The sequence below is a fragment of the Canis lupus genome, chromosome 22 (assembly GCF_003254725.2).
Source record: "Canis lupus dingo isolate Sandy chromosome 22, ASM325472v2, whole genome shotgun sequence".
Taxonomy (NCBI): domain Eukaryota; kingdom Metazoa; phylum Chordata; class Mammalia; order Carnivora; family Canidae; genus Canis; species Canis lupus.
Window position 1 is genome coordinate 14,686,513 of NC_064264.1, and position 288,358 is coordinate 14,974,870.

Below are 288,358 nucleotides of genomic sequence, written 5' to 3' on the forward strand. Positions count from 1 at the left end.
ATTGACTTAAAAATTAGAGGTGGACTCTGAAAGCACAGAGAATCTCAAATAGAGAATATGGCCCATGGACAGGCTTGTGCCCTTTTACATTATGGATCCAGAAAATCCTCATTTAAAAAACTCTTAACAAAAACCTTGCTTTTCTGTGCATCAAAGAAGGCACACAAAGCACTGAATCATGATTTTTTCTGTATATACACTTTTAAATATCTGATATCATTTCAATGTCAACATACTGATAACACATCATTGTATCATTAGCTCAAAGCAGAGTTTTCTTAAATAAAGATCATCATAAATGCAAAACGAGTTCTAATCCTACTTCCTTTTGCTGCTTGGCTTTCTCAAGTTCACACACCTATTTATCATAGGTGCTTTTTAAACTTCAGACATATTCTATTTCCTGAGCCATCTTTTTATATTATTCTCTATGTGTCTTCCTACCAATCTCTATAAAACTTCATTGAATACTTGATATATAATTATATAGAGAAAATACAGGAGGCAAATAGAAAGTTCTAAATAACACCAAATACATAAAATTTAGAAAAAAATGAAAGCTGATGCTATATTTTAGGTTCATACCTTTAAATGTGATTGAAAAAGATGAGAGCTAAGTCACTTAAACAAATATGCTACCATGTGCTGCTATGTATTGAAGCCTTAATGTCAGTTAAATATAATTTTGATATTTAATTTCTTTAGTCTTGGGAGATTGGGAATAAGGCTAAAAATGCATGGTATTTACTTAAAAGATAAGATAAGGTTTTGTAAATCCATCTCAGTACTTCTAGGAAAATCAAACTTCTTTCTTAAAATAAACCTCAGTCAGTATACTCCTGGGTCTGAGCATACCAGAGACTTATTTACAGTGCGTGAAAACAGTTAAGGAGAAAAAAAAAGAAAAAGAAAACAGTTAAGGAGACCTGAGAAGGTGAAACACGGAGAAAACCTGTGGGAAGCTTGGATCAGCTACGTTACCAAAGAAGAGATGCAGCCTTATAACAGCCTTCTTGGAGATTAATAAACCCATACAGTTATTTAATTGTTAACTTTCACCTGGTTGTATTAATATGGTCATAAATGAAGCTCTTTGGTACCCCAGGACAGGTAAAGCCTGCTTACCCTCCATTTGAAGAGCTGTGGCAAATTTGCTTGGTCTGATAATTACTGGTTTAAGATATTTATTGTAATCCTTCAACTTGGGACCTCAGAAACTACAGGATGAAATTTCATTTCTAGCATAGTGATGAATAGTCTATAACACAGCTATTAGTACCTTTATCTTAGAGATGTGCATCTGAGGCCCAGAGAGTTTAGTATCTTGCTTAAAGACACTTAGAAAATCACAGACCCAGGATTAGAATCCAAATAATTATCTCTGGAAAACTTATTTTGGTTGTTTTCTACCATACTATAACATTATTGTTAAGCCATTCATTTAACAATACGATTATGCAGCAACTGCCATGTGAAAGGCATATTCCAACCAATGAAGACGATTTAGTAAAGAAAGTCTTATTTTCAGTAAACTCACATTTTTTTTCCCTCTTCTACTGACTAATGTCCAGTGTTAGTAACTTCATTAATGCATCTCTGTCAGGTTCTCTAATATATCATTGCTCACACTGACCACTTTGCCTACCAAAATTATGTACGTAAATAGCTTTTCTTCACAAAAAAATTTCATTGCACAGACAGCGATAGTCACCCATAGCTAGTCACATTTCTACACAAAATAAGGAAGGGTGTATGGATTCTTGGTGGAAGAAATTCTAGTTGCATGCTTTGCCACTATTTTCACCAAGATTCTGATGCAACCCCTGGGGGAATGTGTTGTCTTCCTACACTTAAGAATAATTGCTTTAGTAAACCACTGTTACTAATGGGGAAGTGTCATGTCACAGGAATGTATTAGGGAAGAGAAAAATAAGAGCATTACCACACAAAACAGTTAACTTCACAGCACTGAATTTTGAATTTCTCCAAGCATACCCGGATTTGCTTCTTCTGCATGGTTGAATTATAAACCCTCAGAGAAGCACCATATTTCCAGAAAGACAATCAAATTTTGAGAGTAAGATCAGGTAATACTAAACTAGGAAATTCGGGATCCCTGGGTGGCGTAGCAGTTTGGCGCCTGCCTTTGGCCCAGGGCGCGATCCTGGAGACCTGGGATCGAATCCCACATCAGGCTCCCGGTGCATGGAGCCTGCCTCTCCCTCTGCCTGTGTCTCTGCCTCTCTCTCTCTCTCTCTCTCTCTGTGACTATCATAAATAAAAAAAAAAAAAAATTAAAAAAAAATAAACTAGGAAATTCAAATGTATGTACACACACACATGCATTCTTAGTGGGAATGTATACTGATACTGACTCTAAGGCAATATTGGTAATACGAACCAAAATTTCAAGTATACTTACATTACAAGTATAATTTCATTTCTAGGTACTTATCCTACAGATAAACTCACACACAAGTGAAATCATATCTGTACAGTTTTACTAATGGTGAGCAGTGTTTTCCAAAGCCAAAGAATTGAAACAATTCAGAAATCCAAAAAAACAGACACATAGATCAATGGAACAGAATAGAGAATCCAGAAGTGGACCCTCAACTTTATGGTCAGCTAATATTCACAAAACAGGAAAGACTATCCACTGGAAAAAAGATGGTCTCTTCAATAAATGATGCTGGGAAAATTGGACATCCACATGCAGAAGAATGAAACTAGACCATTCTCTTACACCACACACAAAGATAAACTTAAAATGGATGAAAGATCTAAATGTGAGACAAGATTCCATCAAAATCCTAGAGAAGAACACAGGCAACACCCTTTTTGAACTCGGCTACAGTAACTTCTTACAAGATACATCCATGAAGGCAAAAGAAACAAAAGCAAAAATGAACTATTGGGACTTCATCAAGATAAGAAGCTTTTGCACAGCAAAAGAAACAGTCAACAAAACTAAAAGACAAACCTACAGAATGGGAGAAGATATTTGCAAATGACGTATCAGATAAAGGGCTTGTATCCAAGATCTATAAAGAACTTATTAAACTCAACCGCAAAGAAACAAACAATCCAATCACGAAATGGGCAAAAGACATGAACAGAAATCTCACAGAGGAAGACATAGACATGGCCAACAAGCACATGAGAAAATGCTCTGCATCCCTTGCCATCAGGGAAATACGAATCAAAACCACAATGAGATACCATCTCACACCAGTGAGAATGGGGAAAATTAACAAGGCCGGAAACCACAAATGTTGGAGAGGATGTAGAGAAAGGGGAACCCTCCTGCACTGTTGGTGGGAATATGAACTGGTGCAGCCACTCTGGAAAACTGTGTGGAGGTTCCTCAAAGAGTTAAAAATAGACCTGCCCTTCAACCCAGCAATTGCACTGCTGGGGATTTACCCCCAAGATACAGATGCAGTGAAACGCCAGACACCTGCACCCCGATGTTTCTAGCAGCAATGTCCACAATAGCCAAACTGTGGAAGGAGCCTCGGTGTCCATCGAAAGATGAATGGATAAAGAAGATGTGGTTCATGTATACAATGGAATATTACTCAGCCATTAGAAATGACAAATACCCACCATTTGCTTCGACATGGATGGAACTGAAGGGTATTATGCCGAGTGAAATAAGTCAATCGGAGAAGGACAAACATTATATGGTCTCATTCGTTTGGGGAATATAAAAAATAGTGAAAGGGAATAAAGAGGAAAGGAGAAAAAATAAGTGGGAAATATCAGAAAGGGATACAGAACATGAGAGACTCCTAACTCTGGGAAATGAACAAGGGGTGGTGGAAAGGGAGGTGGGTGGGGGGTGGGGGTGACTGGGTGACGGGCACTGAGGGGAGCACTTGATGGGATGAGCACTGGGTGTTATTCTATATGTTGGTAAATTGAATTCCAATAAAAAAATAAATAAAATAAATAAATAAAATATATATCAAAAAAAGAAATCCAAAGAGAGAACATTAATTTTATAAATACACGCATCTATCAATATTAATATTATGCAGTCATAAAAATTGAAAAAGTTCTTTCTGTGTGGAAAATGCCAAGATATATTGTTCAGTGAAAAAAGAAAGGGACAGAAGTTATCAGAAGGATATTTGAAATCCTTTATTATTGAGAAAAGAGGTGAAAATATTTTATACATATTTGCTCATATATGAAACTTCAAAGAATCTCCAGTAAATCAACAGCGATGGTTGAATTAAGAAAAGGCAAATAACAAGCTATACGGGGACAAGAACTAGAAGAGAGAACTTCACTTACATACTTATTTATCATTTCAGATATTTGAACCATATGTTTGTGCAATATTATAAAAATATTAATATAAAGAATATATAAACTGATAAAACAAGAAAGGACTCTTGTTCTCAAATGTTGTTATGTGTTATTTTTTTAATTTGGCCCGTGGGAGACAGCGAAATCAATATTTTAAATATTTTCTGTCTTCTGTATGTGTCATAAACACTAATTTGCATTTACAATTATGTTATAGAAATCAGTGTGATTGTAAGTTGTGCAATTCATTATAGCTTCTAAAGACTAATATTGCAACTGACATTGAGTGGTATTTTGGAATAAAACTGAGTGGTCATTATAATCATTGGACTGACATTATATCAAATTTAAATCATGGATTCATCCCAAGATAAAATTTAAGAGTCTAGTGTTGAAAATGCAATGTCATTGTGGTTTCTTAAATAATTACAAATTATAATCCATTTCACTGAAATAGCTCATTTTAAAATTTATAGTTTTATTAGCCAAGGAAGTAATTATTTTATTTAGAAAATCCAAACTAGTGTATAAACCATAGAGGCATAAACTCTATAAAATTAAAGGTTCAGAGTATTTTATTTAGAATACAAATAGGAAAAAAAAGGCTATATATGCTTTATAGACTTTTAAATTGATAGCACAAGAGCTTAGTTTCATGGAACGATAATACAATGAATTTCAGGTTCTAATTTTGTGGGTATAAAAAGTACCACTTCTGATAAGAACATCTGACTCGAGTGTCTCTGAAAACTAGTTCCACAGATTTCCAGTGCTCTTCAGAACATGGGAACTGATTGTGATTAATCAGGGAAAAGCCCTTCTCTAATAAGGCTCTGTCCAGTCCAATTGCTGAACATGACAGTCTTGAGAATTACATCGCCAAATGGTCTACTAAAGATGGAAGGTTGAAAGATTGGCTGAATTAAATAGCTCACCTCAGATGACCTTAGAAATGGACATTTTGCCAGAAGGTGAAGAAAAATTCATGCATTACTGATTTTTTTAATATTATATATGTATTTTGAAAGAAAAACATTATAGGACATTTCTTTTATCCTTAATACTTCTAGGTATTATTATCCTGTCTAAATGCTGCAATCACTCAGGTGACAGCCTGTGGTGTGCATCCATCCCTTCACTCCTGATTACAGATAACATTTATAGCATGAGGATGAGGGAGGGAAGTGAGAGCCTGGACACGGAGAAAAGTCATCAGGAATCACAAGAGAATAGAAGCTCATTTTTATGATTTTGCCATCTCCCAGTCAAGTGCTTGCTGCAGACATTTATTATTATTACAATGTGGGCTTCTAAGACAAGTGAGTCATTTCTCAGAGTGGGTTATCCTCCAACGTAATTAATAGCCAGAAGATTTTGCATATGGATTTTTTTTTCAACTCAATAGCAAAAAGTCCTAACATTGGTGCATAAAGTTACATATGACTCAATCATCACACAAAAGACAGTTCTGATTGTACACAGATATGTCACTACTCTCATCAAAAGAGAGTGTCCTCCATTAAAAAATCTGTATATATATATATATATATATATGTGTGTGTGTGTGTGTGTGTGTATATATGTATATGTATATGTGTGTATACATACTTATGTTTATTAAAAAGAACTTTTCACCAACCACATTAAGGCAGATTTTTATGGCATTCTCAATTTGATGATATAGATAAACCATACCTTCAGCATTATTTTTTATACAGATCAAGCAATACAAGTTAAAGGTATTTTTTAATCTATCAAATATAAGAGTTTATGAGCCATTGTACTTTTACCTCATTAGAAAGCTTTTTTTTTTCTCATTAGAAAGCTTTAAACATACATAAAAGGACATAAAATAATGATAAGTAGAAAGAAGAAAATTAAAATCCTCATAATTTCATTACTCAATAACCACCACTGCCAATGTATATTATTCATTTGTGTCTTCTTGTGTTGCTACATCATGATATGTTTACTCAGTCTTGTCTGGATGAGTATTTGAATGTTGTCTAACATTTGCTAATAAACAACCCTGGGGTACAAATCATTTTAGCTAAACTTTCATATAATCCCACCAGTATTTCCTGAGAAAATATTCCTAGAAATATAATAGTATAATTTAAGACTTTTAATATATATTACCTTATTAACAAAACTTTGTACCAATTTATACTCCTACTATGATTGCCAGCTAGCATTTGCTTTCATAAATCTGAAAATATAGATTACCATCTTGCTAAAAATATTTTCTGAATTATTTTAAAAATATATTACAAATATATAAAGATTATATTATGTCTGAATGTACATTTATTTTATTCCAAAAATGACAGTTTATAATAACTTGTTCCTTTTTAGATACAATGTACTACTACAACTTGTCCATAGTCTTAAAATTATCTCAAAATAAAAAATTTTTAAGGACACCTAGGTGGCTCAGTGGTTGAGTGTCTGCCTTTGGATCAGGGCATGATCCCAGGGTCCTGGGATCGAGTCCTGCATCGGGCTCCCTTCATGGAGCCTGCTTCTTCCTCTGCCTATGTCTCTGCCTCTCTCCCTCTGTCTCTCATGAATAAATAAATAAAATATTTTTAAAAAATTAAAAATAAATTTAAAAGTTTTTAAAAGACAATTAACAATTAGCTCCCTGGAGTTCTTTGTGTCAAGTATCATTCCTACAATATCATTTTCTCTACAGGGTTACATAAAACATCATTTATATTATGTAAAATACATTTTGATTTTAGTATTTCACAATAAAAATTTTAATTGATCTGGGATTTATTTTCATACAAATATAGAATATTTATTATTCAAAATGTTAATTAGTTGCCCTAATGCCATTCATTGATTAACCAACTCTTTTTTCTTTTATTTGAACTGCCATGCTCATCTTATGCTAATAATTATTAAATGTCATTGAGGTTGCTCACTCACCTTCACCTTTATTTCATTGATCTCACTGTTCTTGTGCCAGTTTTGTAATGCTTTCATTGTTGTGAATTTATAAGTTATATTATGTGGCGAGTAAATTATCTCTTCATTAAGTTTGAAAATTATTTCAAAATTGGTTATTTCTATAGATATTTTCTTTGATTATAGTAAATGAAAAAAAATTCTCAAAAAGACATTAAGATTGTAATTAGAATTGCATTATACTATTATATTCTCATGTTTCTAAATGTTCATTCATACTTCCTTTAAGAAATATTAAGTGAGCGAAAGATTCCATTTGCACAAGAAGTGACTAGAAAAAGTATTTGAGCTTTGGTTGGGAGGTGGGGAAGTAAACTGCTGTCTCACAGGAGTTTAGACAGAAACGAAATTTGAAAGAAAATAATTTTTTAAAATGTTCTGTGATTCTTTGGGGGTATAATTTATGAAAACTTCTGTAGGCACATACTTTCAAACTGGATACACAGTTCCTACAAAAAAAAACTCTAAAGACAGTTTTATTATCCTAATTAGAGACCACACAAAGACAAAGCAACAGTACCTTCTTTCTCCTCTTTCCTAAACTCTGATCATATAACTCTTTGGCTATTGAACATAGGTCCCTGAATCTCTAACCTATTTTAATTCAGTTTCCTCTATATTGTTCAAGTGTACAATTTTCATTTTTCTATCTACCAGTTCAGGGAATCCTTTCCTCTCGCTCCTTCATTATGTTGCTGAGCCCATCCTTTGAGTTTTTCATTTCAGTTATTCTATTTATAAGTTCTAAATTACCAATTGGTTCCTTGTCATACCTTCTATGTTTTTGCTGAGATACCCACTTCTTTGCTGAGCCTTTTAATTTTTTTCATTTAAGTGTGTTTGTAATTGTTCATTTTTTTTCTTTTTATGACTGTTTAAAGTCTGTATCAGATGAATACCCACCATTTGCTTCGACATGGATAGAACTGGAGAGTATTATGCTGAGTGAAGTAAGTCAATTGGAGAAGGACAATCATCATATGGTTTCACTCATATGAGGAATATAAGAAATAGTGAAAGGGGTTATAAGGGAAAGGAGGGGAACTGAGTGGGAAAAAACAGAGAGGGAGACAAAACATGAGACTCCTAACTCTGGGAAATGAACAAAAGGTTGGAGGTTGGGGTAACTGGATGACGGGCACTGAGGAGGACACTTGATGAGATGAGCCTTGGGTGGTATACTATATGTTGGCAAATCAAACTTCAATAAAAACAAAAAAACTAAATTAAAATTTCAGCTTTAAATAGTTTTGACTTAAAATTTGGATTGTCATTAATTATACCTATATTCTTTGTAATTTTGATAGTAACGGATATTTTATAAGAAAATTACTGTTAAAACAGAAAACATAGGTTTTTACATTTTTATACTTTAAATCACATTTTTGGGTTTTTAAATTTTTATTTATTTTGTAATTTTTAAATTTAAATTCAATTTGCCAACATATAGTATAACACCCAGTACTTTAAGCCACATTCTGGTTAAAATATATATTGAAATTTGTGTATTTTGAATACTACTGCACTTTATTTTTTTTAATCTTTTAGGTCAGGCATCCACACCCTACAACCTGCAGTCCAAGTCCAGCCCCTTCCTTGCCTATGTACGTAAATAAAGTCTCACTAGAACAGAAAAAAGGAGAAAATCTTTGTCAGGTAATCTTAATTTCCCTATTATCTGAGTTTTGGCATCTTCTTGATTTTCCTTTTTTTTTTTTTTAGTTTGAGATCTTCCTTGTTCTTAGTATGATAAGATCTTCAATTGAAATGTAGACATTTTGGGTATTGTGTCATTAAACTCTGGGTCTTATTTTAACCTTCTATTCTAGCTGGGTTCTTCTGATATCTTTAGGCAGAGAAAGAGAAAGGATCCTGCCTTATTTCTCCTACGTGGGGCTAAAAGTCTGGGTATCTCAATTGGTCTTTACTGACACCCAATGTGTGAGGACTTTTTGTAAATGTTGGTCAAGAGCAGGAATCCTAGCTCCTCATTAAACCTGCAGTGATCCTTTCCTGGCTAGAAGGGAAGAATAAAAGCACCACAGTACTCTCCCCATGTCTTCCACTGATACCACGTGGGTTGGGGTAGGGGGGCCCTGGGGCAAGTGGTAAAAGTTCTGACTCTCCACTAGGTCTTCTCTGACACCACTCCAGTGGTGAGAAGGATGACAACTTATTACTGCTACATGGGAGTAGAAGCCCAGCTTCCACACATAGTATTCATTCATACCATGGGAATATGCGGAAGAGAGGTAGGAGTGGGACTTATCCTCTTGATGAGGATGAAAGTCCCACCTCTCTACAGTCCTATTTTCCTTCTCTAACATGATCCCAGTGGGAGACTTTGTAGTGCTTTGTTACAGCCTAGAGAGAGTAGAAGATCATATTCTCCACCTGGCATTTGTTGGCATGGGTAGAGGAAGAACAATAGTTTTTCTATGGTGTTTACACAGAGAAATTATTGAGAAAAGGTTTTCTATCTTGATAGGCAAATTCCCCCTGGTCCTTTGGCTAGAGATAGCAGAAATTTATTATAGCTTTTGTCTGCACTTATTGGCATTTCAGGGCTGCTGGTTCATCTCCAAGTCTGATACGTTATTCCTCGGGTCCCAAGTTCCCTAGCTAGTTTTTCTTCTCTATACTTTTCAGAGTCTTCTTTTGTTTGTTTCCTATATAATGCCAAGATTTTTGGTTGTAATCAGCAGGAGGAATATGGAAAAGTACATCTACTCCATTTCCTCAGATCTGGAAGTTTACAATTCACTTTAAAAATATTGAAAAAATATTTTAAAAATGAGGTTTCGGACTTAAATCTGCAAAATTTATAAAAACTCTGAGTTCTATGATACATTCAAAATAATTGGAACAGGAGCGTTTCAACCTCTGGAACTTCAAGTTCTCTATTCCTTAGCAAGAAGTGGGGAGGAATATAAATTAAAATTAGTTTCCATGTGTTGCAATTGTTCCACTTATTGCTTATTATCTTACTTTGTGAGTTATGTGCTTCTGAACTCTGTTAGAGAATAGAACTGAAGAAGAGAACAAGCTACATTTGTCACTAAACACAACAAACAAGAAAAACTTCAAAAATCTAGACAAAACTTTTAACTTAGTTATAAAAAAGGTATCTGAGTAAATCAACAAATGTACAATAAAGTACATTTAAATATTTACCTTTGTGATTCACTCAGAGAGGAAAATGTTGTACGTGTTGGTAGTAAGAACTTCAACAGCTATAAATAGAACTTTAATTTTAGGAATATGTTTTAATCATCTTTCCCAAATTAGCAAATCAAATTATTCTCTCTCCCTTCACTTCTGTTCTCTTCCCTTTTTTCTTCTTTTCTTTCTTTTTTTGTAAGACTTTCTGTTCTTTATTACTACATATCAGTTAGGATTATCTTCTAGATCCTGGTATATCATATCAAAAAGCATCAGTGATCACTAGTGTCCAGAAAATAAATTTTCAGAAGAGAAAATTTAAAAGGAAATCTGTGAACTAAATATGACATTTAAGGAAAAAACAAGATTTTTAACAAAATAGGTTCTAAAGTATCTGATATCAACTCTTTGCTTTATGAACCTGTTAACTTTCTACCTAGTAGCAACTTTTTTTAAACTGGATTTTCACACCTGATCCTCTAACCTGTTTTGGTCTTGGTGAGCAATAGTGAGAAAGTGACACAAACATGCCTTTCCTAGCTAATTTTGCTACCTACAGGCTATAGGGATATGTTTCAGGTCAATACATTGCATACTTACCTTGAACAATGTTACATCAATTATATCCCAGTTAAAAGAGAATTAGGGAATAATACAAAATTAAATGCAATTTCTTTTGTTCTATTTTTTTCTTAAGTGTTTGATATGTAATATTTTAAAACATCCTAACAAACCATAGTTCCTCATATTGTGGCTTGTTTATCGATTCTTATTTTATGCTCTGGTTGTATTGAATCTTTCTGTTGAAATGGAATCGTCTTCAAAAATATTCTAAAAGATTTTAGTCTTCCTCTAGTTACATAATGCATAAATTCAATTTTAAGGGCAGACTATACCATTTGCACATAAATATCTGAAATCTTGCCACTGTCTGGTATCCTACCAATTTGTTTCAAACAGTGCTGGGAATATTAAGCAACACAGCCCCTTCTGACAACAAAGGTACTATTAAGGGCTGTTGCATCAATAATGGGTGGATGTAAACTCCCTAAATAATCATAGATTGGATATTGTGGAGCAGTTTCAAAAGCGCAATTATAGCCCATTGTGTCAGTAATGTGTGCATTTAGGCCTCTTAATAGTACATATTGGCATAATGACTGTGAGATAGTGGAACTAGTTACCAAAGGGTAGATTCTCATTTCCTGGATATATTTTAGGATCGGAAATAACTGTTTGGAATTATTTAGGTTCATTCTTACTGGAGTCAGGGGGTTGGAAAATGTTGCCTCTAGTGGGCTCTTCTGGCCCTGTATTTAGAAAAAAAATTACTGAACTGTTACTCAAGTTTTTCTCAACCTTGCTTTAGAGATGCAGAGCTCAATTTAGGATACACATGTGTCACATTTGTCTAAATTCAACTCACACTCTGAAGTGTGCAAAATCTATAGGTAGGATTGGTCTCCCTAACTTACAACTGCCATCATCTCATTGGCAAGCCCACTGTTTCTGACAACAGAAAAAAAATTACTGTAATAAAAAACGGAGATTAAGCATCTCCTGTTTAACATCAGTAATCTATTCCTAATCTCATCCTGAAAAGTCAAATGCTCTGCATTAAAATGCTTACCTGCAGCCTACTTTCCAGCCTTTTTTATGAGAGAAATTATAACACATAATCACATATCAAACCAAAGACCAATTTCCTAAAATGTAACTAAAATACAGTAATATTCTTACATGTAAGCAATAGAACTCTCCTGCTAAGATGCTAAATACTTAAGGCATCATTTTCTGATCACAATCTATTTATTAACAAGCAGTTTCTTTCTGTGCAGCTAAGTAGCATGTGCAGTCTGTATGCCATTACATCAACATTGCATTTAGGATAAAGCAGAGCAAAACTATCATATAGCAACAAGTAAGTTGATTAGAGAAATACAAATAAAAATTGAGAGTAAAAAGAAGGCAATTTTCAAAAATGAGGTCTTTCTTATATACCAAATAGAGTAGAAAATAGAGCCTGAAGAAAGCTGAAAAAGGAGCAAGGAGGGTAGCAATGCCCTATTTCTGGTTGCAAAAGGAATGCAGCAGAGGATTTGGGTGGTGGAGGGGCAATTTCAGGGACACCATGAGATTTAGCGGAGCTGCAGAGAGTCCATGTAATTTTCAGTGCTGTTCTAGGTACCCTTGAGCAGGAAATACATATTAAATATTTCTGGTTAGGTGGTTCAAGCTTTAGGGTAAAAGAATTACAAAGTTGATCTTTGCTTATGCTTAGTCTCAACTTTTTAAAAATAAATATGTTGGAAGAATCCAGCCAGTCTGAGGTTTTAATTAAAAAAATATTCATAATTGCATCTGCACATCTCTGTTAATGGCATTCACTCTACTTTTCTAAGCATATTCTGATGAAAACTTTAAGAATTCTTTGACAATAACTTTTCTCACACATCATGTATTATGTTTTGGATTTTTAAATAAAAGTCATCCCTACATTAATATTTGTAAAACATAACCCAAAAAATCATATATTCTATGATACTAAGGTTTCTAAAACCAAGAGGAAATTTATTGACAAAATGTTAACAGGGAGGTAATTTTGGGGGTATGTCTATGAATAGAGTCAAACTCATCTAATATACTACTTTCTATAAAATTCCAAAGGTGTCTCCAGAGTCCAAGTTCGTGGATAAAGTGTGTTTACATTTGTCCGTGGGCCTTCTTCATGAATCAGTATCATATTCCTTTAACTAATATCCCACAGTGTGTTCATTCAGCTTACAAGACCATTGCTCCATCCTGCTGTGGCTTCTCCACAATTCTCCTCCTAGACAGTGTATTCTTTTTTTTTTTTTTTTTTTTTTTTTTTTTTTTTTTTTTTTTTTTTATTTTTTTTTAGACAGTGTATTCTTTCCCCAATACTGGACAAATAATCCTTTCCCTGAGTACCATAAATTTTAGCAGTAAATTATTAGAATTCGTAGTAAAAGCAAAATCATGATCCCAATTAATGAATTTTCATTTCCTATTTTCAATTATAACTTTTAATTCCTAATTTTATTTATTTAATGCACAAACTAGTTACAATATCTGTAACTCTGTGTTTTAATATTTCCGAAATTAGTTTTGGATGTATTAGCATTTGCTATAGGGATGGAAACTGATCAAACTATAAAAGTATAAATGTATAGACCCTGAACTTTATGGGCAACTAATATTTGATAAAGGAGGAAAGACTATCCATTGGAAGAAAGACAGTCTCTTCAATAAATCGTGCTGGGAAAATTGGACATCCACATGCAGAAGAATGAAACTAGACCACTCTCTTTCACCATACACAAAGATAAACTCAAAATGGATGAAAGATCTAAATGTGAGACAAGATTCCATCAAAATCCTAGAGAAGAACACAGGCAACACCCTTTTTGAACTCGGCCATAGTAACTTCTTGCAAGATACATCCACGAAGGCAAAAGAAACAAAAGCAAAAATGAACTATTGGGACTTCATCAAGATAAGAAGCTTTTGCACAGCAAAGGATACAGTCAGCAAAACTCAAAGACAACCTACAGAATGGGAGAAGATATTTGCAAATGACATATCAGATAAAGGGCTAGTTTCCAAGATCTATAAAGAACTTATTAAACTCAACACCAAAGAAACAAACAATCCAATCATGAAATGGGCAAAAGACATGAACAGAAATCTCACAGAGGAAGACGTAGACATGGCCAACATGCATATGAGAAAATGCTCTGCATCACTTGCCATCAGGGAAATACAAATCAAAACCACAATGAGATACCACCTCACACCAGTGAGAATGGGGAAAATTAACAAGGCAGGAAACAGCAAATGTTGGAGAGGATGCGGAGAAAAGGGAACCCTCTTACACTGTTGGTGGGAATGTGAACTGGTGCAGCCACTCTGGAAAACTGTGTGGAGGTTCCTCAAACAGTTAAAAATAGACCTGCCCTACGACCCAGCAATTGCACTGTTGGGGATTTACCCCAAAGATACAAATGCAATGAAACACCGGGACACCTGCACCCCGATGTTTCTAGCAGCAATGGCCACGATAGCCAAACTGTGGAAGGAGCCTCGGTGTCCAACGAAAGATGAATGGATAAAGAAGATGTGGTTTATGTATACAATGGAATATTACTCAGCTATTAGAAATGACAAATACCCACCATTTGCTTCAACGTGGATGGAACTGGAGGGTATTATGCTGAGTGAAGTAAGTCAGTCGGAGAAGGACAAACATTATATGTTCTCATTCATTTGGGGAATATAAATAATAGTGAAAGGGAAAATAAGGGAAGGGAGAAGAAATGTGTGGGAAATATCAGAAAGGGAGACAGAACGTAAAGACTGCTAACTCTGGGAAACGAACTAGGGGTGGTAGAAGGGGAGGAGGGCGGGGGGTGGGAGTGAATGGGTGATGGGCACTGGGTGTTATTCTGTATGTTAGTAAATTGAACACCAATAAAAAAAAATATGCTATTTAGAGTAAAAAAAAAAAACTATAAAAGTAAAGATAAACTTTAGCAAAATTACTACAAAATGAAGAACATCTTTTTTAATAACTACATTTTTCCCCTCTCTTTACATAAATAACAAACAGAAACAATGAACTAAAAACCCTGTTAACAAAAGAACTACTAGGATATTTAGGAGTTTTGAACTGAGTCATTAAGAATATTTCTCCATTTCCAACAGCATATGTCTATTCCCATATTTATATTTACAAAATATTTAGTGTATGGTGCATATTTAGTGATAGACATATGAGTTTGGGTTAGGTATATATTTTAATAATCCATCTAATATGAACACTAATATATCTCTGGAATTTTATTTTTTGAGAAACAGATATATCCAAGATGTTAAGCTATCCCTAATTTTTTCTGAATCAATTATTTCAGAAGAGACCCATGCCTTCTTACAGAAAAGATGATGCATTCTATTAAAGTCTTAGCAATCAAGATTAATATTTTTTAATTAAAAATGATAATGAGCTTTAAGAATTAAAATTTTCAATATAAATTCTTTCTACTTTTTTACATCTTTAATTTTAAAGATTTTTTTTTAATTTTCCTAACTCATGGATAGATAAGATTAGGAGCTGGTCAGCCAAGGCTCCCTGTGCAGACTTCCCTTCTTGGAAGTGGACAGGTTGTAGCCCTAAGCTGAAGTAATGTCATAGAGATCTGTTACCAAAATAATCTTCCAATAAGTAACTCATCATCTATCCATAATCAATGACTGACTGATTGGAGACAATAGCATACTCAGTGTGGGTCTTCATACAAATGGAAAAATTAGTCTCTATTCATAAGTAATGACACATAAAGTGAAAGCACAGCACATGTCAAGAACCAATGTTCATTTAGTCTGAGGTATAAAACAAGGCTGCATCAACTATATATCATTCATTTATGCATTTATGCAGTCAGTTCATGTATTAACTGCCTATCTGATTTAGTTCATGATGCTTGGTTTTACAAAAATCAAAATAAAAGAGACATTATGGCTGCCCTAAAAGACCCCAGAATCTGTTATAGAAACAAATATGAAAACAAGCAATTATAAAATAATATAATAATAATTACACCAAACCTTATATACAAAGTACAAAGAAGGAGCTTATGGAGAGAAATACTACTCAATTTGACTGAGGAAGTCTGGGGAAGTTTCTTTCTTTTTAAGATCTTATTTATTTTTTCATGACAGAGAGAGAGAGACAGAGACAGAGAGAGACAGAGACATAGGCAGAGGGGGAAGTAGGCTCCATGCAAAGAGCCCAATGTGGAACTCGATTCTGGACTCTAGGATCATGCCCTAAGGTGAAGGTAGATGCTCAACCATTGAGCCACCTAGGCATCCCTGGGGAAGTTTCATAGAGGAGGAAGCATCAGAATTAAGTATTACAAGATAAATACTATTATGCTCAGGAGAAACCGAGGGTAGGAAAGTCATTCCAAAAAAAAAAAAAAAGGAAGCATTTTGAGTAAAGGCATGAGGGGTGAAAGAATAGGGCGTTTTCAGAGACCTAAGTTGTTTGGTGTTGTTGAACCATTATGTAGAAAGGAAAAATGACAGGATATGAGTTGGACAGGTAGCAGAGTCTGATCATATCTGATATAGTACTGCTAATGCTTGAGTGAGACAAGCAAGCAAAAACCAACAAAAATAAAACAAAACAAAGCAATACAAAACAATAGCTATATACTATATTTCCACATAGGACTCAAAGGAGTCTGTGCTAGAAATCTAGATTTCAGCAAATCACATGACAGTTGAAATCATGGGCAGGAAATATAAATTAGAGGAGGAAACAGATCCCCTTTGAACAGCAATGTGGAGTGTGCAGATTGAAAGGAAAATTGTAATAAGTGGTCTGTGGAGATAGAAGAAGAATCAGGAGAGAACAATTTCACAGATATCCTGGGAGGAGTAATTTTAAGTACAGTCATTAACGGTGCCAAAGGCCAGGGAGGTCAAATAAAATAAGGACTGAACATATGCATAGGATTTGGCAACTAGCAGATCATTGCTTGTCTTAATGAGAGAAATTCCCTGGAGTGCCAATGTTGCAGTAGACATCTATAAATCTGTAGCAAAGAGCAGTTTGAAAGTCGTGTTTCCCAATTTTAAGAACCAGGGGCTTGTGAAGGAAAAGATTTTGCAAAGGCTAAAAGCTTAGTTGTACATATCAAAGTTTAAAGTCTAAAAGACTTGTGAGTCACATTGTGGATAAGAATGTATAATAAAATTAATATTTTTCCCAAATCAGCAAGAACCAAATGAGGTAAGACCACAAACAGAGACAAGGGGTGGGTATATGGAAAAAGAGAACCCGAGGGACAGAATCAATATTTAAAAACTACTGAGTCACTAACGTTTGGATAGAAATCTTGAATAAGGGTTGGGGATTCAAGAAATAAAATAGGCTTTTGCCAGTCTTCTTGGTTCAGTTTTAGAAAAATATTTTCATTTGGGTATGCAGAATTCTTTGAGTGTGACAATCATATTTGCCAAATTTTGTTGCAGTAAAATGAGAAAATGGATATATAAGTATATACAACACATTTTAAACCTTGAACTCTAGCAAATTGGCTAAGAGATAAAATGATTAAAAATAACTATAGCTACAATATTTTGTTAATATATACACAACATAAAAAGTTGTAAGTTATGACACCAAAAAACATAAAATTTGGGGGAGGGGTGAACAAGTAATTATGCAGTTGAAGTTAAACTGTTGTTGGCATAAAAATGCACTGGTATAACTATAAGATATATTATGAAAGCCTTATTATAATCACAAAGCAAAAGCATCATTATGAAAATAATCAATTTATAAAGAAAAGACAGCAAGGGAGGAAAGAAAACAAAGGAGCTACAAACCAATCAGGAAGCAATTAACAAAATGATGATAGTAAGTTCTTACCTTTAATAATTAATCTAAATATAAATGGCTTAAAGTCTCAAACTGAAAGACATGGAGTAGCTGCAATGACAAAAGATATGCTATCTGTATAGCAGGGTTAGCTAGACTTCGACAAACTACCTACTAAGTAAAAGCTGTAACAAGTAAAAGTAGGTTGTTATATAATGATAAGGGGGTCAATTCATCAAATATATATTATAATTGTAAATATATATGTACCCAATATTGGAGCACCCAAATGTATTAAAAAATATTTAACCTATCTGAAGACAGACATAGACTACAATGTAAGAACAGAAGAGGACTTCAATACCCTATTTTCGACAACAGTTAGATTACTGAGACAGAAAATCAATAAGGAAATAAAGGACTTGAACTTTACTTTAGACAAAATAACCCTAAGAGACATATACAAAACATTCTATCAAGCAGCAGCAGAATATATTTCCTTTTCAGGTGTACATAAAGCCTTCTCCAGGATAGATTATGTTAGGCCACAAAATAAGTCTTAATAAATTTAAGAAGATTAATATCATATTGAGTATCTTCCAACCAACCATAGCCAAGATATGGAAACAACTTATATTTTGATGCTGAGTTGAAGAAAATATTGTGTGCATATGTATACATGTGTGTATATAATATATCTATATATAGATATATGTCCAGATATATATCTATATTATTAAAGAAAATATTGTGTGTATACGTATGTGTGTATAATAAATATATACACATAATGGAATATTATTTGGCCATAAAAAATAAAGGATTCCTGCCTTCTCTGACAACATAAAACTTAGAAAGAATTATGGTAAGTGAAATAAACCAGACAGAGAAAAACAAATCCTGTATGGTATCACTTATAGGTGGAAACTTAAAAAAAAAAAAAAAAAAAAGCCACATTCATAGAAACAGTAGATGTCGGAGGATGAAATAGAAAACAGGATGGAAGAAATGGAACATTTAGGATAAGGGTAAAATGTTCATTTTTAAGAATAAATTCTGAGGTATTAAATATAGTATGTGACTGTAGTTAATAATATGGTATTGTAAAAAAATAATATGGTATGCTCAAAAGTTGCTGAGAATAGATCTATAGATCTTAAGGTTTAAGGTTTAAGGTTTCTCATCACACACAAAAAAGAATTGACTATATGAAGTGATGGATGTGTTATCTTAATTTCAGTAATTATTCCATGATATATATGTTTATCAAATTATCAAGTACACCTCAAATATATACAATTATATTTGTAAATTATTCCTCAACAAAGAAAAGAAATAGAACAATGATTGTGATCCTTTGAAGATGATAGATTTTAAAAGGGTTGTTGGGTAGGTAGGATATAGGTAGACAGCTATCTCAAGACTATAGGAAATTACCTAAAAGTAAAGCAGTCCTTGAGCAGCCCAGGTGGCTCAGTGGTTTAGCACAGCCTTCAGCCCAGGGCCTGATTCTGGAGACCTGGAATAGAGTCCCACATCAGGTTCCCTGCATGGAGCCTGCTTCTCCCTCTGCCTGTGTCTCTGCCCCCCTCTCCCCCCACCGTGTGTGTCTCTCTCTGTCTCTCATGAATAAATAAATAAAATCTAAAATAGATAAACAAAAATAAAAATAAAAATAAAATAAATAAAAGTAAAGCAGTCCAGAGACGGAATCAAGTGATACTTAGGAAGGCCTAGGTATTAGTTAGGTGGTGGGTATTAGAGAACAAAAAGTCAAGTTTTTGTTTTTGTTAGTTATGTACATGTCTTTTTTTTTTTTTTGTTATTTACATGTCTTACAAATAACATTACATGAATGGTAGTTTGTTAAAACAGATACAGTCTAACAGAAGAGCAAATCATAACAAATATAGTTTTGTACACATAGAAAATTACACAAAAATCTACACTTAAATTATCACTCTAAAATAATTTAAACATGTCAAATGGTCTGTAAATACATTAAAAAGATATGCATGTACTCTGATGGTTTTGCTTGCTTTTTAAAGAATTAACAACAAAAAACCCACAAAGGGATAAACTTCACTTCATACAAACATTAGCACATAGTTTCTGTAAAGTCACCAATAAAAAACTAAACTAACATTAAATATGCCTTTTTTTGTAAATAACTTGGTGTCTTTTCATATTTTATTTTACTTCATCTTTAATTTATTCTACCAAACAACATGTCAGTAATATCATTTCTACAGCCACTTCATTTTGAAAGAGGCAAAGAGTCAGATGGGCACATTCATTTTATTGCTAACATTTTTTTCTCTTATTTCCTGTCTTCAAATAAGTTCCATAGGGGTTAATTCAATTGAATTTGAGACAGAAAAGAAAGACTTCCCAGAAAAGATACCATCCCTCTCCCTCCCTGCTTGAGTGCTGCTTAGAGAATTGCTAAATTGCTTAGATAGAATGCAGAGTACGGTATCATTATTTCTCAGCAATTTAAAAATAAATACGACAGTTAAAGTCTTTGTGCCATTTTGTTGACCTTTATAATATAAACATTAGGAAACAGAATGTGTGACTATGTTTTAATTAGTCTATTGATAATTGACATTACAGAGTAAGCCAGAAATGCTTTTAAGGAGAGATAAAGCAAAGTAGAGGGATTAATATTTTGTTTTTAAAATCTTGTACTATTGTGATAGCCTAAAGAAATTAATATTTTACTTCTCTAGGTTACCAGGAGAACCACAATTACAGAATTTGATTTTAATGTGTTCACAATTAATTCAGAATACTCAGTCTAATGAGGAGTTCAAATAACATTCACAATCATAACTGCATCTCTTGTTATTTTAGCAAGATTTATTTTAAATATTAAGGGAATTCAAGTTGGCTTCAGATTTCTTGAATAAGTATAAGAACTGGTGAGAAAAACATGTCTTTTAAACCTTCTACAGGTGATGTATAGCTATTAAAGGACCTCAAATATATTTTACTTACAAAATCAAAAAGTCAAATAATATTGAGATTTTTTGTTGTTGTTTGGTTTTTAATGTTTTGAAGATTCTTTCCTGACAACTATATTTTTCCTTTATGAGCAATGCATTAGGACAGAAATGTAAACTCATATAACTGGCTGGCCATTTTATAGAAGTTGTATATAAGCTGCTACTAATACAGACTCTCAGGAGTCTGCTTTTAAGTCCCAAGTGACTAATAAAAATAGCAGCTACAGATATGTCATATATAGACAAGGACAAATTCTAAAGAAAAAAGAGGAATAAGTGGAAAGAATAATAATTACAACAACAACAACAATACAGGGACATATGAAGAAAACAAGGATGCATTTATTTTTAACCTAGATCTAAAGAAAAAAATTTCCTAATAATATCATTCAGAATATAAAGCCAGTGAAAGAGGTACAAAATAGAATCTATCACATGGCAAAACATACTATAAGCAAAGTAAAATATTAATAATAAACTGGGAAAGAGATTTGTAATATATATCACAGGTCAAAAAAATAAACATGAGTTAATCTATGTTATTACTGAAAATGCAGTCTCTAAAAAAATTTCATTCACATTACCTACCAGTTGAATCATCAGTCTCACTTGAAAGCATCCATTCCAAAAGTACCCTAGAAGAAATATAATTATGCGAAATGTTATTCATGATCACATTGTTAGTAACAGCAAAAATTAAAAACACTCCATAAATCTATCAATAGGAAGTTAACTCATGAGTACAACCACATATTGGACAACATACAGCTGTAAAAGGAATGAGGTGTCTTTCAGTCATGTGGATATACATTTAAGGTGGAAAAAAAAACAAGGTATAAAATAGGATGCAAAGATTTATATTTGTACATGTACACACTATACACTGACAGCTATAAAACATTGCTGAGAGAAGTTAAAGAGGCCCCAAATAAATGAAGAAATATACCATGTCCATAGACAGGTAAGAAGACTCAATATCATTAAGATGTCACTTTCACCCAAATTGATCTATAGCTTTGATGAAATCCCAATTAAAATCTCATTAGGCTCTTTTAACAATAAAGAGTGGAAAACTGATTCTACTATGACTGTACATATATCTACATACATATATACATACACATGGATGTGTGTACATGTGAGGGGATGCAAAGGACATAGCACAGCCAATACAATATTTAAAAAGAAGAAGAAAGTTAGGAAACTAACATTCTGTGATTTCAAGACTTATAATAAAGTTACATTAATCAAGACAGAGTAGTTTTAGTGTAAGACAAGTAGAAAAAATGAGATAAAATAGTTCAAAATCCATCCATACATTGATAACTGACTTTCAACAAAAATACAATGGCAAGTTGGTAAAGAAAGGGAATCTTTTTACAAATGATACTGGGCATGCAAACATCCATATTTTTTTAAAAGAAATATTACAAAACATTAATTCAAATAGGTAATAGACATAAAACCTAAAATTATACAACTTCCAGAATGAAACATAAAATAAAAATTTGTCATCTTGGGCAGCCCCGGTTGCCCAGTGGTTTGGCACTGCCGTAGGCCCGGGGTGTGATCCTGGAGACCTGGGATTGAGTCCCACATCAGGCTACCTGCATGGAGCCTGCTTCTCTCCCCTTCCCTCTGCCTGTGCCTCGGTCTCTCTCTCTCTCTCTCTCTCTCTGTCATAAATAAATAAATAAAATCTTTAAAAAAAATGTCATCTTGATATGGAAATATTTCTTAGCTATAATACCAAAAGCATGGAAACTGGAATTCATCAAAAAGATAAGAAAATCTCCATTTTTCAGAAGGACACTTTACAGAAAATGAAAAGACTAGCAATATATTGGGAGAAAATATTTGCAATTTATGTATCTGACAAAGGTTTTGCATTCAGAATTTAAAGAATTTACAAAACACAGTAACAGCTAGGCAATAAAAAAATGAGCTAAATATTTGAACAGAGACTTCATCAAAGAAGATGTACAGAAGGAAAATAAGCACATGAAAATACTCAAAAATGGGCAGACTGGGTGGCTCAGCGGTTTAGCGCCGCCTTCAGCCCAGGGTGTGATCCTGAAGTCTCAGGATTGAGTCCGGCGTGGAGCTCCCTGCCTGGAGCCTGCTTCTCCCTTTGCCTGTGTCTCTGCCTCTCATTCTTTCTCTCTCTGTGTGTCTGTCATGAATGAATAAATAAAATCTTTTTTTTTTTAAAGAAAATACTCAAAAAGCATTAGTGATTAGGGAAACACAAATTAAAACCCCAAATACAAAATTGTTCACTAACTTTGGAAAACAGTTTGGCAGTTTGTGAAAAGTTAAACATATATGTACCATATAATCTAGCAATTCCACCTCTAGATATTTATGCAAGGGAAATGAAAGCATGTGCTCAAACAGAATGTTGCACACAGATGTTCTTAGCAGCTTTATTTGTAATAGCCATAAACTGAAAAAAAAAAAAAAACTAAATGTTAATTGGCTAGAGAATGGATAGAGAAACATGCTATACCTGCCCTACAGAATGCTTCTCAGCAATGAGAACTATCAACAGACACAACATGGATCAGTCTCAAAGCCAACATGCTAAGTAGAAGTCTGTAAAAACTTCTATAAAAAACTATAAATCATATGATTCCACTTACATTAAATTCTCTAAAAGGCAAAACTGTAGAAACAAAATAAGCCAGTAGTTGCCTGGCAAAAAAAGAGAGAGGGTGGAGGGAGAGGTGGGAGCTGGTGGCAAGACTCTGGAAGGAGAGATTACACAGGGAAAATGAAACTTTTGGAAATGATTATACTTATTCTCTTGATTATGATGATGATTTTGTGGGTGCATACATATCTGGAAACTTAGCTGATTTACATTCTAAATGTGAAGCATTTGCTGCATGTCACCTATACCTCTACAAAGCTGAGAAATAATAAATAAGATAAAAATTACAACAACCAGGAGTCTATAAAAACTAAGCTTCCAGTGGCCAGATATGGAACAATTTTATCAATGGAAAAAAAATAATAACTACAATGGGTTGGCATATGTTGAAATTTAAAAAACAAAACAAGACACACAAACCTTAACTTCAGCTTGGCACTCACAAAAGAGATTGGGGGGGAAAAGCCAAAGGAAAGAAGTCAGCATTCATCCTACGTTTTCTATGTAAACTGTATTGAAAGATAACAAAATAGATCAAAAGTTAATCATTATAGAAGGAAACAATCCAGGTAATAAATGTGAAGTAACTTTCAGGCAACGTTCATTAGAGAATAAAACCATTAGAAAAAAGATTGATGGGGAACTTTACAGTGAGGGTTCAGGATGTAATGGCCTGACTTTCTGTCTAATCTTAGTATCACTAAACACGATGAGATAGTCCATGCTGCCTGCTGTAATGTAACAAGAAATAATCAGAATTACCAATAGATATTTTTAGGTAAAGAACATTGAAATCAAATCTTCCAAAATCTTTCTAGTTACCTTCCTCTACAGGAGGAAGAGTTAATGATTCCATGAAAACACAGAGTTAAAACCAGAAACTAGGACATTCTACAAATAACTGAAGCAAATAATTCAAAGGGTTAATGACATGAAAAAAAAGAGGGGGCTATAGATTTTTTTAATGCAATTTAAGGACTTGTCTTACATTATGATTTTTATGAAAAGTTTTAAATATAGATAGATATTAGATGATTTCAAGAAAGTATTGTTAAATTTGTTAGATCTTCTTGTGACTATGCAAAAAACTGTCCTCATTTTGGGGAAATATATACATCCTAAGATATCACATAAAATAATGTATGGTCTTGCAGTTGTCTAAAATACTTGACAACGTATCAAAAAAAGAATGGATGAGGCAAAATCTGGATAGTCGTTTCACATTCTTGTATGTGTGTTCGATATTTTTCGTAATGAACATTTTGAAATTACAAAATCAAAGTCTTTTGAAAATGAAATATTTATTCTTCTTGTCTCCTCTCAAGTAAGCTGCTTTCCTGTTATTCTGTTCTTAACTGGTATTTGGTCTCTCTAACTCTCATTTTCCCTGCCCCCTAGATCATAGGAATACATCAAATCTGAGATTTATCTAAAACTTGCTTAAACTATCTGTATTTTAAGAAGGCTGCAAAGTGAGTATTGACATGGCTCCATAGGAATTTGATTAGCCCATTTTATGGAGATTTTTCCATTCTTCTCAGCAGAAGGAAATATAGAAACCTATTCAGAATATATTAAATCCCTGTTTATTCATTCAGAGTGGTTTGTGAAATAGAACATCGATGTGAATTAGGTATTCTGGGATTTTTTTTTCCATACAATTCATAAGCAATTTTCAAAGTTTGAACAACAAGAAAAATAATCTTAAGCATGACACATATTGCCTCAGAGTTCCTAAATCATCACATCAGTTCCCATTGCACACTACCATGGACACAGAAGATATTGGGACTAAATGCACTTTGTCATATAAAAACCATGTCTATTCAAATATATTCTCTGATAATCAACTTTGTATACTTATACCTCTATTTTTCCAAATAAAGTAAAGGGTAGGAAACTCTAAAAGAGAATTTCTTTATTTATAAAATAAATTCTACAGGTGAATTTTAAACACAGGTTTGAACTGCATGGATCCACATAATACACATTTTTACAGTACTGTCAATGTATTTCTCCTTTCTTTGGAATTTCTTAATGACGTGTTCTGTTCCCCAGCTTACTTTACTGTAAGAATACAGTACGTGTGAAAAAAACGAATACAGTACATACATATGACATACAAAATATGTGCCAATTGACTACTTACATTATTGTTAAAGCTTCCACTCAGCAGTAGGCTATTAGTAGTTATGCTTAGAGGGAGTCAAAAGTTATACACAGATTTGCATCTATGCAACTGCCAGCTTCTAACCCCCATGTTATTCAAGGGTCAATTGTGCAAAATATTTTTTTCATATTCTGTATTAAATAGAATGACTTCTAGTATTTTTACCACTGACTGTATGTGTTGACCATTATTAAATTCCTATAAACATTTCTATCTTATATGCCCTTATTACTTAGATTTCATTATATTTCACCTATCTTTCTAATATACAAAGAACTATTAAGTACAATTTGTAATTTTATTGCAATAAATTTTTGGAATATATGTAATTCTCTATAAGGTGATACATTTACTTTTCAGTAAACAGAAAACTGTAAGATTTAAGTACACAAAAACACTAAAACTAAAACAAACAAACAAACAAAAACACTAAAACTGTGATTTGTTCTCATGGAATTAATGAAGCACAGAGCAAATCTAATTAATTATTAAATACAGTAGGAAGCCTAAAGTATGATTCCTAGTCTATAAAGTAAAAGTGTACTAGTTACCTGGCAAATCCAGAAGCATATCAGAAATGGTCACTTATAAAAACATCTTTACTTCTACATGAAGACAATCCCATTTTCGTCAGATTCACTCTCATTTCCAATAAATTATTCATACCTACTCAACCACACTAATTTAGATATTACTATTAAAAGATATTAGAAAATTTCTTATTCATCATACACAACCACGAAGAGTAAAAATATGTTCATATCTGCTGTTTTTTTTAATCCTACCTGAACCTTATTTGATATTGTACTTAAGGTAGGGATGAAATCTGAGAAAAATAAATTGAGAAAAATAGGCTATCTTTGAGGATTTCCTTCCAGTGTCATAAAAATCTGTAGTAATGAACTCTGGCACAAGTGCTTGCTAACCTAGAAATTAGGAGATTATTCTTTATCATTCAGGATTTTTAAAATTTGTTGCAATCAGATGTATTTTTGTATCTTCCTCAGTAGAGTTCAACAAACAAATGCGAAATGTCATAAGAATAATCAATACTATTTGTGGAATGTTAAATTGATGACAGATACATGTGCCATCCTCGCTTTACAACAATCCCCGATGGACTCACTATTCCTAACTTAGAGCTGCTGAGAGTGGTTGCCAGACCAGATAAAATCTACACACCTGGGAAGCACCCTTCAGTCACAAGCCTATATAAACCTGAGTTTTTAGCCACCATCAGGTCCCCATTTCCAGATGGCAGAGCTAGTTTTGTTCCTGGCAAGAAAGTAATATACAGGCTCCATTCCCTACACACCTGGCATAAGAGAGCAAGCAGGCCTTCCAGGATTTTCAAGTTCCTTTTTCTCACTTAGACTCAATCCCCTCACTAATGAAACAGGGTAGGCTTACACAGACAATGCAAATTTTAGTTCTCTCCTATTCTAAGAGTCTGTAAAAAGGAAAATATTCAGAACTAAGGAAAGACTTCTGAAGGCAACTTAATTAAAAAAAAAAGAAAAATCAGTGACTTTGATTTATAACCAAGTGAGTTTCAGTTTGAAGAATAAAATACTTCACATTCTTAATAAAAAGTCTAAAAAATCACCAGTACACAAAAAATCACTCCTAACAAAATTACTTTAATGACTTGTGGTAAATGTACTTTTGAATGCTGGACAATTTGGAGAGTAGCAGAGTGCTTTATTCTTACAAGGATCATTTGTTCTCTATTTGACAAAAACGATGAACATTTCATTCTGTTTTACTTTTAAATGGGTATTATTGTCTTTGTTATTTGACAATGTCAAGTAAAATGTCACACCAATCAGAAAAGCCCATTCATACTTAACAGGTAGACCGCAGAACAGAATGTACCTTTGACTGATTTATGGCTTGAAAAACCTACATAAACAATGTTGATATTTCCATTTTTACCAAGTATCAGCACAAGACATTTCACAAATGTTGTTTAAGCAAAACACAACTGCTCGTTGCTATAAAAAAAAAAAAAAAAAAACAGTAGCAAGTAACAGAATGTTGGTTTTTTTAAAAACTGCCTATTTACTGAAAATGGGTAGTTATAATAGTAGTATGTTTTAACCTTTAACTTTGTAAACTTTATGTTCATTAACGATCAAAACATACTGTTTGAATTTGAAGTTCTTGGAACTGAGGGTTAAAATTTAGAACATTTTTTGGCAATGTTTACTAACTATATTTTTGTGCTCGAAACTGATAATTAGCATATGAACTTTATAAGTATAGATCCTAAATGCTCTTTCTTTGTCAGAGCTTTGCTAGAATGTTCTCTTAAACTTCTTATTCTAAAAATCTTGATGTCGCTTGTTCTCATTTAAATGTTAATATGGTCCGCAAGTTTAATTGCATAGCACCTTTCTTATCAAACTCTCTTCTAATTAAGTACTTCAAAAGAAAGGGCAGACTTTCTAAACATTTTACAGCTATAATGTTGCTCTACAATCACGTGAACAGATTTCAGATACCTAGAGACAATTTTATGAGAAGGAACCGCTCTGATTTTCTCTTACTTCTTTGGATTGATGTATTAGGAACTGCGCCTCTTTCTGCATGTTGGGGCTGCATTTTTAAGAGGGATGTGTGCATGTGTGTGTGTGTGTTTTGCTGATCACTACAAGAATTCAGGAGGAAATGCATTACCCTTGAGTTCCGGGGAACTTAGACAGATTTATGGGATGTATTTGTGTGCTCAAGCATATCAAGACCTGCATAGAAATCAGTGCATTCTCTAAACTCAAAATCATTTAGTAATCTCTCTTACATCCCATCTCCTTATCAAGGAGAAACACCCCACAACTATCACTAAAGCTTCAAAAGCCTATCATTTAAAACAAATCTCCAGGAAATCCATTGCTTTTAATATCAGAGGCTTATTACTTGTGCTTTACATATAGACACAAATGTGGAGATTTGTATTTTAAAAACCTTAAGCTTATATCCACACATACAACAGGAAGAAAAGGCTATTACGTGTTTTTGACTTGTTAATTGCAATCTCTCTGTTTTATGTCTTAAAAAAAATCGGGTGAACTCAACCAACAGAAGTGTCAAACTAAAGGTCAGACTAATACCTGGAAAGGTGCAGCAATGGATTTTGTGGGGGCAAACTGATTAAACTAAGTCAGCTTAATTCAAAGCAGCAGGAGCAACAGATGCTGTTGCCTTTGTTTATTTTCCCTTGTTGCCAGATGGAAAGAGAGAAATAAATACTAGGACAGAGAAGAAAGCTGCTGAATTGTGTTTCTACTCCATCTTCGCTTGCTGCGACATTTCAACATGCAAAGTGGTCTAAGCAAAGTAGTTTATTTTGGAGTGAACTTCCCATCCCTGGCAACCAGCTGGAGGCATCAGTAGAATGACAATCACCTACATAAACAACATTGTTTATTTTTTTTTCTCATGAAAAATGAAGTAATTATAAAGTATTCTTTTTTTTTTTTTCTGGGAAATCTTAAGACAACTATGAAGCTATGCATTCCCACACTGGACTGTATATTTTTGAAGGCAAAAATTCTGTCTTGCAAACCACTACACTTTCAGCAGTTTGCATTATTTGTCATACAGTAGACAGTTGGTAACTGGCTAAGATTCAACACAGAATCAGTCTTTTTTTTTCTCCCAGAACTGCTGAAGAACTATTGAGTACCACTTCAGGCCTGTCATTATTATACTGCACCTTGAGAAAAGTCAGTCTTCTTTTGCACTTTTTTTTTTTTTTTGTAGTAGCTCTTCTGAAGTCATATAACTTAATTGGAGTCCATTGAATTTGAATTTAATCATTATTTGAGGAGCTGGTATATGTCAGAAGATTTAGCACTGGAGACAGTAGTGAAGAAAACATTAAAAAGAGGGATCTCATAGAGCTTACATTAAAAGCAATAAGGATAAATAAACAAATAATTCGGTGTGCATTGGTCTTAACTTGGGAGCTCTAGAAAACAGAATCTGCATCAAAACACCCAAATGCTAATTCTTCATTGAGGAATCTTGAATAGGAGCTAGTGAGAGTGAAGGCAAAGTTCAGTGTGTTAGAGGAGGGTGGGAGCAAATACAGGGGTGATGTGTTACCAAGCTGGCGCTGCTTCACAGTCATGGTCCTTTGGCTATGAGGAATAGCTCTGGCCAGGGTTTCAAGAAAACTAGCAACAGTCATTCAAAGACAGGAAGGAAGGGAAAATCATCTACCTATCTTTAGGTTCTTTGCTATTGTCTTCTTTTTCTCAGTATGCGAAGTTTCTCACCACTTCCCCAAACTCCTCACCCCTTGGTGGTGGTGGTGGTGGTCATAGCATGGTGGTGGTTAAATTCTACTTAGAAGACTTCTGGGTTACTTGGCCCTTGAAGCAGCTGCTGGGGACACCAGCATGTCTCATGGTATGCAGATTATTTGGGGCTTGGTAATGGCAGTAAGAGCCAGAGCCTCTGTCAATCATAATGGGTGGACCCGGGTGCCACTGTAAACTTCGTAAATACAGCACTTGGCTCATCAGTGGCACGTAACCCACATCAGGCTGATTCATTCCCTGGGTATATTATTCTCACCCAAAAGAGAAATATACATTATGAGCTTACAAAGGGTTGATAACGTAACCCTTGGGTTGCCTGTGGTCTTCTCTTTCTTTGGAGGAAACCACAGCCAGCAAAAGAAAGACAGCAAACAATGAGACAAATGAGTGGAGAAAGTTTAAATGACCTGGTGTCTTTGGTGTCATTCCTTTGGGGTGGTGGAGAAACCCCGGTTCCAAAAGCTTTTCATTTGATTTAGTCAGCTACCTCAAAGCTTTACTAGACCTCTTGGTTTAAGCTGCTTTGTGTTGTGAGTCTGTCATTTACAATGGAAATAAATCCTGCCTAATGCAGCATGTATTATTTTCTTCATTTTTCAGAAAAGAAAATGGAGACATTAAGTCATTTGCTGAGCATCATTGATTTAGTTATTTTGACTAAATCACAGCAACCACTCTGGTACGTGTGTCATTGATAGCAATCAATTGTTACATATTTACTGAGAATTACTACATAGAAAAGGACATGAGGACACTAAGTTATAGCAAATATAAATTAATCTGACAGTTGATTCAAAAAGTACTTTCCTGTATTTCAGAGTTTCAGGCTAATCACTAGGAATGCAAATATAAATTGTATGCAACTCTATAGATATTTTTAGGAATTTATAGTAAGTATTTTGTAGTAAGTATTTTTTCCTGTTTGTCATTTCTGTCTCATAGTGAGAATGGGCACTAATGTTTACTCTACCCCTAAACACAGGGCATTGTGTTTCACATATAATATCTCACTGATTGCATTTGTTCTCCCCACAACCCTTTAATCTAGAAACTGGCCCTCAAAATAGTTAAATAATTTCCTGTTAAGTCGCTACTATTTCGAGGAGATGGGGCTGAGTCAAAGTATCCCTGATGGAACCTTTAATACATCACAAAACAAAATAATAGTATTATATTTATGTTATTGTACACTTTGGATATAAGGTAAATTTAAGGAAATTCTGTGTATCTTTGGCAGTAAACCAAATAAATAGTTATAAAGTATAAATGCATCATATACCAAATATATCTTTTGTAAATACTAACTGAAATGTAAACTGGGGTAAACTGTTTACTAATTTACCCTAGTTTTGCACAAATGTATCCTAAAAACTCTATTTTGGATCCTGTTTTAGAATAGTTTCCTCAAATGTATGAAAGCCACATACAATATATTAGTGCTAAAAAAAGTAAACTGGAATTTTAATCATATATCAATGCAAAGCTACTGAATTAACATATACCAGAAGGTCTCCTTTCTTTCCTATGGCATCTAATTACTCTAAATATATTAGCCCACATATTAGCATAATTGTTTCACATATTGCAGAGTACTCTTAAATACTCATAGAAAAGATGTACATACTATCCTATATCATTCAATCCACTGGATATTTTAATTAGTTAAACACAACATTAAAAGTATATGGGGCACCTGGGTGACTCAGTTAACCATCTGCCTTCAGCTCAGGACATGATCCCGGGGTCCTAAGATCCAGCCCCAAGTCAGGCTCCCTCCGCAGAGGGGACTCTGCTTCACCCTCTGCCCCCTACCCCTGCTCTTGCTCTCTCTTTCTTTCTCTCTCTCTCTCAAATAAATATCTTAAAAAAAAGTATATATGTGTGTATGCACACATATATTCAAGTGAGAAATGCATTGCCCCAGATAATCTGAATATGAAGATTAGTTTTAATAAGCACTGAGTGCTTTCTATCCTCATTCAACTTCTTAAAAATCTATAGAATGTTTTATTCAAATTTTATTCAAATATATTACTAAGTTTATACTATGGCTCATATGATACAATGAAACAGGAAGGGAAGACAACTGTATCTAAAAATTGTACAACCAAAAAAAAAAAAAGTTTAAAAAGGACACAAGTTCACTTCCAGATATTTAGGCAAGAAAAAAGAAAAAGAAACAACCACACATATTAATGAGACACAACATCCAATCACAACCTATTCTCTCATACTAGTTTAATCAACAAATTGGTACAGAAAATAATGTCACACACTTAGGAACACACACTTAGGAACACTTACTGTTTATAAACAATTAAACAGTACATATCTTTGAAAATAATCAGGTTTCAAAGCTTACTATTTTATCAGAGCATGTATGAGAGATTTGTAGAAGTTACAAGTAAGAACAGAACTAAATTGGAACATATTAAGAAAGATTATAGAATAAACTGTGTCAAATTACTTGATGCCTTGAAATATAAGAAAAAGTTAATGAGGATATTTAAGATAGACATAAATACATATTAATGTATATAGTATGTATATATATGTATGTGTATATATATATATATTTACCCTGGGACATGAGATCTTTCAAAACAGTTGTATTCTGAAAATAGTGTTCACAAAATATAGAGTGTTCACATTGTTAAAACACTCTGTTAAATTCACCTTTAGTGTTGTTTGTGAACTATTTCCAGCTCTGCATTTTCCAGACATAAGGTAAAATGGCACTTTCTATAACCCTTGAGGCTGGAATGTGAGAAAGTTGTAATAAGGGAAGGGAGCTCATGTGATTGTTACGGCAAAAGAATTATGAGGAGGGCAGAGTATATAACAACTGATGAGAGACTCTCCAGAGCTTTCTTTCCTTCTGCCTGGAAGACTAGCAATTTCAAAGATGAAGCCACATTTTTTAGGCTGTAGCATGCTGAGTCTAGCCTAGGTCAAATGGATGGAAGAGATGTGGGTTAGAACCTTGAGTGGGACTGTAAAGAACATGTCAATTGAGCAAGAAACATTTTCATTATGTCATTAAAATTTGAGCCTTTCTTGTTAAAGCAGCAGAAATTATCCTAACATGGTTGATACTGAAGCACAATGTTTATTCTTTTCAAATAGAGTAACAATTTATTTGGTGACATCCTGGTGATAAAAAAGTCAGAAAGATGTGTAATCAGTATAAACGTATTTTCAAGTAGTAGTTTAAGTAACATAAGATTTTTCTCTCAAATTTGATCTCAGCATTTTAAAAGTAAACCCTACAAATAAATGACAACATGAAGATCCCTGAGGAAATTTAAGCCAACGATCTACACTGCACTTAGACATAAATGGCTGTGCCCCAATGACCTAGGCATACTTCAAAATATACCTAAAATATTAAAGGACTTCACAGGTAGAAAACACTAAAATGTGGCAACACTTAAGTTATCACTAAATATGCAGTCTCCATAAAATCAGAATTTGAAAATGCTTTTCTTAATAAAAGCACTTATCAGATTAACTATTTTATAGCTGATGGCAAAATAACACAGGAAATATAAAGGGGATTTCATAACAAGAGTGGTGCCAGAAGGAGTGACTAAAAGTTGAGATGTCAGGTAAAGTTCACCCATGCGGGGATTACATAGGGTGAAAGGGATGGAACTGAAGATAGCCACCTGGGAGAGTTGGCTATGGAAAACTGGAACAGCGATCAAAGCCTTGATCTGATATGGTCTGAAGTCCATTCTTTCTGATCATCTCAGAACCTATCTTTCTCTATGACATATTCACTCTCCTTTGTGCCCTTCACTTTCTCCTCCACCAGCTTCTTGAGAGCTTTGTTAGGTTGCTCTACTCTCCTCTAACTAATAGATAATCCTTCCTAAATTTTCTTATCAATTGTCCTATCCACCTCTCTTTTTTACAGTTTCTCTATCATCCTCCTCTTCCAGTTTCTGATCATTTTACTTTTTTGATCTTCAGTTTTTCAAACCTAAGCCATCTCTCTTCCTTCCCGAACATAATACTAACTTTTCTCACTTTCGTAATGCTAAATTGAAGAGAGGATTTCAAGAATTTCCTCTTAGTGATCTTTTAACAATATTTGACAGTGTTACCATCTGCTTTCTTTGCAAGCAAAGCACTCTCTGCCTTCATTTTTCTATAGTGACAGCCCAAAGGTTTCTTTATAAGAGGGCTTAGGGGCCTTACAAAAATTTGAAGGTGGGATGCCTGGGTGGTTCAGCAATTGAGCGTCTGCCTTTGGCTCAGGGTGTGATCCCGGAGTCCCAGGATCGAGTCCCACATCAGGCTCCCTGCATGGAGCCTGCTTCTCCCTCTGCCTCTCTCTCTCTCTCTATCATGAATAAATAAATAAAAATATTAATAAAAATTGAAGGTAACATACTGCTAAGACATATGCATTGCAGCTGGATTTGCCTAATAATTTTTCATTCATTGAAAAGTATATTTCTATATCAAAGTAAGGTGGGGACTCTGGAACAATTGGGGTGGGATAGTGTACTTCCAGAGCTTCCCTGACCCCAGCCTCTCTCCTCTGACTTTCCTTCTGCCTCTCCAAGGATCACTTATCACAGTGTCCCTTTCAGACTCCTCTTTATTTTATTTGTATCTTAAAGTCAGTGTTCATCAAGACTTAGCCTAGGCCCCTTGACCATTATACCACTTGACCTCTGATACAGTCCCATAAAAATTTTAACTGAAATAAAAGTAGATAAAACTCATTTGCCTTACTTTAAGATTCTCTAGAAGGGGAGTGGTGATTTTTGGAATGATGCAGTGAACACCAATTCTGATGAACAGTAGGGTAAATTCTCCTAAGAGCTGGAGCCAGTCATGGAAAAGCAACAGCTGCCTAAATTCCTTCTACACCTCCCTGTGCCTTAACCTCATCCCCTTTGTACTCTTTGGGTAGGCTTGCTCTATTTTCTATTCCCATGTTACAAATATAGGTACCATGTCTGAGTGCTTGATTTCTAGAATTTAGATACACTAATTCTAGTTACCAACATAGACTGGCTGGCCCTTGCAAGTCCCTACTCCATGCCCCAGGAGGGAATCTTATTACATATACAGCTTCTTCTACCTATTAAAATCAGTCTGCTTTGATATTAAAACACTCTTTCTTTCATTAATTTTAATATACTTGAGCTGATTCTCAATAAAACTTTTCATAATTTAGCAATTATAATGTATTTCAACATTTAAACACCTCAGATATTTCATCCTGCGTAATACCCTCTTGCCACCCTTGCACTTGCACAAGGAAAAGGAAAAATAGAGTATCAGTGTTGAAAGGTAAGCTCAGCTAGGCCAGTTCCTATTCCTGTATGGAATTTTAGTCAAGAAAAATATCTATTTTTGTGTGTGTCAGGCTGTTGGAACAAGTCAAAGGCAGAGAAACACTACGACCCAGTTTCCCCAAGTGCAGTCCATTGCAACAGTTTCTCACTACACTAAAAGTGGTCCCTCTGCTCCTGCAATTTAATAAAGGTGGAAAAGATTGAATTTCCTAACTTCACCCAAACCAATTAATCAGCCAGCAAATTAAAGTCAGCTGTGGATTGAAACCCTCAGTCACAGTTTGGGCACTCTACTATTAGTCATATTATTGACAAAGAGAATCAGATTTATAGACAGCAGCAAGGCATTCAGATACTTTTGGAAATGAATATGATTCTTCATATTATTTTTCTCAGGTTGCCTGCTATAGACTTATCCTCACACATCGTTCTTGAAAAAAAATAGGATAAGTTTTGCCATTCTAAGTCCACTTGCCAATACAGAGTTTCAACAATTAAATTTTGTAGTTATAATACTGCAAACTTTGCTTTGCCAAAGGAAGTTTCCTTGTTTAAAATGTCATGTTAATACCAGGCAGAGACAGTTCTCTTCTAAAGTAAATACATCAGCCTTAATGTTAATTGGAAGAACAAAACAAACACAAAAAATTGTAACATTACATTTTATCCTTAAAATACCAGGTCTAAGCTCTTGCTACCACTATGATTTTGCAGAGCCCTGGAATTATGTGCTTACGGGCTATTTGTATTTTTTTCTGAATTGTTGTCTACTAACTCCCCAGTAGCTATCATACCGGGTTTGGTAACACTTCAAATTTAATGACACTAATTACACCCAAAATGCTTTTGTAACAAGTATGTCAGCATTTTATATATTTCATTCACAACTAAATGAATTTGAAGAGAAATACAGCACTCTGAGGCTTATAAATTGCATGATTACACATTTGGTAGTCTTAAATCTCAATAATCTGAATATACGTCAATGGTACACCTAAAACCTCTGGAATTAGTTAGCAATAATGGTGCTTTTAAACACCTAATCTTCCTATCTGAAGGTTTACTGGGCATGTTGATTACCTTTTCACAATACCTCATATATATTATGCTATTCCTAGACATGCATATTCTAACTAATGAGATCATAGAGCAAAAGGAGAGAATAAGAAATCAGAATCTTGGTGTAGGAACTTCTATTTCACTACCCTCAGATTCTAAAATAAATTATATTCTCCACTCTAATCATTTACCATTTCCTTATTTATGAACCCACTCAAAGACCTATTATACAATAGCATGCACATCTATTTATTTTAAAAATTTAATTCCATCACTTTTTTCAAAAGAAGCTCAAATATGTAATTTGACATTTAAAAATACTTTAAACATGACAGTGAGCAGGTGCCATTTGTTGAACACTTGTTCATGAAATGTTGTAAAGGCATGAAAATTCCTAGGTATGAACAACAATGACAAAATAAAATCAGCAATAGTATTCTTGTACTTGTCTACAAATCAATCTATATAGAGTATGTATATAGGGTATCACTGTTAAAAACTTTAAAAATAGGGCAACCCGGGTGGCTTAGCAGTTTAGCACCGCCTTTGGCCCAGGGCATGATCCTGGGTCCCGGGATCAAGTCCCATGTTGGGCTCCCTGCATGGAGCCTGCTTTTCCCTCTGTCTGTGTCTCTGCCTTTCTCTTTCTCTCTCTCTCTCTCTCTCTGTCTCATGAATAAATAAATAAAATCTTTAAAAAAACCCAAATAAAAACCTTAAAAATAAATTCAGTTGTTTAAGTGTGAGGTGCACTCACAAACTAAAATCAACTGGGTAAAATTAGAGAAAGTCCAATTCTGGAAAATTAATATAAGATATCAAGAGTCATAACACATTATTTCCATGTGCATTTTAGTGTTTGATAAAACCTATTTATAAACTCAATTCATGTAATTAAAATAATATAACTGCTAATGGTATCTTGACTATATAACAGAGCACGGCAGATCTAGACACAGACTTTACAACTTTTGCAAAAATTAGCTCAAAATGGATCACAGATCTAACTGTAAAACACAAAACTATCCAATTCTTAGAAGACAACATAGGAGAAAATCAAGAAGACCTTGGGTAACAATGACTTTTTAGACAACAACAAAGGCATGACCCATGAAAGAAATAATTGATAAGGTGGGCTTCAATAAAATGAAAATGTCTGCCCTATGAAAGACAATGCTAAGAAATGAGAAGATAAGCCACAGGCTGGGAGAACGTATTTGTGAAAGACACATCTGCTAAAGAACTGTTATCCAAACTATAGAAAGAACTCTTAAAACTAAAAAATAGAAAAGGACAATCTAATTTAAGAAATGGCCCACCAAACACCTTGGCAAAGAAGACATACAGATGGCAAATAAGCATATGAGAAGATGTTCCACATCATATGTCACAAGGAAAATTCACAATAAAACAGAGATACCTCTACTCACCTAATAGAAGGGGCAAATCCCTAGACACAGACAATATTAAATGCTGGCGAGGGTGTGGAACAAGAACTCTCATATATCAAATGTGGGAACACAAAATAGTACAGTTACTTTGGAAGACAGTTTGGTGGTTTTGCAACCCTGCATCCCAGCATTTGCAATCCTTAGTATCTATTTATTGTTTTAGGTAACCAGCATTTGCAATCCAGCATTTGCAATCCTTGGTATCTACCCAAAGGAATGGAAAACTTCTGTCCACACAAAAACCTGTATATGTTTATAACAGCTTTATTCTAATAGCCAAAACTTGGGAGCAACCAAATATCTTTCAGTAGATGGACAGATCATTAAACTGTGATATACCTAGAATAATAAAATATTATTGCTCAAAGAAATGAGTTGTCAAGACATGAAAAGACATCAAGGAAATTTAAATGCATATTACCAAATGAAAGAAGCAATCTGAGAAAGCCATATACTGTATGGTTCCAACTATACAAATTGCTGGAAAAGGCAACACTATGCAAACAGTAAGAAGATTAGTGGTTGCCAAGACTTAGGGGTTTGAGACGAATAGATGGACCACAGAGGGTTTTATGGCAAGGAAAATTCTCTATGATATAATGGTGGATACGTGTCATTAAACAGTTGTCTAAAACTATGGAATGGACAACCTCAGGGTAAACCCAGATATAAATTATGCACTGCAGTTGATTATGATATGTAAGTGTAGGCTCACCAATTATAACAAATGTACCACTGTAATGGGGGATATTGGTAATGAAGGAGACCACGCACGTGTGAGGGTAGGGCAGAGAGTATAGGGAAATCCCTGTACCTTCTCAATTTATCTATGACACTAAAACTGCTCTAAAAAATAAAATATTCATGAACAACCAACCCAGATTTTATACTTTAAGGACTTAAGTGGCATAAAAATGCAACAGCTATTATTATTACACAATGAGTATTTCTGATACTGCTGTAGCTTATTACAAAGAAGAACAACTGTAGATGAGTGTACCCTTTCTTATATGAAAAAGACAAATGACATATATCTTATTATAACTTTAAAATTTTGATTTTAGTAGTCTGAGAAATCTCAGTGATATGTACTGAGCTCTTCTAAAAGAAGGAAGTTAAAAAAGAGCATAAGGAATTAGTTTTTTAAATCATATTATTCACAATGAGGTCTATGGGGACCAATCCTTTATATCCCTACAGAGGCTCTCCACAATTCCACTGTGGATGTCTGTCTGGCTTTTCTAGTCACATCAATCCCTAGCTTTTGAAGTCTACAGGCTTTTACTATTTTTTTTAGCATACTTTTAACGCAGTCTGTCTTCTACAATAACAAACAATGTTTTAGTTGCATATATTTCCTAACTCTGGAATTATCTGGAATAGATTTCCTCCTATCCTGCCATCCCAATACACATACTTCTTTTCAATAATTTAAACCAGTGCTTTTGGATGCTGTAGTATTCCACTCAGAACCCCTCTTGCAGTACATGCACTCATACTCCAAATTCTGGGAATACTAACTGCTGAGAGTCACCAATCTGCTCCTAGTGGAGAACTGCCTTTGACCATAGAGAACTTCATTGCACAGAAGCTGCATCAACAACAGGTTGATGTAGAGAAATAAAGGCCTTACCAGGCCTATCACCTACCTCAAACAACTATAAAAAGCATCCCAGATCCAAAGCTATGCATAAAAACAGCAAAATTTGCAGTTACAAATGCAATGAAAGTCAACTTCTGTGACCCAGCCCAGCAATTCTCACTCCCTTACAGTTGTATCTCATAAGACCACTGCTCAGTGAATCTTCCGTATGCAACTTCTTATCTCAGAATCCGTTTCCAGAAAATCCAGTCTAAGACACTAACTCTTGAATTCTCTAAAATATATAAAGAATAGAGAAAGTTTAAAGAAAAGAACACTTTATCACAACTAGGAGTTTTGCCCTAACTCAGTATGAAACCCTAATAAATCAAGCTGGATTACTTTTACTTATACTTTACTTGAAGTGGCAGGCCTAATACTTAGAACTGAGTCCAAAGCCAGCAGCCTCTATTGCTCCATTCAGTTTTTTTCTTTGTAAGATTTTATTTATTTGAGAGAGAGAGAGAGGGTGCACACACACACACATGAGTCAAGGAGGGGCAGAGGAAGAGGGAGAAGCAGCCCAACGTGGTACTCAATCTCAGGATCCTGGGATTATGATCTGAACCCAAAGCAGACACTTAACCAACTGAGCTAACCAGGTGCCCCTGCTCCATTTTCTTAATCCTACTTCTTTGTACTTTATGGAATGGAAAAACTTGTCCTAGGCAGAGCCAACCAGCCATTAGAGAGAAGCTGGCCAAAGTTGACTCATCTAAATCTCACTAGGGAAGGCTTAGCACCCCCTTAGCAGCTCTGGGACGCTCTTACAACTCCAAATATACAGAACACAACATTCTTTAAAAACAAGCAAACAAAAAAGAAGGTGCACGTGACCAGATAAGACCTGCTGCTTTGCAATTAATGTTCAGTCTTCTAGAAATTTAGCCCATCCAGTGGGTATCTTTGGAAATCACCATCAAAATTATCACTACTTCTTGGGAAGGTAAAAATGGAGAGAAATTATGAACTCCTTCTAGCAAATATTACTAATTACAAAGTCTGTTACATAGGACTTTATATATAAGGACTAATATATTTTAGTATTTTTTAATTATTAAGACAGATTCCCAGCCAAATTTTAAGTACTCTAAAAAAAGGAGGGGGGACCATGCCCTTTTTCCTGTTTCTCAGCTTCAGTAATAATAGTCTGTGACATATTGTAAGTATACAAATTGTTTTTCAATAATAAATAAGAAAATTTGATAAAATATCTTTTTCCAAGAAACTGATAATACTTTGGAGAGAGTACCAATCCATTTATGTGCTAATAGGTATCTTCTGGTTTTTACAGCTCTGTTAATCAACATAGAGTTCAATCATCTAAGAATCCATCTATGTTGTCTTAAGATTATTAATAGGTTTGTCAAATTTACCCCTAAAGTTAATCTAAATGATTACACATATCTGCATATATAAGGGGCCAGTGTAGATGACCATATAAATTTTTCACTACATTGTTGTGGGAACATCACTTGAATGGCACCGGTGAGTTGTTCGACCAGGGAGCAAAATCTCTCTGAAATGTGGTCTACGGATTTATTGGAAAGAAATTATTTCTTTATATTGTCCATGATAAATGCATGTAGACTAATTGTGAACCACTGATTTGATTTCTAACTACTCTCAGGTTATACATCAAACTTAGCAGAATATATGTCTTCCCTCTTTGAAAACAGAACATGTGCTCATTACCAATATGGAAAATCTAGTGTTTCTCATATTTCTGGTGGATTACTTACAGTGGTTTTGCGGTTAAAACTACAACATATTTAAATACCCTGTAATGTAATTCTTTCAGGTATGGAAACTTAATATTATTTAAATAGTGAATTGGTTTTTGTGTATATATGCTGCTTTATAATAGACATTGTCAATGGTCTGTCCATGGCTACTCAAATCCCTTTGCCACTTTTACACATACTGGCTCCCACTGTGTTTTCACCCTTCAAAGCTAGTTTCTGCACTCCTTAATTAGACTCTTGTAATTAGACTTCTAGATCTAGACTTGGGAGTGCCTGGGAAGTGATGTCCACCTAGGGCAGCCACTAAGCAAAGAATGATAATACAATGGTATAAATACTTTGATTTTCTTATTCCTGAATAAAACAACTCTAAAGGTGGGCTGCAGTGTGTGCAGAGCTTCCAGTGGGATTGAACTCAAGTTAGATTACAAGGAACAATGTGTTACATGATAATTTGCTTGGCCTCCTACCAAATCCCCATTACCTCAGAAGATGACCTTATTTTGAAATAGGTTTGTCACAGAGGGAAGTAAATTAAAATGAGGCCATTGGTGTGGGCCTTAATCTGGTATGACCAGTGTCTTTATAATAAGGGAGAATTTGGACACACACATACACACACAGGAAGAACAGCATGTGGAGATGAAGACAGGTATGGGGTGATGTATCAATAAGCCAAGGAAAATCACAGATTGCTAACAAACCACCAGAAGCTGGGAGAAACATGGAACAGATTCTCCTTCACAGCTCTCAGAAGGAACCAACTCTGCTGGCACCTAGCTCTTAGATGTCTACTCTTCAAAACTGAAGGATGCTTTCCTGTTTTTATACCAGTCAGCTTGTGGTACTTTGTTACAATTTCCTGGAAAACCAGACACTTTTCTGTAATACTTTCCTACTCCTTCCCCACTGCACTGGGAATGTTCTCTAAAAAATCATTTTTATATATGGTACCCATCTCAGTGTTTGCTTCTGGGAAATCCAATCTAAGACAAACTCCTAATTTTATCTCAAATTACTGGTGTGTGAAAAAGATTATTAGGAGAGAATTGGAAAGACTAGTCTTCTTACAGAAGAAGTCAGACGTATTCAGGAATTGAGCATTTAGCCTTCATTATGCCATCGATGAATATCATACCTTTCTAAGAGATGACAATTACCTCATTAACTTCTCCTCTTATTCTAACAACAGATACCAGCACTTTTCTCATTAACTGAACTTATTTCTGGATTTAAGTACTTTAATTCTATTCTTAGAATTTTTTGGTTTCCATTTGCCTTTTGCCTTGGTTCTGTGACCTTCCTTTCATCTTTGGAAACTGCTTATAGATTTGAGCCTATTGCAGATTTCCCCAAACTGTCATTTAGGATCCATTTACTGTCTCCTACTTTTCTTCTGTGTTGCAGTTATGCAGAAATGTATCATCAGAATTTATTTCAGAGCCTTTGAACACTGTCAACACATGTATCCTTTAGAGTTACAGATTAGATCATGGGTTCACATTTACCTTTTTAAGCTTTCCTAAAGTCAAGGGTATGTCTTTGAATCTACTGAGCAATTCTGTCCTTCAATATTCTAAATTCTAAATAGTCACAGCCACTTTAATTGAAAGGTTTCCATCACACTCACATCCGCAGCCAATTTTCTTCCCTCATCTGAATGAAATCCAGCAATTGCCCATTTGCTTCCTCATGTAAGATGAAATTGTCAACAAGGTAAATAACAAATTTATTAGATGCCATCCTTTTAGCAGAATTAGATTTCTAACAGATGTTCACAGAGTTTAAGTCCTCCATTATTTCCATACAGATGGTTTTGTGTTAATTTGAAAATCTCTTATGAATTTTTATCCATAATCTTCATTTGATTTGAATATATATCAGTCTTTCAAAACATATTTATTTTGTATTTATGTTGGTATTTCCTAGCAGCCAGATTTTGGCAGAGTATTAATCCACAATGATATTAATTCTGTGTATTTTCTTTATTTTCACCTTTACTCACCGACTCTACTTTGCTTCATAAAGCAGGTGTATGAAAACAAAGCATAACATTATAAATGTTCTCAATATGTCTGTCTTCTGTTTTCCTTTCTTGTGAATAAGATAGTAGTCATCTTGAGCTGCCATAAGAAAATACCATAGGCTAGGTGACTTAACCAACAGAAATTTATTTTGTCACAGTTCTGGAGGCTGGAAGTCTGAGATCAGAGTTCCAGAGTTGTTGGGGTTTGATGAGAGCTCTTTCCCTGTCATGCAGGTGGCTGCCTTCTTACTTTGTCCTCACAGGGAGTAAGCTTTCTGGTATCTCTTCTTGTAAGGGCAATAATTCCATATGAGAGCACTACACTCATGACCTCATCTAAACCTAATTATCCTTCAAAGGCTGCATCTCCAAATGCCATTATATAAGGGGTTAGGTCTTCAACATATGACTTTTAGGGGAATAAACATTAAGTCCATAACAATGTCCACTACTCTTCTATTGCTCTGCTCTGCCAAGTCTCGTTAATATCTATGAAAGCATTTGTGTTAAAGTCTCAGGCTTGCTTAATACCCAATATGAATTTCAAAAGGCTATATAGGTAAAATTTAATTTAAAGCCCTCTTTTACTTACTTACAATAATCACTGGTTACTCCTTCAATACGGTCTTTCTCTGTGTGTGCATGTGCATAACTATGTGCATATGTGACGTATTAGAAGAGCAGCAAAATTCAAATGGATACTTCTTTTCTTTCCACATGCATACCAATTTAAATGATTTTGATTATAGTGGCAAGTCTGAAAACAAGTGTTTCCCTAGTCTTCATGAATTTCAACTTATCCCTTGCTAGAAGAACATTACTCTGTCACCAGAAACCAGAGTAGTGAAAAATTGGTATTTTTTAATTGTATTTATTTATTTATTTATTTATTATTTATTTATTTATTTATTTATTTATTTCAGAGAGATTGAAAGAGAGAGAGAGTGTGCAAGTGGGGGAGCAGGGAGGGGCAGAGGGAGAGGGAGAAAGAGAACCCTAAGCAGGCTCAGCACAGCCCAATGCTGGACTTGACATGACAATCCTGAGATCATGACCTAAACCAAAATCAAGAGCTGGACGCTTAACCAACTGAACCACTAAGGCACCTCCTAAAAATTGGTATTCTTAAATATGAATAAAATGATCAGCTTCCTTATCCTCATCCTTCTACAAGGTTTTGACTATCAATATGAAGATATGACTACTCCACAGGTGTTTCTAAGACTTTCAGGATTTTTTTCACATGTCTTCAAAGGCAATAAGAGATACATCAAGTTTCTCCCTACCAAATTACTTGTTTCAGTCATCAACCAGTATCAGTGGATGCCACTGCATATTGTCAGTCTAGCGGCCACATCAGGTTTATTTCTCAAGTTTTTCAACATAAATATAACCATCTAATAAACATCAGCTACATTTTAACACAAGTACTATTTCTTTATTATTTCATTAGCTTGTCTTATCTTACCAATTAGATTGTAAACTCATTTATATCTAGTAAATAATTTAAATTGTAAGAGGTACTTGATGAATAATTAATTAGCCATGTATGTGCTTGGAAAAGTCACATCAATTTAGTGGGGTGCAAAATAAAGTTTATAGGTGAGTTGTAATGATATAAATTTGACATGGGATCCCTCATATAAGCAGTAAAAAAGATTGTAAGTCACTCAGCCACATGCTTTGCACCACGTAATCACTCAATAAAAGTTAGCTATTGATGTTTATAACAATTGCACCTAAAAAAAAAAAAAAAAAAAAAAAAAAAACAATTGCACCTACCAAAATTAACAATTACTTAGGGGTAAATTTCTTTTAAGAGTAATTATTCATTCTTACTATTACTATTTTGTGATTAGATGTTAAACATTCATTAAGACAATATTGTGAAAAGTAACTGCAGCCTTGACTCTCTGTTGGGATGTTTAAAGTGGCAGAGGCTGGGAAGTGATATGCTCACAGTGGCAGTTGGGACAGACTGGAAGACAGAGATTGAAGGCAGGCAGTTCGTAAAAGACCTCACTTTTACATGTGGATTTCCCTCTAATACAAATGTCAACAATGCTGTGCAAAAGTGGCAATGCTTGAGAAATTCTGAATCCATAATGAAACATCATCTTTCAACTAATCCACTGTGGCCAGACACACGAAACACCTGCCTGCTTTGTAGATTCTATGCACTCGATTCTATAGTGCTTAAAGCAGAAAATGTCACCATGATTTCCAAGGGAGTTCTTCATGGTTAGGAACTGCTTTAAGTGATTGATTTCCATGTCAGCTTAAAATCTGCTAGCTTTGTCATGTCCCTAATGTAGTTTTAATATTGCTGTTTAAAAAAAAAATATTTAATGTAGTCAGTGTACATACTCAACAAACTTACCTGCAAGTAAGACATTTTCCAATCAAGATTTTAGATTTACTTAAGAAAAAAAGCATGCAATTCGATTTTAAGAATTTTTTCAGTGTTTCCTGATGACTTTGATGTGGTACGTTTAATTTTATGTAAGCATTGACTCTTCTTTTACCAGAAATAATTGTAAATCAATGGAAGAATTGACATCAGTTTTTTTAAGGTAAAGAGTTGAGTCATGCTGATACAATATAGGCAAGAACCTTCAAAACAAGTAAGCAACATCATAGGAAGTGAAATTTAGGAGGATTTCATTGTCATGATTGCCATGAACCAGCATTAGATTTTCAGTTTCCTTTTATAAGGAATTTTATACTATATTTCTTATTTTCCTGTAAAATTCTGTTATATTGACATAAACAAATAAATTCACATTTGAATATTTTATAAGGTTCTTAAATATCTCAAAAAAGATAAAATAGAATCAAAGGATGCAGTAAGGTTTTATCTCCCAGGCAAAATTTCCAACACTTGTTTGATAAATATGCATAAACATGTACATAGCTAATAAAATATGTAGTTTCTTATACTTATGAGACATGTCCTATCACTGAGAAGACAATCCATCTTTTTACAATTATTGTACTTCATTAAAATCAATAAAGTTTCTCTTTTTGTCAAAACCAGGAAAAATACAAAACTAATATAAAATCTCAGGTCTAAAAATCACTTCTAAAAATATATAATCTAATCATCTATTCACTGAACAATTCACCACCAAAAGAGTAAAAGCTTGAAGTTTCAAATATTCTAGCAAACTGCCCAATGTCACAGGGGTTGTCATGGTAGAGCCAATAGTAGCATCTAGTCTTCTATGTATTTGCATTTACTTCAAAGACCACATTTTTCCTGCCGTGCAATGCTGCTTCTCCAAAACCCTAGTGTGTTGGCCAAATACGTGTCATCTTTACATTTAAACATGTATACTTTAATTTCATGCAAATATTTGTTCAGAAATTTTGAAGAGAACCCCTTAATTTCACAAATATTCATTTGGTATCTACAATGTACTAGACACTGTGTAACAGTCTAAAACTGCAAATGATCTTTGTGTTCATGTAGCTTGGCATCTGAAAAAATGATAGCCCCAGGCTGAGTCCTTTAATACACATGACCTCATTTTATCACTCAAGTGAAATATAAATACTAGTGTTCCTTTTTTTTTTTTAACATTTAAGAATAAGCAACTAAAAATAGTTTCAACTTGCCCAGAGTCACACAGTTCAATGTATAGTAGATCTGAGGCACCTGGGTGGCTCAGTTGGTCAAGCATCTGACTCTCGATTTCAGCTCAGATCATGATCTCAGGGTCTTAAAAGCAAGGCCCCAGGGTGGGGGGGTGGGGGGAAGAAGTTGTATATCTGGAACCCCCCCCCCTTTTTTTACATCTATTCAAGACTTCCTAGGTTCACTGCAATTACAGTATTGGATGCTCTTCACCTGCAGCTTCAGCCCCTCCCTAATATCTGAAACAAAAATAATAGAAATAATAGAAACAACACATATAACCATGTTCTCTTCCCAGTTCCATCTTATCTACTTGAATATAGAATCAAGTGAACGTACAAGCTAATTCAATTCATAGCTACTTGGTCCACATTACCTTCTTATGTCTCTTCCTAGCTTCAGAGCTAACACATAAGAATGAGAGCCAGATCCCTAGATGGCACTATCCTTACCATGCCACAATTCATGTTTCATAGACATCATGTAAATTCATGAAAGATATTTCCCTGAAAATGAGGTACACTGTATTGATGGATTTATGCTGATCTTTAGCTTTGTTAGACTGCCAAAAGGAGAAATTAAAGAAGAAAAAAAAAAAAACCTTATTTTTGCTAGATACACCCAATCAAGAAGCATTCATTGCCCTGAAAGGAGATGACCTGTCATTTTGCCATATTTTGCTTTCAGTGATTCCATGCTGGTTTTGAAGAGTTGTTACTTCTCATAAGCCATTCTTTAAAAAGTGGTCCTGGATTTGGTCTGAGATCAACATTTAGTCCCCTAATCAATCGTTATAAGGCAGCCTATGTCTTTTCCTCTTCTCCTCTTACTTTCTACATTATTGTTATTACTATTATTAGCTTGAGAAACATTCACTAATATTTTAGCATCTTTTCTTCTCTTTAAAATGCCAAAGATCAGTTACAGTGATCTGTTTCATGGGCAAATTCCTTCACTGTTTTGGGATATATTTCATCTAAGCCGATGAGCTGAACTACTCAGAGTGACTATTAGAACCTTTTTACCCACTTTGAACTTAAATCCCTCTAAACAACATTCATTCTATCCTTTTTAGTTCATACATCACTCACAATGACAGAGAAGACAAGTAAAATAGAGTTGAGTGGTTTTGCCTTCTTGTTCTCACATATCAACATTCAATCATTAGCTCCAGGAAGCATACCTATCCATCCCTTTTTTTATATATATAATTTAAAAATCCTTTGAATTTATTATATTCTTTTCCTTGGAATGCCTTGCAAAATTCAACTGCCTTGAAACTTCACCATCCTCATGCTTTTTCTCCTGCCTGGTTTTGTCAAATATTATGTTGGTTATACCCTCCTCTTTACAACTTCCCTGCAGAGACTTTTACCATTTGAACACTTTTATTTTTTTTAATTTTTTAAAAAATGTATTTATTTAATCATGAGAAACACACACACAGAGAGAGAGAGGCAGAGACATAGGTAGAGGGAGAAGCAGGCTTCCCAAAGGGAGCTTGATGTGGGACTGGTACTCAATTCTGGATCCCAAGATTACACCTTGAGTGGAAGTCAGAGCCTCAACCACTGAGCCACCCAGGTATCCCTGATAATTTTTAAATAGTGAATTCTGGTTCTTGATTTCCACAAGCATTAAAAATTATCATATTTAAAAGCTTAACTATGAATGAGGAGTTTTATTAGGAAAGGGCTGTCAGATTCTATAAGAGAGTCCAGAGTAGTACTGACTTCTGAAAAAGCCCAGATGCTGGTAGGGAGGGGAGGAGGATGAAGTAGGAAGGAGAACCCTCGAAGGGTAAGGAGAAAAGGAACAGAAGCTTTACGGAATATAGGTTTAACAACAGTCAAGCAGAAGGAACATTTTTAAAAGCTGTGAGATATAAATGTGGGTGTGTGTATTTTCTATGCATCTCTCTAGTGGATATCCTTACCCATTTTCCATGTATCTATCTTGCAACTCTCTCGACACATTGATCTTTATTAACTAAAAAGAAGAATTATCTTCCCTTTCAAATCATCCAATTTTCCACAGTCATTTTTAAACAAAGACAGTTTTATTTCCTTGACATACTAACTGCTAATAAGTAAAATATGTTTCTATCCCTTTGCTGTTACTGTTAAATTGCTCATTTTTAATGCAAATAAACATGGGGGTAAAAAGTTTTATCCTTCATGTTGTAAGTTTTTGCACTACATTTCCAATGTAATGTGTTCTAAAATTATTAGAGAAGATATTTTGGTAGACACTAGAAACTTACTTTTATTTCATCCCATAAATATATAACTATATCTATAAGTAAATATTTTATTCATGTTATATTTTAACTATGAATATAAATCAATGGATTATAAATAAAATATTTATGCATATGAGACCATATGCATAATTTTGCTTGTATATTTTAGGTTTTCTTATTTTACTATCAGTCATAACTGCTGAATACATATTAAGCTAAGTATTTCTCAGTTTGTTCACAGGTTATTTGTTTTATTTGTAAAAAGAAAGTTTAATATTTAACTGTCAGTTAAAATACTGATGTTGTCTAACACTGAACCACATTTCAGAAAAAAAAATTCTCAGTAATATAGGAAATAAATATTTTTTCTGAATTCTTAAAACTTTGTAATCACAGGTTTTGTTTTGTTTTTTGTTTGTTTGTTTGTTTTTGTTTTTTGTTTTTTGTTTTGTTTTGTTTTGTTTTTAATCCCAGGTTTTGGCTAGAGGTTTAGAAACAGTTAAGCATAATTAAAAGAATCACTCTTTGTCATGGCTATTGGTCTCTATCATAGGGAGGAATTCTGTTGCCTTTGCTTGGAGTGGGTATTTTCATTGGCTTACCTGTTGTTAAATTTGATTTTGAAAGGCGCCAACTAAAGTGTTGCCTGATTTGGTAAATTTGAAACTGTAGTTTTGGATCATGTTAATGATTGGGATATTAGAAATCCATCAATCCTGAACTCAAAAGTTACTTAGGCAGTAAATTTACCAGGAGACTAGAATTCTAAGCTCCTTTAGTGATCTTAACCCTCAGGTGGAAACATCTCTAGGTGTATGTTCTACTTGTGTTTGTTTTTAAAATAATTTTGGGGAAGTTATTTCTTCTTTCCCATCTTGAAAGTATTTCTTAGCTACTAGTCTAAGTCTTTTGCCATGGCATTTCTGAGGACATGTAGGAAAATGAAGAACCTTGATTGGCCACTGCCCAGTTTGAATGCCATTTGTTGCAGGAATAGTATAGATATAATCCTCATTTGGGGTGAGAAGTTGAATCATAGAATCTCCAACACCTAGGAGTCCTAAGACAATAATGTTTAATATATGTGAAGAAAAAGTGGAGCTCAGCATATGTGGGGAAGGTAGAAAAAATATGAGGTTAGAAGCAGTTATTATATAGTTTAATAATGATCATCATTACACACCCCATACCAGTTTACCATCATTCTAGTTTTAGGAAGCTGTTATGGACACTGGCTCTTGAGGAGCCCAATTTTCTTCCCAAACAGACTTTACCAGGGGCAGAGAGAAAGTACCATTTCCAACATCCCTCTGTGTCCAAGAAGCCATCCTGTCTCTGTTTCCTTTCTATCAGAAACAGACTAAAGTTATTTTTCTCCCAAGATCTTTCACTAAATCCCAAACTTTTGAGAAATATGGCTAAACAAGATGACCATAAAGATATCTAACCTATTATGATTCTAAAAACCCTTTCTTCTCCCCAAGTTTAAGTCCATGCACCCTGGAGTGGATAGAATCAAGCTCATTATGCTGTTTATCCCAGGTAACTATAAAAAGTGGGAACTTCTAAGTTTCACACCCAACAATTAGCTACTTTTCTATCTTTACTACTGTGAGTATAATTGGATTTGAATGAACAGGAGAAATATAAGAACAGTCTCTATATGGGGTGGCTGAAAAATTCAATAACCTGAATCCAGTGTGAGCACCGTAAATATATACTTTGTTAAAAATAATAAAAATATCATGGAACATATAACAAATTCCTACTAATGTCAGTATTCTATAAATCAATCTTTACATCACTATTTAATATATACCTCTCCTAACTGTAGCTCTATAATTTTATTTGATGTATTTTCTCTGCTATTTTTTCTTTTGGTCCTCTTAAAAAATGTTTTGAGCTCATCACTAACATGTAAGCCTTTAATACATGACTACTGACTGAGGTTATTGACAAAAAGAAGGAATGAAATAAATGGCATGACTACAAAATCTAATTTTTAAATATAATTCAAACTATTTAAGTCATTTCAAGTTTAAAAACTCAACAATTTATATATCAGAGTACTAAGAGATAGAGATTTTTATCTTTCCTAACTATTTAAAGGAAAAGAAGACCATTTTCCTATACAAGAATAATCATACTTGAGATTCCATACCGTCGTACCTACATCTAAATCATTTTCATCCTTAATAATTTATTTTTTTCAATATGTAAATTGCTTAAGATGCTTTATTTTTAACTACAACATCAAAAACAAAAGTGTTCGCCCTTTTCTCATACCTCTGGCTATAATCTGTCTTCTTTGTCTAATAAGATTTTAATCTGTCCTTGCCTTCAAAACACCATTGACACTAGGTTCTTAAAATGCATAAATATGTCATTATTGCCAAAAGCGGTGAACATATTTCAAACCCCATCTGACCTAATCTCCCCCCGGTATTTGAAACTGAAGCCCACTCTAATTTTTTGGCACTATTATCTATTATCTGTGTCTCTTAGCTGCCACCTTATCTTTTTCTTGGATTTTCCTTTCCATTTAGGAGTTCTCTGACTATACAGATTTTTTTTCACTCTTTTAACTATTGTTTTTTTTCTTCTATCTTTCGATTATCTCTTTTCATCTAATTTCAGTTTACACTCTTATTGAAAAAAATCCTTTAATTCATGACTTCAGTCATCCATAAACCAATGATTTCCAAATCTGGAACTCCAAGCAAACCTTCTATTTGAACTCAGGCATTGTATTTTCATTTAATAGATAGCTCTGTATATGTATGCATAATGATATCGTAGGCTTATACTACAAAATGACTCAAAGCCCCATAACATCTTCTTGGGTGAATGTTTCTTCCATTTTTATGATCATATTAATGAAAAGAACTCAATTAAATTTGTTTTCCTCTCCTTATTACTTAAATACAGTTAAAATATTTTTTGTATGTTTTTATTGGAGTTCGATTTGCCAACATAGAGTATAACACCCAGTGCTCATCCCATCAAGTGCCCCTTTCAGTGTCCCTCACCCAGTCACCCCAACCCCCAGCCCACCTCCCTTTCCACTACCCCTTGTTCGTTTCCCAGAGTTAGGTGTCTCTCATGTTCTGTCTCCTTCTCTTATATTTCCCACTCATTTTTTTCTCCTTTCCTCTATTATCCCTTTCACTATTTTTTATATTCTTCAAATTAATGAGACCATATAATGTTTGTCCTTCTCTGATCGACTTATTTCTCAGCATAATACCCTCCAGTTGCATCCACGTTGAAGCACATGGTGTGTATTTGTTGTTTCTAATGGCTGAGGAATATTCCATTGTATACATAGACCACAGCTTCTTTATCCATTCATCTTTCGATGGACACCGAGAGTCTTTCCACAGTTTGGATATTGTGGATATTGCTGCTATAAACATTGGGGTGCAGGTGTCCCGGCATTTCACTGCCACTGTATCTTTGGGGTAAATCCCCAGCAGTGCAATTGCTGAGTCGTAGGGTAGCTCTATTTTTAACTCTTTGAGGACCCTCCACACCATTTTCCAGAATGGCTTACCAGTTCACATTCCCACCAACAGTTCAAGAGGGTTCTCCTTTCTCCACATCCTCTCCAACATTTGTGGTTTCCTGCCTTGTTAATTTTCCCCATTCTCACTAGTGTGAGGTGGTATCTCATGGTGGTTTTGATTTGTATTTCCCTGATGGCAAGGGATGCGGAGCATTTTCTCATGTGCTTGTTGGCTATGTCTGTGTCTTCTTTGGTGAAATTTCTGTTCATGCCTTTTGCCCGTTTCGTGATTGGATTGTTTGTTTTTCTGCTGTTGAGTTTAATAAGTTCTTTATAGATCTTGGATACTAGCCCTTTATCTGATAGGTCATTTGCAAATATCTTCTCCCATTCTGTAGGTTGTCTTTTAGTTTTTTTTGACTGTTTATTTTGTTGTGCAGAAGCTTTTAATCTTGATTAAGTCCCAATAGTTTGTTTTTGCTTTTGTTTCCCTTGCCTTCATAGATGTATCTTGCAAGAAATTGCTGTGGCCAAGTTCAAAAAGGGTGTTGCCTGTGTTCTCCTCCAGGATTCTGATGGAATCTTGTCTCACATTTAGATCTTTCATCCATTTTGAGTTTATCTTTGTGTATGGTATAAGAGAATGGTCTAGTTTCATTCTTCTGCACGTGGCTGTCCAATTTTCCCAGCACCATTTATTGAAGAGACTGTCCTTTCCTGCTTTGTTGAATATTAGTTGACCACAGAGTTGAGGGCTCTTTTCTGGGTTCTCTATTCTGTTTCATTGATCTATGTGTCTGTTTTTGTGCCAGCACCACACTGTCTTGATGATCAGAGCTTTGTAGTACAACTTGAAATCCAGCATTGTGATTCCCCCAGCTCTAATTTTCTTTTTTAATACTCCCTTGGCTATTTGGGGTCTTTTCTGATTCCACACAAATCTTATTTGTTCCAACTCTCTGAAGAAAGTCCATGATATTTTGATAGGGATTGCATTGAATGTGTAAATTGCCCTGGGTAGCATTGACATTTTCACAATATTAATTCTTCCAATCCATGAGCATGGAATATTTTTCCATCTCTTAGAAACACAGTTAAAACATATATTTCAGCCTTCCTTGCTTTTAGCTGTAGTCAGAGGACTGTGTTCCAATGGTTGTAATAGGAGAGGAAGTAATATATTCTATTTACAAATATGGCCTAAAATATTCCCCATCTTTTGTTCTAATTTTCTTTCAGCAAGAAGGAAACTTGAGACAAACTGATTGTTATAAATTGAAATGAGAAAAATCTTGTTGAATCTTTGTTGAAGAGAGCTGCCCCGCACAATCCCATTTTATGAAGAAGAAATAACCTTCTATTGTACTTACACCATTAGTCATTTGGAGGATTTCACTAATTTAAATACCCTAAAATACTGAGATGGGTAAGCCCAAAACCTGGATGTCATTGTGGACTTCTGCATTTTTCCGATCAACTCGGTCATGTAGAGATAGGCAAATATGTGCATGTGTACACACACATTATCTCTCCAACCATCCATTCCATTCCATTTTTCCTTTTAGGTCCCCACCATCATTTAATTCAGGTGTCCATCTCTCCTTGCCTAAAAATTTTCAATGGACTCTTAATAAGTTTCCCTAAATCTAGCTTCACCCTTAGTTATCTTTATCTCTGCTCAAACTTATATACAAGGTAATGCTTCATAATTAATTACTGTCATTTTTTATTTATATAATATTAAATGAGTTCTATGATTCATATATTTCTAGATGAGCATATAAATGAGCATAATCCCTAATTTTAAGGTAGAATTAGACATATAAAAATAACTGTAAGAACACAGATCTTCTCCCCTTGTGCGTAGGATAAAAGTCAACCCTTTGGCATGGCAAAGAAGGACTTAGTGAATTTCTAGAAGATATTAAACAGATGTTTTGAGAACATTTGGGAGAAAAAGCAATGATCATTAGGAACCAGCATGGGCTTACAAAGTATAACTTCTTTTTGATAGAGTTGTTAGACTGGCAAATTAGGTGAATTTTATAGACAAACTTTGTTGATTTCAGCAATGCTTTGTGTGTCCTCAGTAAAGTTCTTTCACTAATATCCTAGGAAGAATTTGGGAAAATACTAGTTGGAAGGCAAAATATCAGAATGTCATCTGACAGATACATAATTAATGTACTTCATATGTTTGTTAGTAAGCTCTTCCCACCAGATCCTTTTGGAAAGTTTAATGATGTGTTCGAAATCATAAAAGATAAGCTAATACAAATTTAAATTCAAAAAAGCTAAAAAAAAGCTGATTAAAATAATTAAAGACATTAAATGAAAGAACCTCAATTGAGAAAACTGTTTCATTATACTAGACTTAAATCAACAAAGATGATTAAGTATCTAAAATATATTTTTATAGGGGTGCCTGGGTGGCTCAGTTGTTTAAGCATCTGCCTTGGGCTTGGGTCATGATCTCAGGACCCTGGGATCAAGCCTTACATTGAGCCCCACATCAAGCCCCGTATCAGGCTCCCTGGCAAGATGGAGTCTGCTTCTCCCTCTCCCTCTGCCTGCAGTTCCCCTTGCTTGTGCTCTTTCTCTTTCTGTCAAATATATAAATAAACTTTTTTAAAAATAAAGTAAGATAGATTTACTGTAAAACTTCTTCCCAGGCATTGCACTAGACAAAATATAAATTTTCTTCTCAATGCTTTAATGGATGCATGAATTAGGAATTCATATTGTGCCTCCATCTTTAGATGAAAAATTCTAAGTTCCCACAAACTAGAGGTCACAATTAAAGCCACCCATCCCTTAAAGTTGTAAAATTAGATTTGGGACATAGTCTCGTTACTATAAAGAACCCAATATTACCATCAGCTAGCACTACGTTTCTGCTGCTATTTAATTAGAATGTTTTAAATTATGTGCTTTATGTGTCCATATTCAAGTAATTCACATCACCAGCACAGCACTGCAGAAATGTGACTTAGCAACAACCATATGAAAAATAAAATGACAGCAGTTTAGGTGACTATAACTTCAAATAGTGGAGATCGAATCCACTAGGAAATCTTTAGTTACATGTAATTGAAAACCCAGCTCAAACTGGCTTAAACCAAAAGAAAATCTATTATCTCACCTAGAATGAAATCCATAAGTAGGTGGCTCCAGGCTATGTGTGATAAATGACTCAGTGATATTCCCATGGTCTGAGCTCCTTGCTAGCTCATCTTGTTTTTTTCTTACACTCTAACCTCAGTGTTCAAGTTTTGCCTGACCTGTTTTCAGGTACAGAAGACTGGAGAGATTGTAGGCATAGTTTTAGGCAGTTCCAGACATTCTTCTTTTATGAAAACAAACATTTATTTTAGTGTTCTTTATTTTAGGGTCCCCTTCTCAGGGAAGAGGAATCCTTTCCCAGAAGACCAGAATAAGTCAGAATTGACTTAAATGGTCATTCTTACACCACAAAAAGAACTAGATCAAAAATATTATCTTACATCAAATATGATTTGCCCCTGGAGCTGGAGATGGTGTCACCCTGCTTTAAGTTTTTCTGGGGAAAGTGGAGGACAGCCAATCAGTCTGTGCTAGAAAGAAGAAAAACGGAATGTTTAACAACCAAAATGTTGGCTACAACATTAACATACTATCAATTACTTCCCCCCAAATTCAGTCCCATGTGCTATGCACTTTTGATTGTAAACCAAATGCTTTGAGGTGTCTGTAACTATATGACTTTTTTTTAAATTTTCACTTCATATCCGGTCAACATATTTTTGAGATCTGGCTCCCTAATTCTTCTTAATCAAATACATAAATGAGCATTACTGAAGTGAATAGCAGTTGTGTAAAGAACTAATGTTTTGGGAGAGAGGGAATGGACAGTATTAATCGATGTAAATCGATTTCCCTATAATTAAAAATTATGCCTTCACTTTGGAAGCCATGATTAATAAACACATCTTATTGCTATTGTTATTTCTATTATTATTATTTCACAATCACCCTTTTTAGTCATAAAACCCTCAGCCTTCTTCCCTTTCTAAGCATCTTCCCCCATGAGCAGTCAAATTTCCTGGAGCACTGTCCCCAACTCCTACCTATTAAACACTGATGCCAAAATTCAGTATGTCTTGCCAAAACCTTAACTCTCTTATTAGAAGAAACAACATTCCTTTAAAGGCTGTTTAGCACCTCTCTCTTTTTACTTGGATATGCAATACTCAACATTACTATCTGATATTGTATATGAGAGTCTATCTTCCAAATACATAAGATATTCTCTTGAAGAGGAAGCCTAAGGAAAATTAGTTTCCATGAGATTTGGTATTTTCCAGTTCACATCAATGGGACTATGTTTGTCTTGGACACCACAATTTAAAAAGGCACCATCTATGTCAGTGAGGCTTGTGGAAGTTACCCCAATTGCTAAGAAAAGCAAATAAAATGAAGATGAAATGACTAATAGAAGAAAAACATTATTTTCAAATATTTGAAAAACTTGAAAGGCAGAAAATGCAGAGAATGAAATGTAAATCATTTTTAATTAAATATAAATATCCTTCACTTTAGGACAATTTTTATATGGATATACAAATATAAAGACAAAACGCAGGCAATAGGGATGCCTGGGTGGCTTAGTGGATGAGCATCTGCCTTCAGCTCAGGATGAAATCTGGGGTCCTAGGATCATGTTTCCCTCTGCCTGTGTCTCTGCCTGTCTCTTTCTGTGTCTCTCATGGATAAATAAATAAAACCTTAAACAAACAAACAAACAACAACAACAAAAAACTGTAGGCAACAACTTTTCAAACTTAGGCATTTTCTAATGTCTAATGTGAAAATTTTTTCATGTAATTATATATTTTTAAGAGTATGCCTTTAATCAAAGAGATTTTGAGCATGGGAATAATGTAATCAAAATTATTCATTATTAATATTAAACTAGGACTAGTCTGTGTAATGGATTTGATTACAGAAAAACTGAAGACAATAGGACCGGTTGTCACTGTGCCTTCCAAAATGGTAGACAAGTAGTTGCATGTGACTTTTGAGCACTTGAAATGTTACCAGCAGCATTAAGAAACTAAATTTTTAATTGGATTGACTTTAATTGACTCAAATTTGAATACCCATATGTAGTTAGAAGCTAGCGTTTTGAACAATAGAGATCTAGCACCTTTCCATCACTGCAGAAAGTTCTACTGGATAGTCCTGATTTGATAGACATGAGAAAAACACAGACAACAGTGATGGGTTTGTGACAGAAAAGGAACTAATTCTCACAGAAATCATTTAAAAGAAAGGGTCGATGAGTTTTTAAAACTGACTGACAATGAAGTTTGAATGAATGAAGAAGTTTCCCAGCTAGTGGTCTCTGGTGCCTGAAAAGAAAATCTTTAAAATGTACACTTTTAAGCTACTTAGAAAAAAGGTAAATGCACACATTTTTAAAAATAATTTTCATATATGCAGTAGCAATAGTAGACCTGTAATAGTATAATTATTTAACAGTCAATGCTTACTGCATTTGAGCTACTGTAGTAGCACTTACTATGCTGTTTTATTTAATCCTCAATGTAACATTATGATGTAATATTAGTGAAATATTACTATTAACCCATTGTGGGTATTCAGAAACAAAGATTTAGAAAAGTTAAATATCATCTAGAATATTACACAACTAGGTAGTGAGAGAGCAGGAAAATCAACTCTCATCTATCCAACACTGGCATCCACATTTAAAAAAAAAAGATTTCATTTATTTACTTATTCATTTGAGAGAGAGAATGGGACAGGGGGAGCACAAGCAGGGGAAGGGTTACAGGGAAAGGAAGAAGCAGGCTCCCCATTGAGCAGGGAGCCCAAAGTGGGACTCACTCCCAGAACTCTAGGATTATGACCTGAATGGAAGGCAGATGCTTAACTGACTGAGCCACCCGGACACCCCGGCATCCACATTTTTAATTGCTAGGCTTCACTTCCTTGTGTTCTACTGGGTGCTGCCTGAAACGTCTTACCTAACATATTCTTTCTTCAGTATTTACTAGTGTGAGAGGCAGCTGCCATTGAAGGATGTGCAGTGCTGTGATCAGGACAGATATTTCAAAATCTATAACAAATTTGATATTCTTATATTTTCTTTTTTTATATTCTTATATTTTCTGAATACATGGCCAAAGAACTTGTATTTTGCATACTAAATGTTCATTATGAACTTACTGAGGCAAAACTAAGTCCTATAATTAATATGAATTGTAAATTAAAATATACAGTATTAACATTATGGTAATTATTATAAAATAAATTGTATTTTAAGTCACATGGTAACAATTTTATTTATTTTTTTAATATTTTATTTATTTGTTCATGAGAGACACAAAGAGAGAGAGAGAGAGAGAGAGAGAGAGAGGCAGAGACACATGCAGAGGAGGAAGCAGGCTCCACGTGGGGAGCCTGAGGTGGGATTCGATCCAGGGTCTCCAGGATCACTCCCTGGGCTGAAAGCGGTGCTAAACCACTGAGCCACCCGGGCTGCCCAACAATTTTATTTCTTGTAAGTAAAATCTGAGAACTATAAAGCTTATGTGTCACTAAATGTATCATTGTGGCTATACAGTTTAGATTTTTATTTTTAATTTCCAATCTCCTAATGTTTTTACCCCAACTCAAGAAATTATTCAAACTTATCACTATTTCTATTCCAACCCCAGAATGTCCTGCACATGTTAATATGTAATTTGAATTAATAATTTATTACACACTTGCCTTGTGAAAAGAATAAAACATTTTGCAATTACAACAAAATGAAATGATTAAAGCTAAAATGTGTTTCTATTTCCCTTGGCTCTTAGTAATGGAAAGAGAGGACACCTTGAAAGAAATCCACTGACTTCTTTGTCTTTTCCTCTCTGCTAGCAAGCAGCTGTTTAGAACATAATCTACAGGATTTGCACCTCTCAGAAAGCTTGTTTCAAAACAAAAATCTGTTTAACATGATTATTAAATAATGTGTTTGGTTGGCAGAAACTTCTATTATTTGGAGACAAACCCGAGTGTATAAAGAGCAATTCATGTTCAAAGAAAAGAGGCAAATGAGATGTTTGTGGATGATATTAGAGACATTATTGATACTTTCCTTTCTGATACTGTCCTCAGAAAAAGAGATCACTTTTCCACATCATAACCAGAGCTACAAAAACTATATTAGAAGGAAGCATTGTAAAATTGGTAACATTTGCTAGCAAAAAGAAGGAACCAAGGGGCTTTGAGACTCTTTGGAGAAATTATGCTTGTTTGGAATTGGTAGCAAGAACATTATGGATAGAGAGGTCCTCAAAGGGAGGGAAATGTTTGAAGAGAAAGAATAAGGAAGAATTAAAAGTGAGAAAGCTTTATAGCAGCAATGTCCACAATAGCCAAACTGTGGAAGGAGCCTCGGTGTCCATCGAAAGATGAATGGATAAAGAAGATGTGGTCTATGTATACAATGGAATATTCCTCAGCCATTAGAAATGACAAATACCCACCATTTGCTTCGATGTGGAGGGACCTGGAGGGTATTATGCTGAGTGAAACAAGTCAGTCGGAAAAGGACAAACATTATATGGTCTCATTCATTTAGGGAATATAAAAATTAGTGAAAGGGAATAAAGGGAAAGGAGAGAGGATGAATGAAAATATCAGTGAGGGTGACAAAACATGAGAGATAGCTAGCTCTGGGAAACGAGCAAGGGGTAGTGGAAGGGGAGGTGGGCAGGGGGTTGGGATGGGCACTGAGGGGGCCACTCAGTGATGGGTGAGGGCACTGAGGGGGCCACTTGGCAGGATGAGCACTGGGTGTTATGCTAAATGTTGGCAAATTGAACTCCAATAAAAAAATTTTAAAAAATAAATTCAATTAAAAAAAAAACAAAAAAACAGTTGAGAGGCCTCTGGGTGGCTCAGTGGTTGAGCATCTGCCTTTGGCTCAGGTCCTGATCCCAAGGTCCTGGGATGGAGTCCCACATCAGACTCCCCTGCATGAAGCCTGCTTCTCCCTCTGTGGGTATCTCTGCCTCTCTCATGAATCAAAAAATAAAACCTTAAAAAAATAAAAGTGAGAAAGCATGCATATGGGTCTTATCCTGAAGACTTAAGTCCTTGTCTCTTATGGGTACATACATACAAGGTAGAACCAGGCCTAACTTGTCTACTCATCCAACTTTGGTGCAATTCCAGGATGCTTAGGGTAATAAATATTTCAACTTATATTACTGTTCACTAGTGAAAATTAAAATTATTTTTTCAAACCTGAGATACAGCAGGACTATGTGACTTGGCAATTTTTTTTAGGTTTGAGAATCTTCTGATAGTTTCTTGGAAGAAAAAATTTGTAACTGGTGTCTCTACTAGTTAGCCCTTTTCTGACAGTGTTAAAAAATAAAATTTATTTTCTCAGTGTATTTGATCAGAAGCCACAAATGCATTCTGCATTATTTGTTGCTTACTATCTAGTTTGTTAAGAGCCACAGGCTCATAAGCTTATTATTTCTGATTAATGATCCACAGGTTGCCTGGGATGGTAACCTCAGGTGATGGCTCCTAGATGTCATGACTTAAGTTAACTCATAAAGGTAGGATAGTTTCTTATCATGCTATACAAACATCTTGGGCCTGTGCTTATGCAAACAATTACTTCATGAGTATTTAAGTTCTTTCCCTACAAATTTTTGTTAATTGCCTCATGATTTAGTCTTCTTGCTGGTCCTATTGTTGGTAAAACCTTTACACATGCTTAAGATCGATTTGTCTAAGACATTTGATTTAAGAGAGGGTATTCCATATGGGTTCATGAAGAACAACTCCAGAATAATTCTCCAGAGACATCAGAAGAGACATTGGCTGCACCTTCAGTGAAGATTTGGTGGCAAGAAAAAACCTCCTACAAGCTGACCATCCAGTCATCACTCTATCTGACAACCTGACCAACAGGCTTGTCCATTTCTGTATATGCATGCCACAGGACTAGGATTCTCACAAACTACAGTATGCCCAGTGAAATTTAAATTTAAATTTCAGCATTATTTAACTATAATGTATGGGATATAATTAAATTTAAAAAGTATTTGCTGGGGCAGCCGGATGGCTCAGCGGTTTAGCGCCGCCTTCAGCCCGGGGCCTGATTCTGGAGACCCGGGATCGAGTCCCATTTCGGGCTCCCTGCATGGAGCCTGCTTCTCCCTCTGCCTGTGTCTCTGTGCCTCTCTGTCTCTCATAAATAAATAAACCTTTAAAAAAATAAATAAAAAATAAAAAGTATTTGCTGTTTATCTAAAATTCTAATTTAACTGGCATGCGCTAGTTACAGATCAGAGAAGGAAGTAGCCTGGAAACTGGTTATATAACTTGCCTAATAATCTTTCAAGAATAGAAATGGCATCCTTTAAAACATTTAATTTGGAGAAATAAGTAGGAAGAGGTGGAGCTAGAGACCCTAGCAAAAAGAGAGGCACTATAAAAGTAGGAAGAAGACTACAGACATTAGAATTGGTTACTTTATTTTTGGAGGGATTCAGCTCTTACAGGGACTCTATATATAGAGTTCTCAAGTATGGACCTTGCAACACTAGGTCGTATTGGCTCACATCTCATCAAAAATAAACAACAAATAATTCCCTTTATTAATCTATATACTAACTTTGAAAGAAAAGGCATTTATATAATTTCATGTGAAAGTAACTTGGGACTGAAATTTAAAGTTTTTCCTCTTATTAACTGGGCAAAATATATATTATCTAATCTCTCCAAACCTCACTTTTCTCATCTTAAATCAGCAAAATAATCCTGCTCACCTAAGGGCTGTGAGGAGTTTTCATATAAGTAAGATACTCAATTCAGTACCCGAATTATATTAATCACTCCATACAGTTTAGTATCGCTAAGACAATGTAAGTATAATGTGTAAATAAAATTGTATGTCAGCAATTATTTTTTATCTAAATAGATGCATTCAAGAAAACTAAATTTTGCTTTACCACAGTATTCTTTACCCGTAGAGCAGAGTTCTGAGACACAGTAAACATAAAAAAAAAAATTGTTAAAGGAATAAATATATTCAGATTATTTCAATTTAAGCATACAACTTATTGTCCTATAACAACTTAGAACCAATTTCTACTATCTATGTCATATCTTCAGAATTTTGACTTCGGACCTTGAAAAGTTATTTCCATGCAGCTATATTTTAGTTTATATATCATTATTACAGATTTTGACTTTCTTGTGGTTGGATTGAATTTTAATTGATTAACCTATGATGTAAGATGCAACTAAGTATCAACATGTTATAAATAAAAATTCTAAAGCATATAATATGTATGTAATATATAAATAAATGTATAACAATTATATAAAAATAATTTTATGTTTAACTTTTCTTTCCTTATTGGAGTTTATAGCTACCTTCTCATAAGCTATTGTGAACATGAAATTATTACTTTTGATTTCCAGATTAAAAAGAAAATAATTATGAAAATGATTATAGGGGATCCCTGGGTGGCGCAGCGGTTTAGCACCTGCCTTTGGCCCAGGGCGCGATCCTGGAGACCCGGGATCGAATCCCACGTCGGGCTCCCGGTGCATGGAGCCTGCTTCTCCCTCTGCCTATGTCTCTGCCTCTCTCTCTCTCTCTCTCTCTCTGTGTGTGTGCGTGTGACTATCATAAATAAATAAAAAAAAAGAAAAAAAAAAGAAAATGATTATATAGCAAGCTATAACTAAATTATTGCTAAAGCTATTGTTTTAATAGCATAATGTTAGTTTTCATTATTCACAATTAAAGAGGGAATATATTAGTGCAATAAAACAATCCTTGCCTCCAAATTTCCACATTTAACATTGTTGTTGCCAGCATTTGTCTTTATGTCAACCATAACTCAGTGACTAAAAAAGATAAAGGAACTTTCTCTCTCCTCCTAACAGAAACCAACTTCTAAATTAAAGCTACTTCTCATATACAGTCTCTTCACAATAGGAATTGATGATCTATTATTTCACTGGATTTGGGACTTTTGACAAGAAGATCTGGTGATTCAGAGAATTAAACTGTGTGTGGATGAGCAAGATTAAATTCTGTACAAAAACAAAAAGAAAGAGCTAGAGAGAAATTCATATTGATATTGGACAAATGTTTTGATGAAGCCTTAGGAAAAAAGAATAGACACTAATCAAAGTAAGTATCATTCATGCACTATATTCAATGCAACCAAGAACAGATGTGAAAGGCTGATGCTAGAGAAATAATGAATAATGAAGTTGTTCAATGCCAACTCTCATTTTACCTGATTATTACTGGTTCTTTGATTGAATTATAGATGAGAAAAGTGCATTTGTAAAGCACTAAATATATTCCAATTATTGAATTCACATGAATCTATCACCAAAAATGATCCACCACTAGTATTTGGGTTACCTACAAAGAGGCTGAATCAGAATGCCAGATTGTTAAAAAAAAAAAAAAAACTCTAGTTAATAAAAAGCTGTATTTATTGAAAAATAATAATTGTCACTGTAGTTAAGCACTATGCAGCTGGTCAATGTGCCCAAAGCTTTATTTTTATTTTCTTGTTTACTTTTTCAGAAACACCAAGGTAGATATCATTGTCATTTCCATTTGATAGATAAGAAAACTAGTTTAAAGAACTTAACTAAATTACTAAAATTCATAAGACCAATAAGTGGAAGAGCCAGGATTGAGCTATCTATATTTCTCTCTCTCTCTCTCTGTTTCTCTGTCTCTCCAAAAACTCCTATGATGAAGACTCTGGTCAATATGTCATCATGACCTGACTCAATTCTTCATCAGTAAAATAAAGTAAATAGTGATACTCAGCCCCGGGCATTATTTTGGTACCAAATTAGAAAATGTTTGAAATCTGAAAACTGAAAACTGACACTACCATTTACAATTGCACCCAAAAGCATAAGATACCTAGGAATAAGCCTAACCAAAGAAGTAAAGGATCTATACCCTAAAAACTACAGAACACTTCTAAAAGAAATTGAGGAAGAAACAAAGAGATGGAAAAATATTCCATGCTCATGGATTAACAGAATTAATATTGTGAAAATGTCAATGTTTCCCAGGGCAATTTACATGTTTAATGCAATCCCTATCAAAATACCATGGACTTTCTTCAGAGTTGGAACAAATTATTTTAAGATTTGTATGGAATCAGAAAAGATCCCGAATAGCCAGGGGAATTTTAAAAAAGAAAACCATATCTGGGGGCATCACAATGCCAGATTTCAGGTTGTACTACAAAGTTGTGATCATCAAGACAGTGTGGTACTGGCACAAAAACAGACACATAGATCAATGGAACAGAATAGAGAACCCAGAAGTGGACCCTCAACTTTATGGTCAACTATATTCGACAAGGGGGAAAGACTATCCACTGGAAAAAAGACAGTCTCTTCAATAAATGGTGCTGGGAAAATTGGACAGCCACGTGCAGAAGAATGAAACTGGACCATCCTCTTGCACCATCCACAAAGATAAACTCAAAATGGATGAAAGATCTAAATGTGAGATAAGATTCCATCAAAATCCTAGAGGAGAACACAGGCAACACCCTTTTTGAACTCGGCCACAGTAACTTCTTGCAAGATACATTCACGAAGGCAAAAGAAACAAAAGCAAAAATGAACTATTGGGACTTCATCAAGATAAGAAGCTTTTGCACAGCAAAGGATACAGTCAACAAAACTAAAAGACAACCTACAGAATGGGAGAAGATATTTGCAAATGACGTATCAGATAAAGGGCTAGTTTCCAAGATCTATAAAGAACTTATTAAACTCAACAGCAAAGAAACAAACAGTCCAATCATGAAATGGGCAAAAGACATGAACAGAAATCTCACAGAGGAAGACACAGACATGGCCAACATGCACATGAGAAAATGCTCTGCATCACTTGCCATCAGGGAAATACAAATCAAAACCATATTGTAGATATTTTTTACTATTAACAAGTAGAACGTTCACACACTGGGTTTATTTTATTTTTTTAAATATTTATTTATTTATTTATGATAGACATAGAGAGAGAGAGACAGAGACAAAGAGAGAGGCAGAGACACAGGAGGAGGGAAAAGCAGAGAAGCAGGCTCCATGCAGGGAGCCTGACGTGGGACTCGATCCCGGGACTCCAGGATCGAGCCCTGGGTCAAAGGCAGGCGCCAAACCGCCTAGACACCCAGGGATCCCCAACACACTGGGTTTATTAAGAAAATAAGATATGGTTCAAACTTCATGATGATTACAACATAGTTCGACAATTTTCAATATACTTAAATATAGATGATAACATGAAAGTTTCATAAGGAGTTCAGAGGAAGGAGAGACTTCATACAAGAGAGAGTGTGTTCAGGAAGGAAGGAAGAAGTCCAAATAGATGAAAACTAGTATAGGGTGTTTTAGAACAGAGTGTCAGGACTAAGCAGAGGTATTCAGGAAGATTTACATAAATCATCTTGCTAAATTTTGTGCAATATATGACAGTTTCTAATTTTTCATATCCTGATCAATATGTTCTACAGTTTAATAATAATTTAGGTAAAAAGTAATATTAATTTTAACATGCATGGCTTTTCTTAAAAAGTGATTTTGCTCATCCTTTATGGATTAAACATTTATAATTAATCGTCTGTGGTGAAGTCTAGCCATATTGGCTCACTATTTGCTACTGATGCCAAGTATTTCTTCACTAGTTAGAGAAGTTTTTCATGTGTTAGGATATTAGTCTTATGTTTTTCGAGTTGGAAATATTTTTCAAGTTAATATTTGTCTTTTAACTAAACATACTCATTTTGCTGTGGAATTTAAAACATATACTGGCTTTAATTTTTCTATTTTATGGATTCTGAGTTTTGCACCATGCTGAGAAAAGCCCTGTCCATTTTCCAATATTTTTTAAATATTGGAAAGAATGAAATATTCTTTCAATTTTTTCCTAGAATTTTTGTTTTTTATTTTTATACTTAAATATTTGATCCATATGGACTTTTCCATGGAGTAAAAGTATGACATAGGATTCAAATTTATTTGTTTTTCATTGATTTACACAATTGTTGAAATAGCGTTTATTACAAAAATAAAACTCCAATTTTATATTTCAATAAATTTCTATGTTTTAGGTATATGTATACATTTTATCTTATTTTCCAATAATCTGTTTATGAATCAACATTAGAGTACTTTATTTTTTTTAAATATTTACTTATTTATTTGAGAGAGAGAGAGAGAGAGAGCAGGGAGGAGGAGCAAAGGGAAAGAAACTTGAGCAGATTCCATGCTGAGCCTGGAGCCCCACGTATTGCTGTATTGCATGACACTGAGATCATGACCTGTGCCAAAATCAAGAGTCAGATACTTAACTGACTGAGCCACCCAGGTGCCCCAACATTACAGTACTTTAAAAAGCATTATAATTTTATGAAATGTGTTATAATGAAGTAGAGCTAGTCTTTCAACATGAGTCTTCATTTTCAGAAATTTTATGGATACTCTTACTTGCTTATTTTTCCATATTAAATTCAGATTTTGTAGTTAAATTTCTCTTATTTTTATTTGAGATCCCCTTCAACTTATTGATTATCTTAGGAGAAATTTCAGAGTCATTATGTTGAACCTCCCGGTTTCCAAGTAGCAAATAGCATAATTAAGGTCTCCTAGCATTTTCTCCCTCCATATCAGTGGCAGCTCAAGACATACCAAAATAAACTTGATAGCCTAGCCTGATCAGGGAGGCTTGTAGGTTCAGTCTCATTGCACCTCTCTCAGTGCCTGTATGAGAAAGTCACCTAATTAAGACTCAACATAGAAGGACAAAATCAACCCATGGCAGACGCTGGGGCAGACACCCAGGTTCTTGTGCAACTTGGAGAGAGGGGAAGGGGGCTAGGGGTCCACAGCCAGTGATGAGGAGGGAGACTAAGACAATCCAGAGAAAACAGCTTCATTACCCAGAAGCCTTGCCTAAGGAATAAACCAAACTAAACACCCAGCAGCATCACTGAGTCCCGCAGAGCTATCAAGTGTCCCTTCAGGGGCAGCACTGCATTTTCCATACACATCCTTCTCGCAGTGTGAGTCAAATGTGCAGCAGCCCACTTCAGCCCCATTGTGTCACTTATTTATTATCTATCTTCCCTTGTCTAGAATATCAATTTATGACTGTGGAAACTTGTCTAGCTTAATTACCTATTATATCTCCAGCAATTGCAACAATACACTTTTTTTTAGAAGAAAACTCAATAAATGTATATTGAGTAAATGAATAACAAACCCATAAATAAATGAAGTGATATTCTGCTAAAGATATTACCTCTGACCATTGCACTCCATTAGTTTATTAGTGAGATGTACCATGAGAGAACAAAATAGAAAAGCCAAAAAGCCCTGAGGTGTGAGAAGAGATGTACATGTGAGTTAAAGACAAATATACATTTATTCTTTTGCTTGTATTGCATTATGCTTATCTATGTGTTCCAGGTGAAGCCAAAATTATTTAAGTCCTTTTTTAAAAAAAAATTCAGTTTATCTATAGGTCCTTAACCATATTTGTCCGACAGAAAATTTTATTTGGAGTCCTATGGTCATTTGAAACCTTGACCTTTCACTTTTCCTTCAAAATGCAAACTGGAGTAAGCATTTGACTTTGCTTGTTATCACTGAAAAAAATATGGTCCAGATAAAACTTTGCTTTCAGTGGCTAATGCACAGTTTCTTATTCATGTGTTCATTATGAGTGAACTTGACCATTGCAATAGTTTCCATAATCGCTTCCCTACCGTTAGAACAATTTTTGATGATATCACCCTCATGCTTCACTTGCTTAATTAGACCCCAGTGCATCAATGAGTCATTTTAACTTTCTCCTGTGAAGGCTCTTCATGCCCAGGGCTCACCCCTGTCTCTAAGTTTTATGCTGTTCTTCTTAGCCAAGGCTGCAAGACATTTGAGTACAGTTGGTTTCTAGACAATTTATGTTTTCATTGATAACAAAATGAATCTTTACCCATTTCTTTGATGCTGTCTGAGTAGGGAGGGGATTTGATGTTTTCTGAATACCTACTATGTGTGAGATTGTTGTTATGCATGTCACATTTATTTCATTTAAAATTAAGATATTATTTTCCTTATAGTAAATTAGTAATTTCTCACTTTAAATGTTTTGGGATTGTAAAAATTTATGAGATAGGAAACAAAGTTAGCCAATCTTCTTTTTCAGCCCAAAAGTAAACATTTTTAATATTTTGAAATACAATTTACAGGGTTTTCCAATAGATAATTTACACATGTATATGATTGTGCTGTTCATATAGTTGTCTACTTATTAAATCAAGGTCTTTTCCTCATTTTATTAAAATATCTTTAACATATCCTGTTCAATGACTGTAAGTTCTATTACAAAGCTTTTATGCTGTTTTTAATGGGTAATTGGAATCACAATTGATAGAATTAAAAGCATGAGTTGAAAAAAAGAACAAATAACTTTAGGGATACAATTTAATATAGATAATCTCATGACTTGTACTCCTACGTTTAGTTTACTTTATTTTTTTAAGATTTCATTTATTTGTGAGAAAGAAAGAGAGAGAGAGATAGCATGAGCAGGGGGAGGGGCAGAGGCAGGGAGAGAAGCAAACTGCCCCTGAGTGGGAAGCCTGATGTGTGCTGGATTCCAGGCCCCTGAGATCATGACCAGGCCAACACTTAACCAACTGAGCCACCCAAGCACCCTTTGTTTAGTTTAAAAACTGATTTTTAAAAAGTATGATTTCTTATGCTATAAGAGAATTATGTAATAGTCTTCTATAATAAAGAGAATTCAGAGCCAAGTTTTATATTTAAGTGATTTATCATTAATTATGTTATTATTAACTAACCCATATTCTAATATCATATATATTATTATAATTTTTATGTATATATAGCTATTTATCTCACAAACTCATAACATACACTTACTAAGGTTAAGATGTTTACAACATAAACATCCCTTGTGTTTCCAGTCACTCATAATATGGGAGACCTGTTGGAGGCAATATACTTTCTCCTTTTCACTCTAAATGCAATAAAGTTGCTTTAAATTGAATAAACCAATTTTAGATCAGGTTCACACTGGCGGCAAACCAGATTTCCAAATTACCGGCTAATTACTTCCACTAGTTTTAGTGAGAGGAAATGGCATTAAAGTGAACATGGGGATGAGTTGGGTTGTACAGAACTGAAGAAAATAAATTTACTGATATGTTGGTTCAAGTACGGTCTTGTCTAATGTCAAGGAAATTATATGCATGCAGCTCTGTTTTGTATGATTATTGAAGAGGAGGAAGTATGGAACCAGCAACCTTTATTTTATACTCAGGATTCTCCAAATTCTTGTTTAAATCCCTGCTCTATTTGTTTACTAAATAGTACTGGATAGTCTTGGAAGACAGCATCAGTTAAAAGTTAAAATAGTAACAGTCACCAAACACAGAAGCTCTCTTTACTCAGCAGAGTTAAGTTACCTGGAGCCCAGAATTGGGGAGTAGGCAAGAGAAAGTCCCCTCCTGTCCTGTTCACACATGTCCTCAATATTCAACTGAATCCATTCAGTGGAAGGAAAGGATAAGGAAGATAAGAAATGATATTGATAGAGACATTACTTATGGCTTCAACCTCTACAAGAATTTTCATTTCAGTTTATTTAGTTTTTCTTTTTTTAAGAATAGAATTCCTTGGAAAAATAAATAAAAGCTTAATTTGAAATCAATGAGAAGAGTTGAGTACCTAAAAGCATGATAGATGAAAAAATTCCCAAAGCAGAGAAAATTAGCAAAGCTTATGTAGCAAAGTTCCACTCAATTGGAGAAGCTCACCATAGAATTTATTGGTGAAGACTTAGGGACCTCAAAAACGAAGGAGCATATGGTTTATGGGTTTATTTTGTGGGACACTGTTTTAATAATGGTGGTAGTAAAACTTTCCTTGAGATAAATTGGTAAAGCAGAAGGTTAACATCAAGGTAGTGCTGAATAAGACTTTGTAGACATGTTCTTAGCAACCTCAGAATGTGACTATCATTTGTAAAGTTGCATGTGTGACCCTCTTGGACAGGCTGATATTTCCTGAGTTTATTCTGTGATAATACTTTGGAAATTCTTAAATCACTCAAGACTAAATTATGAGCACAAAACCTTAAACTGGGTAACTATTGAAAAGAGCTAGTTTCATTTCTGTAATAGTTTTTAAAAGAAACACGTCTCCTTATCACTGTTTTCTTTAGTGTTTACAAGTATATGGGGTACTTGAGAAACCCCAGATAATTTTCAGGAATAATCTGGTTGATAAAACAAATACAGAATGAAGACATACATTTAAATTATTCTCCCTGATGACTTATTAAAAAGTATAAAATAACTAAAAATATAAAATAGTAAAATAAGTGATTTACTTTAACACATGCAGTGATATACACAAAGGGTTACATAATAATGTTTTGGTTTTGGCCCTGACAGCTGAAAGTATTATTATTTGTTTGTTTGTCTGCTGTATTTACTGAGTAGAGACACAGGGAGTTCAGAGAGAAAGTGTCAGGCAAAATAGAAGATGTTTGATAGTCCAGATTTAATTAGCTGATACAAATATTATAATATATCAGCACTTTTAATAGTATGACCTTCAATTGTTCCTCAGGAGACACAGCACAACAAAGAGAAAGATCTTTCTTCTAAAATGACAGCTGCTGATAATTCTCTGTATTTACACATCTTGTTCCCACTAAAAAGCACAACATGTCCTTAATTTTGAAATGTTCCTCAAAGGTTAATGGGTCTGACCTTACATTCTGATAATTCAGCTTTTGTATGGTAGGCCAAGTTCACGGCAAAGTCAGGGGAATAAGGATTATTACAAAGCTAGGACTATGAAAGGCCACAGAACAAGAATAGAGTGAAAAGTATGGAGTTAAAAGATTAGCACTGATCCTAGATTATCACAAAAGTTGCCCAAATATTCTCCTGGTGTGTGTGCTACCTCCAGATGCTCAATCTAGCTTAACCTGCCTACAGATTTATTTTTTCTTAAACACATCTTTGATCGTGCTGCAATCACAAGTAAAATGTTCAAAAGCTCCATACCTGAAGTATAAATGCTATCTGCTTATCATTTGGCCACTGCTTATCTTGCCACACTTCTTCCACATGCCCCAATTATGTAAAGCCTCCATTTGAGCTGGCTGCTCTATTTTGTCTTAGTTTGACTCAAAACAACACTGCCTCATACACTTGCTTACAAAACAAATCTCAAACACACATGGGATATGCCTAGCTGCTTCACCATACACCTCCTTTTCATTGACATCTTTCCCAAATATTCTAGAAAAAAAAAAATACACGTTAAACTCTCACCTTCTGTATAACACTCTGTTAATAAAGTATTTGACATACTCATGACCTGTTTTCTCGAGGTTAAAGTGAGATCTTGTAGCTAACATTTGTTCCTACTGCTTAGTTTTACAAGTACTTCCTTACTCCATAAATACCAATGGTTAACTAAACAAATACTTATATGTTGCCCACCAAGTCTGAAGAGACTTATAGGAATTTTGAGACATGAACAATATAAATAAAGCACAGAATATATTACAATTGTTTCCAAATTTGTAATTACAAAGGTCACAAGAGAGTTACTAAGGAAGAATCAAGTAGGGGCCTCTCCACTTGCCTGTTGGTGTCTTTGCCTTCTTCCCAAGTCTACCCTGTGTCTTGCTTCCATGAGACAGTAGCTGAACAATGTTCTGATGGTGAAATTCCTACCTAATTCTGAGGGATTGTTACTATTTCCTGTGGTTAGATCCACCAGGCTTAGATTTTTACACTTCATAGTTTTTAGAGGTTTAAAACTTTAGAAAACTGAGTAAAAGAATTTAGAGAGAATGGATACACACTGTGGGTTGAAAGTTTTAAGCCAAATAAATAACGTATGGAGGAAAGTAGCTAGTATTTACTGAGAATTGGTATATTTGGGGTGCTATGCAAGGTTCTTTGTGAATATATCTTATTTATTCTCAATTTTAACAATGAGGAAATTGAAACTCAGGATGGTTAACCAGCTTTCCCAAGATCACACGGTCAGAATAACAAGGCTCAGATTTCCATTCAATATGCTGTTTTTAAATTAAGACTATTTCTCTTGCATAAACATCCAGGTGAGATATAGCTGAGTTGTATGATAGATGTATTTTCAGTTATTTTAGAGACTCTCAAATAATTTTCCAAGTGGTTATGCAATTTTACATTTTATTAGTAAGTTTATTGCATAGTTTATTAATGTTCCAGCACTCCCATATTTTGCCAGAACTTGGCATTTTCAGTTATTTAAAATTTTAGCCACTCTAATTGGTATGTAGTAGTATCAGACCAAGGTTTTTACTTGTATTCTCCTAGTGACAAATATATTGAGCATCATTCCTATGCTTATTGGTCATTCATACATCTTCTGTGAAATGTCTGCTTAAACCTTTTGCCTATGTTTATTGGGTTGTCTGTCATATGTCCACACAAAGATACCACATTAATTTTCATAGCTGTTTTATTCACAATAGCCAAAATATGGTAAACCACCCAAGTATCCAACAATAGGTGAATGGATACATAATATATAAGATTTAGCAGTACAATGAATACTAGACAACAACCAGAAGCTAATGACATATATAGCAAAGTGAATGAACCTCAGAATCATTGTGCAGAGTGAAAAAAGCCACACTGAACAGAACATACTGTATGATTCCATTTGTAAATAGATGATTGATAGATAGGTAGACATATATAGATGTATATATATAAATTCATAAATCCAGAAAGTGGAAATTAATCTATAGTGACAAAAATCAAACCATCATTTGCCTGGGGCCATGGTTAAGGGACATCTTGAGGGGGATAAATATGTTTTATAGTTTCATGCAGCAATGATGTAGCCAGGGTATACATGTGTCAAAACTTTTCAAAATGTATATTTTATATGGTAATAGAAAGCATATCTCAGGTTGATAAAAAACAAAAAGACATACATACAAACATACATACATAAATATATACATACTAGGGAATGGATCAAATAAAATATGATTTTGGTATTATTCTTCTCACTGTATCTAAGAAGATTAAAGAAAGTGTCTCTATTCAGAAGTATCTCTACCTTGGTTTTGATCTTATCTGTTGTACGTCTTGTTGCATCCCCTGGTTTCCATGTCATCATTAATTTGTCCCACAACTCCATTAATGAACTGTTGAAAACTATCAATGTGTTCATGATGGCTAATTTTTAAGATGTTGAATTCAGAGTCAACATTGCTTCTAAAGTCAAAAGGTATTCTTTCTCTCTGTGTGCACATAGATCACTAAATACTCTATTTCAAGAATGATATTCTCTGCTAATGTGTAACTTTCAAAACATTCATTACTCCTGAGAATTATCAGGAAATGATTCTCTGTTTGCCAATTATAGTCCCAGTATGAGCAATTAAATATACACAATGACTTCAACAAGAAGAGGACAATTTTTAGGATCAAATTTATCTTTTTTTTTAAGTTTCTCTCTCAAATATCTATTCATGATAAAAATTCAACAAATTAGCCATAGAAGAAACACATCTTAACATAATATAGGCCTATATAATAAGCCCACAGCTAATATTATACTCAGTTAAGAAACACTGAAAGCTTTTCCTTTAAGATCAGGACATGACAAGGGTGTTCATTCTGACCAATCCTATTCAACATAGTACTGAAAGTCCTAGCCAGAATAGTCAGGCAAAAAAATAAATGAATGGCATCAAAATTGGAAGGAAGAAGTACAATGGTCTCTATTTGTGGGTGATATGATTTTATAAAGAGAAAATCCTAAAGACTCAATAAAAAATCTGTTAGATCTAATCAATGAATTCAATAAAGTTGCAGAATATAAAATTAATAGACAAAAATCAGAAGTGTTTCTATACTCTAACAATAAATTTTCTGAAAATAAATAAACTGATCCATTAACAATAGCATTAAAAAAAATCTTTTTTTAAAAAAAACACCTTAAGGAATAAATTAACTAAGGGAGTAAAATATCTATATCCTGAAAACTATGCTATATTGATAAATCAGTGAAGACACAAATAAATAGTTATCCTATGCTCATGGATTTGAAGAATTAATATTTTTAAAATGCCAATACTAATGAAAGGTATTATAGATTCAATAATATGTCTATGAAGATTTCAATGGTATTTTATAGAAGCAAAATTTATACCAAACCCCCATAAGAAACCACAAATAGCTAAAGAAATCCTGAGAAAAAAAGAACAAAAAAGGCATCACACTTCCTGATTTCGACCTATATTATAAAGCTATACTCATCAAAATAGTATGGTAATGACATAAAAACAGACAAGCAGACCAACAGAACAGAATCAAGAGCCCAGAAACAAACTGAAGCATATATGGTCAACTAATATTTGACAAGGGAGCCAAGAATACTCCATGGAGGAGAGAATCTTCAATAAATAGTGCTAAGCTAATAGGATATTCATATATAAAGAAATGAAAATGGAACCTTAACTTACACCTTTCCTAAAAATTAACTTCCTATAGATTAAAGACTTAAGGCTTGAAACCACAAAACTCCTAGAAGCAAACATAAGAATAAAGTTCTTTGGCATGGGTCAGTAATAATTTTTTTGGACATGACCACTAAAAAGCATGAGCAACAAAATAAAAAGTAAACAAGTGAGACTATATCAAACTGAAAACCTTTGGCACAGAGAAAAAAAATCAACAAAGTGAAGACAATCTATGGGATGAGAAAAAAGTATTCGCCAACCACATATGTGATAAAAGATTAGTTTCCCAAATACATAAAAACTCATACAATTTAATAGCAAAAAACTCCATAAATAACCCAATTTTAAAAATAGGCAAAGAACCTGAGTAAACATTTTCCAAAGAAGATATATGAAAAAAAGTCAACATCACTAGTCATTAGGAAAATGCAAATTAATACAATAATGAGATGTTATCTCATCCTTTTTAGAATAGCCATTATTAAAAAGACAAGATAACAAATGCTGGCATGGATGTGGAGAAAAGGGAATCTTTGTACATGGTTGGTGGGATTCCATAATTAGTGCAGCCACTATGGAAAACAGTATAGAGGATCCTCGAAAAGTTTTTTAAAAAACTATATGATCCAGCAATTCCACTTCTGGGAATATATTCAAAGGGGAAAAAAAAAAAACACCAACTCAGAAAAGTATCTATACCTTTAGGTTCAAAGCAGCATTATTTACAATAGTCAAGATATGGAAACAATAGGAGTATTCATCAATGAACAAATGGATAGAGAAATTGTGGTATATAAATACAATAGAATATTATTCAGCCATTTTTTTAAAAAGGAAATCCTACTGTTTGTGTGAACATGGATGGAACTTGAAGGCATTATGCTAAGTGAAGTAAGTCAGACTGAGAAAGACAAATACTGTCTAATCTCACTTATATGTGGAATCTGTGGTTACCAGAAGTGGAGGGTGTGGGGGGGACTGTATTGGAGGAATATAGTCAAAAGGTACAAACATTTAGTTAAAAGATAAATAAATACTAGGGATATAATGTATAACATGATGACTACAGCTAATATCATTGTTATATGATATATAGAAAAAATTTTAAGAGATTACACTCTAATGTTGTGCCCAAGATTGCAAATCCGAGAAACTACCAAGGAGCCGACAACGATGCAAGAGCACCAGGGTTTATTTGCAAGCTCGAGCTTGGGTCCAAGTACACCCAACACAGTGGAGTAAGGACTTGGACCCCTAAGTGGGTTACAGCTGGGTTTTTTATGGGCTGGTCTAGGGGATTTTCAGAAGGGGTGGAGGAATTTCTCAAGTTCTGTTTACATTCTGATATGGGGCTTTCAAGGGCATTGAGCTCTGCTCTCAATCTAATATGGGACTTTCTGCCACAGGTGTGGGCTCTGTTGTCTTTCTGATATGGGATTCTCTGCCAAGGGCAATTCTGAGCTCTGTTGTGTTTCTGATATGGGATTCCCTGCCGAGGACATTCTGCAGCTTTTCCTGTAAAGTTCAGCTCTTATTCGCAGGGGCCTAACATGGCTGTACTTGTGCTAATGCTAAACTTGAGGTGGAATGGCCTTAACTTTCTCGGCCTCCACACTAAGAGTTCTTGTCACAGGAGAAATTTCCTTTTCCTTTTTTTATTTTTTTTTTATTTTTATTGTCTCTATATATGAAGATGGAGATCAGCTAACCCTATTGTGGTAATCACTTCACAGTATATTCAAATGAAATTTACTCAATACTGTATATCAATGGTTTCTCAATACAATAGAAAAATTAAATTGAATTAGAAGGCAAAAAAAAGCCTCTACCAATGCAGTCATCATAGCTAAGCTGACAAAGGGATCAAAGACTAAAACACCAGCCCACATGCAGCTCCTGGGTTTTTACAGTCACATGCCTTTTTGCAGATATACTGGCATTATAAAAATAATGCCTTCAATGCTAAAAATGCTTTGGATTCTAAATCCAAAATTTTCTGATAGTGGAATGAAGTTCCTCATAGTGGAATCCTTGCAACACTTGATCACTTTATATATGGTCAATCTTCTACTCAAGGACAAATTTAGCTTACAAATTTTATCTTCAGAACACAAATCACTTTGCCAGAATTTTCTAAGGAAACTATGCAAAACCAACAACTCAAAACTAAATAGTGTCTCTATCACCTCAATGAGATTCATTTTACAATTATAATGGACAGAAAAAAAATAAGTACCTATACCTATAGATATCACATGTGTCATCATACTCTAGAGCTATAAATGCTTTTTAACATAAAAAAATAGTAAATATTTATTGAATGAATGAATGATTTTCAAGGTAAGTCTAAAAATAATTCTTTTAAAAACATTGACTTTCTTCAGAAATCAGAAATAAATTGCAATATATTATGGTGACTGGTACTAATACTTTAACATCATCATTAACACCTTCCTCTTTAAACATCTCTCTCATGCCTTTAAAATCTGAGAAGGAAACCTGAAGGGGAAATACATACAAAAAGAAATTTAACTGAGACTGAGTGGGAAATCTAGCTCAACCATGACATTTTGAAAATGAGTGCTCCACCTGATTCCTAGCTTTAAAAGTTAGGTTGGGTGATTTTACCACTTTCGCATGTTGCTATGAGTCAGTACATTACTTGGAGGACTAGGACTAATAAATGAGATGGAATGCAAATATAGAGATTTATTCAGATTAAATCAGTGTTTTTTTTTTCTCTGATCTTGATATTTCAAGTATCCTCATACCCATCTTTCAATGGAAAAAAAAAAAAAATTCCACCTATCTGGTGTTGCTCTGAATAGAGCTAGAACATTTACTTCAGAAATTTATCCTTATTTCCCTCAATTTCTCAAGATGTTCACCTCTCCCTAACTCAATTATTCCTCTTTTAATTGACAGTATAAGCTAATTTTGTTACAGATATTTGCCAGGGATTGAAATATATATATAAATATCTACTGAGGTAAGAGGCATTGGGACAATTGTCATATATATATATGCATCTAGTTGTTCTGAAATTTAATCCTAGATAAAGCCAGACTAATAGAAAGTTTAGTGTACAATGGCTTACTTTACAAAAATCAGTGAAACACTGGATTTACTGATACACTTTTTGACAGAATGAACCAAATCATTATATTAAATGTATTAAATATATGTATTTAAAGTCATTTACCAATATTTAAGAACACTGGTATATCTATAAAATTGTATTTTATTTTCAAAGCAGAAATTATTTATTTTTTTAAGGATTTATTTATTTGAGAGAGAGAGAGAGCACATGCACACAGGCAAGAAGAGGGAGACAGAGACAAAGAATCGCAAGCAGATTCCTCACTGAGTGTGGAGCCTGACTCAGGGCTCACAATCAGGATCCTGAAATGATAACCTGAGCCCAAAATCAAGAGTCGGATGCTCACCCAACTGAGCCACTGAGGCACCCCATCAAAGCAAAAAAAATACTTCTAAAAATTAAAATATATCTGTTCATTTTTAAGTAAAAATTAAGTAAAAAAATAAAAAAAAATTGTAAATACATAAGCAAAACAATCTCTATATTTAGATTTTGTTCACACTTAGGTTATAGTGTCTTAGTTATATCTGTTTCTATTATAATGTGTATTTTGTGAAGAATTATTTTATGATGTGATTTTTAAAACCTTTTAATAAGGCAACTTTGAAGATGACTATGAAGATAAATCTGAAATTGACCCCACCTTCAAATAATTCTTCTCTTTAGGTCATTATATTTTTAATATTTTTAATAGAGGAAATATTTTTATATAGGTGCTGAGATACCTGGTAAGATCAGGTATCTGATCTTACCTGACCTGCAAAGAGAAGGATATTCTTAAATTTTTCATTTTGAAATGCAAAAATATTTCAGTCCAAAAATATTTTTAAAGATTAATTCCTTTTCTCCATTTAAAACCTCCTTCTTTAATAAATATTTTTAAGAGAAAATGCACAAAAAATGTCTCTACTCATAATAACTTAAGTGTTCCTAAATTCAAATAATGCAAAATCACAGACTTCATTAATTGTGTTCCACTTTAGCAAGGACTATAAGTTTATCCAATTGAAAAATATAAGCTCTATGAAAAGGTTCCCCTCATAGGTCAAAATGCTGCAAATAATAGTTTAGACTTTCCGAATTAAGTGATATACTCCATTTGGACTACCATAATTTAACACCTTTTTTTTTTTTTTTTTGCTTTTGCTTTCACAGATGTAAATTTTACAGTCTTCCAGTTTACAAGAATTTTTCAAAAACTACAATTCACTAAATTTCTAAACTGATGATTTCAGTATTCCATTTGTTGAATATTTTGACTAAAATGTATGTTAACAAAAATACTACTAAAATTATATATATAATGAAACTACAGATTTTATTTCATTGGTGGAATATCATTGTTTTCAGATACTTGCACCAAAAGTGATTCCAAGTACACTTAGGTTTCATAGGCTTTTTAAGTTAGTAGGATAGATTCATAGTCCTATGCTATATTCTACCAAATTTGTCTTGTATTTTCATCACATTGAACACATAAATTTATTTTAGGTGGTTAACTTTTCAAATGAATTTTTAAAAGCATTAATAGTAATGAATGTCAGAAGTTCCACCTTAAACAGAAGGCGCATCAAAAGTTTTACACTGACTTCAAGAATTGGAGGAGAAAAAAAAATAAACCATCACTAGAATTAATTTATCTTTCTCTTTGAAGTTTCTGATGACACATGTAAAACTAGGCATCTTCTAACTGTTCATTAAGGTTTTCAAGTGCTGAGGTAGCCAACACTTTAATAGCTATCACTTATACAACTTCTTCTATGTGCAGATGAAAATTTGGGGAAAAAAATGGGTAAAGTTGGAAGTTCAGCTTCTAAATGAATCTTATTGTATTTAAACAATACCTTAATATAAAAATAAGTGAATTTAAATTTGAAGTCATCAGATCCAAATGAAAAGGCATCCTTCAGAATATGTCAGCTTCAGGTATTAAAACATCATCAACCAGCACAGTTGATTTAAAATAACTCTGGGATTTTTAAAGTAGATGTTGACTGTGCTGCAGCAGAGTTGTGTGTGCTGATTTTTGTGAATTGGGGCCCCCACAGTGGTTAGCAACTCTTGACAAATATTTGTGCAAATTATACATTCATCTTCAAATTTCTTTTGAGAATGAGATAGACAGTGGGGCAGGAATTACTTTTTTCTTAAATATATACTTTGTTCCCTTACACGAAAATGGAACCCAAGGGGAAGAAGGAAACCCTTGCCCCTCCCAAAGCTGAAGCCAAAGCAAAGGCTTTGAAGGCCGAGAAAGCAGTTTTGAAAAGTATCCATAGTCACAGAAAAAGGAGATCCATAAGTCACATACGTCCAAGACAGTGTCTCTGAAAGCAACACACGTATCCTCAAAAGAAAGCTCTCAGGAGAAACAAGCTTGATCACTATGCCATCATCAAGTCCTCCCTGACCACCCAGTCAGCCATGAAGAAAACAGGACAACTTATTTGTGTTCATTGTGGATGTCATGGCCAATAAGCCCCTGATCAAACAGGCTGGGATGAAGTGACAGGTCATCGACATTGTCAAGGTCAACATCCAATCAGGCCCAATGGATGAAGGCATACATTCCACAGACTCTTGACTGATGATGCTGTGGATGTTGCCAACAAAATTGAAATAATCTAAACCGGGGAATCCCTGGGTGGCTCAGTGGTTTAGCGCCTGCCTTTGGCCCAGGGCGTGATCCTGGAGTCCCAGGATTGAGTCCCACATTGGGCTCCCTGCGTGGAGCCTGCTTCTCCCTCTGCCTGTGTCTCTGCCTCTCTCTCTCTCTCTCTGTCCCTCATGAATAAATAAATAAAATCTTTAAAAAAATTTTAAAAAAAGAAATAATCTAAACTGAGTCCAGCTGGCTAAATCTAAACATGAGCCCATTTTTTGCCAAAGAGGTATATTGCAAAGTTAAAACAAACAATAAAATAGATAGGTTTAGATGTATACTATTCACTTTAAAAGTCACTCTAGCAAGAGCATTCATACTGCTCTTCATTTTTTCTATGGCAAGACTGCTCAGCCTTTATTTCCAACACATATTTGCAAGGATTAATGGCTACCCTATTAAATGGGGACCTGGAGGCTTCATGCATCTAGCAGGCTACTGCACAGAGCCACTATTGGATATAAACTATTGCATCAAGTGGCACCAGGAACAGCAAAGTGGAAAAATGGAAGAAGTAAGCTGTTCCTACACTCCTGTGTGGAGAGACGCTTCCTTTTAATAGAGAGCTTGCAAGCTTGTTTTGATTGGGGGGTGTTAATTATGTTTTATCTGATAGAGGTTTGAAAAGGAAATATCAATTATCTACGACTATGGTTTAGATTTTATATTAAAAAATATTATTGTTTGCACAAGAATCACCCAGAGTATTAATAGAAACTGTGGCAGAAACAGTAAGTTAAAACTGGAAGTCAAACCAATCTTATATGTAGTTTAATGTGACTATTTTTTATTTTAATTTTTATTTATTTATGATAGTCACAGAGAGAGAGAGAGAGAGAGGCAGAGACACAGGCAGAGGGAGAAGCAGGCTCCATGCACCGGGAGCCTGACGTGGGATTTGATCCCGGGTCTCCAGGATCGCGCCCTGGGCCAAAGGCAGGCGCTCAACCGCTGCGCCACCCAGGGTTCCCTAATGTGACTATTAATACAATTTTATTATAAAAGCAAACCAACAAACTCTGGGACAATTCACAAGAGGACAGGATGTGGTACCAGGACAATGGGTATAAACTGGATTCATCTTAAAGAAACTGGAATATGATCACCCTTATTAAACCCAAAGCCCAAAATCTTTGCTAACTCAATTTCGAGTTTATTTTTCTTGATAAGCTCCTTCCCTTAAAAAAAAAGACTCACTGTAACTAATTTCTCTCAACCTCTACATATTCAATCCAAATCTGCATGGCTTTTCTTTTGCATTTTGCCTTGAAAATTTGACAGTACATACATTAAATAAAAGTCCGTAAAGCTCCACACATTTCATGTTTCAATTGATTTTGACTATTAACATAATACAAAAGAAAAATTTCTGAGGACACTATTCAGATTTTATATCAGTGTTTAGAAAATTTGCAAACATTTATTTTGAAATCTTGGCTGGTTATCCTGACCTTTTCCAAAAATTTCCTTTAGTATTATTAATAATATACTGTACATGCTGCATCTCTAGGGATTATAGAATATATTTATGTTTTACTATAACTTATCTAAAAAGGTTAAATTTTAATTAGAGTCAAATAGAGCAATTTTCTAGATATTTGAGGATCCTTCTAGAATGTAGTTCTCTCCTGAGATTAGGGATAATAAGAATAAATATATGTTAACCCATGAACACAGATCTGCATTGTTCCTAGCAGCTAGTTGCTATTACATTATGCTTCATCCTATGTTGCTGCAGACTAGTGAGCTTACTTTATTCAGTTTACCAAATTTCATCAATGCAGTGGACACTTGTTAATTCAGTTTACCAAATTTCATCAATGCAGTGGACACTTGTGTATATGCCCAGCATCTATATCCCCATCTTCTGATAGTAGCTCTGATGCCACTCTCAGTAAATATGGTCTGGGGGCAAGGATAGAGCCCCAGAAGCTATATTATCCAGTTTTCTCAAGATAGACGATAAACAGGTGACACATTAGTGAAGTAGGTAGGTAGATAGGTAGGTAGGTAGGTAGGTAGGTAGACAGATTTTCTTTAACCAGTTTGTAATGAATTTTTTGTCACTTGCAAATGATAAAAGTATAATAATTATATGATCATAGCTTATGGAATAATGAATATTTTACCGCATGGCCCTTATTTTAGTGTGATATGACTCTGCTTTGGGGAGAAGAACAGAATGACAAATGTAAAAAATAAACTTTGCTCTCGGTTACACTCAGGATGCTTCGACTCAAAACGTAAGCATACTTCATTTGTATTTGTCCTCATAGACACTAATTTTCCCATTAGATACAAAGGAAGAGTAGTACTTTCATAATACACTTCCAAACACTGGCATTCAGACATCTAAAGAATGGTTATGACCAAGTCAATGTTTCCTTATAAATTAAGTGCTGACCACCAAACAGGTGATTTCATCCACATTATGGACATCAGTTAATATGGAAAAAATAATCTGTTTGTTGATTTCTAATTTTACATGTCAGAGATATATAAATGTTCTCCCCAAACTCACAACTCCCATCTTGATAAATACTTCAGAATTTGGTAATCATATTTTTCCAAATGAACAGACAACATTATAAAATTGCAGATGAATCAGAGTGCATGCAAAAAGTAGCTGAGCAGCTGCAGTTCATGTAGTTTGTGCACAGGAATCTATTTTACAGCCTGAGCTACAGAACATCCAGTATTTCTCTTATGAAATTGCCTTGATTTCTCAAATCCCCAAGGACTATTAAATAAGATTTCCTACCTTGACATAAGTAGAATAAACCATCTGGTTCAGATGATGGGGCTGTGCCTAGAGGAGTGACAGCAGCCTTTGTTTATACTGTAGACCTAACTAAGGGGTTGTAAATGTATAAATATTCTGTAAAAATAATTTAGCTTATAAGATGAATTGATTCAACTGATTAAAAAAAAACCTAGGAGAGATCTCAAGCAAAGCACAGGTTATGGGAACATCTGGCAATATTGACTGCAAAAGGGGAACATCAGAAATGTAAAAGGAAGAAAAGTTGTAGGTTTCAGAGAGAATAGTCCCGAAGAAAAGACCACTTCCCTGTACCTTAAAAGCACTGAGGTGTTTAACATTTTCCTTCTGTGGTTGGTATCCCTTATATGTGTCTATTGACATCCACATTGTCTGTCTCACAATGCAAGCTCTAAAAGGCATGGACTGTTCTATAGAGCTTGGCAAGGAGCCACATAGATATGGCCATTTAATAAATGCCCTTTATCAAAAGAACTGGAGGAAAACAGGGATGAAGAAGACTACATAAGTAAGAAAAAGAAAAGAAAAAAGAAACATTTTTTTGTTAAATCAAGGAAATTAAAAGTGTCATCTTTTTCTACTTCATGAACTAATGCTCAAATCATCCTGAAGTGTTAAATTCTTTATCTTGTACAAACAATTGACATAGGTAATGACTATGCCATTAAAAAATCATCATCTAGAGCAGCCCAGGTGGCTCAATGGTTTAGCACTGCCTTCAGCCTGGGGCGTGATCCTGGAGACCAGGGATAGAGTCCCACGTCAGGCTCCCTGCATGGAGCCTGCTTCTTTCTCTGCCTGTGTCTCTGCCTATCTCTGCCTATCTTTGCCTCTCTCTCTCTCTCTCTCTCTCTCTTTTTTCTGTGTGTCTCATGAATAAATAAATAAAATCTTTAAAAAAAAATCATCATCTAGAAGTGCCTGGGTGGCTCAGTCAGTTAAGTGTCTGCCTTCAGCTCTGGTCATGACCCGACCTGGACTCAAGCCCTGCACAGGGCTCCCTGCTCAGTGGGGACCTGTTTTCTCCCTCTCCTCCCCACTCCTGACATCTGTTGCTGTATCTCTCTCTCTCTCAAATAAATAAATAAAATCATTAAAAAATTTTAAAAAATCATCTACCTAAGAACTATGTAGACCCAAAATTAATAACCAAGGAGAATCTTGACACTTCCAGCAGTGGTGCTCCTTCCCTTTGGCCCTGAGAGTATTGCAGTGGCTTTGTGCACTGGTGTATTGATGACTTCCTCAGTTTTGATAATACAAATATTAATTCTGGCTCACCGACAAGCTCACCACATAATATTTAGCTGCCAATAAAGATGACCCACACTCTAGCTTTTTGTTAGGGCACGTAATATTAAATTCACAATGCCCTAAATCAACTTCTGATTTAAGAGAAAATATTTAGGAAGGATTTCCTAAAGATTATATAATCGATTTCTCTATACACCGTGATACCTATGCCTTTATTCAGCTCTCCTGATAGCTGTACATCTGAAAACTATTGTATTGGTGCCCCATAGGACTAGTTTGATTAAATTGTGATTTGGTGTAATTCCATTAGCCTGATAGTGAGTGACATTATAAGAAATAGCCCAGTGCAATTCAAAGCTATGTTTACCAGAAGATAGGGCTGAGAATTTTTTTCATTAGATTGTAGTATACTCTTTGGGAGGAACTTAGAAAAAAATCATTTGTTTTATCTTACAGGCATTATGAATCATCCACTTATCCTATTTTCTCTTCTAATTTTCTACTGTAGAGGTTAGAATGAAATTATGACCAAACTTTTTGTGTTACAGCCTCATTTCAAGGTCTATTTATATGTCTACCCTGGTGACCTCTTTGCAACATATTTTATTACTTTTCTGGATTTTTGTTATTTTCTAAATCTTAATCTTCTCTGAATAAAGGACATAAATCAATGTTCATATAAATAGGTTTAACAACAAATATAGGTATATTTTAAAGTTTAAAGAGCCCTGAAAAACTGAACTTATATATTTTTAAGGGGACTGTGGGGTGTGTGTGTGTGTGTGTGTGTGTGTGTGTGTGTTGGGACTGTAGTATAGTTGAGAAAAATTAATTGGGAATATAATACCAAAATTACTGAAGGTTATGAGATGAATCTAATAATCATACTTATATTTACCACAAATTGGATTCTAACTTTGTGTCTGATACTGGGAAAGCCATACTTCAATCATTTTGTGGTTGAGAAAAATGAAGCTCAAAAAATAATTTAATGGGCAGTCTGGGTGGCTCAGCGGTTTAAGGCCTCCTTTGACCCAGGGCGTGATCCTGGAAACCTGGGATCGAGTCCCACATCCAGCTCCCTGCATGAAGCCTGCTTCTCCCTCTTCCTGTGTCTCTGTCTGTCTGTCTGTCTCTCTCTCTCTCTCTCTCTTTCTGTGTGTGTGTGTGTCTCTCATGAATAAATAAATAAAATCTTTTTAAAAAAATAAATAAAAAATAAATTAATTTGACCAAGATTATACTAAGAGTGTGCGTTAGAACTGATACTTTTGCCCAGGTCTTTCTGACTCCAAATATAGTATAAAAGCTCATGGGAAGCCTTTCCACATAATATTTAAGTTATGTGCTTTCTAGTTAAAGCAAGAGCTGAAGAGCAGTAGCTCATACCTCAGAGACACAGGCCAGCTTATCCTATCCCTCTGGAAATCTCAACAGTACGAAATCGCTGCCAAATGGGTAATTAAATCTTGAATGCATCAATAGTGATATAAGCATGGAAAGAGATGAATCTATTATACTCTGAACTGGTTGTGCTGTATTTTACACACATCTGGAGAAACATACTCTAAGTAGGAATCTGGCACACACAAAATTCACAGAAAATGGTAAGCAAGTATTTCATATGAAATGCATTGCAAAAGTAGACTATATTTAACCTTTAAGGAAAAATACAATGTCATTTGTTACAGGTATATTGTGTAACAAGCACCCACAAAACCTAGTGTAATCCTGCAATGAACATTATTTTGGTCCTGAATCCATGCTTAGGCTAAATGGTTCTGCTATCTTAAGCGGGTCTTGATAAGGTCTACTCATATGCCTGTGTTCAGCTGTGGGTTGACCAGGCATGGCATTTCTCACGTATCTTTTGCCTCAGCTAGATTAACTAGATAGCCCACTGACTATCCAGTCTGTTCCTCTGAGAGGCCAGTCAAGGCATGCTGTCATGGCGAAGGCACAGGACCAAAGGCGAAATGGAAGTAAGAATACATTTAAAAGCTGCATATATTTGTTATTAAGTCTATGTATATTAATATTATTTATGTAATTTATTATCCCAGAGAAGACTAAGAAGATTTCTAAAATACCAATACTACTTGGCACCTAGCCTTGGAACTGGCACAGTGCCATTTTTGCTATATTCTGTTGCTTAATGCAAATCACAAGCCAACTCAAATACAAAGAGGAGGGTAAGAGATTCAACTTGGGAGGAGGTACAGAAAAGTTACTTTGCAATGGGCATGGATACAGGGGAGGCTAATGGAGAACTGGGACCATCTTGCAAACATTTTACCACAAATATTAAGTGAAAACAGAGTTATCCAATTCTTCCAGTATTTCCAGTATTTCTTCCAGTATTTCTCTGTATTTCTCAAAACTATTAAAACTCTAATTTGATCTTTTTTCATTCTCTACTTCCTTGCACTCCCCTCCCTTTAATTTCTAGGCACTTAGCATGCATGTGCTACTCTAACTTATCTGAATTCCCCTCCCCTTCAATCATTACATCACAGTCAATTTTGATGCCTCAAGAAAATTAATCATTTTATCTGCAACTCCACTATTCTTTCTCCTCATATCAGTATTAACTATCAGGCAATATTCAACATTTGGTCTCCTACTGCCTAAAGGAATAAAGAATTTCAAAAAAAAAAAAAAAAAGAATTTCTACAGCAAATTTTTGAACATGACTAAATAGATCCAGTGTCATTTACAATGCTACCTCAATTGGGCTTTCACCACCATATCCTTTTATTCATCTCTTGATAACACCATTATTTTATTACCAAAGCAGCTCTTCCAAGATTTGTCTATATTCTTTAAATGCATCACATCTTTTATGCTCAAAAATAGGCCAATGTTCTGAGTTACTGACAAGACTAGTATGGTAAAAATATACATGCCATGGTCTCAGCTTATAGCCATCGCCACACCCTCTGGTCTCTTTAAAATCTTTCCTTTCTCCCATTATTTCTATTTTGGAAGAAGAGGTGCTTCCCTCATTCCTAATAAGGATTAACCTCTTTATTTTTTTTTTTTCTGCCATTGCACATCCTGGTACTTAACATCCTCATTTCTTTTCTCTTTCCAGAAACTCTACTGAGACCTCTCCTATCTACATAAGAATATACTCATGTCTCAAAAACTTTTCTTTTCAGGCTTGTCTGATATTTTCTCCGTGGGTGGGCAGGCTTGTATTGCTAATTTCAAAGAATCATTCACATTCTGCAGACCTAAGCTTACTACTACCACATTTCTTTCTCCCTTGCTATGCGTCTTCTTCCTCATAAAATTGCACCTTCAATGGAAATGTTCTTCAACTTTGTGATGACTTATTAAGCACTAGTACTTTCTCTCTGCATTGTTTATCCTTGACATTCTCTGCAACCATCAATTCTCTGTAACTATGTAAAATCTATACATTCTTTCAGTTTGTAATTTTGTTATCTTGATTTTCTTTGAACTATGCCTCCTTTGTTCTATCTCATTCTTCTTTACAGGTCCTTTATCTTTACTCCTCACTAAATAAATAATACACTTAGTGACATTTACTGAACACCCACTTTCTACCAGACACTAGGCTACATTTTTTATATGCATCTCTTTTAACCTCATACAAACCCTATGAGGGAACTGTAATAAATATTCCTATATTGCAGATAAAAATTTTGAAATGCGGGTTAATTAATTTGGCTAAGTTTGCACAGGTGTTACATGGTAACTGTTGGATTTAAACTGTCTACATTCAAGAACTTTGATCTCAATTACTGCTATATTTCACCAATAAATAGCATTCTACAGCTGTCCCTCAGTTTTTTTCCCCCTTTATTTGGTTGTTAACTTCACTATTTCTTTCATTTTTCTGGTATCCTTTGTATTCAAATACTCATATTAGTCACTCTAGTTCTGACCCCTCATCTGTCCTTTAGCCTCCTAAGTTCACCTTTAATTAACTCCAGCTCATCTCTAACTCATTCTCTAGTCCTACATCCACCTGTCCTCTTGTCATATATACCCTGTCAAACTGCGAATACAAGAGGTGAGCTAAAATTTATTGACTGCCATACACCTTGCCATCATTCTCATAAATAATGAAAATTACCATTTATTGTTTTGTGTCTATGAGTCACTGTGAGAAGCATCCTCCACACACTCAACTTATTTAACCTTCTAAAACTTTTGAACATAGAAAGATCTAATAGTGTTGGGCTTACATTAATATATGCCAACAGTAAAAACAAGACACAAAAATAAAAACCTATTTATATTACTGTCCAAAATATTTCATCTTACGCCTGATTTGCCTCATTAATATAGATTTCCCAAACGAGGCCTGAAGCATTTGAATTTCCAACCCTGACTTAATAAATAAAACTCTCATTTGATCTCTTTTCCACTATATTTCTTCTGCTCAAATTCATCTCGCTCAAGTATCTTTGTCTTTTGATGTTTTAGTGCAACTTCAAAAAACCCTAACAAACAAAAGTAAGAATTCATTGGCTTGTTTCTGAAGATTCATTGTTAAGGTAGGCTTATACATTTTTTCATGCTTTGGATCTAGTTCTTTATGATTTTGGAGGCTCTGCATCCCATGTGTGTCAGCTTCATTGCTACACTGGCTTCACAAATAGCCGCAAGCACCAACCAAGCACAAGTATATTCTTTATCATTCATATCCAGGGAAGAGGACATTTCCTTCCCTTACCATCAAATTGTATACCTGTGTTGAACCACCTAGTGCCCTTGGGCCTGCCGTTTATTGATTGACATGGGTCTGGGTTCCTTGAAGCAATTACCATGGCAAGAGATTTAAATTTACTATGATTTCTAGACAAAGCAGGTCTACCCATGGATACCACAGAACAGACAACCTAAAACCTTTTCATCTTTGTACAATGTATGAGGGTGTAATATATGATGTAATGTATAATGCTATTTTCTTTACCTTCCTGCATGGGTGAAACTCCAGCTTTTATACATTTGCAACCTGAGGTTACCTAGCACAGTGTCTTAAATATAGTAAGTGTTCAACATATATTTGTGAGCAAATATTGAGCAGCTTGACAGTCTGAGAAGCAAGAAAAAAAATTCAAAGTTAATGAGTTTAATGAGCAAGCATAATTTAAGGTATAGATACTATATATATGTATATATATATCTGAAGCTCATAAGTTAATTGTAAATGTATTCCTTTTAAAATATATACATCTCTATTGCATGTAGCGGTATACATTTGAATTATCAAAGGAGGTTACTTTTTCTCTATCCATTCAAAATTTTATGAATAAAAGCCATATTTTTTTCTAAATGAATTTCTCCTAAGGAGAGATCTGAAATTCTATCAATAAAGTATTAAATTTTTTATTGTTAGAAAATAATTGAAATTATTTAAATCACAGAATTTAAATTTTTCAGCTGTTTTATTTTTCAAATGCATGTGGTGATGTGGAAAACAAAGGCTGAAGAAAAATTATTAAATTTCCTTACTATCTACAGTCCATTGGCAAGTCCTTGAAACAGGCAGAGTGACTGTCCTTTAGAGACAGACTCAGCTGCCCTGATGTTAATACTTTGTTAAGGGCAACAGGCCATCTTAGCCCAAAACCCAGGATCTTGTAAGTCTACTTTAGCATATAAAAATTCCTTTGAAAACTTCATCTCTACCCCCCAAGATACATGTTGTCAATCATCCCCAAAGCATATGATCCACTGCTATACATCTGAATGGTCTCATTACTCAGGTTTTATTGGACAGTAATAAATGACCCTTTCCCCAAAAATAACTAGCTCCCCCAATGTCCTAGAAACCTTGCTTCTAAAATTCTTTAGAGACCTACCATATCCCTAAATCCCTCCCAAATTGAAAGTATATGATGGGCCACTCCTTATTACCCCAGTGCAGCTCTTTCTACCCACAGGTCCTGTCCCCGTGCTTTCATAAAATCACCTTTTTGCACCAAAGACATCTCAACAATTCTTTCTTGGCCGTCGGCTCCGAACCCTAACATTCTTTCCCACATCATGTGACATGGCAAAAAAAAAAATTCATTCCAACTATGGAATCTATTCTCTTGACAATAGACTGCAGGCAATAAAGAACTCCTGAATTGAGTTAAATAATTCCATTAGAAGTGGACTTTTCCAGTATTTTGGAATTCAAACTAAAACTGTAAAAGTTATCCACATCACCCATATCAGAAATTTGTGAAGATATTCACAGAAGCAAAAAATTATATTGTCTGGGGATGATGCATTATTTTTATACATAATAGTACAATAAAGTCTTTTTAGAAATATTTACTAAAGGATTGAGTGAGCAGTACATATGAGAAAATAATTTTTCAGGATATACATGAATGTTTCATTCTAAAGGATTATGTTGCTGTGTAATTCTTCAGCTAAAATGGATGTTTAAGCCTCACTATCCAACTGCACCCTTGACAAAGCATGCAGTGATATGAAACTTTCTTCTTTAAAGTTGGTTGTCTGTATAATTTAATGCCAAGCTCAAAGGAGAAAACATCATGCAGCTCTTACTTGAATTTCTGAAGTGGTGTCTGTCACAACTTTACAAACTACTTGTAAGCATGCTAAACATATTGTAATGATGATCTTCCTTTGGTAGTGGCAGATCTTGAAAAGAGCTACCGCTGAATTGTATCTATGCTCTGAGCTAAAAACAACAACAACTGCCTAATCATTTGTTTAAAAGAATTTTGAAGTTCCTTTCCCATTAGCAATTTTTTTTAAAGATTTTATTTACTTATTTATGAGAGACACAGAGAAAGAGGCAGAGACACAGGCAAAGGGAGAAGCAGGCTCTCTGTGGAGATCCTGATGTGGGACTTGATCCCAGGACCATAGGCTCACAACCCATACATTTGGAGTATAAGGGACAGGGACAAGCATAAAATGATGTTAATAAGGTAGTTAGATTGAGAGATTTTCTCTGCCTTCCATACTAAATGGTTTAGAATTTATTCTTCAGGTACTGAGTCCTCAGTTATTAAAATCTACTAATATGTTTAAAATCTTGTAGTAAAAATCTTGTAACTACAATGAGCATTTCTTACCTTCTTATGCTTTTGCAGCCTTGATAAGTAATTGTCCATACCTGGCTTGCTATTAATTAATAACTGTATAATTGGAGGTGGATTTATAAGTATTCAGAAAAAAAGAACTTTGCACATGTGATAAGGAAACTTTAGATGGGGAGTATCTGGGTGCCTCAGTTGGTTAAGCATCTGACTCTTTGTTTCTGCTCAGGTCACAATCCCACTGAGGTGAGATGGAGACCCACATCGGGTTCCTCACTCAGTGTGGAGTCTGCTTCAGATTCTTTCTCCCTCTACCCCTCCCCAATTATGCGCTCTTTACTTCTCTCTAATAAATGAATAAATAAAATATTTTTTAAAAGAAACTTTAGATGGGACAATTATTCTGTATTATTCAAGTGGGTCCAATCAAATCACCTTTCCTGGCATAGTCAAAGTAAGATGTAATACTGAATAGTCAGAGAGATACAATGGGATGGCTTTGAAGATGGAGGAAAGGCACCCCATGCTTGGGAATACAAAGGGCATCTACAAGCTAGAAAAGTCAACGAAACAGATTCTCCTCTAGAGCCTCCAGAAAGGAATGCAGCCCTGACAACTTGTTTTTATTCCAGTAAAACTCATGTCCTATTTCTAGCCTACAGAAATGTAAGGTAATAAATTTATGTTGCTTTAAGTCACCCAGTGTGTGTATTACCAAATTTGTTGTAATTTGTCACAGCGACAATAGAAAACTAATACTAGCAATCACATTTATATAAATGAAGAGATGGATGAAGGATACGGGAAACAGAACCTGAGGGATAGAGTCTGAACAAAAAACAAGTGTGAGAATTTCTTCATTATCATTACAGAATTACAGTAGTGTGGAAGAATGATATTTTTGCCTTGTGTTTTAAAGTTTATTTTAATTGCAAAATAGATTTTGCAAAGAGTAATGATTTCAGATATATATCTTTCTACAATAATCTGCGCTCTGTTTTCAGAACTAAATCAATGTATCCACAGCCAGCAGGTTAATGACAAGCATAGTTTACATATTTAAATGAAGAAATGGTTTACTTAAGTATTCTAACATGTAATTTCTTCTTACAAACATTCATATTCTGAAGATTTTAAGCCATTAGTCCTTGGCATTATTAAAACTAAATTTGCAGAGTTACTGAAAAATTCTTTGTATCAAAGATAAAATATAGAGCAAGTTAGATTTAGCTTCTATTTTATGGCAATAGTTATGTAAAAATGTGTTAACTTTCCTCCTTATCTTTTTATTTTGTATGTGTATATACACACACATTATAAAAAGGATTAACAGAGTTTCGCATATCCCATAGTAAAATTCTACATGAAATTTCCTTCATAGTGTTCTGTTATTTTTTAACTTGTTTTGTCCTTTGGTTTCAATAATAATTTAATTTAATAAGTATACACACATGCATACATGTGTATACTGTATATATATTAAAACTTGTAATTAAAACTGGATAAATAAGAGTTTGAAGTATATCTTTTGACATTATAAATAGCACTACTAATAATACTAATAGGGGATCCCTGGGTGGCGCAGCGGTTTAGCTCCTGCCTTTGGCCCAGGCGTGATCCTGGAGTCCCGGGATCGAGTCCCACATCGGGCTCCCTGCATGGAGCCTGCTTCTCCCTCTGCCTGTGTCTCTGTCTCTGTGTCTGTCTCTGTCTCTCTCTCTCTGTCTCTCTCTCTGTCTTTCATGAATAAATAAATAAAATCTTTAAAGAAAAACAAAGAGAATAATTTAAACAAGACAGAGAGTATGTTAAACAATACATATAACAAAGGAAATATCAAGGAATTATAATCAGAATTCATAAAAACTGATGACAAATTGAAACACATTTGTTTCAACAGTAAGCATACATGTGAAAACATTTATTCATAAGAGACATACTTTCAAATTAGCCCCAAATCAACACCCAAACATGTGTCTATAAGAGAAATGTGTAAAGAAGTCTCTTTCACAGATATCTTTGAATTAATCTATATATTAAAATAAAAGTTTATAAAACATCTTCAAGTTTTTTCACAAGGTAGGAGATTATAATTGCTTTTCAATATATCAATATTTGGAAAGACGTGAGTACATGCTACAGAAAAATCTATTTTGTTTTGGCGAATAACAAATAATATGAACTCTTATTTCATTTATTTTTATTTTTATTTTTTTTTTAATTTTTTTTAATTTTTATTTATTTATGATAGTCACACACACAGAGAGAGAGAGAGAGAGAGAGAGGCAGAGGGAGAAGCAGGCTCCATGCACCGGGAGCCTGATGTGGGATTCGATCCCGGGTCTCCAGGATCACGCCCTGGGCCAAAGGCAGGCGCCAAACCACTGCGCCACCCAGGGATCCCTTCATTTATTTTTAATATTTCATTTATTTACTTGAGAGAGAGAGAGAGTAAAAGCATCACCAGGGGGAGGGGCAGAGTAAGAAGCAGACTCCTTACTCAGCAGGGAGCCCGACAACTCTGGGTTCTGACAAGGGGCTCAATCCCAGGACCCTGGGACCACGACCTGAGCCAAAGGCAGTCACTTAACCGACTAAACCACCCAGGTGCCCCTGAACTCTTACTTCTAATTCAGAACTTTCTAATAACATGGAATGGGTCATGATTAGCTCTTGCTCATAATGTGGAGTCACTTGGAGGCATCACAGGCTCAGAAGATCACATGGCTTGCATTGTTGCAAGGTTCTTTATTTAGTGTAGTTGGCAGCGACAGAGAATTAAATTTGGGCTTTGTTGCAAACTCAATAGAATTTATAAAAGAATAGATTATGAAATTTCAAATTACCATCAAAACAGTGGTTGTGACTTAAGAGGGTAATGAGGCAGTTTATTACCCATTACCACCTTCTCAAGACATAAATCCTCTAAACTGCTAAAATGAGAGACAGGATTATATAGTAAGTGTAATAGCAGATTCAACCTGCATTTGAAAAATAATTTTTGGGACAATTTCTCTTGTCTCCTATCCAGTAAAAAAAAAAAAAAAAAAAAAAAAAGAAGTTGAGTCGCTGATTATGTCTAGACATTTTTCCCAGACCCTTGTTCATAGACCGACCAATGGAACCCTGAAGTTGTTCCCTTCCTAATCCCTGCAACTTAATGCCTGTCTGTGTCACTCTGTCTGACAAAAATGACTTTGTAGATGTGACTGAATTAGTGATTTTGAGATGAGGAAATTATTCTGCCCTATGCTACTGTCCAACATGACTGCAAGAATTCTTCTAAGTGGGATTAGGAAGGAGTCAGAGAAAGTAGTAGATATGAGGACAGAACCAAAAAAGTTGAAGTGATGAGAGAAAGGGTCCAAAAAAATGCAGATGTCCTGAGGAAGGTGAAAAAGGCAAAAGAATAGATTCTCCCTCCAGAGCTTCCAAAAGGAACCAGTCCTATTGAAGCCTTGATTTTAGCCCAAAGAGACTGATTTTAGAATTCCAATGTACAGAACTGTAAGAAAATAAATTTGTGTTGGCTAAGTCACTAAGTTTTTGGTCATTTATTACAATAGCAGTAGCAAACTAATACAACTACTTAAATAGGACTAATAAAAACCAACATGACACACCACAGATTAAGAGTTTCCCTCAGGAGTAATCTCAAACTCAAATGTTTTATCAATGCTTGAGAATTCCCTCCCTTAAAAAATCAGTATATGGGAGGATATTTGTAACAGGTAGGGTTATATATAGATAAGAAAATAGAGATTACTCAGCTTTGTTCCTCAATAAAGAAATAATTGAAAAGTATGTTTTTTATTTGCTTCTTAGAACATCTCACCCTTTTCAAAGAAGCAAATAGTAAAAAATACTTAACAGAATGAAAACATTATTAGAATGATAAGGTCAAATTAAGTTTTTTAGTTCTTTATGTTTTCCAACTTTCATCCATAAACTCCTTTCCTTGTGATGAATGTCAAAAATAGTAACTGACATTCAAATTCCTATATGGAATCCTAAGAAAAATCAGCCCTGAAATTAAACAGAAAAAAATCAAGCACTGACAAATTTTGGTAAATTATTTTTCAAATGTTTTTAAATTATATATTTTTTGGTATAACAATATTGCATGTGGAAATGGATGGCCAGTTATAAAGTTCGTTCAAATAAAAATATCATAAATACATAGATTACAGAGTTTTTTTGAAAAAAAGCTGTTACAATTTGTTCTCATGTTTTTAAGCGATTTATCAGAAAATACTTGAAAACTTTGATAAACCTTGATATTGCACAGAACAAAGACACACTAGACAAACTTTTATAAGAATCACAAACACTGACAATCTGCATGTTATCTGTTCAATGTTAATAATGCACACAGTTAAAAAAAATTCACAATACAAAGGCTGTATTAAAGAAAAAAAAAATCAATCTCTTGAGTCCCTGGCCCCAGCCTCATCCCAAAGGCAGATACTATAATCAGTCTTCTAAGTGTCCTGGTAGAAACACTCAGTGTTCACACATAGAGTTCACACACATATCCTCTGCCCTTCCATTTTAATACTGTGGTACACTCTCACACTGCTCTGGATTGCTTGTTTGTTTTAAATAAAATGCCCTGCAGGTCATTCTATTACCCATTTTTATAGGTATACTTGTTCTTTTTAATGGACACAGCTCATTTTCACTTTATAATGTGCCATCATTTACTTAGTCTTCTGTGTATTTGTTTGTGTAAAATACCATTAGTCACAAAGAAAAATTGAAAACAGAATTTAGATAATGCATAAAAAATAATTATCACTAAAACTAATTACTTCAATGAGGACAGCCTATTAAGAAGAGGATGAAAAGGACAAAATGTTGTATTTGTTCAATGTTTGTGTGTTTATCATAGACTACAACTACAGATTAGAATCATTTCTCCCAAAAAACCTATGTCATATATTCCTTGGTATGGAGCTGAGCAATAAATGTATGGGTGATTAATGTTATTTCTCATATTAATATTAAACATATCCAAAACTCAGTTCCAACTGATATTTTCATTTAAAATTATTCATCTTTTAAAAATGTGACTTCAATAAATAAGTCACAAAATAGATCTCATTGTCTCATTTTTATTATTTCTTCTGGGAAGTATCTTCATAAATGTTTTTATGCCTTTCTATGTTGATAATGCTAAGAAGAATGGAAAAACTGACTCCAATTCCAAAGAATATCATATAATATTTTTTTCTGTATTAAATTACATGTATTCCTGGGGTGCCTGGGTGGCTCAGTCAGTTAAGTGTCTGCCTTCAGTCAGGTCATGATCCCAAGGTCCTGGGATCAAGTCCTGCATTGTGCTTTCTGCAGAGTCGGGAGCCAGCTTCTCTCCCTCCCTCTCCCCGCGCTTATGCCCTATCAAATAAATAAAATCTTTCTAAATAAATAAATAAATAAATAAATAAATAAATAAATAACATGCATTCCCATACCAAAATAGCTTCCATACATTGAACAAGCTACTATAAAATTTGAAGTTTAAAGTATGAAACCTGTCTTAAACATCATTTTATCTCACATTATGAGCAACACAAATAACATAATATCAAATTCTGATCAAATGTTAAAAGCATGTAATGATAAGAGAATGAAATATTCAGAGTCAAAATCAAAATTCCCTATTCAGCAGCTGAGTAACCTTTGATGATCTATTTGCATACTGAGTCTTAGTTTCGCAATATATAAAATTCAATCAATAATTATACCACAAAATGCTGTAACAGATAATATGATATATGGGAAGACTTTTGTTATTCCAATTCAAAATATGTTGATGACTCTGTCAACCACTCTGCAATCAATATTGGAGCTTATTACTGCTATTGATATATGCCAAACAAAAATATAAATAAATTAGTAGATTTATTTGTAATAAAAGAGCATAGAATTGAAAGAATAGGAACCGGAGTTCTATTTTTGGTCGGCAGCTCCAATTGTATGAATTTTCAACCTCTGAGACTCAGATTCTTCACTAATTATTAAATTAAAAGATTAAATCAGTTGATCTCTGAAATTCCTTTGTTATTACATTAAATATAATATATAATTAATTTTCATTACATATATTATTAATAATAACTTTTATAGGTAACAATATATGGGTACCTATAAAAGTTGTGATAATAAGCTGAATTTCAAGGTGACTCTTAGGTCTTTTCTATGCTGCGAGTAAAGTTAAGAATAATATTTAAAGTTTTTTGTATCTCAGGATACAGTAGTTTGTGATTGTGCTGTCACCAAGAAATACAGTAAATCTTTACTCAGAATTGTTATCAACTATCTTTGAGGATCAACATTCTTTATTTTAAGATTTCCTTTTTTTAACTTATGTATTGATTTGAGAGAAAGAGAGGGAGGGAGGAAGGAAGGGATCACACGTGGTGAGGGAGGGGCAGGGAGAGGGAGAGAGAATCTGAGCAGACTCCCTGCTAAGCATGGAGCCCCACTCAGGGCTCAATCTTACGATCCTGAGATCATGACCTGAGCAGAAACCAAGAGTCAGATGCTTAACCGACTGAGCCACCCAGGTGACCCTGGGGTCAACATTCTAATATTAATACCTGGAGCAAGTATATAAAAGTAGTGGCAGTAGCAGGATAATGTATATTATAATAACTCTATATCCAAAAGGAAACAGAAAGAAAACTGAGAGAGGGATAGAGAAGGAGGGGTAGAGTTAGAGGGATTAGAAAGAAGGAAGGAGGGAAAATTAGGGATGTATTATCAAAATGTCAAAGTGGATAATAAAAACGTAAAGTTTCTGCACAGGCCGTGTAGATAGCAATCCTAAGTAACAAAATTACTCTCAAAAAATAAGTCAAGGAGATCTCAAAATGCACATTGAGAAGTTACCTCACAAAACGGGCAATGAGCCAGTCAAACATAATTGAGTCTGATTAAAAAAAAAAAAAAAAAAGAAAAGGAGGTTAAAAAACAGCAGATTAGCCACAAGGTGGAAAAGAAAGGAGATTAAGCCCTTGTTTGTTGTTGTTTTTCATTTTGAAAAGCTTACTATGAAAACTCATTCACTTTCTAAATCATTTATATTCTAAGTTCAGTCAATCTGCCCACAGAATGATATGTGTGATAACTGGGCAAGATCCTGTATTAATTAGCAGAAATCGCAAATGCTCTTCAGTTGGACATTTTAAAATATATATTTTCTTATTGTTTTCTCATCTACCACCTCCCAATCTCAGTCCCCTAAATTTTTGTGGGGATTTTTCTATTTGTCTCATATATTTGTTTTGTGAGGCATAGAATCACAATTTCCTCTCTTTTGGACTAAATTGATGCATACTAATATAGCACTGGTTATACAATCTATCATTTATACCTATATAAACATGGATTTTATTCAAATATATGTACATAAATCTGAGCATTAATGGGGTCTTTGATTCTTTTTCAATTGATTGGAAAGGGGTGTCTGAGTGGCTCAGTCAGTTAAGTTTCTACCTTCAGCTCAGGTCATGATCCTAGGGTCCTGGGAGAGAGCCCAACTTTGAGCTCCCTGCTCAGTGGAGAATCTACTTGTCCCTCCCTGTGCTCCTACCCTGCTCATGCTCTCTCTCTCTCAAATGAATTTTGAAAATCCTAAAAATAAACAGATAATTAAATACATAGCTTGGAAAAAATAAGTATAGCAATCCTAAAGCTAATTTTAACAGCAGATAAAGTAAAGAATATACAAAAGATTGTTTTGAATTAAATTTCATTGAATCCAATAAAAAAGAACCAGTAGAAACATTTTTTGTCTCTTTAACCACTACTGGTATACCCTGAATTAAATTATTTATTCCATCTTTAAGATTAAAAAAATAAATAAAAACTAGGGAAATCTAAAGTAAAACCCTGAAAGTGACTAAGCAAGAAGCCATATCACTTATATGATAAATGGAGATTATAGAGTTCTGAGAATCACGGAGTTATCATTTAAGATAATTTTATGAGGGATTCCTGGGTGGCTCAGTGGTTGAGCACCTGCCTTCAGCCCAGGGCATGATCCTGGAGTCTAGGATCAAGTCCCTCATTGGGCTCCCTGCATGAAGTCTGCCTCTCTCTGTGTGTCTTTCATGAATAAATAAATAAAATCTTTTAAAAAATAAAAAAAATAAAATAACTTTATGAGTTTATGACTTTTCTTTCTCTATCCACAGGTAGATAATAATTATTTCCAATTTCACTTATTCAAAAGTGTATTTTTTTGCCATTCTCTTCTGATGGACTATGAACATACGTGGCATACACATTTCCATAAAAGTAACAAATAAACTTATGTTTTATATTTTTTTTTCAAATTTTAATTCTAGTTAGTTAACAGACAATACAATATTGTTTTCAACAGTCAAATTCAGTGGTTCATCACTTACACACAACACCCAGTGCTCATCACAAATGCCCTCCCTAATGCCCATCTACCCATCTGGCCCATTCCCCTCCCACCTCCTTTTATCAATCCTCCTTGTGCTATCAATCAAGAGTCTCATGGTTTGTTTCTTTCTTAAAATAGAAAAAAAAAAAAGAGAGAAAGGAAATATTTTTTCGCGTCACTGTTCTCTTTGCCACTATTTTTCTGAGTATTTGTGGATGCCAAAGAATCATATCTACTTGACTTGTGTAGTGACCATCACAGGTTTTCAATCAGATCTAAGTATGGAGCAGCACTAAATATAAGAGGAGAAGAAGCTGAGAACAACATAAAATTCAACAAAGGCATCTAATAATAAATGTCACTTATTCTGGAAGTCTTAATGTACCCAACAAAAGCTTTTGCATACAGAAAGTGCTCAATAAAGATTGCTGAGTGAGTGAATAAAGGATAATACAATAAATAGCAGCTAACTAGATTGATTTTTGTGTGGCAAAATAAAGATTGCACTATAGTTATAATGTATTCAAATACTCATTTACCATGTACTTTGGGGTAAAGCTGGAAAATATTAATCTTAAAATATCATGGAATTCAGGGTGTGATAGATAAAATAGCTAGTTTTACTGACTTAAGAAAGAGGAGGAACTAAATTGTACTGGTGAAAGAGCCACATAACCCTGCTTTGTCAGGGTATGGATTTTGGTACAGGGTACAGGGTACAGATTACTGAAAGATTTTAGTCAAATATATACATATGTATACATAATACACTTTTCATCTAATTCATAATAGGCATTGTGAAATATACACACACACACATACATACATACTCAACATCATAAAGGAGAACTGAAGCAATAGTTTTGGTGTGTTTTATTTTGCAAGTACTTCCTTAGTAAAAAGTACAAGTTTATTAAGAATCTAGTAATTTTATTTAAACAGGAGTTAGTGATACTAGATCAAGAAGTAATGCTCAAAAAAAAAAAACTTAGAATTCTATCTTGGCAAATACATGAGAAAGGCTGAAATTTTAAAAAAGGAATTGTTGGAAAGTGAATTGAAAATTTAGACAGATAAAAAGTTGTAAATTATCCATCACAGACTATCAAGTAAAACTAGAGAAAAAATAAGTAGGGTCTTCTTCCAAATGGTCAGTTACTTCTAAGATAATAAACCAGAAAATGCAGCACCATGAATTACCGAAAAGAACTGAAAAAAAAAAAAAAAACTATAAGAATTTGATTGGGCAAGGAAGCACAGGCATTATTTAAACGGCTGAACTGTAAGGAGTATATTTCTAAAATAACCTCTGATCTATTTTTCCTGAAGAATAATGTCCAAGTAAAAGGGCTTTCAATTTATAAAAAGAATAGCAATCTGGATATTTTCTTTTATTTTAAACTAATTTTTAAGCCCTTTTTTAACTGTTCTATTTATTTGTTTACTGTTTGTTCCTTTTGGAATACTGTAATGGTGTTTATTTTAACAGTACTTATCTGATGTAAATATCTGTAAGAGTTGTCACATTTTCAGTAAATGGCACAAAATCATGACATAAATCATCATGTGATGAGAATACTGTTCCTCCCACGATTGAAGTGGAGAATGGAGACCCCTGAATTCTGGATGGAGGCCATGTGAACCATGATGATGATCACAAATTTGCTGCTGCTGAACCATTGTCTATCATTCTAGGAAGGACCTTGATAAAGTTGTCCTACTAAATACCAGCTCCCTAACTGAAGGGAGAGAAACTGATGTCCCTGTCAGAGTCACAAGAGATAGTATGGATCACATGATTCCCGAAGATGTCCATTGATGTATAATTACTCTTTAGGACTAAACAAATCTCTTCTGGAAACATTAGCATTAAGTATTTCTATGTTGATGAAGACATGATTCAGAGAATTTCTGAGATTTCAAAATAATTTCTGAGTTTCAAAAAAAACACTATTTTTTGTGGTTCTATGACAGCAACATTGATATGAGTATATAAAATATTATATTTACTGGTCTCAATAATCAATGTCCTTAGAAAGTAAAATTATATCACCATAGACAAATTCATCTTAATTTTCTACAATTCAGTTGCATTTATTCAGTAATGCTTAGGTACCATAACCCAGGCAAGATAATGCAGATGTAAGAGATGAAAACCACGGATCCTAGCTTAAAGAAGATTAAATTTTGTTCACACATAATAATAATACAGTTAAAGTTGAGTCATTACTCCTCTTTTTTTTTAAAGACAGGGAGAGAGGTGGGAGAGGGGCAGAGGGAGAGTGAAATCTTAAGCAGGCTCCACACTCAGCATACAGCCCAACTGGGAGCTTGATCTCAAGACCCTGAGATCATGACCCCAGCCAAAATCAAGAGTCAGACACTTAACCAAATGAGCCACCCAGGCATCCCTTTACTTCTCTTTAATTGAAAGACTAAAATTAGGAAGTCTCCATGGTTGTATGTGAGTAAATTCTAGAGTAAATATTAAGTTAAATTAGAATACGTATGGATACTATCTTTTTCATACTTTTTTAGCCATCTAAATAATAACATTTTGAATATAATTGGCATATTATCTCATAATTTTGAAAATGGATCATTCACACAACATACTTAAAAGCTTTTGAGATGTTTTGCTATGTTCCACAACAAATCACACTTTAATTCTAACATATACATTTTAGGACAATGAACCACATCATTGGTTTATCTGTCAATGAGACCTATTTTAATTACTGCATAATTTCTGTTATCGGGTATAACAAAATGTTGCTAGGTTATGTTTCTGGTACCTTGCATTTAAAACAATTTACAAATTTCAGATTTTCCCCCCCAAATAAGTATTTTCATAAAATTTCCTTTTGATTTATATTGGTTTTCAAAGGCTGTAAGGATTATTCCTTTTGTCTCTTTTTTCTACTGACTTTTTTCCACATAGTCTCCCCTTCAGTCATTATTTGCCTCATTTTCTTATTGTCCAGAGAGCATTTTTTTTCAAGGCTATTTTGTTAAATTTAGCTTTCAACTCTTATAAGATTTTTTTCACTTAATACAACTAGAGTCTCTTGACATTTATCCTTTTCATCAGAATCCTTCCATTAGATGCTACAGGTTGGCTTTGCCATTCTTTTTTCCTCTCTCTCTCTCTCTCTCTCTCTCAACTGCTAATGGGAGAATAGTACTACACATACCTATATGCCACCTTCTTGCTCCTTATCACATTCTGAAGAGTATCTAACATTCACTCATAGTGAGAGAAAAGAGCTTGAACAAAGGGGAAAAGCCTACAGTTTATGGCCTTCCAGCAGGATTGTAAAATCATTGCTAGAATGAGAAGCCAGCTGTTGCCATGGCATTTTGCCTAGAATGGTTGAATCAGGTCACTTCCTTCCTGAATGGAGAATATTGACATCTTATTACCATAGGTATAAGAGATTATATATGTCGCATGCATTTATAATGTCTGTGAACTACTTGAATGAAATCATGGTCACTCACCAAGAATCAGACATCTGATTTCAGCTCTGCCTCCGTCAGTAAAAAGCTACACAAATCAGTGCAGATAATTAGTTTGACTCTGTTTTGAGTTAACCAGTGGTAATCAAGGTTAATGATACCTATTTCAAATGGTTGTTGAGGCACTTTATTTATTTAAACCTGAACCCTATGTTAGCATCAATGTGCACTAAAAATTATGATATTTGGAGTTTCTTAGGTAAGCAAAGAAAAATACTCCAAGGCTGACATTTAGAATTCTTGAGAACTTTCTAAATAATCATATTATCATGCCTCCTAGAAGACAGATAATCACTGAGTTAAGCAGAACTTATATTACTCGTGTAATTTACTTTTGTGATAAAATAAACGAGTAAGTTCTCAAGGTTATTAAGTGACATATTGTCTACTGCCAAAGAAATATTTAGGAGTTTATGAAGGTGTTGATAATTATAAAGAGTTCTGAGTTTGAAAGATTATGTCACCATCTGGACAATAGATGCCATGGGGAAAATGAGACAGGCTTATTCACCATTACTTCTGACCACTCAGAGGCACTTGAAATTTGATGGAAAGAAAAGGGCAAACATATTCTACTAAAGATATGGGGTTATATGCACATCTCCTGGAGAGCTAGAATCACTACTCTTTACCTGGCTTAAATCTGAACCCATTATCTTAAGGACAAAGAGAAATGACAGTTAATTGTGTTAGTTGCCAGTGTGCTTGGTATAGAGCAGAAACGCTTAAGAAAATATAACATTTTTTTCTCTTCAGAAAAATGATATCTGTTAAGTTCTAAAATAAATTTTAGTACAAAGATACTTATTAGAAAAATAGTGCTTAGCATTAGTATTCAGAAACCACATGCTATGTTTTATTTGTCCACTTACGGTATATTTCAGATGGCTGAGTACACTTATCTCATGGCTTCACATTCAAGCCATAAATTTGTGCAATATGTTCTGTTAATTAAATTGACTAATACTATAAATTTCTGGAATAAATACTTGATTTTCTTTATGTCAGTGTAGTTTTGAAGATTTATTCCGCTTCATTGTGGGATCTCCTTATCCATTCATAAAACAGTTTATTTTCTTTGTCATTGGATAACTCATTTTGAAAATTCCGTACTTTTGGTTGCAGTTAGGTAAGGTCAAGGTGAATTAGTTTCTTATTACACATCAAAGAGTAGAGAAATGAGAATTCACGGACAATAACTTAGAGAGATCACTTATTGTTGACTAAAGGAAGCTAAGACCGGAGAATCTTGCTTTCACCAGCAGAGTTAGTTACACATAAACTAGGCAAAACCTCATGCCTACAGAGCACTTAACAGATTAACAACCTTCATTTCAGACAATTCTTAATATCCAAAAACCGTGCTTAGTTATAAAGTGTAAGAAATGATTTTGCTGTAAAGCATAGAACTGAGAAACACAATTGGACATCACTACCCAGACCTGGTTTAACTTGGAGATGGGGGTTTGCAGGTTTTCAGAAAAGAGCTGCTTGTCCAAAATTCCTTTTTACAGTAATCAATATATTTCTAACAGCAGAACAGGCACCCAACAACTTGTTCATTCCTTATTAAGAAGGTGAGCTTCCCTAAGATTCTCTATAAAAAGTGAGATCTAAGAAAAAGGATTTCCATAGCGAAACACAGGCCTACATTAAGATTCCACACAGCCTCAGGGTAACACCTCTCCCATGATGATGAGACATTCAAGTGGCCATCTCTTCTCTTTTCTTGCTATTATTTTTTGCTCTAAATAACCATATATTTTATCCAATAAGGTCTTTTCTAAAACCCATTCTATAAGGAATTGTGGGATTTGTCTGAAGCCATTTTTCATGACCAGGGATAGACTCAGAAAGGACTCCCATGAATGATATATGGTAATTATGAAAAGATCCACCCTACTTGACAGCAAGAAAATCTGTCAAAGACAAATCTACTTTTATGATAACCCCTTCATTTCATTCACCTAAACCTCTCTATGCTAAAGATAAAATAGGGGTTTCTAAGGTTCTCTATCATCCCTCCTATGAGTTTTTGCCATAAGTTTATCTAAGTAGTAATAAATTGTATTATGTTTTTCCTTGGACTTTTTTCTTGAACAGAGAAACCCATTTCACAAAGGCTAAGTAATCCTAAAAATTAAGAAGCAGTATTGAAATATTCACATTCTGGAGAAAAATGCTTCTGGGGGAAAGTAAAATATTTTGCAGTGCTATAAATATAATGAGTAGGTAAAGTATCACATTTACAAATGCTAGCACTATATTACAACTCAGCAATCACTGAATGAAAAACAGATTTCCTTTTCTTATTTCTTTTAAAGATTTTGTTTATTTATTCATGAGAGACACAGGAAGAGAGAGAGGCAGAGACACAGGCAGAGGAAGAAGCAGGCTCCATGCAGGAAGCCCGATGCAGGACTCAATCCCAGGACTCCAGGATCACACCCTGGGCTGAAGGCAGACATTTAACTGCTGAGCATCCCCCAGATTTCCTTTTCAATGAGCATTAAGGATATGACTGGAGGTAATAAGCACAAGACAATGTAAAATCTAGTACCAGACTTCAAAGATGTCTGCAGGTGTCAAGCTTTTTGTCTTCCTTTTTTTTTTTTTTTTTTTTTTTTTTTTTTGTTAATAAACAAGACAATTCTAAGGAAATCGCAGTAGCACCCAGAATGCTTATTTTTAACACATATTACAAATATAACTTATTAATTTTGTGTAATTAGTTAATATCTGTCTTTTCTCCTTGTCTATGTTCCCTGCTAAATTCTTAAGATACAGCACTTGGCATATGGTAAATTCTCAATAAATAATTATTGAGTGAATTTGCTACTCAGAAAATTCAGTATGATCAATAACATGAAGAAATGAACTAGAAAACCAAGTTTTTTGGCTTACAGTACTTTTTTTTATTTTTAAACTTCTCATTTTACGTTCAATGAAGTCAACTTTCCAAGTAGAAAAAGTAATTGAAAAACTAAGTTTCTTTATTCCTGGAATATGAAAATGCTTCATTCCCCCCACCATTGTATTTCTAGCTGAGAGTGCCAAAGCCTCACAAAAGTCAAGATTGTCTTGTAAAAATATAGTTAAGTGTAAAATGGGAATGTGAAGGTGGAGTTAAGCTATCTGTTGTAAACATTACTTGGTAACTGTAAAAAAAACAAAAACAAAAAAAAAAAACCCTCTAATTTTAATAGCTTGTTTTCTAACCTGCAAAATACCGTGCTTCTGTTCAGACCAAAATGTTGGACCCATGGGCTGCCCGGTTGGCTCAGCAGTTTAGCGCCACCTTCGACCCAGGGTGTGATCCTAGAGACCTGGGATCCAGTCCCACGTCGGGCTCCCTGCATGGAGCATGCTTCTCCCTCTGCCTGTGTCTCTTATGAATAAATTAATAAAATCTTTAAAAAAAAAATGTTGGACCCAAATATCCTAGCTTCAATTACTATTTGTAGCATTGTCATCTATCTGTACTAATCACAGTTTCATGTTAAAACAAAAGTGACAAAACCACATTCCTTTTCTCAAGGAGTTCTTTTACTTGATTCCCACAAATATATTTCGGAAACAAAGTAGGAAGGAGTAGGGACAAGTGCTAACAGAGAGATCATTACAGAAGCTTACTAAAGAGAATCCTAACCCATCTGGAAGGTATAATGAAAAGTCTCCTGAACCAGGTGATATTTTCATCCTTTTGAAGCTGAATACTTAAGGATTAGTAAGAAACATCCTTGTGTAGGAGTGAAAATATAAATTCCAGAAAAGGAATGTAAAAACATTTAAATGTTTGATTAAGTATGCTGTATTTGCCTTTAAGTAACTGCAAGTCATTCAGCATTGCCATAGTTAAGGTGTCTGTGAGGAAAGTAATGACGGACAAAGCTGGAAATGTGGGCAAAAGTGAGCAGTGAAAGTCTTCTCTTAAAATTCAAGAATTGTAGAAATACTGCTAAGGCAGAGATGGTTCAAAATTTCTACATTCAAATATTTTAGGAGTGGCAATTTTGTTGGCTATCAAATATATAGAAAAGTACTGCTAATGTGTTAGTTCGAAGAAATTTGCATATTAAAACCTCTGTTTTTACTTAAAATATCTTTTTCCACATAGGTTTGAAAGAATGCTAACTTTACCTGATATACAGCCACTTCTTGTTTCTTATCATTAGTCTTTACCTGTTATATCTTCTCCCATTATTTAACTTATATGCTGTTTTTATCACTGGTTTCTAACAGAAAGAATATTCATCATTATGGTTTTTTTTTTAAACCAATCTAACAATCTTTCCCTTTTAATTGGAGTATTGAGACTAATTAGTGATATTTTGGGGTTTAATACACCATCATGCTAATTAAGTTTTTATTTTTTTTAAGTTTTTAATCCCAACTATGGTTTCTTATGTCATTTTTTCTTGCCATATATTATTATATAAATTTTTTTTAGTATTCCTTTTTATTACCTATTGACTCATTAATTCACCTTGCTTTTGTCATTTTAATAATTTCTCTAATACTAAAAAAAAAACTTTAAGTTATCACTTTCTAATTGAAATATTCTGGGTGCCTGGGTGGCTCAACAGGTTAACCATCTGACTTTTTGTTTCAGCTCAGGTCTTGATCTCAGGGTCATGAAGTCAAGCCCCAAGTTGGGCTCCACAATGGGCACAGAACTTACTTAAAAGAAAATTATTATTATTTAAAGAAAATTAAATTAAAAAATAGTATTCTACTTTATGCATATTTTATATATCATAAAATAGGATGCTTCTTTTTCATCTCATTCTGCTCTTTATGCTATTATTGTCATACATTTCTTTCAATGTTATAAGCTGATATTACATTACTATTCCTTTTTTATTAAATTGTAAAATCTTTTATAGTAAATTTTAAAGATGAGAAAAATTATTTTGTTTACCCTGTCTTTATATATCTGACTATTCATTCTTTATGAAGCTCTTAGTTTTCATTACTAATTGTTTTCTGTCTGCCTGAAGGAGTCTCCTTAATAATTTTTGTACTATAAGATATACTGTCAATAGATTCAGGAATTGTCAAAAATGTATTCATTCTGTCTTCCATTTTTGAAGGATATTTAGTAAGAGATAGAATTCTAGTTAGATAGGTTTTTGTTTTAATAATTTAAGGATGCTATTCCATATTTATATGCCTGTATTACCTTCAATAAAAAGTGTGTCATTCTTATAATTGTTCTTTTTTACATAACAACTGTGGATTTTATCCTCCTTTTGCCTTCTGGCTGTTTTTTATAGTATTTTTCTTTATTATTTTTTCAGAAGATTTATTATAATGCATCTTCACATTTTCTTTATTTTATTCTTTATTTTCTTTGTGTCAATCTTGACTGAGTTCCTTGAATATGGTCATTTAAGATTTCATCAAATCTTAAAAGTTTTTGTCCATTATTACTTTGAATATTTTTTCTGCCTTTTTCTCCTTATCATCTCCTTTTTTCTGCCTTTTTCTCCTTATCATCTCCTTCTAGGATTCATGTAACCAATGGTACATTATTTAATATCATCTCATAGCCCACAGAAATTCTGTTTTATTTTTTCTTTTAGCATTTTCTGCTGTCTATATTTAAGTTTGGATAACTTCTGTTGCTCTTTATTCAAATTCACTCGTTTGACAATTTTTTCTGTAGTCTGTTATTCAGCCATAGAGTGAAGTGTTATTTCATGTTTTCTATTTATCAGCTCAGAATCTCCATTGGCTCTTTCTTATAGTCTTCATTTCTGTATAATGTTCATATTTTCTACAAGTCTTTGAATATATATGTGTATATATATATTTTTTTCATTACTGATATAAATCATCGATGATGATGTGATTCATATATATGAGTCGTAGGTAATTCATATGTAATTCATTTACCCATGAACTAATCATATATATGCTTTGTAATTATTTTATTTTTTGTTTGAGTATAGTTGACACAAAATGTTATATTAGTTTCTGGTATACAACATAGTAATGTGACTTCTCTATATATCATATTATGCTCATCACAATTGTAGTCATAATCTGCCACCATGTAATGCTATTACAATATTGTTGACTATATTCCCTGTGCTGTACCTTTCATCTCATTGACTTATTAATTCCATAACTGAAAGCCTGCATCTCCCACTTCTCTTTAATCATTTTGACTGTCTCCCCACCTCGCTTCCCTCTGGCAACCATCACTTTGTTCTCTGTATTTATAGTTCTAATTCTGATTTTGTTTTTTTTTATTCATTTTGTTTTTAGAGCCCATATATGAATGAAATCATATGATATTTGTCTTTCTTAGTCTGAGATCTTTTACTTTGTATAATATCCCCTAACCCCATCTATGTAGTCACAAATGGCAAGATTTCATCCTTTTTATGGCTGCATAATATTTCATAAACATATAATAAATATAATATAATACAATAAATATAATAATATAATTTCACATCCTCCTTATCCATTCATCTATCAATGGATATTTAGGTTACTTCCATAGCTTGTCTGTTGTAAGTAATGCTGCAATAAACATAAGGGTGCATACATCCTCCCAAATTAGTGTTTTTGCCTTCTATGGGTAAATACCATAGTGGGATTATTGGATCATATGGTATTTCTATTTTTAATGTTTTGAGGAACCTCCAAACTGATTTTGAGGTTTTGGAGTCCTCAGTGACTGTACCAATTTACATTCTTACCAACAGTACACAAGGGTTTCTTTTTCTCTGCATCCTTGACAACACTTGTAATTTACTGTCTTTTTGAACATAGCCATTCTGACAGGTGTGAGGTGACATTTCATTGTGATTTGGATTTGTATTTCCCTGATGATTAGTGATGTTAAGCATTTTTTTCATGTCCCTGTTGACCGTCTCTATGTCCTCTATGGAAAAAATGTCTATTCAGGTCCTCTGCCCATTTCTTAATTGGATTGTTTGTTTTTTTTAGTGTTGAGTTGTATAGATTCTTCATATAAGTCGGATATTTAAAAAGCACTGAGTTTTATTTTGGTAAGCACTTAATATATTTGATCAGCTCAATTGTTTTTGGGCTTACTTTAAGATTTATGAGGAAAAGTATAAGACGTCCTTTGTACTAGGACTAGTTTAGCACTACATCTAATTTATGGCCTTTCTGAAATATCTATTGGATGCTACGTATGTTCAACAATGTCTCTACACACTGGTTATTCATGTTCATAAATTCTCTGAATCTTATGAGATCTAAGAGTACTTCAGGTTACATCTCCTTCGGGGCAATCCTTTCGTGGTAGCTACTCTTCACCTGACCTCATTGTGTGTCATTCTACATATATGTAGGTTCAAGTTAAAGTTAGGATTCAAGGGAAACTAATGCAGGTTTAATTACACTGCCTTCAAATTTCAGTGATGTCTTATTCCCAAACTCTGTGTCCTCAGCTTAGCAAGACCGCAAAGTTCTGATTAGGTTCACTCTTTGTGTGCTACAGATGCAGTAAATGCTTTCAGATTAACAACAAACAACAAAAAGCAAAAGACATCAACAAAAAAGTTTGTTGGATTGTTTACCACCTTTTCCTTTTGTTTCGTTGGGATGCAGGCTTACGCTGCCTTTCATTCAATATATAAAAAAGGCTATTTCATATATTTTCTCCAGTTTTCTTGTTATTCTAGCAGGAAAGCTCATTTAATACCAGTTACTCAGTCATGGCCAGAAGCCAATATCCTAGTTGACATATTTTAATTACCTCTTTTCCAATGTTTCAAGGCGAGAACCCGGTCTTTAACTTTTTTTTTTAATACTTAGCAGAGTACTTTTCATATTACCTGAGACTCTACAAATTAAAATACTAGTATTTAGCTCTAAAAATAGGCTGAATTAAAGGCACAGATTTATACATTCCTTGTGTATAGGTATGTTCAGAGATATATTCAGTTTCATTACTAGGAAGTATTATTTCTCAACCATATATTCAAAACATCTGCCATATTACTAGGCAACGTGCTTTCCTTACTTAATTGTTGCTGATACTTTTTTGTCCTTTCCTAATTGTTCTCTTGTATTCTTTGTTCTCTGACTATTTGCCTCCGTCTTGCCTGATCAGCATTTTGCTCAATTACCACTGTGGTAATAAGAGGGCTGATGCATCTAGTTTGCTTTGAGGCAATAATAATATATTCCAGACTGAGTCCTAACTGAAATTGGATTCCCCTGTTGGGCAGAAAATAAATGCCATGACACATCCCATGTGATTTTTAACAAATATTATCCATGATACAAGTACCCAAATTGTATTATTAAAAATGTTAACACCTGCTGCTGCATGGGCTATGTATTCTTTGCAGGTTTGTGTTTTGTTTCCATTCTAGGTCCTCTGTTCTTTCATAAGGAGTCTCCACAGCCATGAATCTACAATAAGTTAAATTCCTTCTTTTTGTTACTACTTTGCAAATTCTGAAGTTGATAACTCCTGGGCGATCACCAGTAACTCTGCTTTCCTATACTGATCATTTTGATATATCTATTTTAAAAATCATTTCCATTTTTTCCAGTTACTTCTGGAAAAAAATTAAACATTGAATCATATTTTCCCAGAACCATTTATTTTACTTCATTATTTAACTCCTTCAGTATTATATTTTCTTCCTTTACTTACATTTATTCAATAGATTCTTAATTGTCACAATCGAAAAAGAATTAAAAGTACTGCTTACAGTATCTGGAATCATATAGATCTATTCTCACCTAACAGCTGTGCATTTTTAGATAAATTACATAATCTTCTTATTCCTCTGGATTCTTACATATGAAAGAATTCACAAGGCTGCTAATGAGAATTAAAAGGAGTATACATGCTTTAGATTACTTCAGTGCTTGGAGTGGTCCCCAGTATATAAACACTCTCAGTAAATGCCATATTGTATGTATTGACACTGCTGTTATTCTTTCTCAACATCAATTAAAAAACAAAATTCCAGAGGTGACTAGGACTTCAAGAGAAACAAATTATCTGCATAAACAAAATCTTTTTGTCCATATTTGTAGACATTTACCGTTAGGTTGTCTATCAGGAGCTCTTTAAAACTACAAATATAATTTACAATCCATAGGTTAATGTTTGCCAACCTTTAAGAACAGATTATTAGATGAATTATTCATTTGTTCTATATCAATAAAACTGTATTTATATCTTGTCCATCTCCTCAATTATAATACAACCTCTATAAAGAATACCTGCTTTGTTTATTTCTGTATCCTCTATGCCTGGCATGGTCAGTAGCACATAGTGAACACCTAATAATTACTAGGTAAAAAATATAATATACATCTAAATATTTTCCTGCTAATGTATTTAAATATTTAACGATAAAACTAATAATAGTAGTGATTTATGAAATATTTTTGTTACATAACATAATACTTTGTAATGGTTAACTAAAAGAAGTTATATAAAAACTATATTATATCTAAACTTGATGTAAATTATCCATAGTACAAAGGTTGAGAAAAGTATAATAATCATAGTCTCATTTTATTGTTGTTATTATTACTATTCCAATTGGAAAATTGTGTCTCTATTTCATTAATTTAAAAAGAATATATGAGCAGAGAGGAATAAATCATCACAGTGAGCATTTCCAAGTAATCTAATTCTTAAGAATCAGAGAAAATGAAGATCAGTTATAAATCCAAAATCTTTCTATGAAGTGTGAGTTGATTAGTCAATTCAGTTCAGACCATCAAAGATCTATAACCATAGTGAGAGCTTCAACTACTGGTATTTGAAGATCAAATCAGTAAATGATAATATAAAAGTCAAGCCAATCTGAGAATATTAAACCGCCTCAGGTTGACATACCCTTTGAGAATTTCTGAAGAGGTATTTTTAAGAATATCTCAAAACAGAATAGTTTTATGGATGTTCCATGTACTGTTACTCATAGAATACAATCAAGGGATAGAAGCAAAATAGGGGGGGAAATGCAACCTAATTTTGCAAAATAATTGGACGATATTTTTGTTTTGTTGATACAGCCTTAGAGACTATCTTCTGATTTTCTCCATGGAGAGGAAGTCTTGAGTTAATGGCTTGAAAATTGTTAAGCCCCTCAGGTGAATTTCAAGCCAGCCAATCCCCTTCATAACCACTTACAAAACATGCCAATTTCAGTTGTTGGCAGTCATTTGTATGACCTGCCTCGCTTAATATCGCTGTAGGTTGGGAAAATATCCAACAAAGCACCACTTTGAGATAGAATTGAATACCTGCAACACAATCAAATTTAAAAGAAGAAGAAACTGGCCATGATTTGGAATGATTTTAACATAGACCAAAATATTGATTAAACATCTTGAAGCACTGATGCATATTATATCACTTGCCAATAACCTAAAAATATCTTCAATAAAATATATGCTTTCAAGTTAAATTTCCTCATAAGAAAATATAAAATTAATCTGATGCTAAAATTGGAAAGTCTTACTCAAATGAAAAATATGACTTCAGTATAAGAATAATCATAAGCACACATGTATTGAAATACTTGGTACATCTCCATTTTACTTAAATTGTATTACCTATTTTTATAGCCAGTAATGCTAGTTCTGGCCAAAATAGAAAATACTGAGGACTTCATTTTCTTTTAAAATGGAGTCATCATCCTATTTTTCTCTCTGGCACCAAATTCTTAAACAGATGATATACAATGAACCATCATTTGTTTCAGTCCTATCAATCTCTGAGTTTGTAATTTCCTTGTGACCTCCAATTTGGCCACAAACCATGCTACCATTTTTCTAGTCTGAGAGAACTTCTATCTCTTCTGATGGCCTTTGTTTTATTTGATTAAGATGATTTTGTTTTCCCTTCGATTTCAGTTAATATTGTTGCTTTTCTGATAAGGAATAGTGTGTTTTATCTATAAGGAAATTAGTATTAAACTAAAATGTAAACGTAAAGACTGCTAACTCTGGGAAACGAACTAGGGGTGGTAGAAGGGGAGGAGGGCGGGGGGTGGGAGTGAATGGGTGACGGGCACTGGGGGTTATTCTGTATGTTAGTAAATTGAACACCAATAAAAATAAATTAAAAAAAATAAATAAAATGTAGATGATGTTTATCTTCAATTGAATAAATATTTTCTTAAATTTAATAATAATTTCTAAAAATAAGCTTCTTTTCCTCCATTCTCTCAAACTTCTAGGATCTGAACTTTGTTGAATAAAAAATGCAAGCAATTATTGGTATATGTTATTACTTTAAAGACTGGATATTTTTCCCCTTGGTCTGTTTTCTTTTTTTTTTTTGTAATAAAAGGATGTCATCCACATTGGCAAGGTTGTTTTTTTTATATCTTTATCAAAATTTTATTTATTATTCAGATGTGTTCAAACTTAAATATATTTATTAGTACCCTCTCTGCTACTCTGGTTCAGAAAAATATCTGAGGGGTGCCTTGGTAGCTCAGTGGGTTAAGTGTCTGCCTTCTGCTTAGGGCATGATCTTGGAGTCTCTGGGATCCAGCCCACAGTGAAACTCCTTACTCAGTGGGGAGTCTGCTCCTCCCCACTGCTTATGTTCTTTATCTCCTCTCTCTCTCTCTCTCCCTCTCTCTCTCTTAAATAAATAAATAAATAAATATCTTTTTTAGAAAAGAAAAAAATATCTGGAGTTAAGAAGTTCATTTCTGAGGTTTTCAAGTAAATGTATGAATTGCATATATAGCACAATTTTGTAATTGTAACATCATGAACATTTCATCAGTAGTCTCACATTTCATTTAAAAATATAGGATTTAATCAATAGTTTTAAATTCCCTTCCATTAACTCTCAGAGACCATTTCTAGCATTCAAAATGCAATTCTCCTCAGTCTTTTAAAATAATTTCTATCTACTGCATCTGCTCTTTAATCTTGAAATTGCAATAAATTCAGTGCATCTAATATCACAAAATGAAATGTTGTACCATAAGAGAGATCTTCAATTGTCTCTTAGAGATTTTCACTTCTTCTATTTCTTTCCCATTTTTAAACTTCACTCTTTCTATTTAATCACAACTGTTTATTAACTAGGAAAATAAGATCATATAAATACATAGGTTTATTGTATGTGTTATTAAATTACAACTATCAAGCCAGTATTTCTAAAATATGTTCCATGAACTCCTAGTTCCTCAAGTAATAGCGGGTATCATTTGTAATCATGTCTGTAAAATTTTCCTGTGTAGAAATTCAAGTAAATCTACAATTCAGAGTCTTAATGCTAAGAATACTCTGTGCTATACTTCCTCAACATTTTTATAACAGATTAAATTTTCTAGGAGCATCTTTCAAATAAAGAACCCCACGGAATGCTCTTTAGGAAAAGGTAATCTAAGTAAACAGATTTTCTTTTGTATTCTCTGCCACAGAAAAAGTAAAACTAGTATGGTAATTAGCTATCTCTACTGGTACCTACCCCCATGGTTGGGTTGAGATGCTTTGTTTAATTTCTATTACCAAATTTTCTATTTTGTAATATGTTCAACTTGTAATATGTGCAATTCTTAAATAATTTTGGTGCAAGTAATTTGTTAATTCATTTTCTCCTACAAACTAGCACATTTTATTCATTTTTATGTTGGGCCACAACATAGCTGGTAAACATTACTTGTTCACACTAAATAGATTTATTAATCTTCTCTGTTTTCTATACCAGAAGTCTGAGATTTCAATATCAAGATTTCAATAATAAGGCATGTATCTTATTGTCATTGTATATGTCACAACAGCCCAGTGTTTATAACACTCAATGAACTTTGAAGGAAAGTAGAATGTTTTTAAAATAAAGTAAAATTTCTAACATGTTTTTCTGGGTATTATCTAATATGTTTAATTGAATCTCTTTCCTTTTATTTTTTTTTTTTTTTTTTTTTTTTTAAAGATTTTATTTATTTATTCATGACAGTCACACAGAGAGAGAGAGGCAGAGACATAGGCAGAGGGAGAAGCAGGCTCCATGCAGGGAACCCGACGTGGGATTCGATCCCGGGTCTCCAGGATCGCGCCCTGGGCCAAAGGCAGGCGCCAAACCGCTGCGCCACCCAGGGATCCCAATCTCTTTCCTTTTAAAGAATTAATGGTATAAATTATCCAAAATATTTGAAAATGCATTCTAATGTCAAATTTTGTATTTAATGATGTATGTAATTTTTTTCCAGGCAAACTTTGACTTTACACCTCAAACTTTGTGTCACCAGATGTTTCTAATTGACTATTGGTTACTTCCTCCTGAATAGTTTTCTTCTTTCAACTTTACATTTGCATTGAGAGAGAATGAAAAACATGGTGATTACAGTACAGCAAATTAAGTTCTACAATGGCCTAATTAGAATGGCAAATTATTCCATTCTTTCCCTAGAATATTCCCATCACATCCAGTGAAAAACGTACAAAACAAATGAGGCAATGAAAAGTCTTACTTAATTTTATACCTTTTAGGAGGAACTGTAATTGGAAAAGAGAAAATACTAAAATTTAGAAAAATGTAAAATTAACATAAAGCTAAATGATATGAAGTTAAATGTTTAAAAATTTTAAAAAATTTTCCAACTATCTGCACAAACCCTCTATTTCATAGCATGCCTAAAATTTGGACACTCATTAAAATTTCACCCCACTGCTCATTCTTATTAGAAGAATCTCATCTGCGTGGTGATTTTTAATTTTCTTTGCATTTAAATAAATAAAATAAACATACATAGATTATGATGTAAACAAATACTATAGAAGTATATTTAACAAGATGTGTTTTAAAACAAATTTGTAACAGCAAATACATGCCGTGTTAACACATGAAATAAAAAGATCTAGTGTGTGAATGAAAAGCTGCTATAATTTTATTCTATTTTTTCTAGTTTTCACTTCTTTATTTTTTATTTAGTGTGAACCAAATAACTACTGTAATTTTATTCTATTTTTCTGGGGTTTTTTATTTTTACTAAAATTATATTCATTTAAGAAGTACAACAAATTGGTTTTATATATGTATGTATTGGGAAATGATCATCACAATAAATTTAGTTAATGCCTATGATTTCATTTAGTTCTATATTTTTTCTTGAGATGAGAATTTTTTTTAAAGATTTTATTTAACTATTATGAGAGACAGAGAGAAAGAGAGCAGAGACACAGGCAGAGGGTGAAGCAGGCCCCATGCAGGGAGCCTGACATGGGACTCAATCCCAGGACTCTAGGATTACACCCTGGGCCGAAGGCAGGCACTAAACTACTGAGCCACCCAGGGATCCCCAAGATGAGAATTTTTAATATTTCTCTTAGCAACTTTCAAATATACAATACAGTGTTGTTAACTATAATCACTATGCTCTACATTCCCGTAATTTTAAAGTACTAAGTAAAGTATTAAGCATTTTAGGAGATCTGAAACTCAAATTTATATAAATGTTTATAGTATGATCTTTTTTTTTGGTGACAATATCATAAATACTACTAATACTAGAATGTAGGGGACTTATAAATTTCCTCATTCAGGTTTATGAGACTACTTTTCTTCTCTGCATGGATCCCATCTTCATTAGAGCATGGAATAAAATATAAATCTAATCAGCTATGATCATACCAAAGTCCAAGAATGATCTGTACTTTAGTCAGAATTACTAAATGTCTCCTCTATCAACGTCATTCTTTCACTTGTTTATGGAGCACTTATTATCTCCATCTCCACAGTGAAGAATTTAGATTAGGTGTTTTCTATAGTTTTCCTAGTTTTAAATTATTCCATTTCTATGTCTATGAAAATATGAATTAAGGTAAGAAATATGGATTATTAGCCAATAAAGAGTTCCAGAAAGAGAAATCAGTAAAAAAAGAGAAAGGAATCACCAGTTAAATCCAAAGCTGATGCATGTGATTTTTACTAATGGCACATATCATTCTATATAATAGAGAAAAATATACTCCTATAATGTCACTTTATTTTAAAATTTCATAAAATTGAAAGTCAAAAATTCTACATGTCCTACAGGCAAAATTCTACAATTGAAAATCAAAAATTCTACATGTTCTACAGGCAAAAATTGGTTGCATATAAATGTAGCAATATTTACATATAAATCCTTAATCATGAAATTACTAATATTCTGTTATATGTTTAATTAGAAGCATGAATCAGGCATCATGAGTGCATTTGTGTTATAGAGACTGGGGGAGAAATGGAAGCTAAATCATTGTCCTTCAGAGCATAAAGTCACTAGTCAATGTCCCAAATTGAAAAATTAAGAAGTAGAAAAGCAATCATATTAATTTAAGATATAGTTGTTAAACAACATCAAAGAATTAGCTAAGAGAGCTTGCAATGTTTATCTCAAGGAAGACAAGAAGGGAAAAAAGAAACTTCTAGAACTATGTGATTCTTTGTATGAATGCTTATAATTTAATTTTAGAAAAAGAATAAACCACATATATTCAGAATACGATCCACAAATTAAAGCCAGAATTGTATCTCTAAACATCTAATTCTGTTTACTATATTAGTGTTTGTAATATTATAGCTGGTAAATAACCAAAATTTACAGATTAAGAGAAAATTTTCATGAAATATGTTGCATACATATAATGGAACATATATACTCATTAAATATTTGGAAGAGTTTTATAATTATGAAAATGCTTCTAAGTTAGCATTAAGTGAAGAATGAGATGCAATTCAGTTTTGCATATAATTGGAAAGACATTCATTAAAATATGGTTATCTTTGGAAAGTAAGACTCATGTTTTTATTTTCCCCTCTAAATTTTAAGTATTTTCACAATATTTTATAATAATATTTATTTTATTTATAAAATCTTAAAAAATTAAAAACTTACAAAACTATGAATACAGATTTTTCATGAGACTGTATAATGTTCACTAAATTTTCAAATTCAATCAAAAACAGCAAAGGAAATTTGAACTTATGAACCTAATATAAATGGCAAGATGCTTATTATTTTTCCTATTTAATTTAAGTGAAGAAGTTTCTCAAGTTTATGTAGAGTTTATAGCTTTCCCCAGAAACAGATTTTGGGGTGAGGGATTATATCTTGCCAACAGGAACTTTCCTTTATTAATTAGTTATTGTCACAGATTGTTAACATAGTCAGAATTTTGTTTTTTTTGCTCCTTTTTATAAGATTTTCTTTCTTTATTTGACAGAGAGAAAGAGTGTGTGCACAACAGGGGGAGCGGGAGAGGGTGAAGCAGGCTTCCCACTAAGCAGGGAGCCCAATGAGGAGCTGGATTCCAGGACCCTAGGATCCTGACCTGAGCAGAAGGCAAATGCTTAACTGACTGAGTCCTTCAGATGACCCCCCCCCTTTTTCGCTACTTTAGATGACAGTTTACAGTTCTTTCTTTCACATCTTTTTCAATGCCCAAAAAGATGAAGGTATAATTTTTCTGCAAATGCATTCCCAGTTATAAATCTGATTTGAACACAAGAATGCATATAGTTATATACTTGCTAAGCCAAAGGTATAATAGGAATGCACAAAGGCAACACAAATAATTTATGTCTACATGATGCCACCATTTCAAGGAGAAAATTGAAAAGCAACCGATCAGTAGTCTCTGGCGTGTGAGTTTTGTCACTAAGCTATTTGCCTGATGTTTTAACTGAATTACTAAATGAGGTCATATATTGCTCTAACATTAGGAGATTGAATTGACTATACATTGCTTAGTAAAGATATGTTTCCAAGCACTAAAAATTCTCAACTTTTTGCAGTTCTCTACATATGAAAAGCAAATATATTATCAGTAAGTCCTTTCTGAGGACAAACAGTATGACCAGCTCTGTGTTGAGTATAGTAGAAGCTTAGATAAAGGACTTTATATAGCTTGGTAGGCATAACTCTAACATTTGTATAATATGTAACATGGAGAAATCTGTAACATGCAATTGTAGAAATTTGTAGGAGACCATATAAATGCTGGGGGAGGAAGTAGGCAAGTATTCAAGAAAAGGTTTATATTCTAGATGTTAGCATTTCAACACAAATTCTTCTGAATTTCCATCAAAATTCTAAAAAGGTAATTATGTTTCTACTGTATAATGTGCTATCTTTCATGGTTTTTAATATATATATGAGAAGAATGCAGATTCATGCATAGATTTGCTATTTTTATAGGAGCAAAGATGGAATATGGAGCTTAAATGCATAAAACTACGATGATAAAACTGCTGACTAAAATCATAAAATACCAATATATGCAAGTGACACAAATTTTCCACTTAATAAATTGCCCATAGGAAATCACAATAAAAAACTTGTGGTCTTATGGTATAGTACAGTGAGTATTCAAATGTATATTTCTATTTACCATGCTATTTTACTGCTAATTTATTTCCAAAGAGTGTATCTGGTATGACTTTCCTTAACAGAGTTATTGAAGGCAAGGTTATTAAAAGTGATAATCAATTATCACATTAGTTTCACTTAACTGAATCTGTCATCATATTGAATATTTTTGGTGGAGCATTTGATTGTAATTTTTCTCCCTGTTTCCCTCATTCAGTTTAATTCAGTGAATGTAGTAAAGACCTAACCCCTCTTCTCTGTGAGAGTGTCATACTGTCAACAAAAATGCTACTGAGCCCAAAGGGAAAAAAAGTATTTTGATATAGTGACTGACATATTCATTGGTAATAAAGGACTTTTCTTGTCATCCAAGGTTCATCTTAATATGTACTGTGATTTTTTTTTTTTGCAGTATCACTACTACCTAGAGATAAAAAGGACAATTCAGAAACACAGAAAAAATATTCCACTATTTTGCCTTTCCTCAGAGGTCACTGATGGAAATGTCAGAGTTGGTGAATAGTCGTTTTGCCTCTGTTTATATGCATGTGGTCATAGTCAATCCTTCTGAATCTGTAATTCTCTCACACACCATCAATTTTTGCCCAAGATAGAATACTACAACTGCAAAATGTGTTTCTACAAAAACATGAGAAGAGATATTTTATTTTCAAAGCTAGGAGTTGAAATCAATGCTAGAAGTGGAATCTATGAAAGTAGGTATCATTTTTTCTTTGTTTTAAATAATTTGAAATATATAATGCTTAGTCACAATATCAGAAATCCTAATATATACTATATATATATATATACCATAATTCCTATCATATATACCTCCTATCTCACCCCAGAGTTAGCAATGCTTACAATCTAACTCATGTTCTTCTTTCCTAAGTCAATGAACATGCTATTTGTCTTAACCAATACGATCAGGATTCCCAATAACACAATGGATAATGTCATTAGAGAGTTATTCCTTGGATATGTCCACATTTTTTCAATAAATATTTATTGAAAATCTACTGTATGTGAAGCACTATGATACAGATTTGAGAGATACTTTTAAGCAGTCCTTACACAAATTTCCTGTGGTGGGGCTAATACCTTATGTCTTTAGGGTATACCATCTTCGAGAATATTGGCAGAGCACAAGGACCATAAGTGTGATTCAGTTCTCAGGTACCAGTTAGGGGAGTGAGTTAAAAAGGGAAAATAAAAGGGTAATGAGTACACTACTAGTTATAAAGTTGAATCTCCTTTAACACTTTGCATAAATAGTACATGAATGCTCTCTGAATGAACAACTTATCATAGGACGGTAGACTTATGGGAGTACAGAAGCAGAGAGAGGGTGATCTGAGCTGTAAATTTTAGAGCTCAAGACTTAAACAGTGGCACAGTTTAGTTGATAATATCCATGCAGTTAGCTCTAAGCTAGAGATAAAAGATTAATAATAAAGTTGAGAAGGTGGTCTCAGATGCTGGTTGAATCATAGACCTAATTTAACCAAGATGAGGGTATCAATAAGAGAGAGTTCAACATTATGAACTAGGTGGCAATGCTGTAGAGTTCCGAATTACCAAAGAGTAACTTGAAGGCAAACAGAAAATGACTAAAACAATAAGGGAAAAAAAGATGTTTCATGAAGTTTAAAGGAATGTAGTAGCCCTAAAAGGCATAAGAAAGTATTGTTTCTGAAATCAATGTAAACACACACACACACACACACACACACACACACACACAATGTGTGTATATATATAAGTGTGTATATATATATATATTCATATTCTTTATCATATATGTTTTCACATGTGCTATATTATTTCATTATCAGAACAAACCAGGGGAACAGGAAATATAGAATGTTTTGAGTGGACAGCATCCTTGAAAATGTACAATCCGTTATTTAACAATGTTATATAAGTGACCAGGCTAAAAAGCAGTGGTTTGCAACAAAAAGCATATGTAGTGGTCTATAGGCAACCATGGCTTGCCTGATCTAGACTGAACTCAGCTGTGTTTTTCTGTCTTCAGGCTGTGGTTTGTCTGGGCTTTAGCTTCAGGCTGCAAGTGGAATTCAAGATATCTCTACCTGCATGTTGCTGGGAAGGGTTCAAGTTGAAGAGAAACAATTACCTAAAGCATGTTTTTCTCATGACAGCTGAAGTTAACTGAGCAAGCACATATAAGGCCCCTGCAGATGTCACTTTCTCATTCTTTTGGCCTAAAGCGAGTTATATGAACAAGCCAAGCATATACCATAGGAGTGGTGAAAAAGGACATTTGACAATATCCCAAACTATCACAGGAAAAATACAGGGCCCCCTTAAGAGAATAAATTGAGGGAGTGTCTAAGAAAAGATATCAAAGGTCAAAAAAAATCTTCCCCTCAACTTTTCCAGTAAATTATATACTATAAATGCAGGTCTGCTCTCTTACTCTTCACTTCTCCCCCTTCGATGCATCATTCCTGTATACCTCCTATCTCACCCCAGAGTTACCAATGCTTACAGTCTAGCTCATGTTCTTCTTTTCTAAGTCAATATACATGTCTTTTTGTCTTAACCAATATAACCAGGGTTCCCAATAACACAATGGATAGTGTCATAGAAGGGACGTCGGAATCCACACACAGCTGATGGGATAGCACAGTAATTATTTTACAGTTTGTAATTGCAGATGGCTGTATTATGGGATATTGAGAAATTCCAGGGAAGCAAGTAAAATAACAATTGGTTTCATACAAAGTCTCTCAAAGTTGCATTCTCAACATAAGCTGCAAGTGTCCTCCTCAGATAGTGTGACTGACTACAAAATGCTGCAATCTAACTATAGCAGAAAAGCTAAAAAGTTATTTGTACGTTGATGCAATTTAAATTTTAAAAAATGAATAAAATGAGTAAGCAAGCCCAATTTGTAAAGACTAGGCTTCAGTAATATTACGAAGGATTGTCCAGCATAATTTGGGGAACATGTGTGGACAGGGAAATTACTTCTTCAGGGTAGACAGAATAATGAATACATAATATTCCATATTTGGGATATATTACTATTTGGTTATCCAATGATTGTATAGATGGTTTTCAGTTATGGATATTGTGAATAAAAAAGTTTTAAACATGATAAGTCTTTGTGTGGACATATATTTTAACATCTTGTGGAATGAAACTAGTAGATAGTGGGGTTGATGTATTTTATAAACTCATGAAAAATTGCCAAATAATTCTCCAAATGTTTTTTCTATTTCACTCCACCACCAGTAATATATGAAATTTCCAGTAGCTTCACATCTTGACCTCACTTGGTTTTATCATTCTTCTTTATTTTAAGCTATTCTAGCATGTGTAGAGTATATAGTGGCTTTAATTTGCACATCCCAGATGAGTAATGATAAAACCTTTTCCTGAGTGTTTGCAGGATCTATTTAAGTCTTTTGACAATTTTTATTGGATTCCTCACTGGACTTTTTGTTTTGTTCTATTCTTTATATATTCTGTTAACAAGACTATTGAGGCTACCTGTGGCTACTGAGTACTTAAAATGTGACTGAGGTAACCAATTTTTAATTTTATTTTTATGAATTTAAATTTAAAATTACCACATGTGGCTAGTGGCTTCTCTATTGGACAGAACAGATCTGGAAAGTGTATTCTATCTCACTGATCTCTTTGTCTAATCTAGGTAAATCACATTCATTATTATAAGTCTTGAATACAAGTGGTACACTTTCTATAATTTTTTTAAGACTGCTTAGGCTATTCTATAACTTGGTGTTTCCATATAAATAGTAGAATCATTTATTTCATCAAAAGAGCCTGGTGGAATTTATAAAGACATTGTACAGAACTATTGATTATTTAAGAGAAAAATTGACATCCTAGCAACACTGAGTCTCCCAATGTATGAGAATGGTATTTTAAAATTCAGTATCCAGTTGTTTTTTGGTAGTTTAGAGAAATACAACTGATTACTGCACATTCACCTTGAATTCTGTGACCATGTTAACTTTACTTCTTTGTTCTCGTAACTGGTTATAAAATCCCTAGTATTTTCTATATCCATAATGAGGTTGTTTGCAAGTAGAGTTGTATTACTTTCTTTCTAATGTCTTATAACCCTATGGGTTTTTAATGCACAATCAGACTCCCAAACTTGAAGACTTACTTATCTGATTATGTTGCACTGCATAAGATCTCCAGTGTGACAATGAATTAAATTTTTAGAACAAATATTTTTATTTCTAATCTTAGGCAAAAAGCAATCATTATTTAATCTTTGAATATTCTGTTAGCTAAAAGTATTTTATACTTGAGGAACGTCCACTTTATTCCCAGCTTGAGAAGGGTGTTTAGTTTTGTCAAAGGATTTTTATGCATCTGCTGATATGGAAAATTGAATGGATTGATTTTGAAATATTAAGTCAATCTTAGATTTCTGGAATAAACTCGACTTGATTGTGCTGGGTCACAGTAAAGGTAATAAACCTCTTCATTTCTAAAAGGACATTGTTGGCTTAAGAACTATTTTATCTAACATTAATATAGCTAAGCCAAATTACTAATAGCTATTAGTCTCATACTTCTGTTTTCTAAACTTTTATTTTCTTTACCTTTAGATGTTTTTCTTATTATATTTTAAATTTCTTTTTAAAATAAATATATCGATCTTTGCCTTTTAACTGGTGAATTTAGTCGATTTACATTTATTTTAAAGATTAACCCATATGTAACTGTTCTATCATAGAAGTTTATCATTTCAATATATCCCACTTTCCCTACCTTAAAAATATTTCTTTCCTACTATTCTTCTAAAAGGATATCTGTATTTCCCTCAACTCTGATACTATTTTTCTATTCCATAATACCAACCCATCCTGTTAAGACTATGTACACTTTCATTTGAGTTTTTATGAATATATTGTTTACCCTTTTTATGTTTATATATATGTACTTCTATGCATACATGTATTTGATGGTATAATATAAATATAGCATATATTTAAAGATTATAATAAATATATTTGATTATATTTTTACAAAGTAAATTTGGTAGCTCCCTTGAGTATGCATTTTTCCACTTTTAATTACTTTGTTTAAAATTTCTCATTAAAAATATTGTGTGGTGACTTTTCTGAGGCATCATATGTTTAAAAATATTTAAAGAGGATTTTTTTTATCGTGCCATAATATTCAATAAAACTTCACCTGGATATTGAATCCTATGTTCTGAGATTTTTTTTTTCAACATTTTGAAAACATAGTCTCAAGGCTTTATTGAATTCAGTACTGAAGTTGAAAAATTTTATGTGAATTCAATTTTTTTCTTTTGTATGATCTACTCTTTCTCCTTATAGCTATCAGATATTTTCCCCTTTCTCTAATAATGTATTATATAATTAGCGTAGGTTTTTTCCTAAACTCTCTTCTTTGACCCTTCATTAGATTTCTTTAACATGAGGTCTTCCTTGGTTTTTCAAACTAATTAACGATGTTTACTGGACACGTTAACTAAGACTCTTGTCTCAAATGTTCTACCATCCAATTAAAATTCTAAAATGAGCTCCAAGTTATAGACATTAAACTATAATAAAAACTGAAATAGGTTAAGTAGATTAAGAAGCACAAACTTCTATTTATAAAATAAATAAGTCATGGAGATGAAAAGTAAAGCATAAGAAGGAATATATTCAGTAATATTTTAATAACATTGTATGATAACAAACGGTAACTACACTTACTGTGGTGGACATAGAATAATGCGATAGAATTCTCAAAATGACTATGCTGTACACCTGAAACTAATATGACATTTTATGCTGACTATAATTAAATATAAATAACTTTGTACCAATATTCTTAGGCTTATTAATGTAACAATGGTTTTTATTTGCATTAAATACTAATTTTTAAAAATGTTTCTGATAATTGTCATGAAGACACACTCAGTGAAATCTGTAGTACCCATCTTAGAGCAATTATCAAAGAATATTCTTCACATGTATTTTCCAGATACTTCAATAAAAAGACTACAGATACCAAAAGTTTGCCAAATAGAGTGTTAAGTTATTCAAACACATCATTTTCAAGGACTTACAAAGCTAGTAGTAGATGGATATGCACGTGTGTATTAATAGCTTTTTTATGTGTGAATTATTTCTTAGATGTGAACTCTTCTTATCTCATGTTATCATAAAAATGTAGAAGGGCATCTGGGTAGCTCAGTCAGTTAAGCATTCAACTCTTGATTTTGGCTCATGTCACAATCTCAGGGTCCTGAGATCCAGCCCAGCTCTGGGCTCCTTGCTCGGTGCAGTCTTCTTGAGATTCTCTCCACCTCCCTCTGCCACAATCCCTCTCAAAAATAAATAAATAAATAAATAAATAAATAAATAAATAAATAAATAAATAAATAAAATCTTTAAAAAACATTGAATTTGACAGGTACTCATATCAAAAACTATGTTTTATGAACAAAAATAATTTATTTAATATCCAAAAAACTAAGGAATATACTCAGGAACTGTCACAAGAGGAGCCTATGGAGTCACCATGACTAAACATGATATGATGTGGTATACGGGTTGGGATCCTAGAACTGAAAAATGACATTAGGTAGAAATTAATAAAATATAAAGAAAGTATATATTTAGTGAATAATAATGTATCTATATCTGTTCATACATTATAGCAAAAGCACTATATTAATGCAAGTTGTTAAAAATAGAGGAAAATGAGAAAGAGAGGAAGGTGGTGGCAGAGTAAAGGGACCCCTAGGCTTGCATTGTCCCAAAAACACAACTAGGTAATTATCAAATCATCCTAAATACCCAGAATTGACCTGAAGACTGAGAGAACAAACTCTACAACTAAAGGGAGAGAAGAGGCCACACTGAAGAAACAAAACCGTGGTGAGAAAAGGATCACAAATGCTGTAGAGGGGAGGGAGGCAAGGGCATGGAGAAAAGAGAGAGAGAGAGAGAGAGAGGAGCACATAGGGAAACACAAAAGGAGAATGGTTCACCAAAGCCATTGGCATGGAAAATGAGAGGGGCAGAATTTTATGAGTTCTGGCAACCAGAGGAGCTTAAAGCTTGGTTTTATAGGTCAGAAGGTTTGGCTGTGATAGAGTCAAGAAGGCACTGTGCTGCTCCTGCAGAGAAGGCAGGCAAACAACTCGGGGACAGGCAGCATAAAAACAGCAAAATGAAAAATGACTGGGGCACACAGTGAGATTATTTGCTCTTCTCCAGCAAGGCCCTATGAGGCAACATTCTCAGAAACGCCCCTCCAGGAACAAAGGACCTGGCTGGTGCCATCTCCCTCCCCTGTCCTTCAGTATAAACACAGAGCCACCGGTGGGAAGCAGCACAGTGCCTGTGCTGGAAGCCTATTTGAATACAATAAGCTCCACTACTCATGGCTCAGGTGGGACTACAAGCTTGCCTCATTTCCAGTGCGGTGGGCTCCTCACACAGACCCCTGTCCACATCATCTCCCAACCAGAGAGTTCTGCAGAGCCTTAGTTCTAGTAGAGGTGGTGACAGGTCTCCTTCACAAGCAGACCAGAGCACACCTAGATAAAACTTGCCACATTCAGGCCAAGCACCAAAAAACTATATGCTATACTAACAGACTGGATAATCTGGAAGAAATGAATAAATTCCTAGAAACATAGAAACTATCAAAACTGAAACAGAAAGAAATAGAAAACTTGGACAGACTGATAACTAGCAAAGAAATTAAATCAGAAATTAAGTTCCCCCAAAAATAAAGGTTCAGGGCCAGATGGCTTCACAGGTAATTCAACCAAAGATTAAAAGAAGAATTAATACCTAGTCTTCTCAAACAATTCCAAGAAAAAGAAAAAAACAACAGAAAGGAAGGGAAACTTGCAAATTCATTCCATGAATTCATTCCATGAGGCCAGTATCATCATGATACCAAAACCAGATAAAGACACCACTTAAAAAGAGAACTATAGGCCAATTCCCTGGTGAACACAAATGCAAACATTCTCAATAAAATACTAGCAAACAGAATCTAACAATACATTAAAAAATTTGTTCATCACGGTCAAATGGGATTTATTACTAAATTGTAAGGGTGGTTCGATATTAGCAAGTCAATCGGCATGAAGCATCACATTAAAAGAAGGGATACGAAGCATATGATCATTTCAATAGATGAAGAAAAAGCATCTGACAAACTATAACATCTAATAATGATAAAAATCTCAACAAAGTAAAAGTTTAGAGGGAACATACTTCAACAAAATAATGGTCATAAATGAAAAACTCACAGAGGACTTCATATTCAATGGGGAAAAAACTGAGAGCTTTTCCTCTACAGTCAGGAACAAGACATTGTTGTCCACTGGTATTTAATAGTACTGGAAGTCCTAGCCTCAGCAATCAGAAAATGGAAAGAAATAAAAGGCAGCCAAATTGCCAAGGAAGAAGTAAAACTTTCACTATTTGCAAATGACATGATGCTATATATAAGAAAACCCAAAGGACTCCACCTTCGGGTTGATATATGAGTCAGTTAAATAACAGGATACAAAGTCAATGTATAGAAATTGGTTGCATTTCTATACACCAATAATGAAGCAGCAGAAAGAGAAATTAAGGAATCAATCCCATCACTATTGTATCAAAAGCAGTAAGATATCTAAAAATAAACCTAACCAAAGAGGTGAAAGACCTGTATTCTGATAACTATAAAACACTAATGAATGAAATTAAAGATGATACAAAGATATGGAAAGTCATTCCATATTCATGGATTAGAAGAACAAATACTGTTACAGTGTCTGTACTACCCAAAGCAATCTACACGTAATCCCCCTATTAATATACCAACAGGATTTTTCACAGAGCTAGAACAAACAATCCTAAAATATGTATGGAACCACAAATACTCCAGATAGCAAAAGCAATCTTGAAGAAAGAAAAGCAAAGCTGGAGGCATCATAATTCCACACTTCAAGTTATATGACAAAACTGTAATAATCAAAACAGTATGATACTAACGCGAAATAGACACATGGATCAATAGAACATATTTTAAAAACCCGGAAATGAACCCACAACTATACAGTCTAATGTTCTACAAAGCAAAAAAGAATATCCAATGGAAAAAAGACAGTCTCTTCAACAAATGGTGGTTGGAAAACTGGACAGCAACATATAACTTTCTTACCAATTTCTTACACAGACCAAAAATAAATTCAAAATGGATTAAAAACAAACAAAAAACAAAAAAAATGGATTAAAGACCTAAATGTGAGATCTGAAACCATAAAAATCCTAGAAGAAAACACTGACAGTAACCTGTATGACATTAGCCATAGCAACTTCTTTCTAGATATGTCTTCTGAAGCAAGGGAAACAAAAGAAAAAAAATATATTGGGAGTACATCAAAATAAAAAGTTTCTGGACAGTTAAGGAAACAACAAAACTGAAACGCAACTTACAGAATGGGAGAAGATATTTGCAAATGACATATCTGATAAAGGGTTTGTATCCAAAATATATGAAAAATATATACACTACCTCAAAAAATGAATAATCCAATTAAAAATAGACAGAAGACATGAACAGACATTTTCTAAAGAATACAGATGGCCAGCAGAAACATGTTCAACATCACTTATCATCAGGGAAATGCAAATCAAAACTATAATGGGATATCACCTCACACCTGTCAGAATGGCTAAGATCAACAGCACAAAAAACAACGGGTGTTGGCGAGGATGTGGTCAAAGGGGAATTAAGAAAGGTAACTTTTTTTCTTTACATTAGACTATTTTAGTCCACTATAAAATCATTTAGCATGTTATAAAATGTAATTTACTAAATGGGCCTTGGCTGCCCAGAGTTATTCCTTTATTTATTTATTATGATTTTTAAAGATATCTAATCCTGAAAGTGAATAGCTTATACTAATTATCAAGATAATTATTCCCATTAACTGTATCAACTGAAAAATGGATTTAACTAATTAAAATAAAGGTACAATAAAAATACAAACCAAATCATAGCAAATTTCCCAGTGCCTTGTTTACTATGGCCTTCACTGCTTGTGGAAAACTGCAAAGCATTTAAGGACCATAGTTGCTCATATATAACATGGCTGTAAATATCAATGGAGTCACGTTTTCATAAAGCTAGAAGCAACACTGACAAAATCTATGAAAATCTACATTTCTGATGTCAAAGTCTCTTTCCAATTTTCTTTCTTGATTTTTTGAGGTATAATTGACAAATAAACTTGTATGTATTTAAAGCATATATCATGATGATTTGATATGTGCATACATTGTGAAATGATTATCAAAAATTAATTAACATATCCATCACCTCACATAGTTATTTTTTGTTTGTTTTGGTGAGAAGGCTTAGTATCTACTTTCTCAGAAAATTCCAAATATACAGGGCAGCCTGAGTGGTTCAGCAGTTTAGTGCCTGCTTTTGGCCCGGAGTGTGATCCTGGAGACCCGGGATCGAGTCCCATGTTGGGCTCCCTGCATGGAGCCTGCTTCTCCCTCTGCCTGTGTCTGTGCCTCTCTCTCTCTCTCTCTCTCTGTGTGTGTCTCATGAATAAATAAATAAAATCTTTAAAAAAATAATTTCAAACATGCAATACAGTACCATTAATTATAGTCATATTATATATATATATATAACTAGATCCTCAGAACTTACTCATCTTATATATGAAAATTTATGCCCTTTGACCAACATGTCCCTGTCAACCCCACCCTCCAAAGCTACTGGCAAAATCTCTCTCCAGTTTACTTCCTTGATTTCTGACTTTCTACTGGTTCACTCTGTTCCACGGTCACTGATCTCTTAGGTTCCATAACGTACATGGCCTCTAATCCCAAATCTGCCCTGGTATGTTTTCTTAAACATGCTATATAGATACAACAGAAAATGTAGCTGTTTTTTAAACTCCTTCAGTGAAAGTATAGAAACTTCTAATTTTGAGGAAAGTCACTTTGCAACTAAGGTATAAAGGTCATCTACTTGGCTAAGATTGTGAACCAGAGTAGACCTGAGGAGTCTTTTGAGGGTCACACACAGACACACAAATAAGAAAGTAAAGTATATGAATATGTATATGAAGAACCACATTGTGAATTTATGAATACATTATAGGAACTTAGACTAATGTCTTTAAAATAACCTTATTGACACTTCTAGCCTAAAAAATAGTCATATCACCTTTCCTAATCTGACTTGCAGAAAATATCCAAAAACAGCCTCAAGCTAGGAACAGTTTCAATGGTCATGATTTTCTTTAACATATTGGTGTGTATGCCTCTAGCCAGCTCTGAACATAAATACTTCAGTTTACACTGGAGAACAGTTTTACTGGATGGCTATTGGCAATTTCTATGCATATGCATAGAAAAGTATTCGTATACATTTTAAGCCAGAGAATCCTTAATCCCAAAGAATTTACACACTCTGGTAAATGTTTTATTCACATTAAAATATTTAAGAATGGTGCAATGTTATTATTTCTATTCTTCTGTCATTCCATGCACTAACATTCACTTGAACTTTATTTTTCTTAACAACAATCTCAACAGTGATGTCAGAGTGCACATATAGAACTGCTATCATGTTTTTTTTATCTAATTATATTACCATTCCTAGCACAAAATCTGCCTGACTCTCCAGAATGTTCCTTCTTAGTGATAACTGCTATTATATGTCATCTCTTTTAAAGTTGTCCCTCAGTAGTGACTTACCCAGCATATTTCACTGATAGTTTGCATTTGTATTGAGACTCATCTATGAGCTTGTTATTTTAGCTCTGTCATTTTAGTAAGGTTGCCAATGTTTGCAATAAGCCTTCATGTATGTATAAAATTAAGTTCCATGTATTGGTCAATTCCTACCCTGATTTCCTCAACAGATTTCCATTATTTTTTTTTTCTAATTGGGCTAGGTAATCCCTATTAGTTATGAAATGAATCATGACTTTAAACCCAATCATTTTTAGAAAAAAAAAGCTTAAAAACTTAATTTAAATTGGCAGAGAATCAAAAAATAATTAATATTTGGTTGTGTGTGAACAAAGATATACATATATTGGTTAATATTTCACAGAATCACAAAATGTCAGGTTTAGGGAACACCTCATACTTAAGCTGATACAATCACCTACAGCATGTTTGTATTTTTATAACCTCTTGGTAAATAGTATCTAAAGCTATAATGAATTTGGTCCTAAGCATTCTCATTCAAAATGAAAGAGAATTTTCTTGGGTTTCCTGTGGTACACTCTTAGCAAACTACATAGAGTATTTCAGATAAAGGACTGTGAACCTACAAAAAAAAATGAGCATCTTTGCGCTTTATAGCATGAGGATTCTCTAGGATAGAAACTTTATAATTTTACAACTCTAAGCTTTCCAATAAGATATCTAAAACCTAACTCATACTGGATAATGTTCAAGTCCCAAAACAAAACTCTAAGATTTATTTAAGAAATGAAAACACACTTTATTCCAAAAACTTATTTTCAATCTGTCTTAAAATAATTTTCTATAGGTATTTAAAACACATTTCTCAATAATTTATCACAACGTTAAATGATAACAGTAATCTGCTTATAGCTCATTAAAAATACTTAACTGAGACTGATCTAGGTTCCCAATAGAAATTACTTTGAAAACATGCAACATGTTTGATTTTGTAAGCTCAGTTGTCTTTTGAGAACCTTAACAAAGCATGATTGGCTTGTACTAAACTTTCTCTGAATATGAACTCCCCAGTCATAAAATGCTATTAGCTCTGGCTCCCACCGATGAGGGCAATAGTGGCCAGACCCTTACCCATGTTTGATTTGGTGCCTACTGTATACATTCCTTTTTTCTTTTCTTTTCTGTTTTTTTTTTTTCACTTGTATTGTGAAAAATGTGAACTCCATAATGTCACTGGGAGCGCTAAAGATACTGACTAAAATGCAGGAGTAGTCTTCATCTTCTCTTCCCTTCCTCAACTATCTGCGAGGTCCATTACACATGAATATGACAGTGAGGGGTGAGTCCTTCATAGCTCAGGCCCCAGTTAAGGAAGGTCACCATTCTCTAGAATTTTCAAGTCATCCCCAATCATTTTGTATCTAATCTTAACAGGGCTCTACAGTACTTGTGCTGCCCCTTACCTTGCCAATGCCTCATTTCCTGAAAACATTTCCCTGTGCTCTTTGCAACTTAAAGTCAACAGAATCATCTCTATCCTTATCGCATCTATGAAAATTCCCTCCACCTTCTTACCATCCCTGAAATGTAGCCCTTTCCTAATAGCACTACTTCCCTCAAATCCCTATGTCCTGTGTCACATGCTCGTAGACTGGGATCTGGAGATATTATCTATTTGCCTTTCTTACCATGACTTGACATGTTTTCTCCCAGGACCTTTGCACTTGCTGTTCCTTCTACCTGGAATGCTCTCCTGTACTCCACCTGCCACATCTGCATGGCTGCATCTCTCATTTCCTTCAAATACCACCTTCTCAGTGAGCCCCCTCTAGTCCCCTATCTAAAATATCAACCTCCCCTTCACATCTTATGCCCCTCTCCTTATTTCATCACCTTAGAATAATATGAATCAGGTCAGGAAATAATGAAACCTTGATATTTTCGTGATACTGTATTGCAGATATTACATATTTAATGGCCATTTTGTCAGTGACTTCTGTGTGCCGGGTTCTGTGCTACATTTCAGATACAGGATGGTAAATGAGATAGAGTCCTTAACTTCCCAGTTTGAAGACTGATGATGTGTCAAATCCCTACTATGTTTCAGCCATTTTACATATAGTCACTGTAATTTGCAAAACAACCCTTACCTGGTCTCTTTTTTCCAGCATTATCCCTTCTTTTTTTTTTTTTCCATATTACCTTGGCAATTAATCTAAAACATAAATCTGAATTAACTGCTGAAAACCATGCAGTTTCCTATTTATAGAATATCCTTTCCCTATGTCCTTACCTGGTTGGCTTCAACTCACTCAACATATATATATAGGCTTGTCAGATGTCTTTCATTTGTGCTTTCATAGTTTTCATTATAGTATCTATCATTCCATCATGAAAGGATTGGTTGAAATCTAGGGCATCTATGGGATGATCTGTCTTTGATTCAACCATTAAATAACAGACATGTAATAAATGCTTGACAAATAAATCGTACTTCTCTGTGAGTAAATTCCCACAGGAAGAAAGGTGAGCACTCATTAGACCCAAGTACTGGGCTCAGATACACAGGTGAAGAAACTCAGGAGATAAACATCTACTTTTCATCTGTGCTAGCACTCCCGTTGCCACCTTCACGGCAAGCCTCTTGGGAAAGGATAGCTCAGATGATATAGAGGATGATGGTGGATGTGCTCAATTGTAAAATACTAAATGATAGGAGAAGATGTTTGGAACCACAAAAATTCAGAATGAGAAGAAACCTTGAAATAATAAAACTTCACAGATAATGAACTCTGTATTACAGGGGAGGAAATAAGACTCAAAGAGATTAAGTGCCTACATCAATGTCACACAGCTGGTGCATTTTAGAACCTTCATTTAAATTCATATAATTAGGATTTTTCTCACTATATGAACTTCCATTCAATTTTTGAGAAGTGAAAATGGTGTGGAAATCCATATGGGTGTCATGAAAACATGATACAGTTTGCAACTATCTATGCCTTTATCACCACTCATGCCACTTCTCATGAGTCAGTCTAGCACCACAAAAATTACACAGGCCTAAGATAAATAGGTTTGTTGCCTCAGGTGTTCATCTGTCCTGCTTTATCTGCCTTATTCTCCCAATCTTTTATTTGACCACTTAACCATGATCAAATATATTATTTTCCTACTGCCATCACTTTATTTCTTCAAGATTTCTTATTAGACCTATCTGTAATTCTCCCTCTTTTCACTTTTTATGTTTTAAATTTACTTTTCTTTTTAAAATTTTCTTTATAAGTTGTATTATTCTTAAAAGGCAGGTATTAGTCAATAACGGGGAACTATGGAGTCTTCCTAGGTGGCCTGGAAAAATACTACTGGTGTTGAGGCTCCTGGTTCCAGTGATGCCTGAGCAGAGGTAAATACACTTGGCTGTCCATATTTCTTGTATGTATTTTTCCTCAACAGGCCTTTGCCTGCCTATAGATTTACTTATAATAGGATTTCTTGGCCTCTAACAGCTAGTGCTCATAGTGAAAAAGAGCCCCAGAAGAGAGAAACACAAATCTAAGAATAATCCCTTATAAAGTCCCAATATTGTAGATTCATTGGAATCTTTGTGATTATAGGTTATCTCAAGAGAGAACAAAGTCTATACTTGAAGCAAGCAAATTCAAGTCATAAAAGTATCCAAAAATCCACTTTCCAGATGGTTTGTATGGAAATAGTGCTCTTTTCCTCTCTTGTATCATATACTTTCAAGAATCTATTAATGTCCATGGAGTGAATGCTTTATTTTCTGGAGTTTCTAGCCAGGTTTCCTGTGTCTATTTGTCAATACTCATCAATAAGAGCAACAACATTTAAGTGGAATTTTAGCCTTTGTTCACTATTTGTTTTTTTTTTTCCTCCCTTCAGGGTATTTCCTTCCTTTTTGTATAAGTATGATGAAAATCCAAAGATGTGAAACCAATGGATAGAGGATATCTCTGTGAGGATCCCTGGGTAGCTCAGTGGTTTGGCACCTGCCTTCAGCCCGGGGAGTGATCCTGGAATCCCGAGATTGAGTCCCACATTAGTCTCCCTGCATGGGGCCTGCTTATCCCTCTGCCTGTGTCTCTGCCTCTCTCTCTGTATCTCTCATGAATAAATAAATAAAATCTTTAAAAATAAAAAAAGGCTATCTCTGAGCCTGTGCTTCATTACATGGAGACTATATTATTAGTAGATAATGCACATTAAATATAGTAACAATAATCAGTTTTAGATTCTATTAAAGATGTTTTAAAGCCCCTTTTTATAAGGCAAATATGCTAGAGTCCCTGGTGACAGGCAATGCTATTAATAGTAGAGGTTTTGTTAGCTTTCTGGATATTTCTTAAATTGTAGGCAGTTGAAAATACTTACATTCTCTCACTTTATTCATGTCTCTGGAGACGAGGCTCATTCTACTCTTAGTCTGATGCAATTTCACATGATACTTTCTCTATGAGTCATGCCTCAAATCCTCATGACTTGGACATTAGTTAAAAATCAATTTTTCATTGATCAATAAGTTCTTCCTCTTCCTGTTTTCATGTAAAAGCAAAGGTGTCTTTCACATATTTCACTGTACTTTAGAATATAGTATGCTTCAAACTTCTCCACGTATATCTTTATCATTGCTTCCTCTATCATACTCAGAATCACTCCCAACATTCTGAGCTTTCCCTTATGTCTTATAGAGAAATAACAAGCTCTCCCAAATCTATTTAATACTAGGTGGCTAAAATCCTTGTTTCTATTCTCTTCAATTTTCTGCTACATTTCTTTTAAGGCTTAACTTTCTTGGAAGCTTTAATTGGTCCATTTTTAATCCCTTTGACATCATGCAATTATTGGTTTCCCTTGTAGGAAAAAACATCACACTCTTGTTGTTAAATATAAAATATTTTACTGTGCAACCTCTGTGAACACTTCAAATTGACCTTTTGTGTTATATGTATGGCGTCAGCACTGCACAATATGACCTCGTGTAGTATTCTAATATTTTAAACAGATCTTCTCCACTAGCTGCACCAGATAATCTTTTGGTTAACTTATGTACCTCCCTAAAGTTCCTGCTATCTTTATTGCAATGACCTTACGGCTATATTCACTTCTGGCCAATTAAGCTGTAAATCAGAATTTATCACAAATAGTGGTGCAATTATAGGCTGCAATGAAATTGCTCAGCAAAGAGAGATATCTGTATACATTTAGGTTTTGTTTATTTGCCAAAGAACAGATAGAATTAAAGAAACTATAGCTGCCTCTACTCTCTCACCCTCAAAAAAAAAAAAGTCTATCTGGAATATTTACATTTTATTATCTTACTAAAAATATGTGCTTTATCCTATATGATACCTTCTGAAAGATTGACTCAAAGATTAAATTTTATTAGGCATTAAAAGTAAGCTTACAGTATTATGCAGCTATATTTAACCTTAGAAAACATAAAAAACTTGCTAGCCAATGGTGTTTAAAATTGTTGCACTTTCATTGATTGTATTGACACTACCAGAAATATCATTTTGAATGGCTAATTGCTTTTCCATTTGAAGAATGAAACAGGCAATCTGTGTTGAGTCTGGTCATGAGATGTTCTCATTTACATTTGTAATCTGTGTGAGCTCTAGTCAACACAGGCACCAAAATGTCAACTCTCCACAAGAAGGCCAGAAATCTAAATGAACAGGACAATTATGGAGAGGTTGAGCACATTTACATTTCTCTATATTCAGAGAATAAGGAAAAACAACAAAGCACATAGTTGGGAATATGAACAAGTTGTAGCAGAAATCGAAGTATCAAATGCACTGTGATAGATGTCTTCTAATATATATTTTTTAAGGAGTTCCTGAAAGTCTCTGATTCCATGAAATGTTGCTTAATAGCAGTGCTGTTTTCATGTACATTGTCAAGTTATTTCAGCATATGATTCAAGAACATCTACCAGCAATATATTTTTACTCTATATTTTATGGATTGTTTTATCACATGCAAGGACATTCATTCTTTAGAGAATATCTGTGTATATATTTAATCCTTTGGATTGTTATAAATGTACTAAATTTGGACTGATATACAGAGTTGAAGATTATCAATTTAGAGTTAATTCCTATGAATCTAAGAGAGTGCATTCAAGACTAAAGTATTTTAAAATTAAATAGACATTTAAAAGTTTAAGTTATTTAAATTAATTATGAACCCTTTTATAAGTTAGGTATCAAGTAACTCATTTTATAAGATCCAACTTATTCACTTATAAGGACAACACTAACCTTAAAATTATGCTATGCAAATAATATTAGAATTGGCATATTATAAAATTTTATAATAGCCTAATAATAGCAAGTCTTTTATTAGAAAAAAATGTGTCCTGCCATTTCTCTAAGAATTACTTTAAAGATAGGATTTGGTTTTAGTAAATACTAATGTGTATTTGGGGGTCACTCAAGAATATAATTGATTATTCTCTCTTTTGTATTCCTCTTGATCACATTTAAAACGTGAGATACATATGAACTTCTGGATATTCTCCATTCAAAAAAAAAAAAAATATATATATATATATATATATTTATATATTTCATCCCAAGCCAATTTTTATTCTTTTATATCTTCTATACTTTACGAAAGCACATAAAATCTCTGCTTAATCTAAAACATGAAATACAAGTTCCTTTAGTTACTTCTTAATTGCTCAAAAATAGGCATTTACTAGGTACTCTGGGGGATACAATAGTAAATCTAAAAACTTAGCCCTTAGTAAAGGAAAAGAGACCAATGCACCTATAACTGGAATGCAATGTAAAATGCAAAAATAACAATATAGACTATGTAAATTTCCAAAGGAGGGCACTGAAAAGAGATGGTTTGTAGTGTGGTATGGGGAAAGGGCAGGACAGTAAAGAAGGAATCTAGGAAGTGGTTTCAGAGTTGAGTTTAATAAAGAAGACTCTAATACAAAGAAGTAAGATGGTTCAGGCAGCTTTCTGCAATGTTATTATTCAAAATGGCAAAGGGAGGGCTCAGTGAATGGCCCAGTGTGGTAAGAAAGAATTGTGTGTGGGCAGCCTACGTGGCTCAGCAGTTTAGCATCGCCTTTAACCCAGGGCCTGACCCTGGAGTCCCGGGATTGAGTCTCCCATGCTGGGAGCCTGGTTTTTCCTCTGCCTGTGTCTCTGTCTCTCTCTCTGTGTGTCTCTCATGAATAAATAAATAAAAATTAAAAAAGAAACTGTGTGTGTACAGAGGCCATGGGAGAAAAGGTGGACAGAAATTAGGCCAAAGAACCAGAATTAGTAAGAATTGTGAGGTTTTCCAGTTGATTTGGGAGACCTGAGGATTTTGAATGAATAATTGTAATTATAATTTTAGAACTTTAGAAACCTTGTAATTTTAGAAACTTTATATTGGCCTGAATTTTTAGTATTGACTAGAACAGGACAAAGGGTCATTTGGTAATACATGGACTAGCAGTGAGAGGCCATGAAGGTCTACTTTGGGGCATTCTAGTAAAATTTAAAAGAAGGGACACATCTAAAAGTTACGATAGAGTTAACACCAGAAGAATGTGAATTTGTGAGAATATACAAAATATAAAGAAGAGGAGTCCCAAGATAATAATCTTGAGGAAACTTTTAGGGAAAACAGAAGAGTCAATGAGGAAGAGAAGTTGTATAACTTTTTAAAAGCCAGTTCATAGACTCCATCATTTTCATGAAGCATTCTTAACCACTATCATTAATAGAGAATTCATTTTGTGGTAAGTATAATGTGGGAGTGCTAAACTAGGAAAAAGACTAATTTCAAAAAAATTTCAAAAATCCACAATCAGCTATGGGATCTTACACAAGTCACTGAAACTCTCTGAGCCTCCATTTCCTCATCAGTAAAATAAGGAAGGACAATAATTATACCTTCACAAAGTGGTCTATGTTACCTTTTACCCTCAGGGCTCCAAAAGTATCTACTAACTTTAATTTTTTATGTGATTAAATTTTGTGTAACCTCTAGAGTTAGCTTGGTATAGGCAAAGAGGAATCTTCCATGTGTGTCAAGAATGTGCTCCAGTTCCTTCCTATTCACAGGGCTATAAAGACTAAAGATTAAATCAACCTAATAACTCCATGCAAAATATAGCACTAATTTGTTCACTCATCCATCTATTCCTCCTCTTATAAATTTTAGATCTTAGTAAGAAGAGAAAAGTAATAAAGAAATAAACAGATTGCCTTGAAATAAATAATGAGAAAGTCAGATGAGTGGTGATGATGATGATCAAAGCAGTAGCCATCATAGTGGCCAGGGAAATCTGAGATATGAAGGATGAGCAAGAGCAGCTAGGCATGGGAAGAATGTCCCAGGAAGATCATTTATAATCAGTTCCTTCATTCACAACTCAGTCATCTTAGTTACACGGTGTGTCCTGAGTAATGTGTTTTTGAAACACTAATCGTAATCAAGCTTATTTTCTCATCTTTGCTTATTTTCTCATCTTAAAATTGGTCTAAATTAGTACATACCTCTTAAGGTTGTTGTAAGGATGAAGAGTTAACATACATAAAGTACATGACATGTCATGAATTTGGTACATTTACTAAAAATAATGACTTTGAAGTTTGTATATGATTCTTTTTTATGTATGTGTGTGGATTTGCATATATCTACATGTATGCATATTTGCACATATGCATATATGCATACATGCATATAAGGATAACTATATAGGAAGTTTTCAGCTGATAGGATGATATAGATTAGAAATCTCCATTGTGACCAGAAAGAGTAAATGTGGAAACTCGCAAGATTGCTTCTGCCAAAGTGCCTGCATATCTACATATATGTAGATACATGTAACTATATACATACACAAATAGATGTGTGTGTGTGTAGTTAAAATAGATACAAGGCAATCCATATTTTAATGCAATTCTTGCTTGTTTTCCAACATTTTATTGAGAATTTTAAAAGTGACAATGTTTCAGGTAGTGTTATAATTTGCATACAATACAAAGTATGCCTGCATTAGGATGCTGCATTAACAAAAAAAATCCTTAAAAAAATGAGTAATTAATTAAATACAGTTGATTTCTTACACATGCAAAGTCTGCATCAAATCAGGCAATCCTCCTCCACATTGGTACTTAAGTCATTAAAAATGGGGGCTTCCAAGACACCACAAGTGACGAGAAGTCTTGAGAATAATGGCAAGTAAGAAGGACAGACTGAAAAAGGGCTGGTCTCATACCTTGGACAGAACTCAGTCACGTGGCCCAACCACATGACTTCCTACCTGCAAGGGGGATGGGATGATAATAGACTTAGAGATTTCCAATGTGACCAAAAAAAGGAAATGTAGGAACTCATAAGATTGCATCTATCACAGCACCTAGCAGAGTATGCTGGATATTTGAATCCATACAGTAAAAATTTATAGTTGTCACAGTGGATCATAATAATTTCATAACATTTGCCTTAACAGACAAAATAATGACTCATAAATCTGATATATTTAGATTCATCTCTATCTCTCTAGATTATAGAGCAAAAATATATTATTTATTATGCACAAAGCTCCTTCTCAACACCAGTTTCTCCCTATTTCTAGTTATTGTTCAGATGGATTAAAAGAAATGCATACTTATATATGCATTATAAACTGTAATAACTGCAATAGTATAAAAACATGTTATTACTGCCATTCAATATGTAGTATTTGTAAAATATGTTTATATATAGTATATAAATGTACATACACACTCACATACACTGTCTTATAGTAACTCTTAAATTACTATCTGGACCTACTATTTAACTTATTTTCAATACTTTCACAAATCTCCAACCAAATAGTTAAATCTTTCAGGGTGTATGGGGTCATAAGATATTGGGAATGCTAAACACATGGTCATCTCTCAATAAATATTTGTTGAATGAGTAAACAGGGTCAGCTGGTAGAGGCGATTTCATGTCAGGCTGAGGAATTTGGCTTTTAGCCTATAAGGATAACCATAGGAAGGTTTTGAGCTGAGAAACAGCATGATGAAAACAGTAATTTAGAAATGTTACTATGTCACTGGATAGAGAAATGATGAGAGAGGAAAGGTTGGAGAGGAAACTAATGAAGAAGCTACTGCAGTAATTCAATATATAAATCTGGGCTTACCTAGTGGAAATGGAATGAGAAATAAGGATCAAATGCTAGAGACATTTTAAATAAAATTTGGCAAATTATTTAATGGTGAATTAGACCATACAGAGAAGAGAGACAAAGATTAATTCAAGACACTGAACTTAAGATCAAGGAAGAAAGTGACACTGTTGGTGGAGAAAAGGCCACTTAAATGTAATGGTTTGAAGGGATTTAACACACTTGTTTGTTGATTTCAGAGGCAGAGGCAGGTGGCTTACACTTGCCAGTAATTTTCTATATGATAGTTGTGTGAAGGAGTGCATGCACAATTAGTCATGTTGAATTAGAATTCTTTTATTGTAAGATACTCTCATTTAAAGAATATTAAATCTCATTTTGGGAGTTGAAATAACATTTTTAATATTAATTTAGGTTATAGGGCTACAAAACGCTATCAGTACAATGCTATGAAACCGCCTCATTCAAATAAATAGCATTTCCACTTCTAAATAACAAGTGATTGAGTTAAAAAGAAAATCCTTTCAAAGGATATACTATAAAATATGCCACACAGATTTTGTTGTAATTAGGCAAAACCACTGTGTGAGCTACTTTACATTCCAAGTTAAAATTGTTCATAATTCCTTGATTTTATTTATAGAGATAACATTTAGCCTGTACTAACTTGTAAATTAAGTAATGGAATTAATCTTTTTTTCTAACATTATCAATTAAAATTAAATGATTTTGTTTATCAAATTGCTTTGTTTGGAAAAAAACTCAATATCTAATATCTTATCCAATAGAATATTTCAATTAAATTTTCATTCAAGTGGATTCCCATTACATAAAAAGAAATTCACTGTGTAAATAGTACTTTGTTGCTTTAAGAATTATTAACGGTGTCTACAAGAACTATTATGGAGCCTATCCTTCCTTCCTGATAAGATATGCAGAAAGAAGAACAATACGTATAAAGAAAAGAACTGTAAATAATAGCATTTCTAGGACTCAGGCTTCTCCTGCTCTGACCTTCTTGTGGAGGAAATTCCTTCAGTTCATGCCAAAATATCTTTATTTCCAGTGAAATAAACTGGAAACTCCTGCAGTTCTATTTGAAGGCATATCAGAAATCTATTTTCTCAATATTTTCTAGTTATACAGAGTATCTATAATCTAATAAAGGAAGTGATTATCAGGGAAACCATATGTAATTTTACGTGCTTTTTCTACTGAAGACTAGAGATACAGGGGGGAGAAACATACACAAATTTGTCAAATACCTATTTCACAGTAGTTGTTGCATGGATGACCAGACTGAATTCTCACTAACTTTATGAAGTTAGTCCTATTTTTATTTTCTCCATTTTACAGAAAAAGGAACTCAGGTTTTTTAATTAAAGTCAAGTAACTTCCTTAGGGGTGCCTTTAGTTAGGCACTTAAGCAACTGACTCTTGATTTTGGCTCACGTCATCATCTTGGTGTTGAGAGATGGAGCCTCCCATCAGGCTCCATGATCAGATTGGAGTCTGCTTGTCCCTCACCCTCTGCTCCTGCTCTCTCACTCTTTTTATCTCTCTCAAACAAATAAATAAAATCTTTAAAAAATAAATATATACAATAAAGTCATGTAACTTCTCTTTTATCAAATCTAAATTAATCTTATATTAAGACATACAATTATTCTATATATCACAAAAGTGAAATAAAATAGTAGATTAGAAGACATCATTTTTTACCAAAAGGATACAAAAATACTGATACAAAGGAGCACAGGCACCCTGATATTTGTAGCAGCATTATCAACAATAGCCAAACTATGGAAAGAGCCCAAATGTCCACTGAATGATGAATGAATAAAGAAGAGGTGAAGATGTGGTATATATATATATAGCATATATATATATATATATATATATATATGCCACAAAAATAATGAAATCTTGCCATTTGCAATGACATGCATGGAGTTGGAGTATATTATGCTAAATGCAATAAAAGTCAGAGAAAGATACTGTATGATTTCACTCCTATGTGGAATTTTAGAAACTAATAGATGAACAGAGGGGAAGAAGGGAAAAAAGAAGGCAGACCACAGGAGACTCTTAACTATAGAGAACTGAAGGTTGATAGGGAGGTGAGTGTGTGTTGGATATTGAGGAGGGCACTTGTTGTGATCAGCACTGGGCGTTACATGTAAGTGATGAATTGCTGAATTCTACACGTGAAACCAAGTTTACCGTATCTGTTAACTAAATGGAGTGTAAATAAAACCTTTAAATGAAAAAAAAAAAAGACAACACCATTTAAAGAGACATCACTATTTCAGAAATAATAAAAGGTGATCACATGTGAGAGTGAGGTCGGCAAAATAGCATACTGGGAAGCAGTTCTCCTTCCTTAACAAAGACACCAAATTTATAAAAACTATAGACTAGGATATCTCTGTGAGGACTCTAGAGACCAGCTGAGAAGCTATAGCACCCATGCTATTGTAAAAGCAGCATGGGATTCTAGCAAAAGGATAAGAAAATTCATAGCATTTGACAGACCTGTTGGGCCCCTTTCTCTATGTGGAATAGGGCAAAGCAATTGGGAAGAACCTCTCACACCCAGAATGGCAACAAAAGAGTGACAAATGTTCTGGCATGTTTGGGAGCTGCCCAAGAGACAGGTTTCTGTCTTGCCTGACTCAAGATGTTGACATGATTATTACCAGAGCCCCATAGCCCACTGTACCTGTTTTATACACTGATATTATAGGCTGTGTTATCTATCTTTATTGTTACAATGTTTTTTAAATGATTAAAACACTGAGTTTCATTTATTATCCATTTTACTTCATCAGGTTTATTTCAATATGTACCTGAAGCCTGTTCTGCCAATTGCTGGGTGTCTTGAGTAGAAGTAAGTGACAGAAATCTGAAGGCTTTAACTGAACAACTCCAGCCTGACAGCACCCCACCAGGTTCAGAATGCAGAGAAACTGGGAAATCAGCTTCATCTTCATGACATCACCACATAAGGCCAATCACAAATGCCTCTTTTTTACCTTATGTAATAAGAACTAGACATATTGAGCAAATGTGAAGGCTGGGCTTCTCATCTGATCCTAAAAGATTCACAAGGCTTTCTTGTCAACCAAGAATACCATATTTGGCCAAACTAGCCTTCAAAGATGAAGGAGAAATTAAGGCTTTCCCAGGTAAACAAAAGCTAAGGGAATTCATCACCACTAAACCCATTCTACAAAAAAAATACCAAGGTAGTCCTTAGAGTTGAAATGAAAATATGGTAGGGAGCAACACAACGTAATATGAAAATATAATATTCCTCAGTAGAGATAAACACGTAAACAAATATAATAATTAGTACTACTATAATTTCAGTGCACAGAATTTAAATTTTAAACATTTTAAACATCTAAAAATCTACATGAACAGGTATACAATATATAAAGATGTTATTTGTGGTATCAGCAAAATTAAATGGGAGAGAGTGGAACTGTAAACAGTGGAGTTTTTGTATGTAATTGAAGTTAAGCTGTTATCAGTTTAAAATAGATTGCTGCAACTTTAAGATTTATATGTATTTGCAATAGTTACCACAAAGAAAATGTTCTATTGAACATACACAGAAGGAAATAAAAATAGCACTACAAAAGAGAGAGAGAGAGAGAGAGAGAGAGAGAGAGAGAGAGAAACAAAGAAACAAAGAAAAAGAAAAATCAATGAAACACAAAGGAAAGCAGTTAAGGAGGGACAAAAATGTTATCAAATGTATGGGAACAATTAACAAAATGGCAATAAGAAGTTGACCTCTATCAGTAATTACTTTAGATGTAAATGAATTAGGGACACCCTGGTGGCTCAGTGGTTGAGCATCTGCCTTTGGCTCAGGGCATGATCCCAGGGTCCGGGGATCGAGTCCCACATCAGGCTCCCTGCATGGAGCCTGCTTCTCCTGCCTGTGTCTCTGCCTCTCTTTCTCTCTGTCTGTCTTGAATAAATAAATAAAATCTTATAAAAATGTAAGTGGATTAAACTTCATAATTAAAAGAAATGGATTGACTGAATGCATAAAAAAAAAAGCAAACAGAACACAATTAAATACTGGCACAAGAGACAAATTTTAGAACTAGAGACACACACAGGCTAAAATGAAAAGGTAGAAAAAGATGTTCTATACAGATGATAACCAAAAGGGAGAAGGAGTTGCTATACTAATATCAGACAACACTGACTTTAACACAAAAAAAAAATATTACAATAGACAAAGAATAGCATTATATAATGATAAAAGATCAAGTCTCCAAGAAGATATAACAATTAGAGATATTTATATGCCAAACCTAAGAGCTCAAAAGTATAGGAAGCAAACTCCAACAGAACTTAAGGGAGAAAGGCAGCAACACAATAATGGTAGGAGCCAATAATACCCCTATTTCAACAGAACAAGTCGATAGACCAATAAGGAAACAAAACTTTAAAAACACCATAGATCAGTTGGTCCTAACAAATATATACAACACATGCTATTCAACAATAGCAGAATATAAAATCTCAAGTAAATATGGAGCTTCTCAAGGATTAGGCTTTAAACAAGTCTTAACCAATTCTGAAAAAATAAATCAAAGTATCTTTTCTGATCACAATGAAAAGAAAAAAAATCAACAGCACAAGAAAAACTGGGTGTAAGAAAAATTCACACAGAAATTTAAAAATGCCTTGAGACAAATGAAAATAAAACACAAAATACCAAAATATAGGAGATACAGCAAAAGCAGTGCTAAGAAGGAACGTTATAGCTATAATTGAATATATATAAAAAGGAAATAATATATAATAAATCAATGACCTGATATTACATATCAAGAAATTACAAAAAAAAGAAAAGTTTAAACTCAAAGTTAGTAGAAAGAAGGAAGTAATAAAGATTAGAGATATACAAAGTGGGAAATAGAAAAAAATCAACAAACTTGTTTTCACCTGTAAAAATCAAATTGTCCATCTTAGCTAGATTAACAACAACAAAAGACTCATAACTAAAATAAAAGTAAAAGAAGGATCATCACATATAGTATTTCAGAAATAAAAATTATTATAACTGTTCCTAAATAATCTTACACCAACAAGTTGAATAACCTATTAGAAGTGAATAAATTAAGCACACAACCTAACAATACTGAATCATGAAGAAATAGAAAGTCTGAATAAAACAATAAATAAGGAAACTGAATCAATAATCAAAATCCACCCAAAAAAGTAAAGCCCAGGATGAGATGCTTTAATGGAGAATTCTACATCTAGACATTTAAAATTAACAATAATTCTGTATGTTCTCCAAAAAATCAGAGGAGAAAAAACTTCAAAGCTTACCCTATGAGACCAGTACTACCTTGATACCAGAGACAGACAAAAACATTACAAAAAAAAAAAAAAAATACCTACTGATCTCTGATCAATATTGTTTAAAAAAATAATCAGCCAAATACTAGCAAATCAAATTCAACAATACATAAAAAAATTAAATGAAATGACCAAGTGGGATTTATTCATAGAATGTAAAAATCATTCAACATACAAAAATCAATTGATATAATATGCCACATAAACAAAATGGACAAAATCCATATGATCATTTCTATTAATTCAGCAAAAGCATTTGAGAACTCAATGCCATTTCATGATAAAAACATTAAAAAATAGCAGTAGAATATAATAAAAGTACATTTGTGAAAAGTCTATAGCTAGGGACACCTGGGTGGCTCAGTGGTTGAGTGTCTGCCTTTGGCTTGGGTCGTGATCCTGGAGACCCGGGATCGAGTCTCACATTGGGCTCCCTGCATGGAGCCTGCTTCTTCCTCTGCCTGTGTCTCTGCCTCTCTCTCTCTCTCTCTCTGTCTCTCATGAATAAATAAATAAAACCTTAAAAAAAAAAAAAAAAGAAAAGTCCACAGCTAGTATCATTCTAAATGGTAAAAGACTGAAAGTGTTTCCTTTAAGATCAGGAAAGAAGGCAAAGATACCACTCTTACCACTTCTACTTGAGATGCACTAGAAGTTCCAGCCAGAGAAACTGAGCAAGAAACATAAATAAAAAGTATCCAATATTAGAAGAATGAAATAAAATGATCTCTATTCACAGATAATAAAACATTATTTGCAGAAACTTGTAAAAATTATACACGCATACTGTTAGAACAAATAAATGAACTGAGTAAAGTTGCAGGATACAAAATCAATATGCAACTATCAGTTGAATTTGTGTACAGTAAGAACAAACTATTGGAAAGAAATTAAGAAAACAATCCCATTTGCAACTGCATCAAAAAGAATAAAATGTCTAAGAATAAATTTAACCAGGATATAAAAATCTGTATACTGAAAAAATAAAAAAAAATAAAAAAAAAATCTGTATACTGTAAACTATGACATTAATGAAAGAAACTGAAAAAGGCACAATAAATGGAAAGATATTCTGTCCTCACGGTTTGGAAAACTAATACTATTAAAATGTCTATATGATCCAAAGCCATCTATAGTTTTAATGCAACCTTTTTCAAAATTTCAATGGCATTTTTCAGAAAACTAGAAAAGAGTGATCTTATAATTTGTTTGGAACCACAAAGGTCCCAGATAGCCAAAGCAATCTTTTTTTAATTTTTTTTTTTTTTAGCCAAAGCAATCTTAAGAAGAACAAACCTGAAGACATCACACTTCTTTATTTCAAACTACACTGCAAAGATAGAGAAATCTTTAGAAATGTTTTATTGACATAAAAACAGACACATAGATCAGAGGCACAGAGAACCTAGAAATAAACTCACAAATGATCAATTAATTTATAACAAAGGAGCAAAAGATACACAATGGGAAAAGGATAGTCTCTTCAGTAAATTATACTGGGAAAACTAAACAGTCACAAGCAAAAAAATGAAACTGGACCCCTAAAGTACTCCATACAGAAAAATCAGCTCAAAATCAATAAAATACTTAAATGTAAGACCTGATAACATAAAACTCCTAGAAGAAAACACAACAGGTAAGCTTCTTGACATTGTTTTTAGCAGTACTTTTTTTTTTTATTTGACAACAAAAGCAAAGGCAACAAAAGCAAAAACAAATGAGCCTGTTTCTAATGAAAGCTTCTCCACAGCAAAAGAAACCATCAACAAAATGATAGGCAGCCTACTGAAGGAGAAAACATATTTACAAATCATGTATCAGCTAAGGGGTTAATATACAAAATACATAAAGAACTCATACAACTCAATAGCAAAAATAAAACACAACAATAACAAAAACGATTTGATTACAATATTGGCAGAGAAACTGAATATACAACTTCCAAAGACATACTAATGGTGAACATGTACATGACAAGGTACTCAACATCACTAATCATCAGGAAAATGTAAATAAAAACCACAATGTATGGTATCACCTCACACCAGTCAGAATGTCATTTAAAAAGATAAGAGATAAGCGCTGGCAAAGATGTGGAGGAAAGTAATTCCTTGGTCATTGTTGATGGGAGTATAAACTGGTGTAGCCACTATGGAAAACAGTATGGTGGTTCCTCAAAACATTAAAAATAAAACTACCATATGAGCCAGTAATCCCACTTCTAAGTATATTCTCAAGGGAAATTAAACAGAATATCAAAGAGATATCCAGACTTCCATGTTCATTGCAGCATTATTCACAGTAGCCAAAATATGGAAATAACCAAGTGTCAATCAACGGATCGAGATGATGTGGTATATATAGGATGGTGACAGGTGATAGCTGGACTTGTAGTGAGCACAGCATAATGTATAGAGAAGCTGAATCACTATGTTGTATACCTGAAACTAATGTGCGTCAATTATACTCAAATTAAAAATTTTTATACTAAAATTAACTAAATAAAATAAGGGCACTTGGGTGGTGCTGTCAGGTAAGTGTCCGACTCTTGGTTTCAGCTCAGGTCATGATCTCCAAGTCGTGAGACTGAGCCACATCTCAGGCTCCAAGCTCAGAGTGCAGTAGGCTTGAAATTCTCTCTCCCTATCCCTCTGCCCCCCTCCAACTTGTGCTCTCTGCCTCTCTCAAATAAATATTTTTTAAAAATAAAAGGATGATGTAGTATGTGTACACACACACACACACACACACACACACAGGAATATTATTCAGTCATGAGAAAGAAGGAAATCTTGCCATTTGCAATGACATGGATGGATCTTGAGGTCAACAATAAGCCACACAAAGCAAGAAATACCAAATGGTATCACTTACATATGGAATCTGAACAAACAAATCCCAAAAACAGAGTAGAAGAGAGGTTACCAGGGGCTGAGGGGAGAGGAAATAGGAAGGTGTTGGTAAAAGTGTATAAACTTTCAGCTATAAATAAAGTCTGATGATCTAGCATAAAACATGGTGACTATAGTTAATAACACTGTATTGTATAATGGAAATTTGCTAAGAGGGTAGAACTTAAATGTTCCCTCCAAAAAAGGATAAATTTGTGATGTTAGGGATTGTGTTAATTAACTAGATGGTGGAAATTCTTTCATAGTGTACATGTTTATCAAATCACCACAATTTACACTTCCGATTTTGTCAATCGTACCTCAAAAAAGCCCAAAAATATATTTACGTTGTATTAGTAATATATTACATTGTATTAGTTCCCTTTTGGCTGCTGAAACAAACCACCAAAAATTAGGTGGCTAAAACAATATAAATTTATTCTCTTAGAGTTCCCGAAGTCTGAAACTTCTGGCCAAAACTTAGGTGTCAGCATTTTGGGAGGGGCAGGGGGCGGGGAGAGTTTTTAGGCCATGTTCTTTGCTTAATGGCCCCTTCTTCCACTGTCAAAGCCCACAGTTTAGCATTTCAAATCTTTCTGCTGAGGTCATCACAGAGGACATCTGCCTTCTGTCTCTGTAATAGAATCTCCTTCTGCTTTCCTCTTATGAGGACAACTGTGATTGAATTTAGGGACCAGGAGGAAAATAATGAAGGACAATCTATTCAAGATTCTTAATCAAGTAAGCAAAGTCTCTTTTGTTGTATAATGTAAGATTCATAGGATGCAGGGATAGAACTTGGATATATTTGGGTACTATTATTTCCCTACCACAGGTGTGTTTCTATATATCTTGAGATTAGTCTTCTTAACAAATTCTAACATATTTATAGTGCTTTGAAAACCATGGACTTTGGTTTGAGCAGAAGGATTTTTTTGAATCCAATTTAATACAAGGGTAAGGAAAATATTTGGGAGGACAAAACTTTCCTTGTCTCAAGGTCATCTGAGGTTTCCTTTTCTCTCCAGAATCTCTGCAAGCTAAGTTCTCTAAAAAAGACCAACAAAAATTAACATGATGCCTATCAGTGGTTGTCAGAGTATGTAGACAGTTGATGAGAATGTTAAAGATCAATATTTATCTGATCATCTAACATGTTCTCCCATAATATCACCATTCTTTATGTTAAATTACAATCAGAAAAATAGACTAGTTGTCTACCAGCAGCCCGTGATTATACATTGCTTAGTAGCTGGAAATCACAGGTTTATTTATTTTTTAAGATTTCATTTATTTGAGAGAGAGAGGGAGTGCGTGCAAGAGTGGAGAAAGGGGCGGAGGGAGAGGGAGAAGCAGATTCCCCATTGAGCTCAAGGCTCAATGTGGGGCTCAACCTGGGGCTCAATGTGGGGCTTGATCCCAGTACCCAGAGATCAGGACACTTAAGTGATCGAGCCACCCAGGTATCCCACAGGTTTATTTTTTAAAGGTATCTAAGTTTTGTAGTTACCTGCAGGAGGCAATTAGCTTTTTTTTTTTTTTTTCTTATTCCAGGATGAATGATTATAAAAACACATCATAACTTCTTTCCTATGAAGCGTTGAGACACATTGATTCCTTTACAGTGTTTTCAATTTTCATTGTTTAATTAAAACAATTACAGAGAAGGCCACTTGAAGGGCACAGCAAAAGGGACCATAGATGACTCTGGAGTCATTCATTTGGCTCAACGGTGCCATTCTTACAATGATCTGTGGGATTTCTGTTGTCAGCAAATGTCCAGCCCATTGTTTTTGCATTTCTGTCTTCAGGGGGCCGCTGTTTCTCCATGAACTCCCATGGAGCTTCGCTGCAACACAGCACTCTATTCCAGGGCTCAACTGTCTCCACTAACGGCCTTTTCTTCCACAATGTGGCTCCCTGATGGGTCTCCTTGTGTTTCATTTTTACTTTGTATGAAATGTACTGCAAATAGCTGTTTATGCTCTGTCTATTTTATGGTGTCATGCCTTCTCTTTGGTGTATTAAGGGCCTGAAAGTCTTCTATTAGCTGTTTTCTACTTTAATTAGTTGCCTGCCACTCTTGTGTCTTTGAGCTATGTAATCTCCAATAGGTAGCAAGCTAAATTATCTGACACTTTTCTTTCTGTCAATTTGCTTTAAAATGTACCTTAGCAGTCTTTATGGACATATATTATCATTAAGATAACATACCACTAACTACGAAATATTCTTTCATGTCCACGTAAAATATAAATATATATACAATTTAAAGATTTATATATATATACATATATCTGTGTATATATATGTGTGTATACAAATGAACCTTTAAAAAAGTGACCCATCTTAAAAGAAAATGGGTCAGAATTCAACAAGGTACTGTAAGAGGACATTTAGTAAACATGAAAAATATGATCCTAGAATTTCTTATTTGTAGGATAGGAAATAATAACACCTATTTCAGATATAATATTTGCCAAGTATCAGCATTTTGTCTGAAAATAGCAGGTATCGATAAAAGTTAATTATATTATATACCAAATCATAGCATATCACATAAATGTGTAGCTATTCATTGAACATAAATCTTTGTGATGACTACCATGTCTCACACCTATGCGTTTGAGTGCCTACTATGTGTTTGTACTCTCCTCCTGTGTCATACTAATTTTAACTAACTCATTGCCTAAAAAACAAACCACAGACTTTTATTAAGCATGTAAAACCTCTTTTGGAGCAAGCTATTAAAAAGGATTATTATATGCATCTTGAATGCAGAGACCATGTCCCCTACATTGAATAAATTCTATCTCTCAATTACAACTGTTTATGGCATTTTGAAAGATTCCATCCCGCCTGGCCTTTATGGGCATATATTATCATTAAGATAACATACCACTAACTACGAAATATTCTTTCATGTCCACGTAAAATATAAATATATATATTTATATTTCTGGATATATATATAAATATATATATTTATATTTCTGGCCTTTCTGGAACATCCAAACATTGTTACTCAACAAATCTCATTACATTTTTTTTTAAGATTTTAGGGGGCACTGTAACACATAGAAGCATATGCTTCATATACAAGTTACTTGGATCACTCAAACATTTAGAAATGCTATGCAAATTTATGTGTATCACAGAGAGCCATTAAAATGTCTATAGAGACAGTCCAGTCTTGTAGAATGGCTAATTCTGGCATTCTCCTCTTCAAATGAATCTAAATAACTTTTACAGGCTGCCACTTTCATTGTTCCAGTGACTCCCAAATACCCACACAGTATGTGATTTTGAATTATGCCCATCAATGATCTCCCTCCTATTTCTACCCGCAAAAAGCACAATAAGTGACTTCTATTGATCTTTGCCAAAGAATAAAATAGTGATCTAAAGAGGTTCTTGACAGTTAGCACAGTTGTAATAGATGTGCCCCTTCATCACGTGTCTTGTAAATTTGGGAGCCCAAGGAACTAGAGATAGTTTTTTTGTGTGTCTATAAAACTAAGAGCTTGATGTAGGGTTGAAAGGGTCATTTATATAATTACGAGTTTACAAAGAGTCAGAATATATCCACTACATTCAAAATATTTTATAAAAGTTTCTAAATATTTTATTCTCACCATAACCAGTGTTTTATAACCTAAAATGATTTAAATGGTGCAATGTACGTGCTAACACAGGTAGAGTTCCATTGATGTATTTTATAATATTTCCTACAATCTTCTTTGTTGATAGATACCAAGTGTTTATCAAATCTGATTAAGCATTTCAAAAATCAAGTCAAATGATTCAGGCAAGTGTTTTAACTCATGGAACTTAAGCAAATCTTAAAGAAGACTAATGTAATAGAGGTGACAAAGTAAGATTGTTAGGAGCTCAGATTTGCCTCTACTTGGCCTGGGTTCAGTGTCCAGGCATGCCACTGTTAGATCTGTGTTCCTGGGAAAGTCACTGAATCGTTCTGTACCTCCATGTTTAAATCTGCAAAATTGAGATAATCAATTTTACAACATTTTCATAGGAATGATTACTTACTTTGAGACTTATGAGGGGCTTAGAAAAGAGCATGACAAAAAAAAAAAAAGAAAAGAAAAGAGCATGACTCATAGTAAACATTAAATAAATGCAAATTTTACTATTAAAACTACAGATTTAAAAAACAGGTCTAGGGACGCCTGGGTAGCTCAGCAGTTAAGCGTTTATCTTTGGCTCAGGGCATGATCCTGGAGTCCTGGGATCAAGTCCTGCCTCAGGCTCTCCGGAGAGCCTGCTTCTCCCTCTGCCTGTGTCTCTTCCTCTCTCTGTGTGTCTCTCATGAATAAATAAATATAATCTTTAAAAAAATAGGTCTGTACTCAAATCCATCTCATGGAACAGAAATTCCTGTGGCACACTCATGTAATAACAAATGTGAAAATATCATAGATGTCATCAGAGGAAATCATTACCCCTACTTACAGTGTTTATTCTAGGATATTCATATTTTCCTATGACTTATCAGAATAAAGTCACATTCCAGCCATTATACTTCCTACTAATAGTCTTTTTATTTTTGCCGTAGCTAAAATATGAAATTTTTGTGAAGAGAACACTTCAGTAAGTATAGTCTCTTACTATTTTACTGTACCAACTTTTGAATTTGACTTTTTTCTTCCTCTGGAATTAGAGGTTATAAAGTTATAAAGTCCTGAAGGCAGCATCTTGCCCTTTTCATTGAGGTAGATTAGAGATTTTCTTTTCTTTTCCAATTTAGGGACCCATGCAATTTGATTTGTACAGTTGCTTTGGGAAGGATTTGATACATGTGGACTTTAGTATAGTATATGAGTACCAGTAAATTATCATACCCTGATTCATCAGTTGGAAAGAAGGAAAAGAGAGGCTAAAATGTTGAAATATGTGAAAAATTCTCCTTTTGTCATTTTTCCTATAGTCAGAACCTAAGTTGTCGTTCATCCACAGAAATTCTATTTTGACAGGGTAACAACATCTTTGATAGTTGAGGGAAGAAATAAAAGAAATAAAAGTTAACTTCCAAGCCCTCTGGAAACTGTACTCTTCACTCCTCAGGAAGAAAAAAAAAGAGTGAGAGAAATCTCATCTAAAAACAGTCTTTTGCAAGAGAAAAATTCTGTCAGGCTCTGCTAAAACCTATTTGCCATTGAATTTTGAACATATTCTTAAATTTCATTAGGACATAATGTATTTTCATTTTTCAATGTTAGGTTAAATATTATATTGAGTAATGCCTTTACCAATTCAGTTTTGGATTCCACAGGCTATAATCCTCCTTTGTATGTTTTAGTAACTCTAAATCTGCTCTATTTCTTCTAGGAATTATTTTCTAATATGATTCTTTTTCCACTAAAGCAGACTACTCTTTTCATTGAAGTTCCATTTTGAAATGTTCATTAGATGTTGAATGTCTATCAGTATCTACCGTCTATGTGCCCCTAATTCTTCTGTGTGCCTTTCAACTTTCATTTTCCTCAGTGCAAACACTTTCGTATTTTTACTTTCATCTATTCTTTAAGGACTTGAAGGATGACAAAACCACTTTCAGAAAGAGCTAGGTCAGTAATAGAAGGCATTTTTTATAAGATTCTCCACCATGCATAACAGAGCAAAACAGGGAACAAGAGGAAGCAAACTAGAGTTGTGTGAAATTGCTCATTTATTCTTCTCAAATAGTTTTCAGTTTTTCATGAAACTGCTGAAAAATTCACAAATTGTATTCCAATGAGATGAATATTTGTTTTCCAAGTTTTCATCAAAACTTTCGTCTTCAGGTAAACATTGTATATGCATAAGACATCCTGCTCCCGTGTGTGCTGGTAGTACCTGCCTGTTCTCAGGCATGAAAATGGAAGTGGGATATTAAATATGCACAAACTGACTGACTGGATAAGGAGAGATTCAGATAGGTCTGTGACTAGTGAATACACACTAAGATTGGGGGGGTGGGGAGCAGAGCCTTTGCCCCACTTATCACTCTTCCAAAACAAAGAGTTTAAGCTGAAGATTTTTCTAATAGGGAATGTTTGTTTTGATTTGTTCTTTCTACCTTTTTGGCTAATTTTATTGTGAGAAACCAAATTATATGTCAAAATCTTTTATTCATAATAAGGGGAAAAAAATGGCCCAGATGCTTTGCCTTTTTCCAGCATTCATGGTTAGGTTTTCATGTAGAACTTTTTTTTTCTTTTTTCTTTTTGTTTTTTTGTTTTTGTTTTTGTTTTTGTTTTGATGATAGTGGTGAACTATTTGATAATAGTATATTTATTTCCTGCCTTCAATTGTAATTTTCTGAATAAACAACTTTAAATACCATAGTGCCTTAATGGATCAGTAATATGATGGCAAATTTGGGTATCTGGTAGTTTGTAATACCATGTAATGGGTACTTTGAAATTGGTTTTCCTCTATGTGCATTTAAAGGATATTGGAGCATTCCTTAATTAGGACGAGGTAAATTATCCCATCATATAACTTTGACACAGATGCTTGTTAAGATAGAAGCCCAACATAAAATGACATTTATTTATTTTTTTTTTCTCATTTTTTTTTTATTGGTGTTCAATTTACTAACATACAGAATAACACCCAGTGCCCGTCACCCATTCACTCCCACCCCCCGCCCTCCTCCCCTTCTACCACCCCTAGTTCATTTCCCAGAGTTAGCAGTCTTTACGTTCTGTCTCCCTTTCTGATATTTCCCACACATTTCTTCTCCCTTCCCTTATTTTCCCTTTCACTATTATTTATATTCCCCAAATGAATGAGAACATATAATGTTTGTCCTTCTCCGACTGACTTACTTCACTCAGCATAATACCCTCCAGTTCCATCCACGTTGAAGCAAATGGTGGGTATTTCTCATTCAAAATGGAAGGAGAGATAAAGAGCTTCCAAGACAGGCAGCAACTAAAAGAATATGTGACCTCCAAACCAGCTCTGCAAGAAATTTTAAGGGGGACTCTTAAAATTCCCCTTTAAGAAGAAGTTCAGTGGAACAGTCCACAAAAACAAAGACTGAATAGATATCATGATGACACTAAACTCATATCTCTCAATAGTAACTCTGAATGTGAACGGGCTTAAAATGACATTTAGAAGGACGCCTAGTTGGCTCTGTGGTTGAGCACCTGCCTTTGGCCCAGGGCGTGATCCTGGAGTCCCAGGATTGAGTCCCACATCGGGCTCCCTGCATCGAGCCTGCTTCTCTCTCTGCCTCTGTCTCTGCCTCTCTCTCACTGTGTGTCTCTCATGAAAAAAAAATAAAATAAAAAAATGACATGAGTCATTTTAGTTCAACCCTATGAGTGGTTGAACTGAGAGGCAAATCAACCAACCATACTTTCTTCCTTCTTCTTTCCTTCCTTTTCTCCCTCCCTTCCTTCCTTCTCCTAAAATCTCAAAACCTGATATTGATCTTTATCCTTCACAAAAAGTGAAGCAAGAAACACCCATGTGTAAACCAGGCAGGTGCAGAACAGCAGAAAATGGTGAGGCCTCTATGCCCAGCTCCAAAACTTTCAGTGTCCACATGACATATGATACTCTGCACCCTGATTCTGTTTGCCTTAGCCAGTTTTTGGTGCCATTCCAAAGCTCTGAATTTCCTTAATTTTTTTTTTCTTGATATCCTATACCTCCTAGCTAGCAATGGATTCATTTATATCATTATCATTTATATCATTATTTGTATCTCATGATTGACTTAGTTAGCATAAGAGATTACCACATGTTCACTCATACACACTATCCTCCCAACATTTATAATGCATCTGCATAAGCATGTATAAAAGGTAGTAATTTAGTCTGTTTTTTTTTTTTTTTTAGGGTTGTTTTGTGTTTTTGCAGGGTAAGAGAGGGTTTGTTTGTTTTGCTTTGTTTTATTTTTCATTTCCCATACTTTCCTGGTTCTTTAGACACATACGTCCTTTCGGTTTACTATCAGATTTTTTTTTTAAAATTCTTGAATATTAAAGTAATATAAATAATGCTTTTAAGTTACTTATTCCTTTTTTATATTCCTGCCTATTTATCAAGCTAAATGCCCTATTTATTACACCTGTTTTAAGGAGTGGCTAAGGTCTATAAACATTGAGGTGAACCTCAAGTACCCTGTTATAGATCATAAAGTAGGGCTTTGGCTGGCAACTGTAGACTGGAAATAGGAATGAAGAAAATAATAGTCTAGTTTTATATCCTAGGATTCTGAGTTCTCCTAAATTAAAGGTGTAGCCAGAATTATCATGGAGAAAAGCTTAACTTCTATGACGTGCTTTATTTCCTAAGTAGGACCATAGTCAGGAAGCTTTCCCAGGAGATAAAATCAAATTATGAGATTCCCTAGGAATCTAAAGGCTCTTTGTTGGTTTCATTTCTACATTTGCTCATTTGGAATCTTCCATGTTTACCTTTACAATTACCTCAAAATATATATTGGTAATCTGTTATGTACCATTGCATTATAGTTCTGTTACGGTCACATTGGTGAATAAGGCACAAATCTTCCCCCCCGCCCCCCACAGAGTTTAAAATCTAATACATGAGGTGATGATTCTGGTACATGGCAAATACGGTGTATTGTGAGAGGCACCTGATCCAACTACAGAAAATCCTGGTGACCACTTAGGATAATATAAAGCCTAAAGCTAGGTTTTTATATTATTAGGATTTAACTAGTCAAAGGGGAGAACAAGAAAATGAGAGTGCTTCAGACTGAGGAACCATGTAAAAAGACTCAGAAGAAAAACAGATTATGGATAAGAGAAAGTAATTTATTCTGGTAGGAGGTTATGGTGTGAGGATGGTGATACCGAGAGATGAGACCAGTTCATGAAAACATGAAAAGCCCATTGACCATAATCACAAGTATTTGCTTTATCCTGATGGTACTGAGGGGAAGCTGGTCATTAAGGAATTTTTAATTACTAAATGGTTTTAATAGGAGAAATGTATATATATATATATATATATATATATATATATATATATGTTTAATATATATTGTGTGCACGCATGCACGCATACACACATACATTTAGGACTAATTATGTGGAAAAGATGGAAACAGTTATAAACTTGAGTGAGTGCCCTAAGTCATTTTAGCGCAAATCTCCACCTCATCTCCATGCCATGTATGACAGATGCATTATGAATATTCTGCTATCAAGTTATTCAGTCCCTCTTACTCTGCATTCACAGATTTGACTCAGTGGAGGTAGCATAAAGAGGAAAAAAAATGCTCCCAATTCTTACCAACTATGAGTCTGGCAGGTAGCTTAATCCCTCCTAATTTTAGGTTTCTCTCATTTGTTTATTAAAAAAAAAAAAAGTTTGGTAATAAGTCACTAACCCAATATAGAGTGCCTATGGAAAATAAAAATAACCTGGATATTTAATTTTATTGCATTATTTCACAATAATATATATTTTGTTATATCAAAGAAAATTTTTAGATCAAATAAATATTTATTATTATTGTGTTATATCACAGAAATTTCTCCCAAAAGACTATAGCATAGCACAAATCATGACAAAGGTAACTTAGTTATGTGAAGAATGATGGCTGGAGCTGGCCAGTGTAAAAACCCTTCACTTGTTTCTGATTTGTTCAGTAGCCACAGCAAATAACAAGAATATGAGAAGTTTGCAAGATATACAGATGACTCTGGTGGGAGTGCAAGAATGACACTTTTTTTTTTTTAATTTTTTTATGATAGTCACAGAGAGAGAGAGAGAGAGAGAGAGGCAGAGACATAGGCAGAGGGAGAAGCAGGCTCCATGCACCGGGAGCCCAATGTGGGATTCAATCCCGGGTCTCCAGGATCGCGCCCTGGGCCAAAGGCAGGCGCTAAACCGCTGCGCCACCCAGGGATCCCAAGAATGACACTTTGAAAGTTGGAGGAAGGAGGAGGAGAGGGACAAAGTTTTTTTAAAAAACATCCTGAAATTTATTATTTCTTACCAAGCAGATGCCAGGGAGTATCACATAGTATATGTAATAATGGAAAATAATGCAGGTAGATAAATTTTGGTATGTGTTGAGCAAGCAATAAATAACTGCTCCTTGGGCAGCCCCGGTGGCGCAGCGGTTTAGCGCCGCCTGCAGCCCAGGGCATGATCCTGGAGACCCTGGATCAAGTCCCACGTCAGGCTCTCTGCATGGAGCCTGCTTCTCCCTCTGCTTGTGTCTCTGCCTCTCTTTCTCTCTCTGCATCTCTATGAATAAATAAAATATTTAAAAAAATAAATAACTGCTTCTACGTTGCAGTCTTTGAGAACCTGAGATATAGACTGTTCTGATCATGCTGATGCTTCCAGCTGGGAACAAAGTTCATGTATCCTAGTTTATCCCAAAGTGAGTGAAGAACATCTAAGACACACTGTGCTGAGGTCTAATTATCTTTGCACCATTGACAGAAAAATATAATTTTATTTGCCTTGTTGATAACAAGTTTTATATTCTTACTATGTGGGTGGGTCTTTTAGCCAAGCTATAATGGCAGCATTCCAAGTCACCTGCTCTTCTTGGGAGATAGCAGATGTGTTCAGACTTCTTTGGTGAGTCATTAACTTTCCAGGCCTTAAAAAGGCCTGCACACAAGAGCTCTGCAAACCATCTGTGCCTCTGCTTCCTACCAATTCTGGTAACCCTCTCTAACCAACACATGTATTTACATTGTTAACTCTTAACAACAAAGTTCCATCAACTTCAGAAATTTCATGGCAAGGCAAGTATTGCTTTCAGATATTTCTAGGCTATGGTCTCTCAATTAAATGCATTTTTGTATTTAACACAGACTCAACTAACTTAACTTCTGCAGGCTACCAAACAGGAATGTAAAGTCCCATTTCTTTAAAGGACTGGAAGAAAGCACCAATTATCATCCTGAATACCTTTTAGTTAAAATGATACCTAAGTTTTACCAGACTAATGAATTGAGACCATTTCACAGGAATTTTATTCTACCCCATTTACATCATGCAGTATCCAAAATGTTGTACACTCTTTGGCTACCTAGTGGGAAGATATGTTAGATATACATTTATTCACAGCTCAGAATCACCATGGACTCATTAACAGGCCTTCTCATTGTAAAATAGTACTTTCTGCAAGCACTTCACATGGCTTATCAATCAACTCAATTTACATTTATGAGTGTCCTTCACGTGTCCATCCCATGGTGCTAGGGGGACTTTATATAAAAGAAAATACAATAAATATTTAAAAGGCTAAATCAAACAAATAAGTTTTTTAGTTGAACCTTACAAATCAACAGCAATTTTAAAGCTCTCATGCATAAAAGAATAGATTTCCTGGCTGAAGAGCAGGGTGTGGAAGGATATGATCTATTACAATCAGTCTGCAAGGTGGGAGATGGAGGTCAGTGATTGTAAATTGTGGCAGAAACTCCTTCAGAATCATGAAGTCTTTATGTGACAGGCGTGCACTGAGTAGGTGCAGAAAGGAAACCATATGGTTAATAAAACACACATGCACCACACATACAAGCACACACATGCACACACAAATACAACTTTACAGTAACCCTAAGGTCAAAAAGTTTGATTTTAGAACAAAGAAAATCACCTCTTTAAAGTTAGCAGCATAGATTACATTTTAAACACTTATACTAGGGAACCAATCAGTAGCAACCCAATTTTATCTGTACTAAATTCAGGGAAATTTGAAGACATCCATGCTTGAATATCACACAGACAATTATGCAAAACATCAAGCTGCTTCATAGGTCTGCAGGGACTGGAAAGAATATCTGAGTATCGTCTGCATACATATGACACTACAGGCCACGGCATTGAATAATGTTATACACTAAAAATATCTAAATATAAAGCTAAATAGGATTTCAAACAAGCCCCAGGGGAATCAGAAAGTAACTTGGCAAAGCACAAACCATTCCCTAAAGAAACAAATTGAAAGGAGAATAAAAGGATAAAGAAACTATCCAAAACAACCCATGCTAATTCCAGAAACTTCAAAAACATAGAGTTCTATCAAAGAATGACACAGCAGTATTCAAACTAGACAAATAGCCTTAAAAGGGTACAAGAAAACAGACATTCAACCAAGAAAATGCTCATGGACATTATGTAGTAATCTAAGTCTCAGGTCAGTAGTATGTGCATTCAACATGAGGTGCTAAAATGATATCCTAGCAAAAATCCAAGATATACTGTCTTTATCTAATGATTAGTAACAATTTTAGTGTTGTTGATGAAGAGCTTAAAAAACAAACAAACAACATAAGTGTCCAGCATTGTAGATTCCACTCAACTGTTTTACCTCTATCATTGTGGACCCAATGCCCCATTTTATATATATCTATATAGATGATAGATGATAGATAGATAGATAGATAGATAGATAGATAGATAGATAGATGATAGAATTCTTAAGGGACAAAAGGTGATATTGCTGTTGTATTATCCTTATCATTATCCAATTATCAAATATTATAAAAATTATATAGTTTTGTCTTCCTCCATGTAGACCACCCATCACTTTTTTTAATATTTTATTCTTGATCTGGTTTTCTTATTACCCTAATTGTCAAAATTTGCTACCTCAACAACAACAAAAAAAATTGCACTAAATGAAGTCAAACAGGCAAGGAAGAAATTACTCAAATCTACTGAAGTAGGAGAGAGAGACTGAGCATAACTCCTCTGAAACAAAAGTCAAATGGATTTTTATTTTATTTTTTAAGACTCCCACTATCTGTCTGTCTGTTGTTTATTTATTTATTTACTTATTTATGAGAGCATGAGAGAAAGCGCATGGGTAGGGGGCTTGGGGAGAGGGAGAAGCAGACAGGAGCTACCCTGGACTAGATCCTAGGACCCTCAGATCATGACCTGAGCCAAAGGGAGACATTTAATTGCTTAACTGATGAGCCATCCAGATGCCTCACAAGCGGATTTTTAAATGCTGGGATGAAATAAAGAAAAAATTATTGTTTTTTTCTGGAGGACTTTGCAGGAAATCATGTCTACGATTAAACTATTTATGTTTGCTAATTGTCAATTCTCTCTCATTGAAGTTAGGATCCCTCCCTATCCCCCACCACCACCCTACCCTCCACTGAAACTAAGCGATAGGGGCTCTACCTTCCTTGGTGATTACATAATTACATTTCAAAGGGATGGCTCTCAGTCCTTGAGAAAAACTTCATGCATTATAAAACCGGAAATAAGCTGGGAAAAGTTTACATCTCAAGGGATCAGGGAAAGAATCTCTAATTACAAGGTTTCTAAAGTCAATGCACCAATGGATAGTCTTTCCTCCTTTATCGAATATTAGTTGCCCATAAAGTTCAGGGTCCACTTCTGGATTCTCTATTCTGTTCCACTGATCTATGTGTCTGTTTTTGTGCCAGTACCACACTGTCTTGATGCCCACAGCTTTGTAGTACAACCTGAAATCTGGCATTGTGATGCCCCCAGATATGGTTTTCTTTTTTAAAATTCCCCTGGCTATTCGGGGTCTTTTCTGATTCCACACAAATCTTAAAATAATTTGTTCTAACTCTCTGAAGAAAGTCCATGGTATTTTGATAGGGATTGCATTAAACGTGTAAATTGCCCTGGGTAACATTGACATTTTCACAATATTAATTCTGCCAATCCATGAGCATGGAATATTTTTCCATCTCTTTGTGTCTTCCTCAATTTATTTCAGAAGTGTTCTATAGTTTTGAGGGTATAGATCCTTTACATCTTTGGTTAGGTTTATTCCTAGGTATCTTATGCTTTTGGGTGCAATTGTAAATAGACATGGCCAACATGCATATGAGAAAATGCTCTGCATCACTTGCCATCAGGGAAATACAAATCAAAACCACAATGAGATACCACCTCACACCAGTGAGAATGGGGAAAATTAACAAGGCAGGAAACCACAAATGTTGGAGAGGATGCGGAGAAAAGGGAACCCTCTTACACTGTTGGTGGGAATGTGAACTGGTGCAGCCACTCTGGAAAACTGTGTGGAGGTTCCTCAAACAGTTAAAAATAGACCTGCCCTACGACCCAGCAATTGCACTGCTGGGGATTTACCCCAAAGATACAGATGCAATGAAACGCCGGGACACCTGCACCCCGATGTTTATAGCAGCAATGGCCACGATAGCCAAACTGTGGAAGGAGCCTCGGTGTCCAACGAAAGATGAATGGATAAAGAAGATGTGGTCTATGTATACAATGGAATATTACTCAGCTATTAGAAATGACAAATACCCACCATTTGCTTCAACGTGGATGGAACTGGAGGGTATTATGCTGAGTGAAGTAAGTCAGTCGGAGAAGGACAAACATTATATGTTCTCATTCATTTGGGGAATATAAATAATAGTGAAAGGGAATAGAAGGGAAGGGAGAAGAAATGTGTGGGAAATATCAGAAAGGGAGACAGAACGTAAAGACTGCTAACTCTGGGAAACGAACTGGGGGTGCTGGAAGGGGAGGAGGGCGGGGGGTGGGAGTGAATGGGTGACGGGCACTGGGGGTTATTCTGTATGTTGGTAAATTGAACACCAATAAAAAATAAATTTAAAAAAAATAAAATAAATAAATAAAGTCAATGCACCAAGTAAAGGAAGTGTCGGAAAGAAATCTGTCCAAAGTGTAGCCAAGCTGTGAGGAATATTAAGGACATCTTGGTCAGCCATATGCATCTCTTAGAAAGTACCGCTCAATTGCCCTAGAAGTTTATCTCCCAGACTGGTGGCTGTTGGAAGTATTCCAGATTTTTTTTTTAAGATTTTATTTATTTATTCATGAGAGACACACACAGAGAGAGAGAGAGAGGCAGAGACACAGACAGAGGGAGAAGCAGGCTTCACGCAGGGGGCCCGATGCGGGACTCAATCCCAGGTTTCTAGGATCAGGCCCTGGGCTGAAGGCAGGGGCTAAACCGCTGAGCCACCTGGGCTGCCCAAGTATTCCAGATTTTGATTAACAAATAAAGTTACCAATTTCCATAGCAGAATAAAACAATGATCATTACATTATAGAAAAACAAATATATATATGATTATGCTCATGAATGTGCTCACGATAAAGCAAAATCATATTTAATATCATCATGATCAAAAATGGATAAGCCTCATGTTTCTAACATTATATGAGATAAAATGGTAGCAATAAATACATTTTTATATTTTTACTAAGATTATGAATGTTCTGTAGTCAATAGTCATGTATGTAATATTTTATAATTTTAAACCTTTCCATTTTTTGATGCTTAGAGAAGTAAATATAACATTGCATAGACGTGATATGAATATGTGTCAATATTGAATAAAAGAAACTAATTCTTGACCACAATTAGTTTTAAATGAATACTGCCACACCAGTGGGCAAAATGAAACCCACCAGATTGATTTTCTTTGCCCCGAATCCTTTGTAATAAAATATTCATATCTATATGCTCTCAGGAATTTGGCAGAACACACTTCAATTAACATACCTCAGTGCTTCTAATTTGATGGCTACCAAATTAGAAATTTAAACAACATAATGGAAAGAAGTCTTTTGTGATAAACAAACCTTGTTGCTGTGGGCGAGCTTAGATCTTTTTTTTTGGTTTTGTTGTTGTTGTTGCTGTTGTTGTTGTTGTTGTTGTTTCTTGGAACTGTGCTTGCCTGTAAGCTACCCACCTGGCTACTCAGGCTCTCCTTGGGAGAGGACTCCACGCTCCTTCTCTTCAGTTGTTCACAGCTTTGTTTAATTTCCTATTGAAAGAAAAACTCAAACTTGGGAGATTTTTCTGAAGTCACTGCAGGTAGTTAACAGTTTGGTTAAAAATAATTAAGCCAATTTGTTAATATGAAACTTAAACTCCTTCAGATAGAACACTAAGCTCACAGGATAAAAGAGACTGCCTAAATGGAAGGTTCTCCGGGGAGGCTTGGAGCCAGACCCAGCATGAGGTGCTTTATTTTCTACTGTAAATCTTCACACTTCTGCAAAATTGTTGGAAGCCAGTACCTCTGTGGGTAGTTTTGCTTATTCTTTTCTGCGTGTAACTGGTCCCTACTGGGAGTACCTCTAGTTGCTCCCAAGCAGATACCCTACAGCTAGCTCAAAGCATTAACAGAATGCAGAGTGAACTGAATACAGTGTGACAGATGCTTTCAGAAGGGACAGCCAAGGTAGAAACAAAAGACAGAATAACAGATACACTGTACTTGCCTCCAAAAAAGATGGAATTGATGCTCATTCTCCCAGAATAGGGGAAAAGCCCATTCAATTATGTTAGTCCTATTTATACTTCTGAATCATTTGAAGCAAACTGTCCAGCTTTCATCAGTCTAAGTGCCTGTCAGTAGAAGGTTAGGTGTTTAGTCTTCAAATAGTATCTTAGCTACAAATGAGCCAATGTTTCTTCTTGTTACAGCTAAAAGTCTAGTTCAGTCAAGCATTAATATTCATGTGTGCAGATATATTTATATACACTTTATATTTATTCATTTTTCCATTCAGTATATATTTATTGATTGCCTCCTCTTGTACAAGGTACACTGCCCTAGGCACTACTGATACTGCAGTAAGTAAAGAAGAAATCCACATAACTTTTGTTTACCTAGCCACTGGATGAAAATAATAAAATAATTCTATCCATGTGATTGTTTTAAAACTCTTTGTTTTGTTTTGAAATTTGATCTTAGGTCTAAGAAATTTGCTTTGTCGTTGCAAGCCTTCATTCAAATTAATTCTCCCCTATACCCTTGTACATAGATGGGTTTCTTTGCCAATCTGCATATAAAAGGTTCATAGGCAAGCAAATACTGATTCTCATCTGAGCATAGCACCAAGATGGAGAGGTACTCATGATTCTTATAGTGTGTCTGTCTGTCCACATTCGTGTACATGTGGAATACAACCATATGAAACATGTCTATAAGGTAAAAAACAACTGATTTTCATACAAGACTTTTAAAACCAAATGCATATTATAAGCATGAAGTCTGTAAAATGCATGTTATATTTATAGGAAGATCCTGTCATATTCAACAATAAAAAAATAAATGGATTTTGTATTCCAGAGGCTCTTCTGATATAAGCTATATTTATACCCCCAAAATATCACTTGCCAGTTTCAGAATACACTATTGTGCCGTTAATAATTCCTTAATTTCTCATTGAAGAAATTAAGGAATTATTATAGTCTTTATAGTCTTTATAGTCTTCTAGTCTAACTACTTATGAACCTACTGAAAAGCTTTATGTTTGTCTTAAAATCCACCTATTTTTTATATTAAAAACAAAATAGCTACCTCATTGAATCTTTAAAGAATGTTTGTATGTGAAAGAAAACAGGACACATTGGAAAATATTTTCCTCTCTCTGCCTACATTTTATATGTCCCAACTTAGTACACATTAATTTTAAAAGCTAGAAAAAATATGGTAGAAATCTTAGGTGGACAAATTTGGCCTACACATTACACAGTGGAACATAATGTATTTGGGGAAAATAGCTACAGCCATTCCACAAATGAATAGTAGAGCAAAGATTTGATATGAAACAGTGTTGAGATTTCTAAATAAATATTTTGCTCAAGACCTCCAAACAGGTAAGAGTATCCTCTATTGATTTAGTAATTGCAAAAAAAAATCAGAAGATGGACAAAGGGTGCTTTTCTAAAAATTATATTTAGTTTATATTTATATTTTTTTAGTTTATATTTTCAACCAAGATAAAAAAAAAAAAAACTAGATTTGAACTATTTATAGTCTGGTTACCCTTAACCTCTGCCTCACATTTCAGATTAATTTTTACTTCTTTGCCCTTTATTGTCAGCACTCTAAGAAGACAAAATTTCTAGTTATTTTAATCGATAACTCAAAAGCCTTTATTGATCACTTACTGAGTACAAAGTGTTTGGGAGGTTCTGCAAAGAAATAGCACAACTCCTGAACAAACTTGCTGTCTTTCTGAGGAGATTAAAGAATCGTGTGTGTGTGTGTGTGTGTGTGTGTGTGTGAACCAAATATAACACGTATAGGATCATAACAATAAGTAGCAATAACCATGTAGTTAATAAGCAGCTACAGTTCTCTGGTATACTAAGTGTTTATTGTGCACACTAGTATTTTATCTAGTGCTGGATGATAAAGAAATGAAAGAGTTAGTCCCTGTCTTTAAAAATTCAAATCATAAAACATCTTGAAGATGGAGTATTTAAGACATCACTTAAGTTAACTTTTCACTTTCCTAATGAAGAAGAGTTTACAATGCAGAAAATAAACTGCATGTGCAAAGAAAATGACAAAAAAAGAAGTACAAAACAAATTAAACTATAACAAGATGTAACATAATCGTGAAGTAATTAATTAAAGTGAAGAAATTCTGAAAATGGAAGTAAAGGTAGGGGTACAATTAATTAGGCAAATCTTTAAAAATACGTTTATGATGTCTCAAATGTTGCATAGCTATTGAGAGGCTACCTCATGTACCTGAAATGCCGCAGTGATTGTCAGGTAGAGTCCAGCTACCTATAAACAAGGATTCAAAAAATATTTATTTTCACATAAAGTAAGTGAAAATGCCCAAGAAGAGAAAGGCTATGCTTGAATCTGCACAAGAAAATGAATACAGGGAGGGCTGTGTGACTCAGTTAAGCGTCTCTTGATCTCAGCATCAGAGGATTGAGCCCTAGCATCAGACTCTGGGCCCAGCATGGAGTTTGCTTCTCTTTCTCCCTCTGCTCTTCCTCCTGCTTGTGCTCTCTCTCTCTCTCTCTCAAATAAATAAATCTTTTTTAGAAAAAAAGAAAATGAATATAAATTCAAGAGATTTCACCAAAATTATAAAGCCAGCCACATACTGACAATGAAAACACCAAGACCCATCAGGTAAATGGGAAGAATTCTGCATCAGGGAAAATACAAGTAACTAATATAATTTCCCATCTCATTATTGATCAATGTTAATTGAAAAAATAAGAATCACTTATTTACACACTAACAATTAAATTCCATGATAGTCTGGCTAAGAGTGTATGACACTAGTAATCATACAATCATGGACCACAATTTTGAAAAATTTCTATGGAACTAATGCAATGTGTTTTCATCAAAAATTTAAAAATATTCATAACTTACACCTTACCAAATCTTTTTAAAAGCTGTTTTGAGGAAATCATTCAAGACTTCAGGCACAAAGATAATATTGTGATTTTATTTATATTATTACAAATTTGGAAACAATATAAATAGGAAAACTAAAATATTATGATTCAACAATCAAGTAAAATATGCACACATTAAGTATTGTGTTTACACATTTTAAAATCTGTGTATTCATTGTCTCTATTTAGAAATGATATTTTTCCTCCTCCTTAATCTTGATACATTACAAAGTTCCTGAATTAAATGTACTCCTTATAGGATTAAAAAAGTTCTCTAACTTTGGTCACCAAATTGATGTTAAGTAAAATCAAATGAATTATTAACAGGGTAGGATATGAAGAACTAATGTGGCAAGATGAAGATAAAATGTGGCAAGGTATATCCTGGTCAAATTCAAACTGTCCTTGTAACACCTAATCTCAAAGACTCCTAACGTGTGGGGTTACAGTATGAAAGTGTTACTGGCCTCTGTTATCATGGTGCATGATGACCCAAAGTTCTTTCTAAAAAGAGGTCATTAGGGGCAGCCCGGATGCCTCTGCGGTTTAGCACCCTCTTGGGCCCAGGGACTGATTCTGGAGACCCGGGATTGAGTCCTATGTCGGGCTCCCTGCATGGAGCCTGCTTCTCCCTCTGCCTGTGTCTCTGCCTTTCTCTCTCTCTCTCTCTCTCTCTCTCTCTCTGTCTCTCATGAATAAATAAATAAATAATCTTTAAAATAAAATAAAATAAAATAAAAGGAGGTCATTGAACCAATATAAAATACCATGACATCACTCTCAGTGCCCCCTCTATTATCTCAGAAATATTTACCTGTACTTACTTTTGGAAGTGTATGTTCATTCTAATAACACTTGAGAAGAGCTCACACACATTTTCTGAGAGTCTATATTTGAAAAATGGCAATGTGTGGGCAATGGGATATTCTCCATTTAGTACTCAGATCTTTTAACATTGAAAGCTCTTGCTCCTATGGGGCCTAAGGCTGTTGGGTGTGTGTGTGTATATATATATACATACATGTCCGGGTTATCAGTTTTTGAGAAATACTACATTACATCAAATGAGGTATTTTCCATTTTAATATTTTATATTGTAGAGCTAAATATAGTTTGGCTGTTAGCTAAAATTGCATAGTTATTTGAAAATTTCACTTATACTTTGTTCACAGATCCATCTTTGCTTAAAAGCATAAAGTGACTTTAAACAATTCCTTATCTGTTTAAATAAGTTTTGTCTCTCAAAGTAATCAATCGATCATCAACACATGAGCAACTGAACTCTTTATTTTCTGGAAATAAGAAAAAATTTAAAAATATACATATAACTGGTGTCACTAATATTAACAATATATGCAATGTCTCTAAACATGTGGACACTGTTCATTCTCTTATAGAATTTCTTTTTAACTTCTCAAATTCAGTTGACATTAGCAGTTGATGGTAAAGTTGTCACCAAAATGTCAAAGACTGACCAAACATCCTGAAGTGTGCTCCACAATGAGAGAGACGTGAACTTGGGAAAATATTGAAATTCCAGCCAGCAGGCTACTTAGAATCTACTTTTTACAATGTGTGCTTTCAGGTTTGCCTCAAGAAAAAAATGCCAAGTAAGTTAAAAATGGCCAGTGTTTTTTTTTTTCCCGTCTCCCAAAGAATATGACACATAATTGATTCAAATATTTGGATATATATCACCCCAAACACCTACTTTGTAGGCAATTAAATGAGAAGCTAAGTCACTCTCACCTTTCTGTATTTCTCCATAAACCTGCTAAAAATATAACCAATATGCAGTTATTGTAACTCCATTGGAATGATTTTTTTTAGAATCATACATTTCTTCTGTACTACTTTACAACTTCATTTGCCAGTTTGTATTAATCTCAAATAAAATTAAATAGTAAATATTTCTAAAATGCATTTTCTTTACAATTATCTCGATCATTAATTTATTCTTGGGGTGTTGGGTGGCTCAATTGGTTGAATGTCTGTCTGCCCTCAGCTCAGGTCATGATCTCCCTACATCGAGTTCCCTGCTCAGCAAGGAGTTTGCTTCTCTCTCTCTCTCTTTCTCTCTCCACCCCTCCTCACTGCCCATTCTCTCTCAAATATTTAAAATATTTTTAAAAATTATTCTTTATATATTTGACCAATAATTATTTTACAAATTATTCAATTCACCAAAGTGGTTGTAGTCAGGAGGAAAATCATACAAAATGAGTGAAGCAATCCCCATTCATTGACAAACTTATAACTGGGGATGAAGAAGGGTGGGGAGCAAATCACAATGTAATAAATTCCACAAAAAAAGATACAGAGTGCTCCAAGAGCTCATTCCTGAGGTTGTCAAGAGTATTTCCCCAGAGAAGAGGATATACTAGCTTGCCTTGAAAGATGAATAAGGGTTTTTTAAAGGAGAGAAGAAGGTGAAGGAGATAGATAGCAAAGTAAAGACCTTAAAAGAATATGCTACACTAGAGAAAAGGGAAATCTGAGTGTGGTTGGAACTTAGAAAGTTTTCTTGATATTGAGTGATATGGCTGCCTTTATATAAAATTTATTATTGCTTCTTTTTCTTTTCTGGGAGTGGTGCTATCTGGTCTTTTTCCTCAAACTGTTTCAGGAAAAGCTCCTCCCTTCACTCACTAGGTTGCAGCCATATATTTCTTTGGAAACATTCATGTTCTCCAAGCTTCTTTTCTTCCCTCAGATTTTGGACTTCTTGTTCCTTTTTTTTATTCATTCATGAAAGACATAGAGAGAGAGAGAAGCAGACTCCATGCAGGGAGCCTGATGTGGGACTCGATCCTGGGACTCCAGGATCTCGCCCTGGGCTAACCAACTGCTGAGCCACCCAGGCATCCCTTCCTGTTCCTTTTCATTGGAATCCGATTCTTCTAGCTCCTCAGAACTGGCTCCTTCTCATCACTGAGTCTTAATTTACATATCACTGAAGTAACAACCACGTTAATCTCTCACATAGCAGTATTTTATTTTCATCACAGCAATTATCACTTTTTGAAATTATCATATGTCTTATTTACCTACCTATGATTTATCAATTGCTATAAAGATACAAAATTTGTAAAGGCAAAAAACTAGTCTATTATTTAACACTAACACCACCACATAGGAAGCAGAGGCAGGTACATAGTAGGCATTATATAAATGTGTTTGAATGAAGAAATAAATGATGCAAAGAAAAAAGCAGATGGAATGTATAAAGCCTAAGAAAAATCAATCAAATAATAAGTGTATTTAAAATGTCAGCATCAAAATTGCATTCTCCCCCATAGCTTTTTAAGATTGAACTTCATCAAAAAGCACGCAATAAAAAAGAACTTTGTGAAGAAAGAAATGGAGGTCCTACATTTTGCAAATGTAGTTAAATGAGCCAGCAAATATGTGTATTAATATTTATTTGCTTACATTTATATTCAAAGGTGGATGAACCCTGGTTATGTTGAGTTTATGTTTACCTTACTTATATCACAGAATATTTGTGAGATTCAAATGAAAAATGGATGAAAAAGTATCATAAAATGTAAGAGATTGCATTTTCTTGCTTTCTAGCAGTAAAAGAAATAAAATATAGATTCTTCTGAGTAGAAAGAAAAACAATTTAAAATACCAATTAAATAGACTACCACTGGTATATTTTCCATTACCATCTGGTTCCTCTCAGTCTATGAATTTAGTCAGGAAAACAATAAGTAACAGAATTATAAGAAATAGATCTTTTGTTGATCTTCAGAAAAATGATTGTATCATTATGAAAACAGTGTTCTTTTTTAAATGTCACACAAAATTGTGCATAGCCAGAGTAAATGAGCTGGTAAATGGGCTGGCATTAATAATTATACTGACATGCATGCAATTTCAAGTATTGACTAATAAAGTGATTGATAATTTTCAGATAATTAAATTTAAAATTATGAAAGGACTTTAAACAAACATGACTTGTAGCTTTTATAATGTTTAATTAAGTACATGCTAAATGTAGCAATAATTTATTTCATCAGCAAAACTTTTTGAATATATGTGCAAAATAAAACAATTTCAACGAGAATATTATTATCATAAGGCATTAAATGTCATTCTTTTTTAAAATAATGGTTTATTTTTTATGGATATTTTTACCCTTGCTCTCCATTTTGAATATGATTTCATACTTCCATTAAGCCACAGAATTAATTAAGCTTTTAATCTTACTGTAGACTTACAAAACACTTTCTGAAGTTCTATCAATAAGAATTTTGAGACGAATAAAAAAAAAGCCTAGAATTTTTTTCTTCAAGTGAAGGAAGAAGAAAAAGAAAAAACAAAGGTAATCAAGAAGACCCTGAGGAGACATGATTATTGGGTGCAATATTGTATTTCTGTTGGGAACTTGGAACTAAAAAACGACATTATGGAAAAACTAAAGAACTCTGAATAAATTATGGCCTTTAGTTAATATTAATGTATCAATATTGCCTCATCGATTGTGAAAAATATACCATACTAATGTAAAATGTTACTAGTGGAGGAAAATGGGTGTGGGCATATATGAAGTCTATATTTGCAATAGTTCTGTACTTTTTTTAATCTTTACTTATTGTTTAATTTTTAAAGTTTTATTTATTAATTTGAGAGAGAGTGAGAGGGCACAAGCAGAAAGGACAGAGGAGGAGGGAGAGAGAACCCAAGTGGACCCCACACTAAGTGTGGAGCCAACACAGGGCTCCATCCCAGGAGTATGAGATCATGACCTGAGCCGAAATCAGGAGACAAACGCTTTCACTGACTGTGCTACCCAGACTCCCCTCATTCTGTGATTCTAAAACTATTCTAAAAGAAACATTTATTAAAAACATACAAAGGGAAATATACTCATAAGTTTAACAGTCATCATTATGCTATTTGGTGAGCAACAGACTAAGGAAACAACCTCCATACTAAGTAGCAACTTAAAGTCTTAATCCTATTAATGTTATTGGGAATTTTTTAACAAGTAAAGAACATCTGAATCATTTTGCCAACGAACCTAATATCAAACTTTTGATCTCAAAGAGCTACCAATAATGAAACATACATGTACACATATATGCACTACGTGTACTTCTATGAAGGTTCTCAACTGCCTCTGCCGAGTTATATTCCATATGATTTCCCTAAATACTAGCTTCAACTGATGAGATGTGGAAAACTAGTCAAGGAAAATTGGTTCATAATCTGGCTAGTGAATAGAGTTGTTTTTTTTTTTTTTAAGATTTTATTTATTTATTCATAGAGACACACAGAAAGAGAGAGAGGCAGAGACACAGGCAGAGGGAGAAGCAGGCTCCATGCAGGGAGCCCGATGTGGGACTCGATCCCGGGTCTCCAGGATCACACCCTGGGCTGCAGGTGGTGCTAAACCGCTGCGCCACTGGGGTTGCCTGTGAATAGAGTTGTGACCTGGTTCAACAATATAAGCAGAGCCAAACAGATCACCTCCCCCAGAAATAACTGACTATGAGATACAGAAAAAAAAAAGTGCCACTTTCCAGCAGTAGCAAAAATAACGTACCCAAAGTTGTCATGTTGTGGAAGAACCTGTGGCAATCATTATGGGATAGAAATAAGAAGAGTAAAGAGAATCTAAATGAAAGAATAAGGGAAATCCAGCCTACTGGAAACAAGCCTGGAGTACCTGTGCAGCTCAGTTAGTTAAGTGTCTGACTTTGGCTCAGGTCATGATCTCAGGGTCCTAGAGTCCAGACCCAGGATCAAGCCCACATGGGGCTCTGCACAAAGTGGGGAATCTACTTGTCCCTCTCCCTCTGCCCCTACTGCTCATGATGGGGCTCATGCTCACTCGCTCTCTTTCTCAGAAAAAAAAAAAAGGAAAATCTTAAAGAAAAGAGAAGAAAGAAGAAAAAACATGAGAGACAACTAACTCTGGGAAACGAACAAGGGGTGGTGGAAAGGGAGGTGGAGGGGGTTGGTGTGACTGGGTGACAGGCACTGAGGGGGGCACTTGATGGGATTAGTACTGGGTGTTATGCTATATGTTGGCAAACCGAACTCCAATAAAAAATGTACAAATAAATAAAATCTTTAAAAATGCTATTTTAAAAACCTTTGAATATTTCAATGTTGATTTCTTCATTTTGACAAATGTATTATGACAACATAAGATGTTAGCACTACGGGAAACTAGGCAAGGGTTTACTGGAAACTCTGAATTATCTCTGCAACTTTGCTTTGAATCTAAAATTATTAGAAAATAGAAAGTTTATGACAAAGGAAAAAAAAGGAAACAAGCCAATATCCTCAAGAGATTAACAAATAGAAGAAAAAGAGAGAAAAAAAGAATTACAAACCAAATCTTCCTTAGAGAATGTCATTCTTTGCTAACAGCTCTCCAGTTTCCTTCTCTGAACACAGTAAGACCTGCTGTATTTTGATTTCTATATTTGTATCATTTCCTTAACAATAAATTTCTCTTTTCTAGAGCAACAGAGGTCACCTCATATACCCACCTATAGTCAAAAGAACCATCTAAGACAGACATCAGGATTGTACTAGATACCATACATGTTCATTGGATATCCTTCCTCTCTGATATCATACTTCTTTATTTCCACTGGCACTAGCTGCTTTTTGGTTCTGTCAGAAGCAAACTGTCATTATTTTCAATATTTGATTAGAGTCTTTAAGCTAAGTTTTAATTTTAAATTTGTAACATTATGAGGGTTTCAAAAATTACATTACCTTCTGAATAATTTTTAAATAATCCTTCCAGAAAACAACTTCCTTGTTACTATATATTTTGGTGTCGAAGATAAAATTACAAAGCCATAGGCCATATAGTCATCCCTCATCAACAAACTAATCCTTTATCATTCTTCTCATTCAGTACACACACACACACACACACACACACACACACACACATTACATCTAAGATGCTGAGAACCAAAAAAATCCTGGATCGCTAGAGGATAAATATTACTGGATGCTACCATAGGATTCACATCATTATACATTGTACATATCACTATTTCTAATGCAATTGTCTCTCAATATCTTTTCTGTTGACAAATTTCTAAGTTTCACGAGGCCAGTGATGTTCTGTCTAATGTTATATCTTCAGAATCTGAAACAGTGTCTAGCAAAGTGGTTGCCTAGCCAAAAATATTGAACGAAGAAAAATAAATGTAGAAAGACAATTATTCCTATAGTTAACCATACCAAGAAAAACAAAGACAATAATGAAAGTAATAGCAACCAGGAAACAGTGGAATGATGACTTCAAAATATTAAGTTAAAAAGTATGTCTCATGAAATTGTATTTCAAAAATAAATACATGTTTAGTCAAAACAGAGTCTATAAAACCTGGAAAGAATATGAAGAAATGACAAAAGGATGTTTTTTCAAGGAAAAGAAAATTATCTCTAAAATGAAGTCTAAGAGGTAAGAAAGAACACTGATGAAAGAAAATAAGAGAGATACAGATAAATCTAGGTCAACACTAGGATTTTATAATATGTGAGGTTTTAAAATAAAAGAAATAAATACAGGAAAATAACATATAACTAGAGAGGAATTACATTATTTTGCAGTCCTTGCACCCCTCCAGAGAAATGCAAAGATACTGATTACGTTTAGTCCCTAGTAAGTCTGTAGGCTTGTTAAAGTTTTAAAGATTCACAATAAAAAAAAGAAAGAAAACAAAATAAATTTATAGATATGAGTCTAATCACAATAAATATGAATGTATTAATAAAATATAAAAATGGACCAATTGAAAAAATTCAGCAATATTCCATATATACGAGACATAATAGAACAATAAAGATGTAGCTAGAGTAAAACAAAAGATATACCACTTGCAGCAAAAAATGCTAGTAGAAAGTACTTCAAATATATTCTCTCAGTTTTCCTTAGTAACTGAACACTGATTTTCTTCAGAATGGCAATTTGTCAAACTTAAAACTGTATTTTCCCAGCTCCCTTGCAGTAGGTGTAGCCAATGAGGCATAAACTGTGGCTTCAAGGAAATCTCTTTAATAGAGATTCACTCAATTGGAAGGAAGACCCATTTTGCACTTCCTCACATTTTCCCTCCCTGCTGCCTGGCATGTGGATATGAGGTGAAGAGGAAAATTAAAGCATCGTGCTAAAAATGACATAAGAGAAAGAGATAAGGAGCATTGTTCCACGGTAACTAAGGAGCTGCCATTTCAACCCTAGACTGCATTTGCCAGACTTCTTTTATGTAGGAGATAAAAAGCAACCCTGCAGCTCACTTTGTCTTCAGTTATGTACAACTGTACTAAATCTTAAGTAGCATATGACAGAAATAATAAATTTAAAAATACTGATGTGACTAATTGTGATCAGATTACACTACTGAACAAAAATAAATCATCCCCACAAGAGTGACTTAAAACATTATTTTTTAGATTCCGTGGGTCAATAATCCAAACAGAATACAGGGACAGCCTGTCCCTCATTCCCAACATCTGAAGCCCTAGTTAGAAAGTTTCAAATTCTGGGCATGATTCATTGGCAAAGTGTAAGAATCATCTGGAAGAGTGATTACTCCCATGACTTGCTGTGGATGCCAGGACCAGCTTAGACCTTACCTCCATCTGGCCTCTCCATGTGGTTTCCTCATGTTCTTCAGTTAGGGTTTCCTCACAGCATGGCAGATGAAAAGGAATGTTACTGCCTTTACGATCTAGTTTCAGGAGGCACATGGTACTGCTTCCTCCTTAATTATGACTTTCCCAGGTTCAAGAAGAAAGCAAAGAATGTATTTCAATGGCGGAGATGTCCAAGTCACATTGTGAGAGAAGCATATGGGACAGGAGATAGCATTGCTGTCATTTTTCTATAATACAATCTGCCACACTGAGGAAATAGGTAAGTTGGGCCAGCATATCGTCATAAAATATTTAATTCATAAGGAAGACATAATAATTCCAATCTACTTTTATCAAATAAAATAGCTTTAATATAAATAAAGAAAAACTGACAGAACCACATGCAAACATTAACAAAACCATAAGTAAAAACTGACAAATCCACCTTCAAAAAAGGAAAGTTCAACAAACATCTCACAATAAACTATAGGGGAGATGGAAAAATAAGTCCATAAGAATAACAGAGATTTGAGTACCACAATTAACAAGCCTAGAAAAAAATGATACAAATAAGACATTTCATAATATGGGGGAATGATTTTCAAAGATTTTAAAACCTTGAACACAAACTAGTGCCAGAATGCAATCAAATTTAAATGAGTCTGTTTAATATAGATCACATTCTCGTATTACAACGTAATTAAGCCTGAAATAAATGATGAAAAAAAAAGTTACCAAGTTATATATTAAGAATGCATACTTCTAAAGAATTCATGGGTCACAAAAAAAATCCCATAGAAAAACTTAAAATATGACTGAAAAAGTTAGAACAGAAAAAATTACATAAAAATGTTGGATTCAGGGCACCTGGGAGGCTCAGTGTCTGAGCATCTGCCTTTGGCTCAGGTCATGATCCCAGGGTCCTGGGATTGAGTTTGTATCAGGCTCCCCACAGGGAAGCCTGCTTCTCCCTCTACCTATGTTTCTGTGTCACTTATGAATAAATAAATAAAATCTAGGAAAAAAAGTTGGGATTCAACTAAGGAAAGATATACACTTACAACCTTTTGATAAATAAAGGAAATACTACAAATTAAGGAGTCAAGTCACCTAACAGAAATTAGATTAAAAAACAATGAAATAAAAATGGAGAAAAAAGTAAACAGTCATGATAGAAGTAATTGATGATTTAGCATATAATAGTACAGTAGAACAGATTAACAAACCACTTGGGTTGTGAAAGGTGTAATAGAATTGTCAAAGCAGAGTTGCAGAAGATGTGTGTGTTTGTGTGTCTACACATGTGTATGCGTGTATTTCCGTGTGTGTGAGAGAGACAGAAACAGAAGCAAAGAGGCAGAGAAAAGAAAGGAGGGAGGTAGGAAGAAAGAGAAAAAGAAAGGATAAAAAATATATTTATTATTTAGCAGAGATGAAAGAGCAAATAATTTTTTTCAATTTCATACCAAAAATTCAGAAAAAGTTAAAAATGCACATATTATGAAAATGTATATATTCAAGAATTAAAAATTTGAATAATTCTATAACCATTCAAAAAAATTAAAGTAGTTGTTAAAAATCATTCTACAATAATTACCAAGCTCAGATATAAAAACGTTATTGATAAAACATTAAGTAATACCAAAATGGTGATATATCATTTCTTTTCAAATATGTCTGTAGATTCAGTGAACTTCTTTTCAAATGCCAACAATATTTGTCTGTTTTGGGGTTTCTTTTGGTCTTGTTTTGAGGTAACTTGTTAGGTTGATTCAGAATGTTAATGGAGGTAAAAAAAAAAATAAAAGTATAGCCAAGTGCCTCAGGAAGAAGAAAATAACTGGACAAACTTGCATTAATAGCTAGCAAGATTTATATGTTATAAAGTAATAAACTCAGACTGGTACTGGACACAACAAAGACAAACAGCAATGAGACAGACAAAAAGCAGTATTAAAGATTACTGTAAAAGGACGAGCTAACTCGCTGGTGTTGGAAAAACTATTTATCCACATGAGAAAAAACTGGATGCTTACCTCATATCAGTAACAAAATTTAATTTCTTAAGATAATATAGGTGAAACTCTATATCATTACAGAATAAAACAAAAATTTCTAAGACACAAAAGTACAAACCACAAAGAAAAATTTTGATATAGGGTAACAGATTAAATTGAGAATTTCATTAATCAAAAGATGCTATAAAGGGAGACTGAAAAGCCACAAACTTTGATAATTTTGCAAGATATATCAAGACTAGTATCAAGAATAAAGAATTCATACAATAGGTAGGAGAAAGATAAAAAATACAAAAAAACAGAAGTTGAAGTAGCACTCAGAGAAAAATAAATGGACTTCAAATGTTAGAAAATATGATCAACCTCATTTGTAAAGAGGAGAGTGCAAATTAAACCACCACGAGATTTAGAAATATCCTCAATATCAGCAGAAAATAAGAAATATGTACTGTTTTAGTAAGGATACAGAAAGCAAGAAAATTCATCCAGAAATTCTCATGCCCTGCTAGTCAAAATGTAAATGCATAAAACCTCTTTTGAAAACAACTGAAAATTTAAATTAATGAAGTGGAACATCTGCATACCCCATGAATCAGCAACTCCAATCACACATGTGTACCAGGAATTATGTGCAGGAATTTTTATCATCTTATCATTTAACATAGAAAAAGAGAAAGAAAGAAGTCAAAATAATCTAAAAGTTCATCAACAGTGAAATGTATAAATAAAAAGTATAGCACACTACACACAATGAATGTTCCAGAATTACAATTACACACATTAATCTGACTAAATCCCATAAGCCAAATACAATTCTAAAAAGCAAGTTATAAGAATATACACAGCATGGTTTGATCTATATCAAGTTAAAAAACATGTACAACTAAACAGTATGTCGTTTAGGGATAAATACATGTGTGGTAAAACAATAAAGAAAACAGGAAATAATAAACATAGCATTCATGTCCCAGGATACCTGCGTGTAAAGGTCGCAGAGAATACACTGGGGAGGGAGTTTACAAATGCTTCAAAGTATACGTGGTAGGTATATAATATTCAATCTTTTATTATTCTTAAGCCTGACAGTTTGGTATCAATCAAAGATTTTATCGTAAAAATTGTATTTACCTCAGGGCATCAATAATTTCATTAAATAATAGCCTATGTTCTCATTCCAGAAGCATGGTCCCTAACAAAATGATATAATTAATACAAATCCACCTGCTTCCTAACTTAACACTATGTTAACTCAGCTTTTTGGTGGGTTTTCAAACAGTATAGAACTAATAATGACTGAAGTTAAGTCAACCATATGATTTTCTATCTGATTTTAATAAATTTATATTTCCCTGAACTGAAAGAAATATATACCCAAATTATTAAAAATATACAAATTATATATATACATATATAAAAATATTTTTAGGATTGATTGATGTCAGGGGAGGGGAGCAGAAGGAGAGATAGAATCTTAAGCAGACTCTGTGCTAAGCATGGAGCCCAACCTGGCTCAATCTCACAACACTGAAATCATAACCAGAGCTGAAATCCAGAGTCAGACACTGACCAACTGAGCCACACAGGCACCCCCACATATAAAAATATTAAAGATAATGACCAGGACATACAATCCTCATAAGAAGATAAAGGATATATAATTTTAAAAGAAGATAAAGGATATATAATTTTAAAAAAATTTAAAAATAAATGTTTTCTCAAAACAAAATGATATAAAATCTATGCAATACTATTTTGATTAGAACAATATGTCTACAAGATCATTAGAATTCTTATATCCTGGGAATGTGCAGTATAATGCACCTTATTCATTGATTATAAATGTATTTTTTTTCTTCAGAAAACATAGTTTCTAATCATGAGATAAGAAATAAAATTACCTTTCCCTTCATTTGTTTTTTTCCTTTTTTCCTAATGAAGAGGATGGAGAGTAGAGTTTGTATGGATAATCTTAGAAATTATTGGAAAGATAAAAATGAAGTAGACAATAAAGTGTGGTTAGCTATTTTTTGCATTCCAGCCATAGAGGAAGTGAAGACTGGTACCTTGGGATAGTCTATCAGCTAAGCAAGTTGGAGTTGATGGGTGACTGATGGGCTGACATAACCAGGTCAGAGTGCTGTGCTAGGCTCTTCTAACCCATAACAAAGAATTATCATAGACAGAGCCATGTGCCCCTCTAGAGTGGGGATAGGTGTTAGAGAAATAGCCCATAGCAAGTGGGTGTGTAATTCTTTTTTTTCTATTGCAATAGGTAAGCTAAAAATGGTAACCCAAATAATTTTCCATTGAAAATATTGAAAACCAGAATTACACTGGAAAAGTAATAATTCTGTCCTCCATTAAAACTTCAAAGAATTGAAAGCTACAGAATACTGGCGATGACATCAACTTATTAATATGAGTACTAAAAAAAGAATTTAGGACAGAGTTTACTAAACTAATGCATTTTATATATTAGTATAATGAATCACTATTCTAAAAAATATATAAGGATTTCAAGACCATATAAGTATACCCAATTGGAATTTTGCAAGACAGCTTCACATATCAATCTGAGAATTTTTGTGGTAAAGAAACCTATTACCTTCTTAAAACCAGTGTTTGCCAAATTACTTTGACCAGTTTTTTTTTTTCTCTATAGAGATAACTGTAAACTAACATGTTACAGAAATAGTGTTTTACTCAATCTACTTTAATAACAGTTGGCTTATAGCCAGACATATCTAAAAGACTTGAGGCAAAGAATAGTCTGTGCAAGTCTAATTTTTGGAATCCTACTTCTGAGCCCATAACTGTAAGAAGCAAAAAGATGATGAAATGCTGAATATATATGTATATGTATATATACATATATATATTCACACAATATCCAGTACTAGGTACTGAATACATAAATGCTGAATGAAAATGAAGTAGTCCCTGTCCTTATTAATTCCTTGCTATTATACTGGGGGAGATAAACAAATTTAAGTAAGCACGAAATTTAAAGACTCTGAAGTTTAATACATATATTAAAACTCTGCCATGATGTGATAAGTACAGTCAAAATATAGATAAATAAATATCCTACTCCAACAGGAGATAAGAACTTAGATTTTTCCCCAAGCACATTTATAAAAACAGGAGCAAGAGAGGAAACAGAACAGAAAACAGAAACAGATTGCAGTTTCATTACATCTGAATTAAGGTTGTAAGGCCTTTGTTTTGCTACTATGTAAAAAACAAACAAGGGATTGATATAGGGAATAAAAGAGTCAAGGACTACTTTATGTAAGGTGGTTAAAGAAATCCTGGAGAAAAGGAGACATTTTCCTGAGACATAAAGGAAGAGAAAAACCTAATCGTATTTTGGTAAGGGTAGAATGTTGGCAAGGAGCATTCCAGGCAAAAACAAAAACAAAACAAAACCCAAGGCTGGACAAAGCTTGGCATATTTAAGGAAATGAAAATAGCACCAGCATATCTAGAGAACCATGAGTTTGAAGAAACAGGGAGGGCCAGATATGTAGCTCATAGAAAGGTATAAATACACATTCAGATTTTATTCTACTTAAAGAGGGAAGTCTTGAAAGATTTTAAACAGGCAAGTAATACAATGTTAAGCACATTTTTACAACAAATAGAGGTGTGGGCTGATGATGGTGAGTATGGAATCAAAGACAGTACTCCACCGACTGTTGTAAGCAATCCTGGTAAAAATATGATGACAGTCTTGACTGGGGTGAGGTCATCAGCTGACAATTAAAAGAGGTGTTGTAAGGGAGAGTGGAGCTGTAGGAGTGAGAAGTTATGAAATCACCTGTAAGAATAAGAAAGTAAGCTTACTAGAGAAATGAAACAAGGAAATATCAAGAATAGTAATTTAACTGTTGAAACAAAGCAGCTGAATTGCTGTGGTATTCTCCTTCAGCATTTGGCTGTTGAGCTAAAGTCCTTCAGGCAAAAATATCAAAGCTCATCCAGGTTTGGAGTTTGCTAGTATTATAAGAAGAAAAAAAAATAAGAGGAAAGTGATTTGAGAATAATTCTAAGAGAAAGGCTGAAGCAATGTATCTCAGAATGTAGGTAGGCAAGAAAGGGCAAGAAACTAAAGAGCGAAGAGAGAAAGAAAGAACAATAATGAATGAGGAGGAAACTTCCCATGTCCTTGCATCTAGAGATTCATGATGATACAAAAGAAGAAAGATTATATTTGAGAGCCCTGAAAAAGAACAGTTTCTTTACATTTTAATTAAGGCAAAAAATGTGAAGGGACTTACCTAAGGATGAATGTATAGGCAAGAATATACTAGTCACTGAGCTAGTGTTCCGGAGATGGGAGATGAATGGGGGATTGGGATGTACAGGGATGCACAGAGCAGTGTGAGAATGATTATCACTGTAAAAAAAGAAGGCCAAGAAGGGAAGATAAGAATAATTCTTATAATCACTAAGATAAGTGTGGACATGCAGAGCTACTGCTGTGTTCGCAAATGCTTATGCCTGTTTATGAGACGGCATCTCTCTGATGTTTATTCATGCTCATGGGATATTGCCAGCTCTCTGAGAGAGTTCCATGTGTGATAATAGCCATTCTAAGCAGCAGTTCCCTGTGGCTAGGCATAAGGTCCTAGGGAGTTTACTTGAGGCTCCCTAGTAGCTGTTGCGGAGATTTGGAATAGTAAGTTTTTGAGGCTTTTCATAGTTTGGACTCTCAAGGTTAAAACTTTCTTGCATCTAGTTTTTATCCTCTGCCTTTCTAATAGATGGATTCCCCTTCAATCTAATCTGAACATGTGATTTATCTGCTTAAAGTAATTCAAGGACTACTCAGGCTTTGCCCCTTAAATTTGATTTACATCAGAATCACCTTTTGGAAAATCTTTTAGAAAATACAAATCTCGCATTCTACCTAAGAATTCTTCATCATAATTTCTGGAGGTTAATATATTTATATATTGAATCAACATAGTTAATTTCCCTGCAAAAAAAAAAAAATCAATCTGCTTTAGATTTCCCTGCAATTGTGCAGCTTGGTCTACACTGGTCAACAGTGGGAATTTCTAGCTAGACAAGATAAAACAAAACAAAACAAAACAAAAAACCCTTCCAGGATCTGGCTATTTTTACTGCCAATCAATAAATCTAAATTGGCTTCCAAGGCACAGTGTATTTTGGTTTCACCAAACAGATGCAGGTTCCTTGGCTATAGAAAGTAGTTAATGGTTTGCCATTCCTGTTGAGAAACCAATGATCCCTGATCCCTGTCCACAGGGCACACTACTGATTCAGTTCCAGTCTTTACCTCAACAAGTCCTCCACATTGCATTGGATGATCTATCTGTGTGTGTGTGTCCGTGTGTGTGTGTGTGTGTGTGTGTGTATGTATGTGTGTCTGTTTTGGTCCTAGGATGTTTTAAATTCATCAAAGATGCATTTAAAGATAAGGATGAATAAGCAAGTCGCTGCTCTTAGCTCTGTGTCTTCAGAATTTAGCATAGTCCCTGGTATGCATATTGTCCCTTTGATGTTTAAATAAACTAAATTGTAAGACTTTACAGTTAAGTGAGAAAGAGATGCAAACAATTAAAGTATAATAGGTAAGTACTCTCTGGAAAATGACATGAGATAATCTGTCAGCAATGGGAAGGAATCCCCAATTTAGGTTTGAATGTGGGGTTGAAGAGAAGACTTCACAAAAGATGTGAAAGAAAGCAATCAGTGTTTGAAAATTCTTAAACACAATTTTTTAAATGTTCATATAAGAGTAGAGAAATGTGTCAATCAAGGTTAAGCATCTATTTAAGGTAGGGAAATGATATAAAAATCAAGTAGTGAGGAAGCACAAACTGCTGCTAGTGATCACTCAGAAACTGATTAAGCAATGTGACACTATGTTTAGAGTAAATCTTAACCTCTTTGTCCCCTATTTTTTCTATTTTCTGAAAATGAGAACTTACATTGGCTAGCAGGTCTTCTACAGCATATCTACTCCTGAAACATAAGATCTCTTGGTAGAAAAAATGATGGGATTTGAAAACAGCAGAAATGAGCTTGAGCCCTGGTTCCTATACTCATTAGCTTACTTTGTCATGAACTGAGTCCATAAGTTTGAGACTCAGTTTCTACAAAATGAGGATAACGCGTCTTGCTTTGCAAGAGTTTTTATGAAGATAACATGAGAATATATGTGGGAGTGTGATTAATAAACTGAAAAATACTTCATAAATATAAAATTCTCTTATTTTTATTCTACTCCCATTTTATTCCTATTTCTTATATTTTGTTTTTTCCTAGAAAAATATTCTAATTATAATGTATAATTATAATGTATTAGCAAAATTAATATCAAATTCTTTTATTCAAGGGTTCAATTATTTAAATAAATTTAAATTTACACCCATGATCTCAAGGAAACTTAAGAAATAAAATACATTCCCTTTGTTTAGAGAGTTCATATTCAAATGAATCATATTTATAAAGCGCACTTAACAATATTTTGTATATTCACTTCTTTTTAAATTTCTACTTTCTCCCCTAAGGGGAAAGTGCTTTTAATCTATTCTCTTATGGACTTAATATTTCAGGAAAAAAAATATATGCTGATGTGAGAGCAATAATAATATTTGACATAATAATCCTTATTATCCATAAGAAAATAATTACAGATTTTAAACTATTAATTTGTTCTTTCTATACATAACTTTCAGAGCTTGTTGTGTGGCAGGCACTGTGCTAAGTACACAGGATATAGCAGTAGCATAATAAAGTTACTGCCTTCAGGAAACACAACATATTGGGAAAGATATATAACTTAAACAATTACAATAAAGTAAAATGAATGTACATGGTGATACAAAAAAGAAAACCAAATAGATGCAAATTCTGACACTTGATATAATCAAGGCAAACCATACTAAAAAAAGTAAGAAGCAAATGCTTCAGACCATAAGTGTTTCAAAGTCAATCATCTTGTGTCCTGTGACATGTCACTTGCTTTTTGAATGTCAGTTCCTAGTCTACGCATATCTAGGTTATTCAATTTTGCTTTATTTTTATCAAATCATATCCATCCTTATCATCCATGAAGGAATCTTACACTTAGAGTGAGTGTAATAGAGAAGCAGATGATATTGTCCATGTGAATAAACTAAAAATAATAATAAAATAAAATGTGAACTCCTATTAAAAGGAATTTGAGGATACTAATCTGAAATAAGTTAAATCATTATATTTCATGAGAGTAAAATAAGTCACTTCTTTGTTAACTTTTCAAACAATGGATGAGGAATTTAGAGAATTAAATTCCAGCAATAAAATGCTTATATGATCTAGTATGTCACATACCCTCCCAATAATAATGGATTATTGTAGAACCCTAAGAGTAGCCTGCTTGAGAGCTGTGTGGCTCTGACAGATTGACAGTCATGCCTTGCTGAGCAAGTTAAATCTTAGAGTGCAGGTATCCACAACTGAGCCAAAGTCAAACTCAGAAAGACAATTTTGACAGCTCAATAAAGCACTGGAAAAATTATTTGTAGAGCTTCTTAGGATCATTAGTTCTTACAATGCAACAAGTTATTAGAACCATTTGCTAAATTTTGTGAGTTTTGCTTCCTATAACTTTAAATATCATTTATCAGAAACAAACTAAATTTCCTAATGGTTCTCCTCTCTACTGAAATGGAAATGTTTCTCAAGAAGTGGCTTTCCTTTGTTTCACTCTTCACTACAAGCAAAAAGGGATTTTTTTTTTAATCAGCATTAATGAAACCACCTAATCAATTTTTTCTGATATTTATATTTAATTTTGTATGAAGAAAAGTGCCTGATACAGAGTAAGTTATTAGCAAATACATATTGAACAAATAAGTATTCACAGAGCTACCTTAAATCAAAAGCTGTATGGAAAAATGATGGCAAAAGCATGTAAAGAGAATAATGTTGCAAGATCAGTTAAGAAAAAAATTAAATTTGATTTACAAATAAGTTTTTTAAGCCGATACCATAACACTACTGTGCTTCCTTCAGTAATGAAAAATGGAAAGGCTTTGCCTTGTCTCAGTTAAGCAGAAATGACAAGGAGCACTTGCTACAAACCACAAACAAAAGGATTCAAAGATCTATTACTGAGGCAGCGCCAAGCCAACCACTGTCTCTATCCACAAAAGGTGTATGACTAAATATGAAATGGATTTTTGAAATAAGGGCCATATCTGGCCCAAATAATTACTGTATTAAAACCACTGTCATTTTGGTGGAAGGCTGACAGATGAAATATCTAGTTGATGACAGTCTTATCATATTATAGCTCTTTTGCTGTTACACATTTCTCTCTTTGTTCCTTGCCTTGATAAAGCTGAACTGTAGAATGTTAACACAGCCTTGAAAGTTCAATTTCAACCTTATATAATGTGTTTAACTAAAAAAAAAGACATATTTAGCAATGTCTTCTGTCATCAGTATTGATCATTATATTTTCTTTGAATTCATCCTCAAAAATCCCATCTACTATCTCTAGCTCATTTCAAGGGCTTTATATATTTTTCACTTTTTTGTCTTTACTTTTATAATTTCTTACTGTGATTTTTTTAAGAAGAATCTCAAAAAAAAAAAGAAGAATCTCAAAAGCATCTATCTAAAAAAAGGCAATCCACAAAATATGAGTACACTTTCTAGCAAATTAGAGTACCCATATTTTTGTTATGAAACATAAGAATGTAAGGGCAAATGGCTGAATTGGATTACAATCAGGGTTGCTGCGAGAAAATCACAAAGTCCATCATCATTACCAGTGGTAGAGTTAGAAAGGCAATTGAAACTTAGAAATGTATTTTTTAATGGTGCATAGGAAAAATGCACAATGCACTAGATATTGAATTTTCCCTGACTTGGGAAAAGTTATAATCGTTTCTAATTTTCTTTTATGTAATATATGACCATTTGAGATCAAGTAAATAGAAATTTCTAAATGTCAATGCATAAAGTATTTTATAAACAAGAGACACAGCCAGCAAGTCTGCTGTATTTCTGGAAATGTTCCCTACACTCTAAAGTTGACAAGGCAGAGAGCCATTGCAGCATTAATTGCAGCCTTTAGAATGGAAGAATATTTCTCTGTAATTAAGACTTTCTGAAATTAAAAAAAAATATATGATCTACACAAGCTTCCATGCTTTTATGATAAATTGTTACATAATAATGAAATCAAGTGATTTAAATGGTGGCTACTGGACAGTCTCAGATTTTCACAAACAGGTTGCCAATACTGATGAACTGTTTGTCCCAAAATACTTATACCTTATCAGCCCTACTTTTTTTTGTGGGAAAGACACGAGCTGTTCCTGCCAGAACAGAGGGGTCAGTAATATGGACAGGAGTTCCTGAAAGGCACAAGCAAAAGGCAACTAAAATCTGGTCATGAGCACTGATGGCTCTGGATGTTGGGACACCGTTTCAGAGAGCAAGAACCACAAGTAAAGCAAAAAGCTTCCAGGTGGGACGGATTTAAAGTCACAGGCAGTTTTACTTCAGAAGAGCTAAAAAGAAAAGAAAGAAAGAAAGAAAAGAAAGAGAGAGAGAGAGAGAGAGAGAAAGAAGAAAGAAGAAAAAGAAAGAAAGAAAGAAAGAAAGAAAGAAAGAAAGAAAGAAAGAAAGAAAGAAAGAAAGAAAGAAAGAAAGAAAGAAAGAAAAGAAAAAAGACTCTGAAACAATGGTGGGCAGAAAGGAGAAGGCCTTTGTATGGCTACTGCTCTAGCGATGTTCAGAAACTATACAGGAGCTAGCACAACCACAGGCTGAGAATTCAAATGTTCTCCAACTAATAAGCACACCGGGAAGAAGGGATCATTCTAGATAACCATGATTTGTGTTTGCATGAGTGCTAGAAGTGTGGCAAACTTGGAAGAACCAGCATTGAAAAGGACTGCATAGGGCTGCATCCTTGACTCTCCTGCAAAGTGTCACCCAGAACTTTTCACGGCTGAGATAAGCTTTCCCCAGCACTAGATGACAAGACTGGAGACTAATGCCAATGAATAAACTGGTGTGCTCTTGGCCTCCCTTGCACAAGACAACCCACAATACTTCATCTTCCATTTCTTTCATCAGCCTCTGAAGGTAATTCTGAAGAGATGAGAAGGTTCAGTCAAATGTGGCTTTTAGCAGCCACCACACTTACACGCCTGTTCACATCCATTCTAAATGGGTTTCTTCCACCTTCTACAACTCAAAGCAACCCAGTCCAACACCCATGTGACCAAAGCCTTTAATCTCAAAATTATCACATACTGCTTTCTGTTATCTTCTTGAAAAGTGGTTCTCAGGTGATCAGTATGCTCTCAAATCTGCTGTAATGTAGTTGACTATTGGGCTACAATCACTAAAATAATGACTCCTGACCCTGACAGAGCAAATAGCTCCAGAGGCCTTGGACACTCAGTAAGTCACTGACTCTGCATCACTAAGCAGTGTTTTGTAACCAACACTGAAACGTCCCTATCATATGTAGGGCTCGTTTCTATAATACGTACATTATAATTTCTATCACCGGCAACAGCTCTGTGCGCTGCTTTCCTCTGTGTGTGAGCTGTACTTGGGATGGTACCCAGGATTCTATATTATGTTATGTTCACTCTGAATCTTCTTTCAAACCCAAATACCCACACACACTCCACTAGCAAAACTCTAATAGGCAATGACTTGAGTGTCCACATTCATTTCCTCAGAGTAGCCACTCCAAGTCAGTTGCCTCCAACTCCAGTGGCTGAAATCAAGCTACGAGACAGATTCTCCTTCACAAAGATTTCAACAGTTTGGGTTGAATTGCATTATATGGCAGATATAAATGTTCAAAACTTCAGATGTGGATGGAAAGCCACTGTTTTAAGTTTCCTTTTCCCTTTCTTTCTTCTTTTTATTTTAAATCTGACCCCAGAGTATTACTGCAGCTCCTCATCCCTTTTCCCTGAGGTAGTATGAGAAACCAGAAAGCCTGACTGGTGCCCAGGAAAGAAGGCTGCCTTGAATCTTCAGTCTATTATAGATGTCAGGTCTACCAGTCAGTGGAAGCTCGGTGATACTGCTGTGTCTGTGCTAGACTTGGGGCAAAATAATTTTTTTTTTCCTTGAGGCCAAGAAACCTATATTAGAAACCTCCTTGAGGAGTTCTGGGCCACCTGACTTGCGGAGGCCCCACAATCTCCCTGATGCATCATCATACACCACCTAGTCTTTGCGTCATTTTTTTTTTCTGCCGCCAATGCTTCCTCCTATAAAATGACCTCACAAATCTCAGTCTTTCAAAGAACAAACTCTAGAAAGAAGAATTTATCTAAGTACGTTGCACAGTTCACCCAGAAAACACAAATCTTCTCTGAGATAAGGCAAAACAAAGCTAGGCAGACAACTTGGAATAAATGGGTGAGGGCAGGAAGAGGGAGCCACCAGGAGTGTGAAGGACAGCAGCTCATAAAAAACAAACAAACAAAAAACCTGCTGGAGGATAATAGAGCAGGAATAAATTTATGTCTCCATAAATTACCATTGGTCCTTGCTTCTTGATGTCTTTCTATTCTTTCCTGTCACAATGGATGGTGTGCTGGAGAATTCTGAATCAAAAAGAAATTTTAGTCATCCATTTTGAATAACTTTCCCACTCTTTAGATGAGAAATTAAAAAAACTTGTATAAGGCCATGTACCCTCTTATGGCAGAGTTAGTTTTAGCATTTACAGAAGAGTGATATAGAATTATCACAGTACTCATATGATTTATATTTTTTATTTTCAGTATGCCCATATTGTACATCTGTCTCACTATTTATGACATAAGTTTCTTTGTCAAAATTACTTAATTCAGTGAGCCTACTGCACCTGATATTATTTCCATACATCATGACATTTATGATATGAAATCCATACAAATAAAATGGAATTATTAATACTTTCAAGTATATTTTTGTAGTTACTGTCCTTCAAACTTCTTTGAAATAAGAAACTATACTCATATAAATAGAAATATATCTTCCCTATGTGTCCCACAGCCCCAAAGTTTCTAGTGCCATATCATACATTTTTACATACTGAATATTACTTACATCAATGAAAAATTAAAATTGAACTAATTGTTTCTAATAATCAATGTTGGATATTTTCAATTTGGTTGATACCTTGCTGAATTCATAATCTGGTAACCTGCAACCTGGCAAAGCCATGCTATGCTAAGCCTTTGTCTTTCCATCCGAAGCGTGAAATTTCAAGTTCCAGAACTGTTATTGTCTTCATTCATTTGAAAAATGACTTATGCCATAGGGTAAATGTGTGTGCGTGAGTGTGTATAGTCACCTACTCAGGAACTGCTAAGCTACACAGACTGCAAAATAATATGTAACATGGAACCTGAGGTCTAACTGTGGGTTTGAAACCTGCCTCTACCAGTTACTAATCTGTAACCTTGATCATCTTAACTTCACAAAGCTTGAGTTTCCAAATCCTCAAAATAATAACAAAACCTATTTCATGCGGCTCTAATCAGGAGTAATAAGAATGCATACAAAGCTCTTAGTAGAGTATATGGCACATATTAAGCACTTAATAAACATTAGCTAAACACATCTAGCATTGGTCTTCCATAAAAATGATTTTCAATTTTTCTGAAAGCACAGTAAATAATATAGTTAAATCACTACTCAGTACATTTATAAACTAAATAAATTTTTGTGAAATTATATTTTCCTTACTATGTGTGATGAAGAAAATATATTTTTTCTCTTCCATTTTATTCTATACTTGTCTACATTATTTCATTTTAAAAATGCTGAGCAGGACCCATTAAATTGTTTTCACAATCCACTAAAATCAATCCTCTCTGACAAAGAAAATAAAGAAATATAATTTAAAAATGAATAATCATGATCGTAAATGAAATTTTTGCATTCAAATACAAAACATAGTCAAGTCTAGATTGTGATAGTTTTGGTTCTGAGAAATTTCAGGTTTTGCCTGCACTCATAAATAAAATGCAATGTTTTAGGAAAGAATTTTAGTGTCTGGCAGCAGATGTTGTAGGAATGTAATTTTTTTTCTGAATAGCACCCAAAGATTTTGTGAAGCAAGGGATATTTCAAAAACTATAAGGAAGGAAAAAGACAATGTTTCTCTATGCTAAAATACGTAACACATGTCCAAAGTATTTGGAATAAGAACTGTCCTAGAAAATCCAGAATAATTGTTTACCAAAATGATGCAAAAAATGTTTTCCTACTTAAAATGAAATCTGTATTTATACTGCTAATTTCCGGTACATGAATATCCTGGACACTGCAAATGTGCTAATACAAAGTCATGTACATGTATGGGTCAAGAAGCTCACTTGGTATTTCTCTGGGCATTAGCACAAAGATACTTGCTCCTTTCAATATAGTCTGTAATTCATTTAAGTATTACATTTTCAGCTCTCAATTAGGTTTTCAAATCTTAGTAATTTGATGAATTTTCTTACCATCATGTCCTATTTTTAATAATTTAGTCTCTGATGCCCCTTCTTGATTTCATGGGATGTTATCATGACCTACTCACTGATTGTTAACATGCTTCTCATATTTATGTCTATATGAATCTTTCAAACATCCAGCATTTAACAATAGATTTCACATGAATTATAAGTATTTCTAATCCTTTACTGCAAAAACTAAGTATTCATGGGATTCAATGAAAGGTATGATTTATAATTTTAATTTATTTATGGATAAAATAGTCTCAAAGTTTTTTCATACTCATCTAAAAAGGCATGTTCAGAAGCTTAATGTCCTTGGTAAGCATTTATTTTTATCTCAAAATAAAATGCAGAGATAAAATAACATCATTAAATTTCAATTCTCTCAATGGAAAAAGAAATTTTGGAGAAAAATTTCCTGATTTAAAAATTCTTATTACCCTTCACTTTCCACATATCTCTTCCTAAAAAGTAAATCCACTCAAAAGGACTAGTATTTAAAAAAAAAAGGACTAGTATTAGAAGTTTGCTTTTGTAAAAACTGACATAAGATATAATACATATAAAATAATGTTGAACATTTGGATGTATTTAGTAAAACATTAAAATAAGCCCTTTTCAAAGATTTATAATAGATATAAATAAGAATTATTTCACCTTAGAATTCTAAGGAAGGAAGATGCTGGGAGTTGAGATTCTGATATGAGGAGAAATGAAAATTTCTTCAGAGTCAGAAAATTCAGGACAATCAAATTTTTAATAAAATGATATCAATAAGCATGTAAACCGCTTCAAAATCACTTGATTGTTAAAGACATTTCAAAGTAAAATAGTATGATGAAAATAAATGTTTTATATTTAATTGACATTCCACCTTTTAGCAAATTGATTTCTCTTAGACTAGGGCACCAAAACAAAATAAAACAATACAACAGAACTTCAGGTTCCAGTCAAGATGGAATAAACTCATTCGTCCCTTTTACTAAAACTAAATACCCCTATACATAACACAACAAACAAGAATAGAAGAACTCTGAAAGGTAGAAAGAGGATTCTGTCTAGGAATTTCCAAATTAAAAAATGACAGAAAAGCAGATTCCTGAATTTCCTCATTGTCTCCCATATACCCTGGACAGAGTGCTACAAAAGCTGCCAATCCAGAACCACCAAAAGACACAGACAAAAAAAAAAAAAAAAAAAAAAAAGCTAAAAACAACAAAAAAAAAACCCACGACTCTCTATGCAAAGGTCTAGGAAAAGGGTAGCCCTAATGCCCTAATAAACCAATGAAAACTCCCTCATCCTACTTCCCACAGTTTCAGCAAGATCAAATGAGGACTGATTTGCAAACCATCATCAACCCATAGAAACAGGGAGTGTGGTTCAAATGCCATACCACGTATGACAAGCAGAGAGATAAGCATTTCCTTACATTGTTGAGTTCTGTAAGCTTGTAGTGATTGACTACTTACCAAATATCATTCAGAGACATTGATAGATCATAACTTCCAACAACTGAATTGATTAATGGGCCTATTATTTTTGAATATAAACCTAGTTATAAACAGTCTGTTTCACTCAAATCCCAGTTTTTATCTGAAGAATCCAAAGTAAAAAAGGTCTAACTTCGACTATATTTAAGTTGAAATCACATGAGATTGAGCATAAATCAACAGTAATTCCTTTGAATTTCTCTATCCATAAGGATACTTAATGATGTTGATTGGAAGTATCATAGCAATGTGAGATGGGGAATTAGACTTCATTTTGGATTGTAAGTAACAAGAGGATTAAAGTACCCCTCTCTTTTCCCCACCACATCCATCTGACAAATATTTTTTTTCTCAACAAATATTTTTTTTATATTCAGTGTATACTATGTGAAATCAATGTTTCATTTGCTGAGGATACATCAGTGAATAAGATAAAAGAGCCTGCCTCCTGGAACTTATTTCTCAAGGAGAAAATGGATCCCTGGGTGGCACAGTGGTTTGGCGCCTGCTTTTGGCCCAGGGCGCGATCCTGGAGACCCGGTATCGAGTCCCACATCGGGCTCCCGGTGCATGGAGCCTGCTTCTCCCTCTGCCTGTGTCTCTGCCCCTCTCTCTCTCTCTCTCTGTGTGACTATCATAAATAAATTTTTAAAAAATTTTTAAAAAAGGAGAAAACAGAAAATAGTTAAGATAAATGAAATAGCTTATAAGATGTTGATGTACCAAAGAGAAAAAAATATGTATATATAGCATAAAAATATAAATATTAAGTATTGGGCAAAGTGTACATTTTAGAGAGGTAAAGACCTAGAGAAATGGGAATATCATCTTTGGAGCTATCTAGGGGAACCCTTGAAAGAGAAACATGCCTGATATAATCAAGGAACCAAGACTAGAGTGGAGGACTAAGGGAGTGAGATGTAAGAGTGGGACGCTATTGTGCATATATTATACGAATCACTGTATGAACTTTGGCTTAAGTTCTGATTGGCAATAAAAGAATTAAAGTAATTTGAACACAAGGATGATATGATCACCTCACATCTTAATGCAATCACCTTGGCCACTCTGTTGAGAATAGACTATAGCAGAGTAAGGGCAGAAAGAGCTATTCCAATAATTAGGCATGAGATGACGAAGGGTTGGATTAGAATGTTGATCTTATTCTTTGGTAAGAATTGATTTAAGGTGAAATCAATTAGATATGGTGATAGATTGATTGAGTATAGAATTTGAAAGAAAAGAATCTAGGCTAAAGCAAGATAATTTTACCTGGACATCTTACTAAAGTAAGAACGATAGGAGAATGTTTTTTGTTGTTGTTGTTGTTGTTTGTTTGTTTGTTTTGCTTTGTTTTACTTTGTTTTGTGTTGTTTTAGTGAGAGAGAAGGTTTTGGAAGTGATAAAGATGAAAAAACAGATTGAATATTTGGAGAGGCAGAAGAAAAACAGAATGAGTGTAATGACCTAGAAGCCAGATGAAGAAAGCACCTTTAGAAAGAAAGGTAATTGACTGTTTAATACTGCTGATACGTCAAATACAGTTAACAACGTGAAGGTCATTGATGATCTTGACATGGAGGTGGGGATGAAAGACTAATTGATGCAGGTTCAAGAGGGAATCAGTGAAGAGGAATATAGCAAGAATAGAAAATTACCTTAAGGAGAAAGGAAGTTTAGATGGCATAAAAAATAAAGATGACACACATTCAGCTCATGTTTGCTCAGCCCTTCATGCATGCCAGTATAGGTGTTTCATGTATTTTTTTTCATTAAATCCTTACAACAAATCTATGAGATATTATTATCCTCATCTCATTTTTCTCATTTTATGGATGAGAAAATTGAGGTACATCAAGGCCAGGAAACTTGATCAAGATCACAGAGACTCCATTTTTATGCACTCTACTATGCTAATAATCAGAACTGCATCATTTAGAGTATTTTTGACTATTTGGTAGACTTAACACAAAGAGATGTGACAACAAAGTTCACATAGCTGAAAGTCTGGAGTTGCATGGCAATAGGTCTGATTGTCAATACAACAACATCAGAAACCTTGTTTGAGTTCTTTGAAGAAAGGTTGCAAAACTCCAAAAAAACCGTATCTTCATATCGTAACATTTAAAAGTAGGAAGGAAAGGCAAGGAGATTCTCTTAGTGGACATTTTATAGAAGAAGAAAAATTTCCTAGAATTGCCACCTTCTGTACTTTTTTAGCCAAGACAGAACAACTTACCAGAGCTCCTCCTGCAAGGAATGCTTGAGAAATGAACACTCAGCCTTTTCAGCCTTTATAATGGGAGTCCAGCTACACTAGCAAGGAGAGAAGAGAGTTGGGAATATCTGCTGGATTAGCAAGCACAGATTTGGTAGAAAGAATACTCCAGAGACAGAGACAAGAGAGAATGAGAAATGTTACATCATGCAGCTTAAACCTGCTGAGTAAAGGGACAACATTTTTTAAAAGAATTTATTCATTTATTTGAGTGTGTGCGCGCACGCACACACACACACACACACACACACACACACACACACACGAGTGCGGGGGGGGGGGGGGTAAGGGGGAGGGCAGAAGGACAGGAAGAAGCAGATTCCCTGCGGAGCATGGAGCCTGATATCCATCCCACGATCCTGAGACCATGACCTGAGCAAAAATCAGACCCTTAGCCAGCTGAGCCACCCAGGTGCCCCAAGGGATAATAATATTTTAAGATGATAGTAAAAAGGCAAGGAAAGTCTTAAAGCTTAATGTGAAATTTGAGTTGTTTTTGTTTCATTTTTGGCACGAAGTAAGTGTTCTAAAATCTCTCAGGACTAATCAGTGTTTTTTGTAATATAGGCCTTATACTAAAATGAAATTTTAATGTTCATGAACTGTAAGACTTAAATTAAGATGCCTATACTACTAAAGTGGTCAACAGATTCAATGTAATCACTATCAAAATCCCAGCAACTTTTTTTCAGAAATAGAAAAAAAAATCCAAAATTCATATAGAATCTCAAAGGACCCAAAAAGCCAAAAACAATCTGGAAAGAAAACAAAACAAACAAATATCAAAGCTGGAGGCCTCACATGTCCTGATATCAGAACATATTACAAAGCTATAATAATCAAAACAATATGGTATTGGCATAAAGGCAGATATATAGACCAATAGAACAGAATAGAAAGCAGAAAAAAATCCTTGCATATGTGGTTAAATGGTCTTCAACAAGGGCATGAAGAACACTCAATGTGGAAAAGACAATCTCTTCAAAAAACAATGCTGGGAAAACTGGACATCCTTCTGTGAAACAAAGAAATTGGACTCTTACCCTACACCACATATATAATTTAACTCAAAATAGATTAAAGACCTAAATGTTAAACCTGAAAGTATAGAAACACCTAGCTGAAAACATAGAAAAAAAAGTTTACAACATTGGATTTGATGATGATTTCTTAGATGAGATGTCAAAAATACAGGCAACAGAAACAAAAACAGATAAATGGGACTACATCAAACTTAAAAACTTTTGCACAAAAAATTTAAAAAATTCAACAGAGTAAAATGGCAACCTATAGAAATGGAGAAAATTTTTATAAACATAATACATCTGATCAGGGGTTATTGAGAATTTAGCCGAGTTACTCCATGGGTTTGCTGCCTTGTCATCTACTTTGTTTGGCCAAGCAGCCTGCAGAGATCTTAAACTGACCTCTCATACCAGCACATGCCCTAGATAGTGGCCTGTAGAATCATAAGCAAATGTAAGTTCCTGATTGTAACTTCCCTTACAGTCCTTGTGATCAACAGTATCCCCTGCTTCCCAGCTCCTTTCTTTTTTTTTCCCCAAAGTTAAGACTCCCGTGGAAAGTACCAAAACCTGGTACTTTTTGTTTAAATTTACCAATCTGACCTTAGCCAAAGAACCTCAAAGCACTCTGGACCCTAATAAAACCATATATTCTATTCTTAACCTTGACTCTGCATATTTCTCACTGAGGCTTGCCAGGTATCTCTTCCAGAACCAGTAAGTAATAAACTTCTCTATTTCAATTTCTCTTGTGTTCTATTTTGAACTGGCTTACCATTCAGCATTCTGTGCTCCACTTAGCAGGTATTAATTTGACAGATTCATAACAGGAGTTAATATTCAGAGTACATAAAAACACACAACAATAATAATAATAATAATTAATAATAATAATAATAACAAATGCTGGCAAGGAAGCAGAGAAATCAGACCCCTGTTCATGACTGATGGAATGTAAAATGGTACAGCTACTATGGAAAATAGCATGGAAGTTGCTCAAAAAATTGAAAATAGAACAATCATATGATCCAGCAATCCTATTTCTGGGTATATATCCAATGGAATTGAAATCACTATGTCAAAGTGGTATTTGTACACCAATGTTCATTGAAATATTATTCAAATAGACAAGAGTTAGAAGCAATCTAAATATCCACAGATGGGATAAATAGCTAAAGAAAATGTGGTATGTGTGTGTGTGTATATATATATAATATATATATATAATGAAATACTATTCAGCCTTTAAAAAGAAGGAAATCCTGTCATATGATACAACATCGATGAACCTTAAGGACATTATACTAAGTGAAATAACCCGATTACAAAAGATAAATGCTGCATGATTCTACTTATATGAGATATCCAAAGTAGTCAAACTCTTAGACGCAAAATTGTGGTTGCCAGGAGCTCAGGGAACAAGGAAAATGGGAGTTTTTCTGATCCTGCTGATCACAATGCTTCAAAAGTTATAGAATTCTAGTTTTACAAGATGAAAATGTGCGTATCTGTTGCACAATATACAGTTATCACTACTGCATTGTACACTTATTAAAAATAAGTAAGTTGATAAATTTTATTTGTTTTTTTTTACTACAATTAAAAGATTTAAAGAATAAATGAAATTTTAGCCAGGAATAAATATGTTTTTCCATTGCATGCCTTTACCATGATCTGAAATTGGTCAACTATAATAAAAGTTTGCATTTATTGTTTACGTGAAAAGAAGTTTGACAGATTGTTTATAATTGAGGAAATCAAGGTTTAGAGGATTAAGTATTTTGCCTAAAGTCACATGTCTTATAAATGGCTACATTATTATTGAAATTAAGCACATCTGATACCAAATAACCATAAAAATATATGATCTAGTTTTCTGTGGTGGCTGTTTTTGCGTTGTGTTTTTAGCTAACATGTTAAATAAAATATGTATGACAAACACTTTGCAGTGGAGACCTCCTTGGTCTAGTGAGTTTTAGTAATTTTGCCAAGCTCATTATTAAGGTTATAACTATATAGTTAATTTTATTTATAATATGTAATATGCTTATACCTGTAGAATAAATATAGACCTACATAGCTGTAGTATGACCTGAAATTCTGCTTCTAATAACATTCATTTCATTTGACCCTTTTTACAACTTTTTCACACATGATTTAGTTGGTATGAGAAGTGATGGAGTAATATCTCATTTTGCTGATGAAGAAACTGAAGAGAAATTGTGGTATCTGAGTTTATTAAGGTAAATCTTCTGTTAATAGGAGAATCAAAAATAAAACCCACATCTTGGTCTTTGTTCAGCCTCTTCCCAAAAAGTATGCTACCTGCTACCATTTGGCAACTTTACCCATTATCAAAAAGAATCTAAAAGTTTCTTCAATGCTTCATGTGAATTAGAAAGATGAAGCACAAGCTTTCAAAAAATTTTCCAGCAGTGGGCTGCTTATGGCTCTACTCCTTCTACTCTTCTACTCTTCTCCAACGAGGTTCTTTGTCACCTGCATTAATAGGACTTGAATGAAAAAAAATGTAGAAGCCTTGCTTTAAAAATTTTAAAAACAAAATTTAATCCAGTGTCACATATATACTTACGGAAATTGAAATTACCACTTAAATCTGTAAAAAATCAAAGTATATTCCCTTATCACTCAATTTGTGATACACCAAATTTTCCTTAGGGTGTCTTAGATTTAAGTTTCTTTTTCTGTGGTTTTAACTGCTCTCCTCACCCCAGTATTGGTGTTTCCATGCAAATGACACCTTCTATCCTTCTGCTCACTTCTTGCTGCCTTAGCTCTGCTTACTGATTTATTGTTCCCAGACAGTTCCAATTCTTCTGGCCTTCCAACACGGTAGATGTGCTTCCTCAGCTGTTTACGTGGTTCTCTGACAATATTGTGTGTACTGCAAGACAACTAAGAAGGGGCTTTAGCTTCTTAACTTCTTCTAATTATTCTGATTTGTACTGGTTGAAGTCAATTGAACAGAAGCAGACAGAGGATCAGTCTCAGCTTGTTCCTTTTTTTTTTTTAAAGATTGATCTCTTCTTCCTATCTGGGTCTTGTAAGAATAGTATTCATTTTATTCTTTTAATGTATGAATAATTCAATATTTAACTATCCTTGCACTGTATATAATCTTTTTCCTTTCAGCTTTTATTCTATTAGTCTTTTTAAAACGACATTTTAAAAAATATCTGCGGGGTTAATTGAGGTATAGATCTTACCGGAGACATAAGTGTCACTTTTCCATCTAACTCAGTCACATTCTTTAAAAAATATTTATAGAACCATAATATGTATAAAAGGTAATATGTAGATTATAAATAACAGCTACTACAAAGAATGGAGGATCCAAATCCAGCCAGAAATCTACTTACAACAATTACATGTTAGTTGGTGAAATTAAGACATAGATGTTTGAAAAGAGATTGTGAGGAAGAGACAGATAGAGATGAAAATATGTTTGGGGAAATATATTTTCAGTTATTAGTCAACCAAAATTTAGAAGATGGATGCCTATGAGACACGAGTAAACCTTATTTTTTTGTCTTTAATTTGTTCTTGTTTAATGATTTGCTATAGTTCTCTATTTCTTTGTTCTCCAAAGCTAGATTATAAAACAACTCGAAGAACTTCATATGTGGAAAGCATTATATGCATAGTGATGGCTAAAAGGCTGATAAAAAATATGCATTTTTTAATTTCTCAAAAATATGATGTGATTTAATTTCAATATCTACTAGAATGTACTAGAATACTACATGAGTCTTTGAAGCCTCTCTTCAAAAAAAAAAACTTCTTGAAAAAGTCTCTTATTCAACTAAGAACACAAGTACTAATCATAATTTGTCTTATACTGAGTTAAGTTTTTGCCTTCTTTTTTAATAGTAACTTATTAACATATTATCCTCTAAAGATAGTGTTCAAATTTATTGCAGATTAAAGTCCTAGAAAAGGAATTGTCATTTGAAGTAATGATACTTACACCTTATTTTTCCATTGGAACAAAATTATAATAGGAAGTTACATTTCTAACCCTGAGGGGGCTGGATGTCCATTTTTATAGAAGTCACCGCAAATAACACATTTAATCAACTATAAATGATAGGCCTATATAATCTGAGGCTGCTAAACGATATATACATTGGGAAAGGAGAACAGCACAGTAAGCCATCATATAAAATTGCATTTAATATAATAGAGTGCAGCAGAATACATTACAGTTGTAATGTATTTAAAAGATTTAAAATAATGGACTTTATGGTGGAACAAGTGGCAAGCATTTCAGAGGCACAGAGCCCAAGCCTTTAAACCTGAGATCCAGTGCCACAGTACCCCAGAGGTCAGGAGCAGGCTGTAAACCCAAACTCCTCTGCCCAAGGTGTTCTATGTTCCTAGAAATAATGCCCAAGTCAAGGGGAACGGAGATTAATTCCACTGAAAACGTTTGGGAACAAATCAGACTTCACATCCAGGTTATTCTGACCCTCAAGCAGAATGTAACTATTTCCAAGTATCTGAATCATCCCATATTTGTGTCCCATCATAGTCTATGTGTCTTCATTCCTAAGCTTGACTCATGGTGCTTCTCCTTCCCTAGCCTTTCCACTGAGACCTCTGGTTCCACTGAGAGTTTTATGTAATACCTTTTCTTGAGTAAGAACATTATCTCCCTAAAGATACTACTAGCCCTGAAATACAAGTAGAAGCAAAAGCAGAGGCTGGTTACCTGTTCATCAAAACTTTTTTCTTTTTTCCTCTTGGCCACATGTCCTTACGACCTTTGTGGTGAGGTGTGACCATGTGAATGCATGCAGGAAAAGTGTTGAGTGTTGCTCCCAATCTTCAACCATTAAAAACCTATGTTCAATCTTCCAAAAAATCGTTCCCTTTCCTTCTGGCTACAATGGAGACCACTCCAGAGAAGTCTTAAGAATCACCTGATAAGATGGTAATAGAATCATCTGTGAAAGGAACCCAGATTCCTAAATTATCTCTTGGAGCAAAGCCAGTCAGAAGAGCTGATGACTGGGATTGTTACATGAGTATACAATAAATCATTTTTACTTTAAGCCATGACATTGCAGATGCTCTTCTATTAAAGAAGCTAATGGAGCCCTAATGAATACATTGTCCATTCACCCACACCAAAGTCCCCTAGGTCAAAGAGCCACTTTTTACAACCTCCATTTGTTTTTAATTCCTTAATGCCTTTACGTCTTTGCCTTTTCATCTCCAGTAAGTTTCACCTCCTCTCCTCTTTGGTTTCTTTTTCCATCATTCCAACAGCAATTTATCATTACTGAGAACATCCATACCTGTGAGATATTAAATTCATACACCCATTCTTGTATCACAGCCTCCATGTAGCTCACTCATTCAGTCGCTCATCCTTATTTTGCTTGCTTTTCATCTTTATATTATATTCATTCTTTTGACCCCTTTATTTACTCTCTCCACTCCTTTAACTGCCCTCACTATCTTGCTTAGATTACATGCTCCAGCACTTCCATCACCCTACTCTCAGTATTGGCAACTCCATTTGCCAATTGACCCTCCTCAGCAGATTAGTGGCACTCACCTGCATGGATTGGCACCTCTATCAATTCAAGGTCTCTGATGTCAATTAAGCTTTCAATGTGCCTGGGAACAATTCTGTGTTTTCCTAATTAATTTCTTCTCTTATTATTCACATCAGTTATTTCAAACCTACATTTCCCCCAAATTTATGATACTGCCACCATGCCTCTATCCTAGCCAATGGCCTATTTCTCATTATGCAGAGAAAACAGAAGTTACTAAAAGGAATTCTGTAATAATTTCTTGCTGTGAAACCTAAACTTAATCCATATCTTGTCACAATGGAAAATATGTCTCTTAATATGGTTAATCTTTCACCTGTGATGGGCATCTCTAAGGGTTGCTAGATAAAATTCAAGATTCCCAATTAAACTTGAATTTCAGGTAATATTTTTTTAGCATAAGTCCCTGGGATATTTGGAACATACTTATACTACAATATTACTTAGTTTATCTGAAATTCCTATTTTTCTGAAACCCGAGCATTTTGTTTTATTTTTTACTAAATATGACAGCCCAATTTATTCCACTTCTACCCTCTCTCCAGCTTCTCCTAAGCACTCCCATTGTCTTTTGTGTTTTCGGTACACTGATTCTACTGGTTATTGCTCATGAACATTTGTCATACTCACTTATCTCCTAAACTAAATGATTCTCCCTTGACATCATGCTCCTCTCCACTGATTCCCTATCTCTGTCCGGCTCTTTACACTCTATTGGAAGTTGTGTCTGTACACTGTCTCCTCTTCCTCCCTTCACATTCACTAAGCTACTTAATTTTCTCTCATCAAAATTAACAATAATTTTGCCAAATGAATGGACACTTAGTCTTTACCTTACCTGACCTGTAGGTAGCATCGGACACTAGTGAGCTACTCTTGTTTCTCGAACTACTGTCTTTCTTGGACATTCATGACACTGGAGTATCCTCCTTTTGTTTTTTGTTTGTTTTTGTTTTTGTTTTGACTCTCTGACCTTCTTACGTTTGCTTTAGGTTCGCTTTCAAGCTCCTCTCTTCTGCCCAAGCTTAAAAGGCCATGTTAGCAGGAGGTTTGCTTTGATTTAGGTCCATGCTCATTCATGCACTCTCTTTAGAAAAGCATCCATTCCCACATCATTTGCATCATACGAGCCCTCATCCAAACATCAACATATGGGCATAGAAATCATTTTGAGAGACTGTTCAGGGCCTAGGGCACCATCACAGGGCTTTTGCTCTGTATGGAATGTTTGCATTCAATTTAATAAAGTTCTGATATTTATTTTCAGTCTCTTGGAGAAGATATGGATTATCCAATACCTTTATTATTCTACGTAACTGAAACACCCACTGTGGCCATACTGCAAAGCCTCTCCATTGCTATGAATGAATTTAAGCCGCCAACATAAATCCACAAAAACTTTCACCACAATAATCAAATACAAAATAAGGGCTTTTTTATCCTAGGTCAGTGGTCTAGGAAATCCTTGGCTAAAATCTTTGAAGGATAATGGCTCCCTCACCTATACCATCTATTTAATGATTTTTTTCCTATATCTTGGGGAAAGGATGAAAATATCAAATTATAAGATTAAACTCTGGTTGTCAAGTGAGCTCCCAGAAAATCTGTGTATATCCTTCTCAGAAAGATGAATATCATATAATTAAATTAAGTGGAACTTGGGAGGCTTACAAAGTTTATATGAGAATTTTTTGGCCAACTGTGTGACAGATTTTGTTTACTGTTGCCATTAAAAAACAAGAGATCTGCCTTTGAAACTGCCTCAAAAGATCCAATAGAGTAATGACTAACTGCCTTCACTGTCGACCCTTGAATCTAGGAGGGAATATTAACAATGTCCAGACTACAGAAGATCCACTGGTTTCTAGCTTTCTGCTGTCCTAAGTATCTGCTTCATGGCTTATTTAAAATAACAAAACTAGGCCAACTCTAGCGAAAAGAGTTATTCATTATTTTGTCAAATACTTAACAGAGAGATATGCATAGAATAATGAGTTAAATGATCCATAGCTACTAGGATGCTGCACAGATATTGGCTGTACAGTTCTAAGACAAAATTTCTAGGCATTATATAGTCTTCATTGACTGTAAATAGCCTTTTGTTTGGTAGTACTTTCTACTGTCTGCTTGTATACAGCATACTCTTCACATTTGAGGCAAAAGAAAGATATCCTAAGAGTTCAAGAATGCGTTCCCTCCCATTGTCCTAGCACACCTTTCATTATGGGAATATATATTTTGAAGTAGAAGCAACTACTTTCATAACAACATTGTAATATTTATAACCAGCTCCTCAATTTGGCACTATTAGACATGTTCCCAGGGGTGGAGAGACACTGTTCTGTGCACTGCAGGATGTTTAACAACACCTTTGGCCCCTGCCTACTAGATATCAGTGGCATCTAAGTTTGTGAGCACAAAAAATGTCTTCAGGCATTTCCAAATGGAAAACTCCTCCAGTTTGAGAATCACCATTTTATACAATTAGCCATTAATGTGTGATAATATCTGCAATTCCCCAGAGAGAGCTGCCCTTCCACATCTCAGAAAGTTCATATCCCTTACCTGAAGTGGTCGCTTCTTCTCATCCATTACCATGTACCCCTTCAAAATGACCCTGTACGTTCTTTGCCAATCTACCATGAAAGAATTTCACTGAAGGGCTTCAGTTATACAAGCCAAGCCTGCTGTCATTTTTTAGGCTATCATCCTCTTGGCCTTTCCAGATAATTCTTAATGCCTCACTAGAAAGCTATCCATTGACTGAGAGCAGGGCCAGTAGCATGTATATTCTCTTTGTTCATTCCTGAAAAACAAAAAATTCCGATTACAGTCACCAAGATTTACCACCAAAGTATTATGTCCAATCTCAAATCAATAAGGTAGCATCATAAGTAGGGCAATCATCTTTGTTGAAACTTAAATGACATTCTCTCCAGAGTCCTTATATATGTCTGGCACAACATACTTCAGCATTAGTTAGATAAGTAGTGTACCCCAGATTGGTCTCAACTTCTCTGTGACTATTGCAAATTTTTTTTCTTTTTCCCCATCCACTCTCTGGATATAATTTTGCCCTCAGTCCCTCCAAGCTGGTATCCATGTTTGTTAGAATCAGCAAATTAAATTCAGAAGCACTTGCTAGTTGTTTCAGAACCCAGGAGTCTGCTCAATGAAACTCCTCCTCATCTTCTCCTCAATAGATCACTCTAGAGGACTGTATATCTAGGAATACATTATAATCAACAGTTAGCAATGAGTCTCAGCATGGCTTCCTCAGTGTCATCTAAACTTTAAAGAATCATTTCTCCTGTTCTTACAAATTGGTTCCAAAATGATTATATCAACCACACCCACCTCCCAACAGTTCTTATTCCTAATTACTTTTCCATTGACATCTCTGAAAGGCAGCAAGGTTTATGGAAGTGCTGAGGAAAGTACTTTAAAACTGAAAAATATCATGATAAAATAAAAATGTTTAACCCATGACAAATAAAGATAGACTTCTTTCCCTAGGAATGGGAGCCTGGTAATATTCTTTAAAGCCAACACTTAAGATACCTATCTTCCTAACAGACCACAAGGATATCTGGATTTTAGCTGGGTGTTTAGCAACTGAAAATCCAAATATATGATATGGTTTCTAGATTTCTTGGATATCACCTTGACCAGATATAAACTTGAGAATCCAATATAATGCCATTCATCAGCGTTTCATTTATCTGACTTCTAAATTATTGACCTCTCACAAAATGATCCTCCTTGAATATTCACTAAATTGTATGATGTTCTGCATTCTGCTCACTTATGTCCCATTAATGGAGAAAGAACCTAAGATTCCTAGTTTACGTCCCCCCCCCCACTCCAACTTTCCTTCCAGTTCTGCATTGCTGGGAAATCAGGTAAGTTGAAGCTATATAAATTTAATTCCAAAGCACCTTTTCTCCATCAGGAGCCTGACAACTGGGACTAATCAGAGACTATGTGTGCCACCTAACTTCTATTCACCCAGAGACCAGGTATGGGGAACTTAACTAAACACTGTTTTATTTCTGTTCAAGTTGGAATAGGACTTGATGAGTTCACTTACTTCCAGAGGCCTGACATACCCCATAAAGTAACATGTATCACTCGTGTCATGCTTAAGTATGACAGTGACCAGAGTTCCACTGTTTGGCATTTTAGCAACTCAGACAAATGCATCATAAAAGTAATCCACTGGTCTTTGACATGAGGGTGTATAATCTGTATCAAAAAAATACTTCCCATGGAATCCTAAAGGATCCTCAAGAAAGCATTTATTTGGGGCTCATACTATTATAATTGATATGAAATCTACTCTGGGGATATACTCAGGAGGGCCCATTGTAATCTACCACTTGGACATCTGCTTCTGCCTCTGATTCTTAAAATGTAATCGAGACCATTTTCTCCTACAGGGTCCCATGAAACAACTCATACCTGAGATCTCAGGGAGCACATACACCTCCCCAAACTCCATGCACTCCCTATCTCATTTCCTCTCCACCTTCAAATTTGTCAATCCATAAAAGCTTCTTGTTCTGTCACTTAAACATTACCACTTCAGAACAAAACCACCATCTTCTAAGTTCACTGAACTGCCAATAGTGAAATAAGACAAGAATCTCTTCATTGGTCCCCCTATAATAATTAGTGTTTCCTTATTCTCCACATAGAGTTTATTCTCTGCACAGACGTCAGAAGATTTTTAAAATGTAAATCAGATATTTCCCCTCTTAAAACCATCTAGTAACTTCCCATTACTTAGATCAAATCCAAACAATCTGCCAAAGCCTAAAACATCCATCATAATCCATGGTCCAGCCTCTCTACTAACCATTCTCCTCTTCAATAGACTCTACCAAATGACTTTCATGCCCATCCTGACACATGCCTTGATTGGTCCTTGTACTTAGTGACTTGTTTCCTCTGAGGTTAGCTCTTCATCATTCTGGTCTTTGCCCAAAGTCACCTCAGAAAGGAACTCTATCAGAAAGGCAACCCAGATACTCTAATTTCTTCAAAGTAATTACCACTTTCTGAATTGTTTTAGGAATACATTATAATCAACAGTTAGCAATGAGTCTTAGCATGGTTTCCTCATCTAAACTTTAAAGTTTAGATGACACAACAATTCCTAATTGTTTTAATACTTGTAACTCATCAAGGCACAAACACTCTGGTTCAACCACTGCCAAGCTTTTTTGTATATGAGGTATGTAATTATGCACCAAAACCATCATTTAAAACCAACAAACACACCTGTGGAGGAAGCAGTTACTTTAGGAGAAAGCTAGATTTGAACTCTAGAAAGAGGTAAATGGCATGAGTTGTGTCCCCCAATAATTCATGTGGTGAATCTTGATGCGCAGTACCTCAGAATCTGATTGTATTTGGAGAAAGGGTCATTAAAGAGGTAATTAAGTTAAAATAAAGGCATTATAGTGAGTCCTAACCCAATATGACTACTCTCCTTATTAGGAAAGGAAAATCTGAACACAGATAGTTATAGACAGAAGACCATGTGAAGACATGGGATTAGATGGCCATTGAAAGCAAAAAAGAAAGGTTTCAGAAGAAACCAACTCAGCTGACATCTTGATCTTAGACTTCTAGCATCCAGAATCAGAAAAATCAATCAATCAATCAATCAAAACCCCACAAAGTTCGGTTGTTTAAGCACCCAGCTTATGATATAATTTCTTATGGCAGACCCCACAAATTATACAACAGGGGATTTTTGCTTTCCAGAGAGCATATTAAGTTTGATGAGTTGAGATGGGGAGTGATAAGATCCTGAATCAAATTAGAGGATGCTTAGAAAAAAATGAGGATAGAAATTTAGTGCTATTGAATAAACTAGATTTGGACTTCTAATATTTACTGAAGAAAACAGAAATGTACAATATACCAGGATTAATACTCATGATTTTTTACAGAAAGGAATATATTTAAATATAAATATAGTTTGCATTTTGGAACTATCCTTTTAGATGGTTAATAATGAAGAGGGAAGAAGTGTTAAGAGTATGCACAGTCTTATCACCACATGATTATTAATTCTGAATACATTGCTAAAAGAAGGAATTCTGGTACAAAGAAAACTATTTAATTTGATGAGATAGCTGAAGAAATAAGTGGTATTTGACAACACTGCTACACAGAATTTAGGATGAACCAATACCTAGGGCTATAAGTCTGATTAAAGAAAAAACAACAACAAATTTAAAGCAATAGATAGTGTGACACACAGTGCCATATAAACAATAGACCCTTAATAAATGCTTACTGAAGGCCAGGGCATTGAGTTAGTGTCCACCAAGAAATAGTCAAATAAAACAATGAAGAAAAACTAAGACTAAGAAATAACAGAAAGGTTAAGTTAGTTATTGAATTCACATAGAGTTTCAAGGCACTTCATATAAAAACCCTAACAAAAATAACACAACACAGGAGAGAAAAGTCACTAGAAATCACAGACCCACTTTTTAGATAATGAGACCCAGCCTCATAATTGTGAGCCATATTTTCTGCAATTTCCTGGGGGAATTCTTTTTAACTTTCAACAACTGAGTGTATTGGCAAATACTTGGCAACTCATATCTTAATAAGCAACAAAGAACAACCAATCAATAAACTGTGAAATGACAAATATTAGCAATTAATGTGGAGTATAAATTGTAGCCACATGAGGTAAATACACTCCAAAGTGTTGCTGCTTGACTTTAAGTGCTGATAACATGTCCAGGTTTTTATGTTGTACTCCAAATACGGTGAGCCTCAATATAAAGACCCCAAGTATTAATTACTGTGTACTAACCTAACCAGTATGTAGTTTCATCAGCCTTTTGACATATCAACTTTTATCCACTAGAAAAATTGACAATACTTTCTTTTGTGTTGAATTCTGTTGGCTCTTACTTGAATGTATTACGTCCGTTTTGTTTACTGCACCATACATAGCTTATGCTTGTGCTACTTTATTGTTTAGGGCAGATGTTCATCTTTTCTTCTCTTCCTTGCTGTACATGGAAGAAGCAATACAAAAGTTTCCTCCTTGAATTTACCAATCAGATTCGTTAAAGAGAAGATGAAGCTGTCCTTAAAATTTCTAATTACATGGTCACCAAAGAGAAGAAATTATTCTAATTAATGTGGTAAAATTAAAAAATAAATAAGTACTAAAACCTACTCAGTTTTAGGTAAAAACTATAAAGATTAAGTGAAGCTGAAATTCTTTCTTTGTTTCGTTAGGTTTTTATCTAAATTCTAGTTAGTTAACATACAAGTGTACTACTAGTTTAGGTGTACAATATACTGATTCAACACTTCCATGTACCACCAGTGCTCAACACAAGCACACTCAAAATTCTTGAAATTAGAGCTGTTGATAGAAAACAGAGTGCTCAATTGTTCAAATCTGAAATTTTTAATTTTAGGAACTTTTAAAAAATTTTTTTTTATTTATTTATGATAGTCACACAGGGAGAAAGAGAGAGAGAGAGGCAGAGACATAGGCAGAGGGAGAAGCAGGCTCCATGCACCGGGAGCCCGACGTGGGATTCAATCCCGGGTCTCCAGGATCGTGCCCTGGGCCAAAGGCAGGCGCCAAACCACTGCACCACCCAGGGATCCCCTAATTTTAGGAACTTTTAACTTTAGGAGCTCTATTCAGAGTACTGAATATAAAATGAATAAACAAAACTTTAAAAAAAAAAAATTTGCAATTGGATCTCAGAGAACAATGCCTAAGAGGATGAACTATAGAACTATATAGACCTTTATCACTTTATAGTTTTGTATCTATTTGCTAAATTCTTCATTTCTAAATCATGAACAGTAATAAATCTGCTTTTGTATAGCTTTATGAAGATTACATGGGTTGTCATATTAGAAGCATTTAGAATAAAGCCTCAGATATCATAATATTCAATAAATATTAGTGGTATTAGTTGTGATTGTATCACTATAAGAAACCAGAATATACCACTACAAAATATGCCTCTTTGGCAAAGAACTATTTTGATTTGATTATTCTGAAAAACAGACACAGGAAAAGCTCTGGAACAGTATGCTACCCATTTGCAAGGGAAATTCACATTTATAAATGAATTCTCCAATTGTATGCATGTCACTTTCTCTGTACCAGGAAGAGAAGGATGATTCTAAAACACAAACTACTCATCAATATGGAAGATACAGACAAATCTCCATAATAAAACTTACTTTTGTTTACTGTACTAATTCTTGTAACTTTCCCATAACTTGTGTCTATACTTTTCTTTGTTTCACCTGAAGATAGTACTTAAGCTCAAGTTCTAGCCATGTTTTTGAGTTTACTCATCCCTTGGTTTCTCCCTGTGTATATGAGATATACATATTGATAAACTTTTGTTTAATCTATCTGTTTGTAACAGGTCCCAGCCAAGAACCTAAAAGGGTAGAAAGATAAGATTTTTGTCTTCTTTCTACATTATTATTGTAAAGAATTTAACTATATATTTATTGAGCTTCTACTATGTGAAAAGCGATTATAATAAAAAGCAATTTATGTATTTTCTGAGTGACAATCAGTTTTAAAAGTTCAGGTCAAAATTTTATCACCCACTTCCTCCCCCTCCACCATCTTCACAATTCCAGTCTAACCACCTGAATGCAAAATTATACTCCTCAGCAATTTAAATTATGCCATTATTCCTTTACTCATTTTTTATCACGGATTTAAGCTCTATGGTGCTATGAAACCTGCAGACACAGAAGTTCATGATTTATGTATGTATTTGATAGCCTCACCCCTGACATCCTAGCCTCAAATCTAGACTCTTAAACTGCCCACTTAGCTCTGTTAACTGATTTTAATCTTGCATATTAGAGGAGTCATTCAAATGTTCTTAGGCATTATCATCTTGGCACTTTAACTGAAATATATCTTTACATTTTAAAAAAATAGAACATAACAGTGAATAAAAGCAGCCCTTTATTCACACAATGTATGCTAATGTTGACCCAACTGCTCTTAGCTTTTCAAAAGACTCTTGTGATTTCCTGGAATTTCCTGAACTCAGCACTTTGATGACCATGGCTATTTTAACTTCATTGCTCTCCCAATTGCAAAGGAGCTTTTGACATTTGGATTTTGTGTTCATCTAATGGCAACTGCAATTAAAGCTTTCCCACATCAATGAGCTAACTTTCTAAGGCCATTTCAAAGGGTGAATTCAATATTCAAATTGCATGATGCTTATTGATCTGTGTGCTACTATTTGTGTGACTGGAAAAGTACTCATTAGAAATTTTCCTGAGAATATTGATAAAAAAAAAGTAGTGAACAAAACTAATTTTACTCAAGGATTCTGCATTCATATAATGAGAACATAGCTGAAGCCCAAATAATTAATTGATTAGCATCAGGCACAGGTGGAAAATGAAGCCAAACTTTCAGGCCTGACCAAACAGTGCTTATTTTGAGAGGATGAGAATCCAAACTGCATTTCTAGATTCTTGGAAGTGCAATTTAATCACCTCAGTATCACTTTTAAAAGGTCTCCCAAGAAACTGCAGGTGCAGACAGCTTAGAAATAAAAGCTTCCACTTTAGCCCCATGATCTCTAGTTGATTTAGGAATACTTGATGTCACCTAAAGGTTCACAGGGCTATAAGTGAGTGCTTCCTTATGTAAGTTCTATGGATATTTAACACTGGATCTTTGTGTTGCTGCTGTTAAGTATTTTCAATTTCAATTTTATTTTTATCAGATAAAAAAAAACACAGGGGAAAAAATAAAGTAAAACAAAGCACCTCTGAGCAACTTTGGAATATTTGTTTCATGCACATTTGCCCAAGACTGTATCTACCCATAAAAAGTAGATTGGAGAATTATTATAATTATCTGGGTAAGTGTGCCATTAAACATTTCATCTTTGCCAAAACATCTATTCACATAATTTCCAATCCTTTTTTCTAATGTACTCGCTGTATACAAAAAAATAAAAAAACAAAAGTCATTTTGAATTACCTAGTAATCACATGAAGAATAAATTGGAAGCTTAAACTTAGCTAACATTCTTTCCTAAGTTTGGTACTTTTAATTGGCCAAAGTAAAAAATTGCTTTAATTAATTTTTATATGTGTATCTATGTGGGGAAAAATAATAGAGGATATGGAATAATCATAATCATTTGGGAAATAAAGCCTGCTAGCATTTCAGGTATTTTTATTTTCTTAAACACTTTTACTACAAATGAAAAAAGGAAAGCAGGTAGATAGCCTCAGAATCCATGTTTTGAACTTGATGCAGATGTTCTGGGAAAAAGCAATAAAATTTTCCCTTATATTTAAGAAAAATAGGAAGAAAGTAAATACAAAAAGATGAGAAAGACTCATATATTCTTGCCATTTGTGCCCCCAAACAAGCCAGTAGCAAGAAATATGCTGATTTTTTTATGATCACTGTTTCATTTAGCCATTAAATCACACAGTTGTTGAAGACACACCAACGGGCAGCTATTATTGCTGTCTTAATGTTGCTAACATGCACATTTATGTAATTGAACAATAATATAATTTATATAACTAGGTATCTTACAACAGATAGTGAAGTTATTATTATCCCTATTTTATAGATGGAAACATTGATTCAGAAAGTTCAATGACAAACCTAAGGTAACTTGACTAGTTTGTGGCAAAAATGGTACTAGTAACATATTTTCACACCATATAAGACAACTGCATTATATACATATTGCAAATAGGCTAGGTGTGCATATGAAGAGGAGAATATAGAGAGAAGGAGACAAATAAATGTAAATAAAATATACAATCTTTATTGAAATTCTTGGTGTGTGAGTATGTGTGTGTGTGTGTAGAAGAGAGAGTGGCAATTAGAGTAATAATTACAGGTCTAGTTCTGGAAGCCAAGAGAGGAAAAACAAACCATCAGGATAATAAAATCAATAGCAAAAGGAGTTGCTTCATAAGTTGAATGGTAATTGGCATAAAATAATGAATACAATTCTGTTTGATAATTGCATCTGTTCTACGAAAAGACTATTTTATCTAGGTGATAATAGTGGATATTTTTCAATGTATGTTTTGATTTTTCCTGGTATGGTTCAAAAAACAAATAATATGAAGGGAAATTAATATCCAAGTAAATAATAAACTTTAATAATTTTGTATACTGACATACTGTCTAAATAATAACAAAATATAACCATTTCTCTAAATATTTGAAATCATAGATCTGAAGAGTTTACACATATTTTATTGTATGTGAATATAGATATTATGTCTTCCTCATTCTAATTCCTTTTATGTATATATCATCTTTCTATGTGGAATGGGATAGAAAAAACATTTTAAGACAATTTTGTAAAAACAACATAGTTTGCTTATGCATGCATTCATATCTACATGACCAACACTGTGTCAGTTTCCAAGAGTATCGAGATCTAGAAAACACAGTCCCTTCCCAAAGCAGTTGAGTAAAGAAGACAGATGTGTAAATTCAAGGTAGCTCTATAGTGTGATGATTAGGATAACTGAAAAAAAAAAAAAAAAAAAAAGAGCAGTGTACAAAGAACATGTACTAAAGGGCTCTTACCCCAGGCTGGATTGAACAAGAGAGATGACATCTCAGCTTCAGAATCTTCATGAATAAACAAGATGGAGCCAAATAAAATGAAGTGTCTAAGTGATGAGGGGACAACGGTGGTATGCTAAGCTTTTACTAGGGATTCTTAGGAGATGTTTAAAAAATATTGTCTGCAGAGTGGCTGGACAGGGAAGGTCTCTGTGTAATATGCTTTGGCTGGAACTTAAGGTATTTAGGGAAATGTGAATTGAGACCAAAATTTAACAGGCAGATTATAAGGAGACACATGCATTAAGTAAATTATTTTTGTTAAGATATTTGTGTATGTGAGATTCTGTTCAATATATACCTTTTTGCCCTGAAAAGATTTATGCCGGTTGATTGACACTTTGTATCTTATTTTGGAGTATTTTTTAAGATTCTCAAAAATGAGAATCACAAATGTCATTGGTCAGAAAAATATTCCCTATTGCTCAACTTTTCATATTCCTTCCCAACCCAAACAAATGTTCTATAGAATTATCTTTATCACTGTTATTGTGAAGGGTAGCTTTGTCTTCATAAAAGATAGTAACAAACATGTGTCATAAAAATAGGGATTAATAATCCTTGTAATTTCATCTATGCTAATGAACTTCAAATGCTATTCATATTTCTTATATATTGAGGATTTGTCACAACAGAAATACATAATACAGGTAGAACATTAAAAGTATAGTTACAAATCGTCCTTTGCAACAAAACAGTTTACGTCCCGTTGTCGATGGAATATTTGTAAGATGTTTGCCTGAATAATGCGTGAGGTAAAGCACTTGACAGGTTAATTATACATTGCTTCAAAATGTATTTCCTAGCATTTTGTTTGGAATTGGTTATGTTTTAATTCCTTTGGTTCTCCTTCTCCTCTTTTATTATGGAACCAGAAAAAATGCCTTTTTAAAAGATTGTACCTGAAAGAGAAGGGGTCTCATTGGGCTCATTTCCACTCCTTTCCAAACCTCTATTCATACCCTTTAGTTAGGTTGCTCCCTAAGGCAGGAGTCATTGCTAACCTGAGTGGCCAATGCCTGAAATATTCTTTGGAGGTATGTTTTACTACTAAAGCCTTAAAAGTCATGAGCCACATGATTATAGTTTTCAGATTCTATCTAGGCAGATTTTCTACCCAGACAACTGTTCTGTTTTGACCATTTTCCTATCTCTCCCTTTCTTTTTTTTTAAATTTTTTTTTTATTTATTTATGATAGGCACACAGTGAGAGAGAGAGAGAGGCAGAGACACAGGCAGAGGGAGAAGCAGGCTCCATGCACCGGGAGCCCGACGTGGGATTCGATCCCGGGTCTCCAGGATCACGCCCTGGGCCAAAGGCAGGCGCCAAACCGCTGCGCCACCCAGGGATCCCTATCTCTCCCTTTCTTATGAATAACTGCAGGGCTTCTGAAACACAATCCCACCCATTTCACACTCAAGAAAAGAGGATTGAAACAAGTTTTTTTGTTTGGTTCTCTTGGCTTAAGCAGTGTTCTCTAATTAGCTTTTATCACAGCTCTAACTTGGAAGTTCTTAAGGATCTGCCCAGGTCTTAATATAGCAGCACCACATTTCCCATTTGACCCTAGCTTCTAGTAAGTGTAATTCTCTCAGAATCCCAAGAGTAAAAATAAATAGATAAATAAAAACAAAACAAAACAACAAAAAAGAATCCCAAGAGTAAAGGAGTCCTGAATGTCATAATCTTTGAAAGACCAGTTGTCATAAAACAGACCAAATAGGAATAGACTATGTACTTCCAGTTGTTTTTCTAGTAGTTATATGGTACTTTCCTTGATCTGTGACCATCATAAAGAAAGGTATCCACAAATCCATTCATTCATCAACATGCATTAAATATCTACTATGACTTTATATATTTCTCATCCATATCTCTCCACTACAATCCAGACTCATATTTTCAAAATCTACTTCACATTTCAACTTCTCTATTAGGTATCATAAAAATATCAAGGAAAAAAAGGGGTCTGTCCTTCCAAAACCTTTCCCCAACTTAGTCATATTTGATTTCTCTTTTCCAATCCTTTATTTCTCATCTGATCCATCACCAGTTACTCTTGGCTCTATCTTCAAAATATATCTTGAGTATATCTCATTCTTTTCTAAGATTTTACTTATTTATTTTTAGAGAGAGAGCATGCAAGTGCCTGAGCAAGGATCTGGGGAGATAGAAGGGAAGAGAGAAAATCACAAGCAGACTCCATGCTGGCGTGGAGCACATTGCAGGGCTGGATCTCATGACCCTAAGATCATGACCTGAATCCAAATCAAGACTGAGACCCTTATCTGACTGGTGCCCCTATCTCCTTCTGTTCTCTTCCTCTGTGGCTCATCATTCCAAGCCCCCAAAAGATTTCTTCCTAAATACTGTGCCTCCTAAATGATTTACTTGCCTCAAGTTACCTAACCTTCATATAGGAGTAAATAAAATTATACATTTTATTGCTTAAAACCCACTAGGCTTCCAATTGTTGAGAATAAGTCCAAATTTGCAATCTTATCCTTTAATATCCTATTTATGATTGGTCTTCAATCTCATGTATTACCACTTTCCTTCCTTCTTGATTCCTATGCCACGGATACACGGTTTGTTTGTTTGTTTCTATGCTTAAAACATAACAAGCATATTTTTAATCACCAGCCACTCTTCAGTATCTGCACACGCTATTTCCTTTGCCAAGAAAGTTTTCACCATCAAGTTTTTTGCCAGTTTATTTTTGCCTTTACCAACTTGAAACTTATTTATTTGAATTTTTCTATTATCTAATAAATACATTTAAGTAATATATTTTGCTCTAAATATCATCTCCCAAAGATTTTGAAATTAATTCACTGCAATTCATTTTAAACAATCTCTAATTGCTGCTTTAATTTTTATTTCACTTAATCATTTCTTAGAAGAGCATTATTTAAACTCCTGTGTGCATGTTGGTAGGCATGCAAAATGGTGCAGTCACTCTGGAAAAGTCACTATGGAGGTTCCTCAAAAAGTTGAAAATAGAACTACCTAAAAACCAGCAGTTGTACTACTAGGTATTTACCCAAAAGATGCAAATGTAGTGATCCAAAGGGACATCTGCACCCCCAATTTAAAGCAGCAATGTCTGAAATAGACAAACTGTGGAACGAGCCAGATGTCCACCAACAGATGAATGGGTAAAGAATATGCGGTATACACACACACACACACACACACACACACACACACACGACTACTACTCAGTCATCAAAAAAATGAAATCTTGCCATTTGCAACTACATGGATGCAACTAGAGGGTATTATGCTAAGCAAAATAAGTCAATGAGAGAAAGACAATTATATGATCTCACTCATATGTAAAATTTAAGAATTAAAACAGAGGATCATAGGGAAAGGGAGGGAAAAATAAAACAAGATGAAATCAGAGAGGAAGACAAACCATAAGAAACTCTTAATCATAGGAAATAAACTGACGGTTGTTAGAGAGGAGGGGGTTGGGGGAAAGGAGTAACTGAGTGATAGACATTAAGGAGGCCACATGATGTAATGAGCACTGGGTATTATATAAGACTGAAGACTATCTGAACTCTATCTCTGAAACTAATAATACACTATATGTTAATTAATTTATTTTGAATAAAATAAACTCCCATGTGCATGTTTACAGAGGTTAAGGTCACATTTTCCCTTTTATTATTAATCAATTTGATATTTATTTATTTACCTATTTGCATCAAGTTCAGAAAATGCAGCTAAAGTGATTTATGATATCGGCAGTTAGCCAGTTTTGCTTTGCAACCATTATTTTTTCATGATCAGTTTTTGTTTTTTTCTAAAATGTTGCAGGGTTTTGGAGAAGAAAGTGGGCATGGGCTAGCATGGGCTCAAAGTGCACATAAACACATGTTGTAATGAGGTATCTTACACAAGGTTTAGAATCTATAGTGAGTATGGTAACATGAAATCTAGCGTGAGTCAGTATTGTTTGAAAATCCTTTAAGAATGTTCTAGAATGGTAACATATAAAATGATGTTGGAATAGATCAATGAATCTGATCAGCGCAGAATGAAGTCACTCATTTGCATTTAGAGGCTGCCCTTCATTTTCTATTTTTAAAAGTGTATATTTAAGTAGTAGAAAATATTTACCGTCGTCACATAACAGTGTGAAAAGCAGTGGCAAACTGAAACTCAAGTCTCCCATCTTGGGCTCATTTTTAAAATATGTTCATTGATGAAAAATTGTGCAGGATCACCTATGATGTTAAATCTGTTTTGATTTTTCTGCCTCTCTTTCTCAGCTTCTGTCTCTTTCAGATGTGCGTGTGTGTGTGTGTGTGTGTGTGTGTTATAATTGTATTTTCCCATTTAAGACTTTTTGTTATATGTTTCATTTTGTCTAATTTTAAAACTCACACCCTTGTTAGTTTGTTTGAACTTAATACATATATCTTTGACAATCTCTTATTCTCAGCCATGTTTGTTCTCCCTTTCTTCCTTCTTGGTCTAACAAAATTTTATCCATTTTTCAAAGATTTATTCTTTGTATCATCTCTAGTTGCTTCTTTATCAGAACTTCTCATTCACTGTATCAATTTTGGTGTTCTTAGCACAAACTTTCTTATGATCCATATATGTTCTTATCTTCTTCCCTAATTTGATTGCTCTTGAGAGCAGAATGTATTCACAGCATTTAGGACCTATTAGGTGCTACTAGGATCTAGCACAATACTTTGTGGGAGTAGATATTTAACAGATACTTGATATAAAAGAAATTTCAAATTTCAGAGCATTAAAGACCCTTGAGGATTATATGAACCAGTATCCTCTCTGTGGATGGCATAGCAGGGGCCCATTACTACAAGGTCACATTAGAATTCAGGCCTCACAGAAAGCATCCAGTATCCCTTATATTAGATGATGGACTCAGACTCTTAGAAGAAAATACAGAGCTACTTCACACTATATGATGTGAATACATTTGGTGATTTAAAAAGCTCACTTTTTTAAACAAAGCAGATTAAATCATTTTCAAAAGATGTAAATTATAGAATGCTTTTACCTTAACTGAATAAACCATGCTCAACTAAATATTCTTCTCATTAACATCTCAATTCTGCTGTTATCTCAGTTCAGTCCTTCATCCATATGACAGTCTTTCAATTATTTACAATAACATTATATATATGTCAGAAATTGCAAATATATAGTATATATGCTGCCACTCTCCTATACTGTGATCATATAACACAAGCCATCTTTCTGGCCAAATCTAGACCTAGACTCTTTTACTCAGTTTTATGGGCAAGCAATATCAATGGATGGTCAGAGGTACACATAATGTATTTTTATTTAAAATATCCACAATCTATCCCCCAGGATGCTGATCCTATTTTATCCATCCCTGCAAGATGATTATACAGTATCAACTTGAACTGTGAAGTAGCTATTTGACTTAGTTTGGCCAACGAAATGTGCATGAAAATGAACATGCAAGCAGAAGCGTGCAACCAGAAGCTTCAAGAGACAGTTAAATTCATGGTTTGCTACATCTTGCTTCCCTCTACTGTGAGAACTTCTCTGTCAGTAAGATTCCTGTAATGAAAACCATGTTGAGAAGAATTACAGCAACATGAGCAAGAAATAAGCCTTTGTGTTGTTAGCTAGCCACCGATATGTAGTTGTCGTATATAACTACAGCATAGCCTATTCTCTACTGATTTGTAAAGCATGTAAATGCATTCATTCATTTGTTCATTCACCAAACATGTTTTAGTTTCAATCACATTATGAAATTCTTGGAGTACAGCAGTTAGCAAGATAGACATGGTCTCTGGTCATAGAATTTACATCAAAATGAGGAATCTGTTTGTTTGTTTTTAAGAAATTCTTTTAACACAGATAAAGAAGTAGAGATTGAGCTTAAGGCCATGAATGGAATTAATTAAATGTTATAATAGGGAAAATAAAGTTGAAAAGTTAGAGTTTAATTTAGATACTGTGTTTAGAAAACTCTTCTGTAAGAAGATTAAATTTACCTAGAAGGTAGAAAAATAGGAATTAACAAGCTATAAGGAATGTTGGATAAAGTAGGAATGGATCAAGGATAGTGAAGACATGGTCAAAAAGCTAAAGGAAAAAGAATTTGATGTATGTCAGATATTGAAAGAAAGCTGGTATGAGCTAAAGTATACTGAACAATTAATTTGTTCTAAGACCAATGGAAGTCAATTATAGGAATTTAGGCTGAGATGTGATGCACATTCATGAAAGACCATTCTGACTACTATATGGAAAACAGGTTAGAAGGGATGAGGGCGGAAGAAAAAGAAACAGTAAGATATTGAGATAGTCTTAGTAAAGAACAGGGTGGCTTATACTAGGGCAATGGCCATGAAGCTTGTAGCCATCATTACATATTTGAGAATGGAAACAGTTGAAATTATTGATGGGATAGAGTAGGATATGAGATAAAGAGCAGAATAAAAAGTGACCCTTGGGGTGCCTGAGTGGCTCAGTCCGTTAAGCATCTGACTGTTGATTTCAGCTCAGATCATGATCCCAGGGACATGAGATAGAGCCTAGTGTCAGGCTCTGTGCTGAGTGTGGATCCTGCTTAAGATTCTCTCTCTTCCTCTCCACCCAACCCTGACTCATATATTCTCTCTGAAAGAAAGGAAGGAAGGAAGGAAGGAAGGAAGGAAGGAAGGAAGAAAGAAAGAAAGAAAGAAAGAAAGAAAGAAAGAAAGAAAGAAAGAAAGAAAGAAAGAAAGAAAAAGAAAGAAAGACATTTCCAGAGAGATTGGCATAGAACAGATTTAAAACTTAGTGAGTGAGAATAGAAAATTCAAGTTTGGACCAATTAATTTTATTTTGCTATGAGACATTCAAATAGAAATATCAGATAAGTAACTGGGTACATATAACTGAAGTTCAAGGGTAGTATCTGTACTGGAGATACAGATTTGTGAACTGTCATAATACAAATGTCATTTAAAGGCATAAATATGAATATAATCTTTTTGTGAAAGTATATAGGGAGTAGCAGATAAGAATCCAACCTTAAGTCTTGGACAACATCAAAACACAGGAGTTAAGGAGTAAATCCAGTGAAGGAGGCTGAGAAAGATCAATTTTAAGAAAGGAGAGAATGCATGAAAATGATATAACATAGAGGTTATTAAGTCTTTCCAAAATAGAGAGGGTGGTCAAATCTGCTGAGTGTTGTTGAGACATCAAGTGACATTACAGGAGGGAAAAGGGTGTTTTATTGAATTTGATAACATGAGAGGCTCTCAGTGATTTTGAAAATACTGGTGAAGAAAGAATCTGGACTGAAAGGGCTAACACATGAGTTCCAGCCAAACAAGCATATGTTGTCACTCTTTAGAGAACTGAGACTATTGAAAAGGATTCCAGAAATAGAAAAATACCTGAAAAGTGTTGTGCATCCATGGGGGATTTTTTTAAAGAATGTGAGGCACTAAAGCTTGTTTCACATTGATGGAAATATCCCATAGGAAGGGAGAGATTTATTTACTAGAAAGAAATCATAGCTGTAGGCATGAATACCTTGAGATGATTGAAAAGAATGGAACCCAGAGCACACATGAAAAAAAAAATGGATTTAAGTAGGCCAATCCACTTCTTCATCTTTACATGAAGGAAGAAAACAATGGTGTTTCAAGAGCAGGTAGTTTTACAGAGAGTGATAGGATTATAAAGAACTTGAGATTCTCTAAGTGAAGTATGAACAAACAGAGTGAGTAGAGAAAGGGTGAGAGAATTTTAATAATAGGTGGGAGGTATGAAATAGTTAAGCAGAAATACCAACCTAATAAAGAAAGTATGGCAAACTGAATGATCACTTATTTCAAGTGTGACTGGCCAATGTGGTTGTAAAATTTTCCTTGCAGGTTAAGGAAAGACAAATACTGTGGTTTATCCAGGGTTTTGGCTTGGCTTTGGAGTATGACTAACAAAGGGATAAGCAATTATAATAAAAATGATAGATCAAGGAACTAAAGAAAGAAGCCTACTAGTTGGTAAATTATGGGGTAAAAGGGTAGGATGTCTCAAAAGACGAAAGTATAATAGCTGTGGGACCATTATGGTAAGTGAGTTGGAGAGTTAGGAGGTAGAGGTAAGAGCAAAGAAGGTAACTTCTAGTGATGCCAATGCATTGTCCTGGTCATAAATCTTTCCTGCCTCATTTTTTAATGCAACTAAGATTCATTTATTAATCCTTGTTTCATTTTACTTTTTACCTCAACTGCTTTATTTTTATGTTATTGCACTGTATTCATTTTTGTCAGCAATTTAAGATAACTTTTTGGAATAAAGCAAGGCATTCATTAATTTATTTGCACATTTCAAAATGCTTCTTTTATGGCATGGTTTCTAGCTGTGTTTTATTGCCAGCTCAGTTCCCCTTATCTAGATTCTATTTTTTTCAGTGTTTTTAATAAAAACAAATATACAGAACTAAGAATAATCACCTAAAGGTAGGTTAAAAGAGTCAGTCAGTAATAGGAAGAACCAAGACTGGAACACAAGTCTCATGACTCCTGGACCAGTATATATATCTCTTGATTTGCAGAGGTAAACAATAGTTACAGACACTTATTTAGTGATAACCCTGTTCTACTCACATTGCTTAATACCTTACATGGTCCATTTCATTTATTTCTCACAAATAAACATGAGGTAAATATTAGCCCATTTTAGAGAGAAAAAAACTGAGGCTTAGGAAAATTAACTTGTACACAGTCACACAGTTAAGAAGTAGCAGAGACCATATAAAATCTCAGTGTAATCCCACAGTCTACCTCCATTACTCCAATTTTCTACTTGTCTTCTATTCAAGTAGGTTCAAGTTGCATTTCCTGTTTTAACAACCACTCATATACAGAGTTTTTTGTCTTAAGATTTTATTTATTTATTCATGAGAGAGAGAGAATGAGAGAGAGGCAGAGATAGGCAGAGGGAGAAGCAGACTCCATGCAGGGAGCCTGACGTCGGACTCAATCCTGGGTCTCCAGGATTAGGCCCTGGCCCAAAGGCAGCACCAAACTGCTGAGCCACTGGGCTGCCCCTCATATAGAGTTTATAATGACTTAAAATTCCTTGGTAGCCTTTATTTGCAGTCACTCTATTAGCTTTGTTTATTCCTTGCACAAAACTAGAAACATAATAGGTACCTAATAAATATTTAATTCATTGAATTAGATTTCTAATCAATCAGAAAATTGGATAAACCTTGCTTCTCATATCTTCATTCCAATAATTAACTTAAAAATGATTAAAATAGGACTAAAGACAGAGTGTTGTAGAAACTCCTCTCCATCATTCTTCTAGCATGAATATTTAATTGACTATGCAAATTTTAAATCAATATAATATACTATCTCTAACATACATTCTTCATCTTGTCCACAAAGATAATCTGAGAGGCTGTCAGAAATCATAATAAAGTTATATTTTTTCTGTATATTTTTTGCTTGTCTAGGAAAGATGATCAAATAGGAAATACAAATAATTTGACATTACCTATTCTTAGTGAACCCATGTTCATTTCTATTTATCATCGCTAGCTCTTCTGAGAATACACAAACCATCTAGGTAATTATTGATTCTATATTTTATGTTTACTATGTCCATAAATCATATTTTACCCTTTTTTGTTTTCCTTAAAATCTATGGGCAATATCTGTTTATTAATATACTTAGTCTTTCTGACTTCCAGGGAAAATGGCAGAGTAGGAGGACTGTAAGCTCACCTCATCCCACAGATACAACTAGATAACACACATCACTTTAAATAACTGAGAAAATGACTCAAAGACTGGCAAAACAGACTCATGACTGCTAAATATAGAGGAAACCAAATGAAAGAGAATAGGAAGGTGGAATCATGGTCTGGAGCTAAATAGACTCACTGGCACTGTCTATAGGAGGGAGGGACAGGCAGGTGTGGAGAGGAGAGAGGAGTAGATCTCCACACCAGTCAACCCAGGCACAAGAGACTGCACAGGAAGATGAATCCCCATATCATCTGGCTTCAAAACACAGTAGGGTAAAATTTCACATGTTCCAACAATAAGCAGGACTTGACACATGTACATTTAAAAACCAGTGGGCTTCATTCTGGGAGAGACTGGAAGGGAAGGAAACTGAGTCCCTACTCTTAAAAAAACAGCACTATAGAAACCTGGAGATACAACATAGAAGTAAGGCTTTGAAAAAAATCTGTGATATATGGGAGGGAGATTTGTTTACTAAGACCATGCCCTAGAAGGGTAGGGATCCTTGGGAGATTTCTCCAAGAAACAAAGAACTGGATGGCACTGTTTCCACCTCTGCCCTCCTAACCTAGACACACAGAGACCTACATGAACCTGCAAGGCTCAAACACTCATTACCAAACTTGCTAACAGCACCCCATACTTCCAAATTTCCACATTCTCCTGCAGGTGTGCCTTCTCCATCCAGGGTTCAGTTCCAGGTCCCTCCCCAGAGCAGACTTGCACAAACTTGCTAATACCACATGCCCCACCCCTCATTTTTCTGCAGACCTGTCCTCTCTCATACACATTTGGCTAGAACCCATGCAAAGTTGTGCCATAAGCCTGGCAGGGTGTAAACAATCACAACTGGGACCATGACAACTAACTCTAAACTGACTCCTGCCCTAGGCAGAGAGGGAGATAACCATACACAACAGTCCAACAGCAGCCCTTGCAGTGGGCTAAGGGTAGAAATCTGGTCTGACAGTAAACCTGCCCAACATTAAAAGCTTCTCAGGACAAAACACAGGGAAAGCACCCAGCAGTTTGGTTCTACTGTATCTCTATCAAACCCCTGGTCCGACTAAACTCAAGCCCAATGCAGACCTAGACTTTCCCACAAACAACACAGGAACCAAATCCTACTCACAACAGGCAAACAAATCACTGCAGATAAATGGTCTGAAGGCAAAAGCAGATTAGCCACAATGTACAGCATGCACACACACACACACACACACACAAGAGGCACTCCTAAAGTAGAAGGTACTAGTGAACAGGGGGCTTTGCACTACAGGACCTCTTTTTCATAAGGCCACTTCTTATTTTTTCTTTAACGATTTTATTCATTTGAGAGAGAATAAGAGCAAGAGAGAGCATGGGTGTTAGCACACACAGAGGAAGAGGGAGAGGGAGAAGCAAACTCCCTGCCAAGCAGGGAGCCCAATGGCAAACTCAACCCTTGACCCTGAGATCATGACCTGAGCTAGAGGGAAATGCCTAACTGACTAAGCCACTCAAGGGACACCAAGGTCACTACTTTCAAGAGCAGAAGACATAGGTGACTCTCCTAAATCCTAGAAATGGAAACAGTTACACAAAATGAGAAGATAGAGGAATATGTCCCAAATGAAAGAACAGGAAAAAATCACAAGAGATAATATATCTCATAGAGAATTTAAAGTAATGATCATAAAGAGCTTAATGGACCTAGGAAAAGACTGAAGGATCATATTGATAGAAAACCAATCAGAAATAACTCAGTAACTAAAATTAAAGATACACTAGATGGAATAAATAGTACACTAGAGGAAGCAAAATTACTGATCAGTAAAATGAAGGACATAGTAATGGAAAGCAACCAAGCTAAATGAGATTATATATATATACACACACACATAATGAAATATATATTGAAATATAATGAAACTAGACTTAGGGAACTCAGTGATACCATCAAGCATAATACTCATATTGTAGGGATCACACAAGGAGAAGAGAGAGAAAAGGGGCAGAAATTTATTGGAAGAAATAATAGCTGAAAACTCCCCAAATCTGGGATAAGAAAGAGAAGTCCAGATCCAGGAGGCACAAAGAGCTAACAAAATTAAGCCAAAGAACTCCATACCAAGACAAACAGCAATTAAAATGGCAAAAAAATATTGATAAGAGAATTTTAAAAGTACAGAGAGAAAAGTTAACAGTTACATACAAGGGAAAACCCCTAAGGATATGAGCTGTTTTTTCAGCAGAAACTATGAAGGCCAGAATAAAGCAGAATGATATAGTCAAAGCTTTAAAAGAAAAAAACCTGTGATTAAGAATGCCCTATCCAGCAAGGCTACCATTCAGAATAGAAGGAGAGGTAAAGAGTCTCCCAGACAAAAGTTAAAGGAATTCATGACCACTAAACCAGCCCTACAAGAAATGATAAAGAGGTCTCTTTGAGTGGAAAAAAAGACCATATGCAGAAGTAAGAAAAGTAGATAACACAAAAGCAGTAAAAAGTATATCTGTAAAAAATTAGTCAAGGAATTCACAAAATAAAAGGAGGTAAAGTATGACACCATAAACCTAAAACATGGGGAGAGAGGAGTAAAGAATGAGTTCAAACTTAAGTGGCCATCAAGTTAATACAGACTGATATATGCATAAGATATTTATAAACCTAATGATAATCACAAATCAAAAGACATATGGTGATGGAATGGATAAGAAAACAAGACCTATATATATGCCACCTGTATGAGACTCATTTGAGATCTAAAAGCACACACAGATTGAAAGAGAGCAGATGGAAAAGCATTTATCATGCAAATGGAAGTGAAAAAGAAAGGTGGGGTAGCAATACTTATATTTGCAAAACTGACTTTAGAACAAGGACTGTAACAAGAGACAAATTATATGCCAACGAATTGGACCACCTAGAAGAGATGGATAAATTCCTAGAAACACATAACCTCTCAAAATGGGAACTAGAAGAAATAGAAAATTTGAACAGACCAATTACCAGCAATGAAATGCACCTACTAATCAACCTAACAAAAGTCCAGGACCAGATGGCTTCACAGGCAAATCCTCCCAAACATTTAAAGATTTAATACCTATTCTCAAACTATTCCAAAAAATAGAAAATGAAAGAAAATTTCCAAAAACATTCTATAAGACGAGCATTACCCTAATACCAAAACCAAATAAAGATAAAAAAGAGAACCAGGGGCCAATATTTCCTATGAACATAGATGCAAAAATCCTCAAAAAATAGCAAACTAAATCCAAAAATACATTTAAAAAATCAATCACCACAATCAAGTGGGATATATTCCTGGGATGCAAGGGTAGTTCAGTATTCACAAATAAATCATGGCGATACATCATACCAACAAGAGAAAAGATAAAAACCAGATACTCATTTTAATAAATGCAAAAAAAATGACAAATTTCAACAACAATTTAAAAAAATGCCCTCAACAAAGTCAGTTTAGAGGTAACATACCACAACATAATAAAGGCCATATATGGAAAAACCCACAGCTAGTATCAGATTCAGTGGCAAGAAACTGAGAGCTTTTTCCCTGTCAGGAATAAGACAAGGATGTCCTCTCCCACCACTTTTATTCAACATAGCACTGGATATCCTGGCCACAACAATCAGACAATGATAAGAAATAAAAGGCACCCAAATTTTTAAAGAAGTAACATTTTCACTGTTTGCAGATGACATGACACTAAACATAGAAAACTCTCAAGACTCCTCCCAAAAAACTACTAGAACTGATAAATGAATTCAGTAAGATTGCAGGATACAAAATCAATATACAGAAATCTGTTGCAGTTTCTATACACTAATAATAAAGTAGCAGAAAGAGAAATTAAGAAAAATTCACAAAAAAATAAAATACCTATGAATAGGTAAAAAGAGGTAAAGGACCTGTGCTTTGATAACTATAAAATACTAATGAAAGAAATTGAAGATGACACAAATGGAAAGATTTCCATGTTCATGAATTGGAAGAAAAAAAACTATTAAAATGCCCATACTACCCAAAGGAATCTACAGATTTAATGTAATTACTATCAAAACACCAACAGCATTTTTCAGAGAACTAAAACAAATAATCCTAAATTTTGTATGGAACCTAAAAAACTTCAAATAGCTAAAGCAATCTTGAAAAAGATGAACAAAACTAGGGGTATCACAATCCCAGATCTCAAGATATACTACAAAGCTGTAATTACCAAAACAGTATGGTACTGGCACAAAAATAGACAGATAAATCAATGGAACACAATATAAACCCAGAAATAAACCTATGTATATATGGTAGGTTAATCCATAACAAAAGAGGCAAGAATATAGGGTGGGGAAAAGACAGTCTCTTCAGTAAATGGTGTTAAGAAAACTGGACAGCTACATGCAAAAGAATGAAACTGGACCACTTTCTTATACCACACACAAAAGTAAACTGAAAATGGATTAAAGACCTAAGTGTGAGACCTGAAACCATAAAATCCCTAAAGAAAACACAGAGAGCAATCTCTTAAACATCAACTTTAGCAATATTTCCTTAGGCAAGGGAAGTAAAAGCAAAAATAAACTATTGGGACTACAAATAAAAAGCTTTTGCACAGAAAAGGAAATCAGCAACAAAACAGTAAGACCATCTCCTGAATGGGAGAAGATATTCACAAATGATATATCCAATAAAGATTTAATACCCAATATATATAAAGAATTTATGCAACTTAACACCAAATAAATAATCTGGTTAAAAATACTCAGAGGACCTAAATAGACCTTTTATCAAAGAAGTCAAACAGATGGCAATAGACAAATGAAAAGATTCTCAACATCACTCATCATAAGGGGAATGCAAATCAAAACCACAATGAGATATCACCTCATACCTGTCAAAATGACTAAAAAAAAAAAAAAAAAAAAAACAAGAAAAAAACAAGTAATGGCAAGGATGTGTAGAAGAAGGAACCTTCATGCACTGTTGGTGGGAATGCAAACTGGTGCATTCACTATAGAAGACGGTATGGTGGTTTCTCAAAAAAATTTAAAACATAATTGTCACATGATCTAATAATTCCACTTAAAAATACTCAAAGATATTTACCCAAAGAATGTATCCCTATTTATTTCAGCACTATTTACAATAGCTAAATTAATATAACACTGTATATTAACTGTACTGAAATTAAATTAAAAAAAATTTAAAAGAAACAAACCAAAAACCAGACTCTTAAACTAAGGAAAAAACTGATGATTACCAGGTAGGGGGATGTATGAAATAGGTGAAGGGCATTAAGACTGCACTTATGATAAGCACTAATACATAGAATTATTGAATCACTATACCGTACACCTGAAATTAACTTCATGATAACTGTACTGGAATTAAGAGTGTATGTATATTTGTTTGTGTGTATATATATATATTCTTTCTTTATATATAAATAAATATATATATTATATATTACTATATTGCAGATGACATACTATATGTAAAATATATTTTATATATTATATAAAATATTTCATATTGTAAAAATATGTATCATATATATGTATATTATTAGTTTATATAGCATATATTTATCATATAAATTTATATAATATGAATTTATAATATAAAATATTATATATAAATCTATATTGATATCTATATTATTATACATATTTTATATTTATATATTATACATGTATTATATGCTTATATTTTATATTTATATATATTTTCATATAAATATATATTTATATACATATTCTTTCTCTATTTTATGATCCGTGTGTGTGTGTGTGTGTGTGTGTGTGTGTGGGATAAAACTCTTCCACCACTAATTGAATTCAGTTTTACTTCTTGTTTCCTTTTTCCATAGATGACAAAGAGTTCTGCACACACATGTCTGGATTAGACCAATACAGGCAGAATGATTTGGGGGGTCCCAGTAAGGCCCCAAGACTCCATAAATTCTTTTAATAGATTTGCATGACATGACTGGTGGTCTTTATTCTGTCACTAAGATACCTTCTTGTTAGGTTTTCAGTATGGGGTCCTTGGAGCAGAAGCTCTTAAACCTTGGAAATGAGAAATGGAAGTCTTTGGAGACTTGACCCTTAAATGAATGTGTAATCAATCATGAGGGTACATAAATATTTTCAAAAGATTTGATCCCAGGCCAGCAAAATTTTACTGTAACATGATTAAATGTATTAACATAGTTCAAAATTTTGTATCCCACCAAATGAGGGTAGGGTAAAATTGGTTTACAAAAGAAGCAAAGATAAAGGAGATTCACAAAGGGAAATATAGTCTGTGATACCATGAAACTATGTACAGCAGAGAGAGATTCTTTTTCAACAGATTTTAAGTATCTCTGGTCCTACTGACAAAATCATCCCCATTTGAGTTATCAAATTATGTTAGTCCTACTAGTAAACATTTCATTAATCCAACTTCTCTTTCTTCAACTGCTCAATCACAATGGAATTTCCTAAATTATTTTTAGAATTATATTGTGCATTGCTTATTTTACAAGGACAAAATATGCTAATCATGCAAACATATATGTTCCTGTACCTGGAAAATAATTTCTCATTGTAATTTAAAATTTTTGTATTGGGCTAGAGAAAATGTAATGTCCTCAACAAATCATTTCATTTTTCTGGGGAAATTGTTACACTAGGAAATCTAGTGTTGTGTAATTTTGTTGATCACAGTATTGCATCTAAAAATTTTTTGTGATTAGTTTCCTATCTATGGAATCTGGGGGCAAATGATATGTCACCAATGGTCCTGGGTCAATAAAATAGTCGTTCATTCTCCATATTCTCTTTTCTCCTCCAGCAACCTAGGAACCATGTGTTTTAGGTGGGACAACTAAAAATTTGAAGAAGTAGGCAAAGCTCAAGTGATGGAGGGCCTGAAATTCCTCACTAAAGAAAGTGAATAAAGAACTACTGAAAGATACAAGCAGGGTGTTAAAGTCCTAGAATATCATTTTAGAAGCAGTGCCCTAGTCTCAGTGTGAAAAGTGAATTTAAGGAGAACAAATGAAGTGAGAGAGTGGACATTGTAGGAAAACAAGTAAGAAATGAGGAGAACCAAAGGAAAAGGGTGGAAATGGTCATTGAGATATTCGAATGAAATTTAGAGCCACCAAGAAAGTACAATTGACCAATAGAGTCAAGGATAATGCTCTCTTTGGGACTTGTGTAATTAAGTTGGAAGCAATATTACTTACAATGTAATACAGAAGGAAGTGAAGATCCTGTTTTAGTTTCCTTCAGAAATTTCAGTATGTCATTATTTTCATCCTTGTATTTGTATAGTTCATTAGAATTTTCAAACTATTTTCAGTGTGTCAAAGCCAACAATTGAACTAAGAGCTTGTTTTTGCTCCAGTCTTAGTGTTTTAAATCATGACTCTACATTCTATTTGATAAAAAAAATCTCATATACATTTTATGCAAATTGCATTTAATAGTCTACATTTTAAGATTTCACAGGTCAAGAACTATATTTACCTGTTTGTTTCCCATCATTTAGCTCAATTATAACCCATCAGTTTATGTAAAACGCAGTTCAGAGTTGCATACATTGAGCTTTTTCTAAACATTACCTTCAATTTTTATATAAACTCAGACAGCTCCAGCATTAGTAAAAATATGTAAAAAGTAACATTCTTTTATATACCAAAAATTTGGCTTTCAATCAAGTTTTCTTGGTTGATATAACCTTAGGTTCAAGGACTTCATTTGGAGTGATAACTGTGTCTTAAAGTATTATTTCAGTTAATCTCCCCTCATTTGTCATCTGGTCTACCATAACTTTAAAATGAGACCTCATCTTCCACTCTCACTCCTCAGGCATATTTCCCTTGACCTTAAAGATCAGGTCAACCTTCCTTTGTACATGATAGCCAAGATCCAGTTACTGTATCTTTGTGGCCATTATTAGACTTGGAAATTTCCATTTTCTTTTATGATCTTTTAATCACTCTGTTTCTCCTACCTGACTATACATGCCTTTATTTCTTCTTACTCTAGTATCTTACAGTGTTTACCAAAATTACTTAGCACTTAAATTAATTAAAAGTGCATTAAATAAATAAATGCATGAAACAGATTGGGTTTTTTTGTTTGTTTTCTAAATCATCATTTTGTATTATCTGAAGCTTATATTCTTGTTTCTTCATTCAGTTTTCATTGATATACATGTATTTTTGCCATTCTGCTTTTAGTTATTTTTATACTGGATAACACACATACTAAAAATGCTAAGTATAAATACCATTTAAAAAGTATATGGAAAATCTCTCCAAAATAAAAAAAAGTCTCACAACATTTTAAGGCTCTTTACTCCTATTAACCTCAAGGGATTATTTAATTTAATAAAAGAGGTGACATGGTGGCTTCTAGGACTCCATACTCAGCAAGATACAGAAAAATGACTTAGCCATATTTTTATTCTCTTCTTTTCTTCAGGAACCTCGAAGACAAGAGGTCAATTTAGCCCCCTTTTATTCTTAAAAAAATAATAATAATAAAAAAAGAATTTAGTGTTTTTGACAGGTGTCAGATTGCAAGTCCTTAGAGACAAACGTTTCCTGTTTCCCATCAGAGCATTTATAACAGATAGCTGTATGTGGTTTTGCTTCCTCTTCTCTGGTTCCTTACCTTATCCACAGGCCACAAATCTGACCCTCAGAGAGCAAATGCAGTAGAGTAATTCGGTCTCCTGGCTATTAAATCACTGACTCTTTAGCACATGTTTCCTATAGAAATGGCAGAAAGCACACATGTGATAATGTTTCTTGTATGATGTTATACTTTATTCCCTGTAAAGTGGATGGATGTGTTTAACCTACACAAAAGTTACTGAATAAGCATGCAATCAGAACACCTTCAACCTTCTTTTGTTGTCATCAATGTCATAATAGGTGCTTTTAAAATTACATTCAATTTGTTTTAATGACTTCAAAATCCAGTGTCAGAAGTTTGGTAATTTTTTCCACTCAAAATGTTCCAATTTTAAGGATGAATAACTGTTCCAATTTTAGGATGAATAACTTAAAGCTTCAACAAACATCAAATGTAGTGATTTTCAAACATTTCTCTTTTCCTGAAACATTTTCCATGCATTGATATTATTCTTCAGATTTTGCTGGGGAAGCTCCTATAGCTTTTTTTGTCAAATGTTGCTAAAGACTCTAAAGTATGTTAAAGTTAGTCTCAGATCTGGTATAGCAAACATCCCAGGAAGACTAGGTAGACATAATCTCCACACAAAAGAGATGGCCTATCACCTTATAATAATGACAAGATCATCAAATATAAAGACTTTGAGGCCATCTTGTTATCAGAAGAGGAAGCAGACTTCCACTTTAAGTCCAAGAAACTTTCCAGAAATGGAAGAGAGGTGACAATCCAGCATGGGCATGTAGCCAGTAAGTCTGACCTGGGTAGTTTAGGATGGTACCGCAACCTCCCCTGTGTGTACTCATCCTGGAAGGGCAAGTCGGGAGCTTTTAAATTGGATAACTTGGTGACAGGATAGAACCCAATGCATAAAGAGATGTAGTTCCCAAAACACTATGGGTGTTTTTACATTCCTGTTCCAGGCATTTTAGAACTTGGATGCCAGCATCTTGACACCATTCCAAGCAAAAACTCACATAAATGCATCTCACTTTCAGTTGTGGACTATTTCCTCAATGTGGTTATTGACATCTTTATTCATTTCCTCGTATCTCCTCTGAGCATATGGAGGAAGTCAGTGCAATGTATTAAAAAACAACAAAATAAAAAACAAACATTAACAATATGTATAAAAGGAAGGCCTTTTTACAGACACAGTTCTGCCCACATTTTCAGATGTAAGTTTCACATTCACCATCAACCTCAGCAACAATCTGTGTTTGTAATAATGTTTCTAACAAAGACATTAGGTCCTGCCTCAGTGACGGCCTCACAGAAGCCGCTCATCTCATATTTCTCCGGTGGGATATTGATTATATTTAGCTTCACCAAAACTCAAGTATATTCAAAGGATTTCTTTCTCAACTCAGAGGCCTCTCTCAAGCTCCTCATTGGTCTTCTTATAAAGTCCATTGATCTTGTAGACCTAGTGGTGATTAGTATTGAATATGTTAAAACCCATGTGTCTAATGATCACAGTGTGGATGTAAATCTTTTTTCTTCCCATCTTGGTTTGGATCTAGGGATGATTTCCATGGTGCCTGGATTGTGGCTGAAGATATATTGTGAAAAGTTCATTTACAGGGGATGTTAGAGAACATAATCTGTAAACTGTTGGTTCTATTGAAAATTTTTCATTATCACTTATTAAAATTACTCTCATAACCAGCCTCTCTATAATATCTAAAGTTTCTATTAGGAAATCAAAAGGTTAAGATAACCTCCATAATATATTTTAATTATGAGTGATTGATTAAAAAATGTATTCCCCAGGCCCCTAAATATGATTCTCTGTATCAACCTGAAATAATTTCAAATCATGTGAACACAGAAAGAAGTGAATGTTTATTGAGTACTATCCTATGCTGCAGTCATGACACCAGGTGCTAGAAAGCAGAGATTAGTAAGACATTGTCCCAGAACTCACAGTCCAGTGAGACACATTCATTTTCTCCCTTTACTCCCTGAGGTGGCCTATCTTCCCTTTTTTTTACATTGGATGCTGAAAAAATTTGTACAAATGAGTTGATGAACACAAGCAAAACAGATAAATAGCAAAACCATCCGAAGTCTTCTTTCTTGGGCTGGCTCTTCTCCAAATGACAACTCATAATTAGGTAAGTAAATGAGACCTTACTGAAACAACTGACTTTCTCTGATTAAAATACCATGCAACATAATGACATATTGCAGAGGGAACAACCTTTTCTCTTCATGCTCACTACTCTCTTGTTGACTTATCATTCAGTATTGGGTAGAGAAGCAGCTAAATGTACAAAGTTTAGGGTCAAGTGAAAATTACCCGAAGCTTTATGGGTAATTAGGTTGGGTTATATCAGGCAAGGGAGTATTCATTAGTTACAATGCAAACACTATGTGGTTACTAGACATTCACATCCCGGCATGGTTCCTAGTTCAGCCCGTAATTACCTATTCACCAGATGATCAGTTTTGCAGCCGGGTAAAGAAGGAATCCTCAGGAAACACTACTGTGTCACCCTGGAAACCTGGTGACTAACAGAGTAAGTGAGCTAAGCAAATTTCATTATTTCTGGAAAGGAAAAAGCCTTTCTTTAGTATTTCCTTATCCCCAGAGAGAGTTTTATGTCATTTAAGGAATAGTCTCCTACATGTGACTTGAAGACTTGGTAAGAGACCTTTCTTCGCTCTAAGATATCAACCCTAGTGATGGCCTCATTACCATTATAGATTCATTTCCCCAAATATTGGGAGACTTTCAAGTGAAGAATCACAAGGCAAAACCCCAGTTCTGCCAGGAGCCTAGTATTTTAAATTGTAGTCAGCTAATAGCTTAGGTAACCACTTAAGAAAGGTAACCACATGATTAAGTTTATCCAGTGTATCCAAGACAATCCCAGTTTATAAACCTTTGTCATGTCATAATCATTCACTATCAATCTGGGTTAGATGATAATAAATTTAGGATCTATAATTCTAAGGCTCAATCAGGATTCACAGTTTCACATAACAGCAACTACTCCAGCTAATTCAAGTTTTTGGAAAAAAAGATCTGATTGGTTGAACTAAGATTGTATATTCAAACTGTAGTTGCCAAAGATGAGAGAGAACTAGAAGGTGCTGCCTTCAAACAAGAGGTCGTGGGCAAACTAACCAAACCAGAAAGAGTTCAGAGCTTGAAAAAAAAAAATCTTTAATCATAATTTATTTTCCTTCTGGCTAATCTCTAATGTGTTGAGTTACAATTTGATGTGACAATATGTATCTCCTAAGGGCATAAAGAACATTAGTTAAATGGAAAAAAGAATCCCAGACAATACATTTCTCCTTCATCCTAGTGTTACCCCAAAACAATCCTTTGCAAGTCTGACAAAGACACTAAATTCTGTAAGTGGTTTCATGCCCTAAATTTGTTGATAGATCATCAGATCTATAAAGCCCTGGAATAATATAATAGTAAAACTGTAAACTTCTCTGGAAATTTTATATTAATTTCTCAATTAAAAATTCACTTCCTTAAAATATAAAAATCTCTAATGTTATTATTAGTATACTGGTTTATTAGGCATATGTGGTAAGCCATGCGTAAAATGGGAAGAATGGATGGTATGGTTTAAGATTTTCAGCAATACTTAGCTCAAAAATGTTTATGCATGAGTGTGAAGCTGCAGTTTGATTTTTAAATGCAAAATGTTGTTTTCATAAATTAATGGCCTCTTTATAGAAGTTGATGCAAATATTTCATTTCCAATAAAAGTCTAGAAAAAGGATCAGACATTGCCAGTGATACTTTGAGGAAAACAAGCTCAGTTCAATTAAAAAAAATAACAAGAAAACCCTGTCCTATTCCAAATATGTTGGTAAAAAGATAACTGTTAGCTTCTACTTAAACTCATAATAATAATTTGCCTTACAATAAAATTATTTAAAACACTGATATACAGTATTAAAATACACATGATGTGACAATCAAGAAAGGAGCTTTGATTTTTGTTTGATAAGAAAACACATCTCTCTCATAACAATAATAATAAAACAAGGTCTCAATAAATGCACATCATGTGGTACACCCAGAGAACAAAAAGAAAGTAAAACAGTATTCATCCCTAGTAATTAGAATTGAACATCATTTGAGAATTGAACATCCTACACTCAGCTCACTAATGCTTCATGTAACTATAGTCTAGAAGCCAAAACTCTGTTTACCTTAACATCTAGATTAGAAGTATGACTGTAATGTCTTTTATTAATATTAAATCCTGTTCTACCATTAAATATGGCTTAACTTTAATTTCAAAGTCCTAAAACAAAAATAAAAGTGCCATATGGGAACTTATACCTGACCCCACATACTGTTTAAGACAAAACACATCTTTCATAAAGGCATTTTTCTTTGGCAGGCCCATTATAACTATGCTTAAACATTCTATGTCTTCTCTAAATGTTCCTTCTTTGCTTCTTTATTTCTTGATTGATGATGAGAACGAACTTCAGAGACATGTTAAGGATGATCCCTGTATAGATTTTGCACTGTACAATAAATGCCTAATCACAGTGGGACTATTTGTAAGTGATCCATCCTAATAGAAGGAAAACATAACAGAGTCTATCTATCCTGCCGTTAAAAGTCCTTCAGAACATGAGTGATTGCTAATTGTATGCTTTAAAAAAAAAAGTTCTGACAGTAGAAAAGACTTCATTCAAACTAGGAATTGATAAGCTCTGTGCCAATAAAATATACACACTCCACAGTTTATTAAACCCTTCACGTGACCAAAGAACTAAAAACAATGCAATATTAAATTAATTAATTAAAGCAAATAAAGCCTACTTAAACATGTGGGATTACAACATTATGTTTCATATCTTGCATATTATTACATTAGAAAAGATAGAATTTTACCTAATATTTAAATTAAATGAGCTAATGATTTTTAGTTAAGAGCACAGAGATGCACTTAAATATGAAATTAAATCTAACCAAAGGCACACCATTTATTATTTTGTGTTACCACCAGATCACTAATCAACTTGAAGCAGTTACCACAAGTTAGGCTCAGAAAAAAGTTTCTCTAAAAACTTGAAGAAAATAACTTATGATAAATACTTTATATACTCAAAGTATCTACAACTTCAAAGCACATAAACTTAAATAAGTATCATGATGAATATGGAGACAAATAGCATAATTTGTATGTGTTCTATATGCATTAAATGCCTAATATTCCATTTATCGTTATGAATATTCCTTTTATCTTCAAAGTATCACAGAATTTTACCACCTTTTTTCAATGAAGAAGCCAAAAGACAAAATTACATATTTCTTAGGATGATAAAACAGAAATATTACAGAATATTTAGTACTTACTGCCTATATTACCAGCAAAGTTCTTAAAAATCAAAGTCAGAAATCGGAATTTTTCTATATTTCATGTTCTGACACAGATCATTATAACATTCTATTCAGTGGATAATATGAAGACCACATTGTCTAATTATATCCTGTAAAGCTGATTATTTGGTGAGTAATCATGAACTCACACAAAAAAGACCCAGTAGTGAATCTAAACAAACACTTCCAACCAGTACCTTTTCAATTAAAATATGCCATTCTAGAGCCCACTATCTATTTCAGGGCTTTCTTCACTATGAATTTCCAAATAGCTTAATAGCTGGTCTTATTAAGAAATGCTTTATCCTTTTCATTTATTTCTTGCCCAATGTATATCTGAAATCCTAAAATCCCACAATTATACAAGTATTATTCTCAAGGAGGATAAAATACAGTCAGAATTCATTCCAAAGATGCCACTAATAAGAAACAGAGAGAATTAATAGATACCACACAGTGGATGGCTCAGGGACTTAGGTAATAAATACTTTTATGAATTATATTGTGTGAATAAAAATTGATATATGAGCAACAATTTACCTACATAAATATATCTTAACAGTAGGTTTTTATTGAATTCACAAATAATAAATGACTTAAGTTTTAAGGAAAACATATTATGTGACAAAAGCACTATTCTATACTTATAAAGTCTAATAACAAACTAGACCTACAAATAATATTCTCTAGTAGCTAAAGCATCAGGATACACAAAAAAATAAAATAAAAAAAAGATAAAATCTTATAAGATTGTTTAAATTTTCTGTTTTCTGCAAAAATGGACCCCTCCCTGCATGTACTCTACTTCTAATATAGCCAAGACTTCCCTCTTGTGGCTGGTTGATGTCAATATATACTTCTTTATCTTTTAAGTGACCAATTTCTTAGTGTTTCAGCAAGGAAACTGAAAAGACCAAAATTGCATAGTTTAAGATAAATTAAATCAAATATGAATAAAATCTAATTTGAGCAAGCTTATCAGATTCTCTAAAATATTTTAGAATTTAAAATAAGACAATTTAATTCCTAGTATTCCTTCTAACGTTTGGTTTAAAACTTTTGTTTTTCTGAGTATTGATATACCTTCTTCTGTTCCTGGCTTACATTTCTAAGGATATTGCTTCATCAGAAAGCACTTTGGTGTCTTCTGAAATAAAAGATTTCCTACGTTCTTTAGACTATTTTTTTTAACCCTACAATAAGTGTGTGTGTGTTGGGGGGCGGGGGGGGGACAATGTACTTTTAATTAACGTTATTGTTTTGTAAACACACAAAAAGCTGATTTTCCTGAAATTCAGGCTGACCTGGATAGGAATAAGAAAGGAAAAGATTTAATTCACTGTCCTTAGTGAGTTAGGATAGGAATTCCACTTGCACACACAAAATAAAGAGGTAAAATTCACAACACCTAGCTGAAACAAAGAGAGATTGAGGATTTATTCTACATGATTCTCCATCATTTATATTTCAGTTAATAGTTATAAAACTCTGCAAATATATCACTAACTTCCATCTTGTAGCTGAGGAAGTTGCTATTTTGATAATTTCCATAAACAGATCTCAAACTAGAATGGTACACCATTAACAATTAATTGCTATATTAGTTTTGCTAGACAACGTTCTCATTTTTCTGCCTCTGTCATTTTCTGCCTAACCTTTACTCTCAACTAAAAAGAAGAAATATTGAGATAAAGAGGTTAAGAAGTTCAATCAAAATTTCAGAAAAAAAATCAAGTTCCAGTTATGAAACAAGCTACCAGATTCTTTACCTCAAAGTAAAAGTATTAAAAATATATCCTCTTTGTTTTGGCACCAGGCTTTACTCCATTCTAGCTGAGATGACTATTTCTTAGATGCCATGCAAGAACTCCTATCCAGAGTGAAATAAAAATAACAGGCTAAGTTGATATGAGTTTCAAAAGTAGTCTGTTTTATGATAATGAGAGTGAATACAAATTACTAAAAAAATAAAATTGCAAAGAATTGAAGGTAATATATTTTAACATTTCTATAAAACCAAAACTTAGAGATGGATACAATTCACTAAAAAGACTTTTGAATTATTAACAAACTTGTCAGCATTTGCTATTTCAGTACAGGCTAGAAGGCTGTTGCTGTGCTTCCTCTTTGATAAGGTTTAAGAAAAATCACTTTCATGGTGATTTTCAAAGAATATCTTTGAGGCAACATTTATATCATTGCCCATCATGTGTGATGAATTCCAAACCATGATCACCATAATTTAGAGGACTTTTCCTTTGAGAACTATGAAGACAAAAAAATGGGGGGAGATTTGAAGATATTTTACTATAAAAATGATTTTTTTCTTTTGAGAATAAACAGTATCCTACAGGAATTAGCACATTTAAAAAAAAAAAAAAAGAACTGCTTTATAGTCACCTGGTAATAGATCATCATGGACTGTTTTCAAGTTTATTTTCTTTGAAGCAATGTGTTTCCAGTGATCCATAATGAAAGCCACTCTAGGCATGAATAAATATGTAAGAGGGGTTGAAACCTGCCCTTTAAAATGTTACTTTCCCCTGTACTTTAATGAACGGAAAGTGTTCTAAGAAAGATTTGCCCACTAACGCTAATAGAGATTTTAGGTTAATAGTTAACATGAAAACTTCCTTCAGAAGTGAACATGCTTTTTGAGTTTCAAATTGTTTGACTTATCTTTAGTTCCATTAGAAATAAAGCATAAGACAGTAAAATTTGCTGTATCAGAGAAATACCATTTGTCTTAATTCAGTGTCATGGAGAATCTTTCAGAGAAATATCAAGGATTGTCAAATGCTGCTAAACCAATGGACCATATTAGATTTTTACCATGATGCATACTTCTGTTGAAAGCAGTATTATATTAGTAGAGCATACAATAGACTTAAATGCAGGAGACAAATCTGGCCATATATTTGTCATAAGATATGCACTCATAAGTTCTCTATTCATTCCAACTGTCATATAATACTAAATGCATCCTAACTAAACCCTCTATGGCTAAAAAGAGAGATAGAGAAAGATTTAAAGCATAATATAAAAATAAAGACACACATAAAATAGGTCTTGTCTACAAGAGATTAAGTACAAATTTCATCAGGACATATTTGAACTCTTACTACAACAGTGCTAAAATAAATTAGTGTTTTCAAATTTCAGTTACAGAACTCAATTGTGTGTGTGGGGAACTATGTATTGATTTGTTATCACACTTGACAACTTCAAGGTTTCAACATTTTTTTTTTCTTTTCAACATACTTTTTAATTTTATATACATTTAGCCACTTAGGTTTTCCTCTAAGTTTTGTTTTTTATAATTAAGCCATCCAGATATGTAAAAGAAACACTGAATCCCTCCTGTCCCCAATAGTTTAATCTATTTTTTGAAAGAAACAACAGAAATAGTCTTAGAAAAAAATATTCCCTCAAAATCCGGAAAATTGTAATGGACAAGCTAAGAAAACAAATGGCCATGAAGAATAAATCAAAGAAGCTTTCACAAATGAAATTTATGAAATTGCCATAAATGAAATATGAGGAAATATTAATAATTCAATGATTTAATGTAATTTGTTATATTTTCAAAATTTATCCAAGTAAATTGTATTATTTCTTCTTCACAACACTTCTTCGAGTTAAGATTTATTATATTCATTTAAAATAAATTAAATTTCTAGACCATTTCAAGCTTAGGCATAGTAGGGGGCAATAGAACTAAAATCTTAGATTGATAGGTTTGCATTTGATAAAAGTATAAGACCTACTATGTGTTCCTGAGCTAAGTGTATGAAATCATTAAAAAAAATTATAGCAACATTATATCCTTAAAGACTGTGATGTATAAAATGATATTGAAGAGACTAAAAATGCTTATTATAAAGAAGATTTGCAAAGAATAGATTTGTAATGGTTGTTATAGAATAGATCTATTCTATTTTTCATTTTTTTTCCCAAATTGCTGACTGATGATTAAAAGGAATTAGTCATATGGAAGCCTATATCTGCTCAATGTCTAACAATGCTTCTTTGAAGGGAGAGCTTCCTATTCCTTGAGGTATTCAGAGCCTAATCACTGGGGATAACAAATATAGTTATAAGGTTGTTGGGGATTAAACAAAATAAGACATGAGAAGCATTTAGCACAGGTTTGCATGGATAGCATGATAAGACATCAGTAAATTTTAGGTATTATTATTTCATACATATAACTCCTTTATACCTGCAAGGCATTTACAGATTAACTGTTATTTTATTAAGCAGTGAAGTACCACCTAAAGTATGAAGACAACTAAGACAGTCTCCACTTTTGAGGAGTTTATTCTCAAATCAAACGAAATAGCTAATTATTTCAATATGGCCTGATAGGTGCTAACTAGTAGCTGTGGAAGCACAGAAGAGGCAGGCACTGAGTTCAGTGGAATTTCTAACCAGCTGCCCAGAAGCCATCCAAAGGATTCCAGAGCTCAGTTTCTTTCTTTATGTTTTGAGTGCTTTCAAAATTATCTAAGTTGATAATTTCAACAAGTGGCTAATTCATCATTATTTTTTACTTCATATGAATTTCACGATTAGAAAGTAGCCTGGCCCTCAGGAATGACTTCAACATTTCAGCATAGAAATTGCTGAAAATGGGGATTCCTGGGTGGCCCAGCGGTTTAGTGCCTGCCTTCCTCCCAAGGTGTGATCCTGGAGTCCTGGGATCGAGTCCCACATCGGGCTCCCTTCATGGAGTCTGCTTCCCCCTCTGACTGTGTCTCTGCCTCTCTCTCTCTCTCTCTCTCTCTGTGTGTGTGTGTGTGTCTCATGAATAAACAAAATCATAAAAAAAAAGAAAGCTAAAAATGAGGTTGAAAGTAGGACTGGAGCATTTATCTGAAAGCTATATTAGCATAGCAAGCACATCAATTTTTAAATTATGATATCTTTTTATTGAGTTTGGTTTTGGGAGAAGTGATAGAGATCATGAGGATCATAAACCATGCAAGCCATCCAAAGTGGCACCACTGCTGGCTTTATAATATAAAATACAACTTTATCACTTTGGGTATTTCTTAAAATATCATCTTATTAAGACCTAAATCAACTTTTGCACAATGAAGGAACCCATCAACAAAGCAAAAAAGCAACCTACTGAATCAAAGGAGATATTTGTAAATCATGTATCTAATAGTGAATTAATATCCAAATTATATAAAGAAGTTACGCAATTTAATTGTTTTTAAAAACTATTAAAATTGGACAGAAAACTTGAATAGACATTTCTCCAAAGAAGTCATACAGATGGCCAACAGACAAATGAAAAGATAATCAACAACACTCATCATGGAGGGGAAGATGGAGGAAGAGTAGGGTCCCCAAGTCACCTGTCCCCACCAAATTACCTAGAAAACCTTCAAATTTTCCTGAAAATCTATGAATTCGGCCTGAGAATTAAAGAGAGATCAGCTGGAACGCTACAGTGAGAAGAGTTTGCGCTTCTATCAAGGTAGGAAGACGGGGAAAAAGAAAAGACACAAAGGCCTCCAAGGGGGAGGGGCCCGCGAGGAGCCGGGCTGAGGCCGGGGCGAGTGTCCCCAGGACAGGAGAGTCCCGTCCCGGAGGAGCAGGAGCTGCACCGACCTTCCCGGGGGAAAGGGGCTCGCGGGGAGGTGGAGCAGGACCCAGGAGGGCGGGGATGCCCTCGGGCTCCCGGGGACACTAGCAGACACCTGCGCCCCGGGAGAGCCCCACACCCCGCGGCCGAGCTCCCTAAGGGCTGCAGCGCGCACGGGGGACCCGGAGCAGCTCGGGGGGCTCGGGGGCGGCTCCGCGGAGGGGGCTGCGGGGCGGGAGCAGCTCGGGGGGCTCGGGGGCGGCTCCGCGGAGGGGGCTGCGGGGCGGGAGCAGCTCGGGGGGGCTCGGGGGCGGCTCCGCGGAGGGGGCTGCGGGGCGGGAGCGAATCCAACAGCGCAGGCTCCGGAGCACAGGGCGCCGGGACACAGCCCAGGATCCGGCCTCCCCCGGGACAGGCAGAGGCCGGGAGGGCCCAGGACAGCGAGGACGCTCCTGCCCCAGCTGAGCAGATCAGCGGCCCCGCCCCGGAGCATCCAGGCCCTGCAGACGGAGAGCTCCGGAGCTACTGCGGAGGCTGAATCCAGGGCTGCAGAGCTGGCCCCGCCACTGGGGCTGTTCCTCCTGCGGCCTCACGGGGTAAACAACCTCCACTGAGCCCTGCACCAGGCAGGGGCACAGCAGCTCCCCCAACTGCTAACACCTGAAAATCAGCACAACAGGCCCCTCCCCTAGAAGACCAGCGAGACGGACAAGTTCCAGGAGAAGCCAAGGGACTTAAAGTACACAGAATCAGAAGATACTCCCCCGTGGTTCTTTTTTTCTTTCTTTCTTTCTTTTTTTTTTTTTTTTTGTTGTTGTTGTTTTGTTTTGTTTTGCTTTTTGATTTGTTTCCTTCCCCCACCCCCTTTTTTTCCTTTCTTTCTTTTTCTTTCTTTTTCTTTTTTTTCGTTTTTATCTTCCTTTTTTTTTCCTCTTTCTCTTTTCTTTCCTTCTTTCTTTCCTCTCTTTTTCTCCTTTTCCCAATACAACTCGCTTTTGGCCACTCTGCACTGAGCAAAATGACTAGAAGGAAAACCTTACCTCAAAAGAAAGAATCAGAAACAGTCCTCTCTCCCACAGAGTTACAAAATCTGGATTACAATTCAATGTCAGAAAGCCAATTCAGAAGCACTATCATACAGCTACTGGTGGCTCTAGAAAAAAGCATAAAGGACTCAAGAGTCTTCATGACTGCTGAATTTAGAGCTAATCAGGCAGAAATTAAAAATCAATTGAATGAGATGCAATCCAAACTAGAAGTCCTAACGACGAGGGTTAACGAGGTGGAAGAACGAGTGAGTGACATAGAAGACAAGTTGATGGCAAAGAGGGAAACTGAGGAAAAAAGAGACAAACAATTAAAAGACCTTGAAGATAGATTAAGGGAAATAAACAACAGCCTGAGGAAGAAAAACTTAGGTTTAATTGGTGTTCCCAAGGGTGCCGAAAGGGCCAGAGGGCCAGAATATGTATTCGAACAAATTCTAGCTGAAAACTTTCCTAATCTGGGAAGGGAAACAGGCATTCAGATCCAGGAAATAGAGAGGTCCCCCCCCCCCTAAAATCAATAAAAACCGTTCAACACCTCGACATTTAATAGTGAAGCTTGCAAATTCCAAAGATAAAGAGAAGATCCTTAAAGCAGCAAGAGATAAGAAATCCCTGACTTTTATGGGGAGGAGTATTAGGGTAACAGCAGACCTCTCCACAGAGACCTGGCAGGCCAGAAAGGGCTGGCAGGATATATTCAGGGTCCTAAATGAGAAGAACATGCAACCAAGAATACTTTATCCAGCAAGGCTCTCATTCAAAATGGAAGGAGAGATAAAGAGCTTCCAAGACAGGCAGCCACTGAAAGAATATGTGACCTCCAAACCAGCTCTGCAAGAAATTTTAAGGGGGACTCTTAAAATTCCCCTTTAAGAAGAAGTCCAGTGGAACAATCCACAAAAACAAGGACTGAATAGATACCATGATGACACTAAACTCATATCTCTCAATAGTAACTCTGAACGTGAACGGGCTTAATGACCCCATCAAAAGGCGCAGGGTTTCAGACTGGATAACAAAGCAGGACCCATCTATTTGCTGTCTACAAGAGACTCATTTTAGACAGAAGGACACCTACAGCCTGAAAATAAAAGGTTGGAGAACCATTTACCATTCGAATGGTCCTCAAAAGAAAGCAGGGGTAGCCATCCTTATATCAGATAAACTAAAATTTACCCCGAAGACTGTAGTGAGAGATGAAGAGGGACACTATATCATACTTAAAGGATCTATCCAACAAGAGGACTTAACAATCCTCAATATATATGCCCCGAATGTGGGAGCTGCCAAATATATTAATCAATTATTAACCAAAGTGAAGAAATACTTACATAATAATACACTTATACTTGGTGACTTCAATCTAGCTCTTTCTATACTCGATAGGTCTTCTAAGCACAACATCTCCAAAGAAACGAGAGCTTTAAATGATACACTGGACCAGATGGATTTCACAGATATCTACAGAACTTTACATCCAAACTCAACTGAATACACATTCTTCTCAAGTGCACATGGAACTTTCTCCAGAATAGACCACATACTGGGTCACAAATCGGGTCTGAACCAATACCAAAAGATTGGGATCGTCCCCTGCATATTCTCAGACCATAATGCCTTGAAATTAGAACTAAATCACAACAAGAAATTTGGAAGGACCTCAAACACATGGAGGTTAAGGACCATCCTGCTAAAAGATGAAAGGGTCAACCAGGAAATTAAGGAAGAATTAAAAAGATTCATGGAAACTAATGAGAATGAAGATACAACAGTTCAAAATATTTGGGATGCAGCAAAAGCAGTCCTAAGGGGGAAATACATCGCAATACAAGCATCCATCCAAAAACTGGAAAGAACTCAAATACAAAAGCTAACCTTACACATAAAGGAGCTAGAGAAAAAACAGCAAATAGATCCTACACCCAGGAGAAGAAGAGAGTTAATAAAGATTCGAGCAGAACTCAATGAAATCGAGACCAGAAGAACTGTGGAACAGATCAACAGAACCAGGAGTTGGTTCTTTGAAAGAATTAATAAGATAGATAAACCATTAGCCAGCCTTATTAAAAAGAAGAGAGAGAAGACTCAAATTAATAAAATCATGAATGAGAAAGGAGAGATCACTACCAACACCAAGGAAATACAAACGATTTTAAAAACATATTATGAACAGCTATACGCCAATAAATTAGGCAATCTAGAAGAAATGGACGCATTCCTGGAAAGCCACAAACTACCAAAACTGGAACAGGAAGAAATAGAAAACCTGAACAGGCCAATAACCAGGGAGGAAATTGAAGCAGTCATCAAAAACCTCCCAAGACACAAGAGTCCAGGGCCAGATGGCTTCCGAGGGGAATTTTATCAAACGTTTAAAGAAGAAACCATACCTATTCTCCTAAAGCTGTTTGGAAAGATAGAAAGAGATGGAGTACTTCCAAATTCGTTCTATGAGGCCAGCATCACCTTAATTCCAAAACCAGACAAAGACCCCACCAAAAAGGAGAATTACAGACCAATATCCCTGATGAACATGGATGCAAAAATTCTCAACAAGATACTGGCCAATAGGATCCAACAGCACATTAAGAAAATTATTCACCATGACCAAGTAGGATTTATCTCCGGGACACAAGGCTGGTTCAACACTCATAAAACAATCAATGTGATTCATCCTATCAGCAAGAGAAAAACCAAGAACCATATGATCCTCTCATTGGATGCAGAGAAAGCATTTGACAAAATACAGCATCCATTTCTGATCAAAACTCTTCAGAGTGTAGGGATAGAGGGAACATTCCTCAACATCTTAAAAGCCATCTACGAAAAGCCCACAGCAAATATCATTCTCAATGGGGAAGCACTGGGAGCCTTTCCCCTCAGATCAGGAACAAGACAGGGATGTCCACTCTCACCACTGCTGTTCAACATAGTACTGGAAGTCCTAGCCTCAGCAATCAGACAACAAAAAGACATTAAAGACATTCAAATTGGCAAAGAAGAAGTCAAACTCTCCCTCTTTGCCGATGACATGATACTCTACATAGAAAACCCAAAAGTCTCCACCCCAAGATTGCTAGAACTCATACAGCAATTTGGTAGCGTGGCAGGATACAAAATCAATGCCCAGAAATCAGTGGCATTTCTATACACTAACAATGAGACTGAAGAAAGAGAAATTAAGGAGTCAATCCCATTAACAATTGCACCCAAAAGCATAAGATACCTAGGAATAAACCTCACCAAAGAGGTAAAGGATCTATACCCTAAAAACTCTAGAACACTTCTGAAAGAAATTGAGGAAGACACAAAGAGATGGAAAAATATTCCATGCTCATGGATTGGCAGAATTAATATTGTGAAAATGTCAATGTTACCCAGGGCAATATACACGTTTAATGCAATCCCTATCAAAATACCATGGACTTTCTTCAGAGAGTTAGAACAAATTATTTTAAGATTTGTGTGGAATCAGAAAAGACCCCGAATAGCCAGGGGAATTTTAAAAAAGAAAACCATATCTGGGGGCATCACAATGCCAGATTTCAGGTTGTACTACAAAGCTGTGGTCATCAAGACAGGGTGGTACTGGCACAAAAACAGACACATAGATCAATGGAACAGAATAGAGAACCCAGAAGTGGACCCTGAACTTTATGGTCAACTAATATTCGATAAAGGAGGAAAGACTATCCATTGGAAGAAAGACAGTCTCTTCAATAAATGGTGCTGGGAAAATTGGACATCCACATGCAGAAGAATGAAACTAGACCACTCTCTTACACCACACACAAAGATAAACTCAAAATGGATGAAAGATCTAAATGTGAGACAAGATTCCATCAAAATCCTAGAGAAGAACACAGGCAACACCCTTTTTGAACTCGGCCACAGTAACTTCTTGCAAGATACATCCACGAAGGCAAAAGAAACAAAAGCAAAAATGAACTATTGGGACTTCATCAAGATAAGAAGCTTTTGCACAGCAAAGGATACAGTCAACAAAACTCAAAGACAACCTACAGAATGGGAGAAGATATTTGCAAATGACATATCAGATAAAGGGCTAGTTTCCAAGATCTATAAAGAACTTCTTAAACTCAACACCAAAGAAACAAACAATCCAATCATGAAATGGGCAAAAGACATGAAGAGAAATCTCACAGAGGAAGACATAGACATGGCCAATATGCACATGAGAAAATGCTCTGCATCACTTGCCATCAGAGAAATACAAATCAAAACCACCATGAGATACCACCTCACACCAGTGAGAATGGGGAAAATTAACAAGGCAGGAAACCACAAATGTTGTAGAGGATGCGGAGAAAAGGGAACCCTCTTACACTGTTGGTGGGAATGTGAACTGGTGCAGCCACTCTGGAAAATTGTGTGGAGGTTCCTCAAAGAGTTAAAAATAGACCTGCCCTACGACCCAGCAATTGCACTGTTGGGGATTTACCCCAAAGATACAGATGCAATGAAACGCCGGGACACCTGCACCCCGATGTTTATAGCAGCAATGGCCACAATAGCCAAACTGTGGAAGGAGCCTCGGTGTCCAACGAAAGATGGATGGATAAAGATGTGGTTTATGTATACAATGGAATATTACTCAGCCATTAGAAATGACAAATACCCACCATTTGCTTCAACATGGATGGAACTGGACGGTATTATGCTGAGTGAAGTAAGTCAGTCGGAGAAGGACAAACATTATATGTTCTCATTCATTTGGGGAATATAAATAATAGTGAAAGGGAATATAAGGGAAGGGAGAAGAAATGTGTGGGAAATATCAGAAAGGGAGACAGAACGTAAAAACTGCTAACTCTGGGAAATGAACTAGGGGTGGTAGAAGGGGAGGAGGGCGGGGGGTGGGAGTGATTGGGTGACAGGCACTGGGGGTTATTCTGTATGTTGGTAAATTGAACACCAATAAAAAAAATATCAAAAAAAAAAAAACAACACTCATCATCAGGAAAATGCAAATCAAAACTCTAAGGAGGTATCACTTCACATCTCTTAGAATGTCAAAAATTAAAGCACAAGAAATAACAAGTGTCAGCAAGAATATAGAGAAAATGGAACCCTCTTGCACTGCTGGTGGGAATGCAAACTAGTGCAACCATTGTGGAAAACAGTATGGACGTTCCTCAAAAAATTAAAAATAGAACTATCCTACTATCCAGGAATTGTACTACTGAGTATTTACTCAGAAAATACAAAAACACTACTTCAAATGGATACATGAACCCCACAGTTTATAGCAGCATTATTTATAATAGCCAAACTATGGAAGCAGTCCAAGTGTCCACTGACAGATAAACAGATAAAGAAGATATAGTATACATATATAGTGGAATCTTAGCCATAAAAAAAGAATGAGATTTTGTCATTTGTAGCAACATGGATGGAGCTAGAGAATATATTGTTATGCAGAATAAGTCAGCCAGAGAAAGACAAATACCATATAATCTCACTCATATATGGAATTTAGGAAGCAAAACAAAGGAGCAAAGGGAAAGAAGAGCGAGGGAGACAGATAAACCAAGAAGCTGACTCTTAACTATAGAGAACATATTGATGGTTACCAGAGGGGACAGGGGAAATAGAGGATGAGGACTAAAGAGTATACTTATCGTGATGAAATAAAATCAAATAAAACAAAAATAAGTTTTAAAATGGTTTAACTAAGTTTATTTTTCTGCATCCATTTTTTTTTAACTTTAGTAAGATTAATAGAACCAATCATTCATGTTGAAACAAGTTCTAAACTCTTCAAGGTTACCTAAGCAATACTACTTAATTTCAGGAATTATTATTAAAGTGGCTACTTTGTATACAGTGCCATGTTAGCATCATACTAGACCTTTTGCAACATGCAACAGAAATATGAAATGGTTCTATTCCAAAATATTTGTAGGTTGGTTTGGAAACAACCAAACCAAACCCAGATGTGATTCTGACAAGACTTCCTTTCTCTCGTTGTGCGGCATGTAATTTGTCTTTAACGTGACAAGTTTTTCTTTCTCTTTAGAGAACCATCTCTGCTGTCTTCATCTCTCAGGATCCTTTGCATTCTTCAAATTCCCATTGAATACCATGTTCTTTCATTCTTCTGAATAAATGGTTCTTTTATGAAATACCACACAAATACTATTCTTAGTTTCTACCACAATTTTTTAACATAGTTGTTTTGTAGTTTTCTTATTTTTCTGAATCTTACTGGTCTGCACATCACTTGCAGCCCCTAAAATAGTACTTTCCCCTCAGTAGGTGCTCCATAAACATTTGCTAAATAGTGAAACTGAATAGTTCTGGCTTATCTCAGTTTAATAGTAAAAGAGGCAAAGAAATAGCTATTGCAAATATTAATAATTTTTATGTAATTCTAGTTTTAAGAACACTCACAATATAATTTGAACTCAAATAATGTGGTTCATAAAAATGACTAGTTTTGTACTCCCACCAAATTCCTTTGTTATGCAATTGTTAAATTGCAACTCAATAGCCAATATCCTGTTTTTAGTCTTGCCCTTTGATAATGCTTTATAAAATGTGTGGATCATAGGATATAAAAGGGTGAACTGAGCATTATCAAAATCATAGAGCTAACCAATAAAAGTAGCTCACTGGCATGTTTCTGAGCCAACATTTCATTATAGAAAAATGGTTACAATGTCATTTGAATATATATTAAGGACAATCATTCCTTTCCTTGGGCCACTAATATTTCCTTAAAAATTACATTATATGGAAATTTTAAAATTATAGAACTAATAGAAAGAGATAAGACAAAGATGTCTAAAAAACTTAAGAATTTCATCACGACAAAGTGTTTAAGAACCTTTTGCCTACAAAAGAAATGTTCCCATTTTGACCTTTGGACAATTGAATATCTACTTCTAATTTCTGCAGAGAATACTTGTAACTGTGATGGTAATTTTGTGATGAGCCATAGAAACTTCAATACTTAAGCTGGCTTTAGGTTAAAGATAGCTAGCATATATAGAAGTTTATTAATAAATCTATAAATCTATTTGTTCTAAGCTAGTAAACATACCATTCTCTTTTTTTGCTTTCACTCTGCCTTCCCTGTGCTTTTTTCCCTTTATTATTCTCATTCTATTTTAGTTTAATAAGACTCACCTAAAGCAGTATTATTTGAGTTGCATGAAACAGTAGTTTCATGATATGTTCTACAATAAAATGTAGCCATTGTTACACAAGCATGGAAAATATTATATAACCTATTCCCCTCCACAGAAATTCAATGTACACATTAGCATTTTAAAAGTTCTGAGAAATCATTACAGTAAAGAAACCTCCTTAACTTGGGTAGCCAACAATTTTCAAGTTTATTTGACTTTTACCATGTAACTTACTATAAATAAGAGGAATTTATTACGTATCATGAACCATATAAAACACTTTACTTACATTTTATCACTTAATCACCAGAACAACTGTAGGAAGTATGTACTACTATTACCCAAGTTTGCAGATGAGGAAATTGAATCTTAGCTAAATTAAGAACATGCTTGAATTGATAGAACCAGTGAGACTCAAGACTACTCTGTCTCAAAACTGCATCCTTTACCATGTTTTTCTGTCTCAGTATTAATTACTCGCTTTCAGAAAAGCTGCTTTAGATTTGAGGGAAAGGGGACTATAACAAGGGTGAGAGATGTTATTAGTCCAAATTAGGTTCTTTCTTGAAAGAATATCCTTTGAAGGAAAAACATGATGGCAGTTTAACAAATCTGTACAATTGTCTTAGATCCAGACTAATAAGAGACCCAAAAGTTCTCATTAGCCTAATACATGGTTCTCTGTGCTATACCAACTCCCTTCAATAAGTTTATCACTTTCACACTGCTCTTACCCACTTGATATCTGCTTCATTCATTCATTTCTTTTATTCACTTTCACATTACAATTTTGATATTTTGTTTATAATTCAGATTTATAAAGTGCTGAGTAATGTGTCAGCTGAAGATCAAACTTAGTCATCTCTCACACTGCTTAATTATCATGTCCATAAGATTCATATAAAGTTAATCAAGCCCAATGATTAAAAAGAAAAAAGTAAATAATTGCATACATAATTACTTTACATGATAAAGTATCGGGTTTTAGAGAAAATTAGGGATTCAGTTAACTTCAGTAAAGTCTTAACATTGTGTTGGATATTGTACCAGACACTGGAGGTAAAAATTAAAGTAGGATATGGATCCTGTCATTGAAAGGAGACTAGAGAAGAAAATAGTAGCATAACAAATAAAATTCTAATACTCTCATACAGAGAGTAATCCATAGAATGAGTATAGGATGCACAAGGGAAATAGGGGAAAACAGGGAGAAAGATATCTCTCTGATTTCTGGAAGATCAGGGAGTTTGTCAAAAGAAGAACATTATGAAAGAATGAAGTTCCAGCAGAATAGCATTCACTAATCACAGATATGAGAAACAACAGGGTGTGTGTGTGTGTGTGTGTGTGTGTGTGTGTGTGTGTTTGAATAGTAGGTATCTCAAGACTGTCAAGGCATGAAATGTTACCTATGAAATGGTATCACAAGAGATGACATAGGAAGACACAGATCCAGCCATGCAGGTGTACTATATTGTGCCAAGGGATTTGTGAAATCCACTGAATAATTTTAAGCATAGGACTGACATGCTTAGACTTGCATTCTGGATAGATTATAATAGCTTTAATCTGGGAAATATATATTTGTGAAACATGACAGGTGATGAGACCAAACTGGACTTTATGATTTTTGAGCTGAGAGATGACAAGGGCTTGAGTGAGAAGAGTGGTAATAAAGATGGAGATTTGATATGTGTGCTGGGAGAGTGTTATATACTAACTGTTTTTGTACCCTCCCAAAATTAATATGTTGAAGCCTTAACCTCTAATGTAATGGTATTTGGAGATGTGGCCTTTGGGAGGTCATTAGATTTAGATGAGGTCATGAGGGTGGTACCCCATTATGACATTTGTGTCTGTACACAAAGAGGAAGAGAAACCAAACCTCTCTCTCTTTCTCTCTCTCGCTCTCATTACATAAGGACACAGCAAGAAGGTGGTGATGTGCAAGCCAGAGAGCTCTCACTAGGAAGTGAATCTGCACACACCTTGACCTTAGACTTCCCAGCCTCAGAATCAAGAAAAATAAACATCAGTTGTTTAAGTTACACAGTTCTTGGTATTTTGTATTAACAGCCACGTTGACTTAGGGGTAAGACCAGAGACTTTCAAGCTCAGCTCCTTCATTTCTGATTTGTGTTAAGGACTAAATGATGGAGGCATGACTAAAACAGAGATAACAGGAGAAGCATTACCTTTGGAGGAAAGAAAATGTGCTTCCATGTAGGCAAAGTGAATTTGAGGTAAGGATGACTTACGAGCAATTTCATATAAATAGGAAATGATGGATACATGACAAAAAGGAGGAAGAGAAGCAAAAGCTACTGTAAGATATAAGAATGTATAGATGCACCTTAAATGCACCTTAAAAATGCTTTTCCTTCTCTGTGCATCATACAAGATAAGAAAAAAAGATAATTCATTTTAACAGAATTGAAAAATAAGCAAATATTCTTTGCTTCTTATGAACTTTGTTTTTTGCCTTAAAGGTACTTTATCTTCCTAAGGGGTAAAAGTCATTTTGAAGAAGGCTTTATTGGATGCCAGTAGGAAACTAGTTAAAGAATTCTATGCTGGCTTCTCAATAGCAACTGGGAAAAAAAGGTAGAAAAACCATCTGAGGAGAAATATGCTAACAAGCTTTCACTGTGTATATCTCTGAAATTTTTCCTATTGCAAGAGAGTGAAACTCAGCTCCTTATAACTTAAAAGGGAGGAGAAAAAAAGTAATTGGTTCATATGAATGAAAGATCCAAGAAATGGCTTCAGGTATTGCTTGATCCAGGCTCTCCAGCAGTATCATCAAGATTCAAATATAATGTTATATGCCAATTATACTTCCATTAAAAAATTCAATTGTACCTTTTTTCTCTGATCTACTCTCTCTGGGGAGACGTTATTCTCATGTTCCTTCCGTCTATATTTGGGGACCTTCGTAGCTGTTTATATCATCTTAAACATTTTGTTAGGAAAATGCCTTTTTATTTTGAGCTCAAAAAAAAAAAAGTGCAAGAATTGAGCCTCATTGGCCAGGTTTGGGGCATTTGTTTATACCTGAACCATTATGCCCAGTGGGGACAGAATATGCAGATTGGCCTTGTCTGGATCATTTGCCCACAGCAACTGCTGGCTGAGGGGGAAGAGGATACTGGTCAGCACCTCTGAGTAAGAGGGGTTCCCCTACAGGAAGTCAGGTTCTGATGTAAGAGAGAGAAATGAACACTGAGAATGCAGAATCAACAGCTATCTACCACAGAGCCTTACCACAAAAATAGCCAGGTCAGAAGAAAGGTATGTGTGCCTATATGTTGTGTTTGTGTATGCAGGTGTGTGTACACATTTACAGTGAGAAGAGTCCAAAATCTATTCCTCCTCTTAAGACTGTTCCATTTGGGAGTCTCCTCCCCACACCCACCAGATTTAAAAAGCTAGGGAAGATTCTCACATGGGCCCAGACTCCTAATAATCAGGTTCACTCTTGGGGAAAATCCCTGGGAAACTTCAATTCTATCCTTTCCTCCCATGTGAAACTACATGTTCCAAACAAATAATGCCCTATCCAGTTTAGCATCAGAGAAACTGAAAAGACTCCTTTTCTCTACACTCATTCCCCAGATGTTTGGCATACCACAAGGAAATGTACAAATGACAGCGCATCTAAAGTGTGGGGAAAGGGTAAGAAACCTATGATCAAAATAATATGAAATTTAAGACTTTTTACTGGGACTCTTAGGTGGCTCAGCGGTTGAGCATCTGCCTTCGGCTCTGGGTGTGATCCTGGAGACCTGGGATCAAGTCCCACATCAGGCTCCCTGCATGGAGCCTGCTTCTCCCTCTGCCTGTGTCTCTGCCTTTCACTCCATGTCTCTCATGAATAAATAAATAAAATCTTAAAAAAAAAAAAACTTTTTTACTGTTGCCTTCTTTTTTTCACAAAGTTAATACACTCATTTTTCCACTCCCTCATTTCCTTGCTGTCTGCTTCCTTCTCCCATTAAATTAACACAAAGACGGTTATCAATCATGCACAATTCATTGTCTTACTCTCTGTCCTCTAAAATTGCTAGGGGCCAAAGGGAATGTGGAGCGGGAACTCTTATCTGGAACTAGAAAGACAGTACTGTATTTTATTATATTTTAGTGCCAATATATGTTGGTTAAATTACATGTCAGATACATCCTGAGTATTTAGCTACTATTTATAAAATTATTTATGAACGCCTGGGTGGCTCAGTGGTTGAGCGTCTGCCTTCGGCTCAGGGCATGATCCTGGGTCTTGGGATAGAGTCCCACACCCGGCTCCCTGTGAGGAGCCTGCTTCTCCCTCTACCTATGTCTCTGCCTCTCTCTCTGTGTCTCTCATCTATAGATAAATAAAATCTTTAAATAAAATAAAATAAAATAAAATAATTTAATCCATTAAATATCAAAATTCCAAACAATTTACTTGTAAACAGTACCTTTATAAGAAAAGAAGAGATGTATGTTTCTCCATGTGAATCCAGCACTTCCACATAACCCAGAAATTAGAAACCACCTGGCACAGTGGTCACCACACACTGCGCACTCAAAAAAAGATGTGTTTCTGAATAGTTGTGTACAGTATAATTAAAACAAATGTAGAAAATCAGTGCTGTTCTGGAAAGGAATTTATTTTTGTATCTACGCTTAGCACCCAGTAGAGTGACACATAGTAGGCATTGCATGAATATTTATTGAGTAATCAAATGAAAGAGAATTCTAATTTATAAGATATGAGGACAGAAACTAGCTAGAATAACTACTGCAAAAGTTCTTTGAAGAAAACAAAACAAAAAAACAAAAAAAGGAAAAAATCAACATGCTGAGCTTCAGCTACACCAATCTCAATTAATAATCAAGGTTCTATATTACTAGAGTGAAAATTTTTGAGAGAAAAAGTAGATTGCTTCCTGAGAGCTTCTGTAATGCTAATAGAATCTTTAGACTCCATTGTCACACTGATGATTCACTGGTAAAAAGCAAGCACACTTTTTTTTTTTTTTTTTTTTTTTTTGCCCTTCATTATCAGCCCATTTCTGGTCTGATTTGCTTTAGATGATTTAGACTCTGCTGCACCTGAACTGTGACTTTCTGTATCAGAAAAGGGAATGAAAAGTGAACAAAAGGCAAAGGGGGAAGGGGAATGTAAGAAATAATAGAAACTGAGAGCTTTTAAAAAACAAAAATCACCAAACTCAACATCCTGCCCACTCTTTCTTTATGCTTCAGGTTCAAATTTTAAGTACCTGTAGAGCTTCTCCCCATCGCTGACTCCAAAAATCTACTGCCTTATATCTGAAAGACATTGCTTTATGGTGTGTGAAGCAAAACTAACTTTCTTTGTTTCTTTCTTTCTTTCTTCTTTCTTTCTTTCTTTCTTTCTTTTCTTTTCTTTCCTTTTCTTTCCTCCTTTCCTTCTTCCTTTTTTTCAAACTGCCTGCAATCCAAAGCATGAGAGTCAGGAAATCCAGCTACACTACACTGCTCTTTTTGGCATTCTTTACTATAATCACTCAGTATGGCAATAGCTACCATTTATCAGTTAAAATTCTAAGTGCATCTCTTACCCATTACTGGACAACTTTGATAATTTTTTAGTAATATTCAATCATTCCAGTGTCCAGGAAGGCCAGAAAGGAAGCACAAGCCATGCTCCTTCTATACTGTACAGCTATCTCTACAACCACCACTAGGCATAAATGAAATTGTGAGTTGCCGACGCTCAATATGGGAATTCAGAACCAGCTACAAGCATTACCTTCCGAAAACACTCCTAGTTACTTTACTCAATGACACAACTAGATACAGGATTTACTTTTATAAGCCTCAGGATTGCAAGTATTTAAGTGTGAGTTTACACTCAAACACATGTAATCCTCATTTTTTAAGAAGATTTATTTATTTGAGAGGGAGAAAGAGAGCATGAGCAGAGGGAGAGGGTAAGAGAATCTCCAGCAGACTCTACACTGACATAGAGCCCCACCAGGACTCAATTCCACAACTCTGAGATCGCGACCTAAGCTGAAACCAAGAATCAGATGCTTAACCTACTGCATCACTCACATGCCCCGTAATCATTTTTAAGACTCGTATTGCAAAATAGTCTAAATAAATATAATTACACAAGGTGAAACTGAGAACTCTATACTAATTTGCATCAATGCCATATTTTTATGGTTTTCCTCTTCTTTAGAAGACTAAGTCTATGTCACTATGCACAAAATGATGAGATCATAGCCTGTTTGATACAGCCCTATTGGTTTATATGCAGATAGCTGTAAAATTACTTGCTGTGTTAATGCAATAATAATATTAAAATTATTTAATACAATACTTTAGGTCAAGCTCAGCAAAAGATCACACCAAATTCCCCCACTTGAAAACATTAATACTATTCCCTCATTTCTGAGGGAGTCTTATTCTCTTCTCCCTTTTCCTTATTATTTAGCCTGGCTATATAGAACTATATTGCACATAGAGCACTTTGTTATGTGATAGCTTTCTGGCAGTATTGGAATTACAAAATCATTGAAATGTTACATTTGCCCAGTCTCTCTCTCATGGAGAAAGAACATGAAAATGTCTTTGTAGATAATATAAATTTTAAGAGGAATCAAGTTTACTCTTAAATAATCAAAAACTTCTAAGGGTAGGCTATATTTCAAAAATCCATCAGAAAGTCATCATGTCCTTTAATGCACTAGGTTTTATGAATTAAAGCTGCTTCTCCTGGTCCTCTGCACATTAGTATTTTTGATTGCTGGTTAGGAAACATAAGCATCCTAATGTGTTCTTCTAAAATAATTTTTAAGAATCTTTATAGAGGTTCTTTGTCTTATGTATATTCATAAAAATGAAATCATACCTGCAAAAGTTGCACTATTCGTAAGGTAGTTAAAAGTCAGCTTTGTCACTATTTTGCCAAAATAAGTGGAAGAGAAGAAAAAATTAAAATTGAAGTACTGATTTAAGATCTATTTTCTTAGCAAATTTCAAGTATACAATACACTATTTCTAGCTCTATTCACCATTCTGTACATTAGACCTCCAGAATTCATTCATCTTGCTTAACTTAAGCTTTGTACCCTTTGACCAATATGTGCTCATCATAACCCCTCCCCTCAGATCCCTGGCAACTACCAATGTACTCCTTGCTTCTATGAGTTTGATTTTTTTATCCAAATATAAAATATAGCATTATTAATTACAGTCACCATGCTGTACATAACATCCCCAGAACGTACTCATCTTAGAAGTTTGTACCTTTTGACCACCTTTACACATTTATTTTTATTCCATATATAAGTAGAATACAACCTTCACCTTTTTTTATTTAGTTTCACATATAAGAGAAATACCTACAGTATTTGTCTTTATCTGATTTATTTCACTCAGCATAATGCCCTCAAGGTCTATCCATGTTGTCGCAAATGGGAGTTCCTAATATAGTCTCTAAGAGCCTGGTGTGTACCCTATTAAAGCTTGTATTGAAGGATGTAACAATAAAAAAAATCAACTTTGTTGATTACTATTTTCCTCCCTACATTTTTAAGGGTACAATAAAATTGCATTGTACCATCTGCACAAGAAAATTAGTCTAAAAATAAAAAGCTACTATGCAATGTTCACTGATGCTTCTGCTCACTCCAGTCCAGAAGAAATTGTCATTTTATGCTTCCTTTGATGTTTGCACAGAGGACAAAGCATGGAGTTGATGGCAAGTTTATATCATGGGAGACACAAATGATCTTCATATGGAAAATAATTATATTTATTATGATTTGAATCTATGAAGCTTTTAAATTTTTTACCTCAAGTTATTCTTAAGGTAATTTTTGAGATTGTGATCCGAATTTCAAAAGACTGGGTGATGGGACGTCTGGGTGGCTCAGTAGGTTAAGCATCTGCCTTTGGCTCAGATCACGATCTCAGGATCCTGGTATCAAGCCCTGAGTTGGGCTCCCTGCTCTGTGGGGAGTCTTCTTCTCCCTCTCCACTCTGCTCTCTCAAAAATAAATAAATAAAATATTTTTTAAATAAATAAATAAATAGATAGATAGATAAATGATATGTGGTAAGCTTAAAAATGAAGACAAGGGGTGGCTCAGTCGGTCAAAAGCCATCTCTTGATTTTGGTTAAAGACATGATCTCAGTATCATCAAATCAAGCCCCGCATTGGGCTCTGTGCTGAATATGGAGCCTGCTCAAGATGGTCTTTCTCCCTCTGCCATACCCCACTGGCTCTCTCTATATATATTTAAAAAGAGAGAGAGAGAAGAGATGAGACGAGACGAGACCCAGAATGAATGCAGTCAGTGCCAGCTCAGGGTGTCATGTCCAAATTCTATAACTATATGTTGTCAAGAACTAGTCAAGTACAACTAAAACAAAAAGAGTCTTTCGACCTAACACAAGTGTCCTAAGTTAGCAGTGTAGTGATGAGGTTGAAATGCAACTATCATTGTGAAATATAGAAATAAATGAAAAAAAATGTAAGAAACAAGAAGTCACCTCTGTATTCATATTGCAACAAAGGGAAAAGTGGCAAAATGCTAACTGGTCGGAAGAATTCTAGGATCATAAATGGATAAAGCTAGATTTTAATACTCATCCATATCACTTATTCTCCCAATCCTAATCCTGAATGAAGTTACTATTTAGACTCACAGGAAGTGTGGCCCTTATCATCTGCAAAAATGAATTTTTAAGTTCTATAAGGCTTAATAAGAGAGAGAGAGTACATTATTCATTCTGACTCCTGTCTCAAGGGAGCAGGATGGATTAACTAAACCACCTTTGGCAAATGTGTGTTTATGTTATATCAAACCTAAATGACCTTCTGCTGTTGACAATGTGTACCTGGGCTCTCAGTTATTCCTTTGACTTGAGTGAGTGATGATGAACACATCATTATATATTGCTGAACCCCAAAGTCCTCATCTATGTACTGATGGAATAAGTTAGGTATACTAGCCTAAGAGAATTAGAATGAGAATGAAAGGCAAAGTGCTTCATTAACCATTAGCAGACTGGTTAAGAGCAAGATTCTTTATGCATACAAGCTGTAGAGCCATGAGCTAGTAACTTAATATCTCTGTGCTTCAGTTTCCTCATCAGTAAAATGACAATAATGATACTACTGATACTACTTTCTTCATGTGGTTATTGTCAGGATTAAACAAAGTTATTTAGGTAAAGAATTTAGTGTCTGGAATATAGTAAATGCTATCAAAACATTTTTTATTATTATAGATATGATTTGGAATCTGACAGAGTTCTTCATATACAACATAAATCCTTTATACTGTAGTTTAAGCACATATTCTGGTTGGTGGAAAAAGAATTTGAAGAAAATGATTCAGCACAAGAGCGTAAATGATCTCTCCAAAGCTAAGGAAATCATGGAAAAGTTCCCCAGCCTTTCATTTCCCAAAGCTGTCAATTTATTGCATTACAGTGCCCCATAATGACAGTGGTGATTATGTTTTGCTAAAAAAGTAACTGCATTACATCAAACACCTTTCAAAGTATATGTAAAATACAATTATTAACAAGCACCTAAGTTATGCACATACATATGTAGCTTTAGAGTAAATATTTAGCTTCAAAAATACTTCTACATCTTTCTCAATAAAATCAAGAAAGATATCTGGCCAGAAATACAACAAATAAGTAGATAAGTAGAGATAATACATAATAGTTGAAAATCCTGAATTGATGTCCATTTTTATCTTAATGATTAACTTGGCAGTTTGCATAGAAGGCCAAGGAAAACTAAGGATTTATCCACAAATTAACTTTTAATGGTTTGATCAGTAATAGCCTTGTAGGAAAAAAAATTCATAAAAGAAACAGGTCAAGTGATTTTAAGGAGGGCTGCAATCATTTTCTCCTACAAAACAGGAAAATTGAAAAGCAACAGGCTATTTAGATTTACAAAAGAAAAAATTGCATATGGTTATTTCTACACATATTTATATTACATGTATTCACAACAAAATACAACATAAATTTATTTCATACATTAAAAAGTATGAAATGTGAAATGTCAGGGTGTCACTTAATTCATACATATACGTATATATGACAGTTTGGCTCATTTTATGACTCTTCTAATAAGGACACTGAAAATATGGCAATTTCTAACAGCATATTCATACATCTGATCATAGACTATTTTATAGGAAAGACCAGCTTTTTTTTGCTTCTGAGGTCATCATAAAACTCTGACCTGTGAAGCTAAGAAATTACTGGATTCTGTTGCTCCTAGAGCCATGAATCTGGTTGAATTTCTGTGATATCATAAGCCACAAAGCATATATATTTTTTAAAGTTTGCACTCTACATGTCTTCCATGATCACATTTTCATTGTACTAACCAGTACAATTATTTTGATCATAATAATCATCGAAGAAATTAATCTTATGTTTTGAAGACTTGACTATAAAATATGAATGAACTAATTATGTCAGTTGACTCAAAGTAATCCACCCTCAAGTGGTAAATTATGGAATGAATTATAAAATGTGGAATTTGCCTTTGATACTGAGGAATAGCCACATATAAAGGGCAGGCGCATCATTTAGTGAGCCACAGATATGCTTTGAAAGGTATCTTTTCTATTATCTTAAGCACTGTATTTCAATTGGTAACAATCTTGTAATTTTGAATTCCATTAAAATTGTTATATGATGCTTGAATTCATTATTTTGCAAGATGCGTAGCAACAACTAGGGACCTGGAGATTCAGTTTACTCAGACTGTGTCAGTAATCCTGTCCGTATGATTTTGAAGAAATCATTCCACTTCCCAAGGCCCTTGGCTATTTAGGGCCAAAAAAAAAAAAAAAAAAAAAAAGCCTAGACAAGATATTAATTTTTAAGTTTCTGACTCAGATTTGCCATCATATTCCAAGCTGCTCACATGTATTTATATTATTAGTGACAATAGGTTGGAAAATATGAAAATAGAAAAAAGGAACATGAAAAAAAAATCACAAGATTGAGTTAATCCATCCACATACACAAACGCAGGTTTCCCCACCACCACCAATGTGGGAAACTAGCCTCAAATAGGTTTATGACTGTATGACATAATGTAATCCTCTTAAAAGTGGGGATCACCATCAAGCACTTTTTCAAACTGAAATTCATTGATGATGGTCCAAAGCCATTCACATCCTAAAGGAGGTTTGAGTCACAAGAAAACAACCCCCACTACCTCTACACAACATACACCATGACTCAGGTAAGGCCCCACTAACCTTATATATTAGATTGTCCCAACTCCTTACCATATAGCAACCAGATTCAGACTTACATGTAAAACAGAAAGTAGGCAGTCCTTAAGAAAGGTGAAATCCTTTGACTCTATTTCCGGATAATTCTTGGTATAATGTAAACTGTCCTGACTGTTGGTGTTCAGAAAAGGATTCAAGGCTGGGCTTTAGAATGCTGGGGTCTGTTGTTCTCAGGAGCCTGTGGCCAACTGTTCTCAAATGTGTATTCTGTGAACCCAAGACACCTTCACAAAATCAGATCATCACTCTCCAGGTCCCCAAGGCAACAGAAAGGGAACAAAAGGTAGAACACAGAAGTCATGGATGTTTTTGTCTTTTAATACATACAAAATGAATGAAAGATATAACAGTTCTCTTTACCTTTTAAGCTAATCTTAAGCACTTTTATACAAATAGATTTGATTTCTTCGCATATCTGTGAATATCTTGGGCATAAAATAAATGGAAGGTAGGAGCCTAATACCCTGTTTACTAAAACTGACTCTTTCAGATACACTGCAACAATTAGCACAATATTCTCTCAACACATTCTCTTCACTGCACGTCTGCATTAAATTCCAACAACATTTTTGAAAGCCAGAATTACTTGTGGAATTAATAATCTGAAAAATCACTCTCATCCAGCTTTAAGTGACCTTTTGTCTCATTTGGTAACATTAACATTACTCATTACTCACCATACTTACAGAATTCACAGAGAGAGGGGAAACATTAGTTTTGAAATACTAGTGTGACTCAATTTCTCCAGTAGTAGGCTAAAATAGATAGTTTTAAGAAACAATGGTAGATGGAATTTCTTGCTGAGCTAATATGAAGCTCTTATTAAGACTCTAACACTTGTTCTGGTATGCTTATTGCTTTCCAAACATGTGTTTGCTTTTCTTTTTTTTAATAGACACAGGCTTAGAGTCAAGCACTCCATAATTGACTGCTTATGAATGTTTTCTATTGAATTGTTGACCTTGGTGGTATGTCACAGCTTGAGAGAATGATCCACAAAACTCCTGTGCCACCACAGAAAGATCATAGGAATATTTGCCATTCATGTCTATGCTCAGAATGGTATTTGATGAATACAAAGTCTTTAAAGATTGTTGGATACATTTAGTATTCAGAGTCAGACTGAAGGGTGCCTTTTTTTTTCCATTTTATCCAATACTCTGAAGGAAAGTTATTTTTACAATCACAGACATTTAACAGAGTTGAATATACTGTATATGCTATTTTCCAGATATAGTAAATGCTGAGGTCTGCTTTTTTCTCACCCCCCCCCACCTTTTCTTAAAGAAAACAGCTTTCATCTCAGGAATTTGGTTATGTTACATTCTTAATACAAAGCATTCTGAAGGATGTACTACTCATCTTTGCTTTTAAAACAGGTTTTTCAAAGGTAACAATATATACCCATTCTAGTGGGCTTTCTTTTTTAAATAGAGTTATTTCCAGCCACATTGGACTGATGACTCCTGACCAAATCTTGATAGAAATGACTAGGGGAACCATTATAAATACCTTGAAGTAAAAGGAAACAATACAGTACTATCTATTTCTGTAGTAAGGATTTCCTTAATGGTATTCATTAAGCTATACTTAGAAAATTTTGGTGACTGACTTGCCCAGAAAGGTGTTTTAAAATTTGTTATTAATTGGCTCATCCACTGGTTCTCTACGATTGATGATACACGCTGATGACTTGAGTCTGGCAGTAGTTATATTGATGGATGTTTAGCTGTTTGTCTTGGTTTGCATTTCATATTCCCAGTGCCATCAGCGCCATTGGATTCTTCTCAGCTGTTTTGCCAACTGTGCCTTGTTCTCTCACTCTTTCTTCCAGCCTTTCAGCTAAGCATCTTATTCTAAACATTAGATGGACAATTCTCCTCTCAATTCTTTAGCTAAATAGGTTGGTTCTTATTTTCACTTTATATCTGGGAAGACATTAGGAATGTGTCTTAACTTGGCAGAATGAATAGAAAACCATCTCTGATTCCTACCTCCCACCAAGGACAGATTACACTAGAAGACAATTTCCAACTTTGGCCATTTATCAACCCATTAACAGAGCTCTAATGTGTCAGTTTAAAGAATTTACCAGGAGACAGACCAGGAAATGAAAACAGGAAACACTGAAAAATAATTACTAGTGCTACCCAAGTATATCCTTGCACACCATTTTTATATCCCTTTAGTGAAAACCATTAGGAATCCACAAGTAATGACAATATTTTAGTGCATTACTGTTTCCTTAGAGTTGTGTGTGTGTGTGTGTGTGTGTGTGTGTGTGTGACATGTGGGGGGACAACACAAAGAATGAATTTACTCACTGTACTAATAGAAAATGTTTTGGGTCTAATTAGTATTCACATTATAAAATCAATGATTAGCTACTGAGATGCTCTGGAGAATAGGAATATATAGACAGCTCTTTCTCAGAAAGATGCAAATCTAATCACCTGCTGACCTCAGAGCAATAGCTAAACTTTGTGACAGGTGTAGAGCTGATGTCCCCTCACCACATGCCTCAGCGTGGGTGCAGACTGTCAGTATTAAAGCTGATGCCCCACCCCCAACCACTTTGCCTTTCATCACCTAAAGCTCTCAGCCAGAAAGTGGTGACAGAGGCGGCCTGCGTTGTATGTCAACAGATTATCAGGATGGTTAGTAATATTCCCTTGCTAGGAGCCTTTTTAAATCCCTGCATTGGCAATCCTAAAGCTCTGTTGATTTTTGTTACTTGCTGATAAGGCTTTTAATGGCCAAAGCCTGATATATTTTTAGATCTTTTGTCACCATGGGTCTCCTGTCACTCACTGAGGTTGAAATCAGCAGGCTATTAGTTTGCCCAATGTATAATCTCAAGTCCCATGGAACAGGGTTTGCAGCAAGTAGGCCTCCTGATTCTGAAATTTACTTTTGATTTTTATTCATAGAGCACTGTCATTTCTGCCTTTAAAACTAAAGTGAAAACATATCTGTCTGGAGCTGTGTTAGAGCTCTCTTAAGGAAAACATTTTAAAGCATCCTGCTATTTTTCATGAAAATGATATACATATGTCTATTTGCTTAAAACATCACATACAGTTCAAGTATTTTTAAATTACTGGCTAATTATTTTTTCCTCCTAAAAGAGGTAATTGGAATCTCTTTTTTATTCAGAGTACAGCACTTCCTTAAGATAGATGGTAATAAATCATCAAATGGGAGAACCAGATGAACATATAGGGAGAAAACTTATCTTTAGCGCACCAAGAAATATTGGGCCAATATCCTTTCAAAGGTGCAAATATGGAAACAATACCTTGGTCACCATTAAAATGTTCTTTAACTGGAGGTTTCTGTTAATGGAAATAAATTGCTATCTGTAATTTCTCATTTGTAACCAGTGGCTCTCCCGCTTAAGTAGGAAGTTACAACAAGAGTAGAAGGGAGCATAAAAGAGGAATCTGTAAAATTTCACTGAGTAGTTTACTGGGGAAGGAGCAACTATAAACATCCAGGCAGTGTAAAGGAAACATGCAGAATGTAGTCACTCACAGAAGTGAACAGACTGTGAATTTGACACAGGAGATGATCACATGGCAAAGTTCAGTTTCCATGAAAGTGAAAAAGAGATTTGCTATTAAGTATGTAACTTTTCCCTTAAAAGAATTTCTTAAGCTTTTAAATTAGAAAATATCAAACTGCAAAAAAAAAAAAAAAAGGAGAGTAACACTACCCTCCATGGTCTGCTTTTAGAAGAAATTTTAAAAACAGGCTTGCCCCAGGATAGCAGGTGGCATAGCGAGCAGGACATGGTCGAGACAAAAAGGGTCATTGTGTTGAAATGCAGTGAACAAGACTCATGTAGAGAATAACGTGTTAATGTGAGGCACAATGAAGTTTTAGAATAAATAACTCAGTTGGATGAAAGAGCCCTCTAAATAGAAAGTGCGATTATGATTTGAAGACATTGTGAAATGTGATGAGGATTATACACTCAAATTTCCTGGAAAAATAAGCCAGATATAGCCTAAAACACATGATCTCATCCTACTGTACATTTTCTCTCTTTTGTAAAAATATATACTGCCTTTCACTAAATCTTTGCTACTGCTTCTGACAAAACCTGCATTTTTTCCAATGGATAGATCCCCCACTTTCAAGAACCAATACTTATCCATTTCATCAAAAACTGAAGAGACACAAGGGGAGAAGAAAACCGTAGTAGCCCTGATGCCTAGGAACGTGCTGGCACAGTAAGTCCTCAGCAGAGGAGCAGACTGCTAAATGAATGGAAGCAGGGCGGTTACGGTGGACAGCCATGCCAGACTCCAGCCAATATCCTTGCCAGGGATCCTGTTCTCTCCACTTGGTTCACTTCAATTTTCAAAGGAATAAAATAATACATATGCTTGGAATGCCGCACAAACACAATCTTTCCCCCTCAGCATTTGTCTCTGAACCTCAGCAGTATGGATTTCCTACCAACTACTTCTTTTCCCGAGCAACTGTACTGTGGTTTCTGTCATTTCCATAATAGTAAGATTGTCCTTACTAATGATGACTTTGATATTAAAAGCTAAAATTTATTTTGAAGGGGCGTTAATTCTCTCTGACCCTCTCTCAGTGTTTGACAAAGTAGATTATGATTATACAGAAAACCTCCTGTTTTGCAGCCACACACTATTTTGTGTCCGATCTTCTTTTATACTTCCTTGGTATTTCCTTTGTAACTATTATTAGAAGGACATTAATTACAAAGAAATACTGAGGAAGTGAGACAAAATGTATTATGCTAGGAAGGTAGAAAGTAGGAGACAAAATATATTATGTTGAACATGTGTTATTTTAACTAATTTATTTTTATATATAAGCCCTTGTAAATACTCCAGTATGTATAAAATGGCCACTTTATATCTACATGCTTTATGAAATATATAACAAAACATACAAACATGCCATTGAAATACTTGAAATCTAATTATAAAACAAAGCATGTAACATGAAATAACTTAAGAACCATTGCAAAGAGGGTATTATGAGGTCCAAAGGTATAACACAAAAGTTGTGTATTTAAACTGTGTAATATTAGAACATAATGAATTTATCTGGTTTAGCTCTAAGATATCCTGGATGGGACAAAATTTGAACTATATTTTTCAGCAAATGAGATAATAAACTAAGATGTGCAAGGACATTCTGTTGATAATGGCTTGCGTAAACAAAGTCACTGGTATAGACATTTAGAGTTAGATCGATCTAACATTTCTCTAAGCCTATTAAATGTTTCTGAATAAGATTTTTCAGCATGTTAAATTCTACCAGATTGAATATTTTGAATCCCATTCCACTGAACAACTTTAAATAAAGGATTTGCTTTTTAATGAGACATTTGTAGTTAATCATGAATTTGGAATGCAACATCTTAAATTGGTTATTTCTATTGGAATCGGTTCTCTCAGAGCTTTATGCTTATCCTTTAGTAAAGACACAGATCCTTCAAAATATATTTCAAATGTAAAAGATGAGAGGAATACTTATTTATACAGAAACCTGGGAAATACAGTACTTACGATAGCAAACCCAAAGTTGTGTAATAAAAATTTCAAAAATGTTATCACTAAACCATTTACAATAGCTCCAAAAGCCTATTTTTAAAAGAAACACAAAAACTGAAATTTTAGAAAAGTGATTCACAAGCCTGAAGCTATTGATAGAGAAAAGCTGAAGTACTGAGAAATAGATGAGTCAGAAGCAAATTTAGGAGTAGTGCATTAAAGAATGTCTTAAAAATTCATTATTTGTGGGGGCTCTCATCAATGCCAGCTATAATAAGCTAAAAGAATAAAAAGTATATTTCCACAGAATAAAATTTAAAATAACAAGAATCCTCAATAATTTTTAAAACTGTTCCTCTTCTTGGGGCACCTGGGTGGCTTAGTTGGTTAGGTGTCTGACTTTTGATTTTTGGCTCATGTCATGATCTCAGGGTCGTGAGATCAAGTCCTACATTGGGCTCTACGGTGGTCATGGAGCCTGCTTAAGAGTCTTTCCTTCCCCCCATTTCACATGCACGCACACATGCATGCACACCTCTCTCTCTGTCTAAAACCCTGTCTACAAAAACAAAACAAAACAAAACCAAAAAACGGTGCCTCTTTTTTAACTTTCTTTATTGGGATGAAATTTACATTTAATAAAACGTATACTTTATACTTTAAAAAGTATAAATACTTTAAAAAGTATTTTTTGAATATTATGTCATGCAACCATCACACTATCTTCTATTGAAACACTTTAATCATCCTCAAAAAGAAATCTCGTACCCATTAGCAGGCACTCTCCAATATCTTCAATCCCCTAATTTCCCAGCTCTGGGCAACCACTAATCTAGTCTCTATGAGTTTGATATTTTGGACATTTCATATAAATTGGATCATACAATAAGTGCTCTTTTGTGACTGGCCTTTTTTTTTTCACTTTTTCAAGGTTCATGCATGCATTAGTACGTTTCTTCTTTTATTGCCAAATGATATTCAATTGTATGACCATTACAAATTGTCTATCCATTCATCAATTGATAGACATCTGAGTTGTTTTCAATTTTTTATTATTAGAATGGTGCCATAAAGATGTGTGCACAAGTTTTTGTGTGGATATGCTTTCATTTCTCTTGGGTATATACCCAGGAATGGAATTTTCTTGCCTCTTTTTGGATGGTAAGAAAATAAACAAATATCATGATTTATATTTTAAAACCAAAGCCAAAAAATAAGACAAAAAGAAACTTTATATTAATGCATAGTCCCCTCAATGTTTAGCTTTATAATATTGTACAATTAAACTGGTATTCTGAATTATAGTCTTCAGTTACCATAGAGTCATCAGGTTGTCAGAAAGATACTGGATTATTTGCTTACCACATTATACTTACTCAAGCAGAAAATTGGGACAAAAATTGTTTAAAAGTTTGTAACAATATGATTTAAAGCAAGAAGTAATTGAAATTAAGCCAATTTGAAGAAGTAAAAATATAATCAAAGTTTAATGGGTTTCTCTTATTTAAAACAGTGGTCATGTTGTTGACAATCTTGTTCAATGAAAATTGTACTTAATGATGAAATTATTCAACAGACTTTCAAGCAAATTTAGACTTGACATTATAGTATTCATGGTGCAGCCATAGCTGGTATGTGTGTTGTAAGACCAGTATTTAATCTTGAGCACATGGAATCTGATGATTTCAGGGCACTCAGGCAAGATATATGAGGGGAAATGCATTCTACACTGTTGTAGATGTTCTCAGATCAAATTTGGCAAAAAACAGTATTTTTAAGTAATGTGTAGGGTCAAACTTGAAATGACTGTCCATTCAGTTTGTATGATACTGAAAAAGGAAGCATTTATTCCAGTTTAAATTCAGTATTTCCAAGGTAGTTTTACCTTTTTTAAAAATAAAAAAATTATATATATTTAAGGTTATTCATCTACTCATGTAGTTACCTTTTATTTTGTTTTGTTTTGTGGTGAGAGCACCTGAGATCCATTCTCTTAGCATTCAGGACACAATACCGTATCATAACCCATAGATACCATGCTGCTTGATTATGTCTTTGGAACTTATTCAGCCTATATAACTAAATCTTGTACTTTCGGACCAACATTTCCCCGTTCACCACCCCTGGTGGTGACTGTAGTGCCAGAAAGGTACATGACTTAAAACTATAAATTATGGTGGGAAATTTTTGGAGAACGTTAAACATTTATTTCAAAAGGATTTGTTTGTTTTATATCTGACAAAAGTTCTACGGGATTCCTTGTTTTGTTTTATCCATATGGATTCCAAGCAAGCTCACTACTTGAGTGCTTCCTATGGTAGAAGGCTATGTACCTGGAGGGCTCACTTGGGCTTCCACCCAGAGTAGCCATTAACATGATTACCTGTTAACACCAGTAGTACCTCATGTCTTTTATCTTTAAACCCCTTTACCTCTTTTGTTCTTTAATCAGTGGTTCTCTACTTTGTTTTCCCATTGTAATCACCTAGGACGCTATAAAAATATGATGCCTGAGTCTCATTGTGAAGATTCCCATTTAATTGGTTTGAGATTGGCTTGAGCATTAGGATTTTCAAAAAAATTACCAAGATGATGCTAATATACAACCTGTGATTGAAAGCTACTACCTTAGCTAAACTGAACTGTATGTTAAGTTCTTCTACCTTCAAAGCAAAATGCTACTGAACAAAGTCACCCATGAAACTTTATTACAAATCCAACTTTGCAAAGGGCCTTCAACACTATCAAACCATGCTACTCTAATTATCTGATTGACTCACTCATGTTCTGCTAAAGCATGTTTTTAAAACTTTTCCATTTGATTCAAACCTTAAGGCCCACCACATGCCTATGCATGATTTGCCTCTTTATTCCTCGAGTAAATGGAGCCATCAAAACTTAATCTTCCAGTTAACAAGTGTTAAATCCTGTAATATCACACCCATCTTTCTTTCCTACAATAATGAACAAATGGTTTCTCCTGCGTAAGAGCATTTCCTTAACCTCTTCTTTCAGTGCATTCATCCACACCTGAACTCCTATCCCATTGCATTCTTTCCTAAATTCTGGAGAAGCTTACACTCTGTATTATCTAGTCCCTTGGTGTATTTGACCACAATTTATCAACTAGATCCTTTGCCAACATTTTAATAAGCCTTGATTCAACCCACTTTACCTCCAATTACTCTCTATATTTCTCTTCATCTTGTCAAATCCAGTGGGCATTTTTATTCTCATGCTATTTAATCTCTTAACAGAATTATGTATTTTTTTTCCTTAAAGATTCCCTTCTCTTGACTTCTATAAAACAATATTCTCTCGCTTTTACCTCCTACCTTTCTGGTCTCCTTTCCCTATCTTTGTCCAGGCTCATCCTCTTCTACCAAACCTTTAGTTACTGGAGTTACTCAAAGCCCAAGTTCAGCAGACTCCTCTTGGGACTCTACCCACCCCTCAGGGAATCACATCTATGCTGGCAACTTCAATTCCCACCTACATACAAGTGATTCCAAAATTTATGTATCTTGACCAGACATTTCTTCTACTATTAAATTTTCTATTTTCACCTTTTAATCTCTAGTGTTTCAAGAGCTGGAAATGGTCTAGTTTTTACTTCAATTGCAAGGTGATAACTTAGCTTGCCATTTCGTAGATGCTGACAGGAGACATGGGATTCCTGGATCAGAGACTAAAGACTTTATTACTTGTAAGAGAAGCAATAGCCAAAGGGTCAGTAAATTTGGGCCAGTCTCTCTAAGCTAAGCTCCCACAGAGGGACAAAAGGAGCCAGATGACACCTACATAAGCAATGAAATGTGTTAAGGAGAGAAACCCAAGGCCAAGAACTCAGTATATCTTGGGCAAGGAGCAAACAAATCTACACAGAGTAGGAATTAAGTGGTTACCTCGCAGTCACTTTGATCACCTTGACCTATTCAATTGCCTGTGTACTAGCATAGGCTTTGCAATTTGGAATGCTCAGCAAGAATGGCAGATATGTTCAGGGCTCATAGCAGATGGCCTTTTCAATCATAAGGTACCTTAAATTCTCTAAAATCCTGGAATATTGGACTCATCTCAAATCCAAGCTTTTCTCTTTCATTGTAGGAGGTTTGAAAGGTAGAATTCTTTCTATGCCAGAAATTCACTTCTCACTGTGGCAAAATCAAATGAATCCAAGGTGATTTCTTTTCTCTGAAGAAAGTGGTACTAAAGTGAAAAAGTGCTTGTATTTCTCTCTTTTGTGAAAATGCCAAACGTATAGAAATTTCAGTAACCAGATTACATGCTCATCTTGACAATACATTATGCTGTTTGGTATCATGTTGAAATCCTATTGATAATTTCCATGACTTCTTATGCCTTTATTTTGTTCTTTGGTTTCAATTAAAAGAGAAGGAAAGAAGGAAGGAAGGAAGGAAGGAAGGAAGGAAGGAAGGAAGGAAGGAAGGAAGGAAGGAAGGAAGGAGAGAAAAAGCAGAGTGCAGCAGTAGACAAAAGTATAATGCAAGGTGGAGGGAGTAAACCACTTCTATATTGAAAAGTAGTTCACATAAAAATAGGCTATTGATTTAAATTGAAATCCATAATCTTTACTATAATCTTTACATTAATGTTTATACTTTATGTCCCTGCATTAAGAAAATAATCTAGTAAACTGTTCCGGAGAGGTTTCCCTCTATTTCTTTCTCTGTGTCCCAAATTGTTCATGCATGTTCCTCACATCATTTCATAAACACATTCCCAATGAATGGCCTAAAAACCGTGTGGAGGAACATCCTGCCATTTTCTCCTTGCTAAAGAAAATCATTCTGCTTCTAAATTTCCTCTGTGGTATCTCACAGAATAGCTATGCTTTACCCCAGGGCTAAGCTGTGGAAATGGATCGTGAGCTTTTCCAACCTACTGTGACTCTTTCTACCCCCTGCCTTAAATACGGACCCCTGCGTGGGACTGTAAAACAGCACTGAGGCAAGGAAAGAATGTTAAGTTAATATACTTACAAAGACACAAGTCAAGGTAGCTTAAAGGAATCTCCTCTAATTATTCTTTTGAATCCATACAAACTGAATCAACAGTTCCCATTTAAAAGTTGACTACCCACTATCTTGCCAATGTCTCAACATCTTGTTTGCTGACAATCTGCTTAGTAGTATTCCAGAAAGTTTATTTAATGGTTTAGTTTGTTGTTTCCCCCCCACCACCGACAGATGTGTGATTTTTCATTGAGCTCTAAGAATTTCAGTATATGATGTCTTAGGTATAAAATATCCCTTTAATTTAAAATTTGCTGTCATTTGCATGTTTAAAAATAGATCCTCTACTTTTATATTTGTACTACAAGTGTTTTTGCTAGCTCCCATTTTGCCTTTTCCTCCAGACTAAAATTGATATTGCCACCCCCCAGAGCATAACATGACTTTACTAGCATTAAGACATAATTAAGAGACTGAATTCAGTGTTTCCTAGCTTTCTAATATTGGCTTTTTAAAATATAAATTTAGTTATGAGGCTCTGCCCCTGAGGGGAAATACCAGTGACAACCCAATCAGTTTCCGGCAGTTAAGTTTCAAATAACAGTGGGGTTCTGTATTGGTTCTGGGCGATTTCTCTGCTGCCAGTCAAGAGTCTTCCCTTAGATGCATCTTTTGTCAAATCCACGTAGGGGCTGACTGTTGATTGACAATTCAAGATGTGATTCAACGATAGGTTGCCAGGTCTATGTACAAACAGCGAGGAATTTGATTAACGACTTCATAATCATAGAATTTTAATATTTGCATATTGTGACGTATACTTAACAAGAATCATATATACTCACTTCTTACCTAATGCTTAGCATATCTTGGCATTTAAGATAGAATTGTTAATGATGAGGATCCAAGCTCTAGAAAAAAAGGTTAATAAAGATAAAGGAGTGACTTGAATTTATAAGGGAAAGAGTTAGTAATTAAAGTTACTACAGCTGTGGTGATGTTAAGGATGATACAGTAATGAGACTTCATCATAATAAGGTCCTGACATCCCTTCTCACAAAGCTCATACTCAGTGGTAATATAACCATGCCCACTTTAGATGAAGAGATAAGGAAGACAGTCTGAGGTACGCAGCATCCACTATAGTGATATCTATTTCTCCACAACAGGAGGATCAGAATGACCCACAGCAGAAAGAATTGTTTTTTGTAGTGAACATGTTCCATATTTCTACAATCCAACATTTGAAGCCACATCCACTACATGTGTGCAGTGAAGATTCATTAATACGGTGCCAGCAGTACTCTAATCAAAATAAAATGTCTATTCCTGGGAACCTCCAAATGGTTGCACTAGCATACACCTCCCCACTTTTAATAATTTAGGATATTGGCAAAGATCATGAGTATTTCCTTATACTTCTTCCCTCTCCCTTCCCAGTTGTGTCACTTAACTCATGAGAAAAACAATACTATCTATAAGTAAACCCTTTAGTTCATCTTTCCATAAGAGAAAAAAATACAGTATCTCCAAAGTCTCTACACACACACAATTTGAGACAGATTTCTTCCTATATCATAAGATAATGAAACAGTAACCTCATAAAAAAAGTGATATAATGTAGAGGCAACAATAGATAAAATTTATATTAAATAGGTTTTTTCCACTCTATTTTAATTTGATATCCTCGAAACCTGGTTTCCAATGTAACCAAAAAGTTACTCACTTCTTTTTTTTAAATATTTTATTTATTTGTTAGAGACACACACAGAAAGAGAGGCCAAGACACAGGCAGAGGGAGAAGCAGGCCCAATGCAGGGAGCCTGACGTGGGACTTGATCCAGGGTCTCCAGGATCAGGCCCTGGGTTGAAGGCGACGCTAAACCGCTGAGCCAACAGGGCTGCCCAGTTACTCACTTTTTAAATCACTTCTGAAGTCTATATATTAGTTGGAAAAAACACAATTTTAATTCAATCTTTACTTGACAATAAATACCAGCAAAATATTGCTATGTAATTTTTACTCTTTCCTGGAATTCTATTTTATATTAAATACTAAATAATATTCCCACACCTTAACCAAGTCAATTGTACTGTGAAATCAAATTGATGGCTTTAAAAAAAAACATGAAGAAATGACCCAGAAAAGTATAAATTAATTGTATGCATTGAGATTCAACATTTGCCACAAATATCTATGTGCACATACATGTTTTTAACATATTTATGATGAAATTTCCTCTGTAACTATCTAAATTTAGTCTATCTTTCTCAAAAATGGAAAAGAAATCCACTGGATCTTCCATAAGAGCACTCTGCCTTTTATATCAATAAGTCACTGAATATATTTGACCATATATTTTATTTATCAGACTCAAACTATATTTATAACTATTAGAAATTAATTATGAATTATTCTGTATTATATATTTATATTCTGTAGCATTTAGCAATTTAAGTAATTAAATTTCCCCACAGCTATGATAGCAATGATCTTAATAAAATAATTCCATGTAATACTCTTTTATACAGTGTACAATTAACAGTAACCCAAAGTCATTCTGCTGTGCCCCAGAGGTTTATATAGATCTTCGTTAATTCGCTCATTTGTATTTTTCTTGTGGCCTTCTCCCATGAGTCTATAAGTCCTGATTGGTGATAGAATCAGAGCCATCATGCTGGACTCGGAATAATTCACCCCTCTAGTTTCAGGACATTCCTAAGATACAGGCATCATACCTGGGGTCCTCTTTCCTTACATGTATTCTTCTCAAAGAGACTTTTCATTCTTTTTAGAGACAAGATTTCTGATAAGTCTGCTCCATCAATAACAGCTACTTTAGGGTACCAGATAAGGTTACACTTGACTTTACTGTGTGACCTTGAAACAATCATTGAATTTCCAAGATTCATTTTAAAATGAAATAGTAGTAATACATGATTCTGAATCCCTTTTTATTAAAATCAAGTAAATACGTCTTTTATACTCCATAGAAGATTACACCAAATATGAGTATTATATTGATTTTAACATTTTTCGAACATCATCATGTGCCTAATTATGTTCTCATCTCTAGGAACCAAAAAAAAAAAAAAACCACCCCTACTTTTATAAAACATTTATGTTCTACTCTAGTCAGCTCCATCCTGCACCCCAAAACAATTTTTCACCAGGCTTCCCTAATTAGGCATTTAGTCACTATGGTATATACAAAAAAACCTCTGCATACTATAAGTATTTCTTAATATCTTTCTTAAGTAGGAAAGCTAATTTCAGATTTTACTTTAAAGTACCTAAGCAAAATAAGAATATGTAAAAGTAAACAAACAAAATGTTTATGAAACAATCACCATTGGTATAAAAGGAAGCCAGGCCAAATCTGTTTGGATTCTAGAGTAATAGGTTTAAATTTTCATTCAGCAACAACCAAAATTTCATATGTCAAAACATCAGTAAATAAAATCCCTAGATACATATCAACCTGACTTTGCAGAACTACATTATAGTGGAATGACACTCAGATCTATTTTATACATATTTTTAATATTTCAAAGAAGAATATAAGAATGTTATTAGCCTACTAAATTGTAAATGATGGATCAGCTGTCTTGTTTCCACTTACTATACCTTATACATCTTCTGCTTGCTGACAGCTTACACTTTGGGATGGTTGGTTATGAATTACTCCTAAGCAACTGAAGGGTTTAATTTAAATATGCTCTTCTACCCCATTTTTCCCCCTAGCTATGAAGAATTCTCTTCCTCTTGGGCCTCTTTTGAAAATTATGATTTTTCCTATATTTCCCCTATTATTTCTTTCATTTATATAGAGTGGAAGAATAAGTTACCAAAGAAATTTCATATTTTTTGAGGGGCAAAGGGTATTTCATTGATCATGATTTAGCATTTATAGTCTAAAGACAAGTAAACCATCTGTCTCCAGGAAACCTTCTCAAAGTTATTAGTCCCTTATGACTTATTAGGTAGTTATCAAGTGTTAAAGGAAAATTGAGACAGAAAACATGTTTTAAAAGGAATAGGATTTACTGTTAGAAAGCAACATATAAATATATATTATCCAAAAAATTTGAAGAACTTACACTCAAAAAAGAAATTTAGCTCTAAAAGATTTTTTTTTTAGAAATACACAGTGAAGATAATTCTATCATTCTGTAGGGAAGAAAACAAAAAAAGAGCGAAGACAGAGTGGTTATATGTAAAAGTACTTACTATGTTCCAGACACTTTACAGATATTATTTATTTCATTCATATATATATATGTATTATTTATATCATATATGATACTTATAGATTAAGACATCTAAGTCCAAACAGGTAATCTCATTAAATATCCTACATTAGAATGTAAGAAAGGCTGCCTCACATTACAGCCCTGTAATACATGGCCCACCTTATCTGTGGGATAGAATCTATGCCAGCTGAAAAAAAAAGGAAGAGAAAGATACACAATAGGAAGAATCTTGCACATAACCTTTAAAAGAAAAAAATCTTTCATATCAAATTGGAGAGGGAGAAAAAATTGTATTTCCCTTCAGAGAAAGTGCTATTGGCCTCAGACTGCAAAAGAGGACCTGAAGAACATGCAGAAAGGTGGTGGCCCAGCCATCATGTTGGTGGAGCAGATGTATGGGAGTCTCACTGATATTATGCTAAGCAAAACCACTTGCCATATTTGGGAATTTTCTAAAGGACAGGCAATGTTGTCTCTTTAATCATATCTACACCTCAGGGTTTTTCAAACTCTCACAATTTTTTAAACTGTTAGCTAGTAGAGATAGTTTCAGAAACTAGAGCTTTAACTTATCAAAAAAGTGCCAAATCTCAGAATGTAATAAGTGTAAAGTACTTAGCAACAACAAATAAAGAAAATGCACTCTCTTAAGTGGTGAGTTGAAGATCTCAAGGAAGATCATCCTAGGGCTTTCAGAAAATGAGCTCCAGGACCCCTCACGAGTGAATTCTTTGGACTTAAGCCAACTTGTAAAATCTTAAGAACTAAAATACGTTTAAATATGTAAATATAAATATGTAGAAATACTCATGTAGCTAAACTCACATGTAGCTTTATAAAAGGAAATGCACATAAGTTCATGGCATAGCAGCTTTATTCTCACCTACAAGGGTCTCAAAAAGAAAAATGAGGCACTTAAAAAGTTAGGTACTGGCTCCCAGGAAGCTGTTATGATAGATTTAGGTATTAGATAACTTCATTAGGCAAGATAACTGTTTATTATTCTGAAAACTCTACAAATGTGCCTATGTGCACATACTCCTTTTAAAATCTTAGCAGAATTTTGCCAAGTGACTTAAAAAACATAATTCTAAAAGAGCTTTCAAATATCATGAGCATTTAATTAATTGTAAAGTCTATCCATGCTTTATCCAAAATAATACTTGTATTTTGCAGTGAATGCATCAATATGCACCCAGTGGTACCCATTGGTTTCTTTTTCCAGTAAACTTTCACAGGAGTTATTTTTAATGGCCCTGCTCATAAAAAAAGGCTCCTTCATGTCTGATAGAGTATTATTACTATGAATGAAGAGTTTCCTTAAGTACTTAAACCTGTCCCCAGATTTGCTAAGTGCTTATTAAAAACTGCTTTAGTCTTTGCTTTTCTTAGGAAACTACCTCTTGTTGCTATTGTTGTTATAGAGGTGGTGGTAATTATTGTTCAAGTTCTTAACAAACAAGGAGGCATGGAGAAGGAAAATGCAGGTGGGGGATGGACTTCTTTTTTTGTGAAATTTGCTCCACTTTTCCCCATTATTTTCTTTTTATTTATTGAAATGGCTCTGTAGCTCAGCAAGGGGAAAACAAAAGGAATGAAAATTCATTTAAGCACTCTCTTTTATTTATGTTAACATTTCATCATATGCTGTTTAACAATTTACTAAATGTTTATTATGCACAGTGTTGCATTCTCAAGAGAATAAATAAGTTTCTGTCAGCACTTCTTTTATGAAGTCCTATTTTGGTTGTGGATTTTAAAAATTCATAATAAACATTTCCTTCAGGAAGAAGTCGCAAAAGGAAAAGCTTTGACACTGTTGATAAGTGAGCTTGTAACTAAAGAAATGGAAAACAAACCTGTGCGTAAACAGTCACTGAGTGTGTGTGTGTGTGTGTGTGTGTGTAAAGAGAGGAGAGAGGGAGGAGGAAGTGGAGACAAAGAGGGAGAGAGAAAGAGATAGAATGAGATGATGATTAATTCCAGGATCTTAGAATCTTATGGACAAATAAAAAGCAGACCATCCTGATGGTTTTAATGTTAACACTCCCACAGTTATATCACCAGTCATATTTGTAAAACAGAAATGGAAAACCAGAGAATGAACTACAGGATGTCTGAGTTTCAGATTTTTATTATTCTATTTAAAAAAAAACAGAATGAAAAATAAATGTCAAGAAATGAAGAATAACCAATGTCTAATACTCTCATAATATATATACTACATCATTTGATTTATATGTGAAGGTATGATTGGAATTCATTAGTTTTAAGCTATACACAGAAAAGTGAGAGTACTTGGAAGGGGATTGATATCCTTCTCTTCACTCTTTAGTTATTGAAGTTGGGGCGGGGGGGTTGTTTTGTTTGTTATTGTTGTTAAAGGGAATAAGAACATTTGTTTTTGATTATTTGTCAAATACTCTTTATAAGTCCTTTATTAACTTATTTAATATTTTAAACAGCCTTTAAGGTAAGTCTATTATGATAGCATTTAGATATTTCAGATGGAAACAATTAGAAACAGAGCAGTTCATAACATTCCAAGGAAGGTTACAGAAATTGATGGAACCAAGTCTCAACCAAGTAGTCAAATGTCAAGCTTCTTCAACACATTTAACTCCTCCTCTCCAGGAGGGAATTGTGATGTGGATCTGTCATTCACCAAATGCAGAAGGACTTAATATATGGCCAAAATGAAAGGAAGAACAAAATATATTGTCTATATAAAAGACCTTCTGAATGTGAAAATTTTAGAAAAAGATAAGACAGAAAATAAACATCTTTTATAGCCTGTGGTCCTGATATAATACTTAATATACTGGTGAATACCATTATAGTTATTTTTTGTTTTAGAGAGCTTTACTTAAAGTTACCAATATAGTGACCATTTCCCGATGTCATTAAGTCCTCACTTAGTGCATGTTTTTGAATATTCATTTAATTTTATCACAATGTATTTAATAATTGACAATTTTTGGACAGCCAATTTATACTCCATCTTATTCAGGAGTCTCAATGAACATCTTAAATCATTAGATTCATTAATCTGTATATATTCGTTTTCTATGTTGTGTAACAAATTATCAGAAACTAGTGGCTAAAAAATAGCATATATTTATTACATAATAGTTTCTATTGGTCAGAGACCAGACACAGCTTAAATGGGACCTCTGTCAGGGTGTCAGAGTGTGTAATCAAGGTGTCAACTAGGCTGCCTTCTCCTCTGAAGGTTCAACTGGGACAGAATCTGCTTTGAAGCTCCCTCACGTTGCTAGCAGAATTCATTTCCCGTTGCTATGGAACAGAGGGTTTCTTTTTCTTGCTGACAGTGGGCCCCAAGCCACAAAAAGTCATCTGTAGTTCCCTGCCACAGTCCTCTCCATAGACACAAGTCACTTGCGAGCCAGCAACAACCATCCCATATAATGTTACACAATCACAAGACTAACATCCATTCCTTTTGCCATATTCTATAGCTAAGAGACATTACAGATCCCGCCCATATTCAAGGGATAAAGTGGATGACTCAAAGGCATGAACATCAAGAAATGGGGTATCTCGCCCCCCATACTGTTCTTTTCACTCTTCCCCAGAACTTCCTTGGCATATAGAGTTACCCAAGGAAAAAACAACCCAATAACAAGTTATTGCTGCAGGTGAGGACCTCTGTCTTAGTGATCTTTGAGACACAAACAACTGTTAATTTTCTTGCTGAGGACACTCTATTGTGTGTGGCAATTCTCTTAGGACAGGCTGTCCAACGGTCCCCTCACTCCTCAGTTTCGGCCAATCTTGAGGAGCACAGTGCATCCTGGAATCCTTTGAGTGTCATGTAGAATGTGTAGTCTGTAATTTCAGTCAGACTACACCACATATATTTGCAAAATCTGGTGGCAATCTATCCACTTATTTTGTGTATCTTAGTAACAAGTTACTCAGATTACAAATCTATGTTGTTTAGAAAGATAATGTGATTAGCATTTAGGGTTTTTTTTTTTCTTTTTTCCAAATAGCCAGGTTTCTCTAGACTGTTAGTCTCTCTCTTTATTATTGATTTATTCACTTATTCGCTCATTTATTTAATAGATGCTCTTTTCTACTCTGGCTCAGCCAAAAGCTAGGAATACAATGGTAAACAAGGCATGATTCCTGCATCAAGAATGTTAGAATCTATTGGGAGAAAACAGACAAACCAATCAAATATGTGAAATAGTTGTTACTCATGTGGTGATAAAAGCGATATGAAGTAAATTAACAGGATGCTGTGCCAGAGAATAAAGTGAAGTTTATTTCATTAGTGCATCCCAAGCAAAGAAACCTAGATTGTAACTGTCCACCTCTCTACCTCAAAGGCTTTTCAGATGTTCACAGAGCTAAACATCATGTGATGTTTATGGCTTGAACATCCAGATGTTCACAGAGCTAAACTGGCTTGCAGAGCCATAGTCTTTCCTCATCTTTCCTGACCAACACATGTGTATGTGTTCTCTTAAAACACAAGGCTACTCTAGATACAGGTATCAAATAGGAAAAATTCTAGCGTCCTCTCTTCCTTAGAGATAGGGTTCTCTTATATAGAGAGATCTTCAGAAAACAGTAGACATTTAGGTAAGCTCTTCAGATCACTGCCCACCTGTTTGAGCTCTCTTGGGCTACAATGCTGTCCACTCTGGAGAAGACCTAGAAGTACAGAGTCAGGTCATAATTGCTCCTATGAGGCAGTAAAGATAAGACCATTCCAATAATCTGATTCATCTGCATTGGTGAAGGAACTGCAAGCCTTCTTCAATAGGCTCTTTCAAATCAGAAGTGCTTCATTTTTGGCAAGATTTAAGTGATACAGGCAAGCAATAAAGGGAATTATTATCTGGGCAAATCATCCATTAGCAGAAATCCTATACCATTCTTCATTTTGGGGCAATAGAGAATTTCATGGGTTTTGATCCCCACTCCCCTCCCAGCACATGTATTTTAAAGAGGCATATGATATTCCAAGGCATAATTGAACAATTGTTACTTAATGATTCATTAATATTGCTCAGGGTACAATCACAGAAAAATCATTAATAATTCCATTTGATTATAGAAGAATAAGTAGAACCAAAATGATATAAGCAATGAGGAATATATAGAGGTTGAGTGTGTTCAAAGAGCACTGTGTCCCATTATAAGCCTGTACATTAATTTGAAAAGTTATCTTTACAATATTCAGGCTTTGCATTCAGAAACATGGTATAGCTCTCTGTTTACCTAAATATTTTATCTCTCTCAGTAAATTTTTATAAAGTTACCCCTATAGGCCTTACCCATTTCCTTGTTAGGGCTATTTCTAAATAATATATGAGTACTGAGTATAAATACAGCTTTTTAGTATAAACAATGCCTCACATTCTGTCTTCTAATGGTCACTACTGGTTTAGAGAAGAATTGATTTTTACACATTTATCTTATACTTGACCATCACTAACTCCATAAAAATTTGACAGTCTCTTGAATGGAAACTACATTCACAAAAGATGTGTCAAGAGTCACTACTTTAGATGTCTATTTTTATTAACTACCTATTCCAGAGTATTTTAAGTTTTTAAGTTGTTTCTTGTTTAATTTTTTAACATTACTTTTGGATTACAGATCATCTAGACTTCTCAATTTCAATACTGAGAAGAGTACAGAGATTTTATTTTTGAACTACCATAGAAAATTTATTTATCTTATTTATTCACGAGAGACACAGAGAGACAGAGATGTAGGCTGAGGGAGAAGCAGGCTCCATGCAGGGAGCCCAATGTGGGACTCGATCCTGGATCTCCAAGATCATGCCCTGGGCGAAAGGCAGGCCCCAAACCACTGAGCTACCCAGGTGTCCCTACAAATCCTTTTATGATTCCCTATTTTGAGCTTTTAATTTAGTTTCCTCCTTTGAAATCAAGGGGCATTGTACTGTATAATTTTCTGAGTCTTTGAATAGTTGAGTCTTCTTTGCACAAGAAATGAGTGTAGAGTACATAACCATTTACCCACAATAAATAAAAACACTCTAATAATAAACTGTTGATAAAAATACTCAAGTATTTACATCCTGCATTCAGGATTGTACAGTGTGTAGTGTATTTTAAATGGTTAGACTTAAGTATATAAACATCTAAGAATAGACAGAAGCACTGAAAAGTATCTTTCAAACACTGAATGTTGTATAAAATCTATAAAGGTCTTGGAATGTCCTTGACTAGAGATTTTTATGAGGAACAAATGAAACATTTAACCGACTCCAGTGTTTCCCTCATGTTCTTTTGAGTAAAACACCTGTGGTTTCATCTGCTAAATCTTTGCTCAGGGTGATAGGTGAATACAGACTTTCTTCTTTTTGTGCTTAAACATCTTCAGAAACTTAAAGGCCATTTGTACCCCAAAGTCAGGTCACTTATAAGTAAAGACTCTCCTGCCATGTAGCCCAACCCACTGCCCAGGTACATAATGCCATACTTTGAATCCTGTCTGACTTTGTTCTCTTGGTCTTTGGTATATGGTTCCACCTCTATGATTTAGGCCACCTTGGAACTTGTCACTAGCAAAGACTCTTTATAACTGTGAATCCTACTTCTCTCAACAATTACACTCTGCAAGAAGTCAAAATGAATATTCTAGGACCTTACACATGCTGCCTGCCTATATCCTAAGTCATGTGAGTCCCAACTATTACACTTTAGCAGAGCAGCACTTCTTTAGGGAATTCTGAAAGCTGTTATTTCTTACTTTCTTAACAACAAAGCAATCTAGGGAAGAGGTACCTTTCCTTTCGTTTCACCTCTATGTCTGTTTTGGCTTACTTTGCAGTAGTAACAAGGGAAAGAATCTTAGAAAATATATCTTTGAGAATATGACTAGTCTGTAGTTTAAGCTACTTCTATATAAAGAAAGGTGGAGCTTCAGTAGGAGGAATGAAGTGGGGAAGTTCTTTCCTTCTCAAGAGATACTTTCATTGTCTTTTCTTGTTACTATCTCTCCCCTCCATGCTACTACTTTAAATGAATCTAGTGACCATTTCCATTTGAGAAGAGCTCTCCTCTATTGACAATGTAGCTCTTGGAAGGTAGAATCAAGATTAAACAGTCATGGTATGGGCAGTTTAAATGAGTTCTGCTCTAAAGATTGGATTAGAATTGCCAGATTAAATATAGGACATCTAGTTAAATTTTAATTTCAGATAAAGCAATGAATGAATAAAGCAACGAATAACTTTTCAGTATAAGTATGTCCCTAAAATAGCATGATACATACTTATGCTAAAAATGTATTCATTTTTTTAAAATCTGAAATTCAATATTTTTCCTGTATTTTTATTTGCTAAAACCGCCAACTTAGATAGGACTAGAGAGCAAGAGTGACATGTTGTTCATGCTAGATTATAATGGCAGGAAATGCTATAGAGACTTAGAACCAATTTCTAAACCTGGGATAAAGACCACGTACTTACATTTACACTATATATGCCTTTTAAATGTACGTGGGGCCCAGGGAGGTGGAAAGAAAAGAGGTGATTTACAACAGACTTGTTGAGGGTTGGGAAAATTAGACTTCAAATGAAATCTCAATACCAGAGGACATTGGCAAGAGTTCCCTGCTTGCTCTGACTTCACTTGATGACATCAATCTTGTCAATGAGGGGAGCTAAGACTGAAGGTACTTACTATCACAAAGCTCCCACA

The 288,358-nt window shown here is 34.4% G+C and overlaps 1 long non-coding RNA gene across 1 annotated transcript; it reads right to left on the reverse strand.

Annotated features, from left to right (window-relative positions):
- Nucleotides 1-19,294: 19,294 nt before the first annotated feature.
- LOC118351883 (uncharacterized) lies at nucleotides 19,295-167,359 on the reverse strand. Its single transcript, XR_004808069.1, has 4 exons — nucleotides 167,267-167,359; nucleotides 56,142-56,231; nucleotides 21,457-21,503; nucleotides 19,295-19,379 (listed from the first exon to the last, which is right to left on the reverse strand). It is a non-coding gene; the product is annotated as an uncharacterized LOC118351883 (long non-coding RNA).
- Nucleotides 167,360-288,358: the final 120,999 nt, after the last annotated feature.